General features: G+C 40.9%; 3 protein-coding genes across 13 annotated transcripts; 1 reads left to right on the top strand and 2 right to left on the bottom strand.

Moving 5' to 3' along the window:
* Positions 1-11,732: 11,732 nt before the first annotated feature.
* synprb (synaptoporin b) lies at positions 11,733-24,787 on the bottom strand (the record flags this gene model as incomplete). The annotated part of the gene is made up of 5 exons (XM_083972174.1): positions 11,733-12,110; positions 12,196-12,387; positions 12,517-12,715; positions 15,133-15,257; positions 24,767-24,787. The coding sequence occupies 5 exons, from the start codon at positions 24,785-24,787 to the stop codon at positions 11,733-11,735; spliced, it is 915 nt and encodes a 304-aa protein (XP_083828300.1).
* A 4,846-nt stretch (positions 24,788-29,633) lies between these two features.
* Positions 29,634-101,506, top strand: LOC310985773 (calcium-dependent secretion activator 1-like; the record flags this gene model as incomplete). Of its 11 annotated transcripts, none has more annotated exons than XM_083971427.1 (30): positions 29,634-29,966; positions 45,394-45,507; positions 48,081-48,413; positions 59,356-59,436; positions 59,703-59,936; positions 61,784-61,905; positions 67,663-67,774; positions 69,452-69,591; positions 69,988-70,054; positions 70,777-70,885; positions 70,982-71,194; positions 77,417-77,553; positions 77,650-77,837; positions 79,355-79,456; positions 79,558-79,621; positions 79,711-79,834; positions 82,201-82,233; positions 85,020-85,126; positions 86,886-86,915; positions 89,582-89,738; positions 89,832-89,973; positions 90,727-90,888; positions 92,221-92,376; positions 92,479-92,626; positions 92,737-92,811; positions 92,918-93,001; positions 93,940-93,972; positions 94,154-94,261; positions 99,920-100,024; positions 101,330-101,506. In XM_083971427.1, 30 exons carry the CDS (start codon positions 29,634-29,636, stop codon positions 101,504-101,506), a joined length of 3,990 nt encoding a protein of 1,329 aa, XP_083827553.1. The 11 variants fall into 11 exon arrangements, with proteins under 11 accessions (XP_083827553.1, XP_083827551.1, XP_083827552.1 ...); XM_083971425.1 differs by lacking the exon at positions 82,201-82,233 and adding an exon at positions 81,192-81,260; XM_083971426.1 differs by lacking the exon at positions 86,886-86,915 and adding an exon at positions 81,192-81,260 and having other exon boundaries at positions 82,210-82,233.
* A 1,840-nt stretch (positions 101,507-103,346) lies between these two features.
* On the bottom strand, positions 103,347-237,558 carry ca16b (carbonic anhydrase XVI b). The gene is made up of 29 exons (XM_083971974.1): positions 237,192-237,558; positions 207,326-207,430; positions 159,403-159,582; positions 154,027-154,175; positions 146,536-146,631; positions 143,655-143,721; positions 139,720-139,877; positions 138,433-138,622; positions 131,891-132,075; positions 126,906-127,014; positions 126,041-126,090; positions 125,198-125,945; positions 124,095-124,233; positions 120,774-120,865; positions 117,765-117,856; positions 116,706-116,802; positions 116,504-116,586; positions 115,283-115,417; positions 115,040-115,174; positions 113,320-113,492; positions 113,037-113,172; positions 112,312-112,458; positions 111,763-111,856; positions 111,305-111,381; positions 111,033-111,161; positions 110,727-110,873; positions 109,947-110,089; positions 107,742-107,877; positions 103,347-106,474 (listed from the first exon to the last, which is right to left on the bottom strand). Exons 1-29 carry the CDS (start codon positions 237,274-237,276, stop codon positions 106,328-106,330), a joined length of 4,224 nt encoding a protein of 1,407 aa, XP_083828100.1. The 5' UTR covers positions 237,277-237,558; the 3' UTR covers positions 103,347-106,327.
* Positions 237,559-238,106: the final 548 nt, after the last annotated feature.

The raw sequence follows: 238,106 nt of genomic DNA, 5'->3' as shown, positions 1-238,106 counted from the left end.
TTAACTAACTATTAGTTAATGGTCAGTTCTTCAGGAACCCCTGATCAAATTTCCGAGGAGTAGTTAATGAGGAACTAATGAGGAACTATTAATGATCAGTTCTTCATTAACTCATGATATAATTTCATAGAAAGTTAATCACAACTTGATGATTAGCGAACTAGTTACTTCATCAGTACAGAATCATTACTCAATAAAATGTCCAGTAGTTAACCTTTATGACCTAAAGTGACACATAATGAGTGGTTTTTCATTTCTTCATCTTCATCTTTACATTAGTAGTTCCTTAAAAAAATCACAGACAGCAGGATTCTTTAGAAGATTTTATTCATTAATTTCAGACCACATACACATCAATATGACCATCCATTTTGCCTTTGAAATAAATATGATAGTTTGTCACATGTTTGGTAGGCTAAATGAATGTATCATGGGGCTGTGTAGTACTGTATACTGATCACACCGTGGTTCACAGTAAAGTTGTTTGAGGTGCACAAAATTTAGAGTAGTTATTTACTATGAAACAAATTTGGAATGAATGAGGAACTCACTATTAGTTAATGGTGAGTTATTCAGTAACTCCTAATCAAATTACTGAGGAACTAACTATTACTTAATCATTAGTTACCCTTTTTGTGTACCTTAAGGTAAAGTGAGACATCAAAATGAGTAGGTAATGAGTACTGAATCATTACTTAGTCATTAGTTACCCTTTTGTACCTTATAGTAAAGTGAGAAATCAAATTGAGTAGGTAATGAGTACTGAATCATTAGTTACCCTTTTTGTGTACCTTATAGTAAAGTGAGACATCAAAATGACTAGGTAATGAGTACTGAATCATTACTGAATCATTAGTTACTCTTTTTGTGTACCTTATAGTAAAGTGAGACATCAAAATGAGTAGGTAATAAGTACTGAATCATTACTGAATCATTAGTTACTATTTTTGTGTAAGGTACACAAACATTACAGTAGTTACTGATGAACTAATGAGGAACCAAAATAATCATTTGCCTCCATGTGCACCAAAATGACATAGAATGTAAAACAACAACAAAAACCTTTGTAACTTACTTGCTTAAAAAAAGTCATGTCTTTTATTTTGGAAACAAGATCTTCAATTCCGGTGGCTCACCTGTGCAGCTTTACTGTGAGGAGCAGTGAATTCATTTGACGACGATGAGAGAAGTAATGGACAGAGCAAGGAAGAGCAGAAGCTCCCATCTCAACTATATCAGAGACGTTCTATATCTCGAGGATGAGGATGTGACTGTACAGTATAAGTACATTTTAATGGTATCTCTCTCTTTTTTTTATATATATATATACAAATTCGGTAAGATTGCTCCTCAAATTTACTGTAAGATAACTTTGTCCAAAGTGAATTTAGCCCTCTAAAACCGACCGTAGTTTGGTTAACCGAACGTTACATTGATGCTACGCTTGCACATGTTTTACAAAACATTAAATAACTTATGAACCGTTTATGATAGAGACGAGCTGTGAACAGCATCTGAATCGGGGGGGTTATCCGCTTTCCGAGGGTCCTTGAATGGTGCCTCTACGACAACACGTGACACTGGAAGAGAAGCTAAACCGAGCATAGCATTGATGCTGAGGTTGCACATTTTTGTCAATATTTAATAACTTATGAACCGTATATGATAGAGACGAGTTGTGAACAGCATCTGAATCACTGGATTTTTTGAATGGTGCACCTATGACAACAAGGGACGATATGCGTCATGTAACCACATGGTAAGGGAACAGAGCTAAACTGAGCTAGCATCAATGCAACACTTGAGCATACTTTCATAGAGGCACCATTGAAGGACCCTCGGAAAGCAAAGAATCCCGCGATTCAGATGCAGTTAACAGGTTATTTAATGTTTTGTACAACGTGTGCAAGTGTAGCATCAATGCTACATTCTGTTAACCGACCATAGCATCGATGCTATGCTAGGTCACTTTGGAGAAAGTTAGCATAGTAAAATTTGAGGAGTCATCTTACACATCTTCCAAAAAAAAAAAAAAAAGACAGATACCATTAAAATATCACTGTACGGTCACACCCTCATCCTCGAGATATCGTCGAAATGGGATTTTCCTTCTTTTGCTTTTCCCTGCATGGTCCATTGCTTCTCTTGTGGCATGGTCAATTGCTTCTCTTGTGCCAAGTGAATTCACTGCTCCTCACAGTAAAGATGCACAGGAAATGATGATCTCGTTTCCAAAATAAAAGACAAATGACACTTTGTAAATGACCTTTATGATAAGAACATTACTTCATTTGTTGTGTTTATGTTTATTTATTTAGTTTCTGAACATTAGTCAAGGTCAGGGCTTTATTTCTTATATATTAAGCCGACGTTATATTCAGTGCTTTTATTTTGAAAGCGTCTCGCCGAGACCTCATAAACTTCCGGTGCTACGGATTTTACCGGCAGTGTGTCTGGTCTGCACTCTGCAAGGCCAGAGTGTCTTCAATGCTAAAAGTGTGCCTAACTATGAAACGCCCTAGCACCTGGCTAATAAGGGGCACAAGGTTTGTTTTTGTTACCTTTTCATGTTATATTTATGTCCGGCTCGAGTTTGGTCGCCGTTGATAGTCTCATGTATGTATGGAACATGTTGTGGTTAGCGGTAGCTATTAGCATTGGCCAGCTCGGCTTAGTTAGCTTAGCTTAGCTCCATCTCACTTCAATACATTGAAGTGAGATAAAGCTAAGCTAACTCGTTGATTGTTTTATTAATGCAACAGGACTGTTTTGTCTGTTTGATGTGAGGTCTGGTAAGGTTAAAAACAGTTTATTGGATTAAAAACAAACGGTTAAAAATATTTATTTCATGGTAATACAGCACTCCATTTGGATATTGTCTTTTGATTAAATAGATAAAAAGGGAGTCAACTTACATTGAGCATGTTTTTATTTCCTTTACCCTGTTTTTAACATTTTTAACTCTTCCTTCTACCCTGTTTTTAACTCTACTTTCCCTACCTTGTTTTAACAATTGTAGCACTTTGAGATCGTGCCGATGAAAAGTGCATTACAAATTAAATTTATTATTATTATTATTATTATTATGATTGTTTATGTGATAAAAGCAGTTAAAAATAATTTCATTTATGTAAAAGGAAAGGTAACTGTATTTTATTTTCTTCTCATAGCTCTTACGGTGTGTCTGCAACTGAATACGGTCCATGGAATGAAGGAATGTGAACCATCAGTTTCATCATTTGTGACCATCATTTAGCTGGGGACGCTACACACTTGTTATTTTTTATTAGGCTATTATTAAAACAAGAAAGCTACAAAGGTTTTTCTTTTCTTTCTCTTTTTATTATTATTTTTTTTTACATTCTATCATATTTTCTTGTGTGTGGACATAAAAAAAATGTTATTTTGGTGTACCTGTGCAGGTAAAATCTTATTTTGGTGCCCGTGAAGACAAAAGTTATTTTGGTGCACATAGAGGCAAATGATTATTTTGGTTCTTCATTAGTTCATCAGTAACTACTGTAATGTTTGTGTACCTTACACAAAAATAGTAACTAATGACTAGGTAATGATTCAGTACTTATTACCTACTCATATTGATGTCTCACTTTACTATAAGGTGCACAAAAAGAGTAACTAATGATTCAGTACTCATCACCTAGTCATTTTGATGTCTCACTTTACTATAAGGTACACAAAAAGGGTAACTAATGATTCAGTACTCATTACCTAGTCATTTTGATGTCTCACTTTACTATAAGGTACACAAAATAGGTAACTAATGATTCAGTACTCATTACCTAGTCCTTTTGATGTCTCACTTTACTATAAGGTACACAAAAAGGGTAACTAATGATTCAGTACTCATTACCTACTCAATTTGATTTCTCACTTTACTATAAGGTACACAAAAAGGGTAACTAATGACTAAGTAATGATTCAGTACTCATTACCTACTCATTTTGATGTCTCACTTTACCTTAAGGTACACAAAAAGGGTAACTAATGATTAAGTAATAGTTAGTTCCTCAGTAATTTGATTAGGAGTTACTGAATAACTCACCATTAACTAATACTGAGTTCCTCATTCATTCCAAATTTGTTTCATAGTAAATAACTACTCTAAATTTTGTGCACCTCAAACAACTTTACTGTGAACCACGGTGTGATCAGTATACAGTACTACACAGCCCCATGATACATTCATTTAGCCTACCAAACATGTGACAAACTATCATATTTATTTCAAAGGCAAAATGGATGGTCATATTGATGTGTATGTGGTCTGAAATTAATGAATAAAATCTTCTAAAGAATCCTGCTGTCTGTGATTTTTTAAGGAACTACTAATGTAAAGATGAAGATGAAGAAATGAAAAACCACTCATTATGTGTCACTTTAGGTCATAAGGGTTAACTACTGGACATTTTATTGAGTAATGATTCTGTACTGATGAAGTAACTAGTTCGCTAATCATCAAGTTGTGATTAACTTTCTATGAAATTTGATCATGAGTTAATGAAGAACTGATCATTAATAGTTCCTCATTAGTTCCTCATTAACTACTCCTCTGAAATTTGATCAGGGGTTCCTGAAGAACTGACCATTAACTAATAGTTAGTTAATCATTAGTTCCTCAGTAACTACTCTAATTTTGTGTATCTCAGTTCCCTAACTAACTACGCATTAGTTCCTCATTAACTACTCCTCTGAAATTTGATCAGGGGTTCCTGAAGAACTGACCATTAACTAATAGTTAATTAATCAGTAGTTCCTCAGTAACTATTGTAATTTTGTGTACCTTAGTTCCTCAGTAACTACTGTAATTTTGTGTAGCTCAATTCCTCACTAACTACTCATTAGTTCCTCATTAGTTCTTCATTAGTTACTCATTAACTACTCTAATTTTGTGTACCTTAGTGTAAAGTGTTACCCTGTTTCCCCTTAAGCAGTTCTTCTAAGAAAAACAGCCAAGACTTTAACAAGCCTTGGTTTACAGATGATCTACTTAAGCTACTAAAGAAAAAGAACAAACTCTATAAAAAGTATGCCTTTAATCCAACACCTCTTACCCGTGGTGCATATAAAAGTTGTAGAAATAAATATATTCACTCCATCAGATCTGCAAAAAAGAACTATTTCAGTGATGAATTTAAGAGGTATTCAAATGATACCAAAAATACCTGGAAAGTGATTAATCAGATATTGCAAATACCCTCAGTATTTCATGATAGTGAAAATGCTGTAAATAATCCGCTTGAGATTGCTCAAAAATTTAATGACTTCTTTGTAAATATTGGCCAGGATTTAGCTGATAAAATTCCTGACTGTCCGGGCAGTCCATTAGACTATATACCAGGGAACTTTTCCATTATGACTTCTTTTAAACCACCCAGTAGCCAAGAGATAAGTGACTTAATCGATGACCTCAGAACATCCTCAGCTGGTCACGACAGTATTCCTGCTTTTCTTGTCAAACTGGTGAAACAGTCTATATTAAAGCCCCTCACTCACATCTTTTCCCTGTCCTTGGCTACAGGAGTTGTACCGGAGGATTTAAAAATTGCAAAAGTAGTTCCAGTGTTTAAAGCAGATGATCCAGGTTCTTTTAACAATTATAGGCCCATATCAATTCTGCCTTGTTTTTCAAAGATATTAGAAAAACTTGTATATAACAGAATTCTTTCTCATTTGACTTATAATTCAGTCCTCTACAAACATCAGTATGGTTTCAGGGAAAAGCATTCCACTTATATGGCTCTGCTTCACCTTACTGATAAAATTGTTTCAGCACTCGATGATCATCAATTCACTTGTAGTATCTTTTTAGACTTTTCCAAAGCATTTGACACAGTTAATCATCAGGTTTTGCTTCAAAAATTGGTTAAATATGGTTTTCAGAACACAACATACAATTGGTTGAAGGATTATCTTTTCAATAGGTATCAATTTGTTTGCATTAATAATTGCTATTCTGACAAAGCTAAACTTACCTGTGGGGTCCCACAGGGGTCTATTCTGGGACCATTGCTATTTCTTATTTATGTTAATGATTTATCAAATGTTTCACATGCCCTCTCACCAATTATGTTTGCTGATGACACAACCCTTGTTTTCTCTGACAGTAATTTTAATTCATTGATTAGAGAAGCAAATGTTGGTCTAACTGCTTATATGAAATGGTTTAAGTTAAATAAATTGTCTCTGAACATTAAGAAATGTAGATTTATAATTTTCAGTGGCAAAAAATCTTACCCAAGAGATTTATCCAAAATTCAAATTAACTCTGTTGATATGCTCCAGGTATCTTCATTTAGATTCCTGGGAGTTCTTGTTGATGAGAACTTAAATTGGAAAGATCAAATTGATTGTGTCAATACAAAAATTCACAAATCTCTTGGCATTATTAGACGGATTAGACATTTGGTTAAAACAAATTGTCTTCTCGCTCTCTATTATAGTCTAATTTACCCATATCTTTCATATTGTAATATAGTCTGGGCCAGTACCTTTCCTACAACATTACACAAAATTTTGGTCTGTCAGAAACGTTTTGTCAGGATAGCAACTTGTTCAGATCCATACAGTCCCTCCACTCCTTTGTTTCATAAACTTTATATTCTTAACATTTATAATATAAATATTTATCAGACATGTCTTTTTTATTTATAAGGTCTTAAAGGAGGAAAGCATTCCTGCTCACCTCAAAGACTATTTCACTACAAATTCTCAGGTTCATACTCATGCAACTCGTCGAGCGTTAGATCTGCATCCTCCAAAATGTGTTACAACCAGGGCTCAATATACAATACGGTACAGGGGTGTCAAACTATGGAATACATATTCCCACTTAGCAAAAAAATGCTCATCTGTACAAGGTTATAAAGGATGTCTGAAACACCATTTACATTTTGTTTTGTAAATGAAACTGGCATAAGTAATGGATGTACTGATATGACACTTATTTTATCCTTTTGTGCAATTGCCAAGTTGAAGTTATTTCTTGTTTGTTTTATTTGTATTGTCCTTTAGTCGTTGTTTTGTGTTTGTTTGTTGGTTTCTTAATTGTTATTCCTTATTGTTATTGATATATTTTTGATTATTATTCTTTTTGTGTAATATTTTCTTTTATTTCTATCATCTAAATATTTTTCTGATTGCTCATTTGTATATTTTGTTTTCTTAAGTATGATATAATATTTTATTGTTAGGTGGAGGCATGTGATAAGCTCTTTGAGTTTTCGCCTCTTCCTGCACTTCAAATTGTTATAATTGTTACTTTTACTTGTGTAATTTTTTTAACTGTGCAAACAAATAAAACAAAAAATAAAACACATTGTAGCCAAACTAACTGTGGGTAGTATTTCATATAGACCTAGCAATCCTCCACAGACTGTGCACTTCTGACAATTAATAAAATGTAAAATAAAGAAATCCATTGAAACAGTAGCTCAGACGTTCCTGTTGTTTGCAGTGGATATGGTCTTACTCATCTAGAGTTAAACAGAACAGGTGATTAAAAAAAAAGATGGTCGTGTGGCAATGTAGACAGACACTGTTAATGCTGCTCAGCATGTCACATCAGCTGTAGGGGTTCTGCAGGTCATAGACAGTTCTTGTACAATACGTTTGGTGTGATGGACAGTAATACTGCCCTCCTGAGGCCAGTATCATTATTGACATCCCCAACCTTCTGACTGCAGGGCATCAAGGCAACAGATGCAGTTTCACACAATGTGCAGATGTAACTTAAACTTTGAAAATGGAAACTTACACATAAGTTCTGCTCAAATGCTGAAAAACCGTCGAACTTGTGAAAAGAAAAGAAAAACAACAACCCTTTTAGATTTATAAAGCAGGGTCTGCAGGAGGGCTTTGAGTCCATACGAAGGGTGGATGGCGCCCTCTGCAGGTGTTTACCAAGAAGTGAAAAACGTCTCCAGTGTTGAAATAAAAGACACTGTATTTTCATGTTAGTGGAGGATAAAGACATAACCAATGATATATGTCACACACCAGTCTGCAGCATGTTACAGCTCAGAGGCGGTTAATTACATCTAAATATACCCTCCTTCTACTGCCCGGTAGGCCATCTATCTCATGATGTAGCCCTTTATTTCCGGGCTGATAACCTGACCCTAATTGTAATGCTGTGGGCACACACTCTGTAATTTTCTTCAAAGAGCCTGCTCTGGACACCTGCATGTGCTTAGTCTCTCTGTCAGGGGGCCGACAGAGACAAGAGTGGCCTCTCTTTGTTCTAATTGCTTGGATCAGATAGGAGGAGCCGCATACAGAGGTCTTAATAACAAACTTGGCATTCACTGAATATATTTCCAGGCTGTGAAGAAGCCTGGGCCAGGGCAACAATTCTGCTTCTCTACACTCTGCAGTGGATAAGCTTCCCTGCATTGATGAAATACTGTATTCATTTTCATTTTTAGTATTATTATCAATTGTTGTTTTTGGAGTGTTAGGATCACCACCAACCGTTTTATAAGAGAACAATTTATGGCTTTGTGCAAATTTGACACGGGTTTAAATCTAGACTTCCAGAAGTGAAAGAGACCATGGAAATCCCTGTGCCAGACAGACCAACATGCATTAGGTATGATTATGTAGATTAGATGATGATAATGAAGTTGGTGGAGTGTCCCTTTAAATGAACACCTAAGAGAAGGTTTGTTGACAGCCATTGCTCCAAGGGTCATGGATGCTGTTTTAATATATAAATATATTTACATTGCTTTTGTTTGATTTTTGAGATGTCACTGAAATGAGGCAACACGTTTTTTTTAAAAGCAAAATGTTTTCCTTTAACATCTTTAATTAACATGATTGTATATTACTGGATTTGATGTCAATGTAACTGAAACAACTAGATTAACCTGTGTGTACAAACAGACTCATTGTCATCAGTAGATTTCAAGCCCTCTGTGGTAAAGAGGTTTTAGGTATTAGTCCTCTTAGGCAGAATGAAACTAACACCCTGGGAGATTATCCCTTTGGCTTTTGCAGTCAGATAATCCTGATGCCCAGCGTGCTTTAATGTCTGTGCAGGCTTCGCCATAACAGCGAGTGATCCATTAGTGATTCTCTATAAAGACACATTCTTTTTTTAGTATTCCCTCACTTTCTTTCCTCCTCTGCTCTGTTTATCACAGCTCTCATCCTTTAAAAAAACATGGTAACAACTGCAACACAGTGATATGCTCACTTCTATACCCATCAGCAACTAACACCTAAAGCCTCTGCCTCTGCAATTTAACAATCTTATAGAAATGATATTCAATAGTGAAATTATAGCTTTAATGATTAGTGCACTTCAACATATTCCACATCCAAATGATGCGTCTGTGCTTGGTATGGAACACTGAATTCTTCCACTTTGATACAAGTATAATAAAATGTAATTATGTATTTACAAGAAAACACACAAAATAATTACAAAAACTAGTAAGATATAGAGGCTTCCACTGGCACATTATCAATTTGTCGAAAATCAATATTAATCTCAAAAAGTACAGACACACTGCTTATAATATCAAGAAATCCATCAATAATCACAAAGGGAATAAAAGATACAATAAAAACATGAAATATTTATAAAGAGAACTCCAATATATCCAACATATTCCAGCACTTATACTGCACATATTTTCCCATCAAACATATATTATGGACCACAATACTGTATGTAATGTAGAAAAGAAAGTAAAGTAGGCCAATATCAACAGAGCCAAGCCCTAAATTCATACATCTGGTCCTTTGTCCTGTGAAATTTTAATTCAGTGTTTTTCTAAAAGGTGAGTTAAAAAAAATCCAAAACAAATATCTAACATTATCCAAGCAAACTGTAGACAGAGTACAGTATACCACAGCTCTTGTTCCACACAGAGTGAATGGGTACTTTGTATTGTAACTGTTATGTAATAGGGTTTCACAGTTAAGATTATTTATCTGTGGTCATACTGTGCTACTGTTGCTTCCAGCATAATTCATGTTAACAAAAATTACTTTTAGTAATAGTCTTTTTTGAAGACTTCTTATTTGTAGTAACACAAACACACAAGCAGAAGTAAGCAGAATGTTTGTGTTAAAGCAGAAGTAAGCGATATTTTTGTGTTAATATAAGTCTTAAATAGTTATATCTTCCGACAGCAATCACTTACATAGAGTGTTTGGACCGAAACACGGGTCTCTCAGTCACTCTGCTCTGCTCTGAGCCGAGGACAAAACTTTTCTCGTATCCTACAAGTTTTATCCAATGAGGAGAGAGAACGGCATGCAGGGCTGTGTGTGCAGCCAAGGGATGCGCGTGAATGCGGTGACGTAGGGACGAGGACCAATAGATCCATGACGAGGGCGGGGGCTGCTAACAAGACAAGACGTTATGGTGCGTTCAAGGCAACTCGTAACTCGTGTTTTTCCGACCTGTGAAGTCGTACCAGTTCGATCTGGTACGAGTTCACGGGTCGGAAGTTACGAGTGGCCATTATAGTGACTTTCACAGGTAAAACAGGTCGGAAAAACACGAGTGGGTTGCCTGGAACGCTACAAAGTCGTAAGTTGTGACTTGAAGCTGTAATTTACGGTTTCAAAAGCTTGCCTGAAACGCAGCATTAGCCAAAACGACCGGATCGCTTACTTCTGCTTTAATATAAGTCTTAAATAGTTATATCTTCCGACAGCAATCACTTACACGGGTCTGTCAGTCACTCTGCTCTGCTGTAAGCCGAGGAGAAAACTTTCCTTGTATCCTACAACCTTTATCCAATGAGGAGAGAGAACGGCATAAAGGGGCGGTCCTCTCAGTGTGTGCAGCCAAGGGATGCGCGAGCCTGTGGTGACGTAGGGACGAGGGCGGGGACTGCTAACCCCATCGGCTGACAGGAAGTTAGCCAAAACGACTGGATCGCTTACTTTACTTTAATTTTAAGATAAAATAAACAACCTAACACCTACTGTGAGTGTGTTGTTTCATTGTATTAAAGCATCATATCCTGTTGCATTTATCCTGTGTTACCAATGGAAACAAACTTAATTGTACATTATCAAATATTACATTGTTTCAGTGGTTCCCAAACTTTTTTGGCTTGTGACCGCATTCTGACATCACAAATTTCTGGCGACCCTGCAATCACGGCCGTCAATCAAGATGCTCCAGCTCAAATATTTTGATATGCTGCATTTTATTTGAACTCGATTTATATTTGAGAAAGTGAAAGTATAGAATACAGTTGTTTAAGATTATGTGTGGTGTTTTCAATCATAATTTAAAAAATAGTATATTAGTTATATATTAGTTAAAAAAATATTTTAATCAGTAATCTTTTTTTCAATTATTAGACATTTCAGGCGACCCCATTTGAATTCCAGGCGACCCCATGTTGGGTCCCAACCCCAAGGCCGAAAAACACTGTTCCAGTGTATATCTATTGTACAACTGCTGCTTGGTAATTATTGGTCTATATTACTGATTACTGATTAAAGATGGGAACTAAATATACATGGTGCTTAAACATTACATCAATTAAACCTTTTTTGTGCTCTTGCTTTGTCTGCACTGACCCATCTATTCATAGGGATGAATTATAGACATTATAATCACTCTATATATCAAATAGCTTTAACTTGATATTCAGTTAATGACAAGATTAAAAATAACAGTACATTTTATTCCACTCACTGTGCAGTTACAATAGACAGCACTGTCAAACACCAAGTCAAACTCACATTTCATTGATACAAATCACTGGCCCACGAGGCGCAGCTTCATTTGCCCTGTCATAAACTACTGGTTTACCAAGATACGTCTGTGGTAAGCTGAAGCCCACATGTGTCTGGTTGACGCTGGCCTGCCTGTGGACCTGCTGACCAGAGCCCCACTTTGACTGATTGATACTGTCCTGTCTGGACATTTGTGCATCATAACTCTCCTCTGGTTGGTCGAAGCTGCTTTCGCTGTACAGCCGCTGGCGCATTTCACTGGACCGTTTCCCAGAAGCACTCCTGGTTGGGTATCTCTGACCTGTCTTGTACCAGCCTGTTTCTTTGAAGACAAACCAAATATTTCCGACCCAGAGGACTACGTTCACAAAACCAAAAACCTGGAGACAGAAGACCGTCAGGATCATAAATAATAACTTGTCTATTTGACATGTCAGTGCTTCATCTTTTTGACTGAATACCTACCACAGATGTGTTGAGACGTGACCAGAGAGGCTCCTGGGTAGCTGTACATTTGTTCTCCTGGGCTCTGCAGGCTGAGATGAGCAGAAGCACCTCTGTCGGGTTAGTGGCTGACTTGATATCAGAGAGGCTTTTGGCCCAACAACAACCACTTGCCAGCCACATGAAGGAGAAGACGACTGTCACGAGAAAATCCTGCTCAGGACAGAAGAATAGAAAAGAGAATATCAAGAGAAACATCACACACATAATAGAAAAGTCAGACACAGTCAGCTCTAATTACAATTGAGGACAAAAAGTGCGAGGAGGTACAAACTCATTCACCACAAGTGGGCCTCTGTTGTTCTTCAGGTACTTGTTCTGGTAGAAGACATAGACAATTGTCGCCAGCAGAGAGTAGAGGAAAGCTAAAACACCCACGGTCACGAAAAACTGAGCAGCCGAGGAAAAGTCGCCATCCAGGAAAAGAATCTCTTCTCCTTTGGCCTTGCACAAGGGAGCTCTGAAATGTACTTGTTGTAATCTACAAGACAGACGAAAGAAATAAAGGGCAAAGGGACAAAGGGAAAAACAGGTAGGTTGGATTATGCTACTGAAGGTTTATAGATGCATCCATGCCTGAGAAGGGTTTGGTCAATGTGTATCTGAATTATATTGAAGGGATAGATCAACATTTTGGCACATTGGCCCATTGCCATAATCCCTATAGTTTCAGGGGTAGGTTCGTTACGGAGCAAATCCGTGAGCTGCTCAGAGCTACACTACGGAGGCTAATGGAATCAAACTCTTCAAACACAATCCAACAACTCCTCTGGTGGACAAGTTGTGATCTGCACATTCACCACATGAGATAATAACGGAACGTTACGAGACAGAGTTGTTTTAGAGGAAATTCTAATTGGTCTAATTGGTCTTTCCTGACACTACTGTAATATGAATTACATCTTATTATTTAACTACTTGTAGGCTATATTTGTTGCACTCCGTCTGATGTTCAACAAATCAGTATCAGTATAGTTTTACTAATGTTTTTACATTAATAAATCCCAATATCCTGTCACACAAGCAGCTCCATGTTGTCTCAGAAGCTGTAGATCGCATCCAGGAGCTGGACATTCTAAATGGAATGTGCTTTTAACATGCGTTTACTCAATTAAAAAAAGGCATTTTAAAAACGTGTTTATTTCGGATGCAAAGTGTGATCTCACTTGTGTCTTAGAATAGATTTATTTGTATGACCCTAAGGTACTTCCATGCCAAAGGGGACCTTTGCATCATGACTTGAAGTTAAAGGCCTATTTTTGGGCTTAACCTCCCTACTATATCTGTGAACCTCAAATGCATACATTACAGTGCAGGTAATAGACCTTTGTTTGAGGTCTAATAGCCTCTGTTTGACACCTCTATGGTCATATTTCAGTAGGAAGTCTCTTTTTGACAACAGGATTTATTTGTTTGAGTAAGCAGTGAGGTCCAGCTTTCACTGCACTGGGCTCAGTTTGTTATCAGCACAGATACAGTAGGATTAATATAAGAAATACATTCTAACTGGCAGTTGCAACTGGTTGAAGCAGGTGGTGACACTGGCATTGTTTTTGCTTCTAATATCATTGTAATAAATGTAGCACAACTGCCAGACCTGTATTTAAAACACAGCTCAGATGCTCCATTATCCACAGTCATTATCCCATTGTGTCAGAAACTTGGTAGATGAACTGAATCTCTGAATCGAAGCCCACGCACACATACACATGTAGAAATGTAATTACATATTAGACACTTGGCCATCACTCACATCCCCTGAAGCCCTGCTGCATTACTATGCCAACCAGTTCACAATCACAGCCATATCCAAACCACACCATTAGTCATCCTAATGAAGTGGTAATTGTGACCCATTGCATTTGGATGATGCAAAGTAACAATTCAGCCTTTTATAATTCAGCCCTTACATCAAGTGGAATCACATGTTTGAAAATCTACAACAATCTTTAAAGATTGTGGAACAATACGAGTAACAACACCTTAGTATTGTTCATTTGTATACTGTATGTAACACTCTATTGAGTCAGACTTATAAACTTGTTTCTTTTGCTCAGTGTTTGTATGTTTTTTTATGAGTACGGTAAGATGAGGAAAGGATAAAAATAACAACAAATAAAACGTAATGTAAAATGGGTGAATGGATTCCGGATGACCACAGTGGACACTGAAACTAAATCATTTTCTATAGAAAGAAGTACATGGTTCAATTGAAAAAGCAACAAATCTGACAAAAGAGTTTCCCCATTCTCCAGAAATAAGTGCTTGGAAGTCTGAGGTACTTGTGCAGCACACGCAGGTCTGAAATAAAACGAAACAAGACACCATTTATGTAGCTCATCAGCTTATGAATAGATGTCTCGATAGATACGCCATGTCACAGGTACATGCTGCAAAGAAAGATGTAGTGGTAAATTGCTGTAATATCACGGGAGACCACCTGAGGTTAAGTCTTGACTGAAAGGACTTCAGGTACAGTTTCTTCAAAAGATGCAGTGAAACGTTTTATATTCTTGGATGTGAAATTGGCCTAATTTCCTACTCAGCTGTCCAGCTGCCTGATCTTAAATTGGACCGGCTCCACCGAGCCTGACAACATGATGAAGTAGAGCTGTGCAATTTTTAAATCTTCTTCTTCTTTCTGCCTCACGACTTTCCTGCAAAGTCGAACGGATGATTACCAGGGACATGTCCGGTTAGGTTGAAAGCATAGTTTTGGGCGTCTAATTTGATGTAAATTGTAAATACTACTACTACAAATTTTTAACTATCTTTCTCCCCCCAAAAAAGATTGTTATCCAACAAGATAAAATAGAAACCAAAGGTGAGTTTTTACCAGATCTTCTCTTACACGTGGGAAAGGGTGAGCATGATGTCAGAGACATACAGTTTCTTTACCTGAAGGGATAACCAAAATCAATGTTGATGCTGAGGTTACTCTGCCTCTGGTCTGCACAGTCCACTTTAACCTGGAGACGACCATTGTACCCTCCACATGTTGCAAAAGCACAGATGGCAAAAATCTGCGGAAAACAAACAAAGCAACAAAAATGAATCATTTATCACCATTAGCTGATAATTTATGCATTTGTCAGTATCAGTTCTGTAGGTGGCTCTCTGCATAATACACAGACAGCCATAAATTACAGGACAAATGATTTATAATTGGTTTGAAAGCAAAACCTGAATAATTTAAAAGTCGGAAGACAACTGACGGAGCTGCAAACTGTGCACTGGAGGGTGGCCACAGCAGTGCAGTCAGAGGCAACACACAACTCTGAAGTCTCTACATAAAATCAGATTAGTGCTCACTTGCAGAACATTCAATTTAATAATGGGAGATTTACTATGTTAACCACTTAGAATATTTTTAAAACTTTAAACATGTGCCACATGTTGCATCAGCTGCGGCAGTTGATAAACCAGAGCTTTCATGCAGTCAGTAAATCATAAAATGTATGAAAAACACAGTCAAGATCATGCATATATTATTCATACAATATGCATCACAAATGCAACTAGGCAGATCCATTCATACCACAGTGACTAAATACATCTGGGGGGAAAAAAATAATGAGGCTAGAAATGAAACTCACCGGAGCAAATATGACCATACACATTTAAAAATCACAGAGCTCAGGTCCAGGTCCACACAGGATCAACAGCTCTTTCTCCTGGTTGAAATGCTGCTGATGGAGACAGGAGAGGGAACTCTTTCTGCAGAGGGAGGGAGGGAGGGCAGACAGGAGGTATCTCCCCTTAGGAGGAGTCTGACTCTTCATTTCCTGGAAACATTAATGAATACCTAAAGCAGGTAAAACGCTGGATTTACATTGATGTAAATAGTATAATTCTCTTTATGTCAACACAGTTGTCATTCTAAGACCATAACAACATTGATCTCAATATGTGATCCTGTATGTAAGGCTACATTATAGAAACATGGAACAAGTGTAAGTATTTTGGGCTGAATTTTCAACATATTAATTATTTCCCCAACTCAACACTTCAGTGGTGGCTGATCTTTGAACTTGTGTTGCATGCACTGTACCTGTATTGTGTGTCATTTTAGGTCTGATCTGAGTGGGTGCATTTAGATATTTTACTTTGGGGTCATACTGTAATCACCGAATAATGGGAAACTGGCTGCCTAAGATTTGATTTGTAGTGGACTGGAAACACAGGAAGGTCAATAGAGAAACTGTTTAGCACAAATAAATCACCTCTCTGTTTCCCCGAACTCATAAATGGTCTTATTGGTGTGTGTTATATAAGGTTATCAATTTTATTTATTTGAATAGACATTTCCTCCCGGAAAAATATGTTGCCATGGTAACTAAAGAGTAACCCAAGATGCCCCTCTACTCTAATACAATAAAACCTACAACATTAAGTTAACTTAATTACAATTGAACATGATAAGTATTGTGAATAAGTCCGGTGGCTGGTAGGGATGTTACACAAATGGGAAAGTCATAACTTTCTGGTTAAAAAGACCTGCTGTAATTTGACTGTGGCTCTTATGAATGTCATTCAGAGATCTATTGAATACGTGGATTTTTACGGTCCTGTCATTGACAACAGGTATTTGTAATATTTTATGTATTTCAAAGTGCACATAGTATATGTTAAAGACAGGAAGTAGTTCTGGCACTGTAGGTGCAAAGATTCTGTCAGTGGTCAAGTCATAAATGTAATCAGGACTCCAAATAATGCAGAATATGTAAGGTCATAATCACTGACAGATATTTCAATTACATTTTTTATTGTTTAATGATGATCTGTTGATGATGAAGCCATTTGCACTGACAAGGATTCTGCTGACCTCTTTTGGCCACAAATATCTATTACACATTAGTCCTAAAAATGAAATAACTTGGTCACACAATAAGAGTTACAATATAAAATCTTACATTTTCAGGCTTAATTGTTTTGTTTTTTCCCCCACAAAATAGAAGTATTAAAAAATCTAAACAAGTTTTTTTTTGTTTGTTTGTTTTGTAAAGGTAAGCTAAAATGAACAGGAATAGAGAACCCCTGAATTCCAGTCCATAAAACACAGATGTATTATACCCTCAACCAGTGTAGCAGCCAATTTAGGATTAAAACAATGACCTGTAAAGAGTGACTCCTTTAAAACCCATTTGACAACAGAAACATAAAAACAGCAGTTAACAGTTAATAAGAGATGTAAACCATCCAGTTTGGTCAGAACAGCCTTAGTTCCATGTGCATCAATAATCAGTTCCAAATGTTAGTTTTGAAACACCCATCTAATGACTGCATTTGAATGCAGCTGATATTGGATAAAACAATTTTGTAATATCAAACCATCTTTCTGCAGGGCTCACTGTGTGTGTGTGTGTGTGTGTGTGTGTGTGCACTGTTGTTGCTTTGAGGTGCTGGTATAACAGAGATTCAGCAGTGAGCAGTTCTGGTAAATTTACACAAGTGAGGTTGTAGAAAAGTAAGGATTTTACCCTGCAGGTAAAAAAAAATAAGAAGCTCATCGTATGTTGTTGGTGAAGACATTCTGTTGATTTACTCCGGTGTTGCATCAGCACCTATCAGCAAGTCAGTAGTTGCTAATACATCAGTATTTGTGCCCCCATGTGAAAAACAGCACTCCTCAGAGAAGGTGGGAGAATTCAGATTGAATCCGTTCACGAGTAAAAGTGGTTAAGATCAAGATTTCCTACAAATGTTTTTTTGTTTTTTTTAATGTACTTTTTTTTTTTTAGAAAACTGAACGGGAGCTATAGTTGTGATAAATATAATAATAAATGGGACTTTTATAAAGCGCTTCTCTAATCTACGACCACTTCACACCTTCACCTATTCACACACACACATTCATGCAGTGCTTCTGTACCCACCTCCAGTGCATTTCCAACCAACCATTTGCACACACATTCATATACAGATTACACATTAACCCTTAGTGGACAACCTGCTCTGCCCCCTGAGCCACAGCCACCCAAATACAGTAAATGTAGATAATCAATGAAGCACTCTTTAGTACAAATATACCCAAATATAAGAGGCAGCCTTGTGGACTGGATCAACAAACAGGAGATTTCAGTGTGATAACTTGCTGCTGATTGGATTCTAAAGAGGCCATAGATGGAAATCTAGTTTAAAGAGCTACTTTCTCTCATAGTACAGAATACACAAAGGGTGCTGGTTGCACTGGATAAAATGAGATGCACTCAAGTACTCCAGTTTCAGTTCTACTGTACTGTATAACCTCAGCAAACACAGAAACTGGTTCTATCACCACCCTGTTGCACCTCACTGGAATGTATTTTCTTTCAATGGATATACAGTAAGGCCAGAGTTTTTTTTTTGAGTTTTTTAATGTATTGTTTTTAATGTATTGTCTATTGCTGCTGTATTTACACTTTTGCACCAGGGATTGCGACTAATTTCGTTGTGCTTGGACAATGACAACAATAAAGTCTGTCTATCTATCTATCTATCTATCTATCTATCTATCTATCTATCTATCTATCTATCTATCTATCTATCTATCTATCTATCTATCTATCTATCTATCTATCTATCTATCTATCTATCTATCTATCTATCTATCTATCTATCTATCTAGCAACATTGATATAAACACCATAGCTGATATGATACATCTAAATGGAATGGAGTTGTAGATATGGGGTCAGTGAGCAGGGTCACACAAGCACAAGATTATTTTTCTTTTAAGAACGTGGCTTCTAATTACAGGTTTTTGTTTTTAGTTACAGTTTTTCTCAGTCGCTTTGGTGCTATTCTCAGATCAGAATGAAAGTTATCATAACTATTAGTTCAACCTCCACAACATGTAGTCATTTGTCCACATCATAGTAGCAGTTTCTCCTTCCTCTGAACAAAGTGCAAATGCTTTTGGACATGTATCAGTTGCTCTCATACAATTCTCTGCTGTTTTACAACATTATCATTTGTTTATGTCATGTCAGTCAAAATGAACTATACTTTTGAACGCTGAATAGTCTTTCCCTATAAAACTAATAGTCCTCATTTCATTGCTTGAGTCATTACATACAAAATTGTTGAACTAGTTTTCGAAATCTGTCAAACTAATTTTAAATGTTGGGAGAAGCACTGTGAATTCAATGATTCAAACATTTACAGTAAGGAACAACAGGTATGTATTCAGCACTAAACAATCTGCACTGCTGTCATTGTGTCAGGGATTACTGTAAGATACAGTGGGACAAGAACTTTTTTACATTTACATTTAGACTTACACGGTACTGCACTACAGCATTTTATAAGTAGGAAGCACTTTGACAGTATTGTACACTACAGTAATAATGGTTGATGCAGTAGGCATGTACTATACATTACTGTAATTTTACTCTGCATCACATAGGATTACAAGACAACCTCACAGAGGTGGAAGAGACTGAGCCCATTACAAACAATGGCATAAGGTTGAAAGAGATACAATGTAAGGATGACATTACTGTATCTTTGGGAATATTGAATCTGTTTCAGTCGCTACAGTTGACAGAGTGATGTAGATGAAAATGTGACTGGAACGTCTGGATGTGCAGGAATGATTGACAGTACTCTGTAGGTTCAGTTACTATATGTACTGCAACATAGTTTACGTAAAGTTGTACCCAAAGAGTGTTTCTTATGTTTGTTGTAGATGACTGTAGTGTATTTTTCCTTTGCACAATGCTGTGAACAAATCAGAATTGCAAAGAGCATATGCAGTAGAAATGTGAAACATACATATTCAGTATCTCCACTAAATACAGTAATGTGTAACTTTACTGTAGTTTTCACATGGCTGTACAAGTAGTGTATAGTGCTGTCTTGAGCATTTTCAGGTAGTATCATCACTTTTTGCATTGGAAAACACTTAGAGAATAAAGTGTCCTAATGAAAACATGACAAAGCCATTTGACTATCTTGTTCATAAACGATGGTGTCAGGACTTCTCATTTTGACGACACTGACAGTTTCATTGACATGAGTACTTGCTTTTGGGGGATGGACAATCCATTTTGAGCAAGTGACGCGCTTTTGCAGGTCATCCACTAGGTTTTGCAGTTTGCAATAATTGTTCTGAGAAATGCACTAACTGTTGTGCAAATGTTAAGAGTGATGTGAGAATAGCACCAAAGCGACTGAGAAAAACTGTAATGTGCCACTTTTATAAAAAAAAAAAAAAATGAATAAAATAAAGTCAAACAAATTGTCTGGCTCCAGCTGTGACTGAAGCACAACATTCACTTTGTTTGTGTGTTGGTTATTTAATTACTTCAAATGGTTTTTGAATATTCAGCCAAAAGAGGGCAGTACTTAGCCGTGCTGATTGCAAAGCCAATCTGTGACGTTGCAGTGATGAGCTCTTCCTACTTTCTCACTGCATTTGAGCTTCCCTGTCTCTCTCTCTCTCTCTCTCTCTCTCTCTCTCTCTCTCTCTCTCTCTCTCTGCAAAATCCATTTGGCAAACGTGTCTGCAGTATGTACAATAAGCTAAGTACACAGCAATCTATCGACTGCTGTGCCCACTGATTGGATGAGTTGTGTACTTCAGCTGAAGGGAACACTGTGCCGGTCTAACAGCTGTAGGGTTTTTTTTCGTCATGTTAAAGTGGTGAGGCTCCAGCCTTTCGCTGCATTATTAATGACTCTTTTTCTGGCATCATCTTCCCTCTCTACACTGAAAACTGTGGGAGGAGGAGAGAAGCATCAATCTGATGGTTTTCAACTGTGAAGGCCTCCACCTGTCACTAAGCAAAAACACATACAGAACACACACAGTGTCCATCTATGTTTTTTTATTTTTATTTTACAGAAGCACCTTGGTCACAGCTTATCTGAAACATGCAGAGATACACACTCACCACCAGGAATCATGACTGAGGCCAAGTGGACGCAACATAATAAAAGACTGATCGTTTCAGTGCAACCTGAAATTATGGAAACCTTAAATTGTGTCAATCATCTAGCAAGTAAAGATAGTAATGCACAACAAGAAAGAATGAATTTCTACATTAAGGGATGTCAAGAGGAATCTGAGACAGATAAACCAAAATACTAAACATATTCCTTTGGCCCTGCAGGGATGTCACCTCAAATTTACTGCAGAATTCATGTCAAAGATGAAGCGTTAAAAATATTATATTTATGTCTTTTTTTTTTTTTTTTTACCATTTGGGGAAAAAAAGACTGTTATGTAAAAGGATTTGTACAGACTGATAATTTTTACCAAAATAGAATTGTCCTTAAGAGCCAATAACAACCATATGTGTTTTCCTCATATGTATTTGTATGATACTGTATACGTGTGTAGCCTGTATAGTGCATAGTGTATAAAATTGTTACAACACATATCTGAAAATGCCAGTCACTGCAGATGTAAACTCATCCCTGGTGGAAACGTTGAGTGTCATCTTAGGCTATAGTATTTGCCGGCTGTGAAGCCCTTTCTGAGACGACTGTAGTAGCGGCGATGCTGACACTGACCCTATTCCATCAATCTCATATTAAAAACGCTTCAAGCATTTAAATATTTCAAAGAGCTCCTCGGCTAACACCAGAGAAGCTCTGAGCCTCTCTCTCTCTCTCTCTCTCTCTCTCTCTCTCTCTCTCTGTATGTGTGTGTGCATCTCTTTCCCTCTGACAAACACTTCTTTAAACTGTTAAAAAAAAGCAGTTAAACTTAGAGCTTATGGCTGGTGACTGAACACCAAGCCAATGTCAAAGAAACAGGAGTGATACACACTGAGGTGCACGAGTTGAATCACACATTTCCCTGCATCTCTCTCACACCCTGTCACTCCTCAAGAATACATACTGAATTAAATATACATGCTCTGTATATATGCACACAGAGGCTTTATACTGTATAGGATTTATAGAATGCAGAGCGGAGAGCGAGCGTAGTGGGGAATATATCATCACATTGTTATTCTATGATGTTTCAGCTGTGCTGCACTGGATGTGTGTCACTGTGTGCTTTACATATGCCGTCTGCATCAAGTCTCCAAAGGCTGACACAACAGCACAAGACTCACACACATACACACATGTTAAAGTACAAGACACGACTCTGAGCGAGCATTTGTTGGTGTGTTTATTATGATTTCACATTTTCCTTTGACCGAGGTTCTTGTATTCTTCAGAGTTTCAAATTGCTCTGTGGGTTGCGGTTTAAAACATTTCAATATAAAAAACCACTTGAAGAGAGACTGAATGAAGAGACTGTCAGAAAGACACTCAGAGTGGCACCAGATGAGACGATAGAGTCAGGCTGGTCCCCGCGGATCGCGACTGCAATTAATAATGAATATCTAGGATAGGGTCAAGGGAAGTTCAAATGATTCATCTAATCTCCGCTGAGGGTGTCAGATATGTAATATAGCATATTATCTCAACAAGTAACCACTTCACTGACTCTAGAGTGTGCCTTTTCTTCATCGAGGAATTAATACCACGTTTTTAGGTATTGTTGCTACAATGGCCATTTAGCGGCTGTTTGGAGGCCTTCAATATATTGCATGATCTTTATGAGCAGTTGGAGTTTATATTAAAGGGATATAATCCCTATATAGTTTTAGGAGTAGGTTCATTATCTTTAATTGTCGGTGCAAGCTGTTCTTAGATCGGCGGGGCAGAGATGTGAGCGCAGGGTATTTTCGCCTTTCCCTCATCAAACTCATCAAATACACAATCCAACAACTCCAAAACGCTCTTGTAGACAAGTTGTGACCTGCACATTCACCACACTAAGTAACGTTACGAGTTGTTTTTGGGGCAAATATGTAACCGAAATTACTTTCCAGACACGGCTGCTCAGCAAGCGCAAGTAGTTCCAAGTATTTGCTTCATGTGTAATGTTACATACGTAATTATTTCATAGCGTGGTGAATGTGCAGGTCACAACTTGTCCACCAGAGTGTTTTGGAGTTGTTGGATTGTGTATTTAGTTTGATGAGGGAAACATGGAAATATCGCACGCCCCTGTTGCGTTAGCTGAGCAGCTTGCGTCTCTGCCCCGCCGATCTAAAAACAGCTTGCACCGACAATTAAAGGTAATGAACATACTGCTATGACTATAGGGATTATGGCAATAGGCAAATTTGCCAAAATGTTGAAATATCCCTTTAACAATGAATAACAGAGCTTGTTGTGTACTCATAGTGATGCAAAATTAACAACCTTCAGTCCAGCAGAGCTATATCATCTTTCATTTTTGTTTCAGTTTTCCAGCCACCAGTCTGTGTGGTTCTCTGTGACCACTCTCATTAGCATAATTCACAACCACAGCGGGTCACCATTGTTTTCTTTTTTTAAAGCGTGACCATTAAACGCTCCCTAACCACATTGTAACCATAATGACAAAGTTATTTAAAAGCTGAGCCACAATGTTTCCTTCACCTCAACAAAGAACATACAGTATTTCGATTCAAAACAAGAGCTTTCTCATGAGCAAACATTCTGCTGTTTAATTTAGAGGAGACAAAATCAGTGACGCACAGTGGAACAAGTCGTGAAAGTTCCAGATATTTCCCTCTGGTGTTGTGGGACACCAAAACAGATGTTAAAAAGGGACAGTGAGTATTGTCTACCTTGTAATGGTGTGTCCTACTAGCACTCAAGAGGTTACAATTAATTCAAAAGGCAGATGCATGTGTTCTAACTGGTACTAAGAAATCTGAACACATCACACCCATTCTTAAATCTCTGGAAACTCGTCAAAACATGAATTGAGTTTAAAATCTTGCTCCTCGTTCATGTAACTATAAATGGCCTTCAGTACGTAACAGGCGTGCTCATCATTTACACACCAGCAGAAACTCTCAGGTCTACAGGCAGTGGTAACTTTTGGTCATTCCTCACAGTCAATCTAGGGAAGGGGAGGTGACTTTTTGTGTCTATGCCCCACCACCAGATGGAACACCCTATCTATCTATCCATCCATCCATCCATCCATCCATCCATCCATCCATCCATCCATCCATCCATCGAGCTACAGTCCTCAACGCAGGCGTCCCCGGTTCGAATCCCGCGTCGGGAAGACCTTTCCTGCATGTCATTCCCCCTCTCTCTGCCTCCCCCTTTCCTGTCGATCTCACTATGCACTATCAAATAAAGGCAAAAATGCCAAAAAAATATACTTAAATCCATCCATCCATCCATCCATCCATCCATCCATCTATCAAATCAAATTAAACTTTGTTCATAAATTGCATTTCATGCACGAGGCAAACTACAGTAGATGTGCTTTACAATATATAATTACATTTTAATTAGAACAAGTGATTACAATACAAACACAAAGTGAAAGTGCAGAAGTAGATGGTGAAGTGCAATAGTAGTGCAATTATACAAGAAGTGCATAATCAAATGAAAACCATATCAGTCACAAAAATAATTCCTACACAGACACTCGAACACTCGCGCGCACGGCGCACGCACGCGCACACACACGCACACACAAACGCTGTTGCAAAAAGAAAAATGTCAACCTGGTGGTCACTGACATGGCATCTCTTACAGTCTCAGGTGGGGTGTTCATCTCTGCATAGGACGTATACAGTGAATTAGTGAAAACAGGTTGAAAACTTTTCTCAAACAGTGTTATGGTGTGTGTATGTGTGTGTGTGTGTGTGTGTGTGTGTGTGTGTGTGTGTGTGTGTGTGTGTGTGTGTGTGTGTGTGTGTGTGTGTGTAGGAATGTGTGTATGTGATTTATATAGTTTTTTATTTGTATACTCTGCACTTCTTGTATGATTGCATTATTATTGCACTTTCTCATCTGTTTCTGTACTTGCACTTTCGTGATTGTGTAGTCTAGTCTAGTAATTAAGACTCCTCGTTATTGCTAATGTTGCTCTATACTTCCTGTCTGTGTAAATTGAAAATTATTTGCTATAACTTTGCCACATGGACGTTAAAGGTGATGATGTGTGAGGCTGTTTCTGCTGCCCTCCACCCCCTGTAGACAAACTATCTGTTGTCTTATCTTCAGGAACATGCAAAGTTCTTTCTTGACCTTGGTAACAGGAGTGCAGAAAACGATCTTACCCTGAGGTCCATTTAGCAGCTATTCTGAAGCTTTTAAACATATCATATGATTTCCATCTACATTAACAGATGGAGCCTTCCAGTTTCCAAGTTCAACCGTGGGGACACCAAATAGCTGCACTCCATTCGTTGATGAGGATTATATGAGCTGATCATAAGGTCATCTTGTCAGATTGTTTTCATGAACCTTGACAAAACAAACAAAATGAAGCAGAAGATGATCTCCTTAAAGCAAAACCAAACTAAATTCAAGCAGTTGTTGCAATTTTCTCCACACAGGCCTTTGTGTTGTAGCACCCTGAAGAACATAAACATTTAATGTGTACACACTCTGGGTGAAGTAGAGAAGCGAGGCAGAGAACATCAGTCAATTATTAATGTTTAAATGGTTTGGAGAGTTCTGTAGCTGAGGTTAGTGCGAGACTTCTCCAAGCGATCTCAGAAGTATGTGCCCGCAGAGGACTGTGGGGTGTCAGTCTGCCAGCTTCCTCACCCTTCATGAACCGGAGACGGCCTGTTGAGAACATAACCAGCCGAGGTCTAAGGGGAGCGATGGCAGGCCTCACACTGAGAATCCACAAGCCTTGTGAGTCAAAACTAAGGAAGGACAATTAAATGCCACGTCAGGGCAACAGGAGATGCCTCTCGAGCAGAATCAGAGCTGAGGAGTCCTTGAAAGCATCGGTAACCTGCAGGGAATCTGCTGGTCAGACACATAAGGAACATCTGGAGCAGCAGCTAGTCAGTCCATCTGTCAGATTCAATTTAATCTCAGAGGTGAAATATGCAGGCCTGCTCATCCTCTGTGCATGCTGAGCTCACAGTATAAAGACCGTCATGATGCCACTGCAAGAAGTCTGAGCGGTGGGGGAGGTGAACACAATGCAGGGTCAGGGGGAGGTGGCATAGCTGGAAAATATGAGTTCTGCAGGGGAGAGTAAGCCTAACGTCAAAGTAAAAGTGCTGAGATGTTTCTTACATAATAGCACATATTTGAAAGGACAGCGGATTAACCAAATCTTTGATGGATTTGATTAACACCTACACAAAATGACAGACATTTGGACCCAGGATATGTTCTCTATGAATCGCATTCCTGAACTGAGCAGAGCAAATATGACAAGCCAAATGCTGTAAAGTAGAGGATTATGTAAAAATGTTGAGATGGACCACTGTCAGTGATTGATTCATTTATCTGACCTATCTCTACATTTACAGACAGGTCAGTAGGTTTAAAGGCAATAGATGAATCCAGGCTGTCGACACCTACACGGTTTGAAAATAATAAACAAGATACGAAATAAGACAGAAATATTTCTGTTGCACAAATGATGTTTCCTTTTCCCAAAGCATCAGCAGGGGGAGTTACTACAGTATGTAATTATCGACTAATCGTCTCTTGTCTCAGTGCTCTGAGCATTACACAGAGGATTATTAGATAGCAGGGGGGAGGCTTCTAATCTGTGTCCATATACAGTACGTACATGCATGCTTAAAATAATATACGTAGGTTCCTAAACAACATGTTTCTCCATTAGTGAAGAGCCACAGGACTGTATTCCTGCCACCGTAATCCATTCAGGCCAAGAGTAATTTGCCTGTCAGTGTAATTAAGTCAGCGGAGGTAACCCAACCAGGTCAGAGGGTGAGCTACTGTAGGTGTCTACTGACCTGCCATCATGATGCCACCGCCTGGTCTGTACAGTACGTCCCTTCATCCCATTCCCATGGACACGATATGTCAGTAACACCTCAATGGAAAATATGGCACAAACATTTACTGGGAGTCAAGGGTGAACTTTTTGACTCAGGGGCAATGATGAGTTCCAAATTTGACGGATGGGCCGGGTCAGTATCAGATGAATGGAGACTGTTTGTGTGAACTTATATAAATGACATGTAGCCTAAAACCCATTACCTAAAAGTGAAAGAAAACTTTCAGAAAACATTCAGTTTCAGTGGGAGCAGAGTTGTGGAAACCCTTTTTTCCCCAGTGCATCAGATTTTGAGGTCTTTGCTATAAATTGGACAATTATTTGATGGGCCAGATTAAAAAGCCGAACTGCCCGACTGTGGTGGTCAAAGGTCAGGTTAAACCTTGTGAAAGTGATATCACTGTAAAGCTCTTTTTTTCTTTTGTTTTTTTAAACAATATATCTTTTTAAGTTTTTACATATAGAAAACATAGCAATGACCCAAGCAATAGCAAATAATGTGTAGCAAATATACAACAAAACAATTAAAAGATGAAGAAAAAATAAAATAATAATAATTATTATGTTGCAATCTCCTTCAACTATTACTTTACAGAGGGCAATTGTATATTTTTCCAGTGAGTCATCAGCCATCAGTCTTCTAGCTTGAAGAGGCCCAAAATCAATCAATATTGTTTAGAATTGGTAACCAAATTTTCAGGGTATATACCCAGGATACAAGGTTTCGCTTGTAGGGGAACATTCTTACCCACCATCTGGGAAATGGCCCCCATCACAGTCTGCCAAAATGGCTGTATACTTTTGAGCATTCCCAAACACAATGGAACAGTGTTCCTTTTTCCTCTAAACACTTATTACAACAAATATCTGGAGTATACAAATTTTATTCAATTTCTCTGTAAAGCTTTAATACAATTCGTATTTGGTACAAAGGTTTACAGTACCAGGACTCCAGAGTGATCTGATTATTGGTGGCTAAAGGTCAAAGGTTCAGGTCACAGTAACCTTTACAAAACACATTTTAGCCACATAATTCTGGATGTAGAAGAATGTACTCTGAAACTAGTCAGAGTGGCAGATTCATAACCACTAGGCAGTTAAGTCTTGCTGCTCTCTTTGTCTATGCACTCAAAATCCAAGTAACATTTGCAGTTACAATGCATTTTCTTTGGCATAAAATCATCTAAATCTGCCATTTTGTAATTTATATTAGCAATCTTTTTTTTTTTTTTTTTTTAGCTCTAACAAAGAACCCCCCCCCCCACACACACACACACACACACACACACACACACACTTTATTTACTTATATTATTGTTGGGAGATAAATAATGAATAATGTGGTGAAATAAAAACACTGCCCATCGTTGTCCACATGTGCAAAATTGTGTAGAGAGAAATCATGTGTTTGTTTGTAGTTGTACTGTAGTGTGAGATTATGAGGGGCCCATTACTTGCAGACTGCTTTCGGAGGTTTTGAAAGGTCACGTGACCTCTTATAGGCCTACAGCCAGCATGCTATCACAAATACAACTTTATTATCATGTTAAAATGTAATGATCTGTTTGAGATCAAGTCAAGGTTTACTCCACAAACCACTGAATTTAGTTTGCAGTGAGTAGAAGGCTACATTTGCATGTGGCCTCGTGGCCACACGCCTGAGATTTAGATGAACACCTGGTCAGTTCCATTTAGCTCCAATAATAAATCTTTATTTGTTAGATGAAGAGCTTGTGTGACTGCAGCCTGATCCAATTTCCTGACAATGGATACCAGCACATGCTGCAACAATCAATTTCTCCAGCCTACAGGCTGAGAGCGAGCAGCTGAGCCTTCATGGCTACCCCACCCTTGAACGAGCGAACCGGCGCGTCGCTGGCTCAGCAGCCCCTGCTCTGTGTCCTCACATCTAACACTGATCTGTGTCCCGCGCACAGTACACAAACTGAGTAATGCTCCCCATTTCAGTGACAATATCAGAGAAATCCTGTGGCAGCCATCTTAGGTGTACCAGCACTGCAGGATGATATGATGAGCTACAGTAAAAAAAAGAAAAAAAAAAAAAAAGGACGAGGCGCGCATCCTTCACTCTGCTCTCAGACTGGGTTCAGGACCACGGACAGCTCCCGGCTGCTGCGCTCCAGCCCGGCGGCCAGGGAGAGGCCGCTGTCCGCTTTGGGGAAAAAAAGAAAAAGAAAGACAGAAGGAAGGGGGAAAGAACGAAAAAACCCTCTCATTCCCCTCATCTGTACAATATATACTCCCCTTGCCCCATCCCCACCGCTCCGCCCTCTCACCTCCCCCTCGCACATCCGCAGCAGTGACTGGCCAATAAAATAGAGAAAATACGTAAGCATCGACGAGAGGTCGACGCAGGCGGAGAAAGCACAGTGTGAAGCAGACTCAACCTCCTCCAGCTCCACTCATACTGCTGACATCTCTCAGCGAGTGACTACAACCAGGGCCTAGCTCCCCCCCTTGCCCTGGCATATTCATCCACATCACATCACCCCTGCACGGATACGACAGCGGCACAGCCATCACCCGGGGGGGACGACCAGATCAACTTCACTCAGTGAGTTAGGTTATCCGTATAGAGGCGCATCAACCTCTATAGAGCAAGATGTTAGATCCGTCGTCCAGCGAGGAAGAATCTGATGGGATAGTGGAGGAGGAAAGCAAAGAGGCGATGGCACCCCAGGCCGGATCCCGCATCTCTCCGAGCAGGACCAGCGAGAGCTCGGGTGGACTAGCGCCCAGCAGCAGCCGCAGCAGCGCCCGTCCGACCAGCCCGAGCCCCTCGGCCGTCAGCGAGGAGAAAGAGGACCTGGAGAAGCTGCAGAGGGAGGAAGATGATCGTAAAAAGAAGCTGCAGTTGTATGTTTTTGTGATGCGATGCATCGCTTATCCATTCAATGCAAAACAGCCCACAGATATGGCAAGGCGACAGCAGAAGGTAAGGGCCCTCCTCGGTGCAAAGGCATAATTAATCACCACATGCTGACGAAATGCCCCCCTCTCATATCTCAGATGTTCTCTTTGATGACCTACATAAGCTAGAACGCAGAGGGGGTTTGGGCACTAGGCCTATCCGATAGCGCATGCATGGAATCAGCACAGCCCCCCCCACCCACCAAGTGAAGCCACTGTTTGTGTTTTTTTTGTTTTTTTTTTGACGCAAAACGTTGAAATCCTCGGAGCATGACAGGAGCACATAGTGGAAGGACACATGGTAGCCTGCCTGCTGCAGAGCTGCAGCCTGAGTGCAGTCCGTGTCCCTCTACTATACTCCAGCTACACAAGTGAGATCAATCCCAGCAAGCCCATTAACTGAAAGGGCGTTCAGGAGATGGTGGATCGCGATTTTTTTTTTAAACAGGACGCTGTCATTGTCCTTGTTGGCCCACAGCTCCTTCCTTCCCCCCTCCCCAAAAAAAGTCCTGCTTCCCTTTTGATGGGTTGCAACTGTGTGTTGCTCTACGTCCTGCCTTCCTGGCGGACACCCAATTCCAACCCGTTTGCGCCATCACTTATCCCGTCAATTTGGCCTCCCAAGGTGACTTTTGGGCACAGACCTGTGATGGAGGGTTGCTTAATAGCCTCTCTCCTCTGCAGATGAGCCAGACCTCTTCCTGGTGGTGGGGTGAATTGCATGAACAATTTTCCTGTGTTCATTAAAAAAAAAAAAAAAAAGTAATTTCCCAGAATAAGAATTTACAGAAGATCCAGCTTTTGAGATTCTTTATGAGTTAGTGTGAGGGACAAGGCCCACACCTGGTTTCACACTGCTGCTGTGTTGCTCCATTACCACAGGAACGCTGAATTGATCATCAGTCAGAACAATAGCTCCGGTTTTACTGTCCTCGGTTTTGTGTATTTGACTGTCAAAGAAGCAACAGACCGTCTAGTGTTTGTGCTCCGTGGCTGCCACACCAGGTGGCTGTCATGTGTTCACTTATTTTACAATGTGGCACATGCATTGTTTGTTTAGAGCTATACCTGAGGACACTGATCATCATATGGCTGTGTGAGACAGTAGTATTGGTTTATTGTAGCTCCCCTCAGGAGGCGTGACCAGCTTCAGTGTGGTTCTGTGGAGAAGATCCATCAAGTTAATCTAATTTATCAATAATACAAGGAAACACTGTGAATGACACAATGGGAATTGCTCTTGTGACAGTTTTGTTGTTTTTTTTAACCTGCAGACATAGTTCATCTTCCCCTGGACACAGTTTAAGCCATATGGTCTGATTTTTCTGCTGACTCATGCACAAGTGCATGTGGGTGGTGTAAATAAGGTTTCCATTTATTTATTTGTTTGTAGTTTCCCTTCAGCATGGGTTACTGATAGTCTAATGCCTGCTTAGTAATGCACTTTCATATCTGGTTGTGCAGGCAGCCACAATCCTCTGCTGTGGGTGAGTGAATATCTGGACAAACGATCCGGTGCTTGCTGTCAGACCACAAAATCAAAGTGTGTCTGTCTGCCTACAGTCTGCCTCTGGATTTTTATTTCATGCAAATCTGCTTTTTTTTTTTTTTTAAGAATGAATCAGTCTCCACAGGAATAAAATATACATATTACGTAACATTAAATAATAACTGAACACAAGTGCTTTTTTTAACCACACCTAATTGGTTTCATTCATTATCAATGGAAAAACTACTTACTACAGAAACATTTTGGAGAATTATATGTAAGGTGATTATTTTCCGGCAGTTATGTGCACTTGGTGTCATGACATTGTGCGGGAGTCATTATTTCACTGTCATTTAACTCCATTTCTTGCCTGTGTGGTTACGAAGAAATAATTAAGCACACAATACACTAATGAGGAGAGATGGTCCAACATTGGCCCCAATATTTCTTTCTGGAGATTCCTCTCAGCTAAGTATGTGGGCTCCTCTGATGGCCATAAATAATAATCTGTTAAGGAAAAGTCTCATAGCGTTAACTATACGCAAACTAGTATATAGTCTATTACAATTTTGGTTATTATAAATTAGTCACAGAAATATGATGAAGCAATTTTTTGTCATAAAGACTTAAAGGCCTCAGAATAACATGTGGAGCAGCTTCCTGATAATCCGTTATTAGAAGCTCTGGCACACAAACGGCGGTGATGGGCTATCACAGAGAAACAGACCGTGCTGCGGAGTATGCAAGCTCCACTGCTGCTTCTTGAAATGCATTGCTATATAACCTTGTGAAAGGGTAACACAATAGCACAACAGGCAGCAGCTTCCTTTTAAAGGGGCGAGGGAACAATTTTCTCCTTCAGATGTCTCCACTGGCAGCAGCATGAGGGCTGCTGCTGTTCAAATGTTGGTGGAGTTCAGGTGCATATTTAACTGGTCGCATGTGTTTGCCTGTCTCGGGACAGATTTACACACACACACACACACACACATGGACCCCTCCCCAAGAATATGACACAAGCAGATAAGTGATGTTATGGACAGATATGTTGGTTGTGTTTGGCGTAATTTATGGATATTTAGCATCATTGTTGATGATTTTCCTGCAGGGAAAACTCCTCCTTCATGTAATTGCAATAAACTGCCATAATCGTGTGTACAGATGAACTGATATGGCAATAATCTGGAGAGAAAATGTAGTGAAAACATTTCTTCTGTGGAAGGAAACAATCTGCCTTCTGATTTGTTGTTGTCTGTTGGTCAACCTGCCATTTCTGTCCAGTCACAAAAAAAAAAACAATTGATGGATGGCTCTGAAATATTGAACAGACATTCATGGTCTCCAGAGTATGAAACCTGCTGACTTTGATGGTTCCTTGACTTTTTATTTATTTATTTATTTTCATATCATATCAAGTTTTCACGTACACAGTGAAATGTCCCACCATCTGTTTGGCCCTATAGTTGCCTAATTCTATGAAGACTGTGGGTATTCCCTGGCTTGCCCTCCAGCCTCACTATAAGCTTCACATTTGGGGGTTTTGAGTGAAACATCTCAGCAGCTTCTGCAGGGACTGTTATGAAATTGCTTTCAGGCATTTATGTTTCCTACTGGATGAAGTACAGAACATTTTAGCATACTCATAACAATTACCTTAAAGCCCTGCTGACATAGTGCTAGCTCATTCTTGCCAGGTAATAAGTCCAACTGTTCTTATTTAATGAAGATTTGAGCATTAAAGTCAAAGAGAATCAGACATCAAACGACCAAAATTAAATCTGATAAGTCACCTTTTGTAGATCATAATGTGGATTTCTTTTCAATTATAAATTACGATGCCCCAAAGATAATCTGACCCAATCAACAGATCGGCCAGCAGGTTTGTTTAACAGAGCGCCTCTGGCCTCAATAGTTGCTATACATTACTCTGTTGATATTCTGAAGGAGTGCAGCTGTGAACTGTGCAGCAGGGTTTGTGATATGAATGTAAAACAGACTGTGATACAAATTAAACTGATTGATAATTGGATGAAGTTTGCCTCATTGGTGTTTACTTCTGAGCCTGGCAAAGAAATGTGGGTGTATTACCAGAGTTAGTAATCATTGTTAAGGCTTACAGAGTGTGAGATACAACTGATACCAAGTAAAACCAAAGGTGGTACTAAAGGAACCAATACAATTTACAAAGGCTTAATGTGTGAAGAGGGGGGAAACAAAAACAAAAACAAAACAAGAAAACAGACAGTTTCAAATTATAGTTACGCAGTGACACTAGAACAAGGATCTTTCTTTGGTTTAAATTGAATTGTCAGTGGAGACAAAACATTGAAAAAAAGACATTAAATGTATCCTTTAGAACGTGAAATTTACACTTACATTTTCTCATTTAGCAGACAAGAGCATCCAAAGCAACTTACAATTGTGGCCATTTGAAATATTCTCTCTGAAAGAACGTAGAAAAAGTCAACAAAAGACAATTAAACATCTAATTCAGGCTTTTAACAAAACCATTCTCCCAACATTTTTTGTATGGACCATGTTTTCAGATTTTTTAGTTGTTACTTTCTCAGATTTCCCCTCATCAAAAGGTTTGTGTTTGGAACAGCAGTGTGTGTATAAGTGTGTGTGTGCGGGCTGGGGTGCATTCTCTCCGGTGGCCGGCACATTCCTGTAAATAGCAAAGTAACTTTCCACCATAAACAAAAAAAAATACACCCAAATTAGTGCAGACAGGTGCAAGTATTGATATTTTATTCTGAGAATCGATTCTAAATCGGACCTGTTTGGTTACTGGAATATCGATACACACAACACGAACAGAGTCTCACCAGGAAAACAAAAAACAAACATGGCAGCTCTGTGAAATATTGTATCTGAACAAAACCGACACACATACAAGGTTGCAGGTGGATATATCTATTCAATCTATGCTGAGTAATATGAGCTTTGACAATGACTGTGGCATTTGAGCCGTTTGATAATGGACAGGAATAACACTGAGATGTGAGGAGTAGAAGAAGCAGAGAGGGGTAAAACTGACATCATTGGAAGAGGCATGAGTAAAATTAGCAACATTAAAAAATTGATAGGAACACACTCTGGTGCAGCAGGTATCTTCAGGAAGAGCGAACATGTTTGTTGGCTGCATGGTTTTAAAAACCCCGTAACGTCTAAAAAACCTCTTTTACGTAACTGGAAGTGGGTGTTGTCCACTCTCTCCCCTCCACACCCTGAAAGACATCAGGAGACACTTTGTAGGATGATGTTTGAGCGATGAACGCATAGATCCAGAGAGCCGAGACTGAACTGCTCAGGCTCATTATGTCCATGAAACACACATTTCATGTGCACAAAAGAGAGCGGCAGCAAATGGAGTGCTGAAGTATGACACTGAAATCATTTGCATTATTATGTAAGATCTTTAAATGGTGCTCTGCCTGAAAAAAAAAGACATCCTTCGACAATAAAAGGAGCTCCGGAGTGAAAGCTTTGAGTCGACAATAAAACATGCCAATCAGCTGATGCTGAAAAAAAAAATGTTTGTCTCTCTCATGGAGTGGCAGATGCTTTAGGAACACTTGTGTGAAGAATGAAGGTGTTCATCAGTGGTGTGGACATGAGAGCCGTTTCAAAAAGGGGTGACAGCTGAAAAGCAGCAGGCGAAATACCCCTTCGCCCACAATCTGTGTAGCAGTGCGTAACATATCGCGGCTTCACAAATTAAACATCTCCTCTGTCTGCATAGCACCAAGAGGGAAAGCTGAGATCTTATTTTTCAGAATACCAGCAACAGCATCTCTTCCCCAAACGTTTGACTACTTTGAAAGCGGCAATCACAGTCAGGATCACAGTGACTCATATTTTCCTCCTATTTGAATAATCCAGTAGTGTGACTTGATAAACGGTACACAGGGCAGTCATGTACTCACAGACGTCAACCACAGAAATGCAAATGTTCCAGCAGCACTGGGTGTCTGTGTATGTGTGGATGTGCAGGGTTTTTATGTTTGAAGGGAGCATGGTGTACGGGATTATTGCTCATAAGAGGCAAAGTTGTATCTGTGATCTGGCTTGAAAGCAACATCTCACTGGAGTCGTTCCTCCTCAGCACAGTATGTACTATGTACTGGTTAATCACATCTGAACCTGTGTCCTCACACAGTAATCCGGTCCGTCTTCCAATGCACCATCTTAATTTGAGTAGACAAATGTCCATCATCCACCATTTGTTCAATCTTAATCCTGGAGGCATAACACAAGATGATCCCTAATTTCTGCCTGACACCGTCTTTGGACATGATGACACAAAATTGTCTGCTTGAAGACGGTTAGTGTGTCTTCATAATGAATGTATGGATGGAGACAGATTAATCTGCAGAGCTCCTGTCATTTTTTTTATTGCTGTGTAAGATATAATCCCTGCCCCCAATGCTTCACATTAGTCATACTCACAGAATCATACATAGAGGAAAAAGTGGACATGAATGCTGGTTTAAACAAAGCAGAGACATGAGGACTCAGCAGCAGCAGTGGAAAAAGCAGGCACTATATCGTTTTTATTATGATTATAATAAAATCCCGAAACCGACAAGTATTTTCATTAGAAATTGTGTTTTCTTAATCACTGAATTTGGTCAATAAAACACCTCGATTAATGCAAAATCATCATTAAAATATTCAATTTAGTGTTTACAAAAAAAAAAACAGCATGCTTCACATTTCAGCAGCCAAAAGCGGTGGCTTGATTTTTTTGGCATTTCTTACTTGAATAAAATGAGTTAAATTATCCAACAAAAAAATAGTTGCCAATTCATTTTCAGTCAATTGACTAATTGATTCCTGGACTCGGGAACCAGAAACCATTAGAGTGGAGCTGTGCGGGAAGAAATCGTCTGAGAGCCAGATTTACTTCCTATTGATATTAACGCTGCAGTGATTAAAATATCTGTACCCAAATAGGAGCCAATCAGAGAGTGCTCCGCTTGAACAATGCTAGCGCCTACACGCGCCTGTGCTGTGTTGACATATTCATTAAAATGCTCCCCTCGTTCACTCAGACACATCAGGACATCTACATGCATCAAACTGTGGAGTAAAAAGAAAAGGAAAATTCTAATTCAATCAGCCTTCATTATCACGTTTCTGTTTCTTTTCTTACCCTGTAATTGTGACTTTTTTTTTCTCTTAATCACGAGATAATTTTCTTTACTTATAATTAAAAGAAAACTGAGTTATAATTATGAGGTCCGGAAGTTATAATCACTTATACATGAAAACTTCTGTAACTTCTCTTTGCTGAATACAGTGTGTGGCGGTACATCATCATCACGCTCTGGAAGTCATAAAGGCAGGCAGCTGCCGGTGGTCGATGTGTTTGTTCTGTTAGGTTGAACCATATGAAAGATCACTACAGAGGGAAAATTACTCCACCAGGAAAAGAAACAGTGGACGGAGGCAGACAGAGTGAGGGAGAGAGAGAGATTAGTAGTGATGACGTTCCACATTAAAGACAGAGACGGGGGTAAGAGCTATAGCTGGATCATTACTGCTCACCTCTGTTGAACCTCTCTTTACCTCTTTCACTGAGGCATAAAGAACACTAACAGCAGCCTGGAGCCGACATGATGATGCACACCAGGTAGACACTCTGAAGTTTCTGCCCTGTGCTTTTACTGGCTTTACATGCTCCTGTGCCACGTCCTTTTCAAGAGAGACTGGCACCATATACCTCCGGTCAAACAGCAGCTCTGAAGCCGTCTGCATGTGGCCTTAAATCATTGCTCTGATCACAATCATTGATGTCACATAGAGGTGGTCTCAATAAATTAGAATACGACTGGCAAATAATCAGTTCTCTTCATGATAGTGTAGCCTACTGAACCAGATTAAAGGGATATTTCAACATTTTGGCTAATTCACCCTATAGTTATAGGAGTAGGTTCATTACATTTACAGTATTTGTCGGTGCAAGCTGTTTTTAGATCGGTGGGGCAGAGATGTGAGCTCTGCACTGCGCGCAGTATTTCCAGGCTTTCCCTCATCAAACTCATCAAATGCACAATCCAACAACTCCAAAACACTGTTGTGGACAAGTTGTGACCTGCACATTCACCACGCTATAAAATAATAATGGAACGTTACGAGACTGAGTTGTTTTTGAGGCAAATACGTAACCGAAACTACACTCCAGACACGGCTGCTGAGCAGAGTTACTTAAAAAGCGCAAGTAGTTCAGAGTATTTGCTTCATGTGTCGTAATGTTACATAATCATACATTATTATTTCATAGCATGGTGGACAAGTTGTGACCTGCACATTCACCACGCTATGAAATAATAACAATACGTTATGCGCATGAGTCAAACAGTAATCGCGCACAATTGGGCCTAGATCGCAAAGAAGGGCTGGTCTTGGCTTGCGTCCATTTGAGCCCTGGAGCGGTTAGTTTGCAGTGAGAACGTAATCGACTCAGCAATCGACACAACTGACTTAAAAAAAAAAAACTAGCCACAGACACACTGCTGATGTTCCATGGTTGTTTTTTTCCCCAGGTAAACTCCTCCTTACAGGTCAGATTTCTGACCAATGAGAGAACAGTTGGCATTTTGGACCATTTGGGAAAAATGCAACAATTTGTTTCAGACCCTGAATCAGAACAAAGCAAAAAAAACAAATTTATGTCTGAATTTTGGGTTTTCATTAAATGTAAGACAATCATTACAATTAAAAGAAATAAATACATGAAATATTTCAGTGTGGAATGAGTCTATATAGTTTCACTATTTGAATTGAACTTTGAATTGCACCTTTTCACATAGACAACAAGAATATCTGAGACAGAAACAGGTCAAATTACTTTTATCACCTCTTACTACTTGTTTTTAATGTTAACTTCATACTAACTCTACAAACATGTTTTATTAACAACACAACCCTTAAATATTCCCATCTACTTTGTTCCCTGTTACACCCTGAAATATTTGTGAAGTGTTACTAAATGCTCAAAAGTCTGATTAATGTAATCTGTGTGATCTGTTCTCACTGCATCTTTAACTGAGACATAAACCCACCGAACATCAACCAAGACCAACAGACAGGCACAAAGGAATAAATATTTGAGATGAGCACCTTTAAAGGCAGAGAGAGAAGCGCGAGAGCTATCGACTAGTCAGTGAAAGGAGGAAAAAGACAGAAAGTGATTTGTGATGGGAGGTTAGCGGGAGAGGATTTATGTCTTAGACTCTTGATGAGAGTAATGCACCAGCAACGGACAGAGACACCAACCCACAGTCAGCTTTATATCCTCCACAGTGTGAAGTAGCATTGCAGCACTGCAGTGCTTTTTATTATGAACCGAAGCTAGATAAAACTCTCTCAAAACCACACAGGGCATGAATGCAATCGAGATTTTAAAAAAGAGGAATTATTATCATCATTTAAAAGGAAAAACAGCCTTAACCTTCACACGGTGCAATTATGAAATTTGACCTACTTACCACAATACACTGATGTACTGCCCATCCTTAGCTAGGCCTTTACAAGAAACCATTTTTTCCACTATAAAATTGTATTTATTAAATGAACTGGGTAAAAATACAACTGAATGGTTCTAATGTCAAGTTTGCGGTGGGATGAAAACCATTGAAAGCATTGATTATTGTTTTGGACCAAATTTATGCAAATTGTCCCATTGATTTGATCCTCTCAATGTCGATAGCATTTATGTTATATTAGGCTAAGGGCTTATTTTCACCTCAGCAATGTAATGAGCATAATGAGGAACCAGCTGAGCTGTATAGCAGCTGCCAGTGAGTTGGTGGTGTGATAATGGATGACTGTAACAAGAAGGGGCTTAGCTGGTTGTGAACACTGTGTTCTACTGTATATATCAGCAGTGCCACTGCTCCTGAATGTGACAACAGTGTGGAGACTGGTTATACAGAGCCAGAGCTTCCTGTTTTGTCCTGGTTTGCCGTGTGTCAGGTTCTGTCTGCAGTGTATACACCTGACTGTTGACTAACCCTGGCCAAGTGGTATTTACTCACACAATGCTATGTGTGTGTGTTCTTCAGGACAAACCTATGAGAACACGTCTGGTCGGGGGATAATAGCCTGTGCATCTGTCTTTGTATAATTGTAGTTTTGTGACTGCAGTCACTACATGATGCCGGTGTTTGGTGTTTGATGAAGTCTGTTGCTGGTAGATTTTGTGCAGCTGTCAGGCAGCGCTCGGTCCCGTACTCCTGTTTGCTGTTTACTCAGATGTGGGCTGGTGGTGTCATCTGCAACATGAATAAAGTGTGCTTTTGTCTAGTGAGGGGATTCAACCATGTTTGCTAAAAACCAACATCAGCATCGGAAACAGCTCTTTCCAGAGCAAACACATTTATGGACAATAAGAACATTAGGCTGGCGCATGGCAATCCTTTTTATCATTTCGTACATTTGATGTCATGAATATAGTTTATCCTCCATTTCTGACGTTAAGTCTCTTCATTCTATATGACATAGCACGATTTAATCAGCATTTTTACATTTTGATAAATGTATAATTTTGCTCCACTTTTAAAGAGACATTTATAAGTGTACTTAGCAATGCTCACTGCTAAAAACTGCACATCTAAATTATAGCCATTTAATTTCACAAAACAACTTAATTTAACTTCCCTTTTTGATGTTATGTAACTTAAGTTGAGGAGTGAGTCAGCACAGCAGAGGCTTTGCTGCGCTGGACTACGATACAGTAGCCTCACCATATACTGCATTCAATTAACTGATTACTGCACTCATCACAAAACTGCAAAGACAGCTAATATGTTATATATCCCACAAGCCATACTGATGAAACATTTCTAAGAGACAAGAATGATATTGGGATGACTAGCCATTATGTTTAATCATACAATGATTGTTATGCTCTTACTGTTGGTGGTTTAGCCTTTTGCTGTACCATGCATCCTTCTTTATACACTATTGTTATTAGTATAATAATATTATTATTTTATTGACTGATACAATGCCCCTATTGTAACCATTCTTCAATTTACAAAGTTGCTTTTAGTTTATCTATTAAAAAGCTTGCTTTTAGTTTTTTCCATTAAAAAGCTAACAGTATTGCTCTATTGTATGTGACAGACATTTGTAAAAAAAAAAAAAAAAAAAAAAAAAAAAAAAAAAAAAAAAAATCACCTAATGCATAGACTTTCTACTGCATTTTAGAAAACAGGACAGAGCAATATGGAGAAATCTTTTCTGGATCACTGAAGAATCACTAAGGGCAGCTTACATTTTACAAGCCATGTGCCTGAGGGGAGCTTAATACTAAGAACCTGTGTTAGGGGCTCAATGGGCTCAAAGATGCAGGACGGTTGTAAAGCTGACAGACTTTTACTGCACGCAATAACGACTGTTTATCTCTGATAGTCACTATTTTTTTTGTGGTATCTATTAAGGACAGAAATAACAAAAAACAACATATATATACAGTATATATATATACACACACACATTTATTTAGTTTTTAATTAATGATTATTGATCATTTATATTTCAAAGCAACTCCAGCTACATGGTCAAACTATAAACTTCCAATCCATAGTGGTTTTGATTTGTAATGTATTTACTGTATATCAAGCCAATACAGTGTGCACATCTCCTCTATTGATATGTTCAGGGTGATTAATGTCACTGCCTCCTTCATTGTGAGCCAATGAATCAAAGTGTAACACTGCAATCTTGATAAGAGCCACAGAGAGAGAATCAATACCAGTGAAGCAGGAACGCATGTCTTGGGAGTCTGGCTATACTGATGAAAATGGAGGCATTTGTCTGTCATCCATCACCTAGGTAACTAATCAGCACAGTCCTCTAATCAGCGGTGAAGTGAAAAGTACGCAGAACTGGAGCTCACAAATACTTGACACAATTGAGGCATTACGTGGTGACAAAGTGGATACCTAATACCTGTTTTAGTGCTTTGTGTTGTACTTCAGTGCCCCCCCACCCCCCACACACACACACATACATTTATCCTACATCTTCATCTTTACTAACAATAAGTGAGGATTATCTGGTTATCAAAACAGAAATTGATGTTTTAGTTTTGATTACAGGTCCTCACTAATGTACAATTAAACGGTCTAAATGATTATTTAATTAGTTGACCATGATTATTTAATTAGTTGACCATGATAATATTAATCAATATTTTGACAATGATATGTCAAGCAAAAATGAGCTGATTAGGCAATTTGCTGTTTTTTTTGCTGTTTGTTGACCACCTGGATTGTCATTTAAACAAATCAAGTTGTTGGAGAAATTCATTTTAACAGTACCTCAGTTTACCAGTATTTGGTTGTATTCAGGAAACCTACAGTGTGTGTGACCTCGGATATGTGCTTTGGCCTAAAACATTGAGTTGGTGTAGTTAAAAACTGTTGCCAAGGGTCCAGCAGCCGCTCAACAGAAACCACAGGCTTCATATTTTCCCTTTTATAATAGTTGTCATAATAAATAATAAATGTATTCTCTTGAGAAAAGGAAAGGACACCCTCATACATGAATGTATCACATATATGTATGTATGTGTATATATATATATATATATATATATATATATATATATATATATATATATATATATATATATATATATATATATATATATATATATATATATATTTGTATATTTATACACATATATCAGTGAGTGTCTACTGAATAACAGATATAATGCATATAATGCAATACAGTTCAGCAACACCACAAATGACATCCTTCAAAATGATCACATAGTTGAATCAGTCCTTTTCTGATTACAAAAATATTTAGCATTCTAACCCCCATGGTGGTAGATTTATTGTAGCACTGTTTATGTGTGTGTATTAAAATGCCAGCTGAGTTCATTTCACCCTATCACTTTCAGAAATGGAAAAGGACATGTCTGTTGACTTGGGCCTCCGAGTGTCCCCACAGAGCAGACTGATTTGCATACTGGTGTTAATATTAACATTTCTTGCCTCAGGACATTCCTTGAACACCATGGTCTATTAAAACATGCAGGGATGTTCCACACGTTCCCTTTAATCTCATGTCTAGCTGTTGCCAAGATAGGAATAAACCTGAAACCTTGAAAGACAAGCACAGGTATTGATCTCAGATGTTGATATGCTGTTATGAGTTGTAAGTGGATCTTTTATGTTTGGACATTGAGTGGTATGTCATGCTGAGATTCACTCTACCAGGAGAATCATACATTGGCTGAAAAAGGTGAAATAATTTATGACATTTTGAGTGTCTTTTATTTCTATTTACCACCAATGGGTAGGCCACCTAATCCTCAGCCTCCAATGTGCGAGTGTTTTTTTTTTAAATATTACACTTTCATATTAGACAAATATTTTACTTTATCTCTAACAGAGAAATATTACGTTACATGATCCTTGTTTTCTGAGCAGTACCGATGCAGTGCTGGGGTAATAGGATGGACGTGCAGATGGTGTTGAGATTGCCTCACAGGCACATGATAAGTGGTACTTTTCCATCACAATCCCACACCAAAGTCTGTCACTTGCAACATGAGAGTGAGCGCTTGCAGACATTCTACCAGCGGGTCCCTCTGCCTGTTTGTTACATACAACGGCTTGAACTGTTAAGATTGAAGGCAGTTGTCAGGGGAAGACAGTCAGTCTATTGACTGTTGGGTCACTGACTCTGTAACCATATGTAAAATCAATCCAAGGACGTGTAGACCTGAGTGAGGATCGAAAGTGAAACTAGTGGAGAGGAAGCATCACACATGTGCAATGCACTATATATCATGCAAACAATGGTGATGATGATGCTAGCATGTTAAGCATGTTTAACCTTCTTCTTGTGTTAGGGTTGCCACTGACCCGTTTTTAGGTTTTAAATGCATAAAGGTACCACATAAATTTGTTTATTGCATCAAGGCTTTTTGACTTTGTCAGGAACCTATAACAAAATAAAACAAAATATTTTTTTTCACAAAATTCTAAAATGCTCAGGTATTTGTGTTGTCAGGGTCGGTTGCGACCCGGGTTAATCTCAATCTTTCCTTTATTGTTATAACGATAAGAATAATAATGAGAGTTAAAACTAAAAGCATAAGTGCAAAACCAAGCTTTTCATGGACAAAGAAGGAAAACAACGTAACCAAGAGATGAGAAACAAATGGGAGGATAACTAATTGATTTTAGACTAGGGTCAAAACCGACCCTAACACAAGAGATGGTAGCAGAAAGCTAACAAGAGGAAGGTTAAAATTAAGTCAAGGGGTATACTGACAAAAAAGGCAGAGGGCCCCACACCAGAAATACTAAAACAAACATTTTCATGCATAAGGAAGCCTAACAACAACGTAACCAAGAGAAGAAAAACAAATGGGATGAAAAAAAAGTTTTTAGTGTGTTTTACAGCTGATTTAAGACACAGGTCAAAACCGACCCTAACACGAGATAGCAGCAGAAAGCTAACACAAGACGAAGGTTAATCATGTTTAGGCCACTATTTTGTTTGCATCTTAGCAGCTGTGCTAATTTGCACTGAACCTTCCTCATGGTGACCCGAGTTCTAAAGTTAAATGTAATTAATTCATCATAAAGGAGACATGAATGTTACTCACTGTTACTCGATTATTTCTCACAAAAACAAAAACAAAAATCTACTTGCTTAAAACAGTCATGTGATCACCAAAGACTCTGGGATTCATTGTGACCCATGTAACATTCTTTCAACACATAAGTAAAAACTAAACCCTGGCATTACCGCTATCATGGTTAAAAATGAATGCAATTTTGTGTTTTTCTTTTTACAATGTGCAACTGAGGCTTGGAAAAAGTCCAGTTGAGTGATATTCCTTTATTTGTGGAAGATGCCGTCCTTTTGTCTTCATCAGACCATGACCTACAAAGTCCACTGGAGCAGTTTGCAATTGAGTGTGTAATGTGGTGGGGTTGGTGGATCGCTCCCTTCAGGTTAGGGAGGGGGAACAGTGGAAGAGTTGAGTTTTTTCATGAGTGATGGTAAAAAGGATTGTAGGATTGAATCAATATTGACCAGCGCTTAGGGGGCACCAGTTCCAGAAATTCAGACATGAAGACTTAGCAGTAAAGACAGAGCTGAGGTATGAAGAAACGCTTTCAGCTGAACTATGGCATGTCTGATTAGCAGCTAAATGAATAAGCAAAGACAGTGATAGCAGTGATTTCAGAGGACCTTATTATGGAGATGCTGCTTCTTGAGAACCTCGAGTGCGACCAGTTGATGCGACATGAGCACTTAGAAAGAAGAGAATACCTAGTCACCTCCCTTCAGAGGTGTTCAAGTCCTTCTACAAGCTAACACTAGTCCTGGAACAGCTGACATTAATTCTAGTCACTGAAGGTAAAGTGGGCTTGCATAGTATACTATCATGAAAATCTAAATTGCACCACCACAATCTCACTTTTGTTTACATCTGTCTCTGTAAGACCATGTGAGGTGGTGCACTGTTTCCCCGATTGCTCCCTAATCTTAATAATAATAATAATATCCCATGGTGTGTGATGCTCTCTTATTTTCCAATCTTGCAGTGTGTGCATATTTTTAATTACAGAGGAGAGTTTTTGTGAAGTTTCTCCTTATGTGCGTGATGCAACCCAAAATTGGTCAGGATTATAAAGCTCCTGGCGTCTGAGCCCGATTTAAAAGGGGATGCAAAGGTAGACTCTGGAAACACTGGAGGGATTACATCTCTTGGCCGGCCTGAGAGTACTTAGTGTTTCCCCTAGAGGATCTCAAGGAACTTTCTCTGGGAAAAGGATGTTTGGGCTGCGCTGCCTTCCCTAGAATAAGCCGTTCAAAAATGCGTGGATGTTACTTCTGCTTGAACTAACTTGTGCTTCTTTAGACACATTTTCCGATTCTGGTTTTAACACTGAGGTGTTTGCACTCTTTTCCACAGATAACCAAGCAGCAGCTTCAGCAGACCAAGGATCGTTTCCAGGCCTTCCTCAATGGAGACACACAAATTGTGGCTGATGAGGCATTCATCAACGCCGTGCAGAGCTACTATGAGGTAGGAACTCGGCATAACCATAGCAGCACGATTACAGCCTGAATCATTTTGTGACTCAGAGACATGAAGCTGTAAAATCAGTCACTGAGTGTGTGGAACATAAATGTCATATACATACTATAACTCTGCATTTCTGGCTTTTCTCACTATAAAAATGCAGCTGAATATTCATAAACCATCCACTTTGACTAACCCTAAACCAATTTTATGAAATGTTATCCAGGGCCACAGGATATATATTTTTGTGTATGCACCATTTCCCCTGGATCACTTTTGCAGCCATCCTGAATCAGTAAATGGCCAGCTTTCCATCTAAAAAGTCCAAAAAGCACTAAACAGTCCTGTTGCTATTCCGTGTCAAAATGCTTGCATTCAGGTGGCTGAGTGGTAAAATGGTGGCTGAAGCTTTTTCACTGTGCAGATTATGAGTCAGACCGTGCGGCTGACACAGCCATCTTTTCCAACCTCGCTATTCAATCTGCAGATGAAAAAGTCATTATTACCATGCATGCGGTACAAAAGGCACAGCAGATAGCGGGATACGTTAAAGGCCAAAGCCGTGATGGAAAAACAAGCGTAGCCATTATGAAAAACTGAAGGATGAAATTGGAACCATTGGGAACAGATACACAGACTGCTGCAGAAGTTAATTACAGGATGACCTCTATCAAGTTTATGATATTTGGTGTTAATGTGAAATACACTAGGTTTAAGGCTGAGTTTTTTTTTTAATGAACAGCAGAGGGCTTTAACAATCTGTATGTATCTTATTATTTTTATGATGCTCACTCACAGGCAGAAAAAGGCTTGTCTGTGAGTGAGTGTGGTGTAAAAGTTTCATCCAACCATCACCAGTTTCTTACCAAAACCTCTGCAAACATACTTCATAATGCCACACATGGATGACATAGCCAGAATTTCCATTTGCTCTACTTCAGTCCTGTCACTTTCTAATGTAAAAAAAACAAAAAACAAAACAAATTCTACCCCTGAGATTAGCTCCATGATGATGTCTAATTTTGGAATGTCATCTCTGTGAATTGAAGACAGTGAACCTATGGGGCCACTTGACAAGATCTGTGATTGTGGCTGTTGGACAAAGAATGCTTTAAAGAAGTGTCTTGTTGTAATGATAATTATTGTTATTGCACTTGTGTGGGTAAGATGCTGTGTATGATCTCAGAATACTAAAACAACCTGGGGTACGTGAGTGGAAATGGAATCAATACGGCTCCTTTCTTGTTTTAAACAAGTGTGTTTGCTGGGGTTAAGTAAGACACAGATGACTGTGGAGAGACTAAAACCTTTATTTCTTTTCCACTTTTTTTAAACTTCAAAAACCTCATTATGTAAACATTATGCATCAGAGAAGTATGAACATACTACATTTTTACTTTATTTTTATGGAATAATGAGCACCTTGCCTGCACTATGTAGCATTTTTCTCATTATATCTCAAAATATATGGTCAATTAATTAAAACATATGCTAATTTCCTCATCCACTTAAAGTGGCATCTTTATGGAAACAGTGTAGGGCACTATCATTAGTGAAACTATAGATGATTATACTGCAGGTTGCTCTCCTCACTTTCTCTGGCAAAAGTGGCCCTGAATGCTGTGGTCAGCAAGAAACCAACACTTAGTTAACATCTTATTACTTTCAGCTGAAGAACCTTTGAACACAAACACACAGCCAATGACAGGGGAGTGTGCCGTTGTGCTGCAATGTTTCAGTACAGCAGCCTCTGCTCTTTAGACATAATGGATGCTAAGAACAAAACGTGACTGTCAAGAGTGACAGAACAGTTTGCAACACTTGCTGCTGTGACAATATCCCCTCGCCTGCCTCTGTCACTGCCCCACAGCCTTACAAGCTGTATATGCCTCAGATTGTCCTGTTGGATATCATCACAAACACAGCATTTGTCAGAAGGTCTCCTTTTGCTGACAAAGCAGACAGTCACTGTTGGAGACAAAATATTACTGAAAAGCTTGTCACCGCTGCATGTGGCAATGTACTGAAAACGGTCAGTTCAGTTGTCTTGAAATCTTTTAAATTCATTATTTAAAGGGGACATATGATAGAAATATCACTTTTTGAAGGCTATTTGGGTATTTGTCTTGCCTTCCGTCCCCCAAAATGTGAGACTTGACAAAAAAAAAAGAAGTAATTTTCAGGCTCCTGAGGTTGAAATCCATGTGATTTCACAAGCCGTTTCCTCAGTTGTCATCCAATGATGTCATTAGTTTTTGAATTTGCATAATACCACCCCTACCTGTGAGTATCTGTACCGGTAGAGGGGGCGGGGCAAGCAGTGGTTCATCTGCATTTAAAGGGACAGGCACTGAAACCAGCCGTTCTGAACAGGGCTGTTTTGAGAGGATGAAAAGAGCTGTGATGTTTGATCCTTGGGGTATTTTGACCAAAGCATGTCACAGACATGTCTTTAACACCTGGGAGCTATTTTAATTTGTGGAAAAGGGGCATAGTATGTCTCCTTTAAAATAAAAAGTGCTTTGTTAAAAACAAATGCTTAAACTACGTAGTAACACCGGTCTCTCACAATGTAGGTGTTCCTGAAGAGTGACCGTGTGGCTAAAATGGTCCAGAGCGGCGGCTTCTCGGCCAATGATTTCAGGGAAGTGTTCAAGAGGCACATCGAGAAGCGCGTGCGCAGCCTGCCGGAGATCGACGGCCTGAGCAAGGAGACGGTGCTCAGCTCCTGGATGGCCAAGTTTGACACCATCTACCGCGGCGACGAGGATCCACGCAAGGCACAGCAACGCATGACCGCCAGCGCGGCGTCTGAGCTCATCCTCAGCAAGGACCAGCTGTACGAGATGTTCCAAAACATCCTTGGCATCAAAAAGTTTGAGCACCAGCTGCTCTACCAAGCCTGTCAGGTGAGTGTCAATGAGCCGACAGATGATACATCTCACAACGAGGTTTTTACACTTGGTCCTAGCACTTGAGTGCTTATCCACTAACACTTGATTTTATCAGCAGTTTGAGTTGAGGTTGGTTACATTCTCTAAGTTTTCACATGACATATCTGTGTACATTTAGACCCTATATGCACCACAACAGCTGCATTATTTACATGCAAAGTTCACCCCAGACCAACTTTTGAGGTTGACCTTTCTGTGGCCTTATTGAGTGGATGTGGTAATAACCATGCTATGTCAAATTAAATACAGCTGACAATGTCATAATTTCTGCTGTTAGTTACATTAATTCAGTCAAATTCAGGCATCAGTTTGCCTTACATAAAATTACTGCAGTTACAGTAGTTCCCTGCAGCAAGAGATACAAGAGATACATTTGGGGAAAGGAGAGCTGTAAGAGCAGTGTCTACATATAATTTCAGGTGTTGGAATTAATTTCATTTGGTTCAGCACATTTTTGCCTTTTTTCCAACGACCTCCACATTCAACAGCAACACTCAAAAATGTCCAAAACTACCAATTCCTGTGAAAAACGGCCACTTCTGTGGGAAAAACTCAGTTGAGCCAAGTGCAAAAACTCAACTCAACATGTGAAAATAACGTTTTAAATGTGACATTACAATTTTAAATGTGCACATTTTGTTGGTATTTAAAGGGATAGTTCAACATTTTGGCAAATTGGCCCATTGCCATAATCCCTATAGTTTTAGGATTAGTTACTTTTAATTGTCGGTGCAAGCTATTTTTAGAACGGCCGAGCTGCTCAGAACTACGCTCATGGGATTTCTTGGTTTCCCTCATCAAACTCATCAAATACACAGTCCAACAACTCCAAAACGTTCTCGTGGACAAGTTGTGACCTGCACATTCACCACGCTATGAGATAATAATGGAATGTTACGAGACAGAGTTGTTTACAGGGTAAATTCATGCTGATGCGCGTTCCTGTCAGGGGCAGTTTTCCGGCAAGCAGTCTCTGTATTTTCCTTGAAAGCAACTCCGGCTTGTAACGTTCCATTATTATCTCATAGCGTGGTGAATGTGCACGTCACAACTTCTCCACCAGAGCGTTTTGGAGTGTTGGATTGTGTATTTGATGAGTTTGATGAGGGAAACCAAGAAATTCCATTAGCCTCCGTAGCATAGCTCTGAGCAGCTCGCAGCTCTACTCCGCCAATCTAAAAATAGCTTACACCGACAATTAAACGAACCTACTCCTAAGACTATAGGGATTATGGCAATGGGCCAATTTGCCAAAGTGTTGAATTATCCCTTTAACATGTCATGTAATGTCTTTATATGGAACTAAATCTACAAATGTATGTTGACAGTATATCCTTGATATATAACTCAAACAAGGCCAGCAATGTTTCTTTGATGGGGAGGTACGTAGAGATTGCAGGTGGATAATAGAAGAAGGCGGCATGTCAGACATAACTCTCCTTCCTTTGCTGTCCTCACGGCTTTACTGCTCTCTACGGGAGCGCACATACTGTAGCAGCACTAATGTATTCTTTCTTCAGCAGCTTGATTAAAAGTCTTATCACGGCAAGGATTTGGAGGACGCCTCCGACACATTTACATTTGCTCATCATTTAACGCATAAAAGAAACGTACCTCTTCATTTCATTTAGACCCAGCGGACACACCTCTTGGAAGTCAATGAGTTTAAAACGCAGAACTGTTTTGGAACAGGTGTCATCCCTCTTTTGACTTCTGAGGTATAAATCTGTGGAGGTGGCATGAGGTGCTGTTAACCATATTAGATTATTCAGAACTGCTCAAATGTCTCAGTTGGCAAAGATCAATAAAGGCTCTGTTCTGCAGAGTGTTCATTAGTTAGATGCCTCTAATGCTGAGGTGCAATACATCGCTATAGCCTCCAAGTCCAGTGTGCATTATTCCTCCCAAGCCTTTGAAGATGCTTAACCTAGTTTTTATGTGCTGGCAGCAGAGCTGTTACTGTAGTATAGGGTCAGAAATCTGCATGCAGAACATAATCGCATTTCCCTGAACAAAACCCACATTGAGCACTACAGAGCTCCTGAATAACATTGAACAGTCCGTACACCATTATAAAAGCATACATGCAGCAGAAGCCTATAGATGTCATGCTGTGGTTTAATGGTCCACAAATACAGTGCATGGTTCCAGCTCATAGTTGTGGAAATTTACATTTTTGTTGATGAATTTCTGTAACATACAGGAAAAAGATTTCTATTTTTTTTCCAGCTGCCTTCCAGCTGTTCTACGAGTTTCTTTGGCCTTAGAGTGGAGTTAAAGGGATACTTCACCCAAAATCGATAATTGAGCAATTTTCTACTCACCGTCATACCAAGGAAGGGTTTGGGAAACTTTCAGAGTTATCAAATGCTTTTGGAGTTCCGGGGGGGTCCGGCTGGCAACAGATTTTCATTATAATAGTGGATAGTGCTCACTTTTGAACTTTTGAGATTCACTGTGAGATGTTCGTTCATCGTTGTAAACCATTGGATGGTAAACACTGAAGAACATCTTGCAGCAAATCTTGCACAGCCACTGGAAGCTACTGCTATAATAAGGCTAAAAACAGAGATCAAATTAATTTTTTGCGAACAACTTTTTCATGTTGCGGCTTCAGGACACTTGAGTCAGTATACGGACGAGCAGTATGGAGGTATTTAGATGTTTCATAGTGTGTGTTTTAGACGATTGAAAAGTGAGCTCTATCCGCCGCCATTATATGAAAATCCGTTGCCATCCGGACCCCCCCTGGAACTCCAAAAGCGTTTTGATGACTCTGAAAGTTCTCCAAACCCTTCTTTGGCATGACGGTGAGTAGAAGATTGGTGAATTATCGATTTTGGGTGAAGTATCCCTTTAATCTTGGATAAATGACCATCAGATTAAGCTACCATTCCAACACATCATACCTTTTGTACCTGTAATGAACATACTGTATCAGACTCAGAGCATCTTCTCACTAAACAAACAAGTGGCCATACTGTACATTGCCCTCAATAAACATTAAAATCCTCACTGAAAAAGGCGCTAAGCCACTGGGATTTGATAAAAGGTCTTCATGGACTGTCTGGGATTCAGAGGCCATCCTCTTTTTTTAAGCTCTTATCATTGGGGATTTCCATTTTTTGCAGTTACATCTAAGTAGTAGAGAGGAAGCATTTGTCTATTTCTGTCTCATGCTGAAGTAAGAGCAGCCTCCGAAAATGACTAACAGACTGATTAGACTCACTGTTAGAGCCAGCGGTCAGACTCTGAGCATGCTCCGCTCTCTCATGGCTGCACAGTTATGTAGGTGTGGTGACAGCGAGCATGAAGAAATTGTGTTTAGTGTTTTGTCTGCAAAGACATAATTGTTCTAATTACAATAATGGAGCCTTGTGTTCAGTTTTCAAATTGCTTATAATAATATTTCTAAAAATAAAACAGGTTTATGTGATGTTGTGGTATATGATTCACAGTTTGCCTTAGTTTAAGTAAAAACATCTGTGGAAGAAAAATCAGTTATATAACTGCAGAGAAAAAGTAGATAAGCATGTGGGGAAAAATACATTCTTTCTATATCTCCTGAATCTTTAGATCAAAATGCCTTTGCTCTACATTTCTCAGAGTAGGCTACAGCAAATTCTCAGCAGTGAAGATCAGACGCAGCATGACATTAACCAGGCTCTCATTCAGTTTTGTGAAACAACTTAGGCTACACCAGGACAAAAGCTAAATAGACTTTAAACTGTTGTGTTTTGTGAGCAATGAGAGATACAACAAAAGGAATCTCAAAAGTTCTCTCAGAATTATTTGTTGTGATTTTACAGAGATTTTTTTATATAAATATATTTATAGGCCTAGCCTATTTGTCTTTGTTTTTACACAGTCTAGACTTAAGGTTGGTTTGACATAGTGGGTTCAATTTCAGCAGTCTTTTCATCTCTAATATAGCTATAGCTACTTAAAGTTTTATTATCACAGTGGCTCTGATAAACACACACACTTGGGTACAGCCTTGTTTTGCGTATTGTGTGTGCAGTGTGCAGAGTAGGGAACTACTTTACCTCAGCGCTGCACTGACGGACGTATCACTGGGGAGCAGAAGAAACCGCAAAGCCGCCACCGTGGTACCAGCCTGTTTGAACTGTCAGTAAACTGTCAGCTGCCTTCACATCCCGCAGACATAGAGCAGCATTGACATTTTTGCAATTTAGAGTCGAGCTCACGGCGACAAGTCGAGTGGAAGTCACTCTGACTGACCACGGGGACACGGGAAACGTCACTGCGTGATTAGGTCATAAAATGAGTTTTAACGTAAACCTGACGCACGAGAACGCTGAAATCATACTGCATTCACGCGGCCTCACGGGAAAATGGTGGAAAAGAACAGAGGAAGAAAAAAAAAGAAAAATCTTGATGTCATCTATCACAGGTCACAGCAGGTAAAAATATGACGTTTTTATTTGGTTCCCTGAAGTTTGCGGAGTGGTATTCTTGGTCCTACTTAGAAGCTAATGCAGCAACTGCTCATTAACATCGCTATTTTTTCGTTGTTCCAGTGTGACGTTTATTAACGACAGCTGTTCAGGTCTAAGTTATGATGCCATGTAAAGCCCTTTGAGACAAACTGTTTGTAAAAATGGACTATACAAATAAAATTGACATGCCTCAGGCATTTAACTTAAAAAATGTCTTAGGCCTATTATTTAAACTTAATTTATAGGCTAGTAGGCCTACATTATAGTGATTTACTGAATTGATTCGATTTGATTTCCGATTCGATCCAGTTTCATGTAGGTAGGCTACATTAAAATTTCACCCAAAAGCATAATGCACAATGATTTAACATGACCCACACAAGTAAACACAAAGTGACAAAGAGTGAAAATACAGTCATCATGGGTGATAATCCAAGTAGGCTACTGCAATCAATGTGTAACCAATATTTCAGCAGTAAATGGACAAAACAAAATGTAAAAAACAAACAAACATAAAATAAGGATTAAATCCCACACCGAGGTGCAGAGCCCCCCAGCCATGGGACAGCACCCCCATGGGTTAACCAGAAACAGCTCCCAGTGCAGGCCCCCATGAAGAAACACTGGAGCTAAAAACTACAGTGACATACAGTAAAAGATATGAAATAAAGTAAAATACCCATTATCTCACAAAATGACTTGAGATAATCTAAAAACAGCCAGATAATAGGCATTGAATTAAGCCTTATACTGTAAATAGAATAGCATAAAATAAAGATTAAATCTGATAAAAATGTTAAAAGAAGGATAAGATAAAATACTGTAACATGAAATAAAAATAATATAAGAGCATAAAAATAGTTAAAGAAATCAATTAAAATCCTGATTAATTGATCATTTTATTTATTTTATCAACTGTTGCTACAGGAAGTTGATGAACCACCCATAAAACCAAAACAGTGATCTCCAAAAAGTTTCAAAGGAGTCATATATCAGTGTTGTTACCGACAATAAAAATGATGAATAAGGATTTTAAAGCTTTACAAATTACCTGGAGAAAATATAATTATTTTCCTGTAGAATGACAGTGTTTTGGCAGCTATGCTTCAGGCTGATTTGTCCATAATGATTGTTTTGTACAAAATGTCAAAAAGAAAAAAATGATGTTTATCATAGTTTCCCACTGTGAAAGGATACATAGAAGGCTTGTTTTGATAAATTACAGTCAAAACTTGATTATACTCAGCTCATCGTCAGACATGCAGGAACAATTAATTAACTGTCAAATCAAACAGATTATTTCTCCATCTATCCACTAATCAATTCATCGATAAATCATTACAGCGCTTGGAATATTAACACTGATGCAGTTTGTCACGCTGAGGTTATAAATCATTGATATTTATTCACACCACTGGATTCGCACTAATTCCCTAATCTCAAGTGCTGGAAGTCAAAGTAAGAAATAAGCACATCAGAATGAGACTTTTCCCCCCAAAGAGTCATACTGTAAATCACGGCCTGCGGGCCTGCTGGACTGACAGACCATAGTCAAATCAGTGTTCGCTCTTGACAGACTTCGAAGGAACACCTCTTCCCTGTTCTTCTCTAATTTGTCTCGTCAGCAACTGTTAGTTGGGAAATGAGGCCTGAGCTCTTCCTGGTTTTAGCCTGTAGCTGATATAATTGTGTAATGGAGCTTCTTCGCTGCACACAGGATTGGAAGAGGATGAAAGCATTCACTGTGCCTGCCCAGCCACCTCTACAGAGAAAAGGCAGTGGTGCTGAAGGTGAAGGTTGACTGCGCCTGTCGAAAACTGTATAGTGTTTATTATAAGGTTAGAAGTAATAAGAATCTAGTTGTTGAGATTCCTGCCATTTATAAAACCAATATTTCCTAAAGCTGTCTTTAATAATGTTACAAATCACCTTGTTTAAACATTTTTTTCTTTAATCCTCTTAGTAAGTGATTTGGCTTTAGGCTAGCATGGCAAATGTGCTACCAAACAGTTGCCTGTACGTATATGCAGACAGTGGACACAGGGCCACATTAATATTTATTAGGAGTCGTGTTTCAGCTGACTTGACAGATGTAAATCCAATATTCACTCTCTTTTTAGCTCTGTTTTGGTTTCTACCGGCTCCTGGGGGAAATATCTGGTTCTTTTTTGCCGGGAAGCGCTCCACTACGTGTCCACCAGCTGGTTGCCACCTCTCAGATCTGTAGCCCAATTTTACTTACCCCCCTACAGGTCTATAAGAGCTTTTTTGGAAGATGAAAACATCTGGCAGCTGTGTCTGGACATGATGACTGCGAGGGGAGGGGGGGGGGGGGTGAACGAAAACAGTTTCGGGGCCATAAAAGCAAAATAACACCGATGCCCTTTAGAGCTGAAGAGATGATTAGAGATGATTCTCCCCGATGAGTGACCCTTTCATATTACGTAGTTGTCTGATATAAAGAAACTGATTTGCACAGCTTCAAACCAGATCAGAAGGAGACACAAAGCAAATCTGTCTGTCTCATCTCTCATATCGCCCCAATCTGGAATTAAATTCTACTGATTGGAAGCTGATTAAGATGTTGAGAGAGAGAGGGGGGGGGTTGGTACTGTACAAGCTCATGAGTACATTTTCTAATTAGCGTGGTTTGCGTGTCGCCCTCTTTTTCTCACACTGCACTCTTTTTATTAACACACACAGACACACGTAACAGTCACAAACAAGCGAGTCTAAATATAGACCGGCTGCTTTCCACTCTCCAGGTCTCATCCAGCTTAGATGCAGCCCTGCCCGCCGCCCCGTCTTTGTTTTCCACAAGAATCCGCCCCCTGGCTGGGGTTGTGCTGTCTGCTGCTAATGTCTCAGCATCCACCTGGGAACCTGTCATCAGCTGGGGCCCTTAACTACCAGCCCCGCTTCTGCTCCGTCACCTTTAACCTGCTGTCAACTCGGCTAACGCTGACGCAGCGTCACCTTTATTTAGCCGCGGCGCTCCTGTCGGCCGAGGTAACGCGGAATGAAACTCACCTTTTTTAAAAGCCGGTTTTGTTTCATATTAGATTACCTGTCCACCTATATCGCGCCTGGGCGCCATTGACAACAGTGACCTTTCAGTCGTGGTGGGCCTGGTAAGATTAGGGTGCTGTGGGGCTCGGTAGGAGGTGGCTGTTAGTTGACACATACACACACACACACACTGACCCACACAGCTTTGCTTCCTCCCACTGCCACGACGCATCTTCGCTTTTCACTCCCGTCGAGGCAGAGTTGGGAGTAATAGAAGAAACCGGCCCCATCCCCCTTCATATTACATGCTTCAGAGACACTCCTCTCATGTTAGCCATTTTGCAGACCAGCTGCAATCTGAACACAGTCACAATGAGCAGTATTAGCTTCTGCTGCACTGTTAAAGGTCCAGTGTGTACAGTAAAATGGGATGAAAACCGTGACATCCAGCGTTCAGATTCTACATTGCAGCGCTCACTCACCCCTCCTGTCGGCAAAGTGATGGTGGCCTTCCGCTGCCGTACAAACATGGTGGCGCAAGAAGGCGATACTCTCTAAAGCAAGACCCCTGCTATATGTAGATATAAAAGAAGAATTACAAGGCTACGAACACCAAACAGATTTTATTTTATAGTGATTATACACTTATACAAATATATCCATGGGTAGTATATTCAGATTTTGCCAATAAACCTTGCCAGTTATTACACACCCGACATTTAAATGTGATTAATTCATCATGCATCATGAACATAATGTTAGCCTACTCACTGTTACTCAAAGATTTCTTCTTGCGGCACAAGATTGCGACACTATAAGCAGTTCTAAGAGTTCAAATAAAACGCAGGATATAAAAATATCTCAACTGGCGCATCTTGATTCAGGTTTTAGGTCTGTTGTGTACATAGAAGAGACGGGAGGAGTGCAGGGTCAAAACACTGGTGGGTCAAGCTGCTGGATTTCCAGGCATGGCACCGACAGTACTTTTGGCATTGCTGGCGCCGCCTGCAACCCAATAGCGCCCAGAGCCGCGAGTGTTTAGACAGAGCGCAGGATCGTTAGCAGTGGTGTGTGTGTGTGTGTGTGGGGGGGGGCTTTCAGGCACAGCTTAGGCACAAATCACCCACAGTCATGGTTGCGTTTGAGTGCAGTTTTCTGCTGTCGGACATGGCAAAGAGAAAAAAAAGAGGAAGAAAAACTGCTGGTGAGACTTCTCACCACAGGATGCTCACCACTGTTAAAGTGTCACTGCGTGGCAGCACAGCACTGAGTACTACAGTGCTGCAGTTCTGCTGCAGCTGGTGGCAAAGTCTGATTATGTGCTCTACTAAACAGGAACTCTGGGTTATGTTGCAGGGTGGCTGTCCAGTGGCCAGCACTGGTAACACACAAGACTTGACAGTTCACACTAACTGTTCTCCATCTGAGAAGCCATCTGGTTGACATCATTTGATATTTTATAAAGAATTATTTTTTTTATCTTGTGTTCATGATCAGTAAACAGAATAGATGGGTGATGCAGGAAGAATCAATTTGAACCATAAAAAACGATTTCAATTCTTGTAAGATGAAGAAGCTCATCATTCCTTACTACGTCCATCAGTCCCTTTCTCCCCTCCATGTCCTCTAACCGACTGCTGCGTATTTTCTGAGAATCACATGACAAAGCTTGAAAAACAAGGCTCTTTAATGCAATAGGAGTGGGTGAAATACCATGAGACACACAGAGGTCGGCTCTGGTGCGTGGTTACAACAGCAGAGGACCAGAGGAGTTTAAAGCACTCTATCTGACAGAATCAGGTGCTCCACTGGACAGACAATGCAGATATAAAATAAAACCTAAAAACAAATCTTCCCAGTCACATCATGCTTCGTCTGCCCTCATGAAGGTTGACTCGACATCCTCACGGTTCTGTCCCAGGCTGTGTATAATCATAACATATAAAACAACACTTGCCGTCATCTTAGAAATTGTTTAAAAAACACAAACTTATTGTTGAGATGCAGAAATTTACAATAGAAATATAAACAATTATTAAAATAATCCAGTGACAGGTACACATGAATCACACTGGACTGCATCTCATCGTTTCTGCTCTGCTTTCTTCTCCTCAATGTTAGTGAATAATAAAATCTAAACAGATAGAAAACTCATGAATTATACAAACTAGATGGCTTGTGGGGGAAAAAAAAGTTTCAGTTCAGATATGCTCTTTTTGCAAACACACATTTTTATACTAAAGATTTGCTTCCTCCCACAAAAACTATAGCATCTTATTTTACCCCAGTTTTAAAACAATGTGTCTAACACTCACGGATTCTATAATGAAACAACACTGGGTGAGGTGAGGTTGCTCATATTTCTCACCAAGAACTCATACAGCACAGAAAGGTTTGCAATTCCCTAGGTACGCCGGCGCCGCAGCTACTTCTCAATTAGTCTAACGTCCTCATAGAGGGAAAGGTGTTGACTGGTGAGTCACAGCATCACATTAGACAAGAACTAGATGTTTTGGCTGCGGGAGCAGCTGTGAAACATACAGATGCATAGAGCAAAAAGAGACATCAGCCCTCTGTTCTATTTCCTGGTGTCAGCTAATATAAAACTCTCATTCATTATTGATGTGAGGGAGCCATGAATTTCTCATGGCTTTTCATTACTCCTGGGCAGAAACTGGGCGAACAGATGTCAGGAATCTTTTGCCCTGAGCTGATAATGTCAGCTGTAAAATAGTAATTATAATAGTATATTCAAGTCGAAGCCTATTCTTTTAATCGGTCCAAATTGATTTGCAGATACAATCTTTGTTTTCATTCTCAGCCTGCCTGACCATTGCACAGAGCTGGATGTTCAGACTACAGATAGAAATTGGAAACAATCCAAACTGGAAAAATGTCTCTAAAACACAACATAGTCCTACCAACCTATCATTCACCTAGTAAATAATCCGTTTTTTTTGTTTTTTTTAAAATAAGTAACACTACTTTATAAGTTTTCTTCATCCTGCTACATGGAATTGTAATCTTTTATCATTTTGTCATTAATGTATGAATTGAAAATGTCCATGCGTGGAACCAATACAAATGAAATGAAATGAATAATACAATTATTGAGGGTCCTAATAAGGATGAGAAAATCTCTATCCATCCTTCACACCAGCTCATTTCTCCACAGAGAACAAGAGATATGCACATGTAACAGGGTGAATGTTTATTTGATATGGATATGAATATATAGAACATATATGCATCATGACATTAGAAACAAGATAAATGTATTGTATGTTGCCTTCAAGGATCTCTTGGATATGCCGTCTTTCCTGGGGAGATGGATGAAGCCGGGAGCTGCGGGCGACCCCTGACACCGGCCTTTGGCTGTGTTAAAGCACCGTGACCTCACTGACCTCATCCCTTCTGTTTATCAATAGCTGGACAACCTTGATGAGCAGGCTGCGCAGATCCGAAGAGAGCTGGATGGTCGTCTTCAGATGGCAGACCAGATTGCCAGGGTGAGTCAGACTCAGTGGGGTGCTCAGACTGTTTTTAATACGCTTTGTTACATGGTTAACATGTCATTAATATGGTGTAACATCACAGTGTGATCCACCACCTACAAATGAAAACACAATTTTTCATAATGTTTTTTTTATGTAATATTTATTATATTTCTTTTATGTCAAATTAGGAATCAATGATTTAAAAAAAAAAAAAAGTAATTTTCCTTTTGAGATTTTGGTTGTTTTCATCAAATCTGTTGTCTGTGTGCTCTCTGCAGGGCGGCAAGTTCCCCAAATTTGTGTCTAAAGAGATGGAGGCCATGTACATCGAAGAGCTCAAGTCTTCAGTGAATCAGCTGATGGCCAATCTGGAGAGCATGCCTGTCTCCAAGGGGGGGGAGTTCAAACTCCAGAAGCTGAAACGTGGACACAACACCTCCATCATCGACATGGGTCAGGAGGACGAGAACACGCTGTCCAAGTCTGATGTGGTCCTGTCGTTCACTTTGGAGGTACCCTGCACGGCACCAGAGCGTAGTAGACAGTACAGTAAATGGGTGTAAAGTTTGAACATTGTTATTTATTTCTAAGTTAAACACATAAGGAGCAGACATTATCCCATCTAAACATCTATAGTCGTGCATCAGAGCTGTCATCAACTACTTGTCTCCAGACTAAGTATAGAAGCAGATAGCAGACATGTACAGGGGGTCGAACAGACGCTGTGTGAAGAACAGATTTGACACACACACACACACACACACACACACACACACACACACACACACACACACACACACACACACACACACACACACACACACACACACACACACACACACACACACACAGACAGACAAAAAAACCATTTACCTGCTCTTTAACAGGGAACGTGAGTCATCCTGTTATCAGCTTGTCTGAGATGAGCAATCACACCTCATTCCTTATGATGTGGTGCTATTTCAGACACAGGAAGTACGTAATGTGCCAAAGTATATGACACTGCTCCTCTGCTCTTTAACACGTACTTGGGCACACAGCTATGGATCTTTGATGCTGGAATTATTTTCAGAATAGCTTCAGTTTTACGTGAGGTGGCAATCCCACTGTGTTTTGGTGAAGACTAATTTTCAAGTCTGTTTAGTTTCCGACTGTTTGGCTGCAGCAGCTGTCAGGAATCCCTCAGCAACAGAGCAGGAAACCTTTAGAGAATAAGGCAGAAATCAGCTGTGTGTCACAATAAGTCATTAAGCAGTTCTGATTTCTATTTTAATTATTTTTTTTTATTTATATACATATTTTTTTAACCTTTTAAGACCAGGTAGAGGCTAGACAGGCCAGATAGATAGAGTCCAGAAGTAGAGAGTCCAGATAATTAGGAGGAAGTCACCTGTTAAGTAACACACATTTCCTTACAGTATATTGAAAGCCTTGTCGGAATGGTGGGATGTCGGAATGACAGCATGTAACCCAGGGGATGTAGCCTATTATAATTAATAAAGTTATATTTGATTTAGATTTGACCATCCTACTGGTTTTAGAAATTAATTCATATCAGTGTTGCTCTGATGGTCCGAATTAAGACATCTATTTTGGTGGTTTGCTACATAATGCACCAAATTATTATATTTTCTTCATAAAAAAGTGCAACACTCGCAATTTGTAATAACTGATGCAAAATGTAACAACTTATTACAAAATGCGGCAAAGTGTATTACATATTGCGTTCAAGATTTTTATTACAAAATGTGGCAGATTATTACAAAATGCGGCGTTATTACATAATGAAGTGAAAATGTATTACATTATACATAATGCAGTGTTACAAGGTGCTAAACCAGGATGCATACTGTATGTAGGCCCACTGCACTGTTAAACTGTATATTAACAGCGACAGTCAAAGTAAATACAGTACGTGGATCTGGTGAACGCTTCCGTTCATATGCTCTGACAGCATATATTTCTGCCTTGGGTCGTCCTACAAGGAATATACTGTACAGTCGCAATATAACAGCTCCCCTTGGCAGTGTTAATAATGTATTCACTCAGTGATTAAAGACTTAATATAACATCTGATGTGGCAGATTATTCCTACAAGCAGCTTTTACGATCGAGAGTTTCAATTTATGGGATGGGATGGATACAACTATCACGGGCAATGTCTACATTTTTGCAATATAAAAGCACCAGCCACAAGTGTAAATAGCGACTGAGGCTGAGGTAGTATGTCTCAGATTTCTATGAAACTGTAAAGATTTTCCACCTGCACATCTGCTGTTGACTGTTTCCTCTATGACCTCTCTCAAGAGATGAATCACTCCTCCTCCACCACCTTCACTGAGGTGTCTGTGCTTCCCAGGTGGTGATTATGGAAGTTCAGGGGCTGAAGTCTCTGGCTCCGAACAGGATTGTCTACTGCACCATGGAGGTGGAGGGGGGCGAGAAACTCCAAACCGACCAAGCGGAAGCATCTAAGCCAACGTAAGGGGCCTGTGAATGCATGTGTACACACACTCACCCACGTTTATTTTCTTCACATTTTTGTCAGTGGGCCAGTGTGGGCTGTTTTCCATTATTGGTAGAATTGATAATCTACTCATTCTGCAAGTGAACCCAGCTCCCAGATTCACACCAGTGACCCTCATCAACACCCTACACATATCAGTGCATCCATGTGACATGGCTTCCTGTTATATTTGTCCTTTTTTTTTAAATACTTCATTTTCAATTTTTAAAGGGACATTGTGTAACTTCTCCTGTTATCTATTCATGAAAATCAATTATTTAGTTCAAAAGTATGTTTTTCATTCATCAGTAATCACCCCCATCAACAAACTGAAGTGTTCCTTTCAGCTCTTAATTTGCCGTTCATATCATTCATATATACTACATCGAGCGGGTAAGCTCGGTGCTGGCTGCCATGTTGTGTCGCCATGTTTTTACGTTCAGTGGCAGCGTGACCGTAGGAAACCACGGAAACTCAGCGGAGACACCGGAGCTGTCGGCTCAGGTCGAGGTGGCGTCTGTGAAAAGTCACCGCGGTGCAGTGAGGAGGAATGGAGCGTTGCACTGATGCTGCATTCACGTCGGTAACAAACCAGATGTCATTTTTGTCACAGAAGTTGAGAGAAAGCCGGTAAAACAACATATTGTCAAGTGTATTGTTTTGCCTCGTGCTGACGGACCACTTGTTTACATAGAGGCTTGTTTATGCCGTTACGTGCAGCGGCTTTCATCCGTCTGCCGTCTGCCCAATTTCACGTGAATGCAGCATGAAAAATACGATTGAGTTGCTTGCGATTGCGACCACAACGCTAGATGGGAGTAATTCCTACACAATGTACCTTTAACTTGACTACAAAACATGTTCAACTCAAAAACAAAGAGACCTAAAGGGGAAGGAGGGGAAAAGGAAATTAAAGTTATAAATCTATATAAATTGACTTAAATTGACAGAAAAAACATGGTTGCAGTAATAACCCCTTGGTAAAGTACCATATTAAACGTTGGCAGGTCAAGATCACGACGTGTGGGCTGATGTGACACTGCAAAGATGGCTCCCCAAATTCTCACAGATCTGTTCTGTTCGTTGGGTTTGTACAGGCGCAGTCTTTCCATTTGAATAACAGACAACATCTCACTGAGCCAATGAGTGAAGGTGGTTGGAGTGGTAGATTTCTGGTTAGCCACCGCCATGTTATTTGTACTTTGAGTTCCCAATCAGACTTTTAAAACCTAACTAAGATATTATTAGCAGTTTATATAAATCCGTTTTGGTATTAAGCATAAAATGTTTAGACAAGTCTGAAGTGAATGCATACTGGTTTAATTTAATTTCAGGTTAACAGAAAATAAAATCAAAGGACTATTTTTTATTGTTTTGTAGATTCTTACATCATGCCTAATGTTTTTCTGTCCCTACACATTCAGTGATTCTATTACTGGCAGTGACAGTCAGACTCTAGATGGAGACCACTTTCTAAATCATTTATTTTATCCAAAGGGAAAATGTTATTTCAATAATTCTAATTATCTTCCCAATAATTTAACTGTTATTTTTAAGCCTGTACAGCTGAGATTCTGCCCCATTCTTTTATTGATCTTTGGTGCCTCCTGTGATTTGCTTCCGACACCCTGAGAAAAAGAAAATACACTCTTGAAACTTATTGCGAGCCTACGCTGCCAAGTTCTCCTGCCTCTCAGTGGGTTCTTGGCAACAGTAAAACACTTCCAGTGTTCGCTGATGTGTCATTCCCTCTCCAAGGCACTTTGCATGTGAGACACCGTTTTTAAAAAGAAATGGGACCGTGCAGCTGTGCACAACTTCAATTGGCTTCTTTGAACTCTATCAATTATTTTGGCCCACAGCAGCAGATTCTGCTCTCGTAGTCACACAATATACCTGCCACTCCTGAAACCTGTATTTGAGGAAATATAAGTTTAATAAGAATCTGGGCGTGTGAGTCTTAACAGCAAATCCCTAATCCTGTGGGAAAACAAAAGAAACTCTTATAGCCTCGACTTTTGTTAAAGCTGCTTGAGTCATTTGTGATTCACAGGCAGGAGATTTCTGACTCAGTCGATCAAGGTGCGGAAATTCAGTGTAATCCAGAGTATATTAATATGAAGTGGTGTGGTTCGTTAAAATTCTTCCCCCCTTTGCACTTTCCCAACAGTTCGCATGTGTCCTAAAATACTTGTCGCCTTGCATCTTGTTAAACCAGTTAATTAAACCCCAAATAACTGTGGTGTCCTAGCGAAGGAAAACCTGTCTTAAAACGAATACATCTACTTTTTTTGTGTGTGTGTGTGTTGCACAGTGCGAGACACATGAGAAAATGTCCATGAAACATTCATGCAAATATGAGCTATTTTAAGGCCCAGATGTCTTCCTCTGATCTCCCTAATTCAAGAGCCATTTCATGAGTGTGAGAGATGGAGGGACATGAATGAGAGAAGAGATTAAAGGAGAACAAGGCAGAGGAAAGTGTGTGCGTGGGTGGGTATGTACACATAGATAACACACTTAATACACATGAGATACACGTATTAATGTACATAATACTGCAGGTTATTTGCATACAGTAATTGCTTGTATTTAGTATCCGTTCAGGCTGATATTTAACTTAAATTGTGTGTTTGCACTTTACTCTGGTTGATATTGTAGTGTAAGCCTTTATTCTGAAAGAGCCGTGTGCTGCATTTCCTCTATGAAAGGTGCAATGCAATTGTTGTTATTTTTATTCTAATGTTTCGATTAAAACGATAATGTTGCTACTGTCTAGTAATTCTGCTCCCAGGCTCACAGTGGCTTTCATATGTTTTGGAGAAAGAGCTGTGGGAGCACAGCACTGTCACATCCATTAATAGACCCCAGATTGATCCACAAGGTCACCTTCATGCCAGCACAATGCTCCCATTTGAAATCAACACAGCTCACTGCCAGCAGCTCCTCCTCGCCCGGCCGCACCAGCAGCTCCTCCGCTCGGCACACGTTCCGGCTGCAGTGCCTTTACGTACATTAAGTTGCAATTAATTATGAATGTTTGAAGTGGTTACAAGAAAAACAGCTTTCCAACAGTGAAAATTTACACCATGTCCTCCATACCTCGATGCAGAGAGAGAATCCAGGCATTGAGGCTTGTTTTCCTAAGGCTGCACGTGGCAGCGTGAGGTGCTGGCAGCCGCAGATAGCAGCGGCATGCAACAAAAGCCCATATATGTTGTGTAACATGATTACAGTCAACTGTATTCTCCCTGTACTTTTTGCTACTTTTAAAGGGATATTTCAACATTTTGGCAAATTCATCATCCCCATAGCAGTAAGTTTGTTGTCTTTAATTGTCGGTGCAAGAGGTTTTTCGATCGGCGGGGCAGAGATACAAGCTGCTCAGCTAACGCTACGGAGACATAATGGTATTTGTGACCTGCACATTCGTCACACTATGAAATAATAATGGAACGTTACAAGATGGAGTTGTTTTCGAGGCAACTGTGTAGCTGGAACTACATTTCACTACATTAATGGCTGCTCGGCAGAGTGACTTCAAAAGTGCAAGTAGTTCAGAGTATTTATTTCATGTGTCGTAATGTTACATAATTATACGTACAGCTTGTCCATGAGAGCATTTTTGTTGCTGGATTGTGTATTTTACTGTATGAGTTTGATGGGGGAAACCTGGAAATATTATATGAGCAGCTTTTATCTTTGCCCCGCTGATCGAAAAACAGCTTGCACCGACAATTAAAGGTAACAAACCTAATGTTGAAATATCCCTTTAATCCATTGAGTTTGTGAAGGCAGTTTAATCATTATTAGTAATTTGCACTAAAAGGATCGAGTTACATTTTTTTTCACATTTGCCTTCCAATGATATTCCCATGGCCATTTTTGCACAGCTTTAATCATTCCTTTTGTCCATAAAAAGAGGCCCGTCTGACAGTATAGTTTGACCATTTGGGGAATATGTTTATTTGCTTTCTCGCCACGGGTCTGATGATCAATAACACGTCTGTAAGATAAATCCAGTGCAATCAGAAAGTGTTCAGACACCTCGTTTTTTCACAGTGTGTTATGTTGATGCCTCTTCTTTCCTGACTCTCAATACCCCATATATTGCTAAGTCATTAAAAAGGAGAAACTGAAATATCACCTCAACATAAGTATCGCCAGCTTTTACTCGGTACTTCATTGAAGCACCTTTGGCAGCGATTACAGCTCCAAGTCTTTCAGGGTGTGACGTGACGAGCTTTGCACATCTGGTTTCGGGGATTTTCTGCTTTTCATCTCTGCGGGTCCTCTCAGGCTCTGTAAGATTTTCACATCTCTCCAGAGATGTTCGATCAGGTTCAAATCAGGGCCTTATCTGGGCCACTTAAGGACATTCACAGCTCCTGTGTTGTCTTGTCTGTGTGCTCATTGTTCACTGCCTCATCTTTTGTCTGGTAGTTGAACCACTGGTTCGTCGGAGGCCCTGAGCGTTCTCAGTAGCACTGATACAGTAATCACCATCCATAATCATAATACCAAATTTGTGGCACAAAAAAAAGAGAGAAGATTCCATGAACTGAGCCAGACAAGTTATAGTCTTTTTAGCACCACATTTTGTCTTTGTGTCATACACTGTCTGTGTGAACACCAAGATGTATTTTGTTCCAAAACCCACTTGATTCAACTAGCTCAGACTGCTGAAGACTTGTCTCTGCTTCACTTTCACAAACTCTCTCTCACAAGGGCTGTACTGTATACACAGGAGGATAATGCCAGTGACAATTCCAATAACTCTTAAAAGCAATGTGGCTGCGAGCTTGAATGTAATGAGATGTGCTGCCGTTGTTTGGTCTCTGTCTTTGAGTCTTTTTCTATTTTCTGTATGCCATTACATTTATTTATAGGTGAATCAATTTCCTTCCAATTTTCTTTAAATGTAGTTTTAATGTGCTTTATGCCATTTGTGCAGCACTTTGAATTACCTTTTACATTTAAAAGATGCTACGCAGATTTGTTTCCTTGCTTTTGAGGGATGCGTACAATAGGGAATAAATTAATACAGCACACTTGACAGCAGAGGTTAATTTTAGCCACTCTATAGCAACTCTGTGCCACTCTCTGTTCCAGACCCACTAAATAATTTTGGCTGATAAGATGGGTGTTTTGTTGAGAAAAAAAAGAAGAAAAAACAGAACTCTTGCCACGTGCAGCCTTAAGGATGTCTGGTGTATAAATAGCAGTTTTGCATTTAGAACAAGTGACAGTGAGGCAGAGGAATAAGATGTGCGTGCTATCTTCTGTGGTTTTATCCTGACTTTGACATGCAGAAGATCTGTGTGACTATTTTGTCTCCTATAAAAGGCTTCTCAGTCAGTCCCTTATCATCTTTCATCTATGATAAAAAGATATACTGCTGCTCTCTGTGTGTGTTGGTCCATAAACACATAAACAATGTGTTTTCTCTCCTCTGCCGTGTTGGCTGTCAGCTGCCATTTCAAGGCCATATTAAAGTATCTCAAAACAGGGATTATATTCCTTTGATTTATGTTGTTTACCCAACTTTGTTTTATGCGCTGTGCTTTTAAGTTGGAGAACCTTTAGAGGAAGGTGAGAACACTCTTCCGGATATTGGCTTTTACTGACAACATGGAAGTTTTGCAGTGACGATCGCTGCAGATGAAGACTTGTGTGTATACGGTGCTGTCATGGAGTCTAACCTCTGGAGTGGCTTTTGTTGTGTCTTTCAGCTGGGGGACCCAAGGGGACTTCACCACCACACACCCTCTGCCTGCTGTCAAGGTGAAACTGTTTACAGAGAGCACAGGGGTGCTGGCACTGGAGGACAAAGAGCTGGGCAGGGTAACACTCATTTTCCTACAGTATACTACACACATTCTCTGCTCTCTACTTCATCACTAACTCCGCTGTAAAAATCAAGAGTCACATGTCATTTAAAGGAGCCCTTAACATTACTTAGCACAAATACGAGCCTCTTATGGTTGATAGATAAACAGAGAAACACATACAGGTGTGTCTGAATAAAGTAGAATATGATGGAGGTCATGATAGTGGAGCGACTGAACCAGACAGAGACCATTTAAAGGCTCAGGAAATATTTGTAGGTGCTTGGAGTTAATCAGCTGATCAGAGTGGGACACCATTATGTTACAATAGTTAACTTTTTCCACTATATTTTCATTTTTGTTAAAATCAAATTAAAAATAAAGACATGAAATGTTTCAGTCTGTGTGTACTGAATCTATAGAATAGATGAGTTTCACTGAAGTTAATTAAACATCTTTTCTTACACTCTTGCATATAAATTTGAGATTCTGGATGTTCTTGATTAGTCTGTTTAAATTGACACCATGATTGTTGCTATGATGTATTTATATATCAATATTGTTTTGTACACTGGATATACAGTTTCTATTTTGTTCAATTTTGCATACCCCCCCCCCCCCCCAAAAAAACTGAGATTTAGATAATTATGGGTCATGTGACCAGTGGGCATTTAAACACACCTGTTAATGCTTTGGCCATACAAACCTGACGATGCATCAATAGATGGATAGATAAATAGATAAATACACTTTTTCATGATATTCTAATTTATTAAGATGAGCCTATACACGCCCGGTCCTCAGATTCACAAGCACTTTGTTGTAAGTTTGTGCATCTAACTTCAGCTGAAGCTGGAAGTGTGACGTTTGATTTAAATCAGCTAGACTTGTAAGTAAGTCTCTAATGCACTGATACATAAATGTGATTCAGAAATAACCTTTTGAATTTTTTTCAAGTCAAACACAAGGTCAGCTTGTCAGAAGCTGAAAATCTTTTGCTTTTATTAAGTCTTAACTCTTGCCCATCTAAATTAGATTTTTTGTTTTGAGTATTTTCTTTTGATTAAAATATAAATCAGTTCTACTGCAGTGCTTATCTGTAAGAATTTTTTTTTTTTTTTTTAAAGAACATCTTTTCCCACTGCTAACGACAGATTTCCAGGTTTTTGAACATTATTTATATCTGGAGTGTTTCTGACTGAAGTGTAGAGGGAGCAGAAACTTTTTCACAGTTCTCCACCGTGCGCTTCCCTGAGGTGTGAACGTGTTTGGTGGCTGTGATAGCTGGTTAAGGAAGGGTGGTGTTGCTGGTGCGCGTTTGGGCCGACGCCTCTGTAATGGTAGTGACCTTGGCTACGACGAGGCTCTTTGATCTCCCACTGCAGCAGCGTTGGCAGGAAAGCAGGCTTCCTCAAAGCTCTTTAACTCTGCAAAGAGAGATTAGGCCTCTTCTTCAGGGAGGCAGAGCAGAAGCGCCGCCCTGCTTCTCGTCACTGACTCGTGTTATTCTTACACTTTCAGAAAATATGACACACAAACACACACACACAAGCATAAATAGCCAGGCCTCGACACACTGATTGGCGTTGTCGAGCGGTGCACACGATGAGATCAAAGATGAACCTTCTGGATATATCAGCGTTGGTAATTATGGTATCTGACTTCATGTGATCTCTTTTTCCTTTGAGTGCAGGTTGTCCTCCACCCAACCCCTAACAGTCCCAAGCAGTCAGAGCTCCACAAGATGACTGTGACCAAGGCTTGCCCCGACCAAGATCTCAGGATCAAACTGGCCATACGCATGGACAAACCACAGAACATGAAACACTGCGGGTAAGAGAGACGCGGCCATGCACGTGTGGTGACGTTCCCATGTGCCTTTAATCTTCCATGTCTTTCTCATAGAACTCCAGCCCTCTCAGCTTCTTGGCCTCATTTCTAGTCACGTACCATGGAAAAATACTGTGAAGGGCACTACTCCCCCTGGTGGATGTTAGTGTGTAGTTAAAAATGTAGTTTTTAATTAGATGGTGCCCAGAACCTCCCAAAAAACATTGAAGGCTCCATTAATGAAATTTCACTAATATAAACAACTTATTTCTGTAGCTAACCACGTTTCTCCTTTATTTCTCCTTTGTAATTATAATGACCTGCGTCTGTGTGCCAGATAAATTTAATCCTCTGTGTTTGTCATGCGTCCTTGTGTGTGTGTGTACAATGTTTTGACAGGTATCTGTGGGCTTTTGGGAAGAATGTGTGGAAGCGCTGGAAGAAGCGTTTCTTTGTCCTTGTGCAGGTGGGTTATCTTTCTAAAACAGTGTCGGACTGAAAAAGCGGTGACACCTCTTAGTTGAGGTCATCGCTCTTGAGGTTTTTAGCCCATTAGTTGGCTTTAAAGATTTAAACTCACTGAGTCACAGCAGAGTTCTTCTCCTGGCTATTTATATGTACTGCCAATGTTAGTATTGTTCCAGCAGACTATGTTAGACATTAAGGAGGGTTTCTATTTCACTGATATACACATTCTTACTGTATTTAAAAACTATGCAGGATTTGTAGCTAAACAATGCTACATTTTTACATCAATTAAACAACTTTGGAGTAATTGTGATAAAATTTGCTGCATTTTTTAATACACAGAATTATTGCATTTTTTCATTGAAAAAAGTGCAACACCTTAACCCGCATTTTGTAATAATTTGGTGCATTATGTAACAACTTATTACAAAATGTGGCAAAATTTATTACAAAATGTTGCAGATTATTACAAAATACGGCGTTATTACATCATGGGGTGAAAATGTATTACATAATTTCATAATGCTGCACTACACCGATTAAACTACACGAGTAAACAAATGCACATGGCCTGGGTGAGGGTTAGAAAAACAAAAACTATGTTTAAAGAGACTTAAACGACTATTACTTTAAATACCATTACTTGACAACAGTTCAGAATCCAGGGGTCTGACGTTTTCTGGTGCTGGCTGACATGATGGTGAATCTTCTGCTCCATAGGTGAGTCAGTATACATTCGCCATGTGTAGCTACAGAGAGAAAAAGGCAGAGCCACAGGAACTTCTCCAGCTGGATGGATATACTGTGGACTACTGTGACCCCCAGCCAGGTGAGACAGCACGCCTACACAACTACAGGTATATGTACATGTAGATATTGTATAAATAAAATGATTGACATGTACTGGATCCTTCCTCTGCCTCAGGCTTGGATGGTGGCCGGGCTTTCTTCAACGCAGTGAAGGAAGGTGACACTGTGATTTTTGCCAGTGATGATGAGCAGGACCGCATCCTGTGGGTCCAGGCCATGTATCGCGCCACTGGCCAGTCCCACAAGCCCGTCCCACCCACTCAGGTCCAGAAACTCAACTCCAAAGGGGGTGCCTCGGCCCAAATGGACGCTCCCATATCTCAGTTCTGTAAGTAGCCCGGAACACAACACGGTCACTTCAGCTGAAAGCAGTTTCCATCCACAAAGCAGTGAAAGCTCTAACCCATAAATGTCTCACGCCATGCGTTCCACACTGCAGTCACAAAACATGCTGGTAGAACTAACACACAAGCACGCACACACATGCCTTGATCTCTCACAGATCCCTCCAGCATCTGATGGACCTCCACTCATTGTCACCACTCCCACAGTGTTTAAAGGTGCAATTTCATGCTATTCCATCAGTCTGTTCACAAGGACCCGTAAACGACTATCATACAGCAGCAGGATATGGCGTGCAAACTTTGTATTAAAAAAAAAACTAAATAGGTCACCACACATAAGATTTGAACATTCAAGCCTGCTGGGGTTGAATCCAGACTGACAGTGCCAGGGTGTGCTGCTCTTGTCCTAACTGTGGGCCTGTTTCAATCCACTTGTAGCGCTAAAGGGCAGCTGCGAAGGCAGACGACGGCTCTGAGACTTTTTCTCAGGTTGTTCCCCTCCTTAACTGAATGACGGCCAAGCCAGACATGTTTAAAGTTTTAACCGAATCTGTCACTGTACTTGCACCTCTAAGCAGCCCACAGCTCAGATAGCAAAGCGAAGGTAAGACTGTTACAGTAGTGTGGCATCTGTACCAACTTCTGTTGTAACCGTCTCCTGTGTCCCCCCTCCTCATTAAAGAAAGGAATACAATATTTTTTTTGTAAGTATCACCACAAATTCAGCCAGCAACGCTTTTCCTCACACAATCTGTATCTACTTTATACTCTAGTTGCTTTTCGGCCTATATATTCTGTCAATCATTTCCTTCTTACTCTAGACTGAAATATTTTGTTTTTGTTCATAACAACACTAACCTTTCTAACTTAATGTCACATTTTGCTTAACAATCCACAATAATAGATCCTGCTATTCAGAACAAAACTTATTTTTGTGTGCATCTTTTGACTCCACAGATTAAGAATAATCTTTTCCACTTCTTACTAATACTTTTTTTCTCCAATTTTTTTCTCTCAGTAGGAAAATGGTAGAGAAATTGGCATTCAATACAAACACTTAAAAACTGATGAATGGTTACAATTATTATAAAATAAAAAAAATAGCAGTAGTAATAATATTAGTTGTAAAAAAACCCAAGTTTATGTCACTCTCTGTTAATCGTATCATGATAAAGATTTCTATCAGCTACATGAATTGGACCAGTTACTCAGAATCCTATCACATAAATTCTATGTTGTTTCTCCATTGGTTTCTTTGTCCAGTATGTGATCGTTCTTGTGGTTAGTTGACGCCTCTGATGCCAGCTGTTGCCATTCAAAGCCTCCTCACAGTGGCACAGACCTCCTACCCCCCTGCCTGAAACATTGTGGCACACCACGCGTACATGTTTCACCCCCTGGTGGTCTTGAATGGCACTGGGACCATAACATAACACAGCCCTCCTGACTCTGCTGCAGTGGAATGATGGAAAACAAGAGTCCTATGAAGGTCCTGAGTCATCCACATACTGTATAATGGATGTGGCCTAAGGGTTTTTTTTTGTTTTTTGTTTTTTTACCAGTTTCTTACCAAAAAATGGATTAGTGCATGTCACAAACCCCAAGAGTTCTAGTTAATGTACATCAGATCACTGTGTTGGTCTTTCTTTATGATAGATTGTACAGAAAATACAGCATATTACATACTGATCAAAACCCAAAAGTGGCTTAAAGGGGCACTCCATAGAGTTGCAGGAGTAGTGTGAGACAAAATTAGGACTATTAAAGATGCTGAGATGTTCTGACTCAGTCTCAAACATCAGCACTGGGGGCTGTTTATAGTCCACAACCTCAACCTAATTTAGCCTTGATGATGTTTTGATTTTACTCATTCACCTGTTTTCATTACAAATTCACAATTTATATTCAAAATAATACATTCGATAAAATCAAAAACATCACATAATATGCAGTGGAAACAGAATTAATAGCAAATCACTTAAACATCCACTGAAGCTTCAGCTCCGCTCGAGAGAAAGAAAATCTGTGAGAGGTACAATAAACACATCTGTGTGGAAATTCTCTAATTAATACATGAAACAAACATAAACCATATGTGCATCACCTCTCTGCATTTTTTTCCCATTGTTTGAATTTTGAACATGTGCTTTTTTAATGACGTCATCTGGTTGGGCCTCCTTCTCCTACAATAGTTTGAAGGCAGAAAACTCTTCTAACTGTTCATCTCAGTGAATCCCACTTCAATTTTCCATTTAATTTCACAGTTTCTCTGGACATTTCAGTAAATTTTGTGCTACACTTGTATGGAAACCAACGTTCAGTCCTACTGAGCATTTCAGGTACAATGGTCCTCATGTAAAGTGAGTGGAGTGCTCCTTTAAAGCAGCTCAGCCTTCATTACTACGACTCTTCATTGTTGAGAACACCAGTACTGTGACACCTCAGGTTCTTTTAGTCTTTCCAGGACCTTCATAGTCTCTTTCCTTTTAAAAAAGACACAGGCATCTTTTACACATAAAAGTGACTGTTGGGGTTTACTTGGTTGTGTAGGTGGATGTATTTGCCAATGTCCCTTTTAAAAGTGAGTCTTCTGTTTGATCTGCAGTTAGACTGAGTGACAGTACTTAACGTGCAGCTCTCGACTCCTTAAGTACTTGTCCGGAATCCAGAATAAATAAACTGCAGTGGAGTGATGAGGATCGTAAATTTTCTCTTCCTCCCTCCCTCTCTTCTCTCTCTAACTCTCTCTCTCTTCTCTCTCTAACTCTGTCTCTCTTCTCTCTCTAACTCTGTCTCTCTTCTCTCCCTAACTCTGTCTCTCTTCTCTCTCTAACTCGCTTTCTCTTCTTTCTCTAACTCTGTCTCTGTCTCCCTTCTTCTCTCTCTAATATGGCTCAGCATCTGTTGTCGAGTTCACATATCCTCACATGTACTCACACACCACCACCCACAAACTCTCATGTTGGTATAGGTTGTTGTTTTTGAGTTGTGTTTTCTTCTTCATGCTTTGCCTGTACCCTTCTTGAGTAATGCAGCTGCTAGGTCAGGGTCTTTCGTGATTGCTCTCCTCCAGCCTTGTTGCTAGTCTTTATGTTATTCTGGTTTGTCCCTTCTTACCCTGCTGTCTTCTAGCTGGACTCAAGGGTAAGTGCTTCCCTGTAGCCGGCACAGCTCAGATAATCCCCGCTGATTATCTGACAAATGCAACGTTCTATCTCTCTTCTTTCCCTCTTCTCCTTTTTCACGTCTCGCTTCATGTCTTAAATATTAGTTGATAACTTTTTTTGTTTTCGACGACCTCTACTCGAGGATCCAAGTATAAGCATCCATTCGTGCCAGTATAGGATGCATGTATTTTATTCTAAGAACATATTATTTGACTCAGTAATGGTTAAAGTTGATATTCAAGTTGTTACTGCATAATTGCCTTCTCTCTTTAATTCATATTGGTGATGGGACCCCTCAGAGTAAAGCTATCTGATAACAAAAGGTGACATACAAAGTAAACATTTGTTATGTAATGACATTTTTATTTTAATATACATAATTTAAATGTAAATTAAAAGCAGCTGAGAACAAACTGATGATTATTTTATAGCAGATGGATGAGACCTAGAAAACCTGACATTTATTTATACATTAATTCAAAGTTAGAATTTGATTACAGTATGAATGATGATGGCAGCCTGGGATGTTTTGTTTTATAACATATGTATGTAAGTGATGCATGAGTTCAGTTAGTTTTGACACTTCCTAAGTGTTGATCATGCTTTACTTCAGAGGGCTCAATTGCTTTTAGTTCTTTTTCTTTGAACTTCTCTCTGTGAGAGTTGGCAAATATGTATGCGGAGTATTCTGAATGCCAAAGACAAGGATTAGTTAATGCCGCCCCCTTCTTACGCTAAAATACTCCGGTCCCCCCTCCCCCTCCCCTCCTTCCTCCTACAGTAGATGGGCTTGTAGATAGAGGCTAGACCGGTGTTACACCTCCAGAAAGGAGAGATCTCATTTTGATTTGTTTTGATTGCCTTTTGTTTTGCCTGAATAGGAGAACACCTGTGTCATGTGTCCATACTTTTGTACAAATACAGGAGTTTTCATTCATTTCCCCCATCTCCCAGAGAATGATACAGTTTTTACCTCTGTCGGCTTCATGCTATCTACCCATGTACTTGCACCAAATTGTATTGCTACCCTATTAGAGTTCTCCGGTAGTGGTATGCCTGTTAGTGTGCTCTGTAGAGATCATGAATACACTGCAACATATTCAAGTATTGTCAACTTGCAAATGCGTAGAGAAAAAAAAAGGAATGCCAAAAAAAAAAAAAAAAAAATGCAAATTTGAAAATGGGTCTGCAGATGTGCATGACATTTAAAAAAGCTCAATGAAAAGTCACAATGTACTCCAGCATGCGATAATTTATAAATGTATGCAAAAGCCTATTATTCACTTTTGGTAATTTGGTAGTCTTTATTCATGGTTGTAAATAATGATCAGAACGTTATTGTATTGTACGTTATGATAAGGTTAATGTGGTACTGAGTTTATTCTGGACTTCAACTCCCATTTCCTCATTTGATCCAACCAAAGGAGATATAGCCCACTCACTGTGTGTGTCACAGCCCAACCCCAGGCACCTTCTCTTCACTCTTTGGATGTCTTCTCACTATCTCAACAACACTCCTCCACCACATCACTTCCTTCCTAACTTGTCCCTGAGTGAATCTTCTTCTTCTTGTCCATGGTTTCCTCTGGCACTGTCTTTGTCCCATTCAAAAGGTCGTCTCACCGGCCTCACCTCTCCTGACATTAACTTCCTTCTCTACAGACTTTATGTGTGAACTGTCCCGCTCTTTTTCTCACCATGACTTGCTGTACCTGTCCCGTCCTCCTTCCTTGAACCATCTCTGTTCTCCATCGTCAGCATTTCACTCGTTGCCTCACAGGTTTTACTTCTCAGATTGGAGTAAAAATAAGCACATCTCCTCAAGTGTGACCCTCTGTAGTTTCTTTCCTTTTTTTTTTTAGCTGATTTTTGTGAATGTTTAGCACCCCTCTCCCCCTCCCAACTCACTGACCTGGAGGTTGAAAGATGTCAGCTGTTGGTACTCCGGCCCTTCCCCACCCCAAGATTAGACCTCCACTTCCCACCCTCACAACCCCCTAAAATCATCATCATTCATGTCAGTGTCTCATGGACATGACACCTGTCACTCACACATAGGACGTGACGTGCATCTATTTTGTATCATCCTTGTCCACATGATTTTGTCTCTGACAGCTTTATTGTTTACAGAACAAGAAACTAAGGTCAGTTTAGCTTGTAGATGTTTCCTATTTTCCTAAAACAACAGTTTATTCCACCGATGTGTTCATCACCCATATTTACTAAGGTTTCATTATAGGTTTCATTACATGTTTTAACACTACTAATATTCTTTCTTAATCGAATGTCAAAGAGCAGGTTTAGTGTTTTTTGAAAATCAGAACATTCTCTTGACAAAGAGAAGGTCAATGGCAAAAGTAATGAAGCAAGACAAACATTAAAAACAATGCAGGCCCTGATTTTCCAGGATCTGTAACTGGAGAGAAATCTGCAAAACCTTCAGTCACTTACTTTTTTTTTTTTTTTTACAACCTTTTTCTTGAATTAGCATTTGATACTGTAGCTCTACAGTGTGTCCAAATGAATTTACACTTTTGCCATGTTTGTGTCTTTTTTTTTCCCCCTAGCACACGTCTCAATATTTGTCAGGACCTGAGTGACGTTCAACAGTTGCGAATGGCAGAATCTATTGAATACATTAATCAGAAAGGCATTTGATCTTGTCCAGCAGCACTTTCTTCAAACATGTTTGATTTGTTAAAAAAAAAAAAAAAAAAGTATTACCCCTGCAAAACATCAGGGAATGGGACATACAATATTAAGACTCATGCATGCACATACAGTAGAAGCACCCGTCCCTCTGAGCTTAGCTTCAGATCGAGAGAATCTCATCCACCAATACATCAAATCTCTTTACGCTGTCTGACATAATGCAAGTTGACAATGTAAGCTGTAAGTGTTTATAATTTGCCCTTAGAAGTAGCCAAAAAAGAATCCCTGGTGTTTCTGTGTAGTGATGAAGACTTGCTATCTGCCTGTGCCTCACTGATGTCTTCTCCTCTGAACCATGTGCTTTTCCCTGTGCTGTTGGCTGGATAGACGCTGACAGAGCTCAGAAACATGGCATGGATGAGTTTATCTCCGCTAACCCCTGTAGCTTTGACCACGCCTCGCTTTTTGAGATGGTACAGCGGCTCACGCTGGATCACAGGCTCAATGACACCTTCTGCTGCCTGGTGAGTGTGACGGCGTGGGCGCATCTATACTGCCGCTGTGTTTTCTGCTGTGTGCCTGCAGTGATGAAAACCCCCATCTGTGTTTGTGTTGTGCAGGGATGGTTCAGCCCGGGCCAGGTGTTTGTCTTGGATGAGTACAGTGCCAGGAACGGGGTTCGAGGTTGTCACAGACATCTGTGTTACCTGCGCGACCTGCTGGAGAGGGCAGAGAACGGGGCCATCATCGACCCCACTCTTCTTCACTACAGCTTCGCTTTTTGTGCTTCCCATGTCCATGGGAACAGGTGTGCCCTCATTCCTTCTTTTCAAATATTTGTGCTTTGTGAGTAACACTGCTGAACAGGATTGTGACACAATGACATAAAGATGACAGGACATTAAAGAAAGAGTCTGTAGGTTTGTTCATTGCAGTTTGTAAACACAAAATTGAACCCTTCTCCACTTCGCCCTTCAAAGTTCTTGTTTGATTATGACAGTGACTGGACGCTGTCATGCCAACTTAAACTGAAATTTACCAGCAGTGATGGGAATAACAGCATTATAAAATAACAGCGTTACTAACGGCGCTACTTTTTTCAGTAACGAGCAATCAAAAAAGTTACTGTTTCCTCTGTTATAACGCTGTTACCGTTACTGACAATAAAATGCGCCATTACTTGACTTAAGTCCCGTCACAAAATAATACACCTGTTAAAGGGATAGTTCAACATTTTGGCAAATTGGCCCATTGCCATAATCCCGTTCTAAAAACAGCTTGCACCGACAAATAAAGGTAACGAAGCTACTCCTAAAACTATAGGGATTATGGCAATGGGCCAATTTGCCATAATGTTGAACTATCCCTTTAAAGTGTACATTATATAGGCTACGCATTTTTTTCAGTCCATCAACTAGTCGGTAAAAGGCCTAAACGACTAACCGACTCCCTCAGTATTCCTGATTGGCCTCCACACAGGCAGGCTGAGTGAGTTGGTTCGTTCCAGATAAATGGGACGTTGGGGTAATGGTTAGGAGGTCAGGGGGGCGAGTTCAAGTAATTTGACATATTTGAACATTTTATTCTATATTCTACAGACTCTACCTTTAAGAACTCTCAAAATGTTTTACTACTCCTATACTAGCAGTTCTGTTCAGAGTAGGCACATACATCTCTATAGATAGACATCAAACTGTTTGTCCTCCATCTTTGTAATTTAGCCATATTTATGTTGTGTTATTTTTACGTTATTGTTATGTTTGCTTTTTGCAGCTTTTTATGTTATGTTGTCCATCAATTCATATCTCTGTATATTTCCTTGTTTCTACCATTTTTTTCTTTGTTTTCTTTTCTCTCTGTCCTTTGTTGCCATAGTCTCTTACTGTCCATATTATTCATCCTCCCATGCGTCTGTTAAAGTCAGAGAGGGCATCAATTACTGGGGGCCGCTGGGCTATGAGCCCCTCATGTCCCCAAAGAGCTCCCAAAGCCCAGATCCTGGCACTGCCTCTAAACGAGTACGCATATTCAAGTTTAGAAAGAGAAAGGATTCCAATATACCGCTCTGTCAAGGGCAAAGCAGGTGAGACATTGTCAATTATTTGTCTGTGTAACACAAATGGAAGTCCAGAAACACATCTCACACACAATTTTGCAGTCAGTTCCTGGGGAGCTGATGGTTGTCAGCTGGTGTGTTTGTTCTTGGTTTTTTTTATTCTTTCTTGTATTTATTGTGGTGCTTGTTGCTCCTGCTGGGCTCAGATGAGAGGTTGAACCTCTGCAGGGTGTCAGCTGGGTTAAAGTGTGTGGGTGTGATCCTCACAGGCCAGACGGGCTGAGCACAGTCAAAGTGGATGAGAAGGAGCGCTTTGAGGATATCAAGGAGAGGTTGCGTGTCATATTGGAAAACCAGATTGTAAATTTCAGGTGAGTGCCAACCACCACCAAGTTACAAAACATTACATTGCCTGTTGGCGTTTCCCACTCTTTTTTTTTTTTACATCTCCTGTCCACATCTCTTCCTGTAGATATTTTTTCCCCTTCGGTCGTCCAGAGGGTGCACTGAAGGCCACTTTATCTCTGCTGGAGAGGGTTTGTTAATAATAAAATAATAATAAATACATACCTGATGTGATATAATGACAATGACTTACATAATTTATCTTTAATGTGCCCTGCAGGTCCTGATGAAGGACATTGTGACCCCAGTTCCACCGGAGGAAGTTAAAGGAGTTATCCGCAAGTGTTTGGAGCAGGCCGCCCAGCTCAACTACGAGCGTATCAAAGAATACGCCAAAATCGAAGGTATCTAGAAACACACAACCTCATGACACAAAATGACTGTTGGACTGTTGGAGTTAATGTCTTCATTTAAAGAAAGACATCCACTAAACAGCCACACTGGTCAATGCATTCATTTTGTATGGTTTCAGATTGAAATGCTGTTCCTAGGAGATTGAGCTTGTCACTGTTATTTCTTTACTTCTTACTCTTGGTATCTTTGGTACATTCGTGTCCAATTTCCAGATGATTTGTGGCATCCCAAATGATCTGTGACAGTTTGTCGGAGACTCTTTTTTTTTGTCTCAGTCCAATAACTCTCTCCTTTGTTTCAGGCCTGCTTTAGCTCTGTGCTGTTCTGTAGGTCAAGTTGGCTTTTGTGTAGAGGTGTGTGAGTAAAAATGCATTCAAATCTAAAGCCCTGAAAACTGTCAATGTGCCGATCTCTCATTTTCGCCTTGACTATTCGAGCTGCGTGGTTATACTGGCCCTTTTGACCTTTAGACGACGGGACTGTGGGTTTCAGCCTAACTGAACGTCCCGACTCCCAGCTCCCAGTCGACGCGCACTCCTTCTCTCCCATTACCTTTTACCGTAGCTTTTACCTCTCCGATTCCTCCAGCTGATGCCGCCCGCCCTCCTTAAACCTCCCCCTACCCCCCCACTCCCCCACCCCATCCCCACCCCCGCCTCGGCATTGAAATACCAGCAGCTCTCCTGTCCCCTCTGTCTTAGACCACTATCCTCCGCTCCCTCTCCCTCCCTGTCTGCTCTGCTTTATTGTTTTTTTTTTTTTCCTCCTCGCTCACAGTTGTTGGCTTTGCTACAGTTATCACTTGATTGGACGATTTTTACTACGTGATATGTGGCTAACAACTAAAAGGAATGCTGGGATTGAATGCCTACAAACCAGCATCAGACACCTGCATGTGCTTTGAGACATAACAACATGGTCTTTCTTTATTGGCATGGACTACACATCCAAAACCACATCAATACCAAGACATTCTATAATGTCTTATTCTTCCCTCGCTGTGTCCTCTCTAACAGTTTATTCATCCAATGCACTATTTATGCAGAGAACTCTGATGTTGTTTATGTTTTGAAAGAAATCCCCCAGGGTGCTAAAGATACTAAGGGCTTCAACCTTACTATCTTTGCCATGCAAATGTGAATTAACTTCCCACTGTCCTTGTGAGGCGCCTGCTTCCAAACAAACTGAAAATTTGATTCTCTTTACCGCTGGGCACCCCACCCCCCACCCCCCTGCCCAGCAGAGGAAGGTTTTCACCTGGACAGCCCCTCCTCCCATCAGCCTCCGACCTCTGGTCTTCCCACCTCTGACCCCCGCCTCTTGCATGCCCCAATTCCTTTTTTATAGGGAAAAAGAGGGAAATGTATGAGCACCCTGTCTTCTGCTTGGCGTCTCAAGTGATGGATTTAACCATCCGTGAGTACCTTCATCATCCTCTCCTCCTCCTCCTCCTCCTCCTCCTCCTCCTCCTCCCCCTCCTTCTCTTTCACCTCATCCCCTCCTGCCTCTCCTCTCCCTTCAGAGATGTCGCTCCTGCCATGCTTGTTTTTTTTATTTTTATCTGTGCCTTTTGTCTGTGAGAGTGAGTGGGGAGTGCACCAGTCGAGAGATCTGAGCAGCACCACGCTGAATCAGTCGGGGGTCCTTATTTTTAGTCCCATCTGTTTGTGATGGACATGAATGAGCGGTCTGGTCTGCAAGCTTCTTTCTTTTGGTTGGATGCCCATTCCTTTGACTTGAATGCATTTTTACATTGCTTACATTGTTATCTCCTCCAGTCATTTGGTCTGATCATGTGTCAGTGGTGTGCTGTACCCAACAGGTAGGCTTGTTTTGTTTAGTGTTGTTTTCACTGCGACACCAGAGATAGTGAAGGAGAATCTGTTGACAGAGCTATTGTACGGGGAGGACAGGTCAGGGGTGTCTGGATCTAACAGCTCCTGTTTTTTTGTTTTTTCCTTGATTCAAACCAATCCAAGTCACTCAGTGTGTCCTGTCTATGACTCTGGCAGCTGTGTGTGTGTCCTTCCTGTTTCTGATAGACAAGTCTGAGCTTTTGTCTGTGTGTTAACGAACATCTTATCACTATTTTAATTTCCAATCTTCCACAGGGCGATGTTTCACTGTTTCTGTTTTTATTACATGTTTGTGACGTTTGTGTGTTGCCTAGAAACCTCACTCCCTGGAGCTGAAAATGTCCCAGCAGAATTATTTTTCTTTTTTGAAAGGGGTCACATGGTGATGGATAACAACTCTGAGCTGTCCCCCACCCCTGTAAAGTGAAAATAACACTAGAACCGTGCTAATTCTAAACATCTCCTCTTTATCTCCTCTCTCCTTCTTTTTCTCGCTGAAGTTGAGAAAGGTCAAAAGGATCAAAAGGATCCAGGTGAACTCATGTTTAGCATGTGGTTTAGCCACAGCCCACACATACATTTACATACACACAGACCTGAATCCCTCACCCCTCCACACACCTGTATTCTGTCAGTAGATACAGAACCTATGCATGTATGTACAGTACAGGATTTACCTGAATCTACCATACAGTATATTATGCTCAGTGGTAATATACACACTCATTCAAGTTCTCAACTGTCTTGCTAAGTTTGAAGCATCTCTTCTTATAAAGTAAATACAGCAGAGATTGTATTACTTTATATCATTCCCAGATGTGGTCAAGTTTGTTCTCGATTGGTTCTGATTGAATCCAGTTTGAGGTTCACAGAATAATTATGTGCTTAGTTTTTGTTTGAAAAACATGAAATGTGAATCAAATCACCATTTTTGCACGACAAATTATAGAGTTATACAATCTCTTACATTTATTTGCCTAACTCTTTAAGTTAAAAAACGGAAAATGGGACATAAGCAACATATGAAATTATGAATGTAAACCCCATCACCAAATGCAACACAGATATTTCAGCTAAAGAGCGTGTTTTGAGTACACACACATGCATTTTCTTAATCTCATATAACATTACACCATTCCACATTCAAATTAAATTTGCAGTTGGATACTAAAAGAGTCACTTCCACCAAATATGACAAACTGACAAATTCTACCTTTGTGGTATACAGTCATGCAGATACAGTAGTTTTATTGTAACTTTTACTTTATGTAAAATTTAACTTTATTGTCCCTGTAGTGAAATTTGACTTGAAACATAGAGCTCAAATAGACATAGGCTACTGTAGGTAGGGTTAGACAAAAAAAAATGGTGAACTTGTTTGAGAATTGAAGTTTGATGCCCAAATGTGACTTTTTCATATAAAAACATTGAACAATATGGATGTAAAAAGAAGATGCACAGAGAGAAAAACATTGAACAACAACTACACCCCAAAAACTGTTGAAAAAAAAAACATGAATGAAAAGCCATCACTCAAACAGGTGATGGCAAAACATAAACCTAACCACCACATCGTCCTCTTCATCCACCAAAGCAAACTATTTGCAGTTGGTGACAATTAAACAAAAACTATCTGCATGAATTTATACCACTGGGGAGAATTGAAACATTTGTTCAGCTTGTCTTAAGTTGAGTAATTTTGGTGAACTGGCCTGTTGATATCCCACATAATTCAGAAACATTGGATATTGGTGTCACTTTAACTGCTGTTATCCAGCTTCTGATTGTAATGCCTCAGTGGTTCTCATGAACCCACAGAGCCTTGTTGTTCTGCCCCTCTAGACCAAACCCTGATACGTGTTTTCAGAGAGCTCTCGCTTACAGGACATTACAACCACAGGATATTTACTTCCTGTAATACAAATCCATGTGATCCATCCATTAGTGCTGATTAAATGTCCATTAAGACGTTGGCTGAAGTAATACCTCAGCTCTTTAGATATCTCAGATTTCCCCTTGTGATAAACTTGACATGAGAATGGAGGGCGTAACCTAAAGTGTCAGATCAGGGCTTCTTTAATCTGTTACACAGACAGGAGCCAAAAATAGATTCATGAATTCATTTGGCCGGAAATATCTAAGGAAACTTTCAGAAAAAGGATTTTAGGTTGAAAAAAAAAAAAAAACTTTAAGATAGCTAATGTTCTATGTAGAGTTATGTATTTATGTGCTTTTGATTTCAGATTTGTGTAGCCATTCAGTTCCATGCTCAAATTACGTACACATCATTCCGCTTAGTCGTACCGTTTGAATATTCCCATTCCATGACATGTACCTGTCTCATCAGATCATTCCCTCAGTAAAGGTACAAGCAAGTGATTTGGAGCTTTTTTTCAAATTATAAACCAAAGTCAACTGCTGTTAAGTGGAGGCAGAAATAGCTCAGCTAAGTGCACAAAACCTTAGCCGATGGCAGATACACTGGCACCGCACTTTAAATATATTCATCAAAACACATCAAAGGTAATTTAAGCAATTGATCAGTTGCTGTTTTATGGATTAAGATGCCTTCTTAAGTAATAACACTTTATGCACATTCAGCATTGTGCTGGAATGAGTCAGAGTGACTTTAGCTGTAAAATCAATGACTTGCTTCAAGAAAGTCATAGTGTGAAATAATAATATAATGTCAAAAGAGTAATAATAAGGAGAAATTCCTTTAAAAATATACAGTGAGTCAAAATTGTCATACAGATATCAAAGAGATTTTGAAATGACTGGTGAAATTACAGTTAATAATCTTAATAGACTTAATTTTTTATGTTCTTAGAAAATAATCTGCACATATATTGTGACTTTTTACTCGATTGAAATACTGACGTTATAGTGCAGTAGTATGTTTACAGTGTGTGTGTTTCAGGGAGTGTTTTTTGACCATGCCATCCGACAGCTCCTTACACAGACGGCTTATTCAGTACCGCTTCACAAAAATGCATGTTTTTGATGCCACATTGCACTTCCATCCTCAGCACCACTTTTCTCGTGCCTGATACTCTTCCAGCATAAATCAGATTATCCTACAAACACATCACTTCTGTTGCTTTGTGTCATGCAGCCTAAAATGCACATAAATGAGAACAAGCTTTATTTGTTTTAAAACATCACAGTGTAAGTGCTGTGTTTATACTTTCATCAAACGCTCTAAAATATAGACAGGGAAAAGAAAAAAAAATCTTCTGAATAGTCATAGAAATCCCCCTGGAATCCTTCTCTGTGCTTGACTAACCACTCATCCCTCACCCTCATCCTTTTGTCTCAGAGAACGTAGGCCGCTTAGTCACGCCTGCCAAAAAGCTGGAGGAAACAATTCGCCTGGCGGAGTTAGTCATAGAGGTCCTCCAGCAGAACCAGGAACACCATGCGGAGGTGAGTGAGAACCCTCTCCTCCTCTCCTCCTCAAAACACTTTTTCCCTCTATGCTCTCACTCTTATCTCACTCAGCCCCACAGCAGGGAGTTAGTCTTATTATCAGTCTGCTATAAATAAAGCTGCTTTCATCTATGGGTAACTAAAAAAAAAACCCCTTTCACAACGAATTTAATTTAGGAAAGCTCTAATTGCTGTTCGACAGACCATGGCTACATGGAATCAGAGCGCTATGTTTGAGCAGAGGCTGTAAATTAGACAGATATAATACTTACAGCCCCTTCCTCTGATCACAGCTTTTTGCCCAGTGTTGCAATGTGCAGTAAGTCCAGTATAAACAGAGGACAGGGAGGTAAACAGGACGCAGATGCCTTCAGTGTTGGATTAAGTTTCTGTTTCGAGGACGAAATAGACGGAGGTGGCTCGGATCATTCAGAGTTCCAACACAACAATGTAAAATGCACAGTTACAAATTAAAGTCCTGGATTCACAATCCCACTGAAGTAGAACGATCTGCAGTAAATCTACTTAAAATGTGAACATTCACCTTTCAAAGAAAATATTAAATGAGAGTATTAGACTGTAAATACTGATGCATCAGTGAGAGAGACAAAACTGTGACATGGTTAATGGGGTGGTAAAGACGAAAAAACAAAGTGCTCCACAAATGTGCATTTTGGTTTTTGGACTTTTACAGCAGTCTTGAAAGGCAAGTGACTGATCTCCTATGAGAGGATAATATTTCATTTTCCTTTGTTTTTCATCTGTGAGAACAATTTTTTTATGTGCCCTGGAAGGCAGGTGATAAGAAACAGTTTTTTTTTTTTTTGTAATACTCATTTTGTCCACAAGAGGCTGAAGTGCACCACTACCCAACACTAAAAAGCACTGACAAGAGCTAAACACAAGCTACATAGTGATTCCTTCTTTTGGCTACAAGTGTATAAGTGAAGGTTTTCTCCTTTCTCCCTCCCTTTAGTAGGCAGGTGAGACGGTGCAAAGAGCAACCAAGATGTGAAGGAGGATGGATTACATTCACCTCAGAGACTGGAGTACGACTCCTTTTATATGTATTGATTTAACGTATTGTACTCAGTCTCAGTTTTCCTTCTTTATTTTCACTTAAAATCTTATCTTGGACTCCAGGTGATGATGAGAAAAAACAGTCTGAACACCTGCTTTCACAGTTTTTCTCTCGCCTCTCGGGGGTTGTTTTCACAGATGGGAAGAAAAGAGAAAAAAAAAATCATTTGCCTCTCACTAAACCCATAGTTTGTTTTATTCTTTTTCTGTAGAATATTGTAGAGTTGCACCTCTTGTTTGAATAAAAAACAGTCTGGGCTCCAGATTATTTGAAGGCTGTAAGGATTTACAAGTCAAAAGATGACTGTGGTTCACTGTAACAATACATTCTAGTTTGTCATGGGTTTTTAATGTAGACTCTTAACATTAACTTGTAATTACAGCTGCCAAATCAATCTATTAGAGTAAAAAGTACAATACCACTCTTTGTAGTAGAAGCATAAAATAGCACAGAAAAGAAATACTCAAGTACTCTTTTACAGTATTTAAATAAATATTATTACTTTCCACCTCAATGAAATCCCTCCTCACTGCATCCTATTTGCCACTATAATCCCTGAGCTGATGGAGAACATGATGAGCATGTGTAGTTGTGTAGATCTGAAGGTGATCCATTGTGATCTTAGAATATGCAGATAAAGCAGATTTATTGTATCTCTCTGAATATGCTTGACAGGCGGCAGTCACAAGTTCTGGAGATCAATCGGTACAGTATTTTTATTTCTTTCTCCTCTTCAGTCCCCATCACGACCCTCCTGTTTGGCATGTGCGCCACTATGGCAAGAGGCACCTTTCTAGGCAGAGATAGAACTCATAGATACTGTACAAGTGGGTGGGTTTGCAGGCATAGAAGTGAGAGCAAACTTGTTAAAGAAAAAAAAAGAAAAGGAAAAGGCACTGTAGCTTGCGCAACATAATTGTGACCATAAAGCATGTTCATCGGGCCATAAAGAGGTTTCCTTTCTCTCCAAGCATGCTGAACCAGTAAATTTCCTAAAGTATGCTCCATGTGAACCTTTGAAGTTTGATCCACCATAAACATTTGTTTCCCCTTCCATCCAACAATTAATTTCACAGTCCGCACTTGTTCAAGCATTACTTCCCCCCCAGCTTCTCCTCTTCCATCCCTCTCTGCTGTCTATTCTTAGTTATAACCCCCGATATAGAAATGCCTTAAAAAAAAATACATTACTGTTCTGTACATCTTCCTGTGTTCTCACTGTCATATGATTGGTGACTGTCCAAGCAGGGAAAAGAGGTATGTAGTCAAGTGGAATGAGAAACTCCCATTAATGCTCTGTGCATGTCCAGTAGATGATGCCTCGTCTCCTTACCCCTCCTCCTCCCCCCTCAGCATCAGTACTACCCCCACCCCCCTCCCCCCAGGACTGGTTCCTTGACACGGTTGCACTGACAACAGCACTACCAGTTTGTCTGGCTGAAGGCTGGCTCTGCCGTAGGGCTCCAGGGTCCTGTATGTGTCCCTTTACCACTGTCAAAGGTTGGAGGCCTCTCCGCCTGGCGACCTTTGAGTCCCCCCCTCCCTCCCTCACCTGTTGGAAGCATTTTAACGCCCCTGCCCACCCTCCCTCCCACCACCATCCTTAACCTTCCCGTGTCCGTTATACTAGCCCCTCCCCTCTTCTTGAATGTGATGGAGAAGATGTTTGTTTGCTGCCTGTTTGTCATCACTAGAACTATCAAGCTTTTTTTTTCTTTTTTTTTTTAAATGTTGGGAGTGGGCAGGTAAGTATACAGGTAAGTAAGGGTTCTGGCTGCCATCGCCAATCGTGGCGGTTCAACCAAAGGGAAAATAACTCACAAAAAAAAGCGTAAACGAAAGCATGCAGCATAATCTGGAAACATTAAGCTTTTATTGAACTTGGCAACTTTTTAGTCTGAATGATAAGCAAATAAGCCAAGCCAAGACTGCCAGCAAAGCAACTACTGTACTTCTGCTGTCAAAGGGCGAGGAAGTCCTGACGGCGCTGGAAAAAGGCCCTGCTGAATCTCACAGACTTACTTAACTAATTGGACCAGACGCGCTCCCAACACAAGAGATGCTGTGCGCTGCAGTCTTTGGTGTGCCTAGTTGAAGATGTGCATGACTCGCATTCACATCTAGCGGGCTCTGGGTTTGTCAGTGATGTGAATGGTGGACCTCCTCGTCTAGTAGCTTGAGAGAAGAGCATGCAGGGAGCTCCACATTTGCATGAGAAAAGCACCTCTTCTCTTTAAATCAATAGGCACTGTCATGAATATAACAAGGCACGAACATGCAACCCCTGCTGTGTGATTCTTTTTGCTACGTATAAACTGGATTTATAATTGATCCCGCCTTTAAGCCTTTAATCAATAAAAGATGTGGACTCGATCTAAGAGTGTGTGGCGGGACACACACACAGACACACATAAACACACACAAGTTCTACAGCCTTTGCTCTTTGTGTAACTATGCTAGGAAAGAAACACCCAAGAGTCCATATCAAACATGTTACTGTCTCTAATTCCCCAACACAAGACAGAGGACATCTACTGCATTCTTAAAGGTTTAGTTTGACATCTGGGAATTGGGCTTATTCGCTTTGTTGCTGAGCGTTAGATGAGAAGATCGATATCCCTTCTGTATCTGTCTGTTAAACATTAGCATTAGTTTGTCTTAGCGCAAAGGCTGGGAATGTGGAAAGAGCCAGTCTGTTGTTTTGTGTGGACTTAAATTTACAATGCATCAGTAAATGAGCTGTAAAGGATTTGGACCAGTGTTTTTCAACCTTGGGGTCGGCACCCCATGTGGGGTCGCCTGGAATTCAAATGGGGTCGCCTGAAATGTCTAGTAATTGATAAAATATAACTAAATTTTTTAACTAATTATTATTCTTTTTAAAATTATGATTAAAACACCACACACAATCTTACACAACTGCATTCTGTACTTTCACTTTCTCGAATATAAATCTAGTTCAAATAAAATGCAGCATGTAAAAATATCTTGATTGACAGCTGATCACATGATTGCGGGGTCGCCAAAAATTTGTGATGTCACAATGGGGTTATGACCCCAAAAAAAGTTTGGAACCACTGAGTTAGACAGAGACTAGGCTAGCTGTTCCCCCTGTTTCCAGTCTTTATGCTAAGCTAGGCTAACTCGCTGCTGGTACCGGCTGAAGATTCAACAGACGGACCTGAAAATGTAATCAGTCCTGTCCTCTCTCACTCTTGGTAAGAAAGTGAACAAGCCTATTTCCCGGCCTTTTGAACTACCCGGTGGTGTTTCCTTTAAGGACCAATAAGCTCCAGTCGTGCGCATTAGCTCCTCCTTCCTTCCAGGAGACCATGTTCACCTGCTTCCTCTCCATCCCGCTGTGTCTCTAGGCGTTTGCGTGGTGGACAGACCTCATGGTGGAGCATGCAGAAAACTTCCTGGCCCTGTACGCCATCGACATGGATGCAGCTCTGGAGATCCAATCCCCCGAGAGCTGGGACAGCTTCCCTCTTTTCCAGCTGCTCAACGACTTCCTCCGGATGGACTGTAAGCTTCTGCTCGTCTTACATTCGTTCTTACAGTTGCTTCATGTATCACTATGTCTTTAATATGTTTCTGTCGCTTTTTTTTTCTGCACAGATCATCTGTGCAATGGAAAGTTCCACAAACACCTTCAGGATCTGTATGCTCCTCTGGTGGTTAGATATGTGGATCTGATGGAGTCCTCCATTGCACAGTCAATTCACAAGGGCTTTGATCGAGAGTCCTGGGAGCCTGTAAAGTAAGGAGCCTCCGTCTTTCTAGCTACACTGTAGGATGGTTGGTGATGCAAGGCTTTGTATTCAGAGGACAGAGCGACTCTGTGGAGGCTGAGAAGTCTGTGAGAGCAGCTGTAATGTTCACCCAGGCTTCCTGTAGGTTCACTCTTAAAGAATGATCAAAGCCTTGGGGTGGATGACCTATTTTTTCTGTAAAACAAATAGGTTATTTATTCTGAAAATAGTCTTTGACTAATGTATGTGTCGCACCACTCTCTCTCTCTTTCTGTCACATTGGGATCAGGGCAACGCCTAATATTTCCAATATTATTTCTGTTCTTTTGTTTTGTGAACTAACCTTCATAATATGTGCTTGGACGTGTTGCCATAGAAATGGCCTCCGGTCTGTTATGTTGCTGTTGTGTTAATTTATTTGTTTGTGCCTTCCACACTTTTCGCTTTTGATTTTTTTTTTACTGCAAATATTACATGTAAGTAAGATTTATTAAGGTGTAAGATGTTTGTGTTGCTTCTCTCTGTCACTGCATTCAGTACAATATGTGTCCATGAGTCCAGCCTCAAGTCTTTTTTACTCTGTAGGTCTTCTCATACAATGTGCGTCTTCGACACTTCCTGTCTTGTATCTGTGTGCTGCTGTGCATTCCTGTCTTTACCTGATTTGACATTATTTTTATGATGAGTGTTACATGGCTTTCTGCAGATCCCACACCACTGTTATGGATTCTTTTTTTCTTTTTGTCTGTCTTTTTCTGCAGGAGTTTAACAAGTAATCTGCCCAATGTGAATCTACCAAATGTGAACCTCCAAATTCCCAAAGTACCAAATCTGCCAGTGCCAGTAGCAGGACTATCAGTTAACCTTCCACAAATGCCTAGCTTTTCTACCCCGTCATGGATGGCTGCTATATATGACTCTGAGTGTGTATTCAACTAGTTTACTTTAGAAATCATTAAGCAAACAGAGTATGCCTTGGTATGAAGATGCCCTGAAAAAAAATACTTGAATATTTTTAAATATGCAGGAAAAGATGTCTAACCACAAACAAATATCCCAAATGAAAAAGCAAAACAGTGAGTTTTAGCATCATTTGTCTTGAGAGTTGAACACTGTTCATGTTCATGCCAAGGGCGCTCTGAGAGGTGTTAGAGTAGATGGGGTTCTGCTTTGTTAAATGAGAGGCTGATACACTCTCATTTGTCTCAACATGCATGTTGTTGAGCTGAGGTATGGAGATACAGGCCAAAAAAATATATATATATATTGCTCTAAGGCTGTTTGGAGATTTACTTTGAGAAAAAAAGAAAAACAAAACAAAAGTGTGTCCCCATTAGAAAACATTTGCAAGTCAAGATCTCCGTTCTACTGAAGATGTATCTCCTCTGAGTTGTTGTCCACAAACATCTTTAGCATATTTACATGGCTGGAGGTTTGTCCCTGACCTCGACCACCTGCCAGTAGTCTGACTGGGACAGAACAGAGTGGGTTGGAGTGGAGATGATGAGATGAAGAGGTTTGGCCTCAGGCGTTCAGACCTGAGCCTCTCCATCTCATCACCCTTCCTCCTAAATCCACATATTTCCTGAGGCACTTTCCCAATCAGGCCTACTCAGGATGCACCACAAAGGTCTGCATGGTTTGTTGGTACAGTAACTCTTCCAGGGGCCCCACCAGCTAGGGGACATGGATGTTGAGAGAGGGCATGTGATGACGGTAATCAATTTGGAGATCTTTATTATTTTTTATTTTTTATTTTTTATTATTATTTTTTTTTAGCGGGAGACAGACTTGGTAAAAGTCAATTTTTACATGCCCTCCCTCACTTCTCCATTCCCTCCTCCTTTGTCTTGACACAGTGTTGATTAGCTGCTGTATCTGCAGTGACTTTACCTGCATGTGGCCACTTCACATCCCAGCCAATAATCATACACTGCAGCATGGTTATTGATTTGTTACAGTAAACCCTGCCCGTCCCCCCCGTCCCCCCGCCCCATACACTGACTGTCCAGAAACCCCTGAGCAAACAGGAGCATTTGAACAGACCTGTCAGTATATGGTCGGAGTACAACTGAAGTGTGTTTGGGTGTAGAGGAACAGCATCCTCCTCTGCACCTGTCACAACAACCCTCCTCTTCCCACCCCCCCTTCTCACCTTTTGACCCCCCCTCCCCCCCATCTCTCTCTCTCTCCAGCACTGTGATCTTTGTCTTCTGAACTGTGTGTGTGTGTGTGTGTTTTTGGGTCAATGGCAGTAACGGCTCCGGGACATCGGAGGATCTCTTCTGGAAGCTGGACGCCCTGCAGACCTTCATCAGGGACCTGCACTGGCCCGAGGAGGAGTTCGCCAAACACCTCGAGAGTCGCATCAAGCTCATGTCCAGCAACATGATCGAGAACTGCGTCAAGCGGTGTGTGTGTGTGTGTGTTTCTGTGCACGAGAGGAACGAATGACAGAGAGAGAAATATGTTGTATGCTGATCTTATGTAGAAATATTTCACTTGCATTGCAGCACCAGGATGGCGTTTGAGAACAAGCTGACAAAGAGCAGCAAGTCCACAGATTTCCGCATTTCTCCAACATTATGCACCATGTTCAATGTCATGGTTGATGCCAAGGACCAATCAGCGAAATTGTGCGCGATGGAGTTGGGCCAAGAGGTAAAAACTATGAATAGGACATTGACCACATGTTAAAAGGTGAGAATGTATGTGGTTTACATCCACCAGCATGAATCTGTTGGTTGAAATTGCTGATCTTTGTTTTGCAGAAAACGATGGCCTCACAAATCGACGAGCTCATTGAGGAAAGTGTGAAGGACATGATCCAGCTCCTGGTTGCAAAGGTACATCTGTGCATCTTTGTCAACAGGACGTTTAAACTTAAAAACAGTGTAACCCTTCTGACAAGGTCAGAACTGAAACTCTGTCTTCACGTCTTCTGTTTCTCAGTTTGTGGCCATTCTGGAGGGTGTGTTGGCTAAGATCTCCAGATACGATGAAGGCACCCTATTCTCCTCATTCCTCTCCTTCACGGTGAGATGAAGCTTCTCTGTCTCCACTGCATCACTGTCATATCATGTCAGGGCCGGGTTATTATACTGTACATTATACATTATACATTTTACATTATTATTATATTTTCAATCAGCTTTCAATCAGCTTTTTATTTTCACGATCTGACCTTATTATTGATATCAAATACTAATTAATTTTCAAAGATTTTAACCCTTTGAATACCAGTTTGTCATGATGCAGCCATGTTCTCAGTTAAAAAAAAAAAATATATATATATATATATTTTCAACGTTTTGGATTGTAACAGCCTGGGATTGGTCAATGATTAGCAGCAACACTGATTTTTGTGCATTATTGTTTTCTGTACAGTGTCAAATACTCACACTCATACTGCTAAGCACAAAAAACGCGCTTTTCATAAGTTAAGTTGAGTTCTAATCATACAATCAATCACTTATACATCAGATGTTCATTGATTTTTAAAGATTTTAAACCCTTTCAATGCCAGGATTTTAGGAGGAGTTAACAGTACGGGTGTAACTCTTGTTTGTTCACAGTGTATTTTAGACTTACTGTAGGAGCTGAGCTGGAAATAACAAGATCAAATAAAAATACACAATCTTGCCGAAATTCATGCCATATACATGAGCAGAGGTCGAATTATCAAAAAAAATTAAGAATGAAAAGTACGTAATATCTGCACAATGGTCCCAAAGGGTGAAGGTTGATTATCTACCAAAATGCTCCAGTGTAGCACCGAAGCACCTAAAACTGGCATTAAATGATTCCTCAGGTTCACACCGCTCTTTGCTTGTTCTTTGATTTGACATTTTTTATTTTCATTTAGTCAGTTTGGGTATCAAAACTGTTTGAGAGACACCCACTCTGACAATATGAATAATAACTGAGATTTTCTCATCCAGTGCCTTTGTTTCACAATTTTGTTCTGATTTCAGGTGAAAGCTGCCTCAAAATATGTGGATGTACCAGTAAGTCTAATAACATCCTACGCCTCATGAATGTGTGTGTCTTTAATAGTTAATACAGTTGAAGGAAATCCTATGAATTTTAATGAAGCTCTCTGTGTTTCTTCTCTGCCGTCTTTGATCACAGTAATTTGTGACACAGCCGGTGTTTAGTCCTAACCGCATTCTGTTTCTGTTTTCCCAGAAACCTGGCATGGACGTGGCCGACGGCTATGTGACCTTTGTGCGCCACTCTCAGGATATGCTTCGTGATAAGGTCAATGAGGAGGTGTATATAGAAAGGTTATTTGATGTAAGTAAGATGCCGTCTCCTCCTCACAAGAAGGGAGGGGCCTTCCTAAATGTGGCAAAACAACAGGGCGGGAGGGATAAGTCCCATTTTGAGACCAGGAAATGTATTTCAGCCTGGGAGAAGAGGCTTTTCCGATCCTCTACCCCTCTTGACTTTTCTCTTTCTTCCTGTCTTTCTTCTCTCTGAACCTTAGCTGCTGCCCTCTGCATTCTGGTGTGCATTGCCACAGTGCTTTTGGGCCTTTGTGTGTTAAAAAAAGGAAACTTTTATTTACAAAGAGTCCATAAAAGCATCCTCAAAAAAAAAAAAAAAGGATTATCTGAAGCAGTGCTCTCTGGAAAGAACAGTACTATCCATAGTGATCATCTGTCAGCACACTGACTTCTACTTGTAGCTGGGCTCAGATACTTTCCACACGGAGCATGTCGGCCTCTTGATGAAATGACACTCAGCCCTTGGTCCAGTCCACACGCAGCACCCCAGCAGTTTTTCTATGTGAGCTGAAAATGCTGGGTGTAAGACACACTGCTGGATGGGCCAGGCAGACATCATGATGTCAAACTCAGAGGCTGACATGTCACATACCCTTGACCAATCAGAGCAGTGGTTCCCAACCTGGGCTTCAAGGCCTCACTAAGAGATCACTAGATAAATCTCTCAAAATAAAAACCAATATTTCTGCTACTCTAAATAACACTGATTTTCCCTATTAGTTTTGCGTTTTTCGTGTGAAATGCCTTGCAGCTTGTTGCACCACCACAAGTGGTAGTTTTCTAGTAAGCTTACATGTTTGAAATTTTTCAAATAAAATGAGACAGAAGAATGTTACTAAGATATTACAGAAATGAAGACAAGAGTGTGTTAAATTAGAGCAGAGAGTAAGTGTGTGTGTGTGTGTGTGTGTGTGATCATGTGTAAACTAGCTAACAAACAATGCTTCACTTTTTGTCCGCACCTCATTAATCAACTGGGTATGTAACCAACAATTATTCCAATTATTAATCAGTACAAGTTATTTCTAGATGAAATGATCAGTTGTTGGTCTATAAACAACTGACATTTAAAATCATTAAAATATCTAAAGCTCTGTTCCACCAACGCTCCAAAACATTTACTCTTTATTCCAAATTCTTTATTCTAAAGTCAGACAAGAAAAAGGTTTACGAAACTAGATCCATGACAGATTTTCTGAAATGACACAGATCCCGAGGTTGAAATCCATGTGGTTTCACGAGTTGTTCCCTCGGTTGTCCTCTAGTGATGTAACTAGGTTTCGAATTTGCATAACCCCACCCCTACCTAGGACCGGTAGAAGGGGGGCAAGCAGTGGTTCATTTGCATTTAAAGGGACAGGCACTGAAACCAGCCGTTCTGAACAGGGCAGTTTTGAGAGGATGAAAAGTGCTGTGATGTTTGATCCTTGGCGTATTTTGACCAAAGCATGTCACAGACACCTGTGAACTATTTTAATTTGTGGAAAGGGGGCATCATATGTCTCCTTTAAAACAAATTGTCCAATTATCTGATCACCACAGCTGTTTCAGTCAGTTTTCTTGAAGGTCAAGTTACTTCACACTAATAAATATTAATAACAAAAGTCCCTTTTATCTGTCTTGTGACATCACTGGTAGCAAATGTAAATCAGTTTGATATGAAAGCTCACCGTTTGCTAATTGACATTGTGACATTTAGTAGATGATGGATTTTAGTCATGTGTCTGAATCTTTCTGTCAAGATGGCGTTTGATTTTGATATTTGAGAAGACGATTTGGTCACTTAAAACCAGTCAAGCTTTTCAGTGTTGATTCTAATCAAGGCTGACGCCACAAGTGCTGGAATTAAAATTGGTCACAACCAACATGTAAATAGAAATCAGTGCTAGTGGTGCTCCCTTACATAAACCTAAACATACAGTAGCTGGTGCAACTGGCTGAATTCTTTAAATCTCTGAAAACGAAGCAGTGAGAGAGGAGGAAACGTCACCGTGGCGAAAGCATTCACAGTTCACAGCGGAGCACCAATCGCCGCGGGCTCCGGGTCCGTTAATGTCGCGAGGTTGGGAACCAGTGTGTCCGAGGGTGAAGAGAGCACTGTCTTACAAAAACATAATCCTAACGGGATACATTGGCAATAATGTGTCCCCCCCCCCCAACCCCCCCATATGTGATTTGAGCGACACATAATGCTGTGATGTGTGCTTCATGTCATTCAGAAACTATTTGTATGGACCTGTGTCTCTGCAGGTGTGTGATGGCTTTGTGTGCTCGACAGATCCTGTGAAGCAGTGACGTGAAGTCTTTTCTGTCTGAGACACACTGAGAAGTCCACCCCCCCCCCCTCCCCTTTGGTTTTGTTTTTTTCTATTTTTCTGTTGGCTGTAGAAGCGGAAGAGCATCTGTGCCGGATGAATCTGATTTTTATTTTATTTTATTTTTTAATATTTCTGTATTTCTTTCTTTTTTGTCGTTGTGGGTCTGGGAGTGAGGAATGATGCTGTGAAGTGAAGTGGGTCTGCTTTTTGTCTTTGAGGTCCACACCGGCTCCCCTGTCTCCTCCTGTGTCGTCAGTCTTTTCTACTGTGGAGCCCCCTCCCCCTCCCCCTCCTCCCCCCTCCCTCCGTGTCCCCTGTGTGGCCCCAAAGTTGCACTGAAGTCCTATTCAGCACTGTCATGTTAAATGAAAGATCCCTCCAGCTGTTACTGTTTCAGTTTTAGCATCTCAAACTATACTTTAGTTCAAGGATGTCAATGTTCTTTTCTTTCATTTTAATGCATTTCCATCCATCCATCCATCCATTCATCCATCTATTTGCATGCATGTGGAGAATATTTCTAGATGTTGCCTAGGCTCTACTTTATCTCTCTGTCTTCCACTAATTTATTTCAATCCTTTTTATCTCCTCTTTTCTGATTAACACCATTCCTGCTGCCTCCTCTCTTCAAAAAAAAAAAAAGAAGAAGAAAAAAAAAGTGGCACTTATCTCTAGTGTTGTGTTGCGTTGTTTTATCACATTATGTTGGTTGGCATGATTTTAGAGTCAAATAATCTTCCTGTGTACATCTTCTAGCATGACCCTCCTCCTCAGAGTTCTGCCTCATTTGCACATAGAGCAGCCTTCCTTAGCACGTACTCTGCCACCCACCCACGAGGTCTGCATGCACTGCACGCTCAACTCGACTGTGAAGTGGACAGGCATCTGCATATCTGGCCTCAAGTCTTTAACCTCTCAACCATCTCAGCTGATCCAGATCAAAATAAACCAAAGCCTGAGCCTCAGCAACCAAACAGATGAAATCCTCACGCTTTCTAATTCGGGCCTCATAAACTTCCCCTTGCATTCCTGCCTACTCACATTGTTAAAGTTGACTTATTTTCTTGATATCGGTGGTACGGCGACTGTTTCTCTTAGACTTGGGTGCTGTTCTCTTGTCACTTTAAACTTAAATACACAGTCTGGTGAAACTACAGCTCAAATCAAAGCAGAGAGAAAGTACAAGAAAATAGCACCGCTGCTCCCTGCCTGCTAACCATTTACTCACTCTCATTCTATTTTTCTTTTGCTAATGAACTTGTGTCAGAGCTATAATTTAAATTCCCCATGGTCGTTTTCTCTAAAACCAGCGTAGGGTATTTTAAATGCAACTTGGGTTTTCCACTTGAATAAATTATGAATAAAGGCAAAGTAATTGCCTTTAGTGATTGATGGGCAATGCACCATTTACAAAATATTGACTAGGACTTTTTTTAGGATCTCAAAGGGTAATTACAGTTCAAAACAGATAAATCTGTCAACACTGCGACTTCCCCCTGTTTTATTATTTTCGTGGAGTGGCAGCAGTGTCGGTGCTCTGAGTAAATGACTCTAAAATGCCTCTTTTCAGCTCTTCGGAGAGCGACGAATGCTGCTTGTGTTGATGTCAAACTCGTCGTGAGTGTGTGATTGTGTGTGTGTGAGTTGGGAGCATTTACTGAAACAAACCATAAGGCCAGATCAACGGCCTCATGACTCAGTTTAATAGGTCGTAGATGAACTTAATTAGGTTAAATTTGTCATTGTGTCACCAACAGTGATTTAAGAACATTGGTCATATTTAATTCAGAGGTATCTTGGGGAGTGGGTTATACATAATTATTAGCAGGTGACTCACTGTCTGATGGATTTAAAGGCCCTGAAAACCTGTTTCCTCCTACAGCTTCTTATGGTCAGTAATGCAGCCCGAGCAGCCCGACTACACTTATTTATTATTATTTCATTTATTAAGGACTGCACAACAAGTCGTCAGAATTTGCTTTCGGCACAGCATAGTAGCACATAGTACTGTGTGGCGACAAACATTGTCTTTGTTAAACCTTGTTAGACCTTGTTAAACTGTTGGGTAATTAAATCAAATAATTAAATAAAAGGCAAGGTGTCAAGATGATCACATGTAAGTGTGAGAAATAGCCTAATATTATAGATATAGTATATAAGTCAAATAGTTGCCTTGTATTGAGGTAATATATAGAGAACCAGAAAATTAATGTAAAGGTACAGTACACCAGAACCATTCAAATGTAGTATTTGAGTAGAGTCTTTGCTAAGATAAGATAAGATGACCATGTTCATATGAACCATATAGATGAGAGAGTTTCCCTTTCACAACACCTCCGTCTGTCCTCTGTCTGGTTTGAACTGGACAAATACGGTAATGCTCTGGCCTTCTAGTTTTTCTTTCGCCTCATCAGTGTTTAAAGGGGACATATTATGGAAATATCACTTTATGAAGGCTCTTTAACATGTGTTTTGTTTGCCTTTCCTTCTGGCCCCAAAAATGTGAGAATTGACAAAACAATCTGTAATGTTCAGGCTCCCTAGATTGAAATCCACGTGTTTTTACGAGCTGTTCCTTCAGTTGTCTTCCAGTGATGTAACTAGGATTCGAATTTGCATAATCCCACCTCTACCTGGTACTGGTAGAGGGGGCAGGGCAAGCAGTGGTTCATTTGCATTTAAAGGGACAGGCACTGAAACCAGCTGCTCTGAACAGGGCTGTTTTGAGGTGAGCTGTCACAGACATCTCTTTAAGACACCTGGGGGGGCATAATATGTCTCCTTTAAATGTAATCAAGTCGAATCTGTAAGATGTGTAACTGGGTTTTCAGGGGCTTTAAACCAGACAGAAATCTTGAGTAGTAGAAGTTCTATTGTTGTTTCTGAAATGACACTAAAGTTGCATGATAGAGGAAAAGAGAACCAGTTGGAACAAGCGCAGCACTCTGTGACTTGTGATTCTTTTGTAGCTGTTAAGATTTATTTATTTTGACCACGACTTCATTCGGACATCACCACAGCCTGGTAACTTGCATTGACCTCTGACTGGGACTCATGAAATGCAAGACTGTCCTCTTGTGAAGTGGGTTAGACTATGGACATCTCTCCTCACTAACTGAACACACAGGTTGGAATGAACGGAAAACAAAACACAGCGCGCCGGGTTTTACGAAGGTGATGGTGAAACACACACTGGACTGTGTGAATGTTAATGTTGCTGTCATATGCTGTCGGTGTTTAGGTGTAGAGGTCCACGTGTGTCTTAAAGGTTAGTTCTATGTTATGATGTCTTGAGTATGTGTGTGAGTGTGTGTTTTGCTGGAGAGTGTTGTGTTTATGTGTTTCAGCAATGGTACACTGCCACCATGAACCTGCTGGGGACCTGGCTCACTGAACGCATGGATCAGCAGCTCCACGTCTACCAGCTCAAGATCCTCATCAGGATCACAAAGGTGAGACAGGAGACACCAGCAGCTCCACACGGCGCTCACAACTCACACGTGTCCACACTGCACTGACGTAAAGAGGGTTTAGAAACAAGACGCTGCACTACCAGTCGGTCTCCTGAATCTGTCGTGTGGATGTCGCCTCTACCCCGCCCCTATAGGAGACCACCAGCAGCAGCAGGTCTTGAGTCTATTGACTCCAATGGGAGAAGTGAACATGAACACAGAACATGGTCGATTATTTCACCCCACAGTCACCAAAGTTAATGTTGGACTCATTTCTAATCTTCTGAACATTCTGACGCTAAAATGGCAAATTTCAGACAGACAAATAAAGAGAAAATTAACTTTGTCTCTGTCTCAACAACACACACTCATGAGATCTGGCACAGATCTCCTCTGGTGGTGTTCAATCACAGCAGTCCATTCGGTCCGGTTTCACTCTTCACTGCAATCGGAAAAACTGACATTTAAGAGGAAGACATTATAAAGCACATTTCCTGCCAGAGGCAGCTCAATATGCTTCACAGCTAAAATACACAGATGAAAATAACAAAACAAATAGCAAATACAGAAATATAACTTAAATGAGCAATACTGGTACAAATAAAAACAAGACTGCACAGATGCAAACTTAAATATGTGTTGGTGACCAGAGACTAAACTATAGATAAGAGACTGCGAAGATAAATGTTTTGAGTGTGGATTTGAAAGTACTGAGAGTTGAGGTATATTTTGGCATTTTAATCAGTGATTTACCATTGAGGGTGTGGTTCTGCGCGGGTCCAGATTGTTGTGTAACGTCAGACAACGGATTGTCGGGGAAGTCTGGGTAGATTTTTCCTCCAACTTCCCTGAGCGGGAGCTCCTACATGAGTTTGGAGCTGTCTCCAACGCAGCATCACCGTAGAAACAAGGTGGGGGTACGGGGGACTATGTCCACTAAGGAGACAGGAAGTGTATATATATATTTTTTTTTATTTATATATATATTATGTATTTTATTTCACAAAAATCAAAATCATTGATACAAATCCTTTGTTATAAACAACTAAATATGATCATGGTATACATGCGAAATTTAACCAAAAAGGAATACAAAAAATAACAGCAACAAGCAAAAACAGCAACAATAACGAAACAATAAACAGTAGCAACAATAACATTAACAACAACAAGAACACGACAAAGGTGAAAATTATGTATAGGAAAAAAAAGTGTATATTGGCTAAGCTTGTAATGGGCCGTCTTAGTAGTAGAATAGTATCTTTGACTGATGCATCTCTTGCCCTCCCCACCCCCAATTTGCAGAAAAAGTACCGGGACTTCCGCCTGCAGGGCGTCCTCGACTCCACCCTCAACAGCAAGATGTACGACACGGTGCGCAACCGTCTGACTTTGGAGGAGGCCACGGCCTCGGTGAGGGAAGGAGGCATGCAGGGCATCTCCATGAAGGACAGCGACGAGGAGGATGAAGAGGACGACTAGAGCCCGTGCACTGACACTCCAGCCCCGCCCTCCCTGAACCTCCTCACTCTGACCCATCCCCCGACCCCCACCCCTCCCCTTAAACACTTTTGACTTTAGCCTGGTTACCGATGCATGTACCAACTCAGATAGCCACTCTAGGACCTCTTCGTCAGCTCGAAATGCCTATGAAGGAACTATTAACTATAAAAATAGTACTTATACTGAGGAAAATCAAAATAAAAATGTTAAAAAATAACCATGATTGGCAGTTTAGCTGTGTCATGATAAAGATAGCACCTATCTTTGTTTCATTCATTTCTAAATTCATTTCTATGTGTTACTAAGCAATATGGAGAACCATTTGTTTGACAATGTTGAGTGAGATTAATAGGTGTGTCCCTGTCCAATGCAAACCTATATGGCGCTTCTTTGTCGTATTCTACATTCATTAATGGTACATTGTTGTGATGATGAGTGTGTGGACCCTTTTCTTTGTCTTGTCCGTTTCTAAGTGAATGCCAACTGCTTCAAACTGAAAATAAACCTCTGTATTTGTTTACGGCTGTTCCAGATAAACTGTCGTCTAGTCACTGTTATTAACATCAACAGTAAGTCTAGACCTGCATTTTTATCATGTGTCAATGCTATGTGATCTCATCTCAATTACTAATTAGACATGGTTCAACAGAAATCTTGAACAACAAGTGGGTATTCTAGAGATGCAATATTCTCATAGCTCCATTTTGATAACTCGGGAGATTCTATTTTTATTTCAACATTAAAAGGCCTTGAAACAGGTTCTATTTTAATTGAGTTGCACTTTTACAGAGAAAAGAGCAAAAATATTTTTTTTTATTGAAAAAAAAAAGTTGGTCTGTCTTTGTTCTGTAATTGTGTAGAATGAGATGTCTGGCATTTGTTTGGGTCTCACTGTTGTTTTGTATATATTATATAAATATATATATAAATATAAAATGCTGTACATTGCATTCTGAGCCATCGCTGCATGCCTGTGGGTTCCCACCCTCCCCAACGCTTTCTGTTTTCTGTGTGAATTAGCTGGTGGATTCATTCTTGCTTTTGCCTTATGAAAGCCAACAGTTGTAATATGCAAGAGCTGTGGCCTCGAAATAAAAATTATTGTACATGTGCATCATCCTGTCGTGTTTACACTCAACTGTACATCAAGTGTCTGTACCGGTGGGAAGGAGCTCAAGTACCTTTACTCATGTGTTGTTCTTCAGGAACATGTGTTACTTCCTAGCCCAGCATGTAATGTCAATGACACATACACACATTCATGTGTGGTTAACAGCCTGAGGATTTCATGCCATAGCAAATAAACATTAAATTATCAACTTTAATGAGAGAGAATGACATTTTTCTTCAAACTCAAGAATTTGACTGGAAATCATCACTTTTCTTTTCTTTTTTCCATCAATATGAAAATGATGTAGTGATATTTTCCCTGAACATCTGTGGTCGTGTTGCTAAGAGATAACAGCTTACAATCAAGATGAGCCACAGTTAAAATGCTATTTTCCTCTGTGTGTCAATCCAGCATGAACCGGTCTACACAATAATATATTTCACTTTTGATACTTTTGGTGTAGTTTGTTGCTGATGTTTAAGCAAGATGGATCTGGATCTGAATCTTCCCTCTGTCAGTGTTGTGTATTCCCGTGCTGACAGCAGGGGGCGACAGGAGGAAGTAGCTACTTGAACATTAAAAAACAAAAAAACAGACAGCGGTTGCATGTAATACAAGGATGCTGTGCACCCAAACCCAGACTTTATTTAACGTATAGCAATACAGTTTACCTATTAAATAACACTATGACACTATAATATGATATATAACAGTATCATAGGGATATATGGCTATGATACTATCATATAAGCATGTGATATGAAGGACAAAACTAGTTCATCATTTATTTAAGTTACAAATCAAACTCTACCACCACTCTGGCTGAAATCCACTCGAGGACATACTGCATCCTCTGGACCACTGAAGTATGATGAAAAAGTGGTGTAAACACCAGCATGGAACCTCTCAGAGGCAGGTGTAGCTGTGGCTGTCGGGGTATTTAGCAGTGGTGATCTGAATAAAGTACAATCTGTCACAGGGCCACTACACAAGTCAGATCTTTGTATGAAAATACAAACGTCTATGGTCACAAAGGTTAAAGTCATTTTGTTTTTGAAGCAACAGCACTCGTGTTTTTTTTTTTTTTTTTTTTTTTAAATGAGTGTATAGAAATATCAAACAGAGAGGACGCTGGCGTTCAGACCAAAAATAATAAAAAGGAAATCAAACTTAACTGCAGTTGCTGCAAAGCACACGTTTTGTTGCAGGGCTGAGTGTTAAGTCATCTGGACTTTTCTCCAAATGTTGGAGAGTTTTCACTGGATTTAATAAACTCCCCTTTAGCAGAGAAGTGGATGTTATCAGCAAAGAAAAAAAAGGTTTCATCATAAAATACACACTATGGAGATACATAAATCAGTTAGGAGGAGGAGAGGGATGTTCATGGTTGAAAAGGGCTTATAATTAATAATCACAAAATAGTGCAGAGACAGAATATCAGCCTAAATAATATCAGTTTTTCATGTTATCCAAGTGTGAGGAACGCGCCATGTACTGATTATCTGCTGTGAGGTGAGTTCCTGAGGCGAGAACAGAAACATGCTCAGATCTGGTTCAATTCACACCGTCGACACTGGAAATCTGCAAGATTGAACAATTTGAATCTTAAATTCTTGTTGATTAAATAGATCTCAGGACAAAACCACTCACATGTTACAAACTGGAACCACATCTTTGGTTACAAATAAAGCATTAAGCCACCAAAAAAGAAGAAGAAAAAGAAACTACACTGCCTATAAAAAGTACAGTAGCCCCTATACCATTTGGACTGTCATGTTTCAGCATGGGTAGCAATTTTGAATCACAGGGGATGTCATTTGGATACTTTTTCTTTTCTTAATGAAGGCAGAGAGATGTGTGTGAATAAATCTGTGACATGTTTACTGAAAATACCGATAAAGAGAGGAATTAAGATAATTTCCAAGGCACTGAATATTTCTAAAATGATCACAACAACAGAAAAAAGCATGGCACACATCTATTATCCTCAAAGGGAGAAGAGAGAAAGCACTAGTGAGGCCTCCAAGACGGAGCTGCAGAGCTTCATGGCTGATTTACAGCAGGAGGCATGACGCAGCTGACGGGTCACAAACAGTGTCACATATTTGGTCAATAGTTACAAAGCTCAGGTGAAAGCAGAGGAAAGCTGTCATGAGGTGGGAGGTTTGACTGAGCAAACCCCTCACAAATGAGGAGAAGAAACACACCATGGAAACCATGCAGCCTGGTGAGGATGAGGCGCCAACGCAAGAAAATCCACTAAAATATAAATACATGTGTACAAAGAATCCTGCTGCAATCTCTGGGATAACTGCAAGTTTTATTGTCCAGACAAATATCAAGCCGAAAACTATGCAGTGGTGTTTTTTTTTCTTTCTTTTTTTATAAAAACAACAACAAATTGAATGTCTTGGGTGACAGGATTGGAGCTCAGACCTCAGTCTGGTCCTGCATCAGGAACAGGACTTGAGCCCTGCTGCTGCACGACCATAGTGCGACACGAGAGAGAGAGAGATGCAGTGTCCAAATGTTGCTACAGTCTGATCTACAAAGACTGAAGGTAATCATACTAATGGTCTCATGGACAGTGAATACTTGCACAATCAGTTCTGCACTGTTCATTTCCATCTATTTGTGATATTTGTCTTCACTCTGACAGAATTTTTTTTCTTTTGTTTTTTTCCTGTTAAATCAGTGTCAAAAAATAAATAACAACAGATCCAGATCACTTCCACTGTGATTCAATGCTGCACAACAAAACATGAAAAACTTTGTGTGTGGGTCAAATACTTTTTGTAGGCACTGCATTGTGTCAATAGATACTTATAATTACATGTGTTAACATCAGTTGAGCTTTGATAGCTGAGGTTAGAAAAGCGGAACACAATAACATGTATGGAGCTGTGTCAGGACAAGATGAAGCTCGAGCAAGCCAGTGGACAAAAGTACTAAAAAATAAAATAAAATAAAGAAAAAAAGTATATATATACATACATATACATATATGTATATGTATATATACATATACATATATATAAAAACAATATAACAATATATAACAATATAAATCCCTGTAAAAAGCAATATATGTTCACATTAGATGTTGTAACACACTTTAACAAAATAAGCCATAAGTACATTATACAAGACAGCAGTGAAATATTTGGACAATATATGAATATTAGGCAGGTAAGAGTCTCTTCACGTGTGAAAAACAGCTTCACGCATGTGGAGCGAAGCCTGAAAACAGTTTGTTTGATCGAGGTGACAAAGTGACATAATGCATGCTGGGCTACGTTGTGATTCCGTGTTTGATCTTGAGACACTGTCGTAGAGGCCGACGGCCTCCACTCATCCTGGTCTTCATGCTGCAGGTTGGTCTCCATTGCGGTCCAAAGGTCCCAGTCTTGTCATGTCGCCAGGATTCAACTCGCTGGATTTTTAGGCAGTAACACTGATAGGATAGTGCAAACTGGACAGAGCTGCTTCTTCCCCACGTCAACTTAAACAGGTGCAAACGCTCAGCAGGATAACATTTAAGACAAGAAATAAAGGGCAAAAACATAAATATCAAAAAACATTTATCAGTATAAAAAGTAATAAGGTTATTCATTTAATCAATAGTCTGGCAAAAAAGGCCTCAGAAAAGTTCGCGGATTTTTACAAACTAAGTGCCCATAAGAATGTCCTCAGACGAGCGACTCCAGGCTCTCTGCAGGGTCCGACTCGTCTGTAATCACCACCACTCCATTAGTGTCCATGTGCATGGGGCTCAGGCCACACTCCTTGTTCCCGACCAGGCTGAGCATGGCTTTGTAAAGGTACTGGTACTGCTCCTGTGCACGGAAACACACAATATGTTACCACCACAGATCACTCATGCTATACTGTAAAACTATAAAAGACTGTGAAAGATTAGTAAAAAAAAAAAAAACACAAAAATAAAAATGACACACTATGATATGATGCAATCATCAGTACCGGTATATCTTTTTCATTCATGTGAAAATAAAACCTTTATTACTACAGGGGCCTTTTATAACTGACAGTTTGGGTCTAATAGCAACGTGCATGGTTCCTCCTGAACCGCTCTCACCAGTCCTCTGCAGCAGTGAAGGCTTATTAAAACCCACTACACTAAAACCTGGTGTTCCACTGACTGGTCTCTACTTTAGTGGACACCAAAACAGAGCGGAGTGGAGCTCATCTACTTGTACAGTACGAGTAGAAAACAACTCCAAGGGAAGTCAGGTTTTTGTGAATTGTTTTGTATTTGATGCCCCCGGTTGACAGTAGACATATTGATTGTAGCTTTAAATGTGACTTAATGAAACATCATGAATTTTGAATTTATTGCAGTAGTTCAATTCCAATAGTAAAATTCATAGATTATATAGATTCATTACACACAGACTGAAAAATTTCAGGTCTTAATTATTTTAATTGTAATGATTACGGCTTACATTTAATGAAAACCCAAATGCGAGAATTGACAAAAAAAAAATCTGTAAATTTTTAGGCCCCTTAGGTTGAAATCCATGTGGTTTTATGAACTGTTCCCTCAGTTGTCCTCTAGTGATGTAACTAACTTTCAGATTTGCATAACCAGGGCGGGGCAAGCAGTGGCTGATTTGCATTTAAAGGGACAGGCTCTGAAACCAGCCGTTCTGAACAGGGCTGTTTGAGAGGATGAAAAGAGCTGTGATGTTTGATCCTTCAGGCGTTTTGACCAAATTATGTCATAGAAATGTCTTTAAGACACCTGGGGACTATTTTAATTTGTGGAAAGGGGGCATAATATGTCTCCTTTAAATGGTCTCTTAGTCTGGTTCAGTAGCTCCACTATCATGGAGAAGACTGCTGACCTGACAGTTGTATTCTCATTTATTGAGATGCACCTGCATTGCCTGAGGAGAAAGACAATGATCTGAAAGTCCTAAAGGAGGGAGCGGTAGAGGTGTGATTCATTTGACATATATTTGTAATCATTTGATCCATTGTTCATATGAAACTATGGGATCAATGTAGCTTTAAATATTGGAAATAGTTAAAATACTGTTGCCAAATTCCTCCTGTTTGTCCTGCACATATATGTAAACTTACTATATCAGTGAAGACTCCCGGCCTCATGAGATTGACCATCTTAGCCACCTGATAGATGTCGACCACGCCCTCGCTCTCCAGCTGCTGGGACAGAGTGGTGAGGCCGCAGAACATCCCAGCTGACACGGCTCCGTACCTGAAAGGACACACTCACAGTCAGCTCTGTGCTGTTACACACACTCACCATCACCCCACGCCACAGTCACTCCACTCGCTCCAAACGACAACCGGGAAGCAGCCCGCCAAAATAAAATACACTGTGGTAAATGAATGGGTGGTACCTGGGAAGTCTCTTTCATACAGTCGGTGCCATTTATCTTACACTAACATGATGCAATTATACATCGTGTTAGTGTAACATGACTGATGTAAATGGAGGGGGAAGCAGAGTGTGTGACAGCCTCAGCTGTCTGCAGCTCAGTCACAACATTATCTCACAGCACTTTGCAGGTCAGGTCACAGCCTCACTGTGTCACTGAGGAACCGACAGGGGGGACATGAAGACTATTCAAGTCACAAATTTACACTCAGTATTTCTACTCTATAAGAAAGTCATAAGAGTTGTTCCTAAAGCAGGATGCTACGACCCAACAAACCCACTCTTTATTTAATGAAACATCTTAAAAATACATGACCTAGTGAAATTCAAAACAGCTGTCATTATGTATAAAGCACACAACCAGCTTCACCTGCTTCAGCGCTGTGTCCAGGAGTGTTTAGGCCGAGAGAGCCAGCATGAACTAAGGGGATTTTGCATCTTTATAAAAAGCCATGCAACAACTAGCCATTGTATCTATACTGGGAGTACATCTTTGGAATGATCTTGACTATGAATAAAAAACTGTAGCTCAACTTACAAATTTAAATAATGTATAAATCCAACATTATTGACTATACTATAGGGCAGTATCATGACACACTGTACAATTTGGAAGTCAGGCTTGTCTGTCTTTATTGTTCTCTGTTGTTTTGCAAATATAAGTCAGAATATTAATTCTGTCCTGTTTTGTTTTGTTTTTATTTTCTCTGTATCTTCATGTTGTAAATGCATATGTTGATGTACAAAGGGTAGAGGGAGAAGCTCTGGCTTCAGCCTACAGCTGCTCCATGTCTTACTGACCAATCAATCAGTGCATTTTGTCTGTTGATTTTAATCGACTGAATAAATAAACTCAAACTCAAACTCAAACTTGTGTTTCCACTAATAGCAGCTGTAGGGAGGACTGCTGGCCACCACTGTGCAGGCTGTCACGGTTGCTTGGTTACTAAGAGAAAGTGGAGTGGTGCTGTTTATCCCGACGGCCGTCGGTAGATCCTCAGAGCCGGCGTACACCGAAGGACCCAAGGACTCAAAACTCAAGCCATGGAAAACACTCCACACTGAGAGACCTGCTTCACCGTCCCACTGACACAAACACAGCGTCTCTTAGCAACAACAACTCACAAGCAGATTAAACACCAGGGTTCTGGACCGTTACGTCCAGATCCAGATCAAATCATTCTACAGCAAAACTCTTCCTGAGCCGACAGGACAGCAGGAGCAGTGTTGAGTTAGTAACTGAATAACTACATTATAAAAGTAACTAATTACCAGGGAAAGTAACTATTGCCCCCCCCCCCCCCCCCATCACATGGCCACTAACCTGCTAAGTGCTCAGTGTTTTCCTCTGATTCCATGTTTGCATTCACCTGCTGTTCTTTAATCATATTCTTTGCACCTTATGCGTTTTCAAATCACCTCCTGCGCTTGATTTCATCCAATCACAGTCAGCCAAGTCAGTCAAATTTTAAAGTGTCTTCTTCTCTGCTTTCATCCAGCTGTTACTCCAGGCTGGATGAGAGCAGAGACAAAATATGACAAAATATGTCAAATTACTTGAACTTGACCCCCTATTATTATTATTAATATTATTATTTTTACCACCAGGCAGAACTTTACAACAGTATTCTATTTTATTTTCATATTTTGTATAATGTTACGTGTAAATTGTTGGTTTACAAAAGTCCCTAATAAACAAGCAAATTGATGTTTTACATTTTGTTTTCATACTGTACCGAAATGAACCGAACCGTGACCTCAAAACCAAGGTACGCATTGTACTGTGATTTTTGTGTTACACCCCTAAAAAAAGTAGTGCCGTCAGTAACGCCGTTACTTTATAAAGGTGTCTTCCCATCCCTAAACAGGAGTTAATGTGAGCGTACTCATCGTGGACGATAGTGGGCCCGTCTCGGGTCATGGCCTCCTCCTTGATGACACTGATGAGCTCGAAGGTGCTGCTGAGGGGGGCGTCCGGGTTCGGCCATTTAGGGCACTGGAAGTGTCTCACCTCCAGAACGTAGTCGTCCTGTCACACACAGGAGAGAAGTGTAAACACACACACACACGAACATGAACATGATATAAATAACATAATGGCAGAGATTCTTAAAGGGATAGCTCAACATTTTGACAAATTGGCCCAGTGCCATAATCCCTATAGTCATAGCAGTTGGTTCGTTACCTTTATTCGTCGGTGCATGCTGTTTTTAGAACGGCCGAGCAGAGCGGCAAGCTGCTCAGAGCTCATGGACAAGTTGTGACTTGCACAATCACCACGCTATGAGACAATAACAGAACGTTACGAGACAAAGTTGTTTTAGGTAAATTCATGCAAAACCACTGTTGCGCGTTGCCTTCAGGGACAGTTTTTCAGCAAGCAGTCTCTGTATTTACCTCTAAAACAACTCCGTCTCGTAACGTTCCATTATTATCTCATAGCGTGGTGAATGTGCAGGTCACAACTTGTCCACCAGAGCATTTTGGAGTTGTTGGATTGTGTATTTGATGAGTTTGATGAGGGAAACCAAGAAATCCTATTAGCTTCTGTAGCGTAGCTCTGAGCAGCTCGCCGCTCGGAAGGGCTGTTCTGTTGAACTATCCCTTTAATGTCGCAATAATAAAAAAAACATCAAGTGCAGAGGAGGAGGAGGAGGAGGAGGAACCTGTGTGGCCTCTAAGATGAAGTCGTGGATGATGATCTGCTCCTCGTTGGAGAGGCACAGTCTGTCCTTACTGATGAGTGTGACGGTGAAGGCGATGCAGTTCATGGCCTCCTCCCGACTGGGCCAGTAAACAAACTCATCCTCAGCCTGCACAGAGAAGGAAAACCTTTCAGTTCTCTGTCAGACTTCTTTATTTTTTTGGGGTGAGGGTGTCAAAGCTCAGACACCAGCAGAGCTGAAGCACAAGAAAACAAAGATTTGAAGATTTGATTAACAGCGGATTTCAATGGTTCACTGTTTGCGTACCAGGCCCTGGTTGTCAGGCAACATGACGATGATTTGAGCGTTATGATCCCAGATCATCCTCCAGAAGTCTGTGGTGGTGTGAGGCAGGGGATGCTGGGTAATGATGAACTCGTTGCTTCTGTAGTAACCCTGTGGTGACAGAGAAGAGCTGTTAGTCGTCCATTCGGGATGATTGTTAAAAAAAAAACTGCAAACGACTGCTCATTCCCCAAGAAATGATGCTAACGAGACGTCAACAAGAGAGAAGCCACACAGGGAGCAGGACACTGTACCATGATGTAGGAGGCGTTAATGTAATCTGTTCCTTTCATTCCAGGCAGAGTGGTGAGGCCGACCCGCGCTCGCTCGGCTGCGGAGAGGCAGGGAGATGGAAAAACACACTTTAATTCATAAACCAGCGTCGGCTGATAATGCACACATTCATTACCGGTCCTCGCTGTTGCTATAGCAACAAGTATCTCCGTTTCCCCTGTCAGGCAGCCGAGAACGCACATAAAGATTAACTTATAGGATTATGGAAATAGATTCTAATTTTGGAATATGAAGTGTCGTTAATAATTTACTGACTGGGAAATGTAGGAAATGTTTTCAATCTGATTCCAATGGATAGGAAAAAAAAAGCTTTTTACAATTTACAATTTAAATTAAACAAATTGTTTCTGCCACTGTAACCGGCCCGGTGACCTCAGCCTGGGCTGCAGGCTCTGGGGGAAACAGATCAGATACTCACAGGGAACCACTGAGGAGTTGCGGTTCTTCTCCTTGTTGCAGTCTTTGTACGCGCTGAAGCACTCCACAAAGCGCGTGTTGCACTGAGTCAGCAGCTGGTGAGAGAGAGAGAGAGAGAGAGAGAGAGAGAGAGAGAGAGAGAGAAAGAGCACAAAAAAAACAGAAGATCAGAAAATTTTAATTTAGGCCCGAGAGTCGCTGCAAATTCAAATCTGACAGGAAAAATAAGACATTATGTTGTTTAACGCTGATGATTAATAGCGAGTGTTTCACATTAATAAAGAACCCGCCAAGCACAGGAGAAACTGACATTACGCCGGAGCAATTAGTTTGTCTCTGCTCAAGTTGAAATAGCAGGAGCTTGATGAAACATTCATCAAGCTTTGCGTGAGGCAGCGGGGGTGACACCAACATCAGAGACGCTCCTGGTCTATTCCCATCAGAAGGCTGAAAGCCTGTGTGCGCTCTGCTAACAAGCCTCTGATCCACAGACCGCCTCGGCCTCGGCCTCGGCCGGTCTGAACCGGACCGGCCAGAGGGTTTGGCTCACCCTGAACTGCTTCTCCAGCCGTGTGCGGCCTGTCGAGTTGGGAATGAGGATGCTGTTGACGTAGCTGTGGAGCTGCCAGGCCGGCACCTCCGTCTCTTTGCTCAGGATGGCCTCCATCAGAGCGTCGTGGATGAAGACGTACTGCTCCTGTGGAGAGACACAGCGTTCAGAGACCATGATGATTGTGTGTAATAGGAGATTATCAAATAAATAAACAAATATAGTATCACCATGAAGCCATTTTTTAATTCATCTTATTACTGTGCAAGCTCTCTTTTATACAGGGTTTAGAGTAATAAGCAGTAATATGGCAGAGCCAATCACAGTGACATGTCCGTCTTGATAGACAGACAAAGGCTGAATGAAAAGTGTTATTATGATGAATTATTTAATTATGTAACATTTTACAATTATAGTCTCAAATCTTATCAGATTGTTTTCATGATTACTACATGACATTTCCTGTTAGAATTAATTCATGTTTTATTTTATGTCTCATGATGCCGAGTGGCCTGAGGACAGCCAGACTAGAGCTATTCTGTTATATATTAATCCAGGTTGTGGTGAGTATATAACAGTTTGCACTGTGTTGCAATGAAATTGCATCAACTGTGACCTTTACTTGAGCCAAAATGGGCAGCTTTTATAACCACATATCCATCTTTAATCCCACATGACCTTTATTAACTGAGGAGACGGAGCAGCCATGACGCGGGGCTTCTTACCTCGGTCTGGACAAGGTAGTTGCGTTGTGTGCGGATGTGTTTGAGGAAATCCAGGACGCTGACTGTGCTTTTGTCCTTGATCTGTTGCAGCATGCTGTCGATGACGATATACGTTCCCGTGCGCCCGACCCCTGCACTGTGGAGCAGAGAGAGCGACGTGAGCGTGAGCGTGACGACGGGGCCGTGGAGGGAGCTGTTAACAAGGTCGGCGGAGGCGAGAGCCAGCGCGGCGCCCATAAGGAACGCTGGTTTGGCCCGGGAGCGTGGGAATAATGAAGCGTACCTGCAGTGCACCAGCACGGGGCCCATGTCTGCGGTGCGAGCGGCGGAGGAGCGGTGGATGAAGGTGAGGACGGGCAGCGTGTACTCCGGTACTCCCATGTCAGGCCACTGGGTGTAGTGATACTGGATCACAGTACGCTCGTTTAGCTTTCCTTTGGGATTCCCCTTCTGGCCCTGGAACATGAGAGCAGACAGGACGCCGGTCAGAACACCGTACGCTCCCTCCATCCGTTACCATGACAACCAACAGTTCACCGTGTGAAGATTTACACATCCGGCCGTAGCAAAACTGAAATGGGTTTGGGGTGGTGTTTAGTTCAGTTAGAAGAGCAGGCGCCCCATGTGTTGAGACTACAGTATTCCCTGCAGGCGGGCCTGGTTCGAATCCTGCATCGAGCGGCCCTTTCCTGCATGTCATCCCCCCCTGCCCATTTCCTGTCTCTCTCTCTCAACAGTGCTTTCCATTAAAAAGGTGAAAAAGCCCCCAAAAAACACTTAAAACAACTGAAATGTGTTTCACTAGACAAACTGACAGAATCTCGGTGCTAATACAGAATAAAGTTAAAAAACTAAATATAACTCAAATCAGAAAATAAACACATTACTGTGGTTTGTGTATTTATGTTATTATCTCTGTAGACAGACACAACTAAAAACAGCAGAGGACTGGAGGAGACAGTTAATGTGCCATCTGGACCCTAGAACTGTTCTATCTGGTGGATGTTTTATTATAGCTGGTGCTTGTTCACTTGAAGATGCTTGGAGCTTTACTAAAGCACCTTGGTGGTGGCGGTTGCCACTAGAACCACGCATGTTAGTGGTCATTGGGATCTGTTACTCTGTTACCACTGCATTCTGTAAAACAAAGACAGTTGGTCCTCTCTGGAACAGAGGCGTGATAAACACTTATGTCGTATCTCGTATCTCTTTATCCATAAAACCCTTATTGGACATTTACCACCTTAAATAGCGTCTAGGGCTGTTCGATTTTTCCAAAAAATAAAATCCTAATTTTCTTCTCCACTGTGGACCTGTTTTACTGAGCTCTGAGTGTTGTCTCCTACTGTTTCAATTCTTTTTAAATCTTTTGTTTCATTTGTATATTTCCCTGTATTTCGACATCACTGCAAATGAGGGGAAGCTTAATAAAGGTTTGGTGATGATCACCTTTTTTCCCCATGCGTTCTTGAAAACCTGGCGCCTGTATTACCTACAATGCAGTTTCCCTGCCAGCGGCCCAGTTGGAGACTCAGATGTGTTTTGCAAGCAGCAGCTAAAGCAGCCGTCTCCAGCTGAGGTGAGGAGCAGCCTCCAGGCCTCAGGTCAACTCTTATCTCTTCTTTTTAACGTCCCAGTCCCACCAGGACTTGGGTTCAGTTTTAAACTTGTAGCTGTTGACGACTCCAGCGACATCACTCAAGGACATTTATCAAACTTCACACAGCTCTCTTTGGAGCCACATGAGACTTTCTGCAACTTCTTCACTCCCCTCCAGACTTTGATGTGTGAAATCAGAGTTTTAATGGTGCAACTTGATTTAGTTAATGACTAGAAACTAGAGTAGATACTTATAACTAAGAGAGGACCCAATCTTATTAACTTAAGGAGGACTTATGAAACGCTGGTGCAATCTAATTCAGGTTCAAGTAGAAAAAGCCATGAAACAAAACATCTGAAGAAAATTCACTAGTCAGAATAAAGTTTGTCTGACTTTGAGTTACCTTTTTAACTTTAGTGTTCCTTATAAGAAATCGCCGCAGTGTGTAGCAGGCGTGCACTTTGGTGCTTTTCAGTGTCACGACAATGTTCCCGTACTGCTCGCTGTTCTCCATCGGCCAGTACTGGTCACATTTCCTCTGAGGGACACAACACACAACACAACACGGTGAGCGGCACATTTATCACATCTGAGGGAAGGTTAGATAGTTATCTGTGCAGTTTGTGAGGAATGGAAGTGAACCTACTCTCCCTTTCTCCACCAGGTTTGTGATCATGACGATGATCCTCGTGTTCTGCTCCCACACCATCCTCCAAAAGTCCTCAAACGTGGACTTGAGGGGACCCTGGGCCGCGATGTACGCTCTGGGACGGTTGTAGCCCTGCAACAGGAGGTGGTGTGATATTATTAACGATGAAGGGTTTTGCACACAAAGACAGTTTTTTTTCCCGTATGAAATTGCTGCACGTTTAAAAATAAACACAACCTCATGTTGTGTCAATCACGTTAATACACTGACTTTTTTTGCACTTTTTGACCACTCACAACAGTTTATCCTGGCTGTTCTGGAGATCCCGACTGAGTGTGTGTGTGTGTGTGTGTGTGTGTGTGTGTGTGTCCTACACGTACTGCCAGCCTCAATCATGTAAATTGGTTTTCCTCTTTTTAATGTGTGGCTCCAGTAGAGTTAATTATCTATCAAAATGGACCACTGACATCCTAAAATCAACTATGGAAGTGATCAGGATAATTCTGCAGCAGGTGGAACTCCCCTCGCTCCTGACGTCCTCTCAGGATTGGATGGACCCAATATTTTCTTTTTCTCTTTTTTTTTTGATAAGTGAGAGGACCACAAAATCATCCTCACTGCTTAATGACTTTTGTCTCTTTTTGCGAATTTTGGAACAGAAAATAAAAACACATAGTAAAAACACGCATGAGACTCCGGGTGTCTGTGTGTAATGATTTTTGTTGCATGACGTATTAAAAAAACACATACAAAAACCTGAAAAACCATCTCATGAGAGCAGTAAAAACTTTTTAGCGATATTTGAGAGTTTTTTTTTTTAAATGTAGGTGTTTCCATTACCAGTTTTTAACTTCGATATTTAGGTTTTGCGCATTTCTAGGGGTAATGGAAACGCACCTACTAATAGGTCATGAAATCCACTCCTTAATCTGACATGGTAAATCCATATACTTTAATCAATATTTTTAATATAGATACCACATTTTTATTACTCTATCCATTTTTATAATTTTGATACCTCAGTTTATATTGTGAATAAAGCAGCCAGTATGTGCCATGAATAATTCCTTTCACAATACACTCTTGTATTCAGAAAAGCAGCGAGATGGGACTTTCAGAACCCACTCACGCATAGAAAAGGAAGCTGAGTTTAAGATTGTTTAAAGAAAACTGAACCTTGAATGATTCTAAAGTGTCAAGTGTTTTGGTGCAACTCACATCCACATAGTTGGCGTTGATGTAATCTGAATGTTTGGCATCTTTCCCTGCCAGAGCTCGTAACTTCACTCTGCTGTGGTCGTCTAAAGACAAACAAACACACATACGGGTGGATTATTAAAAGGTTGGAAGACGCGTCATTAAAACGTTATTGGATTCCTCGACAGCAGACGTCACGATCAAATTTTTACAGCTGACTCACAGGCCACGATGTTGATGTATCTGTTTTTGTGCTTGTTGTCAGGATGATTGGAATGTTCTGCTGTGATTTTCAGGTCTGCTGTGGAGCGCTGGACCTCCTGGAGAGACAGACAGAGAAACAGGCAGACACATTTTAAGAAATGAGAATAGAAGATGTGATGGAATTACCCTCTGAAAGATCATTAGATTCACTTCAAGTGTGACGGGCTCTTCATAGAAACTGCACCGTTTTGTTTCTCAGAAGTCTAACGTCATATTTCATCTTTTTGTGAAACTAAGAATAATAACAATAAGAATGAGAATTACTTTATTTATCTTCAAAGGGAATTACATTTGTCTGGCAGCTCATCTACCATTTGCAGAAGAATTAAAAAGCCTGATCTACTGATGTTCAGAGAGATGAACTGTAAATCTGACACTCTGACAAATCCGCAGCACCCACCCACCTCTGAAATAGCACAATCATCTCTGTGGTTACGGTTTGAAAAATGATGCGCACGAGCTTCACATCAAATGACCCCAATTAAAAGGAGCCTTTCCAGGGGTGAAGCTTTTGCCTGGTTCTTTAACCTGGCTGCACAGCGAGTGTGTTCACCTCCAGTCAAGCAGCAGACAGCGCTGCTCTAATTACCCCCGTCTCCCTCGCTCTCTCTCTCTCTCCATCCTTCTTCCAGCCATCTGTTCAGAATGAGAAACCCTGCACACAAACACCCCTACCGTGACCATATAGACACTATGAAGACATGAGACGCGTTATAGCATGATCATGTAAGTGAGCACTAAGGATGATGGGAACGAAGGTCGGCAAATAAGCCAAGCCAAAGATGTCTGGTCATAAACCCGAGAGCTGCACAGATTTAATTAATTTGGATCTGCAACTTCAGGGGAGCAGAGCGACTGTAATACCTGAGGTGGTTGTGAAAGTGTTTTATAACGATCTGTTGAATAATTGCTGACACATTACTACAAAGCACAAATGTCAGCATGACAGCGGGATGACAAATGTCCCTTTATTTATTCTGCAGCAAAGATGAACAATGCTCAGATCCTGACAACATACCTCAAACTCCTCGGCGAAGCCCTGCAGGGTGTTCTTATAGAGCTCCATGATGTGTTTGACAAAGTGCTTGACTGGGATGGCCTCCATGTCATCTGCAGGAGAGAGAGAGAACAATAAGCAGGGCCCTGATTACTGTGTGTCTGGTTGATATGGACATATGTCATAGTTTCTACATGGATGTGGAAAGTATATGCATACATATGATATACAGTATATGATGTGTATGTATGTGTATGTACTGTATAAGAATATGTATATGTGTATGTTCTAGTATTGTTTCCTAGTACAGTTAGCTTTGGATCATACTCTATACATGCTCACCCACTCATACACAATCATTTTATACTTACTCATAATTATATTTTGACTCTTCTTAATATAATAAGGCACTTGTATTGCTTTCTTGTTGTTGTTGAATTGTTCTCGAATCTTATTGTATTTTTCAGGGAGGTGTTTTGTATAAGTCCATATAGGGTTTTTAACCTCTCCCAAACTTACTATTCTTGTTTTATTTCTGTTTTTGTTATTGTCCTTGGTTTTTATTTTATTAATTTTATTTTATTAATTGTATTAATATATATATTACTTTACTAGTTTGCTTCTTCTTCTCTTACTAGAGCTTCTCTTAGTTTTTCATTTGTCTCAGGCTTGGACTTGTTCATTTATTTATAGTTTTCAGTTTTGTTGAACCAATTTTAAAACTGTGTTCTTCTATTTTGTTTCTGACAATTAATGTAATCCTCAAATAGGGTAGGCTTAATAAGCTTCGGCTTCAGCCTACACCTTCTCGGTGCTATTATATACTACGTAGATGCATCAACTGCATGTTTTTACTCATGTTTAACAAGAGCTGAAATAAACCTAACTACTACAACTGCTACCCTGAATTATGAGGGGTGAGTAAGTATGAAAAAGGAAAACAATATGTATGTATAATATCTCCCCCTGTCACCAATGCCTTGTGTTAGTATTTAGAGTATTTCAAAGAGGGAGCATCTGTTTCATTTGAGGCCAAATCAGTCCCAAATGACACACAGGGGACCTCTGGTGCGGCCGGTCACCATCACACAGGAACAATAGTGCAGGGGCCCCAGCTGTCAGTGCTGGTGATGTTGGCCACTGCCTTAACTAATTCACCCTCACAGCTGGGGCCTGGGGGGCTCTCACTGCCTCAGTGGCCACAGTGTAAAGGTGAATTCTGGCTTGTTAATCTGTTCATTCATCAAAATGTCTTTACTACATTTGAATCAAGAGACTTATCACTGCAGTGCAGCCTATCACTTGTTCTGGGTGAAGTGTGGCTTCAGGAGCTAGACACTGGAATGAACCAAGCTGTGTTTCCTCACAGGAAATGAAACTGTAGAGGTATGTTCACGTGTGTGAGAATGTCAAACAACATGTCTTGCCATATCAGTATGTATATATAAAACATTTGTTAACTTTTGTAGTTTTCCATTCAAAAACATCTAAAAATGTAAACAATGAATACATCTAAATATGACTCTGCAAATAAGTTCTGCAAATCCTGGAGCAGCCATTTTCTTACACGTTTCAGTTTTAAACATTTCAAACAATCAGCTACATGTAGGCGACCGTTCAGAGGAAAGTGCCACAGTTTTAGAGAGAGCTGAAGGGAAAGAAAGAAAAGTGAACAAAAAAATCAAAGGGAACAGAATGAGACGGCCATGCAATAAAAGCCCAATGAGTGCCGCGTCAATACCGGCGCCGGCTGTGCTCTTTAACTACCATATCACAGTGTTGAAATGTCCCTGAGTTTCAAGTGACTGTGTAAAGTGAAGTCCGATATCGACTAGCTGCCACTGCACCGCTGGCTGGGACATTAAAGGCAAAGAAAAGCCAGTCACGGCAGCTCCCACTGAGCTGCTCCCACTGTTTCACATGGAAATGACCCGAAACCGACTCAACGCGCTCGTCAAGGTGAGAGAGAAAAACCATCTGGAAACAGTTTAGTGGAGAGTTTTGGGTGTGTGCTACTGTATCGGTAGACATGAAGACACTTATAATGAGATCCTGCTTAGAATTCAAATGATAGGATTTAATGGAACAGATTAAATTCATTTAGGAATATCTTGAATGTTATTTAAATCCGCTCCAGTCCAGCAGAGGGAAGTGTGGTGGATCTCACAAAAACTAATCACTATTTCATGTCCTTCATACCTTCTGCTACCAGGCTGCTCAGCGCCAAAGGAAGTATTTTAGAGCCTTAAAATTAAGGCAGATTTATTTATTTATTTTCTTTCTTATGTATATATTTCATGCCCCCCCCCCCGCTATGTGTGCCGCTTATTTATCTATTTAGTAGTAGTCGTGTAGTAGTTTTAGAACTCTACTCTATGTACATACATTTAATTATTCTTGACATAGTTGCACTTGTATTGCATGCACGTCCTGTCCACGTGCTGACTTCTTGTTAAATGACCCTATATGAACTGATGTGATGGATGTTGTCTGTTGTCTGTAAGTTTATGTACACCCACTGGGTGGGCTGCACAACTGAATTGCCTTTGAAAAGATTAATAAAGTTGTCTGATTCTGATTAATTCAATTTTATCTGTCTGTCTGAGGGCGCTGTTAAAGCAGAGTGTCCTGACTTATTTTGAATAAGCAGCAGATGAGCTCAGACTTATTCACTCGAAAAAAACTCACCCTTTTCCTTTTATCCACTTTTTACTTCAGCTATTTCAATCCCCTTACACCCATGGGAATTTATATATTTTCAAATATCACGTTCTCAGAGCGTCATTACTTCATTCCTTTTGTAAATACATATATATATCTCCATATACTGCACATGTATCCCAGAGCAGCTGGAGAACTAACCCCTGAGGTACACAAGTACTACATCATGTAACACAATACGCCTGGTTGTGAATCACTGACTGAAAAACTGTAACAGTGAATTTTAAGTATACTTTAACATAAAATTGTAGATATATGAACACTACATGCAGGAATATATTCTAATATCATGAATAAAACATGGCTCACCTGGTATAGGGATGACTGGAATATTCTCATTGGCCACAACCCGTGGAGAGCTGCTCTCCTCCACATAGAAGTGAGCTGTCTGGAAAAACCTCCTGCAGGGACACAGAGAGGGGCACAGTGTGAGAGCAGAGCACACACACTATCAGTAGAGATGGTGCCACTGCGAAAAGTGTATTAGGGAGTCATTATCCCATTGTTCTCAGATCTGCTCTGTGAACATCGGCATATGAAACGTTGAATAGGACAATACAGGACAAGAAAGGCACAGAGTGGTCGGGGCACAGCTGATTACACACTGATAGAGAGGCAGCAGGGAAACAGCAGCACAGCACAGGACTTAGTTAGCCCTTTACTCAAACTGAAGACAACTCGCTCTTATCTAAACACACTCTCTCCCCCCCAAGAACACCAACACACACACACACACCACGTGTGAACTACACTGATACAGTACATTCTGAGGACAATCACGTCAGTTTGAAGGTGTTTTATACAGAGAAACTAACTTGATCTTTGCTTTGATCACATAAAAGTTTTCAACTCCAGCACTTGTCACGAATGTACACAGACTGACAATAACTCAATTTTACACAGAGCAAAATTCAAAGGTAAAATAGTCAGAGTTATTTTTTCTATATAAGATATAGTTTAAAAAGATTCATTGGGGACACATTCCAGTTGAAATCACCTGTCTTTCTTTAAGAAAAAACATTAAATAAGGAAAAGGGAGAGAATAAGTGAGAGATTGCTGCTCTCAGTCTCAAGGTCCTGCTTTAGTTGTACATCCTCTCCAGCTTCCACATTGTCCTCATCACACACACACATAATGTATACACATGAATGCAAATAAAAAGAGCCTTGCTCCAGCCCAGTGCCGGCGCCTCCCTGGGTGGATCCTACCTGTACTTGATGCAGAGGAGGGAGCAGACACTCGTCATTCTTACACACAGATGAAACCAAACCAAACCAAAACAAGATGCACTGCATTTCAGAGAATTACAAAGAGTGATGGAGGGACAGAGGCAGAGAAAGAGGGAAATGGGAGGTTGAGAAACAAATGGGGGAGGAGATCAACCCCCACCACCCCCACCACCCCTTCCCTAGATTGCGTCACAGCCCTCCCAATCTAATGGCTCCCGTGGGTGCAGATGTGAAGCAGGTAACAAAGCGGCATCGTCGACAACTTCTCTCCCCGGGTCTCATAAGAACAGTTTGCTCTCTGGGGGGGGGGGGGGGGGGGGTGAAGCTTTCTGAGTGAGTGTCAGGTGTAAAGAAGCTGCAGTCAGACCGACGCTAAAGACGGCTAACAGAGGACCGGCTTCCTTCTCAGTTCAACATCTGTGAGTTTTCGACAAACCCCTCCAACCTCGCAGGCGTCCAGATGTGCTCTGTAACTGCAGCAATTAATTCCACTGTAGATAGACTCATAACCCCAGATTATCACAACAAGCAAAAATGAAAAAGATAAAAATAAGACGGGCAAATTAAAACTTCAGTGGATGGTCCGCTGATTACACGCTCCTAGACGATATATTTATAAATCACACGGATTATGACATTAAGTTGTTAATGACCAAAACATCTGTGAGCGGAGACACCGGGTTGGTTTAATAGCCGCACTGTCACAGAGAGAGACCTGGCAGAGCGTGAAGAGTAAAGACAGTGTGAATGGGTTGATTTCATCTTCCATCACGGTGCTTTCCCCAGGGGGAGCACACAATGTCTGTGGACTGTCTGAGTTGTCACAACAACAGCTGGGATGGCCATTTCTAATCTCAATGCTGCCCCTGCTCTGCTACTCAAATACCACAACTCTCACTAATTCATCCGTCTACTCGACCTGCCACAGTCGTCTCCTTCTCAGCTTCCCGTCTCTTTACACCTCTATAGAGCTGGTAACAAGGCTTTTAGTTTAGATTATCCCGTTATATTATCTGACACCATAAAAACACCACAGCGCAACTATTTCCAAAAACAGTATCCTCGTAAAGAATTTATAACAGTGTCAAAAACATGTCAAATATTAATCGCCCCCAAAAATCTCAGTCTGTAAACACTAGAAATCCGACCCAACTGGGAGCGGAACGTTTGCAGACAGTGAATAAGCCTGGGACCAGCTTAGGAAACGGTCCACAGTGCTGTATGTAACTCATTAGCCAGTCCACATGTGCCAGCGGTCTGGCTTGTGTAATTACTGGAGGTCCAATAGCGTGGATGGAAATTAGCCCGGCAGATGAAGACACAGCTGGGACCCCCGCTGGCGCTGCGGGGGCCCCTCGGCTCCTCGCTCTCCGGGCGGGTGATGGGTCTGATGTGCAACGTGCAGACCAGACTGATGCACATAAATCTTAAAGGGATATTTCAACATTTTGGCAAATTCGCCTATTGCCATAATCCCTATAGTCTTAGGAGTAGGTTCATTACCTTTAATTGTTTTTAGAATGGTGGAGCAGAGCCGCGAGATCTGCACGGCGCACGGTATTTTCGCTTTTCCCTCATCAAATTCATCAAATACACAACCCAACAACTCCAAAATGCTCTGGTGGACAAGTTGTGACCTGCACATTCACCACGCTATGAAATAATAATGGAACGTTACAAGATGGAGTTGTTTTTGAGGCAAATATGTAGCTGGAACTACATTTCAGACACGGCTTCAAAAGACTTCAAAAGCAAAAGTAGTTCCGAGTATTTGCTTCATATGTTGTAACGTTACATAATTATACATTATTATCTCATAGCGTGGTGAATGTGCAGGTCACAACTTGTCCACGAGAGTGTTTTGGAGTTGTTGAATTGTGTATTTAGTTTGATGAGGGAAACGTAGAAACACCATGAGCCTCTGTTGAGTTAGCTGAGCAGCTCGCGTCTCTGCTCCGCCGATCAAAAAACAGTTAGCACAGACAATTAAAGGTACCTACTGCTAAGACTAAAGGGATTATACCGAGACCATGTTGCACCATGGTGATTTTACACTTTAAATAAACTAAACTAACTAACTAATTATGGCAATAGGTGAATTTTCCAAAATGTTGAACTATCCCTTTAAAGCAGGCACGTTCAATATAAATGGCTTTGAATGCGAAGCGGGCAACAGACTGCACGCGGCCGTGTCACTTAACCTAAGTGACGGGACGCAGGGATGAGGTCAGAGCGGGAGAGGAGCAGCTCAGTCGTTCATCATCAGCGACGTCCTTATCAAGACAGACCACTTCTGCATCAGAAGCACTTGATGTAATCACATTTCCCTGCGTTTTGTTTTCGCAGTAAGACGTTCCCTTAAGAGTAGCAGAAGTTAGACATCTTGGACTTTGTGCTCACCTCCAGTAGACCATGACAATCAGCAGCATTATAAGGCAAAGCAGAGTGAGGGCAGACACCACCACTAAGGGGACGATCCAGACCATCCTGCCCATCCCCGGAGAAGGACTGCGGGTGATGTCGGTCAAAGTGGGCCCTTCTGCAACACAATACACATACACATACACACATAATATATTCTCCTGAGTGACGCAGCAACTGCTAAAGCACATTATGTGAAGGATTTTTGTGAAATTATGATTCTGATAGCAAGAGTGTTTACTGGAGGGAATGGAAGAGTGGAATGTGTTGCAGTGTGCTGCTGTCTGGTCTGATGCTACAGCTGGGACTAGCCAAGGTCTGAAATATTCAACTCCTCGCAGGGACTTCAACCTCCACGACTACTACTGTACCAAACCACTGGATCCAGAAAGTAAAACCCAGATAGAAAAGAGCCCACAGTGATCCAGCCTGAGCCTCAGGTCAATATGTAGCTTAGTTTAAATTAAAGCAATACCGAAAAATAAACCTACAGGCCTTGAGAGTAAAGATATGTAAACATATTGGCCATGACACAACCTGCAGATTCTGATGAGCCTTACATAATGAAGTCATTACTTTATTTGATAAAAATCCTGTGTGTAGCATGAGCAGCAAGAGTTTTCAATCAGTATTAATGACACGTGTGCTGCTTCTAACATGATGGTGATGAGGATGGTAAAACAAAAATCTAAGAAAAAGAATCTTGGAAAAAAAATAAAACACTCTCCCTTGAAGCAAACTCTTTTGAAATATGCTTGAAGGAATTCCTGGAGGCAGATCCCCTCTGGCAGACTGGCTCACTTCTGCCTCCAGGACTCTGTTGTACCGACACAAAAGCCTGGAGCTTTGTCTTTGACTCAGATGCTAACCAGTGTAGTTACTGTCTTAAATCAATTTATTTGTTATGATAAACTGGGCTCCATAAATGTTGGTAGTGTTAGGCAGAATTCTGCTTTGGAGGGAAGTCTTGGCTCATGTGATATGTGACGACGAGGGAACGAGGCTTGTGGAGAATTTTGTTTTTTGGATGAAAACAGAAAGAAAATGGATGGCGTCTGTGTGGAAGAAACAGAACTGCTCACCACTGTGGACAAAGAAAGGCAAGTTGCTCCTCTCTGTGCCTTCTCCGTCCTTTGGGGGCAGTGTGGAGCTCTGAGGGATCTGCATCACGGTGCTGTCGTTACGGGGCTGCTGAGTGGACACTGCGTTCACATCTGTGTGATTCCTCTCTACACCGATCAGCTGCTCATCACCGGTGCTGGCAGGTACTTCAGTACCTTTGACCGTGGGCTTCCCTTCTCCTTTCTCTTTGGCTGTGGATGCGGGCGTGGGGACTAAGGGCTCTTTGGCCACGGTGTTGTTCCCTTGCTTTTCCTCATTATCAGGTGTGGTTTTGGTTTTTGTCTTCTTGTCCTCCCCTTCTTCCTCGGGCTCTCCTTCTCCCTTATCCTTCTCCTTCTCGTCTTCCCCTTCAGGCGCCGCCTGGCCGTCCTCGGACGGGGAGTCCGTCTCGGAGCCCTGCTGCGCCGCCTGCACGGTGCTGGACTTCTCGGGCGCGGCCGACGGACGGGTGGGGTTGTGTGTGGCCTGCGGAGCGTGCGTGGGCCAGACGGAACTGGGCAGAGAGGAGATGACCCCTCCGCCGACGCCCAGGCCTGCCAGCAGGGAGCTGGTCACCACCGATGCCACCGTGGCCTGGCTGCCGCTGGAGGAGGGGCCCATCCCCGTCGCCATGGAGACGATGGAGAAGTGGATGCCAGATGACGTCCAAGTGGAGGAACCAGAGCTTATTGGAGCCATGTCTGCCGAGGAGGCTGGAGAAATGGTCGGCTGCAGGAGAGGGGACGAGGAAAAGGTGGTTAAGACCTAACAGCAGCACAATGATGACAGCAACATGACCAAAGACACACTGCAGGCTGACTCACCATCCCCGTCTTCACTATACGAGACCCTTCAAATATCCTGGTTGTGTTCGCTGCAAAGCAAAACAGGAAGCAATTCAAACACCTACTGTTATGCGTTTTTTTTTGTATGAATGATTTATTTTCTTTTTTCCCTACTTTATTTATTGGTTTTCACAATTGAAAATGAAACACCATGTATACAGAAATACAAGAACAAACTTTTCTCCCACTTCCACCCCCCACCCCAGGAGACAAGCAAAGGGGAAGAAAAAAAAAAAAAAAAATATATATATATATATATATATATATACATATATATATATATATATACACATATATATATATATATATATATATATACATATATACATATATACACTGTACATATATACATATTATGTACCGGTATATATGTACAGTATATATATATTAGAGATGTGTGGTTTGCGGGGATAAACCGCGGGTCGGGCGGATGACATGACAAAAAAATATATTTTAATTAGATTCAGGCGGGTGGTGGTTGAACCAATTAGGAAAAATATATACATAAATATATTAGATATACAACAACGGGCGGATGGCGGGCGGGTGTGGTTTTGAAAAAACGTTGGTTCGGGTGGATGGCGGGTGGATGATGACTTTTGTGATGCGGTTGCGGATGAACTAATTGCCTATCCACGCATCTCTTATATCTTATATCTTAATATATATATTTTAAATAGACATTGTTTTCTCCACAAAAACAATGACAACAGACAAAAAAACAGAAAAGAAAAGAAACAAAAACAAAGCATAAGGTGTGTGTGAGAGAACAGTAATGTAGGTTTCAGAAATGACAACATATGAAGTATGAGTGGTTTCTAGATGAACAGTGACCACAGTGTACCTCTGAACAGCAGTGTTTGGCTGAAGTCACTGCGCAGGTCAGGCTGACACACAGCCTGCACTCTGAACAGGTACAGGACGTCAGGGGACACGTTGGTGATGACTGCTCTCTGCAAGAGAAAAGACACACACAGATTTACAAGAACAGTGTAAGAAAGGGTTGAATGTGTCCTGAAAATACATTTAAAGTGTTGATGGTGTTAATATAATGTGCCTGAAACACACCACACTAAGCCACTGTTCTGTCAACAGTGGCTTTCACCTCCAGGTTTGGTGCCGTTTAAAAAAGAAGAAAAAGAAAAAAAAAACTAATTTCCAGTTTAATTTAATTGTGTTGTGAAGTTTGCAGATGGCTTCACGTATATTAAATATAAGTGGAAGAGTGATTGCCTCTGGTGTTGCAGAGCTAGTATTTCTCTAGAACAAATTCAGATAAAGGTGTCCAGAGATACAAACTGAAAATTTAAATTGAAATGGAAATGAAGTGGGCAAAAAAAGAAACAGTGGCAGCAGCAGAGAGAGAGAGAGAGAGAGAAGAGGACAGAGTGCTGTCAGGAGGAGACTGATCGACTGTACCCAGGGAAACTACACAGACACAGCAGCTCGTGGACTCACTCATCATGGTTTTACTAAGCCAGGATATGAATGTATAGTAGTAACCATATCAATCATACAACTCTGCACACTCTTTGACGAACATAGGTGTCACTTGACAACAAAAAAAAAAACATAATTTAAATTGATCCTTTCTTTGAAACCAAAAAACTGCTAAAGACAGCAGGAAGTCTCACAAATCAAACAAGTCTCCTCAAAGTTCAAATATAGATTTTAAGAAATGACTCTACTTCATATTTGACGTCTGAGCCTCTGAAGCGAGTTATTCAACAGTATCAGGTCCTAACAGAGAATATTCTGTCATCTTCTGTCTCACACCACAGACCACAGAATAAAAGAAGATCAACACTAGGCTGCAGTGATATGACAACTCTGCCAGAAGAGCTCTGGGTGCAGGACGGCCACAGGGGAGGGGAAACGTCTGTACTGGAAGTGTTGAGGAAGGACACTAAGAAACAGAAAGCTGGGTTGCTGCTGGGAATCACAACATCCTGCTTTGTCATGTCGTTTCATTTTTGGGTCTATGGATATTCTCATTCATCCAGGTCATCGTTCTTTTCTGGGCAAATTGAATCGTAGGCAACTGGACTTGTATTTATCTGGGAAGATGTTTCGCCTTCATCAGTTCATACGCAAGTCTCACTAGTCCGCACTAGCTGGGTGGCTGAATTTTTGATGTATCTCTAGATATGTTACATACATATATACAGTATACAGGTAAGACATACTTTAAAGCAGAAGTAAGCGGAATATTTGTGTTAATATAAGTCTTAAATAGTTATATCTTCCGACAGCAATCACTTATATAGAGTGTTTGGTCTGAAACACGGGTCTGTCAGTCACTCTGCTCTGCTGTAAGCAGAGGAGAAAACTTTCCTTGTATCCTACAACCTTTATCCAATGAGGAGAGAGAACGGCATAAAGGGGCGGTCCTCTCTGTTGGTGCAGCCAAGGGATGCACGTGCATGTGGTGACGTAGGGACACGGGCGGGGACTGCTAACTCCATCGGCTGACAAGAAGCTAGCCAAAACGACCGGATCACTTACTTCTGCTTTAATTTAACCTGTGGGAGGAAGCAATACTGAGGCAAAGCAGTATGTGCTTTACCTCACTGATGTTGTTTATTGTACCACAACTGCAAAACATAAAAAAACAGAACAGTGGGCTTGCAGCTGAAATTAAATTTACTAGTGCACAGTCATCCAGTCAGAGATGTTCAGTACAGACCACACCGCCCAAAGTTCCTGAACCGTTTCTGTACCTGTCAGTGCCCGATCAGTGGCAGACTCCTCTGCGCGTGCGCCATTTTACAACAGGCATACCGTAACATACCGACAGCTATAGCAGTAAAGCTGTAGCGCTGTTAAAGGTAGGAGTGGAGATCCTGGAAAAATTGTTATCAAAAGTCAAAAGTCCCAGCCCCTTTCCTCAGTCTTCTCTCTGAAGCCACACCTCCACCTTTCTGTGGACGTAGGTGAAGAATCTGATCACACACACGAGAGGAGGGAGATGGACAGAAGCTTGATTGACACACACACGATCCAATTGATTTTTATGTAATGTTAAAGATGATTGGATGCTGTTTTTACAGGATTGTCCGTCCCACAGGTGACTGACTTTTTTTCATTTTTTTTTTTCAAAAGCAATTCATTGAGAATTGATTGCAATCAAAGTTTAAAGAGGATTACAAACAATTTGGACAAAAAATGCTCCAGAATAGGATCACCAACCCAACCTTTAATACGTCACTTTATCAAGTTTTCATATTTTTTCCATGTGAGAAAGTAACAGTTTAGATTCCCAATCTATGGACAGTTTGGAAGTTTGTTCCAACGTTTTTGGAGAAGTGCAGAGCCACGTGGGACCAAGACCGGGAGGCTGTTTGGCCGGTCGGCCTGCCTCGTCATCCGGCGGGGGAGAAAACGAGCAGATTAACTTAAATGAAAAGTGAAGCTTCAGGTGTATAGTGGACAGAAGAGCAGTGCTGCCTCGGGGCTCTGGATGTACAGACATCACCAAATTTACATCAATAAATAAATGTTTTACAATTAACTGATCGGTCTACATTAAATTTAATTGAATCAGAGTTACAACAGAGGGAAATTTGTTGCGACGTGCTTGTTTTTTTCATGCATATCCGCGGAGTCTGCCATAAAGTAAAACAAAGGGAAAAATGCGCATGCTGTTTCCCCCGTTGCATTTTTCCCTTTTTCCCTTTGGAGTAGCGGTCTGGAATGGATTTTGTTCCGGGTACCGATCGGGCACTGACAGTACCTACCCACGACCAGGGCCGTTTTTGGGGTAACTTTTCTACCCTGGAACTACATTTTGGTTCCTGGTTCCTGCGGTTGAAACGTGCATAGTTGCTGTGGTGGAAAAGCGGCTACAATGTACTGTAGTTCCAGCTTCCTGTGTTAGAAACACTCGTGGTTCCTTAAAAGGTTCCTGGGGAAAGTTCCTATGGTGGAAATACTAGAGTAGGCAGGACAGGTGGTGGTCTGGGTTTTCTCTTGATTTATCTCCAGATGGGCATAATTAGTTTACCTCATGAGACAGTTGTTAACCGTTTTATTATTTATTCCAACCTGTATGTCCAGAGATAAACTGCAACAGAGGAACACACAGTCTCAAAGCTTCATTAAGCTCATGTTCATTAACTCATCATTAGTCCAGACGTTAGCTGGCTTCAACCAGCAGGAGTCACTTGTGTAACGTTAAATGACATATCCCTCACCGGCTTCCCACCCATGATGCCGAGATGCCACAAGGGAACTGATCCTAGGTCTGTGAACCGGTGGGCCAGTGTTTTGCCTCTGCACTGTGTATGTCTAAAGGAGCAGTCATGCAGAATGTCGGGCCGGCGGGGGGTCAGTGGGCTTTAAAAGAGATACACAGCTGGGTGTTGGATTCCCACAAATGGAAGGATATGTGACCGGGGAGAGGAATATACAGTGTGAAACAGAACGGCCTCGTAGGTGTGAACTCCTGCCGCGACAAGATATATTTCTGCAGAGATGGTTAATGTTCTGTTGCAAAGATACAGTAACAACTGGTGCGATAACTTAATGTTTAAGCCAGATGAAGAAAATTATATATTAATGGTGCCAGAAACTGCACGGAGATCTGAACTCCACACTCACACAGTTGCCTGCATTTGTTACTAACAGGAGACAGTTTGTGTTCAAAGCGCTGTCTCCACTGCCTGAGACCAGAACAGGCTTTATCAAATGATTATTGGTTTTCATGTAGCTAATATAAAAATAGCATGATAATATATTATTATGTTTATGTTGCTTGTGTTTGAACACACTTTTTGATCCCATCATACACACATCTACTTCAGGGCACAGATGATTTTTATTTTTTTATTTTTATCTCCAGCGTTTACTTAAATGCTAAATAAAGTGAGGAGAGAAAATGCTAAAACATGTGGTAATACTTTACTTGACGCCTATGTCTATAACATGTCTATAACGCATTATAACCATACTTTACTTATGCGTTATAATACAGTTATAGCACTGTATAACTATAGTTATAAACACTCATAAATGATCATAATTCTTTATAACAATAATCATAACACACTATAAAGCATTTTATCATATTATAAGGTCAGGTATTATAAGACGTTATAATTGTTAGTAACTCGCTGACAATGCCTGTGTTATAATTGGCTTATAAACGTGTATAACTATCATTATAAACACTTATCATAAGGCTTTATAACAATTAGAATAACACATCATAGAGCATTTTATAATGGCTTATAAGGTCACGTATTATAATAGAGTTATAATGATCTATAATGTGTTATGCTTATTGTTATAAAGCCTTATGATAATTTATGAGTGTTTATAATGATAGTTATACACGTTTATAAGACAATTATAACACATTATAACTATATCTATAATGCATTATCGATGTGCCAATGTCAGCGAGTTACTAACAGTTATAACGTGTTATAATACCTGACCTTATAAGTCATGATAAAATGCTTTATAGTGTGTTATGATTATTGTTATAAAGCATTATGATCATTTATGAGTGTTTATAACTATAGTTTTACAGTGCTATAACTGCATTATAACTCATAAGTATGGTTATAATGCGTTATAGAGATAGGCGTCAAGTAAAGTGTAACCAAACACGTCTATCCTTTGCCACGTGAAAAGTACATGAGGACCTGGTCACCTTGGATACACACTGCACCTAGTTCCCCCAGATCCATCTTAGCCTGTGCAAACCAATCAGACCTATTTAAACCACACCCATCTAAAAAAAAGAGAAAGATAAAAAAACGAAAGAATTCCAGACAGTTGTAGAAAACTGCCGTGGTTTCACGCGAGCCTGTGATGAACGCTCACCATGCTCTGGTCCCCGGTCTTGGTGAAGGTGTTTTCGTCGGCGACGTCACGTTTGACCCAGCTGTAGGAGACCATGTAGCTGGTGATGGGCGGGTGGTAGACGGTCAGAGGGCGCTCCCAGCTCACCATCAGTGCCGTCTGGTTCAGCGGCTGGATCTTCATGTTCACTGGGGCACTGCTGCACACTGAAGAGACCAGAGAAGAAGAGCAGAGCATGAGGAAAATAAAAATGACTGTTAAAGTAAAAATAAAAACACAGTGTCCATTTCTCAGAGTTTGGATGCAGTTGGGCTAAAATATAAAGCCTGTGGTTGGGCGAACATCCTGACCACATGTGTTTGAGTGTGTGGGCAGGCTTCAGGTTGTCTTTTATCTATTATTACTCTCTGCTGCCGACATGGGGATGAGACATTTTTAAATGGAGAAACAGCTAAAAGGTTGAGATAATACAATTAGTCAATAATGAAAACATTTATGTGTCTACATGAGATATGCACAGGTGTAAAAGTAGACTGTCTAGACTGTTGTTCTCCAACAACAAGTCTTTTAGAAAACCAAACAGCCTGGTGAAGTGATGAACACATGGAACAGATGACATGATAACTGTCGGTCCATGCATTGCTCTGCAGGATCTTGTCTTTGCAACATTAAACAGGATGCAGGAGGACAAACTGTGAGTCTGCCTCCAGGTGGCAGTGCAGGCTGCAGCATGGACGTTTACAGAGAGAGGGGCTGTGTCAGCCAGAGTGAGGGACAATCTGGACATGCTTCTTCTCAGCACATTGGGGCAACAGCAATCAGGATCTAGTGTCAACTGACTATGTGTTCGCAGGGTTTCTGCCAAATTGAAATTGTCACCACAGTTTTCTCCATTTGCACAGTGAGGCTGTGGTGCAAATTATGCATCATATGTGACAGGGAGTCGGGGTGGAAGGAAATCAGTCAGAGGGACACGGGGGGATGCAATAGCAATAGCAAGGAAATCTCAGGGTGTTGATGAGGTGTGACAGGTGTGAAATGCATTATAACTCATTGGATGTCTGCTGTCGACTCCAGTGACTAAACTGCAGTCATTTAATAACAGATCAAGACATTGTCATGATTTTACAAGGTGTATCATTACTGTTGTGACAATTATTCTCCTTTTCCCCATTAACACTGGAGCACCGGCTCCATTCAGATCAACAGCAGGTGGAGACCCACCAAGAGGTTGACGTTTTATAGAATACACTTCTGTTGGGGAGTCGAATGACTTGATAATAACCAGGCTCCTGATGACAAACATGACGGCCCTGTGTTAATTAGAAACTTGGATCTAAGGCCGTTGTTCATTTTATTAACACCTTTCCAGGTAAAGACGGATTGGCAGCAGAATTAATCATGCGTCAGTGGAAAATGTACATGTTAATAGGATTTTGTCAGGTTCAACTTAAACCGTGCAAAACACACAGTGTGAATCAAATTGTGATTAGAACATAGTGTTTCATAAGTAGCAAAATTACACAACATGCTCCGAAACAAAAAATTCCATTATTTGTGTGTGAATACATAGATTGTAACCTGCAAAAAGAAGCCTCACAGCGGCTTTACCTCGGTGTGCAGTACCACTCAGAGCAGAGCATGAGTCTTTCTGCTGGCAGCTTCTACCATGAAGGGGATGAATTGACTCCAGTCAACAAACAGCCGTTCCCCTGCTTTTCACCTCTCAAGGCTGTGCAGTTTTAAAGAAGCTATGTGCATTGGAGTAATGATAGGAAAAACAAGGCTTTGACTGAAAACACAAAGGAGGAGCTATAGGCAACTTTCACATGAATAATTAGCATTTTTTTGCAGGAATGCCAGTGCATTCAGAAAGTATCCACTCTTATAATGTTGTTATGTTGCATCTTTATAGAAGTTAGAAGTGTCACAACAGTCATTTTCTCTCATCACTCTTACAGTATCTATAGACCTCATGATGACAAAGTGAAAACTGAAATGTCACATTGACATTACTTTTAAAACACTTTGCTATGACCCTCAGTTTCTCTTGGTGATATTTCTACACCTTGATTAGAGCCCACATGTGGTAAATGTAATTTTCTATATGAGATCTCACAGCTGAGCTGACGATGTAAATCTGAGCAAAAAAAAAAAAAGAAGCAATGAAGTGGAAGGGATGGCATGCAGAGCTCAAGGCTACAAAAAAAAAAAGATTTCTTCTGCATTGCAGGTTCAAGAGATGACCGAGAGTGCACGGGTAAAGTGACTAGTGAAAGTTTGAGAAAACCAGGAATCTTCCTAAAGGTAGCAGCACTCGGCTAAACTGAGCAATAAAGGGAGAAGGGCTTTGGTAATTGAGGTGACCAAGAACCAATCTGCTGATCTGACCTTTCTGGCGGAGTAGCCAGAAGGAAGCCTCTCTTCAGTGAAAGATGCATGAAAGCTGTTTGGAAGGGTTAAAAAAAGCAGTTTAAGGATAAGCAGATGACGAGAAACAGGATTGTGTGTGTGGATGGATGCAGATGGATGTGGTCTCGTCATCTGCATTACAGCATCCCAACGTGAAGCACGGCTATGGGGTGGTGGCGGTGGAGGAGACTGGGGGACTGGTCAGGGTTAGAGTCCAGATCCAGAACACTCAACTTGAGCCTGAGCTGAGGCTTTGACGACTCTGTCAGATCAAAAGCTCGTCACATCACACCGAGGAGACTCGAGGATGTAATTGCTGCCAGAAAACACGCCAACTAAGGACCAGATAAAGACTTTGAATGCTGATGTTAATATGACATTTCAGTTTAGCTTTCTAAATTAATTTGTAAAAGTACCACTGAGTGTAGAATAATGAGGGTGAAACTAACTAAGTAATTCAAACTGATTTAGCACCAGGCTGTGAAACAACAAAATGTGGACAGAGTGAAGGGGTCTGAATACTTTCTAAATGGACTGGATGCTTGTCAGATGGGTTATGGTCCTAATATAAAATGTTTGTTTTGCTGACTGACAGACAGTGTGTGGATAATTCACTACTGTTTGTGTCATTTTTCAGGCAAAAATTTAATTTCCCCAAAGTGAGGATTTGCTGCTTTTCTCTCTTTTCTATCATTTCATCAACATACTTTGGTTTTGTAATGTAAGTGTAACAAAACAAGCCAGTTCCAGGCACATCCATGGGCTCTGGAAAAAACTGTGATGGAAACGTTTCATTATATTCTGTTGTTTTCAAAGACAAAAACATTCATCAAGCTAATTAAGAAAATAACGAGTAAATGATAAGGAAAATAAAAGTAATTTGAGCGCACTGTAAACAGTGGAACGTTAAATCTGCTGTGCGTGAGGAAAAGGCTGCTACTGTACAGTATGTACAGGAGGAGGGAGCTTGTATTTGCACATGCAGTACAGATGTACAGTACAGTGTTAGAGAAAACACAAATGTTAAAGCAAATAATGGCCGATGCATCCTGGCTGCATTATTACTGGACAAACAGTGAGTGTGCGCCATACCAACAAATGAAATGTGCAACCTGGACTCTGCATCAGAAAGGTTAGCAATGCATCTTTAATGGCCAAACAGTCCTCTTGGCTATAAAAGCCACAGTGATGGAACATTCAGTCAAGGTGTGGCCCTGGCTCTCACAACATTCACACACACACACACACACACACACACACACACACACACACACACACACACACACACACACACACACACACACACACACACACACACACACACACACACACACACACACACACACACACACACACACACACACACACACACGGTCTTAACAGATGCCATCCTTGGAGATAAGACTGGCACTGTTTACTTCCAGTACCTTCTATAAAATATGAATTCTTACATTTTAACACAGACAAATAGGAAGGCAAGAGAGACAAAGAGTAAATGAGCAAGAGGGAGGGGAAGTGGAACAAAAAAAAGAGAGAGAGATACTGGTCCACATTCATTCTGCCTACTGACATAACGCCACAAAAGCAATTTCACAACTTAATTTGTATGAGTCTATTTTAGCTGTGCCACATGTTAATGATGATTGCTGATCGGCTCGGTTAGAGTGCTCTAACTTCATCACAGGCATTCCCAATCAATTCTCCCCACTAGACACCAACAATACCACTTTAAGGAGCAGCAGACTTTCTCATTAGTCTCCATAGTTCCTGTACTATTCTGTTAAAGCAACTGCTGCGAGATACACACATAAAAGAGAAGGAGGCACAGAAAGCTGCTCTAATCCAGCCCTGCGTGACATCTGGGCTCTTCGTTAATATGTCCTTTGACGTAAGAATGAGTTGTAATGAGAGAACGACATGCATTCCTCTGACGGGACAAAAGTTACCCCAAAAAATCTCCACAAATTTTAATTATTAAACATTACTCACAGATTTTAATCACGCCACAATGTGCTGTCAACTAAAGAGAAATGGCTGTCTATGCTCTTTTTTATATTTAGCGACCTGCTGATATGAGTCTGAATGGCTCTTCATGCTGAGCAGCTAGATGAGTTTCCTGAACCTGCTCACAATGTACTATCAAAAGACCTAATAACCTGCACTGCAGCTTCTCAATTTTTGACTGGAAAAAAAAAAGAGTGGAGGTGAAAAACCAGAGGTTTGAAAAAAACCATGGTAGGAAAATAACATGAGGTCAAATCTTTTATGAACATAAACATAAACCCATCAGAAGAGGGTAATGCTGAGGAGGCGCTAATATAGCAAATAGGATTCCTGTGAAAATGAATATACACATACAAATAGGCATCATTTATGATTCTATTGGAGTAACAGCCGTATGTATGGTCATTGGTCATTCGGCAAGGAAGCCGATCTGGAATCCAAATAACCATTTGCTTGTTGCCCTGAACAGTGGCGGTGCAGTCACAGCTCAGCACAGCAGACCTGTCAAACTCTGACCTCCCTGACATATTGAAGCGTCTCCTCAGCATTTCAACTATCTAGAGGCTGATGGCCTTTTTAAGCCTTTCAAAAACAAAAGCGCAAAAAGTGTGAGGAACAGATTAAACAGTAGCTACATCTAATGTGGTAAAATGTCCAACTAACTACCTCCAAACGTAACATTACATTCAGAGCTGAGAAAGGTTAACATCATTACTACCTCATTATGAACAGATGATCAGCTGGGCTGGATGCAGCTTCTGGCTATCCAGCGTTAGCCTCAGTGATTTAGCATGTGTGTGAGTAAATAAGCAAGTAAGCTTTATTTCTGTGGCTATTTTCATACAATGTAGCCATCTTGTACAAATTTGAGAGCAAAATTAAAACATAACACACAGACTGATTCATGATGTTAACATAGCATAAAATAGCCAGCTAGCTAGAGACCATAAAGCCTGAAGATGACAGTTGGTCTCCATGTAATCACATGGGTATGGGAACATGTGCATGTGCTCTAGTCTGAGCAGTTAAAAAGCTTCAGAGTTTTTGCATTTAATCTTCTGGAAGACTTTGCAGTCATTTCATCTGACAAGATCACTCTGGTTAGAAATGAGCAGCTCGTCTTTGTCTGCCACTGTCTGACATCAAAGACTCAAGTCTCAAAAGGTACTAAGAATGTGCAGTGGTGAATCTGCCACAGTCATCACTGTTAAACTGCGTATGTGCCGTGCTTGAATGGAACCACCCCATATGTGTGGCAACCGTAACTAAGGGGCAACGGCTAAGTGAACGATCAATTACGACAAATTTTGAAGGCTTCAGAAAAGCAAAACTGCAAAAAAGTCACACAGCTTGGGGAAGGATTAAGGCCAGCACGCGGTATAGACTGCATGATGCTCACAACCAGCCCACAACAGACATGCAAACTGTTACTTCTCTCACCACTGTGACTGATTCAGGCAGCATTTCTACAAGAGGTGATGAGTAAGAAGTAATGACGGCCATTAGAGGAGGTTATAACAATCATGCTGCAGCTAAAATCTCAGGGAGGGGCCTGATAATATCACACGCAATGTATTAAAGGAATAGTTCACCAAAAAATGAAATTCAGTCATTAGTGACTCACCCTGCTGATGAATACTCTTTATATGAGAGTAATAGCGCCCGAAAACTACACAAAAACCATTTAATATTCCTCCACACTGCTCGTCCACTGCAATCCAAGTGTCCTGAAGGGATATAGTCCAGAGTTTACTAGAAACAACATCATTTAGGACATTTTTACCTAAACAAATTTGCCTGGTGCGTGCTCTTACGTTCACGCGACGCACGCGGACGTGACCGGACTTGCCTAAATGACATCGTTTCGGGTAAACTCTGAACTATATCCCTTCAGGACACTTGGATTGCCACGGACGAGCAGTGTGGAGGAATATGAAATGTTTTTTGTGTAGTTTTATAGACGTTTTTGTGTCGGGTCCTACTAATCTCATATAAAGTTTTTGTTGGACTACAAACCGGCCTCCAGGGTCTCCAGATGCACTTTGAGGAATAAAAAACTACTCCGGAGTATTCATCAGCATGAGGGTGAGTCACTGAATTTCAGTTTTTGGTGAACTATTCCTTTAAATGTAGAAAACGTAGCTCACCTCTTGAGGCCTCGGTGCTGTGAGGGCTGCGGATGTCCGTCAAATCCCTCTGCCATGCGTCTTTCACGGCCGATTTAAAAATCTTCCTGTTGTCCAGGTTCTGGAGGGGCCGGAAGTTGTTCCTCAGGTATTCCACAGACTTGACGTGGTCTTGTTGCTCCGTCGTAAAGATGGAGTAAAAGGCCTCCAGCTGGATGACGACAAGAAGACAGGAGCAAAGTGAGGAAACCACTTCTTTGTTACTATGCGTGTGTGTGTGCTGAATATATCATGCAGGACATTGCATTTTGTATCCACTTGCCAGTAGCTGGCTGTTCACAACTGGAGCACAGTATTTGCAAGAGACAGTCACGCCACAGGCAACCGGCAGGCGAGGACCTCAATCATCATCCTGGCTACCTACCAAGCTGTAACTTCTCAATGGGGCAAAATTTGTGGCCATTGATTGCCATGAATGATCTCCTGCCGCGCGCTGTAATGACTACACATTACAGATACTGCAGAATCAATGTGTCCTGTGTGTGTTTGGAGAAATGAATTACAGGTTCGTAAAGACTATCTGTGAGCGTCACAAACATTGTAGGGGTGGTCAATATTCCTGCGGCACAAGTCATTTAGGAACAAAAGATTTGTGCGCCTGCACGCTGATAGAAATTCCACTGAGCCCTGCAAATTTTCCACAGCACGGAGCGCTCTGGAGGATATGCAGCTGGGTTACCTAAGAATTGTATATCTATAATAAAAAACAAAATGCTGTGTATGGGATCAGCAAAAAGCGTGGGGCATGATTTGGCATAAATTATCTCTCAAAATCACAATAGCTGAACCAGTTTGAGTCAAGCTGTCGTGAAGCACATAGGTGACTGCTGTGAAATTGCACATTTTCACTAAACATATGTTTAACAGTTACAGCAGTGTTTCAAATTAATGAGCATTTAAATTACGTGCAGCAGCCATCTCTTTAAGAGCCTGGAGTCACTGCGTCATGGCAACAGTGTGATATATGTAGCAGAGCTATCTCTCACTATCATTCAAATATCAGTAATTGGCTCCCCCCTCCCACTTAATCAGCCTGCATATAGGCTGTTATGGCCTCGTATGCAGAGTAGTTGGGGAGGAACGAGAGCAAAGGGAAGAAAGGGGAGCGGTAGATGAGGGGAAAAATTGCTTGTGCGCTGACACTGTAGGGCAGCAAGTGATCCGCTCACAATGTGCAAATGGGATCTGACTGTGCATGGAGAATGTATCTGTGTGAGTGTGTGTGTGTGTGTGTTGGACTGAACGCACCTGCGAGTGGGACAGATACACGGGCCTGGAGAAGATGATCCACTCCACCACCTTGCTGCAGGGCGGTGTTGTCAGAGAGCCGGTGTATCGGTAATAACTGTCCACCGACGACGGCAGCAGATCCCTCAGGATGAAGGACCTGAGGTTGGTCTCCTTCTCTGTGTGGAGCCAGGGATCAGAACGTGTCAATAAGCCCAGATGAAAAGGCGACAGCTACAAAAACATACTTCATCTCACACTCCTTGATGCTCCGTTAAAAAACCTGCATATCTTGAATTTACATGTGCACCAGCGTTTACAAGATCGTTTCATTTCAATCTCCCCCTGTGGTATTTTTTTTTACCGCTTCCCTGAAGCCTTCACTTGTGGAACGGGGGGAAGCAGTTAAAAGCCTCACCACTTGTTATCACTCCGGCCAGATCTCTGTACTCGGATGGGCTGAGAGGGGAGTCTGACAGCTGATCTGTGGCTGGGTGGTAGTGTGCTCCGCTCCGTGTAACAACCATGGCATGGGCCACGGGGATTAAGACGGATCCGAAAATTAAGACAGATTAACACAGCCCCGTGTAAAACAAAATAACAAGCAGCAGTTTGCGATGCAGAGGAAGATCCTTTTATCTCCTGCAAATACATCATGTGGGCAACGTGAGTGTGGGCTTCTGTTTTTTTTTTTTTTGCTGTTGCTTTTTTTTCCTGGAAATATGACGTGAGAAACCCAAATACAGCTGAATTTATGTCAAATCCAATCTCTCTCAGCTCATGACCTTATCTAAAAAAGAGTCGGAGGTTTGGGGTCTGGTTTGCATTCAATAGCGCTGCAGAGGCGCTGGAGGGCTCGCTCCCATGCCTCATCTGTACTCGGGAGTTCAAATTCAGTATTCACAGCCTTTCTTCTCCCCGTCTTCAGGCGGTGTACGTGCCCTATCGCTCATGGGCTGCCGAGATGCTGATGGATGGATGACTGTGGGATAACGAGCTGGTGGAAAACCAACCGCCCAAACCGAGGGAGGAGGCAGGGAGCGTTTAGCAGCCGGCAGGAAGACGGTTCCAAAAAAAAGAAGAAAAAAAACCCACCACACCCACACTGAGCTCTCTTTCAGCTGGGAGATAAGAGACACCGGTGGGGTTAGCGCAAACATCTGTGTAGCTGCACGCCGCAGTTCAGACACTCCTGGAGACTGATGGAGGGAGTCGTAAAATAAACTGGCGTAAACGGCGCGGTTTGGCCCCCTGCCTTTATCAAGGTTATATAAGAAAAGAGAAGTGGAGCTTAAATACGTCTGTGAAATGAGAACCACAGGTGAAACGGCCCCTGGCTGATAAGAAACCAATCAGGAAATTGGTTATTTTCTTTACTGCAATTACTTCCAATGAAATGTAAAGACTGCAAATTTTTCACTGAACAAAGTGACCCATTTTTTGATTTAAAGACTGATTCATCTGTTTTTTCTATTTAAATCATCTCTGGTGAGGTCTTACACTCATTCCCTAAGTTGCAAAAAGGACATTGTTTTCCCAGAACTCAACAAGGTCATAACCTCATCTGTACACATTTCCCAGCATTAAAATATGCATTGCCAGTGAGTGAAATTCTGAAGAAAATGAGTCAGTGGAGCTCAGCTCAGCGTGGGTTCGGAGTAATTGCTGCATGTGTCATGATTTTAGTTTGCAGAGCTGCTCATCGGTCGTTTCATTCATTCAAGTTTGTGCTCGCATGTTCTGCCACCCAAGGAGCTGGGTCAGACTGCACCGACATGCAACTCACAGGCGGCCATATTGGGCTAGTCGACTCTCTGTGACTCTGGCTGCAGTAGATGGTGATCCAGTCATCTGCACTAAGAAACTATGCATAACTCTGTGAAATTTTACATAACTCTATAACTTTAACTATCTGCATAATGTTACTCTAGTGTTACTTTCATAGAAAAGTAAATTATTTGTGATTTTAAAGCCCCTGTACAGACTTTTCATTTAGTGTTGATTTTGGCGACCCCTGTGGACGAAAGCGGTGGTGTTTTACCGGAATGAAGACTGCATTTCCCACTGTCATGAAGACGTTTGTCTGGACGGCGCGTGTAGATTTGTTTTGGAAACGTCGGAAAGAAGACGGGACTTGCTTTCTTTTTTTTTTTGCAGCGTAATGTATCTATTCGTATCGTTTCGTCAGTGGTCTGACCCGACCATGCCTTCCAGAGGTATAGAATTAGACTACTTGGAAATAGTATATCTTCACACTGATCATTTGCTGTTGTAGGTAACAGAGACACATCAGCAGAAACCAGAGACTTTTACGTATCCAGTTAAAAGCTCCGTACAGGGGATACTGCCCCCATGTTTAGCATTTTTTAGCATTTCTGACATACATAACAAACAAACAAAAGCTGAGCAGGCTCTGGCTCTTTTAGTAGAACATGCACCATACTGTAGGCATGATGCTAAGGGAGCAAGTGGACCGAGCCAAGATGGCGACCGTGTGGTGGCGCCGTGTCACTGGACAGCAGCGTCGGGTGAGTCATGTCATCTAGTCTTCTTATGCTGCCTGTCTTTCCCACCAGCGGAGTCACGTGACCTGCTCCTCCTCCTCCTCCCCATCACCTTCTCAGCTGTTCCCCATTCCCTCATTAACCGTCTATTACATGTAGTGATCTGTTTGCACTTGCTCTCTGCCTGATTATCTTTGTGGTTTCCAGTGCTCTGTTATTTCCCTGCTCATTTTGATCCTGATTGTTTTTTTTTGTTTTTTTTTTAAACCTTTCCTATGCTTGCTTTTTTTTCTGCTGCTGCCTCATCCCAACCCTTTACTGTTAGTCTGCTTGGATATTCACAGGCCCAAGCAGTGAATGCTGCACACGAGCTGCTCGGCCCCTGATAACTGCAGCTAGCGCCTATATACACGTGTATCCTTATTATCCTTGTAAAGGCTCTTTACATCTGCCTCCCGAGTTGTGCTCCTGCGTCCCATTTTCTGAGAACTGTGACACCGAGCTTGTATATATCCTCATCCATTTACATGTTCGTGTCAGTGTTTGATTATGCCCGCATAAAGAGCGTCAGTGGCAGGTTGTAAAACAAGCCATACGTGTCCATGTTAACAGAGCTGCTGCTGTAAAGGATTACACAGTCATGCTAAAACATCTGCTTACCGTCTGCATAAGTCATGCATGCAGCGGAGCCGGCGCAGCAGCAGTAATTTAAGACAATATGCAATTTAGAATAGCGCTGTGACATGCAGCACAAGGCGTTAATGGCTTAACGTGTGACCGTGATCCTCTGCAGGAGCTGCGGTCCATGAGAGTGTTTACATGTACATTTGAGTCAGACTAAAAGTGTGTTATCTAATTGAGGCTCAGATGTAATTAATACTTCTGTCTCAGTGAATGAAGCTCCTTGGTGGTCTTCTGCTGTGGAGCTGCACCAGCGAGCGAGAGGCGGTATCTTGCAAATTTTGCCTCCTTTTGAAGTTAAACGCTGCTCATATCTCATGTTTAGACTAATTTGCAGTTTAAAAAAAAAAAGAAAGAAATATACACAGAACCCAATGTTTAAGCAGTTGAATAGAGGAGCATCATTCAGTTCTTTGGAGGCAGGGAGGAGCGCCGCGTCTGCACTGTCACAAGGAATTTACTTCTTGGATGAAGCGAAATATCAACTAGAGCAATGTCAGAGTGATTTTGTATGGGATTATTTCTTTTTGACTATTCCACATAAACTTAATCCCCACAGCAATGTTTCATGCGGAGGAGATTTTTGGTGTGACAGATAGAAAACAAACATCTGTGGGCAATACATAAAGAAATACAGACACTGCAGATAAAAAGATAACATCTACTGTATGGACATTACATGTAAATGCACTCATCACATTAATACTACAGTATAAGATCTCTTTGATACAACTCAGAGCTTGTAAATGTGTCTCTTTTTCCATTACTTACCATGATGCACCACTCCCCTCAGTCCCTGGATGATGGGGTCGACAGCTGGATTGTCTTTTTGCCCCAGCTGCAGAAAATACCCAGAGACATCAGATTAACAAAAGGGATTACAAGACTAGTCTAACATAATTACAAAAGACGATCAATATGAACAAAAAGCAAAGGTGGACGGGGTGAGGGCAACATCTCTACAATACAATCTAATCTAGCAGCTTTAAACGCCATCTGTCGCCGTTGTGAAGTTTGCGATGTCAATTTTTGGGGGGGGGTTTGAAATATCCGTAGCTCGACTTCGCCCTTGAATTGATTCAGTCCTCTGGTCATTTTTCAGGCAGTTGTTGTAATAGATTATATTTAGACGGTTTAGGAGCAATATCCATGTCCTGACAAAACACAATTAATAAAAACCATTTCTTTGACCGCTGCTCTGTTTACAAGCCGTTAACTTTTATCGACCTTTTTGGTGCTTTTGATTTTTACGAGACACTGAACACATCTGATTTCCTCCATGTCCTCTAGTAGCTGCTGCCATCCACAGTGACCCCCCCCCCCCCACCACCCCTCCTCCTGACTCCACGAGGCCTCTCTGGCTGCTACTGTACGCCAACGCTGTCGATTCCCCTCTTTACTTTGAATTGTCTGCAGCGACTGAAGGAAACATTCAGCCCTAACAACCCCACAATATTCCCAATGTCCTACTTATGAGAGGAGACTGGACAAAACAGTGCTGGGACGCGGGGACTAATCTTACCTGGCTCATCATTAATTCAGGTCAGTCAGAGGAGAATAATTGTGTGGAAGTGAATGCTGAATGTGGATAATATGCACACCTTAGAGGCCATTAATAGGCCTTTGGGGAGCATAGGCAGAACTCTCCTCATTGATTAGAAATGGTAAATCCGAGCCAATGTGTGTGTGCCCGCTTAAAAAAAAAACAAAAAAAAAACAACAACTTGTACTGTAAACTGCTATTCAGCGGATTGCGTATGGTGGTGCTAATTGCAGTAAGCAATAGGGCTGTCAGGACCCAGCGGAGGCATTTAGGTCCTCGCACACACACTGGTTCATCACTGTCTGTGAGCAGACCTAAATTGCAAACACCTGTGTCCCCATTCCAGCCTCCCTGAGCCTGAGCGCTGACCCTCGCCTATATACTGTTAAGCTGAATGTTAGCGGGCATTGATCACCTGCCATCCGCTGCAAAGACGGCGCTAATAGAAATAAAAGAGTGCGACGAGGACAGAGGGAGACCCCAGAGGTGCCGGTGCTGCTGCTGCTGCTGGATGCTTCTCCACGCTTCATAAATCTCTGATGTGTTTTTACAGTTAACAGAAATTAGGGCCATTCTTGTCCATTAGGAGCTTATGTGCGCAGACCTGCAGGGGGAAGTTTGGAGTTATCTCAGTGAGCGATCTGAAGCGTGCCAAGGAACAAGAGAAGTAATCAGCAACCAGGTGAGGAGAACGTTTCCTATCACAACTGAGATGGCAAAGATCATTTCTAATAAATATTTATCATTTGCTGACCTCGAAAACTTTTATTTATTCATATCTTTACTCATAATTGGACAAAGACAGTTCCATCTAACCCCTTAAGTGATAATTACATCTCTACAACATACAGTTCATCCCACTGTCATTTCCTCAGTATTTAATTAGTTTCCTTTTCTAATTTGTTATTGTCATTCAATTCACTATAAACCTACATACTTTATAGGCTGTATCTGATATACTATACACACACACACACACACACACACACACACACACACAAACGCACAAACACACACCAGTCATTCTATAAGTGCAGAGTTTTTTTTATGATTTTCGCTGGCAAAAGTCCTCCATTATGCAGCAGGTTTTCTTAAAACATGTGATGGAATATTCAGGGAATTTATGCAATTTTATGCGAATAAATTGTGGGAACTTGCAAAAACTGTGGAAGCTGGCAAGAAAAAGTGATTTGATGAAAAAGGAAAAAAAAAAGTGATTCCCTTAACACCCTGTTCTATACTACGTGAAAAGATGTCCTCTGATAAGCAAGGAAAGTGCTGTGAGTATTTACTGTAAGTCCCCCTCTTGTTTTATTTCAAAACCTAATAAATATGACTCAAACTCACAAAACATTCCTGAGTCAAAATGTTCATTAGTTTGCTCTAAGCTTTCCAGGTTTCATTGATCTTCCTGCGTGAGGCAATGCCGTTTCATGTCACATAGGCTACATGTATTTTACATCACTTCATAACGTAACATTCCCAAGGCAGCAGGGGGAAAATGGCTGCTCCTGTGTGCAACATTTTCCAACTTTCTGCAAACATATATGTGATTTTTGGCAAGGAGAATGTGGGGATCATCCAAGCCCCATATGTTGTGCATTTTGAGCGAAAATATGTGCAGCGAAAGTGCAGCGTCTTTGAAAAAAAGGCCCTCCGCATAACATGTGGGCTTTGGCTCATTATCGTTGAATTATAATCGCATTTTTCTGTAGGGACTGATATATAATTGTATTAATTCACCCTGTTCATCTGCCTGTATTTGTAAACTCTTGGCCTTGGTGGTGAAGCCTACTGTATGTATGTTCATACAATCATCTTTCTGGGTAACACGACTCAACAGAGAGTTGTTTCCTCACCTGATGCTGATCCTGCATGAAAAGTCAGAATCCATCAAAGTGATTACAACTCAATCTGAGGCAGATGTGGATGTGTGTACAAAATCCCACGGACCAAATTCCAGGTTGAATGAACACCACACAGGCCTCGGCATCCCTAGAGCCGCGCCGCTTCAGCGCAATTAAAAAGTCAATCCACTAGAGGTGTTTTGGTGTAATCTTGGTTTCCCTCTTCTATTTGTCTTGACCTTCAGTCTTGGTGATACTTTACCTCAAAGAAGACGGCCATGGCAGCGATGATGCGTCTTTCCCTGATGGCGGCGCTGAGGCTGTCAAAGTCATCTGAATTGTAAAGGTAGATCTGCATCTGTGATGGGAAACAGAGCATAAACAGCTTGAGGAGTGGACAAGGAGAACGAACAGTCCTGTCATCAATCACTTGGACACGCTGCTGAGGAGCTGATGAAAAGCTGTTTTGAGGGGCATAAAAGAGGGTGTATTTATCACTCTCATAAATCTCCCATAATCTGTGTCATTCCCTTTTGTGTGCTGCCACTCCTGGAGGATGCTGGAGAAAAATACAGCAGCCCGTTCCTCGGGGCAGCTGCCCTCGCAGAGAGGAAGAACTGGAGGAATGTAGAGAGATCTAAGAGAATGGTGCGCTTTTAATCACCGCTCCCAATTACCTTGAATCACCCACAACATTGCTTCTGATTTCGCAACAAAGCTGAGGATATGTGGGTATAATCCGGAAGCCGTCATACACACAGCACATCACATACCTGCCGTGGCTTTTTGCTTTCCTATAAAAAGATTTTCATTCCTTTCATTTCCAAGCAAACACATTATGGGAGTGCCGATCAAAATCAGCAAATGATTCTAAAAGTAGCAATTGGAGCTGTCCATCATCTCGCTGTCTCCAACCTCTTTGAATTAGAAAGTGCTTTCATGTCACTGAACCGAGTTAATTGGCAATAAGAAAAAGGTCCTAGATGTTGATTTAATTAAAGGCTATGTTTGCCTTTTTTTTTTTTCCTTTTCAAAGGAAAATTACGAGAAACCCCCAGCCACAATTCACCATGCTGACAACAGACGCAACGAGTCAAAGTAAATAAGTGGAAAAATAAGAATAAATCCATTAATGTGTTACCGCAGGGCTGAAGCAGGTACAAAATGACTCAATCCAGATAATTTAAGCCAATCAGTTTCCTTCAGAGTTCCTTTAACTGCAGCCTTTAATGGAGCTAATTTGTTGTCTGAGAACTCAGCAAGAAAAGAGCTCTGGCCATTCATCACCCTTCAGATGTTATTAACTACATTACCCAATTAAGCTGCCCCCCTCAGGCTTCATTTGCTCACTGAGATTGGCTCATGTGACCCACTCTTGTTAACACCACGCTTTGGAAAACGTGATTATCAAACAAATTATGAACGATCAAACATGTTCAAAGCAGCCAATAAAAATAAATGGTACTAAAAGTGATTTGGATCACTTCATTGTACGCTTCATTTCACTGAATGTCTTTAAGATCTGACATGACACCCCTTGGACTAAGTTGTTGATTTTTTTCAGATAACAGACAGAGAGGATTTAGTTTTTTTAATTGTTTTTTGATGCTTTACAGCAAAATATGTAGAGAGAAAAACAATCCCAATAACCACTGACAGCCTGCCACAGACCCTCACTGAAGTAACTCAACAGAAACAGGTGGAAACTAAAAGACAGCCAAACATTATCTGAGCCTTGTAATCTAGCTCCGGTTTTCTCAGTAGAGACGGCAGCCCGCGCTGTCCGTGTCTCCTGAGCCGTCCTTTTGTCTAAACTCGGTTTTCCGGCACAAAGTGAGTGAAGACACACGCTCTGCATTCCCAGGTTTCATTTAAGCACAAACAGGTGAAAAAACAAAGTCATGTTTGGAGTGATTTCCCAAGACAGCCAGATATCGGCAAGACAAGGAAATGACAAGAAATAAGTTTGTGTGCGGAGAGGTCTTAGATGTATTGTGGCAGCACAAATGTTTGCTTCCTTCCTCTCCTTTATTCTTTACAGCAGCTGTGCTTCTACAGCATTTTGTTGTTAACAGGTGAATGTGTCTTTTTTAACGCAGTATGATTATCTCCCTCACACATAACCATCCACCTTTTCTTTCACTTGAGCACCTAGAAAGTGTTCGAGAGGAATTAAGTGTCAAAATTTTTTGACAGTGGGTGTTACTGAGCAAATATATTAAAAAGAAGAATGTAAATGCAGATTCACTGCAGGAGCTGAACTCAGATGATTGTGTCAGTTTTCATTTTGACCTAATACCACACCACATCTGGGTGGAGCCGCACAGATACAGCACTGTATGGAATTACTGTAGCAAACACAAAAGTGTTAAACAAAGCAGAATGTGGTTTATATTTTTAATTAATCAAAAGCAGCCACCTTTTGCTTTGATGACAGTTTTGCACACTCTTGACCTTGACAGATAGCATTTTTGTTTTAATTAACACTGTTTTGTTTACTACATAATTCCATACGCGTTCCTTCATAGTTTTGATGTCTTCAGTATGAATCTACAATGTAAAAGAGTATTAAGAATAAATAAGAACCATTGAATGAGAAGGTGTGTCCAAACTTTTGACTGGTACTGCATGTCCATTAATGAAGTCATGTGTAATAAAGTGAAATGACACAGAATAAGTATTGAACACATGAAGAAAAGGAGGAGGTGCAGAAAGGAATGAAAGAGAAGAAAGCAGCAGGAATGTGTCGGTGTTTAGAACGTCCTCCTGTCTCCTATCAGAGCTCATTAACATCAGCGGCTTTAGTCCTAATTAATGCCATTGAAAAGGTTTGTCATCACCAAGGTGTCACACAAGAAGCTTCTGATAATGGGTGAAAGCAAAGAGCTCCGTCAAGACCTTCACAACCTTATGTTGAAAAACACACTGACGCTGTTGGTTACAGACGTGTTTCTAAACCCCTGAATGCACCGTTGGGGCCGGAAGCGAAAAGAACATCATTTAACCATTAACTGGCCACGACCAGGTGCTGCTGCAAGATTTCTGACAGAGTGAAAACTAGACTGACCTGGAATCAGCAGGTAAACAATAAGTAATGTGCTCAACCACCGCGGCCTCTATGCACGCTCACCACACAAGACCTTTGATGCCTTCAAATCTTAATTTGACCACTGTGCCTACTGAATGGAGCATCTTAAAAGAATTGAATATCATGGAAAAGCTCATTTATTTCAGTCGTTTAATTCAACTAGTGGCACTCATATATTATATGGATTCAATTTCATGTCTTTATATCTTTTAATTGTAATGATTATGGCTTACATTTAATGAAAATGAAAATTCAGTAAATCAAAAAAGAAGAAGTTCACTATTGTAACCTAATGGTGTCACACTAATCAGCTGATTAACTCCAACTCCAAAGGTTTCCTGAGCCTTTAAACTGTCTCTTAGTCTGGTTCAGTAGCTCCACTATCATGACCTCCATCAAATTCTACTTTATTCAGATGCACCTGTTATGGTGTGTCTGTTATGAGTTCAATCCATAGACTGTTCAATCTAATAAAAATACATCATTTAGTAATTATTGAACTGAGAGGGCCACTGTGGCCCTGAGAGCTCAACACACTGCAAAAACAGCGCAAAGACACAACAGCCAAGGAAAAGAACAAAAAAAAACTGTTATGAATTCAGAATTCAGATATTATTGCAAATATTCTCAGCAGCCTCCTCAATTCATTGGTGGCTCGTTCAGTAATTCCATGCTCCACCAACTCGCTCGATGTGTTTTTGTTCCAGGTTTTAGGGATTTTGTTGTGTTTTCACCGTTCAGTTGTGTGTACTCTGTGTAGCCGTGCTCTTCTTATTCTCAGAGTTTTTTGGGGCTGTGTTTCCTGTGTTTTTATTTCCAATACATGTAGCCTGCAATTGTCTTTCTTTGCGATTTCCAAACCCATTGCTGCATTTTTCATCCAAATTGGTCAATCTGTTTTCTGTGTCTACCTCTGTGGGTTTTGTTAAACTGCAGTGCGATGGACTTTTAGAGGTGTTGTGTCCTTTCCCATTTATCTCCACTCTTTGTGTATATTGTTAACTTCCTGTTGCAGTGATACTTTCAGTGCCGCTGGAGGTGTTCAATCTGAAACGTAATGTACACCCACTCCTGCACTTCATACATCCACTGTACCGTGTGCAAACACATACACCCATCTGAGGTATGATTTGTAATCCATGTATAATTAATCTCACCTTGGTGACACCCTAATAAATTATTAGAAAAGATTTCCCTCTGGTACCCGGAGGCAGGAAAAAAAAAAAGCCACTGTTTCATTTTTCATTTTTCATTGTGCTGTTTGAGGGAACAGGTGGTCCATCTATCGATTTCCCCACTTCACTCCCATGGAAAAGACCATGGTTAGATTAATGTCAAGCTCAGGAGCCACAGGCTGAGGAGGCCAGCGCTTGCGTTTTTTTTTTTTTTTTTTTTTTTCTACATGACCAAGTTACAGAGACAGAGCGGTTCCATAATACAGCTTGGTGAATTTGTCTTTCCACTCTCAGTACCCATGTGTGAACTATATTTGTGTGTTTTCAAGCTTCTGGGCAGGTGGGATAAACGCTTTGGAGGATTATTATTTTTTTCCCACAGTGGAAGAGTAAATGCTTTATGCTGTGTGGTATATGCAACTCGGGTTGACTGTGACTCATTCCGAGTGCAGAGATAATTAGACAACAGATTGGAAAACAGTCTCTGTTTAGAAGAGACAAATAAGCCCTGGAGCTCAACCTCCAAGGTCATGCTGCTCCACTCCCATACAACAAAACATATACGCAACAAAAACAAAGGCCAACATGCTAAAAAGGACCGTTTGGTGGATGAGGCACAGACATTTACTGTACAGACATGTTAGAGTTTATCAGCAGCACACATGGTGTCAGATGTTATATAAAACATATCAAAAGCTGTCGGGGCATAAAGATGAAAGTGCCACATCTTACGGGAGGGGACAGATAAATGGCCAAAGGCAAGATACTACTGTGCATAACCATGTGTGTGTATTGGCCCTTTTCCACTAGTGCTACTCGGCTTGACTCAACTCAGCTTCTGCAGTTTCCCATCAGGAGCAGCAGTACCTGGTACCTGGTCCTTTTTCTGGTATCTCCCCTTTGGTGTCAAGCGAGCCGATCCAACACTTAAATATGACGTCTGCTGGCCACTGATTGGCCAAAGTGTCATCACTGGAAGACTCACAAGCAGGACCTTAGACACAAAAATCAAGCATTCTATTTTTACTGTAAAGGGATATTTCAACATTTTTGCAAATTCACCTTTTGCCATAATCCCTATAGTTTTAGCAGTAGGTTCAATACCTTTAATTGTCAGTGCAAGCTGTTTTTAGATCGGCAGGGCAGAGACATGAGCTCTGCGCGGCGCACGGTATTTCTGGGTTTCCCTCAACTCATCAAATACACAATCCAACAACTCCAAAACACTCTCTTGGACAAGTTGTGACCTGGTTTCAAGGCAAAGTTGTGATCTTGTTTTCAAGGCAAATGCAATTACATTCCAGACACGGCTGCTCGGCAAAAGCGCAAGTAGTTCTGAGTATTCCGTTCATGTGTCGTAATGTTACATAATTATACGTTATTATTTCATAGCGTGGTGAATGTGCAGGTCACAACTTGTCCACAAGAGTATTTTGGAGTTGTTGGATTATGTATTTAGTTTGATGAGGGAAATGTGGAAATACCGCGTGCCTCCGTTGCGTTAGCTGAGCAGCTCGTGTCTCTGCCCTGCCGATCTACCTGGGCACGACCCGCCCACACTGAGGAGGAACTATGAAGTACTCACTTGAAACGGAAAATGACCAAAACAAGTAGAGTGGAGTCGAGTAGAGCTGTACTGTAACTGTGTAATGGAAAAGGGCCATGTGTGTCTATACTGTATACTGTAGCACATTCAGGTTCATTGACAGGGAGGTCAATGTGAAAACCTTCATCCCCATACAAAGGCATGCTACGCTATATCTCTCATAAATTATACATCTGGAGGGCATTCTTTTCTGCTTCTTGCTCTTTTTCTTTTTTTTTTCTTCCACCAGCTGCTCCGATTGGTCATTAAAGTGAATTCATCATTATTTAGAAGCACACCATCAAAGCAGCCATATGCACAACAGCTTTGTAATGGCTGTATATAATCCGGTGCCCTTTAACACTACGCTGAACACAAAATGCCTAAATCTAATTACTCAGCCATTCAGCATCAAAAGGCGGCGCCTGCAGAGAGGGCTCCAAAGAATATGGCCGAGAAACAAACAAGGAGGACTCTAGCTGTGTGTTTGGAGATAGGACATAGACACACACTGACAGCCATTTCCTGTTTTCTGCCACCATTCTATTTCCACTAATTATTTGACAATGGAGAGCGTTGGAAAAAAAAAAAAAAAAACATTTCATATAACCCCTCAAAATATAAAACTATGACACATTTACAAATTCATTTCAGATAATGAATGGTAATAGCATTGTAAAGGATAAAATTTGAAAGGCGCTAATAACTTATTCCCCGCACCACATAAAAAGAGAGGGATTTCTGCTTTAATCCGTGAGCCAGAATAAATAATAGCAAAAGGTTTCAGACTTAATACCCTTTGTATCAGTGCTACAAGAGTCGGTGATGTCTGCTCTTTTTTTTAATGCCTGCTTTCCCTTTATTACTTGCTGCCTGTTCCTTCTTTGTTTTTTAAGCTTTTGGCATTACTGGCATTGATGAATCAGGTGTAATCTTGTGCCAAAAGAGAGAGAGAGAAAAAAAAACCCCAAAAGACCAAGTGAGGCACCAACTTCCACTTTTCATTTCATTTCAAATTCACTACAAAACTGGATCATCTCAGATTTTTGACTTGACTTGCATTGATGTTACCGTATATACTTACTTCTTAATTCAAAGCATATACAATTACAGTACTTTTTCTTTGTATTTTGATTAAAAACTAAATATTAATGTGACAAGTATTTTGTAAAATATGTAATACAATGGCATTTTTAAACAAATGACTGTTCATAAAACTCTCCAGTCTTGAGACTCTAAATCAGGGGTGTGTAACTCATTTTTAGTTCAGGGGCCACATACAGTGTCATTTGATCTCAAGTGGGCTGGACCAGTAAAATAATAGCATAATAACCTATTAATAATGCTATGCTGCTAATTTTATATCGCACTTGAAGGAACTCTCCCATAATGTAATGTGGATGCTTTTTGCGCCCACTTTGTAACACTGGCTCACTGTTGTTGTAGCCTCCTAGCATCATCACTCAGCGTCCTGTGGAAGCTGCAGTTTCCCTAAAAATAGCTATTGACCAAAGTAGATTTTGTTTTTTCCTCTGATGGTCTGAAAAATGCTCAGCCCTCATCCCACTGCAGCTTCCTGGAGGAGGTGATACTGGATTTTTCAGAAGCATCAATGTTGCCTCCTCAGTTCTGCACCGACTCTGTGACACCGCTGAACTCGTGAAGACTGAAGCACCTGCTGCTGCTGCTGCTGCTGCTGCGCCTTTACAGCACGACTCAATCCAGTCAAGTCCAAACAGCAGGAGTTAGTCGTGTTATATGGTGATTTAAAGAATGTGTTGTTCTTCTTAAAAACTCAAAACCCTACGGAGCCTTTTGCGATTCTCTCTCCACCATTCAGCGCTGACCCTCGAGGCCACATATTGCACATTTGTCATAGTGCAGTGTAGCGACAGGGTGTTTTACCTCTACAGGGAACTTTCTGCCACTTATGCGGTGTTCCGAGCCCGCTGATCCATTACTCTGGCCCCAGTGAAACTCCATCTTCTCAGCCTTAAAGCGGCCTGGCAGTCCTGCACCTCTCACAAAGTAGTCATCCTTCAGGAAAACAGCAACTGAGGACAAAGAGAAGAGAGAGAAAAGTTTTTTTAATAATGCAATCAAACAAAGAGGGAAAATTAAGTATATTCATCCAACTGCAGCAAAATGTAGATTAGATTCTACAGGCGCTCGGAGCTCCAGTGGCTCATCTTTCTTTTTTCTTTCTTTTTCCTCTTTCATGCCTACTATCTCCACATCACAACTTGATTTTCATTATCTCTTTGTTGTAACGACAAGTTAATTATCTCAAAATAACACGTTCAAATTCGGTGGTGTTCATATTTATACTGATGCAGAGATTATGTATTTTCTTATCACTGAAGATATCAAACACAATCTGAACACTGTCTGTTGAAGAGTGACGCAGCATCATTTCTGCCTCCTCCAGACACCGATCCATCACTTTGTCAGTAAATGTTTCTCAATGATATTTGTCAGTGTGGGATAAAAACCTTCCGCAGACTCTTTAGGAACATCAATGTGGTAATCCACAGTGAGGACACAACAGCTCTGACTTGTTTTAATATTTCACGCACGTGTGAAATGTGCAAACTCCACATTTTCCTTTTTCTCCTGTTGATAAAATTGGATTTCAATTAAGCTGCCTTGATTCAGGGAGTCAGTCTTTTGTTTTATTCTGAAATTATTACACAGCAAAACTGATCAATGTGCTTTTATGCTTTCATTAGGGGTGATTTAAAAAGGGGCCTGAGCGGCTGTAAAATCTGAAACGATCTGGACTTTGAGGAAAAGTGTGCGTTGCCAAAGGGTGTTTTTGCAACCTGGTGACCCGCGGTCTGAAACGGTTTTGCTTTTTTCAGACTTTCATGCAGGGAAATCATTTCATCGCTGGATAGGATGTGGGTCGGCAGCGGGGGCTGATGTGGCCTTCAGAGGCAGCACCTGCCGGCCTCCTCCTGCGGCCTTCACGTCCCATCAGCTGACTGTGGGAACTGACATAGTGAACGGCTTCAGACAAAGCCGTCCTCTCTTTAACTTGTTGCACGCTTCGCTAGTAAGACATAAAGGTATTCACCTGCTTTGTGATCTCCCGCCACCTGGTAGCTTCCTGAAAGGCTGTAATGCCATCGCTCCTGCCTGTGAAAGCAGCCATTGTCACATTTTCTCTCCTGCTCGATTATTACTGCTCTCTGCTTTGCTTAAAGTTTCCGCAGAACATTGGAGGTGTGGATAAAGATGACATTTAGGTATTTTTTCTGGCATTTCGTATGGTGTTGCTATTATTTATTCATGTAGATCTTCATAGACTTTAAAGTAAACACAACGTTTTTCTGTGCAATTTCACAGGCTTTGAGATTGCATGTTTTCTTCGCCCGCTTACAAAGGCTTCAGTTATGTATTTGCTGTGGAAATACTCCTCATCATCCCCTCCTCTGGATGCTCAGTGCCAATTCACATAATCACTACTTTAGTTTAACAACCACACGCTTTTAACTCTAAAATAATCTAAATCTTAATGAAGAATTTCAAATGATTCTGCTTAATCCGTCAGTCTCCCTGTGAACTTGATATTTGAACACATCCTGAATGTATTAGATCTTGATTTTTTTGCCCTCTTGTAAGCTTCCTGTGAGGGAGGGGCCCAAGAAGCAGCAGAGAAGCACTGCGTCAATACATTCCACTATGTTGTATTGATGAGGGCGTAATGAGCGTTGACCACATCAAACAGCTTTGCATTCCAACTGCAAAAGAAAAAAAAAGTTTTTCAAAAATGTCTTAATTCCTCCTGAGTCTCTGGGGATGTTTTACAACACTCATACTGTACACTTTAAAATGTATAGCAGCCCATGTAATTCTCCTCCTCCGCTGTCATGAGGTTTTCTTTTGCCAACAGTGATTCACCTTAAAAGTTAAAGTCTGTCTGCTTCTGTGGAAACCAACACTTGGGTGAGTTGGAGCTCGGCGCTTCAAACGCCATGATGACAAGACAGATAATCTTCCTCCTGTTGTCCTCCTGGCCAAGGTTACATGTTAATGTATCTGGAACCCTTTTAACCATGTCTACATTTGACATCATTAGCCAGATTAGACTCGGTGCTCTGTCGGCTGATCCTCCCTCGTTACAGAGAGATTTAGTCGGCCTCTCTGGAGAAGGACGGCCCCATTTTTAATCATATCACAAAGCAAACCGCCGGGATGAGCGTGTACAAGCAAACACAGACTGTCGGCAAACACAGGTGACACAATGAACAAGCTGTGCGGGGAGAGCGAATGAAACGGAGGCGACAGTGGCAGATCAGCGTTTGATAAACGGTGTAGAAAAAGAGCGGCAGATCCGGAGAACGGAGAGGGAAGAGAGGAGAGGAGGAAGATCTGAGGAGAGGAGGACCTGGTGTGATGAGGGATGAGCCGAGCCCCTGTCGCCAGGCAGGGGAGAATCTGCCGGCGGTATTAACGTGCCAGCGCCGCTTAAGCTGATGGCCCACAGCGTGAAGGAAAAGGTCTTTAGATGTAGGAGATTTCCCAGATTGAAAGCGCCGGGTCAAAGTGAAAACCGGGCCGCGCACGGAAGCACTTCTACGCGTCATGTGACGGTAATTGTGCAGCTCATTTACAGACACGTAAAACATTTACAGTGAGGGTAATAAATCCCCGCTACTGCTGTTGTTGAAGTGGTGTAATCCTGCGTGCAGCACAAGGAAAGTCAAGGATAGGGGGGGTGCCGGCTGGCCCTGGGAGTTTCATTAGAAATGCGGCCCTGGGTGTGTTTGAACCCTCTAACAGCAGAGCAGGAATTAGAAGCTTAGCCAGAAAGACCTTGAATCACAGCCTGTGAAAGAAGAGGAGTATGTGTGAAAGTAAATCCTTGATCAATGCAAATGTCTCTGGGGTCCTCCGATTCCTCATGAATTTGGTGGAAGAGTTGTTTGAAATTTTTTACTGAGAAATGTTTTGTTGAGGAATGCGGCTCGAATGGCGGCCAATCAGCTCCATCTCCAAGCGGGTCAAGGCACGGGGGAATGTTGTGAAATCAATCTCACTGAACTTTTCAGATCTATTCAGTCAGCTTTTAATTAAAACATTCACTTTTTTTTTTACATAGTGCAGAGTTAGAGCCCGTCGGAGCAGGGATGCGAACGGCTCCACCTCAGCGCCCCCCGGTGGCAGCTTCAAATAAGACGCCAGCGATCGCAGCCACACAGCCAAACTTCTCTAAATCTTTCTCATCCTTTTACCACAATTACGAGGACATTTATGTTTCATTTTTTTCTCTCTTCTTTTCTCTCTCTCTTTCTCATGTCTGTCCCTTCTTCTTTGTGTCTATTTGTATCTTGTTTGCTGCCTTCTTGGCCAGGCCTTGCTTGGAAAAGTGTTTTTTTTTTTTTTTATCTCAAGCAATCTGCCTGGTAAAATAAAGGTTTAGTTATGATACTCATTCCTCCTGAAGTGAGGCAGCTCTACCAAGTGAGCTACACGCCGCCCCATAAGAAGTGTTTTGTTTGAGTAATCAAATCATAGCAGCAGAGTGTGTCTCCTGCTGACAGAGGAAGTCATACCAGCGACTGGTTCTACAACTGTCGGGCCGCCATCGCCAGAGGTAGGCAAGGAGGCCGAGAGTGTTGGGGGTGACGGACAGAAATGAGCTGTGCCGTTTGTCCCTCCACTTCCTCCTCTCTGTCTTTTTACAGCTCGTTCAGACTAGATCGCACTGGCGAGGGCGAAACCTGTAGGAAATAACACATTTGAGAGTCCAACATAACTCTTTTTGTCACAGTGGAGAGAAAAGCACTGAGGGGCCCAGAAAATAATAGTAGCAAGAATCTGAAGGATGAATGTGCAGGATCAATGATGGACTCTCTGTCTTTCTTTAGACACATTAAAACCTGCTTCTGAAACATCTGGCTGATGGATCCATCCATCCAGCTACAGATCAAAGTTGTTAAATATTTAAAAACTGACATTATTTTCTAAAGTACATTATACCTTGGTAATGTAGTAGTTATTTACAATCCAAGTGTATTTTAATGAGCTCTAAAGGCCAGCTGTCATGTCATAGCAATTCCAAATGTAAATAGGTGTTATGCCAAACTATGGTTGAGTAAACCCAAATGAGAAAAAGGTACAAATCAAATCAATTTCCCCATACTGTTAGGTGAATTTGTAAAATATTAAGTTGACCCACCCCCCCTTCCTCTAAATAGCCTTTGCATAATAACATTTTGTGGTAATGCCGTTCCATTTTCCTGATTTCCACACTACTTACCAATCTAAAATTCCCTCTGTACTTTATGTGCCCAAAATTACAGCTAGCCGTGTTATTTCCATCTTTATAAATAAGCAGCCCAAAGCACTTCTCGCCTGTCCCAGTGGCCTTGGTTGTCATGGAGGCTAACAACTCTCATTATGATCATACGCAGGAGATGACTCTGCTCTCCCACCAAAAGCAGGAGATCAATTAAGGTCGGGGTTTTCACACCAATGGTCCATGGATTTACTGATTGAAAAAAAAAAAGTGGTAACAGTTTGAAGCAGCGGTTAATCAAGTAAGCCTCAAAATGTTGGTGTAAACAAGGCATGCGGGCGGTGAGGGACAGGGGCACAGCACAATGAAGGCAAATAATAGAGGAATTACTAAAACCTGGACAGATTGACAGGAACTGTGGCCGACTGGTCGCATCATGTGTGATTGTTATGTGCTTCACAGAAATGTCAGAGCGTGTTCACTGTGCTCTGCATTCACAAAGTGTTCAAACCACTCAGGTGTTGTTGTTTTTTTCCACATTTTGTTTTGTTTGAGCCTCATGGCAAAATAAAAACAACAAGATTTTTTCCATCATCAGTGATAGAAATTTCTACCATACTGTTTTCACTGTGTTGTCATGGAGCAGTGAGTGTATTCTGATGAGGAGAAATGTTTTTTTGTTTTGTTTAGTTTAGTTTTTTTGACTAAACTGAAACTAAAAATGACCACATGGTGTTTCATATGGTAACTGTCACTTGCTTTATTATCACACAACATGCTGTCACTATAATGTCGTGTTACATTCTTCACATCCAGGTATCATTGGAAACTGTGACCAACACCATTGCCCTGGAAACAAGCAATTTGGGCCTTTGTTGTGTTATTTTTGCAAATGTACAAATCTAACACATCTCATCTTTAGATTTGTACCATCTCATTGTATGATCAGTGTGTGAGTCATCTCTACAGCACTTTGGAAGCTGATCCACAAATAAAATCTGACTGACTGAACAGGAGCAGGTCCCCCCCACACTGACCTGTCTTTCCAGTGTTCTTCATGGTGGTCTGGTTGGAGGACTCGGTGGTGAACTTGTCGAGCTCCAGCTCTTGGTACTCCTCCGAGACCAGAGCTTGTTCATCCGCAATGTCCACAGGTGATTGGTTCTTCGCGGCACATTCTGGGTATGAAGTGACCCACTCTGAAGGTCCATGGCTTCCTGCAGAAACACGAGACACAAGAATCCATCAGACATGCAGACCAGTCCCCAGAAATCCCTTTAGACGACCCCTCTCACCTTTTTATTTTCTGAATATGAGTCATTTTTAGAGTCATTAGATGCAAAGGCACCTGTTTTAAATCCTCCATCATCTCTATCTGGCTACTGAACCAAAAGTACACTGAGGAAGTCTACACTTGCCATCAGTGATTTTTCTCTTTCTTTTTTTTTTAGTTCACTTTTAATTGAACTGTTTTAATTATTTCTTGCTTTTAATTATCTCACAAATTATTTCTATGTGCCGAAAATTAATTATATTCTATTTCTTTGATTTCAATTCAAGGTATTTCATTGTCATTCCAACATGCAGCGAGAAATGTGAACTCGAGGTCCAAAGAAACAGAATAAATACAAGTAGAAAAATAGAATAAATATACATCTAAATAAATCCAGTCTTATTCTCAAGCACTGCTGTATGTCTTAAATTACTGTTTGTTGTTGTCAGCCCTGTTTTGTCTGTGTACCAATGCATATTGCACTTTATGCCTCAGACAAATTTCACTGAACAGGACAATAAAGTATCTAATCTCATCTATTTGTTTTTTAATTTATAATTAATACACTGACAATATTACCGCCATCAACACGGTTTCAATATGCTCTTAATGTAAATGGTGGAAAAGAGGACAATGGTTCTTTCATATTAATTCAGCTGCATTGCCCTCACCCCTCCCACCCCCTTTACCCCCGCAGCTGGGAAAACATGTAAACAATGAAAACTCATCATCTGGCTTCAGGCAAATTCCAGTGTTAATTGTCTATACACGACATGAATATCCACATGAGGCATATTCCTACATCCCTACACCTACTGGAGCTGTGCTAAGAATGGCTACAGAATGAATGTCTGTCATGTGTTTGAAAAAAATAAAAAATAATAATATTAAACCAAACAGGCTATTCAAGAGGAAAAAAAAATACTCCAATTTAAACAATTCATGTGCAGTGTGTGCTGCAAACTAACTTCCTGTAGAATCCCCATCCACTGTCTGCTCTTTTAATCCTCTATCCCCTACAGTGGCACTTCTACAAAGGAATAATCCACAACCGACAGGGGTCCCCTTGATCTCTTCGCGGGTACAATGGGCCAGTGCAACAACAAAAGCTGAGGGATCAGGGGAACAAGGAAGCATGCATGGATTTTAACTTTTCTGGGTTAACACAATATTCATGATCCCATTCCCTACAGATATAGGGCAACCTCACCACCGGCTCATAAAAATGATACGAGAACTCCTCTTTACCAAAACACCCTGGATCAAGGGTGGCTTTATGTCTTGCTATGTATAAACACCTTGCAGCCAAAAGACGCTGTGTGTGTGTGTGTGTTTGTGTGTGTGTGTGACTCCTTCAAAAAGACAACATGTTTTAAGATCACTCTGAAATATCCAGTGTTTTATCATGTCAACCACTGTAAACAAAGCACCGATCGTTTTATCCATCTCTCAACTGAATATGCCACAAGGAAAAGAGTGCACCACCAAATGTCTCAGTTCTGTCCGGTGACCTTAAGTAACATCAACGCCACCTGTGAGATTATGGGTTGCATGCAAATGCAGGCAAACGGTGCAGTGGATTTGAGCTGCATTCTAATAAATGGCAGCATTAGAAAGCAGGATTAAAATTGACAGTCATGGCTTTAGACACACCAATACGTTTCTACCAGTACGACTCCAATATTCCATAGCCTGAAAAAGAGCCAATTATGAATGCAATACTAATACTATAAGGGCCAGAGAAAGCTGCTTGGACAAAGGATTTACAATGAAGTGTTTTTGTTCCCTCAATATTCAGCTTTGTGTTCAGAAATATTCATTAAGCCTTTCTGTGGACTTGCTGTCCATTTGATTTGTAATTGCGATTAGAACCAAAACTCTCAGTCGTGTAACGGCCCTGTGACCGAGGCCGACCTCACTTCACTGAGGATCAACTGTCAATATGGGAGATCTTCAGAAGAACGTGATCCGTCTAACGAGCTGCAGAGAGGGAGACATCGGCCTCGGCTGAATCCCAGACCAGGAGGTCAGAAAGGGGACAAGAGTGAAATCCCCATGATGCTAAGTCAGTTAGCTCTGTTGAATGAACCTCACACTTATTTGCCCTTTAGCTGACAGTCATAACACAATGGACCTGATTTGCTTTTGTTTCTCACTTTCTCTGGCATCTCTTACTAAATATGGACAGCTGCTCATTATTTGGTCAAAGGACTTTACTATTAAGTCATGTCATAGTCTAAAGGCCCCACAGAGTCTACTCTGTGTACTACTTTGTGCAGTATGTATGTCCACTGTCGATTGAGGTTTCCTATAGTCTTTAATAGTCCAGCGTACCACCGTGTACAAATATCCCACAATCCTTATGCCCTGTGTACACTTTCTGTCTTGTGTGTGGCACCGCTACATGTACGCTGCTCCCAGTGCTGGAGGCCGGTAGTAAAAATTGAGCTTTGCGCGGAGATTCCCCCATGGACATGCGCTTTAAATCTGTGCTGATCACTGTGGAGTCTGTTCTGCTTACATTCCTCCTGAAGGTCAATAATCAGCCATTGTTAGCTGTGACAGATATATGCATTGGTGTACATGTAGTGTACAATAAATTATACTCTATTACCAGGGGTGTCACCGGGGCTCTTTTACTGGGGCACAATCCCCAGTATAAACATCATGTAGGTGGTAAGCTTTAATGCAGTGTTTTTCAACCTTGGGGTCGGGACCCCATGTGAGGTCGCCTGGAATTCAAATGGGGTCGCCTGAAATGTCTAGTAATTGATTAAAAAAATTACTAATAAAAATATTTTTTAAAACTAATTATTATTCTTTAAAAATATTATGATTAAAAACACAATCTTAAACAACTGTATTCTATACTTCCACTTTCTTGAATATAAATCGAGTTCAAATAAAATGCAGCCTATAAAAATATCTGAGCTTGCACATCTTGATTGACAGGGTCGGCAGAAATGTGTGATGTCAAGATGGGGTCATGAGCCAGAAAAGGATGGGAACCACTGCTTTAATGCTTAAGGAATAAGCAAAGTCGGTTCAGACTGAGTTGTGCCTCAGTAGAGCTTAATGGCTGGCACCGCCCCTGTATATTACTGTAGTGAACGCTGAAGGGGGTTTGAAGGTTTTCTGAAATAATGTCATCATGACAAAGTTTATCCACCAGACACCATTTAAAAGTTTTATCAAGTGCAAAACAAATTTGGATTTGGATTATTTTATACCAATCTTTGCAATTAGTATTGGTCTGAAATAAATCCAGTATTTGTTCAGGATATACTATATATTAATCAACCTTGTGACATGTAATGTTTAACACCCACACAGTTATTGTTTACTTTCTTTCTTTACTTTCGGTAAATGTCTCAGAATGTCTCTGACAAACACTGTGGCGCATATAAAACTCTGTACATTTCACACAGTGCTGGGAAACATTGTTGATAAAGTAGCACACACTTGAGGCAGTTGTACAATTGGTTTTGACTTACTTCCATCCCCATTTGGGTTTGCAGAGAATATATATTCTCTCTGGCAGAGCTGTCTGAAAAACACTGCCTCCAGTTGCTTCAAACATTTGCCATGTCCCAAACCAACAAAGTGCGCTATGTGGGCTACCGACAATATGAAACACTGAGAAATATCCTGGTTCTCCGGTGGGCAATTTCAACCCCTATATTCGTGCTTTTCTTCTTTCTCCCCCCTTGAGTGGATTGTTGCAAACTACAAAAAACCTTCTCAGATGTTCCAGAGATATGTAGGGGTTTCACAAAACTTGACTGACGTATCTCAGAACAACAACAAATTCCAGGGGTCAGCCGGGTGGAGACAGATTAGATGTTCACTCACAACATGAATAGAGCTTTTTAAAAAGAAAACAACCCTCCATAACAAAGCTATGACATTGAATCGTCTAACAAATGCGTTACTTCATTTGGTTGCATGTGCTGAAACAACTCGAGTGTTTCACGGGTCACTTTTACTCTGAGTGTAACAAGAAAAGTGTAATCTTTGACTAATTTTCCATTCAAACACACATTACATCTCATTTACTGCTGGGGAGATAATTCTGCCTTTCAAGAGCAGTGGGAGGAGCGGTGCTAAAATCAGATAAGGGAGGGTAGCACAGCAGTCGATTAATCTGTCTCATTGCCATCCATCAGAATGAATATAATCCTGGTGGTTCCGCCTCTCCCACTGCAGCCCTGCCGCTCCATGAGACTGAGCTCAACGCATTTTAAATGAGTGTGTGTTTTCAAACATTAGATGGCACATTTTCAGCCACGTTCAGCATGAGGCCTGCATGACACACTTTTTCTCCCAACGCTCTTTACAGTAGCAATCAGGTCATTTTGGCAGGACACTAACAGTATTATTTTTTTTATATACTGAGACTTCCTGTTTGTATTCTACAATTATTGAAATCAAGAGAAGGAAATTATAAGTGAGAACCAACGTAAAATAAAAATGTGCATGCAATGGAGTCTATGGAATAATCTTAGCGATGAGTTGAAACTGTGTAGCTCTGTGTTGAGTTTCAAAGAAAGGCTTAAAATGTAAAATAAAAAATGATTACAAGTTGGAGTAAATGTTTTTTTTTCTTTCTCTCTTTTGTACTGCTGATATTCTGGGTTATTTTATGGACTGTAAAGGTTTGGCAAAAATAAGTCTTGGGCTTTAGCCTGTTCCTTTTTCGGTCACTGTGTGCATTTTATTGTGTGAAATAAACAGGTGTAATCATGTGTGATGATGTGTTGTTAGTTGTTTATCTAAACAAATGGTCAAAATCTGTTATTTACTGTACATTGTATGACCGAAATAAACTATTCATTTATTGATTCATTCACGATGGACAGAGTTGGATGAGGTGCACAGTGTTAGAGTGCATCTTCAAGAAATACCAGACATTCATCTCCTCCATTGCAGTAACTTAGTTCCTGGTTCAAGATCTCTGGTGCTGTCATTTGTGCTGTGATTCAGAGCTGTTTGGATCAGCGGTGTGTGGAAGAGGCGGAGTTATACAGCACGTTGCAGAGGAGTACTGAGTGAGTTGGTTAGTTCCAGATATATACAGTATATACTGTATTTTTTTTTTCCCGACCAGCTGATGCATTGTAAATTTTAACTTTAGATGGTACTCTTGAACTGGTGGATTATTTTGAGACGGGACTTCTCGTAGGCAGCAAAAATATGCTGATTAATCGTCCCCCATTCACAACAGTTACTGCCTGTGTCTCAGTGGGGGAGAGCAGAGACCTTTCTATTGCAGATATTATACTTAATGGCCATTTGTAGCTCATACAACCCCACTTCAAAAAAGCTGAACTATCCCTTTAACCTACTTTATTAACATACTGGACCAAAAAATGGACAAAAATCATGTAGAGTAGTATCAGCCGATTCAACTACTGTTTCCTGTTTTGTAAAATAACAAAAAATGACAAATGACAACACTTGCCCATCCCATCGTGTCATATGTCCGGTTTTACATGATCTATCAACGTCAAACAAAAACTAGGAGAGAGTTTCAGATCTGCACTTTCGTGTGAAGTTGATGTGACCTAGTTTTGTTGTTACGGCACTTCAAAAATGTCACGTGGTCTGGCGATGCCGGCGTGATCACAGACCCTGGAGGGTTAAAGAGAGGATGTCAGCATAAACTACAAAAGGACTTTATCAGTCTTACATAATACAGCAGATACATGGTCACAACACTGAATGGGGGGCGTATGGTGTTTTCTCTTATGTTTGTTTTAACCTTAAGATAAAAAGATGAGCTGATTGTGTCTCTGCAGTGCTGTGCTTTCAACAGAGACACACACAGAGGGGAGATACCTCATCACCGAGGTGGAGGAAAAGACAATAGAACAGGGCTGAAACAAATCTTACCTTTGTAGAGCCTGTAACGTTCTATATTTGTGAAGGCTGTGAAAGCGAGGTGTGATTACTCTATTTCTGAGGCATTAGCTCATCTCGTCGTTTTTTTCTTTTTCTTTGCTGGATTGCATTATATAATGTCGGTGATACTTGTTTGTGTTATTTCCTTCTAACCCCTGCACAAACCCTCTTGTGGAATAATTTCAAGTTGCATGTTGATGGGAAGCAGATGGAAAAATGATGGGCCTCTGATGGGGAAAAAGTGCCAAATAAACATTATAGACTGATTCATCTTGTCAGCTGTTTACAGTAGCGGCGACAGCTTCTAATTGCCAGAGATAAGTGAAAAGTGGCTCATTTGTGTAGTCTGGTGTCCTTGTAGAATTTGCACAATGTTGAATTTGCATGCACGTATACAGGCTGTTTACACATTAATATTAATAACTATAGGCAGCGGGTCAACTCTGAGCAATTTGGCAAGTGGCGGCAGGAAAACAGACGCACAGACATAAGAACTAAACATACAGAGACTTAAGCAGGTTTGATGCTGCAGTATAATATCCATATGTCTATATCCGCTCCCTTCAAAAAGACACATTTCTACATTTTTAGCATATTCTTCTACTTTTTAATTTATCTATGTATGCAAATATGTTGAATAAAAAAAAATCTGACATTCTCACTGTTTTCAATTCTTTCAAAACCCTATTTTGATCAATGGCAGCAGAGTCTGATGACTGTATTGAGGAATTCAATCTTTCCCACATCCATTCATCATCAGTGCCAAGAAGAAGAATGAGCGATGTTGAGAACGTCCGTTCCTTTTGTTAATCTGACCTGCTCGGGGCGCTCTGCTGTGTGATATGACACCACTCTGTTATCTACTTGTTTTAAGTAAAACAGGCACATGTTTCTCTCAATATGGTACTCTCAGTTCCAGGTGTCATCCCATTAACCTTGGGATAAACAGCTGTGCCTGTGCTGCCATGGCAACGCTGACAGAATGGCGATTGCCTTGTCATTTCCGTTTTGTCCCTCTGAGAGAAAGCGCCCCGCGCCGTATGCTGCCTGGCAAAACTCCCAGAATTGGCACACGAGCACTTGCAAAGGAAAAAAAAAAAAAAAAAAAAAAAAATCAACAGTGATCAGTCCATATGTATGAGCAGCACTGACAACACTACATCGCAACATTTCTGCAGTTGTTTGATATGACAATGTTATCGCTTATGTCAAGTAAGTGGGGTCGTTCGACAATAATTGAAGATTTACTGCTGTCCAACATTTTTTTTTAATTTGTTTGTAAATTCCTTTTATTTAATTTCAGGTTTGATGAATTGACACTGACCGACTCCCCTGGCGAGAAAACTATTCATACATTTCAATTACGGGACATTCGACATGCTGAGTGTTGAGCGCAGCAGAAAGTGTTGGGCATGGAGAGTCCCAGGCAGTGTGCTGTCAGAACACAAGCATATTACAGTCCCGTCTATAGTAAACTGCCACTCCAGAGCTTCTTTACACAAAACAAACTCAGACTGTTGTCTCTTCCTCCAGCATTATTTCACTCCACTGTGTGTGTGCTGTGCTCTGTGTATATTACGTGGCAGCTCTCTATAACCTATCGGCTGGGCTGCGGCGAAGGAAATCTGGAGAGCTGAAAAGACGGTTGAATTATCTGAGGAGGACGAGACCGGATTCAATCAAGTGAATGACGCCTGTTCCGTGCACTTATTGTATTTACTGTATTTATTCAGCGCAGGCTGTGCAACAAATTGTCCCTGGGAGGATAATGAAGATCATCTTGGACCATGAACCTTGTTGGCGCCTCGCAAGTGAAACGACGCCACTCTCCCTGCGTCAGGTGTAGACAAACAACAACACAGGGTTGTTTACCATCTGCGTATTCAGTCACTTGACCACAGATTTCAAAATGTCACGGTTTTGAAAACAATTTGGAGCGGGGGCTAAATGGAGCAAATCTTCTCCGCATGCGTCTGCAAAGCGAAGTTCCGTTTGTCACGCACAACTTTCTCACTGTGTAATCAGCAGCAAATGGCCACTTGAAAAGAATAGGGACAGTGGGGAAAAAAAAATCTACTATCTCTCACGAGCCTGGCTCTGGAAGTGTCGGAATATATTTGCCGCAGCGTCGGACGACATTCAACTACAATCAAAGTGAGGAGAATCACCCTGGCAAAATTGGGGCGGCCAATTTTGGTGACTGACTGTTCTCCGGTTTAAATGAGGTCGTGCTGCCAAAACTGCAAAATGTTACTTCACAGTCAAATATGCGACTTAACAACAGCTCAGCCGGGAACTAGGTCTTGTTCGCTGTCAGTGTCGTGAGTGTTCAACAAGTGCGCCTCTGTTAATAACGGTTAAACTTTCAACACACCCACAGATGGGCTTACTTAGACAAACGGTGGAAACTTTCAGTATTTATGAAAGTGAATCATCAATTGCAACAATTATCCTTCCACCTCCTGTGTGTGATTTTGTATCCGCGAGGGAACTGCGCTTTTAAAAGTTGTTTCTTGACAGGTTCCTTCAGTGCATCCTTCTGCATAAGATGGCTCAATTATTGGTGAATCAAGGTAAAAAACCATAATACCTTCAGTGGACGTCAGCAGGCAAAGAGAAAATATGCAATGATGAACAGTGAATGATTTTAAAACCTGGAACTATTAAAACTAAGGAGAATGGTTGTGAGTTTTTCTAAGATTTTTTTACTCATAGTCAAACATCCACCTTTCAGCTGGGATCCAAACAGAACAGGTATTCAGTGTATTGGTGCACTTCGCAAGAATGAAAAGAGGCACCTGGGGTCAGTACGAAGACACAGAGGGTGATGCATGAGTGAGTCTTCAGTTACACTTCACCAAATTAAAAGGTCCGTTTATTTGACCTTGTCAGTTCTGTGGCGAGGGAAGAGGCAGAGACAAGAGACACAAACTGGTGTTTGTACCCCGACAAACACACGCTGTTATTAGGGGTGTAGGAAATTATTGATACACTCAAATATGGCAATATTCCATTTCTCAATACTGTATTGACATTCAAAAGCACTGTATTGATTTTTGGTTGGCAGTGGTTCATTTTTCTGTTGCATTTCAAACTCTGACTGCTGGTTGGCAGCGGCCGTTCAGCCACCGACTCCTCCGCTCCAACAGAACAATAGGGGCGTTTCCACTGCAGGAACTGCGAGGTCATTTTACGGGGCACGTGTCTCCAGTGCAGGAACCGCCCCCCAAGGGCCATCGACCACAACTTCTACGGGGGCTAAACGTGTCCCTGCCTGGGGGGAGGTACTCAGATCGGCCCCAAAAAACGCCCGGGTGGAACTTGAGGTTTGCTCTGTGCTGATTGGGCAGAGTCAAAGCAGAACGTGATGCAAAGAGAAAACCCCAAAATAAGCGACACTTTTAAAACCCAGCGTTATTTATTTATTTATTTTTTTTAAAGGTGTCCACTAGGGCTGCCACAAACGATTATTTTGATAGTCAACGTAGTCGTGACTAGTCGACTAATCGTGGCAGCCCTAGTGTCCACACAGCTGAAAAAAGAGGTCAAAAGACGTATGATAGTAGTAGTAAAAAAAAAAGACGAATGATAGGCTTACGGCGTGTTCACACCAGGCACGAGGTGTATTTTTCACGCGATAAGATACAAAGTCAATGTACAGACGCGAATGGACGCAAACAAAGCGTCTATAGTGAAAAACAACAACGAGAGCAATAAAAAAAAAACGTGAGCGGGGAGAGGAGGAGATTATACACAGAAAAGGACATGTGGTGTTAAACTTTTGGGATATAATAACCTCTTTGTCATTTATATATTTATTGATAAGCCGAATGCCAGCCGGCAGGTTGAGACACTTAACAAGGTTAGTTATTTAGCTACAAAGTAATGGTAACTGGTTGTGTCTGCCCTGACCAGATTCTGAAGCAGCGGTAATTATTAAGGAGCGGCGGGCTGTGGCTGTGTTAATGTACATAGCGGAAAGAAACTTTTTTTTTGCCTTGAGTATCGGTGGCAGGTAATGGCAACCTTTACGAGTACCGATACTTTGAAATATGTCCGGTATCAGCCCGATACCTGGTATCGATACTCACCCATCCCTATTTTTAACTCATTTGCAGGTTTTAGGGCTTGTTGCTGCAGCACTAAGCATGTCCAAACTATTCCACACAGTGGCCGCGTGGCTGCAGGTTTTTGTTCCAACCAAGCAGCAGCATACAATGAAGTGAGGGGAGGCACCACATACTGCTCAGGCTGGATTAAACATACGTTGATGAGTCGCAAAAACACCACAATTTCAGTCGTTCACCCAAGACACACAAAGCCAAAGAGAGCATGAGAGTGAGAGGGAGAGAGACTCGGTGAGCATCAGATGAGGATGAGTTGAACGACAGCAGGGTGAGTGAGGAGAGCTGCTACAACGAGGAGAGAGCTACAAGTGCTTCGGCAGAACTAGAGTGTGATTAAATGTTGCTGTGCTGCTGTACAAAAGCAGTAATTATTCCGTCTTCCTATACTGAACAGGTGGTTGCAACATTCAGGCCAACACATCTGTCTCCAGACTCCAGAATTTTGTTTCAATCCACTAAGTGCACCTCCTCCACTTTCATTATCGCAAGAATATAAGAAGTGGCATAAGCACCAGGCCACATTAATGATTAACCCTTCTATCTGTCAAACAAAGCTCCCTTTACACCAGGACTACACAAAATAAACATCTCTATTTGTAACTTAGCAGCACTCTATCAAATCCAGACCTACACCATCACTGTCACTGGTGTTGGTGCAGCCTGCAGCTGTGACAGGCGATTAAAGGTGCTGCTGTTGAGAGAGATAGTCAGCAGGGGGTTCAGATAAGATTACCACTTTTACCCCGACTGCTATTCCAAAGCCAAAGTGACACAAAAAAGCAGACAAGATCCAATGAATCGTCAGAGCCAATGGATCATCAATAATCCTCTGTTATCTCAACCATCCGAATCAAACTCCATCAGAGTCATTTCGAGGTTACGCTTCAGTTTGCCGATTCTGCTGGTCACTTACTGACCCACGTTACATAAGTTCAGACTGTGTTTTATATAACCAAGAGCCAGTTACTTTAGATTTTGGTGATGACAGATACGATAAGACAGAAGCTTTATTTGCTTCTTTAATCCGTTCGGTTTAAATCATGAAGCAGATTCATGTGACCCCGACTCCTCCTTGGGATGAATTTACAAGTGGTACTTCTCTTAGACATTAATTAGTCTGGAAGATCTGCATTTATCTACAGTATCATTTCCCACCCAGACTCCACTGTGCCTCAAGCAGCCGACCAAAAGCCGTACTATGCTGCTGTCTGCCATGGAGGTTGTAGGCCAAATTAATTCCTTGTACAGTAACAATCTTCAAGCACAAACAAGCTTTCTGCCACTACATTAGACATGGAGTGTTTCGGATTTAACTCCACTTCTCTCAGAAGCTTTGCTCTCTTCAAAACACTGTGTTTTTTTCTGAAATCGGTACAAGCTGCCACGACTTCAGCAAAAAGAATCAGACAGGATGGTCGTCTCAGGCAATAAAGCAAACCAATGTCTAGAAATATCTTGGTGATTTCATGGCAATCTAATGACCAATTAGCAGGACTGAAACCAAATAATACAGAGACAGCCCAGGACAGTGTAAAACAGTTTGTCCTGTCCATTCTTTTGTGCTGCTACAGTAGATGAGAGTTTGGGGTTGTTGTCACAACTAAAGACTCTTCAAACCTCGTTTCTAAAACCAGGTAACATGTCTCGCTCTATAAATCCTTGGTAATCTTCTGATTTCATCCTTCCCTGGATGCATCAATGCCTCCAGTTCCAAAGACAGCAATGCAGCCCCACAGCATGATAGAACCTCGCCAATATTTTACTGTGGGTAAAGTTGAGTAATAATACATTTATTAATGGTGGCCCTGACCCATGAGCCCTAACTTGCTTCAGTATGCAGTGTATTGTGTGGGTCCATGTCAGTCTGAAGCTCTTTTGATATATTGCAAGGTTGTTTTGGGTTTTTCTTTTTTTTGTTCCCCAAAATCCGCACAGCCTGGAAGCATCTCTACAGTTTTAATGGTTGTGAAACTTCTCACTTATTGTTGGAAGAGGGATTTCAAGATCCTTAGTGACTGCCATGTACTGTAGCTATTTAAAATGTTAAAGGGATAGTTCAACATTTTGGCAAATTAGCCCATTGCCATAATCCCTATAGTCATTGCAGTAGGTTTGTTACTTTTATTTGTCAGTGTAAGCTATTTTTAGAACAGTGGAGCAGAGCCGCGAGCTGTTCAGAGCTACGCTGGGATTTCTTGGTTTCCCTCATCAAACTCATCAAATACACAATCCAACAACTCCAAAACACTCTCGTAGACAAGTTGTGACCTGCACATTCACCACGCTATGAGATTATAACAGAACGTTACAAGACAGTGTTGTTTTAGAGGTAAATTCATGTAAAACAGCTGATGCGTGTTGCCTTCATGGGCAGGTTTTCAGCAAGCAGTCTCTGCATTTACCTTGAAAACAACTCTGTCTCGTAACGTTCCGTTATTATCTCATAGCGTGGTGAATGTGCAGGTCACAACTTGTGTTGTTGGATTGTGTATTTGATGAGTTTGATGAGGGAAACCAAGAAATCTTACCAGCCTCTGTAGCTCGTCGCTCGGCTCGGCCATTCTAAAAATAGCTTGCACTGACAAATAAAGGTAACGAACCTACTGCTATGACTATAGGGATTATGACAATGGGCCATAACTATCCCTTTAAGATTTCTGATAACATGTTTGCATCTTCACCTTTGCCAAAAAGGAAAACAATCTAAGCAGTAAAATCACCAGTCATTGATTAAGACCTGCCTCTAATAAAAGAGCTCAAAGTAAGTACAAGCTGAAGTGCTGTAGATTCCAGACAGAGGCTGTCAGCTCAGTGAGGGACAATAACACTTCAATAACTCATCTAACCCCAGGCCAGGCACCACAGGTGGCTCCCCCAGTAGATGACCTGCAGTAGGGCTTAGTCTTTGCCTTGGTGGTCTGGATTTAATATGGAAGTTTTTCTGTGCCATCTGAGTTTGAATATGAATTTCTAAGACTGAATTTTTTTAGCATCAAAATCAGACTTTGAATTTTAAAAACCATCAAATTTCTAGCACTGAATTTTTTTTTTGCCTCTTGATTTTTTTTAAATGTTGAAATAAATTCAGTGTAAAGAAAATCAATGTCTCAAAATATTCTGTTTTTCAAAATTCGACATGTAAAGAAAATTCAACATAAAAAAATCAGTTTCTAAAAAAAATTCAACATCTCAAAAAATTCAGTGTCCAAAAATTCAACATCTCAAAAAATTCAGTGTCCAAAAATTCAACTGCAAAAATTCAACATCTCAAAAAATTCAGTGTCCAAAAATTCAACTGCAAAAATTCAGTGTCAAAAGAGTCAACATCCGGGTCACCAGGGAGAAGCAATCGATCCCTGTCTCAATAAGGACTGCTTCTGTGTGACACAAGCAGGTAGGCCAGACCGGTCCGGCCATGGCCACAAACTCAGGCGACGGTGCTTCGGTTAGTCTGTTTACTTTATTTGCCATTTGTGTTCGTTAAATTGAGTAGCCGGATTTATTTAACAATATCTACAATTAACTTTTAATGAGGTGGCGTTCGTGCTAAACTACGTTAGTAACTAGCTAACGGTATGTGAGCATAGGTTGAGGCTAACTTACTTTCGGTTCTGAGGCAGCGAGTATGACGACTGACAGTAACTTACAGAACTAAGTTACATTAAACAGTGATAGTGTTAACTGGTGACACAGGATGTTGGGGGGGGGGGGTAATTAGCGGCCAAGCGCGACCTGCCCGTGCGTGCGTGTGTGTCTGTGTGTGCGTGTACGATGGTGAAACGCTTTTTTTTTTCTTTTTTTCTCTGAAACACTGGGTGACAGCATATCGTGGTTGCGCTAAGTTAGTGATGGCAGCTGTTGACAAACGGCTACAAACAACAAACCAGTCTATACCCACCAGTCCTCCCATTAGCTGGACTACTCTCCTTGCTTTACCTGTATTTGGCCCAGCCTGCTCACCAGAAGCTGCATTCATCAGCTCCTCTTTGACTGAACGATCCCATTTCCCATATTTTTCCATACTCCTTACTAAAATGAAACGTAGTTAATTTCTGAGTATTTATTCCTCGGACTGCGCTCCTTAAATAACTGTTATAGACCACTGTGGCCAGCTGCGTCCCAGAATTTCCATTTGCGCGTCTATTTTTTCTCATTAGTTAATGTTTTCATATAGCCTGGGGTTGTCACCCTATAACAGTTATTTAAGGAGCACAGTCCGAGGAATAAATACTCAGAAATTAACTACGTTTCATTTTAGTAAGGAGTATGGAAAAATATGGGAAATGGGATCGTTCAGTCAAAGAGGAGCTGATGAATGCAGCTTCTGGTGAGCAGGCTGGGCCAAATACAGGTAAAGCAAGGAGAGTAGTCCAGCTAATGGGAGGACTGGTGGGTATAGATTGGTTTGTTGTTTGTAGCCGTTTGTCAACAGCTGCCATCACTAACTTAGCGCAACCACGATATGCTGTCACCCAGTGTTTCAGAGAAAAAAAGAAAAAAAAAAGCGTTTCACCATCGTACACGCACACACAGACACACACGCACGCACGGGCAGGTCGCGCTTGGCCGCTAATTACCCCCCCCCCCCCCAACATCCTGTGTCACCAGTTAACACTATCACTGTTTAATGTAACTTAGTTCTGTAAGTTACTGTCAGTCGTCATACTCGCTGCCTCAGAACCGAAAGTAAGTTAGCCTCAACCTATGCTCACATACCGTTAGCTAGTTACTAACGTAGTTTAGCACGAACGCCACCTCATTAAAAGTTAATTGTAGATATTGTTAAATAAATCCGGCTAATATCTAATACTCAATTTAACAAACACAAATGGCAAATAAAGTAAACAGACTAACCGAAGCACCGTCGCCTGAGTTTGTGGCCATGGCCTACCTGCAGTCCTTATTGAGACAGGGATCGATTGCTTCTCCCTGGTGACCCGGATGTTGACTCTTTTGACACTGAATTTTTGCAGTTGAATTTTTGGACACTGAATTTTTTGAGATGTTGAATTTTTGGACACTGAATTTTTTGAGATGTTGAATTTTTTTTAGAAACTGATTTTTTTTTATACAGATTTTTTTATGTTGAATTTTCTTTACATGTCGAATTTTGAAAAACAGAATATTTTGAGACATTGATTTTCTTTACACTGAATTTATTTCAACATTTAAAAAAAATCAAGAGGCAAAAAAAAATTCAGTGCTAGAAATTTGATGGTTTTTAAAATTCAAAGTCTGATTTTGATGCTAAAAAAATTCAGTCTTAGAAATTCATATTCAAACTCAGATGGCACAGAAAAACTTCCATAATTTAAGTCCAGCCTGTGGCCCTTTGCAGCATTTTATTGTCTCTGTCTCTCTCACCAGTTTTTCTGTCTCCCTCTCACTATGACTATAATAAAACACAAAGCCTAAAAAGAATATTAAAAATAACGACCCAGCCTTTCACTTTAATTGACGTGTTTGGTGATTTTGTCAGACCGTGCCACAGTTATAAAATCAGGATTTGAGCCATCAGCAGTCCAGCCACATGCTAGGTTTTGACCTGGTCTTGTTGACTGTTGTGCACTGTTTGACTGTGACAGTTTGCTTTGACATTTTCCTGAAATATTCTGGTTCAGTTTGGATTTGTTTCTGAGGATATTCTACATGACATGCATGAAATTGGAGGGTTAAATAACCTAGAATGAGGCGCCAAAGAATTACTGAAAGCATTACAGATACTCAAATATTATCAAACTCTCAATATGGACAAGTGCAATATCCAAAAACCCAGGAACTGTATTTTTATTTTTTTATTTTTTATTTTTTTAATTTTCATCAAATATATTGTTAAATAGAAGTTACAATAACCTCTCTGCACAGAAATGAGGTTAAAGGCTCATTTAGGATAGCATTAAGGAACATTTTGTCTTAAAAAAAGGGATGAAAACTAATAAACTGAATATAGGACATCTTTTTAAAATATTTGTTTGCTAATCCTTCTGCAATCAATGTCTGCCTGAAATCTGTAACCCCTAGACAATCAGCAGACTCTCTGTGTCGCTAATGCCAGAGCTGTAACAGATATCTTCACTCCGGTCATCAGTAAGTAAATCTTATGCTCATTTGGATGATGTGGCCGCTGAAGAGCCCACTCCACAGTTTGCCCATATAGAAATCCCCTCCTTGATTTTCATCCTGTTCACATTGTTCTACTGGGCTGTGCTTAAGTTGATGGATTATAGACATTACAGACTACTGAGTCTTACACTCTTCACGCAACTTGAGCGCACCACAAACATCCTCAAAGCCGAAAACTCTGTTCTTGACATTGAAAGTAACTGTAAATTTCCACTCCAGTCAGTGTGCGTTAAAACAGCCAAAACACTGGAAAACCTAACAAAGAAAGGGAGCACTATGTCCCTTTATCAAATTTAAGACAGTTCCGATTTTGGGTTACATAACGGTTCCTTTGAGGCGTTATCTTAACCCAGACATGTTTCATTATGCAATTAAAAGAGTGACCTCATACCCCTCGCTTCACCCGGCCATTCAAGATCAGGGCTGAACTTCCAGCTCATGTCTACAGGAGAGGGTGGAGTAAAGACAAACAATTCATCCGTCCCTTCATATATACACAGTACAATGAGTCCCAGCTAAGTGCAGACAAAGGAGCTGGAATATTCAGGCAAAGACTTCAAGTTCTTAAAAGCAGTGTACATTATTGATGTAATGTAAAGCGCAATTTAACATGTTGAATACCAGTTACAAAGTCATAGCAGCAACCAGTGAAGCTTTCTAAACAGACATGTGCATCAAACACAGCAAAGAGTTCAAATATTGTGTAGCTGCATATATAAAACATGTATTTGAAAATGTACGTAGTACCAGAATCACAATGTATGAATACACATATTTAAGTGACAATATTTGAAATAAGCTCTGCATAAAGTCACTGTCTCCATGGGGCTGACCATACAATCATTGATTTCAGGTGGTCTTGCTGAGTTCTGAGAAGTAGGCATCTGATAAGAATGGCGCCACTAGCGTCTCAGAGCCTGAGCTCAATCTTTAATCAGGGGTCATTGTGTTCCACACAGCAGCCCCAAACACATAAAAGCAGGTAGAGGAAGTGGTAAATCATACAGACATTGGGGTCTAATTGGCCACCAGAATGAGCTCCAGCCAAAATATTGTTTTCCCTTGGCGCTATCTGCTTCCATCTCGTGGACTTTCATAGAAACTGTGGCTTCCTGTTCTTGGGTGTTGGCCACTGCGTAAGTACAACATCCCCTAGTCTGTAAAAATAATCTCCAGGACCTTGTGTGAAGAAAAAGGGGGACAGAAATACATTTGGTCCCATGAGGAAGAGCTTCCTCTACAATTCAAAAACTTTTTAACAGCTTCCTCTTCGGTCTGGCAGCGGGCCAACATGCCAACAAACGATTCAGAAGCTTCACTTCTGTGAGGGTCTCAGGACGCAATAAACCTGACACAAGTCTGAAAATATTACATGTATTCTGAAATAATTAACTTATATTACCCAAGTAACTTATTCAAATGTTTCCACTACAACATTTTAACTTAATCACTGCAAATGTGACACATGCATTTGATCCCCAAACCTTTACCTATGTAAAGGATACATTATCCCATGTATAACATGGTTACTTGAGAAATAAATAATTTGAGAATAATTTTTGGTTGTAATGTAATCTTATGGAAAAACCCACTGTTGAGAATAGTTGGGTGAGTTGAAAACTTTGATTTATAATTCACTTGACTTGGCCATTGACAGTGAAATGAGACAGGGGAATGGAACTTCTTTGGTGTTCAGAATCAATCAATCAATCAATCAATCAATCAATCAATCAATCAATCAATCAATCAATCAATCAATCAATCAATCCAACTTCATCAATCCCACCTGGGGCAACTGGTTCGAGCAGCTGATACATACAATAAAAATAAAACCATAACAATAAAACAGAATAAAATTGTGAAAAATACTGAGGAGTATAGGATAGTAGAGGATCAAAGGTCTAATAAATATAGTAAAAACACAACAACAAAAACAATCAAGACAAGTTGAATTAAATGATCACAAGGAATTTAAGAGACAAAATCTGAGAGCAACCTGCTACTCATAAGAGAAGGGTTTCAAGTTCACCTCTCTCTCAGCATCTGTTAAACATGACAATGGTCTGTTACAGAGAAATAACAGACCTTGGAATGCAGTGATTGACCAATCACAGTACAGCATTGAATAGAGCCATGTAATATATGAAAATATTCCCCAACACAGTCAGAACCCGTCAATAACCACCAACCCTCAGGCCTTGTCAGACTCATTCTGAGTTGCACAACACTATTATTTAATACGACGGCTGTTACACAACCACCTTATGCAGAATGCTGGAAAAAGAGGCGATGGGTGCAGTTTATAGGCCGTCACTCACTCATTCTGTGTGTGTGTGTGTGTGTGTGCACGTCCTTCTAAACTGCTGTTAGAGCGCAGCTGCTGCTCTGTGATGGGCGATGCAGGTGAGTGTGGAGGCAGCAGCAGGTGGACGGCTGGCTCTGTCAGACTAAACAGCTGTAGACGGTAGCATGTGTCTCTGCTCATGTCCACACAATAATTAACTCAACTCTGTTATCAACTTTTTAGAGCAGACAGACGGGTGTGGACTGAGGGACAGCGAGAGTCCACAAGTCTCAACATCATCACTGCATGATAGCCCTATGTAGAAATGTTTATTTTACTGCAGGGATGAATATAATTAAGATTCAACAGCACAAGCCAGTACTTTAACTGGAATTAACATTGCTCATTTTTTTTCATAGGTAGCCTACTCAATTAACATTAACACCCTCCTTTTTACTGAAGTCTTGATTGGCAGCAAAAATGCATCATTCAGAGTTTGTAGTACTCTTACTATCTCAGGAACTTTACACTGGGTTCTAGTACTCATCTCTACCTTTGATATCATACTGTATAACTACCACTAAGTGAAATATCTGCTGAACAGCTTTAAAAAAACAAAAAAAACAATGCAACACTGGGTGGAAATAAAGAAGCAAGAAGCATTAAAAAAAAAAAAAAGGGACACCCTGAGCACCCTGATTTCCCATACCTGCTTTAGTGCTTTTATGTGACTATGAGGAAAGATACATTGCAAAAAAAAAAACCCGCAATGGTGAGATTTTTTTTCTGACATTCAGCTTGCATGGCCTTTATTTAAAAAGGCATAGACTTTTTTTCTGCAATGTGGCAAAGGGCAGTGATACTGTGGCTGCTTCCTGTTTCTTGTCCACTTCCGTCTTTTGCAAATATTACCTAGATCATTTTTAATTCATCCCAACCATGCCAGCTAATTTACATAAAAACATTTTAAGCTTAATTTTTTTTGCATTTTGATTCAGTCACATTAAGCAACTCTGACCTGATAATATTTAATTTATGAATCTTTAGTTTGCATTTATGTCTCTTGTGATTTAAATTCAAGGTCAGTGCCTTGTACGCAAACAAACAATGCATGAATTTTCAATAAGGGGTTATTTCTGTGTGTGTGTGTGTGTGTGTGTGTGTGTGTGTGTGTGTGTGTGTGTGTGTGTGTGTGTGTGTGTGTGTGTGTGTCTAAGATGCGAGGTGACAGTGTGTGTGTGTCAATCTGATCAGTCGGGCCTTCCACTCTGAATCCAGCTTGGTTCGTCAGCACCCTTAGTTGTGGATTAAATCTGATCAGTGTTTGTATTGACAGCCCTCTGCAATTTTTATAACAAACATTCAAACTGTAGTGTTTTAAGTAGACAAATTTATTCATTATTTCTGTGCATTCACCGTGTCAAGAGATAAGCTTCGCACAAACAAGCTCGACATTCAGTGAAAGCAGAAAACAAAGATTCATTCATGTAATCAAATTATCCAAGTCTAGTGGTAAATAGCTGAATAGAAAATAGAAATTGCATTTGGGACCCAAAAAAAAAAAAAGCGTAAATGCTGCATGCCGAGTGGACAGATAGACTGAAAGGGGCAATTATATCTGCAGCTCTGTAAACACCTTGTTAAGTGTGTAAATGTAAATGTAAATGTACTTCATTTATACAGCCCTTTACAACAACCCTTTCGGTGAACCAAAGTGCCTTACAATAGATAATAAATAAAAAGGAATAAAGACAATTAAAAACAATAAAAGCAATAAAACAGAACGAGTGTCACCACGCTACAGTATTGTCATGGTGCTGAAATGTTATATGCATTATTCTGGGACTTCATGGCTTTGACTGTGTAAAGTTAATCAAATCTGAGCATGTCAAAGTTCAGCTCCTGTATGAAGCTTATATTAATGATGGAACTGTGCTCTCCAGCTATATCAACAACAATGGTCAAAACAGTGGCCCGATCATAATTACACTTGTCCCATAAACACGTCGATCAGAATAACTAGCCCATTCCCAAAGCCATTTGACTCTGTGTGCAGAGGGCAGCCAGAGGAAGGAATAACTCATCAGATTGTATGGAAAGAAGCCATAATGTTTCAAATGCAAATCCTGTTGCATCCTGTATACGTGTTCTTTGTTTCTGATTTGTGCTCGCTGTAGTCGCCTCTGCAGAGGGTTTTTAGATTTTAGTTCATTACATATTATCCATTTTATTTATTTGTAGAATATTTGACAGAAAATCAGAAATCTGAAAATCTTTACTGTCATAGCACAAGTACAATGAAGTTGGGGTAGAGGCTCTCAAACACAGAGCCATTCAGAAAAGATATTCAAAAGACAACAACAAAAAAATAGTAAAAGACACAGCAAATGTAAATAAAAGATATTCACAGTAGGCATATTCAAGATAATAAAAAGTTTAAATCAAAATACTAAATAAATTCAAATCAAAATTAGTCTTATGATTAAGAGTAAAAAGGAACAATTACATCTGACAGAAGAGATATCTTGATATACAGTACTGTGCAAAAGTTTTAGGCACTATAAGTATAGTGAAGATGCTTTCAAAATAACATGAATCAAATTTATTCATGGATTCATTTCATCCCAAGTCCAGTCAACAGAAGGAAGCTAAATCAGATCATTGTTTGGTGAGTTCTCCCCCAGACACTTTTGTCCAGGTTCTGGTCTGGCAGCTTGTTGAAGCGTCTTGGAGAACTTGCCATAGTTCTTCCGTCTCAGTGTCTTCTTCAGACTGAGGACTTTGTGTTTTGTGTAATTGTTTGGGTCATTGTCATGCTGCCAAATAAATGTGGGACCGATCAGAGGCCTCTTGGTGGTACTGCATAATATATAAGATCTAAACATTTTTAGTGCCGAAAACCTTTGCAAAGTCCTGTAGGCCTATATCAATATTAACTAATGTAAAATATGATTGATGAGTTTTTTTTTCCCGTATGTACCCGGGCCTGCTTGAGCTCAGGATTCTGATCCTTATGTTTGTCTGGCTAATGACCGACTTTAAAGGGAGAGGAAAGAGCAAGTGAATCAAAATAAAAGTTCAAGGCTGCTTTTCCACACATATCAAAGCGTTCACTCCCAGAGGTAAAGACTAAATGTTTTCTCTGTGGGGGTTTTGCCCTCTCTGTGTATCAGCCCACACTGACACCGATCCAACACCGCGTCAGTGAAAGGAAACCTCTTGCTAATTGTAAACAGGAGATAGAGGTGAGCACTCTGTGGAGCAGAACACACATCTCCTCTGTAGAGCCGCAAAGTGAAACGCTGATTAGTGCCGCTACATTACTCCGCTTTGTCCAAGGGCGACTGTTTCATATCGGCTAACTGTCGGAAACGCGGGGCTAACCTCGGCACTCAGAGATGTCCTGCAGCCGCACGTGATGGACGTTTTAATATCAGAAAATAGCGGCGGCGTTCCAGTCGCAGTCAAATCTATATTAGGAGATAATTAGTGAGTGTTTCAGCAGTTGTTTAAGCCAGAGAACCTTTAAAATGTAAATGACTGACTCAGGCAGGAGTCTATTCACCCCACTGTGTCTTAATGCTATTACTGCTCTCATAGAAACCCCACATTTCTTAAATAACTAAACCACACACACTCACCTCAACAATTTATACAAGAACCATCTAAATCCATCTCCTCTTATTGTGCCACTTCTTTTCAGGCGAGACCTTATCTCTCTGTGAGCCCTCACCTCTTTATGAACTGTCATACCTTCAGATTACAGTTACGCAACTTCATCCATTAGTTTAATTATCTCTTTTTGGCTCCGGGAACTTTCTCTAAGCTATGACTTCAGCACCTGCCCATTAGGGAAGGCAAACTGTGACCACTGTCTTGACCCACCAGTGAGAATGTAACACTCTTAATAACACTGGCTGGTCCGTCTGAATCTTTGCTGTTCAGTTGGCAGGTGGGAGGGGGGAGATGCTTAGGAAAGACTGAAAAACAACGATCGACGTCAATATATTATCACGTCAAGATGCTACTGTAAGTGTTGTTTTTCCAGTTCCTGGGCTGTGTCCAAAACCACTCACTCCTCACTATATAGTGGACTATATAGTGAATACACCATTTTGTAGTGCTGACCTAGCCTGACAAGCCAGACTATATCACTAAAATGTCTAGTCTGGCAACGACCGGTAGACCTCGGCTCAATCCAGGGGGCGGGATGAAGGCTGTCTTTCAAACTGCCTCTGCACGCAATAGGGTAGCGCTACGACCAATCAGAGCAAAGAGCAGGATGACGTTAGCCTGACAAGCCAATTAAAATGTATGTCGTCATCGCGTTAAGCCCGCCCAACGACTCTCTACACAGATAGAGCGCTGTGATTGGTGAACACAATCGGTGTTCGAGACTCAAAAAGTTCCTATGGCTCGTTTCTAGACCTACCTACAGAGCAAATTTGCTGCCGCTAGGGTGCGTCTAGATTTCTAGGCTAGTGCTGTCCCACTGTATAGTGAGAATTATTATACCCTATAAGTGAACTCATAGTATCCCACATGCAGTGTGAAAAGTAGTGTACAACGATGGTCACGAACCAAGCAATATACAGTACCAGTCACAGCTTCTCATTCAGTGGTTTTCCTTTGATCTGATTTTTATCACACTCTACATTGTAGATTCATACTGAAGACATCACAATTATAAAGGAACACATATGGAATTATGAAGTGAGCAGAAAAAGGTGTTAATTAAAACCAAAGTGTTATCTGTCACCTGACCTAAACCCAACTGAAATGCTGAAGGATTTCTGAACTAGCCAATAAGTTCTCAGCTCCTCTGGGAACTCATTTAAGACTGTTGGAAAAGCGTTCCATGTGACGACCTCATGGAGCTGATGACAGAAGGTCAACAGTTGTTAAAGCTGGCATCAAAGCAAGAAGTGGCTACTTTGGCATAGAATATACAGTAAAAACATATTCTGCTTTAACACTTTTTTGTTTACTTCAATACTTCACATGTGTTCCTTCATAGTTTTGATGTTTTCAGTTGTATTTGAATCTACAATGAGAAATAAAGAAAAACCACTAAACCTCATCATAACTCATTGCAGTTGCGCTGAAAGATGGCAGACAGACAAGAAATGTTATTTTGAAACCCACCAGACAGTGTCTGAAAGTGCATTTTCATTTTACCAATGAGCTCAATATATAGCATTCCCTATAACGAGTAGAGAGTTGTGAATGAGTGAGTGATTTGGGAGTCGGGACACAGACCTGGTTGGTTTATGTACAGTGACACTGTACATGTAACTCTACGTCATCATGCCAAAATGAGTGATACATGTTCTAAGTTTTGCCGGTACTATAATACCGGCCATAATAACGCGTTGACTTAATGGGGGACAATAAACAACCACATTCGTCCAGAGAAACTTGTACTGTGTCAGGGTGGACCGCAGTAAGACAGGCTGACAGTGCTGTCCCTTAAGCCATGCAGTTAGCATGGCTGAAATGCCAAACGCATCCCAAAGATTTCAGAACCAATTGTGTCATCACTCTTGCTTTAAGCAGCTGGCCGTCAGAGATGGGAGGGCAGAGATGGGAGGGCAGGGGTGGGGGGCGGGGCGGGGACGCCTGCCAGAGGGCCCTCGTCCCGGGGACCGAGGGACACGGCGGCGGGAGGATGAGTTGACTGTGGGTCACTGCGGAGCAATAAAGCAGGGCAGGCGTGAGGAGACAGGCGAGCTGCTCTGTCCCGGGGGGGTAGGAGGGGGGGGGGGGGGGGGGGGGGGTGTTGTGAGACACACGGAAGCCTCTCACTTACCTGCCTGTCATGGCGGCAGGATAACCCCACAGCATGAGGTCAGCACTAAGTAGACCATTATCTGCAGTCAGCAGGTGGAGGAGAGACATCTCCACCCACACAGTGAACCCTCAGATGACACCTTATCTGGAATTTTATTTTGCCGGCTTGTTCCTGTTCTTTTACAACAGCAGCTATTTTAAGTGTCTGGTCCTACAGTGCCAATTTTATACTGTGAAAAGCGCCGACGTCTCAATAATCCTCCGTAAATTTTCCAAAATATAGGAGCTTATCTCCTCCGAAATGTGTAAAGTGGGACAGATACACTGTACAGCACTTCTTCCTAACAATGTGTGTGTGTGTGTGAGGGGGGGACGCGACTCGTCTCTAATATTTGGCGTAGTTTCCGATATCAGATACGGGCCGTGGATGAAATTGTTGGTCATTGTGCGCCTTTTGATTTTCATCTCTCCTCACAAAGCGGAGATGAGCTCTAGCAAATAATATGTACACAAGCTGCCTGGGACTGATACAGAGATCCATGCACTGTCCCGACCTTGTAATTACCTCCCAGAGGCTTAAGACGTACACTAATGTGCGACAACACGCAGGCGCGCACACTAGGACCGAGAAGCGCCGACACAAAGAGACATGGGATAATAATTAAATGACAGGGAGCAACAGTGATGGTGAGATGTTTTCTAGAAGTGATGCAGCCTGGTCCTAACCATTAGGACAGAGAGACTGGCCCCTCTCCATTGAGAAACTTCCTGGTGGGTGGAAACTCTGTTGAAGTTTAAAACTACTGGATCTGCCTTTAAAGCAGAAGTGAGTGGTCCGGTCGTTTTCGCTAATGCTGCGTTCGAGGCAGGCTTTTGAAATCGTAAATTACAGCTTCAAGTCACAACTTACGACTTTGTAGCGTTTCAGGCAACCCACTCGTGTTTTTCCGACCTGTTTTACCGGTGAAAGTCACTATAACGGCCACTCGTAACTTCCGACCGGTGAACTCGTACCAGATCGAACTGGTACCACTTCACGGTCGGAAAAATACGAGTTTCCTTGAACGCACCATAACAGTCCTCGTCGCTACGTCACCACATTCACGGCGTTCCTTGGCTGCAAACACAGCCCTGCATGCCGTTCTCTCTCCTCATTGGATAAAAACTGTAGGATACGATAAATGTTTTCTCCTCGGCTCAGAGCAGAGCAGAGGGACTGAGAGACCCGTGTTTCAGTCCAAACACTCTATGTAAGTGATTGCTGTCGGAAGATATAACTATTTAAGACTTACAAATATATCACTCACTTCTGCTTTAACGTCTGGTCGTGATAAATGTCATGTGCTGGAACGCTGCAAACAACAACAATGTGCCGTTGCAATGAGCAGAGCAGCCGGTGTGTGCTGGATGTCTCTGTCTATAACAGCGGCGTTGCGGCGGTGGAATGCCCCTCCCAATTATGTTATACAACAAAGAAACATGGTTACGGTAGTTTTAAAATAAAACTAAGAGATTATTATTTGGATCACAATTTTGACCATTAGTGTAAATCTGTAAATGGGGTCATGACGTACTTGTGTGATAGGATACATACAGTACTAAATGTTGTGTGATGATTCAATGTAGGAGCTGGTAATGTTTATGTTTGGTGTTCATCTTGGATGTTTTATGTGTATTTATTAAAGCTGTACAGAAAAGAAAATTTAATTTGAGTCCACTCTGGGTCATAAAATTAGTGTAATAACTCATCTATCAGACGATGTAGGCCAAACTTTGTGCAAAATTCTATTTTTGATTAAATCCGCGATGAAAGTGTGGTTGTTTTTTTTCACGTTGGATAATGCAGGCGCACGGATTATACGTCAGCCTGCTCACGATTCATCAGCCACTGACATTGGATCCGTCATCCGTCAATCAAACGTCTGAGACAACGCACACACACCGAGCTCAGTCTCGCCCCAAGCTTTGAATATCCCGCCCGCTTGATAACGATCAATCAAATTTGTTTTCCTTACTCGGGTAAACTCGTGCAGCAACTCGTGACAACTCGGCGCGACAAACAGGACAAACGGCCATTTCTGTACACCTTTAAGTATGTATCTTCTGTATAGTGTTCTTTCTTTTCTATGTATTAAGTATGTGTCGTTTGCAGATGGTTTGTATTGTTACTTATGAAAATGAAAAGACCCCAGGAAGAATAGCTGCTGCCTCGCAAAAGCTAATGGGGTTCTTAATAAACCAAACCAAACAATTGAACAAATGGCTTCACAAACCGCAAGCCGCCATTACTGAACTACAACTTCCAACTTAGCGCATGACCTCAACGTCATTGTTCTCAGCCACTCCTTCTGTTCTCTGATTGGTCGGTAGATTCTCTGCAGGAGAAAAGCCATAAAAGGCATTTCAATTGCCAGATGAAATACTGAAGGGAAATGAACACTGAGCGGAATGCGTAGGTGGGCGGAGCCAGGCTACAGTCTTAGTAGAGTCAAGGCATAAGGAAAAACGCAATTAAAACTTCATTATCTTATCCTAATTATCTCCTGAGTGAATTCCATAGGAGCGTTACTTTTTATTTCATGAACTTATTACATGTAAAATATAACAATATTCATATCACGGGCAAACATTCAGGTAGCTCTCTGAGTCGGTGCTTAATTACTCCCTCCTGGACCTCTGACCTTTAACCATGAAAATTCAATCAGTTCATCTGAATGTGTGCAACAAACACATAAACACAAACACAACAGCTTCAAGCCACAGCTGTCACATTAAAAAGTTTGATCATTTCAAAGCTTTGAGCCTTTAATGACCAATGTCAGGGGTTGTGTTTACCTCTTTGCACTTTTACAAATCAGCATCGCATATCATTTGTCCGGACGTGCGACTGTAATCACCGGCGTCCTGAGTAATTAATACAGTGGAGAGGTGGTGTAAGTTTGGATGACAGTGATTGTACAGGAAATGTCGCCAGGTCGCCACATTTAATAAGTGTCTTCCTCTTTGTCGGGTGAACTCTCCCGGCGAGATCACAGCTAAACACGGCAGAGTCCACGCCAATCCTGCCATTAGTGGAGACGTGTCGGTACCACGCTGGAACAGACAGCCGGTGGTGGTGGTGGTGGTGGGGGGGGGGGTCACCTAAATGGGACCTTCTCGTCGGAGGTAAACATGGAGCGGCTAAATTACCTTCCCGATTTGCACCTGTGCACTTTGACCTAAACTAAACAGACGTGGACTTACTTACTGCGGCAGATGATGGAAAATGGGCTGTACGAGAGTCACACAGAGAGAGCACAGAGAGTCTGTCTGCACAGCCAAAGCTCCATGTCTGCTGCTTGTTCACACGATTTCACAGTCGTCCTTTTAGGTTGTTGTATTTTTGCAGCGTGAGAGAGTGGGAGAGAGTGTGTGTATGTGAGTACATGTGTCAGTCAGCCAGGGAGGGAAGAGGGAGTGGAGGAAGTGAAGACTGAGGGCAATCAGGAAAGAAACAGCACAGGTTCTTAAGCCTTAGGTAACCCCCCACCAAAAAAAAAAAAAAAAAAAATGCTTATTAGGTCACAAATCACAAGATAGCAGCACACGACCACTTCCTCAGATGATTGCTGAGCTAAGAACAGCGAGCAGCCATTTTAAATCCAGCCTTAATCCAACGGGTGTCTCACCCACAGCATCCGAATGCAAACCTCAACCCCCCCCGCCACCGCTCAGAATTGAGATGTGGCCAGCATTAGGAAAGATAGATGAGGAAGGAAATTAAAGAATAGAGGGGAGGAGGGAGCTCGCATAGTGGAAAAGAAAATTTATTCCAGAGGAGAGGTGAACGCTTGTGAAGAGCGGTTAAATCCATTTAATAATTAAAGCCGCTCTAGCTAGGTCTCCACAAGGTATGGGCATAAAAATACATATTAAAGATTCTCTTGAAAATAGAAAAATTCAAATGTGTCAAATTCACTGCACCTACACACATTGAAATAATAATAAAAAATACAGGCACGGTGCTGTTAACAAAGCAACTAATGGCTGAAGCTGTGAAAGAATGGGTGCCTGACAAAGTGGTGTTTTACCCCCCTGGCTTCAGATTCACCCCCCCCCACCCCCGTTTCCCACTGCTGCCGCATGTGAAGTCTCATTTTTCAGGCTTTAGCATAAAGAACTGAATAATATCTGCAAATCAATGAGGAGGTTTGTATACTGTGCTGAAGATTCAGACTATCACGCAATATGAAACTAATGACTTCCACCCCAATGATTTACCTCTACATTGTTTATTAGCCCTTGCAGGTATGCGAGTTCTCACTTTGATGAGTCATGACACTTTATGAGACAAAGGGATGACAGGCCTGAGTGATATTCCTTCTACCTGCCGCAGCGAGAAGATGAAGCTGAATCACCCCAAATTAACATAAATGTCTTTGCATTTGTAGAAAGATGTGTCGGCAGCATACGGGCTGCGTTCAGAACCCTTGAATTACTATAATTGTGACTGACAAAAGTGACCCTATATTATTTCATGCAAGTGTAAAAAAAAAATATATATATATATATATATATATTCCACATTTGGATTATAGAAAATCACATCGCCCACTCCACAGACATCATTAGTCCACAAAAAAACACTGTAGAAAAAGAAAAAGGCCCCAGCCTGAAACACTGAGCTATTGCCCTCTCTGAGCTCAGCACACCCCCTCAGCAGTCATTATTCTCCGATGTTGCAGTAGTTCTGCAAGTGAAGCAGGGACAACGGCCGCATGTTTACACACTAAGTGTCCTTATAATTTAGAAACCAGACAGAAATCAATAGTTAGCAGTGCATTTCTGTAAACTACAGATAGTAGTGCAGAGTAAACGATCCAACGAGACTGGAATGTGGCTGCTCCGGAGGTAATGCAGCACTGAATACCATCAATTGTTTGGATGCAGTGGCTAGCCGGTGAACCGGGCGTTCCGAACGTATAATCATCCATCAGATGTTCTTTTATATAATTCAAGTTAAGCACTGCATAACTTCCAGTATTGTGTCATTACGCCACTAACACGGCCTTGCCCCCTACAGTTACCTCCTCACCTCTGGGGGAGTATGTACTCATTACAGAGTAAGTCATCATGATTATGAGTTTAAAAATTTGCTGAGCTGCTAGCTAGCTCATTCCAGCTCATCAGCATAACCGCATTAGAGAGGAAACCTGTGGGCTGGCAATTGCACACTTCCTCAATATTGCAGTCCCAGCAGGCTGAGCATGACCACATCCATTACGTTGGACAAGAGCCACCGACTGGGCCTAATATGCTGCCACAAGGCACACCGACACCATGTGACACCTGGAATTTAATTAATTATGTTTACACAGCAAACATGTCAGTCCAACACATCAATCTGCCCTAAATGGGCCAAAATAGAAAATCTGGCTGAGTTTTTCATACTGTAGTTGCTGTGCATTGGGGGCCCTGGCTTTACATGGCTCCTGGTGGCCCCTGCTCTGTTCTCTTTACATGTAAGCGTGACAAAATACAAGCATTTAAGTCAGTGGTGTAGTAGCGTTAGCTTAGGGTGCGGGAATCCCTAATTTATTTCCACCCGTTATATATTTACCTCATCTAGAGAAAGGAAACAGATTGTGGGAGGCAGTGGGAAGTAAGATGATTTGGAGCTCAATTCTGCTAAATTGGTTGCTGCCAGCGTGATACATCATGGAGAATTAAGATGCCTCTCCCCCAGCACAGAACTTCGGCAGCCATATTGGCACATCTGTCAAGGGCCCGCCCCTGACAGAGACAAATGGACCAATTCTGGCACACGAAGGCTGATCCAAAGTGCTAGCAATAACCAAGATGAATAATGAGTCGGCTCGGGCCCCAGGAAAATTCATTTTTAATAATTAGTGTTCCTGCACCCCTCATTTTCTCAGAAAATGAGTGCAGGTACAACTATAGGTTGATACAACACATCAGCAGGACCGGAGGAATATAGATGATGTTGTGTTAAACTTCCATCATCACAGAGAATGGCTGGGACTGGAAATGTAGCTTGTAAGACGGATGGATCTCTTTCTGTTCTCCCAGGAACCGGAGATTAATCACATCCAGGAGCAGCGTGGCTGATGGAGGCCGTGGAGCGACTGTGAGCACAACAAAGTTCAAAAGGTCTCCAGGCTGGAACACGAATCCCACGACTACAGCTGTACAACTGTTACATAGTCGGAATAAAGAGGAGGAGACGTTCGTCTTGGAGCGCACACTGGTTGTGCCATGGAGAGCAGTGCCGACAGATGTTGGGAACATGTTAGTGTCCCATGTGTCAATTCGGGGACATGAAGTAATAAAATTCCTCAGTTTTTGGCGGCCGTCAATGACATCTGTCAGGACGGCATCATTAGACAGGCTCATAGAGAAAATGATGGATGCAGGTCTGTGGATGAGGAGCTGCTCTAACTGGACAGCTATACACTGCTTAGGAAATTAAAAGGAGCGCTTTGAAAACACATCGGATCTCAATGGGGGAAAAAAAAAAAATCACGTTGGATATCTTTCCTGATATGGACTGGGTAATGTGTTAGGAACGAATCAAAATGATCAACCTACACTCTCCTATCAGGGTTCCTATTTGAAATTTCAAAATCCCATACTTTTTCCAGAACCTAATTTCCAGACTTCTCAGTAAAAAAAAATTCAAATAATTTGTGGCATTTGAGTAATTAGATGTGTATCATGTAAATAAATCATGCAATAAATTATTTGTTTTCATTATTCTGAATTTGTATGCCTTATGTCACCAAATAATTTCCAGGAGATTGTAGCTAAATAATTAACCCAAATAACGTCAGATAAGACCAAACCCAGATAAGTATTAAGATACATTTCCATACAATATTTTCCATTTTCCATACTTTTCCAGACCTGGAAATGTATACAATCAAATTCCATACTTTTATTTCCATACTTGCGTAGGAACCCTGTCCTATTAAACTGCCTGTCTCCTGGAATCTCCTCCCTGTGCTGGGAGATGCAGCAAACCTTCTGGGAATGGCAGGTATTGATGTGCTGTCCAGGAGGAGTTGGACTACCTGTTCAACCTCTTTAGGGTCCAGGTACCGCACCATGCTACCAGTAATGACACTGACCCTGGCCAAATGCAAAACTAGTGAAAAATCAGCCAGAAAAGATGAGGAGGGAAAAAATGCCAATGGCTTCCACCTGTAAAACCATTCCTGTTCAGGGGGTCTTCTCACTGTTGCCCCTCTAGTGAACCTGTGGTCGAGTTCATTAACACCAAAGCAGCTGAAACTGATTAACACCCCCCTCTGCTACTTCACTGACCAGATCAATATTCCAGAAGGTGAATCGACTAGATGCTATACTTTGATTAAAAAGTGTTCCTTTAATTTATTTTTGAGCAGTGTATTACTACATTTACCGAACCAGAAAAATCTAAATCAAAACCTTGACCGTGACCACCTTCCTAACAGAACAGGGCATTAGAAATATTATACACTGCTAAAGCTCAAAGATTTTTATTGTCGATTCTCTATGTCTACAGAAGAATTGAAAAGTTGTTTCCCTCTCACCTAAAAACCATATTACAGATATAAATTAAATGCTCTAGAAAATAAAATATCAATTTACCTATGTACATCAGTGGCAGTAGTGCGAAATATAGTGCATAGGGTAGCAAATGTTAAGTCTAGGGGCAGGGGGCAGAGGGGGGGGGGGGGTAGTGGGCAGAGTTCAGCATTCTGACAGCCTAAAGCTTTTGACAGTCTTGTGGTAATATGCTGGTGTTCATTGGTCAGTGTTGAGTTTAGCAGAGGAACACCTTTGAGAGTGAGCTCATGTGGGTGTTGGTGTGGACTTTGATCCTTTCCTATACTGTGATCCTCCCAGTGTTAAACTGACCACACCTTCATTTCCAGTGCTTTCCTGTATCTGAATGTGTGAGTGAACTTGGTAAAATAGGGCGCCCATTTAGTACAATGGCACTTTTATATGTAATGAACGCACTCTTGATATTTTCAATAACTGCAAACATGTGGTGGATTTTTTTTTTCCCTTTTAAAGGCTCTTTCTTGTAGGGTAGTGGCTAAGTGGCCAAAAGACCAAGGATGTCTACAATGACCCAAAATTTGAACTGAGGCACATTTACTCAATTTGTACTGCCACTTCATACTTCTTCACATTGATTAAAAGATTAAAAAAATTGTAGAACAGATTTAGTTAAAAAAAAAAAAAACTTAATATAAAATCTGACCATGGTCATAACATTATTGATTCTCGAGGAGATTTACTAAGTACATTATCTCTGTAAAGTAGTTGAATAACTTGTACCAGCTTACTTACAGTATATGCTATAAGATCAGAGTGCTTTTTATTGTTTTGGATTCATATGTTAAAGTGATGTGTTTCTGTTATAGTGCTGGCAAAATTCAATTTGCCATCACTTGATCTTTGATCCTGAAGAATTCTGACAGAAAGGTTCAGGTTAAGGTTCAGGTTAGGAAATGTATTCAGACGTGTTTGATGAACTCTATAGTCATCAGGGTTAGGGTCTTTCATAACCTTCACCGACAGTTGCAAAGGTAGAATGTTGTGACCTCATATTTCTCTCAACATAAATTGTTCAGTGTGATAATATAAAGCTGATGTAACTACTATACATATTTGTGAACTGAATTTCGCAACACAAGGTCATGTGTATGCTTACACAACAGTGTTGAGGGGTCTTCGTCTCTTAACAGAGTGGTCCTCAACCCGTGCATCAGAGTTCACCAAAGCTGTAAATAAAATGATCCACCAACAGCAACACTGACAACAATGCAAGTTACCTTTTAAGTAGAACTACAGTATGCAAGTTAGGTCGCTTTTTCTCTATGGAGCTCACCCTACAGTTCCACAGTGCATATTTCACTGTAGTAAAAACTCACAGCTACTTACTTATAGCTGTGCGTTTTACCTACAGTATAGTATTCAATGTGAGAGGACAAAAACAGAAAACAAGACATGGACAAGCCAATGTGATCTTTGTAAAACACCCTTAAATCTCATTGTAGCTCAGTGTGCAATGACAATAAAGACTGGTTCTGATTCTCAAATTCTGCTGATAACAATCTTGATATCATGATCTAACCACATTTTCACAATGCTCAGTTCAACATTGCAACTGCAGCAGGTTTGTCACCGGAATGTTTCTGGTTTCCAACTACAGTATTATTCAAGGAATATGAGAAAACAACGTGCACTTATATCATATGGTATATGAAGAGAGTTGGTGAACATCCTTGTAGACATAGAGGGTTATTATTGGTAAGTAAATGTGTGTGTAAAAGTATTGTTTTTATGTTTCAGATTTAAGGTGTTAATATGTATTCAGTGTTTTTAACTGAAACAGATGTTTCTCCATTGATTCATCGAAGCTCATTGTTAAAATGTGTCCTGTCACCATAAAGAGCAACTTCATCCAAAACAAACCATATTGGTTCAATTACTGAGCTATTATTGCATGCAGTGTCTCGAGGAAAAAACTTTTTTTCAATATTTAGTTGAAAAAATTGGTTCAAAATGTGGTTGCAATTTCTGATTACAATGCTGTTAATTAGAGATAGCAGCAAGTGCTACAAGTCCATAGAAAACTTGTATGATCTTTAGTCTTAGTTATGCAACCGCAACATAATGATACATGTGGAGCATATTGAGCAATCATACAGACCCCTCACATCAACCAACATGTCACGGGCCCATTGCCCTGGAATGAATTGGAGCTCTTGCCAGGCACGCAACTGAATAACTGAGTTTTTGCATGTTGCACAAGTACTTTAAGAATTTTTACAGATGTTCTGTTGGTTGTACAAATGCCAGGTCAACACCACTGCATCAGCAAATGTTGTCACAATTTCTTCTGTGGTGGCATGTGATAAAGTTTCTACAGATACTTGATATGACATGAAAGCTTCTGTTTTCAGGAGGATCTCTCTGGTAAATGCCCACAGTAAGTGTTGATATTAAGATACATGCTGTATGGCTTGTGTCTTTTCCAAGCTTCGTTGGCTTGCCCTCCAATAAGTGATTTTTCCCCGCACTGTGTATTGAGATATAAGATTGACCAAGGTTTCAAAATGAGGGAATGTCTGTTAAATTCCTTGCAAACTGGCCTAACATTGTTCAAACTAAGCATCATCACAGAATACCATACTGTACGTCAAAATGTCCATTTGTCTACAGAAAAGAGCTTTCAGGGACTTGACATAAATTGTCCCTGATGTTATGAACGCCTTTCATTCAGAGGTGCTATTCAACAAAACCCTATTGTGTCAAAAGAACTGGTCTGCTCAACACAATACCCCCCAGCTGTTCCATACTTCTGACGACTGTGCAGTAGATATAATGCATGATCTACTTAAGTGCAGTATGAACTAGAGCAGGGATCCCCAATAGGTGGCCCGCGGGCCACATCCGGCCCACGAGAGCAAAACATCTGGCCCACGACGATTCACGGGCACTGACGCACCTCTTGATAGTATTAAACCAAGTGAACAACAGATAAGGTGTGCACTACTTTATTTTGATCTCACCCCGCTCTGTACATTGACCTACGCTTGTGTAAAGAGTGTGTGAGGTGAAGACGTAACGCACAATAGAAAAAAAAAAAGAAAAAAAACATATGCACGGTATGTTTTTTTGTTTTTTTTTCCCCCATCGCGCGGTATGTCTTCACACACCATCTGATCCGCCGGTCCTCTGAGTGAAGTATCCAAGTAAGTCAGGTAGGCTGATTAATAACATGATCTGCACCAAAAGGTGGCAAAGTGACTGGACTGATGAGTTTTGTTTTATTTTACCGGACCATGCCGACGCTGAGAGAAAGACAAAGTCACACCTAACCCTCTCTCTCTCTGTCTGTCTCTCTCTCACCCCCTCTCTCTCCTTCCCTTATGTGTGTGTGACTCTTGAGGTGAAGGGTTGTACAGATGCTGCTCACAGCTGTATTTGTGGACATTTTGCAGATGGGTTTAAAAATCTGCACAAATATGTAGAAAGGTTGCTCATTTCTTGCTCTGTGTCTCTAGCTAATAATTTCTTTTTGCCATTGTGAATATCAGAATATATTCCAAACACAACTACTGCTCCCTTCTCGTTGTCTTCCTTTACTGTATGTTACGCCTCTATATGGGTGCTCTGAATTAAAATGCTAGGATGCTTTTATTTTATCTAAACCGCAGGGGTGGCTGTTTTTCAAGAGTAAATTTTTCTAGTTTGACCCTTTGAGACTCCCATGCCTAAATTATTACTTCTAGAATGTACTACGCTTTCCTTAAATTTTATCAACAATGATAGCAGCAACATTATCTGTAGAAAAAAAAACTTTTACTGGCACGATGTGATGGAAGAAAAAAAAACCTGGACATTTTGGCCCTTGGTTTGGCACACTTCACATACTTTGGCCCTCGCCGAAAACTAATTGGGGAACCCTGAACTAGAGCGTCTGCTTTAGCACTTTGTTAAGAAACTCCATATCCTGGAGTTCACTGTCAGAATTCACAAAAGGGAAAACAGGTCTAGTGGACTAAAACTGGTTGACAATAGCAAAGATCTTGGTCTTAATGTTGTTCAGTTGCCTGTTGCACAGCCCTAACCCTAACTCTAACCCCCCTAACCCATTGATATCTGGAGATAGTCTGCAGGAGTGATAGCTGTTTGAACCTGCTACTCCTCTTAATCCAAATAAATATAGTGTGTTACCTACTCTAATTTGTGGTATGTCTTCTATCTGAAGAACTTGATACTTGATCATCACAATCTGTTAATTTGATTCCAAAAGTACCATCTAATGACCGGTGACACAAACTGCATTAGGAATATCGGGCTGCTCATTCACGTGGTACAAGTGGTGGTCAAGTAACGTCTTCAGAGAAATCAGTAAAGAACTTTAAAAATATCTTTATTTTAAAAGATTACAATTTGGTCTTGATCAGCAGATTAAAGGCCGGCGACGGACCAAATTAATCTTTTGATCAGGCTTGTAATGTTTCCACAACTTCCTGGGTCAGAAACTAAGATTCACAGCATCAGGTTGGGATGTGTCTGTTCTGGTCTTGAAAATGAAAATGAGATGAGCCTTTGTTCTACAGGACTGTCAACATAACTGTTGGAGATAACAATGTTTATCTTCTTGTCAATTCCCAACAGTGTACTACTGATGATCATTTGAATGCATTTAGTATTAAGAAGGACAGAAGTCAGTGATGTGTTTGGATGACCTGGTGCACTACAGACCTGATTATTTCAGCAATTGTCCCATTCTGTCATTTTCTACGTCTCTACATCAAACTGTTCAGGTATTTGTGGTGTGCCTGAAATTTGAATACAAAACATTTTTGTGCAACTTGTTGTCCAGTATTTCATGTCATTGACAGGTGTGCAGCATCGGTGGTTGTGTTGAGTACAGTGGCCGGAAGGGGACCGCACCCTTGGAGTTGTGTTCCACCTGTTAGTGGCTCTCTTTAAAAAGTGTCTTAACACTCAAGAGTGGATACATATAGACACTTTTCTAGTGTAATTTAAAAACTAGCAATTTTGCTGTGTACTAAAGGCTTAAGTAGATGGTGTTCAGCGGGTGGATGGGTGGATGGGGAGGAACAGCTTTACCGAGCAACAAAATGTGGGCAGTTCACAGCAGCTAGCGAAGCAAGAATCAGCTTCATTTGCATAGACTAGTGGGAGGTGTGCATATAGTGATCTGACGACGGATATGTGAACTGTAACAGCATCCTCCATGAACAAATATGAAGGTTCTGTTTATAGCATTGACATTAGTGTAAGGGCCTATGTGTATATGTTTGGCTTGGGTGATGCTAAAATATTGTGATACCTCCTGCACCCCCATCTGAGATGATTTTACTCTCGGTCACTTTGTTTGAAATATCTAATAACGTGTTGTTTAACTCAGGGTAATGTCATTGGATTGCAGGATGATTCGGTTGTGAAATTCAATTGTGACTTTCAGGTGTCATTCAGAGTATTGCATTCGGGCAGAAATCTGATTTAGCAGCTTATTTGCGATGTTAATCAGTAAAACTGAAATTATGTATTGTAATTCATGGTGCAAAACAAATCCCACAGTGGTAATAAAGCCCATTATTTGATTGTCTCGGAACAATCAGGGGCAAAACATCATGATTCACCGCAAATTAGACTATGGATGATAGCGGGGCCAGATCTCTGGAGCTCTGATAGAGATGACCTATCTATTCTTATCAGTGCTTCTTTTCATCGTCATCTGTGGATCCCTGTACGTAATGGCTCCTACTTCACCCTCCATCCGTACTGTACCTACCCCCTGTGCAGCTGTATAGTCGGGCAGCTTTGCTTTAAAGTCAAGTGCTTCTTGTACATGGAGGTCTACCGGGAGCAATCCTCCTCTCGATTCATTACCTCCAGGAGACAGAGCTCTTTCTGTTGGGCACCATGACAACATGGCATTGCTCTTTTCCCTGCAGCCTATGTAGGCTGGTGTCGAGCCACATGAGACAAAGTGCATTGCCTTCGCAGCCACCAAGCTAATTTCAGGTTATATGAATCATAGGGTTTAACGTGTCAAAGGGAACCAACCAATGTGAGCGGCACAGTGGCATCCTCTCTGAAATTCAGCGCATTTTCTTAAATAACTGGGATCATAGCCCTGCAGAGTAATTTATGATTGACAAGTTTATCTTAAAAGCTAGGAATAGCTAATCAGCTTCTTTTTTTTGTTTCCCCTGCTACACATACCGGCCTGAAAAACTAAAAGAAATGTGCGACAAATGTGAAGTAGTGAGGGGATGTATGTAGACACTAAAGGAAGTGTGTGCTGCGGTAGCATCGAGGGTTAATTCAAAGCCAAAACAAACAGCCCTGGCAATCAAGAGCGGTGAGTTACCTAATCTTGTTTTGTATCCTCTGAAGTACTAATTAAGTTGGATCAACATAGCAATTGATTGAAAATGACTTCATTCACTTCATTATGTGAGACATGAGTGGAAAGATTGCTAATGATCACAGGCAACCTCAGTGAAGTGGAATAAAATAGTCAGGTTGAGGGGAAATATAATCCACAAGTATCAGACAATGGCTGCCTCCTCGGGTGGCTACAATTGCTATTCATGGGGTGGGGGCTTCCATCCAAACATCCATGACTGCCGGGTGGAACACACACACAGTAGAAGCTCCGACACGAAGCACTGAGGTAGTAAAAAGCTTCCATGGCTTCATGGAGGTAGAACACCATATCATCGGAAGGCTTTGGGTTATTTTTCAAATTTGTCAAACACAAACTTATCTTTTCTTACCAAAAACCCAGAGCTCTGACAGTGAACGTGCATCTTTCCATTAAGCAGCTTCATATCAAGTCTGGAATTATGTGCGTGGCATCTTGGGTACTTTCCAAAATCTCATAATGCAGGAAAAATGAAAACCGATGCAGCGTTAATCTGTGTTTTTCCACATCTAATGCCGGTGTGTCTTTACTTTGTTTTCCCCCTCTCTTTTTTTCACTCTCATGCTACACACTGTTACGGGGGATCAAGCATAATGCTCCTGCAAATGCACATTAAGGTACTCCAACTGTTGTGCTGTAATTAAACCAGAACAATAAATCAAGAATGCAATCAAAAAGCAAACTACTGACTATATTGGCCTAAACCATAAAAAGTACTGATAAAGGAAGCCGAAGGAAACTAGCAGCGACCGAGTGCAAACCTGCAGAGATATAAAAAGGGGGGAAAATGATGCATAGCCCTGTTCCTGTGGGAGTCTTACGGTGAGTATGATATCATCCCTCTTATGAAAAATGCCATACACACACACACACACACACACACACACAGCATGCCTTAAATAACTTTTAATCAAATTTCAGGGCGTAGGTTTCCAGGCTACTTACATCAAGGTTCATAACCACCGCACACAGGACATGTCATGGAATGATCCGAGCTCTCACTGCACTGTGTACCTCACTGTCAGTGTGGTGGACCAATCTTTCTTACTGTATGCATTTGATAGTGATAGTGAAAAACTATCACATTATGTTCTATGTCTTGTTTCCATTTGATTAAAGCAGACTACAATCTCAACAATAATGTACAATGTATTGTGCCTTCAGCACAGCATACAGTGTTACTTTGGCGGGCAGCCATAGTGTCGTTAATTAATAGCTACATACACACACACACACATATATATATATATATATATATATATATATATATATATACAGTGTTTCCTCTAGGATTTTTTTAAGGAGTGGCGCTCAGACCCCCCCCCCGTGATTGCCCCCCGCATACCGTAGCCCCCCCCCCGCACCTGTAAAGCCGGGTTTCCACCGAATCAACATCTCTCTTTTTTTTTTCATGACAACTTCATGTCAGTCATGATGTATTTTTGCTATTCATACAAACTACCACAGGTCATATTTCTCTTAGTTTGATAACCTGGGCCTTCTTCAGGAGACTTTTGGTTAAGTAACCGCACGGACAGCTCCTAAACAGGATCGTTCTGCCGTCTCGTCGTTGTCGGTGTCGCTGCCGTCATCGCCGTTACCTCTCCTCCCACTCGCACCAGCGGACGGCCGCGGAGAGGAGGGGGAGTTTATGCACGTTTATGTTACAGCGCAGTAGAGGATATGTCCTGTTAAACTTACTGTATGCGCTACAATAACATCATCATAAGCCCGACGGACTGACACACACTTTTTAGTTTTTTTTTCTTTTCCACCAGCACTGAGCGCGACGTCCGACACGAGAATCAAACCCGCTATTTAAAAAAAAAAAAAAAAACACCGGCAACAGCGACCACTGAGTCTGTTGTCATTCTGTCACCCGAGTTCAATGATTCTGCGGAAAAACAGGCTGTGGTCTGTCATCGAGGTGCAGAGGGGGTGCAAAGAGTAGATACTGAGCAAGATAGTTATCTGTAGTTTACCTTAGTAGCTACTCGCGAGGTGCAGTGCAGGACTCTGCTGTGAAGGTGGAGGCATGTGGCGGTGGTGGATTAGCGACAATTTAAAAAAAAAAGAAAAAAAAAGAAATTTGAAGCAGCGGCGGCTAGGATTTAGCTGTGGCGGTGCGCCACTGCTAAATGAATGTAGAGGAAACACTGATATATATATATATATATATATATTAGGGCTGTCAAACGATTAATTTTTCTAATCGCGATTAATCGCATTTTTTCCATAGTTAACTCGCGATTAATCTCTATTAAAAATATTATATATGGCGCTTTGGACTTTCAACACTCCAAAGTGTTATAATCTCTAGACAAACAACTTTTAGACCAGACCTAGTAGGCCTAGTACCTAATCATAACACATGATGCATGAAAATCACACAGAATTGAAACGAATTGCATCCAGTGGAAATTGCCCGTTACTTTGCTACACCTCTGCCTGGCCACGTGCATTTGTTTACAACAAAGCCGTCAAAAAATCAATGGATGGAGCTGTGGATATATGTTAGACTGTGTATATTTGTGTAGCAACCAACTTGAAGGTGCCTTACCGCCACCTACTGGACTGGAGGTCCCACACTCCAGTCCTCCAGTCCAGCAGACAGAGGACAAAATGGGCCGCGATTAACCGCGATTAAAAAATTTAATCGCGTTAATTTTTTTAATTAATCGCATCGCGATTAACGCGTTAACTCTGACAGCCCTAATATATATATATATATATATATATATATATATATATATATATATATATATATATATATATATATATATATATATATATATATATATATAAATAAAAGTCTTTTTTTTAATCTACCAGACACATACATACAGTACATACATACATACCACTCTTTTATTCAATTCCCTCCAGTGTCTGTGTGGTATTGTTTCACATTGGTCTTTAACAGCATATTGTAGACTTCATACAATATGTCATGTAATCTAAGAGTGCGAAGAAAATAGAGCTAAAGTGTGTCCTGCACCAGTGCCTCCTAGCTTGGGGCTAACCCTACTGTGTGCATTTCCTTTACACTCACTTGCACAGAGCAAATGCCCTTAATAACCATTTAGCTGCTGAGGCACGTTTGTCTGTCCCCCATTCGCAGCCTTAGCCACTAATTACCTTTCCAAAGCAATGGACATTTCTGTGTTCCCTCAATGCCTCCCTTTTTCCTCAGTAAAAATCAGCCAGCTGCCTTCACTGGTAGGAATTAGTGCTCTGCAAGGCCTGAAATGAATGTCCACAATCAACCCGTGTCAGCCAGTCCTCTTCTTGTTTTTGTCCTCCCTGCCTATATAAAAATGTAACACTGAGATCCTGTTTTTCCTTAATTACCAGCGAATTACAAGAACGCATGTAATTCCACATGCAAACACAGAACATTAACGCAAAGCCAAATATTTTCCCACAACAATTACACAATATAAGTATGAAAACAGCCTGCGACTCGCTCGACTGTTTACAGAGGCACACACATAACCGTCTGTCAAGTGATTAAAACATATGGCCGATAAATGCTGTCGGCCAAAGAAAATGTGCCAAGACCAACTTAAGCCCGATGTCTTCATTAGAAAGTGAGCGAGAACTTGACCTGAATATTCAGACAGGATCAGGTCCAGCAGGTCCTCAAAGATCTGTGTGGTTCCAGAGCAGTGTGCAGCTGCCCAGTCAAGACATGCAGAAAAATAATGAAGCTACGGAGTCCTGTGGAGGCTTGCCACCTCAACTGTATTAAAAAACCACCACTGCTCACATTATAAACTCGCTGACAATGCCCACATCGATAATGCATTATAAACTATGTATAACTATCATTATAAACACTCATAAATGATTATAAGGCTTTATAACAATCAGCATAACACATTATAGAGCATTATAGCTCTATTGTAATACTTGACCTTATAAGCCATTATAAAATGCTCTATAATGTGTTATAAATTATCATAAGGCTTTATAACAATAAGAATGAGTGTTTATAGTTATACACGTTTATAAGCCAATTATAACACATTATAACTATATTTATAATGAATTATTGATGTGGGCATTGTCAGTGAGTTACTAATAATTATAACATATGATAATACCTGACCTTATAAGTCATGATAAAATGCTTTATGATTATTGTTGTAAAGCATTATGATCATTTATGAGTTTTTAGAACTATAGTTATACATATTATTAATAATATACTTTTATGGGAGGAAAAAGTGAACCATAGAGAATGACCATGATTTCACACAGCCAGTGCCAAATACTGCTGCTATCACTGAAGCTATTGGCAACAACCTGAACACATCATGAGAGGAGAGCAGCAATTTCTCAGAAGCTCACAGAGCACTCTATGCTACAGTATGGGTGTTGAACCTATTTAGAGTGATTTTACATGTATACACACAAATAAGGAATATGCATAATATTTCTAAATTGGCAGTCGTCCATTTAACTTGAACCATCAAACAAAACCTCTCAGCTAAGAGCCACAACTGTTCCATCTGATCATTTGAGTTGGATATTTAAGGAATATTAAATAAGCAAAACGGTGATTAACGCTCACTGTACGTTGAGGGGTTTCAGTTCCAGAAAGCAGCCCCATGTTTGGAGTGATTAGGATTCCCATAATGGGCTCCACACACCTTGTAGATAGTGGAAAGGCAATCATGCTTAGATAGTCCAAGCAGACGCTCTTTCACAGCCTCTGCTTGACAACTGGGGGGAGACGAAAAACCACTATGAGGAGTGACATGAATGCCAAACAAACTCGAGTCCAAAGTAAGCACAGTTCATTTTTGCTGTTATTTGCACCATTTTCTACCCTGAAACCGTGGGATTGTGGGCTCACTACGGCAGAGCCCAAGACAAAATATTCTGGCGATGAAAAATAATTTGCAGAGCTCATTGCACTCCAGCAGAGGGACAGAGTTAGTTATTTGCTGGGTGGCGTTATATTTTTATTTTTTTGGACCTTGGAACCTGTAAATATAATTTTACTTGTGCTCCCTCCCTTCCTGAGCTCTTCCAGTGAGGTGCCCTCGATCAAAGCACATAACCCCTATTTCCCGCCGGAGCTGCTCAATGGCCGACAGAGGGCTGTGTTTGCGCTGGGGTGTGAGTGTGTGCGGCTGAATGTGAAGAAGCACTCTGAAAGAACATACAGTGGGTACGGAAAGTATTCAGACCCCTTTAAATTTTTCACTCTTTATTCCATTGCAGCCATTTGCTAAAATCAAAAAAGTTCATTTTATTTCCCATTAATGTACACTCAGCACCCCATCTTGACAGAAAAATACAGAAATGTAGAAATTTTTGCAAATTTATTAAAAAAGAAAAACTGAAATATCACATGGTCATAAGTATTCAGACCCCTTTAAATTTTTCACTCTTTATTTCATTGCAGTCATTTGCTAAAATCAAAAAAAGTTCATTTTATTTCTCATTAATGTACACTCAGCACCCCATCTTGACAGAAAAAAACAGAAATGTAGACATTTTTGCAAATTTATTAAAAAAGAAAAACTGAAATATCACATGGTCATAAGTAACCCTTTGCTGTGACACTCATATTTAACTTGCATGCTGTCCATTTGTTCTGATCCTCCTTGAGATGGTTCTACTCCTTCATTGGAGGTTACAAAAGAATTTCTGCAGTACTCAAGGTTCCTAAGAGCACAGTGGCCTCCATAATCCTTAAATGGAAGAAGTTTGGGACGACCAGAACTCTTCCTAGACCTGGCCGTCCAGCCAAACTGAGCAATCGTGGGAGAAGAGCCTTGGTGAGAGGGGTAAAGAAGAACCCAAAGATCACTGTGGCTGAGCTCCAGAGATGCAGTGGGGAGATGGGAGAAAGTTCCACAAAGTCAACTATGCAGCCCTCCACCAGTCGAGGCTTTATGGCAGAGTGGCCTGACGGAAGCTTCTCCTCAGTGCAAGACATATGAAAGCCCGCATAGAGTTTGCCAAAAAACACATGAAGGACTCCCAGACTATGAGAAATAGGATTCTCTGGTCTGATGAGACGAAGATTGAACTTTTTGGCATTAATTCTAAGCGGTATGTGTGGAGAAAACCAGGCACTGCTCATCACCTGCCCAATACAAAGGGCTGCAGTGATAGTTGACTTTGTGGAACTTTCTCCCATCTCCCCACTGCATCTCTGGAGCTCAGCCACAGTGATCTTTGGGTTCTTCTTTACCTCTCTCACCAAGGCTCTTCTCCCACGATTGCTCAGTTTGGCTGGACGGCCAGGTCTAGGAAGAGTTCTGGTCGTCCCAAACTTCTTCCATTTAAGGATTATGGAGGCCACTGTGCTCTTAGGAACCTTGAGTGCTGCAGAAATTCTTTTGTAACCTCCAATGAAGGAGTAGAACCATCTCAAGGAGGATCAGAAGAAATGGACAGCATGCGAGTTAAATATGAGTGTCACAGCAAAGGGTTACTTATGACCATGTGATATTTCAGTTTTTCTTTTTTAATACATTTGCAAAAATTTCTACATTTCTGTTTTTTTCTGTCAAGATGGGGTGCTGAGTGTACATTAATGAGAAATAAAATTAACTTTTTTGATTTTAGCAAATGGCTGCAATGAAATAAAAAGTGAAAATTTTAAAGGGGTCTGAATACTTATGACCATGTGATATTTCAGTTTTTCTTTTTTAATAAATTTGCAAAACTTTTTACATTTCTGTTTTTTTCTGTCAAGATGGGGTGCTGAGTGTACATTAAAGAGAAATAAAATGAACTTTTTTGATTTTAGCAAATGGCTGCAATGAAACAAAGAGTGAAAAATTCAAAGGGGTCTGAATACTTTCCGTACCCACTGTATGTGCTTATCAGAACTGCTCCCACGGATAATAAATTATATAAATACGGCCCGGTCTGAATACTCCTGACTAGATACATTAAGGAATATCACACTCTTATACAAGAGCCTTTACACACTCCATTTTATTTTTATCAGCAACCTTTACGGTATATAGAAGGACTGGGCGGGGGAGCGACGAGCTACTTTACTGCACAAGTAATGCATCACAAAGGTTGATAGAAATAAATAAGTACTGCCTATCAAAGGCTTAACTGCTGAGCGAATTATTTTGCTCCTGTATAGCACTACTCATAAATAAGGGAACTTCTGCATGTGTACAGAGTGTTCAACTGGAAAAACCCAAATAAACCAGTCTTAAATATTTGATACAGCGTGTTGCTGGTGCAGCTTTGACAGTGTTATGTGGCTAAATAAATAAAATGATAACTGCTGTACTATGCCGTGCCTCATTATCAGAATCAATGTTCATGTCCACGCTGAATCTTTGCTGATTCTGTCTTTCAAACATCTGTCTGAAACTGAGAACTCTGCTCCTGCTTCCACTGAACACGTAGTTTACACATCAATTACCACTCCGACTGTCGAGAAGCACGCCCCGATTTCACCACTCTCACCGTTACACTGCTGCAAACACACGGCGCTCGGAGAATACTTAAAAGTGCACAATTAATCATCCATTAGGGCGTACAGTACATCTTACTGTGGGCTGCTGTTGTCCGTCCATTTTCCAATTTGTTGGGAGGTAGATGTTGAATTAATAATAATAATAATAATAATAATAATTGAGGAGGACGTCAGCCTAAATTCCCTGATGCACTTCCGTTGGTATTAAAAGCGGGCGTACTATCAATAATGGAGGCAGGAGTTAAAACACACGCATGTACAGCACGGCCTACTGTGCTGCTGATACTAAACTTTAAGACAAATGAAAGTAGGTCTGCTGAATGCTCCAGCTTCCTGCACATGGCATACTTCAGTTCACAAGCTTCTTTCATGCTGTGTGTTAACGTTTGTAAGATTTTATTGAATTGTAGGCAGAGAATCCCAGATATACTGAGATCCATGCACTTTTTTCACTCTTAAAGCAGAAGTGAGTGATATATTTGTGTTAATATAAGTCTTAAATAGTTATATCTTCCGACAGCAATCACTTACATAGAGTGTTTGGACCGAAACACGGGTCTCTCAGTCCCTCTGCTCTGCTCTGAGCCGAAGAGAAAACATTTATCGTATCCTACAGTTTTTATCCAATGAGGAGAGAGAACGGCATGCAGGGCTGTGTGTGCAGCCAAGGAACGCCGTGAATGTGGTGACGTAGCGACGAGGACTGTTATGGTGCGTTCAAGGAAACTCGTATTTTTCCGACCGTGAAGTGGTACCAGTTCGATCTGGTACGAGTTCACCGGTCGGAAGTTACGAGTGGCCGTTATAGTGACTTTCACCGGTAAAACAGGTCGGAAAAACACGAGTGGGTTGCCTGGAACGCTACAAAGTCGTAAGTTGTGACTTGAAGCTGTAATTTACGATTTCAAAAGCCTGCCTGGAACGCAGCATTAGCGAAAACGACCGGATCACTCACTTCTGCTTTAACTATGTTGAAGCTTTTTTTTTTTTTTTAAATCATTTAAATGTATTTTTCCCATGTTAATATAAATAACTCATCATGTAGCTTTGCAAGCCCTCATACTGTACATAAAGACCTTAGATATACAGATGCATCTTTCCAAACTGTTGAATCTCAACGATGATCAAAGCAGATTGGACGCTGAGCTAAATTTATACCAAATGTCACACCAAAGGGTCACAATTGGGGCTGAATGTGATATATGGTCATATGATAAAATGAGATTTTGTAATCGCAAAGGCTGCGATAATGCTCTAGTTATGTGTCATGCAAGGGAGAGTGGTGCTGATGGTGAAAAGAGGGAAAACCGCCACACTGTTACGTGTTGTAGGCTATATTGGCCTCAACGCAGCACTACAACAACTTTAATGTGAGAGGAGCAGTATGTTGGCTGTGGAACTATTCCAGTTTTTTTTTTTTTAAAGAAGATGGCCTTGGTGCTGTTGCTACCTCATTGGCCGACACTACCAACCCATTTCAGTACTTAATAAAACACCACGAAGCCATGTGTGATCGCTGCTTAAAATGTTTACGACCAGCGAGTCTAACAAGTCAAAAGAGTTTGAAAGAAAAACATTGCCTCATTGTCTCATTGTGATATTTCTGTTTTCCTTATTTCCAGAAAATTGCCACCAGTCTCTTTTCTGAAAAACGGAAGGGCTTTGAATACTTCCTGAACACACTGAACAAGCAAACTGATCCTTTTTCTTGTAATTCTGATCAAACTGACATTTACATACATTTTAATCACATCAACTTGTTTGATGGTTACGACATAATGTGCACTTCTGCTCATGTTGTTCTTTCGTGCATTAGTACAATTAATTACAGTCACTTAGAGCAATGAAAACATAGAATGTTCAATGAATACTGTGTTGTATTTTCCAGCACCCAGGTGTTAAAGGAAAAATGAGAGAGGAAAGAAAATGAGGGAAACGATGGTCAAGGTAGAGCAGAGGTGAGAAAGTCAAGTAAATGCATTTCCCCACCTGCTGAGGGCTTTGGTCAGCGCACAAATGAGAGCTCACCTGAATAAGACCAGTAAGGGTCATCAGCTGCCCTCCTCTCCCTCATTACGCCCGTGCTCCCATGATGCCCGTCTCCAGGGTAGTTAGGCTGGTCACCCGCTGCAACTGTGGTAGGAAGAGAGGGAGAGAAAGAGAGGTCAGGAAAACCACAGGGGAAGAAAAGTTTCAGAAATACAGTGACCGCTTATTCAACAATCTATTAAAAATGCATGGGAAGATGGATGAGGCTCGTGTCAAAGGTGAGAGACTTATAAAGTGGTGTGGAGAAAAAAAAAATCAACCCTTTAAATTTCATCTAATGAATACATAAGAAAGTCCAGGGCCCTGAACACATCTTAGTGAAATGTGAAGGTGTGGAAGTGGGGCTGATGGAAGGGTGTGTAATGTGTTTGACTTTGACGGTGGAGAGAGGGATTCATGCTCTGCCTGCGTTCTCTTTTTTTTCCCCCATTGAACTTTTTATGAACTTTCAGCTGAATCCTCATATGATAACTCAGGGCCGAGGGTATTTCGTGAAGCAATATTGTATCAATACACATGCAGGCGCCAAGAATTGATCTTTCATTATGTAAATTGAAAATACAAATGAAAGTTTTTAGTAATAGAATACTACAGTACTTTTTATGACTGTGTTGGTCATGAGTAGGGCTGGCTTTAAAAAAAAACTGATTTATATCGATTTTCATTTGAGAGATGCCATTCCCTGTTTCCTCTTAGTCTCACGAGATCTGCGTGATGGTGCGAGATTCACATGTTGTTGTGTCCACTCACTTCTGAAATGGAAATATTGAATGCAGTACTTGAATTATCACCCACGACTGAACTGAAGAGTTGCACTGTTTCCTTCTGGAGTGGGTCATGGTAAATAGACATGCATTAACGTATCTGCTTTTGGGTCATTTTCTAATGTACACATTGGTAGTGTGCACCAGGTTCCATCTTTGTACAATTTGCAGCATTAGTTCTGTGAAAATCTCTTTCATAACCAAGAAAAATTGGTATTATTAGAACTGAAATATCTCTAAATGAATCAATATCGAATTGGATCTAACTGAATCAGGACCTTGTGAAGTATAAAAATGATTCAAGTGAGAAGAACAAACTTTAAATAAACAGCTGCTGATGAAGTTAATTTGCAGTTGCAAAAAGATAATGCATCACAATATGTTACAGCAATATTCAGGATTGCACAAAATGCTTATTATCACAATAATAGTGTATCATGGCTCAAGTATTGTGATAATCTTCTATCATGTCGTCTGTGGTGATCCCGCCTCTGATGATCTGAGCACCCAACGACACAATTATTGAATTTTGCTGTAATGCTGTTTTGATTAATTGAGAGGAATATATATATTTTTTAGGTCATTTTATTTAACCAGGTAAGTCAATTGAGTACCAGTTCTCATTTACAATGACGACCTAGCTCAGAGGCAATTAAGACAACATAAAACATACATGGGTACATTTATAGAAAGGAATCAAATAAATTTAAATTATAGATGCAAACACAGACACAGACACACAGAGTAGGAATAATACTCATATTGCAGTACTGATTTACACCCCGTCACCTTGGCTGTCATCGCAGGCCTTCCTCACACACAGAGGAGCAGGTCTGAGCTGGAAGCGCCTCAGCGAGACAAAAATGATACTGCATTTAGGTCTGTCAATCGAAACCCCTCTCTGAGAACACTTCTCTGTTTTGTTGATGGGTTATAAATACAACACTTACATAAATACAAGCTTAAATGACACTTCATCTCTAACTCCGCTCTGAATGTATTCAGACAAAGGGCCTCAAATCTGCCTCTAAATTGCAGCGGTTGCAGCTACTCATGTAGCCAGGACGATAACCCCCAAAGGTCACAGAGACTGAAATATACTAAGGATAACAAGGATAACTTTTTACTGAGGAGCCTCTGATCCCTCTAGCTATTGTGACAAATGGTGATTTCCTCTAGCAGTCAGTCTGAACCAGTGAAAACAGAAGCTGCAGCTATGGTGGTGACCGAGTCTGTACCGAAACAAAAAGTCCAGGTGCGGCCAATGGCACAAAGCCTTAATGGGTATTAATCATGGGATCTGCTGAAAACAAGAGGAGCATCTCTTACAGCTTCCTGCTCTTTTATTGCTTGAATCAATCAAATCCTCTGCAGCAGCAGCAGCTTTTCTGGGAAAGAAACTAAATGGACTGGATGATCAATATGTTTGTGATATATGTATGGATGAAATGATACCATCACAAGTTCCCTGCTGAACTATGTGGAAACTTGATGGAGTAAAATGCAAACAGCCTGTGTTAGCAGGAGTGGAGAAGACCGAGCTGGTGTGTCCTGGGTGCAAATGTTTCCTTAAAAAAGGGATACTTCACCCAAAATCGATAATTCACCAATTTCCTACTCACCGTCATGCCAATTCAGGGTTGAGAGACGGTTTACCAAGAAGACGAAGAAACAGAAGAACTCCCTAGTAGCCTGCCCTATCTGGCCATTTATAGAAGCAGAGACGGAAAGAAGAACTTCGTAGTTCCTCCAGAGACTTTGGAAGTGGATGGTGTGAAGTATCCCTTTAAAGGGATAGTTCAACATTTCTGAAAAATTGGCCCATTGTCATATTCCCTATAGTCTTGGGAGTAGGTCCGTTACCTTTAATTGTCGGTGCAGGCTATTTTTAGAACCACCGAGCCGAGCGGCAAGATGCTCAGAGCCACGCTACTCATCAAATTCATCAAATACACAATCCAACAACTCCAAAACGCTCTGGTGGACAAGTTGTGTGTGAGTTGTTTTAGAGGTAAATTCATGCAAAACCGCTGATGCGCGCTGCCTTCAGGGACAGTTTTTCAGCAAGCAGTCTCTGTATTTACCTCTAAAACAACTCTGTCTTGTAATGTTCCGTTATTATCTCACAGAATGGTGAATGTGCAGGTCACAACTTGTCCATGAGAGCATTTTAGGAGTTGTTGGATTATATATTTGATGAGCTTGATGAGGGAAACCAAGAAATCCCATTAGCCTCCGTAGCGTAGCTCTGAGCAGCTCGCAGTTCTGCTCCGCCGTTCTAAAGATAGCTCGCACCGACAATTAAAGGTAACAAACACTGCTATGACTATAGACCCTTTCAGAGAGTATAAACAAATACAGGTGTTACCGAGGATACTAATTAAGGCTCCATTCAATTTAGTGTAGCAGAGCGTTTTCTAATGAGCCACACCTGTCTTTGTTTATACTCTCTGAAAGGGTCTATAGGGATTATGGCAATGGGCCAATTTGCCAAAATGTTGAACTCTCCCTTTAAGTTCTTTGGGCCAAAGCCCCCCCCCCCCCCCCGCCCAAAAAAAAAAGAAAAAGAAATCAAACTTTGTCACCAGAATTAACTGAATGCTGTGAAGGACATTGTCCTTAAGCATACCCGGCTCCAGCAGAGCATGTAGCCGCTGCGTGGAACAATCAGAGTCATTACAGGGGCTGAGCTCCACCATGTATGCATCCTGAGGAAACGTCTAAAGTCGAGTGATTGTCAATCAGGTGAACAAGTGAAGAGAAGTGTTTTGTATTTAAGTCATCTGTGTCATTCAGAACCTGGGAATGTGTTGGCTAATGCCGCCTCCTTGTTGCTGGAGGGATGCAAACAATTGGGCGAGCAGATTGTTTTCTGTGCAAAAAATTGGCATGGGAGGACACACTAAAACAAACCCACAGATAACAATTTGCCAGAAACAAAATGGGAGCAGAAATCACTGATTCATGCTGTAAAACTGTTTTTGAGTCCATCTCGAAAATCCATGTTGTATCTGAGTTTTTTTTATTTATCTTTTTTTTTTTTTATGGTTGCACATTGTACTCAGAGTGGTGTTCAACATTTTAAAAGTCTTCACGTCGTCTGCTTTACAAACATGCCGCTTGGCAGCTGATCTTATATATATATAAAAAAAATCATAAAAATCCACCAGAAGCACCAGAACAGACTCCAAATCAGTCAACACCAGCAGCAGCAGCAGCAGCAGCAGCATCACTGCAGCATCCAGAACAATCTCCTCAAATACCAAAAGGCTGCAGTATGTTAATCACAGATATCAAAGTATACACATTCACTTCATTTTGTTTTATGGATTATCCCACAACATCAGATTTAAGATCTAAATTTAGAGTTCCCACTGCTGTGTAAACAAACACTGTGCAGCATCACAGTGACCATGACAACTACTGTATATCACATCAGCCGTTTGACTCAGGATGTTAAAGGGAACAGTAAACATTAGCTCGACTCCCCGGACTCCTCAAGATAAACCACCATTAGATGCTGAGTTCTATTTGGCTTGATCAGCATCACCACACATCACACACACACACACACCTCCAGCCACTTAAGACGAGCTCAGCTCTTACTAATAGTTGCATCATTACCAGAGATTAATTAAACTAAGCATTACATCAAGCCAAGTCTTTCCTAGCGCTCAAAGTCAGTGCATTTCTGTCTCAAAAATGGTCTTTGCGATATTTTCCAAATTAAATGTGTAAGCTGTAGTATGGCTGTTTTGTTACCATCACTTGAATCAATGCACTATGGGGAAACACAGGTTAACATGAAGTGTGAAAGAGAGAGGGAGGGAGGGAGGGAGTCTCGGTGGCATAGACTCAGAGCATATTTGAAGGCAGGTTGTGAAGGGGGGTCGGGGGGGGGAGGCTGCAGCATCTTTGATCACAGAGCATAGGAGACGGCACCATGTCAACAGTTTACACTCATCCATGTCAGCTGTCCCCTGTGGGCAAAAGGATTAAAGCCACAGCATCTCTGATAGAGCAGAGCAGACAACACAGTCGGTGTCGGGCCTGAAGGAGAGCGAGAGGAGAGGAGAGGCGCTCGGCTCCGACGTCACACCGCAACCTTAAATCCAGACACTACGCACATGAATAGCAATTTTGTGGTACGTTATACCTGCAGTTTAAATGAAACACTACATACAAAGAGTTTTGGTTTTGGTCCCCCCCCCCCCCCCCTCATAGGACACAAACGGCTTCAAAAACACCTACAGAACAAACAGCATGTGCAGAATCATTTTCCCTTTTTCATTGCCCTGAGGGCAGTTAAATCATCTACACCACCATTAAGCCCTGCTATTTGTTCCATAATATCACACTCAACAACAAGGCAAGAACCCCAGAGAGCCCTTGAAAAACAGCAGCCTAACAACAGCCACAGGAGCGTTTAACGTGCATTAGTCATTGGGGGATAGAGTTAAAATATCAATCTCATCGGCAGCGTTGGCAGCAGGTATGTGAAGGATGGCCGGGCTGGCCTGTCCATGTCACCGTGGAGGAGTATTATGGGCTGGATGAAGCTATCAAAAAAATACAGGCTGAGCCGCAGACTCTGTAATTCAGGTAAACAAAGAGAGCTCTAAAAAGCGTATGATGTGCTGCTGGTAAAGTATTTCAAGCCTCGTGTAGCTCTCAAGGCTTTGCACTAGCAAGGGATTAGGGCTGGGGAGAAAATCGGTACAGCACCATATTGCGATATTTTGTACGACAATGTTGTATATAAGGACTTCTTAGAAAAAACTGATGTTAAAGGGACAACGAGGAGTTTGCTTTTGGTTATAAAAGAGTCTCATATTAATGTGGATTAATCTACGTTACCCACACTTGTTAATGGGTCCATTTTCAATAAATATATCGTTTTGTCTTTATAGTTATTTTGTTATTATTATTTAGTGGTCGACTCGCGCAGCATTTCCTAGTTTCGGTTTCACGGACGCTGCCCGGCGGGTCATGGGAATAACGCCACCGAATCGCCGTTTATGGTCAGAACTACCACAGTATCTGATCGTCTTAGAAACCTTTGACTTGAATTTCACCATGCGAGCGGAGGCTCATGGGAAATGTAGGGGCTGTCCAAGACGAAAGCGGGAATTTTTGAAACCATGTGTTTCTCTGCACGGTTTGGCCTTTCATCAACGTAACCGCAGTTATGTCTACTGTATTTTTTTATTTCAAATAAATTACAGGTAGACCGCTCGGTTCATTGTAAAACATTAAGTTATTGATGTAAATGTGGTGATTTCTATACATACAGCGCCCAAGGCTGCGCTGCTGTTCTGTCCAGTTCACGCATTAAGTTTCACTTTTCGTTCAAACAAACTAATGCGGCTTCCACAGTTGTTAGGTTTCATCAATGAGACCAACATTAATCTCCTAAAAAGAATTAAACCAGCCGGCGGTAAATCTCTAAGTTACTTGGCTCGTCTTCTCCCCGTGGGATGACGATGGCGACGCAGGCTGACCGTTACGTCAGCAGACCGGTGTTACCAGTGGCAGCTGCCTCTGTGACGAGCTGCTGCTGCTCCCGGTCGGCGGGAATTAAAAACGGCTTTTAGCTGCTTTACCACTGTCGCTTGGAGCGAATCACACATTCAGTACAGTACATAGTACAGTTATAGTTCTGTGAAACAATGAGGGATGCACTTTTTGTTTTAATTGTGTGATGATTTGATATGTCAGTGCTTTTGATTTATTAATTTAATATGGTAAATGTTTGACCTATGAGTGTCTTTTGCTGCTATTTTTTATTTACAGCAAATGACCACAAATATTTGTATGATATGACATGAAAAAAATAAATGAAAAGTTTAAGAGCCAGAGCTTTTGTTTGCTGTTATAGATAGGCCAGAGCCTATTGTGTTAAATATAAAAATATGAATTTATCGGTTATCGGTATCGGCAATGAGAAGCAGGAAATTATCGGGTATCGGTTGAAATTTTTCATATTGTGTCCAAACAAAGGTTTCTTGAGCCGGGTTCAGTGGCTACTCCGTCAGACTGCAGTGCTGACCTGACAGCTGTGTTCTCATTTACTCAGATGCACCTGTAGCTGTAGAAAACAGTCCACTGTAAATGGAAGACTAGATATGGTTTTTCCATGATGTGTTAAATGACTGTAGCAGAGCCACATGCTCTGGGGACAGGCTGAACAGGGATTAGATTCTCCTGCCGTCGGGGGGTTCACCGCCCACATGAGGCCATCACTACAGGTTGCTACGACACCATACCATAATATCCAATATAAAACTAAAGGATTAGTTAGGGCGGTAGATGAAGTAATTTATTATTTGTACCCATCCACAATGTGGAAATTTAGCCCATGAATCAAAGAAATGTTTATGGAGGTCATAGAGCTGAATAATTTCCTTATTAATAACACAGCTCAGAATAAACGACACTACCTTCATGATAATGAAGGGCGATGTCACAAAGGAGCAGTGTGGCTCAGTGCTGCATTTTTCATGGTTTGAACAAATATTCAGCTCTATGGCACCCAGGACCTTAAGGCTTTTCCAACTCAAGGTAATGATTATTATTATCATTAGAAGGATATTGTTGGTTTGATTAGATGTTTGAAACTGAAGAGGAATCTAAATATAAGTATTATCTTAAAAAGAGAATTATTATCAATCATTTTACTGTTTCACTCAAAGCATTAAACCCTTTTAACCTTAAAAGGTACATTGTGTAGGAATTACTCCCATCTAGCGTTGCAGTTGTATATTGGAAGCAACTCAATCGTATTTTTCATGCTGCATTCACGTGAAATTGGGCAGACGGATGACAGCCGCTGCACGTAACAGCATAAACAAGCCTCTATGTAAACAAGTGGTCCGTCAGCATGAGGCAAAACAATACACGTGACAATATGTTGTCATGGCGATGTTGTATTGTTTACCTGACCCACGTTTTACCGGCTTTCTCTCGACTTCTGAGACTAAAATGACACCTGGTTTGTTAGCGACGGCCGTCTGCCCGACTGCAGGTGAATGCAGCATCAGTGCAACGCTCCATTCCTCCTCACTGCGTTACCGCGGTGACTTTTCACAGACGCCACCTCGACCTGAGCCGACAGCTCCGGTGTCTCCACTGAGTTTCCGTGGTTTCCTACCGTCACGCTGCCACTGAACGTAAAAACATGGCGACACGACATGGCAGCCAGCACCGAGCTTACCCGCTCCATGGAGATATGAATGATATGAACGGCTCATTCAGAGCTAACCGGAACACTTCAGTTTGTTGATGGGGGTGATTACTGATTACTGAAAAACATACTTTTGAACGAAATAATCGATTTTCGTGAATAGATAACAGGAGAAGTTACACAATGTCCCTTTAAAGCGATAGTTAAGTTTTTGAAGTAGGGATGATGAGGTACAATTGGCTCCTATGTGCAGTAGACAGTGCTCTGCTCTTCTCCAGTTAGCCATACCAGCTCATAGTGCTGGGCAGAAATACAGGAGATAAACAGCTGTGAACAGACCCAACTAACAGTGAATTTTTGCTGTCCCATCTCAAAATATACGCTTTTTTTAATAGTGCATTAAACTGGTCAGAAAAAAGCAGTTTATCTGGGACTGACCACCTCACTCAGGATTCCTCTGTGCAGGCTGCGCGATGCCCTGTATCACTCCGCCTAACAGCAGTTTTGCTCAGCGGTGCATGGAAGAGGCAGAGTGAGCTACCAGTTGATGCACTGTAAAAAAAAATTAAAAAAAAAACTAACCACTTAAAAACAACTGAACTATCCCTTGATAGTTGAATGGAACAGCAGGAATCTCTTTATATTTCAAATATCACTGATATGAGAGAAGTTCAGTTTATGTAAATGCAGTTAACAGGGGGAAAGTGAACTTAGTTCACTTTAAGTACTTTAGCAGCTCCACAACACTGAATGTGAAAACTAGCTAGCTGCAACACCAACTTCCCAGTAGAGTGTGCACTTTCAATTCAACAATGTGTTTAACCGCTGCATCACCTTCATGAGCCTAATGAAGGCCACGTACCTAATTGGGTGGTAAAATAAAGTCAGCGTTGCTATATTCTTCCGCCCTGCTTTACACTGGTACAGTAAAGTACATGCACGCTTCATGGTGGCTGGTGAGGGAGAGGAAGCACCGCTCATCCTTGTTTTCTCAGCTACTCCTTTAATTAGGAGGAGAGTGAAGGCATATCATTAAATGCACTAATTAGACAAACTACAGTCTAAACAACTTTTATGTTATTCTGTCGAAATTCGTAGCAGCAGAAGGGAGATGGTTTTTACAGGCCAGGCTCTTGATGCAGAGTCGTTATGTATATGAGAAACGTACTGTATGGGAGACAGCTGCTGTCTCATCTGCAACGTATAGAGCCAAGTGTCATACACAAGGACATGTGCTTAGTTTCCTGTTTTACTTCTACTTATGACAAACATATGTTAAAAACTATTCATTTTACTGTACTTTAGATGTTATTAGATGTTAAACAGTCCTTCCAGAGTGTTTTGTGGTTGTGGAAAAACATCCTTGGTTCTCAAAAAATGCAACAATTATACATAGTACAATGTATGGGGTATTTATGCAGTTGTATCCACAAGTTTCCGAACGTCATCTATGGGCAAACCCGGAAGCCGGTTTTGCCGGTTTGGTGGAATTGTACGGTTACGTTTCCATGGTTTTCAGTCGTTGACATAGTTGCGGTAAACGCATGGATCTATTAACGCTGGCTTTTAACACGGATGTCAATTTGTGTGATATCCACTGTTAAAAGCTGGTGTGATGATCCATGCGTTTTACAGATTTTCATTGGAAAAAAAAAAAAAAAAATCCATGCATTTACCGCGACTACTGAAACCATGGAAACGTAAACATAAAATTCCACCGGAAGAGCAAAACAGGCTACGTTTTTGACGTTCCGAAAAAGGTGGATAGGATGAAATTGCTAACATTGAGGGAACTTGCAAAAACTGTGGGAGCTGGCAAAAGATGCAATTTGATGAAAAAAAGAAAAAAAAATTGATTCCCCCAACACCCTGTTCTAACTTCTGTATCTTTTGGGCTGGCACACATGCATGGACGCACGCACGCACACACGCAGCTGTCACCAACAAAACATCACTTTGTCCAAATCACTTAAACAATTCAATATTTCCACATATGCAGCATAAGCATAATTATTTTTAATCATTGGGCTATATTTATTGTCTCTCGCACACACATGATTTTGTGTATCTTCTTGTGCAACGCGATAACATTTTACGTTGTGTAATTAGGGGAACATTAGGGGTTAATGGCTGCTCCTATGTGAAGTAAACATGCACAATTTTCCATCTTTCTGCAACTGAAATGTGGACCCATTTCTCCATTTTGCACGTAAATGTGCGATTTTTGTGGCGAAAGTGCGGTATCTTTGAAAAAATGCATCGATCAGCCCGTCAGTCTCCTTATAGATACTGGTGGTGGTAATAGCAGTGAAACCAGGTTGGGGGTGTCTCTCTCCCCCCTCCCTCTCTCTCTCTCTCTCTCTCTCTGAAACAGTGCAGCATAGAGATGGAGGAAGCGGAGCTTGATCTTGAGAGTGCATGTGTTTCTCATTTCTCGGGAAGTGGGCGATGTGGCTCAATTTCCCCGGAAGTGTTCGAGTCACACCAAGGACCTCTGGAACATGAGAACTGCCAAGATCAGCCGGAGATATGGCACAGAGGGAGCCGGGCCTTAGGGCCAAAACATCAAGCTCAGAAATAATAAAACAACAACTCAAATCCCAATGCAGATATTTAGGCCGACACAGCTAAAAGCAAACAAGCAGTTTCAGCAAAGAGGACATCAGCACCCCTGGGCCAGAGAGATGGAGCCACATTACAGTCAAATTAAGCCCATTCGTTTTAGGGTTAAAAAAAAAATGTTATTTGACCGAATCGATGAAAAATAAAAATTGTACAAACTCATTTAAAAATACCCCTTAACACCCGGTCTTAATCTTTTTCTTTTTTTTCATCTTTGCACATATGAGCATATGTGTGTGTGCATGTCAAGACCTGTCTGGCTTTTTGTTCATCATGTTAATTGACAGAAGTGCTACTGCACATTCAGAGCTGAGGCGAGATGTGTGTGTGTGTGTGTTTTTCTTCAATGTCATGCAGGGTGCTGATAGCCTCAAATACAGCTTCATAGTGAGACACAGAGACAAGTGGAAATAGTAAAGTGACAGAAACTCAAGACTAACTTTTTAATTAAGTCCAAAAACTCACTCACACACACACACACACACACACACACACACACACACACACACATACACAGAGAGTGAGATGAACACACTCTTGTAGGCATTGTGTGCATTGCAGCCTTGGACCACCTCTCCAATAGAAAAAAACATTTGTGTTTGTGTTTCATTAGGGAACTTGAACAACAAAGCGAGCAGAATAGGAGGAAGGGCAAAGGAGGCGTACTCGGCTCTCTCATTATGCCACACTTGCTCTGCTCTGTCTCTTCTCTACACTTAGTATCTGCTGAAATGTGGATAAGACCATCTCATTATAATTAAATCCAAATGTGTCACCCACTCTCGATCCACTCTCACTTCAGACACCTGCCTTCCCCTGCAGTTTTCCTCTCGGTATAGCGTGAAGCCGTCCGCCACCTGTAATACGCTGTATTATGAACTGCAGTCAAGAGTTTAGGAGGCAGCGCCACATGTCATGTGTTCTTCAGCCCCTTTGCAACAAGGAATCAGTGAGAAACGCGGCACATCAAACGTCAGACTTTGACAGAGCATGTGGGCGAAAAAGGTCCAGATGAAAGTCTCCAGTGTATTACGTCTTCCTTGAATAGAAAAAAAAAATAAAAGTAACAGAAAAAGAAAAAAAAAACACACTTCCTGGCATTTATTCTCTATTCATAAGAAGCCCGTGAAGAACTATGAACTATTGTTCTATTGTCTCAGCAAAACTGATTCTTTTATGAATTAAAACTACAAGACTTCCTGCGGAGAAGTCGATGGCTGCTCCTCAAAAATGCTGGAATTGTACATTAAATCTGAATTGTGTCAATCTGCTGTTAAATGTGCTCCTGGAGCGACGCGGGCACAGTGAATTAAGTGCATTAAATAGCTGGAGCACTCGCTGATCGAGTGCATCAGGGGCCTCTGATGAAAACCATTAACAAGATTAAACAAATCCAGGGGCCGCTGACCTCTTTAATAGAGCGGCTATAGCTTGTTCCTTTCACAGGCTACGATAAACAATCCTCCCAACATGTCTCCGCACACAGCGGCGTGACCGTACATAACGGTGTAAGGGGGGAAAATTTACTGTGTAAAGTGAGGTTTTCAATTTTCGACGTGGCAACTGGGTCACTTAAGTGCCGAGAACTTATGAGGTCATACCTCGGGACGCGGTGTGTGCGGCCCCGCATGAATTGTCTGGTTATTGATTCTGAAATAAATTCTGCAGCCTCTGGTGGATACATTACACTCCTCACACATTTGCTGGTGTTCATGAATGGTGATGGCTGATTACTGGCAATGTAAATGGCTCCATCTAATTCAGCGGGGTAGAGCGTGACACTGATGCTGTCGGGAGTAATGATGTGACCGCAGTCGGAGACAACCAGGCTGAAAATGTATGTTGTTGTCACCGCCGTAAGGTCGTTTGAGTGTCCGGTCGTAAAAAAAAAAAAAAAAGGAAAAAAAGAAAAAGGATGGCTGCAAATTAATATACGGTATACATATATGTGTGTGTGTGTGTGTGGAGTCAAATGTGCTTTAGTAGAAAATGAGTGTGTGGTACTGAGGCAAAAAACCTAACCTGCAGCTCACTGGCCAAATGACTCAATGTTAGCCATAAATAAAAGCACTGCACCAGGACTTTGCATGCATCACTTCCATGCATCACATCCAAACAGGCTCTTCATGCCTGCCTGAGGCCATACAAGCAGCCAGGCCTCCTCCCTTCCTCTTTAACTGCTCTTTGATGTTGGACTCTAATCAATACTTGAAGGCTGAATTTAGAGACGATAAATAAAACCCATGAAGAGCAACACGCTCCGTATCTCTCTAACAGGCCCTTTAGTAGTCTCACTTGTGCCTAATGTTTACTGTACTGTACACCATTCGTTATTTCTCCAGAAACTTGCAGAGGCGGCGACGCAGAATGTTCTGATCTGAGCTGCAAAATGATAGAATACCAGTTTCTTACAACTGATGCATATATGAACTGAGAATTGTACATCTCAACAAGCTGCTACCATATTGCACTACTTGTACATGATTTATTATGTTATATTTTACTTCATTTTATTTTTCTCGAGTGTTTAATTGATATCTTATACTGTATATTTTAAGGTGAGAGAGAAACATATTTTCGATTCTTCTGTATGTCCTGGAAATATAGTGACATGACAATAAAAGTCTTTGAATATCAGGGTTCCTACACATTTTCCAGTCTTCTCGGTTAAAAAATTCAAATAATTTGTGACATTTTAGTAATTACATGTGTATCATGTAAATAAATTATGCAATTAATCATTTGTTTTGATTATTCTGAATTTGTATGCCATTATGTCACCAAATAATTTCCAGGAGATGGTAGCTAACAGTGAATACAAAATAATAAACCCAGATAACTTCACATAAGATCAAACCCAGATAAGTATTAAGATAAATATATTTCCATACAATAGTTTCCACTTTGCATACTTTTCCAGACCTGGAAATGTATACAATCAAATTTCATACTTTCCATACTTGTGTAGGAACCCTGTATCATTCTCAATGTCTCTAATTTTTTGTTAATTTGATACATTGTTTTGTAGGAGGTTTTGTAGAAGTCATGCACACTGAACCCAACTGCCCACAAGTAACACACTAAAATATAATTTATATAGTTAAGCAAATTATAAATCTTTGTCACACACCAAGCTGTTCTCCTGCAGTCGCTCCTCAACCCACTGTTGCCTTTGTTGCAACTAACATGACACAATATGTGTCCACCTGTACTTAGCCATTAAGTAAGGAAAGCAAATTTATAATTTACTTAGCAAATTTTATTTTTTACTTATATTCCCAACATATGTGAATTATGTCAGAACTTTTCAACATTGTGTTCAAATAAATGAGAGGAGGAAGTAAGGAAATGTCACATTTTGAAATCCAGTAGCTGCAGTTGAAGCAATAGGAAAATGCTCCCGCTGGTTAACTTTAGAAGTATTGTGACGGAAGAAATTGTGTGGCGTGGCATGAAAAGCTAATTAGCCAAAAGGGATTAAAGACGATTAAAGCACCTATCATTAATGCCAACATGGAACTCGTGACAAATGAGGACATCTGCTCTGATGGAGGCTCCTCCGCTGGCCTCGCTTCCATATGTGACAGCCGGGCACTTGTCGACACATGACAGTGTTGCCCATTCTGGTAAACGTTATACTATCCATACAACAATGTCATTTCGCATGGACCTTATTGAAGCCGCCTTATTGGCACCAATTTCATCACCTCCATGCAGTGGAAGCGGCATCAAAACAAATCCAAGGCTAATAAACATGAGATCTAATGCACACGCGGGCGGGGGCAAACAAAGGCTGGGAAACAGCTCTGAGATGAGCAGCGCTTCGCCGTGACTCCAATCAAGCAGCAGCGTCACAGCTGAGTGCTGAGGCCAACGTGCAAATGCATTTGACTGCAGTACTTAAAACCCTAATGCATGCTGGTCCAAGAATATACAAGGTTGGATTTGTACTTGATTTTACACGAAAAATAATAATAATAAAAACATTTTAAAAAAGCCTGTGGTGATTTTTCAAAGTGTGTGTTTGCCAGTTTAACAGGTTTCCAGGGTTATCACAGAAAAGCCAGTCATAGCTGTGACTTGCATGTTCCCTCTCGACTCCGCCCAGGCACTTAGGTCTCTGTGTCAACGTCCAGTAATTGGCAAGATTACAGCAAACAGTAGACCGCAGCTGAAACAAGTGGGTGATCAACAGAAAACGTATCTGCTGCTACTATGATCAAGCACTAATGCTAAATATTCTCTAATTTCATCTTCTTAAATGTGAGGATTTGTTACCTGTCTGGCTGATGTCATTGTACAATAATTGTTATTTCAAACAGCTAACGCAACAATTTCTCCCTAAATTAAACTGCTGTTGGAAATAGAAACAACCAATTAACCAGTGATGGAATTAATCTTAGAGTAAACCCTACTCTGGCTGAGGGCTGCAACTACTGACTTTTCATAGAACACTCAATCTGCTGAACATTGTCTAACATAATCAATTTAGTATTTTCAGAAATTGTCAGCAAAAAAAGAAATAAAAAGGTGCTCATTATAATTTCCTAAAGCCTGAGATGATGTAATCAGACACTGGCAAAAGGAGAAAAAAATCGTTATATTGGAAAAGCTTTAATCTGTGAGTGTTTGGCATTTCTGCTTGAATGACAAATGATTGATTATCAAATTAGCTGCCAATTAATTGTCTGTCCGTCAACCAGTAGATGAATATACTAATCAGTGCAGCTCTCAATCCAGGCTTAGAAATCCCCAGTGAAAAATATGCCACACAGGTGATGTGTACTTCCACAGTTTATGCTTCTAAATCAAAGAAACTAAAGATACAATATGCAAGTTTCAGAAATCATGCAAGCACGAACATGAGACAAATCCAAAACCAATCCATGCCACTCCTCCAAACTTCTCCCTACCCCCATGCTAAGAATCTTATTCCCGTCATCTTCAATGGTCTTTAGGATTCCACAACTGTCTTTATTTCAGAAAAAAAACACAATTTTTTCAGCTTGGGCATGAAAAAACAATAAGCCACAGAGATTCAGGCGTTGGAAGATCACAGTGACATTTATTCATCCGCCTGCTCAAATATCAGTCATTTCTATATGTTGTCGATGTGCTGCTACGCTGTGTTTAATTGACAGCGTTTTCTACATTTGCTCCATCATTAGTAGCGATGGTATAAGGAATGTACCTTCTACTGTCATGTGCTGATCTACATTAGTTCTAAATAAACACCACACTAACACTATGTCTTGCCTCCTTTCACCACTTTTGCTTTAGATCCCATAAGCTTGGCTACAGTTTTTAACTGGTCTCATTACACAGCTCTATTAAATGCTGTATTCTGATTGGTCAATCACACCAAGGTCTGTTATTTCTGCTAGCGACGCCGCTCTGATCGGCATTGACAATTGTTGTTACCTTTCCATTAGGCTACTGCCTCAGAAAAATAAAAAAGGAGAGATTGAAACTCTTCATTCATGAGTAAGTGGCTCGCTGTCTGAAACTTTTAATTATACAAATTGCATTCACTGTTATGTCACATCCAGGGCCACAGCAAGAGACACAGACACTACTTTAAACAACACAAAAGAAGTCCCAATCCCCCGTCTCATTTCACTACAAATGGAAACATCCAGTTTGTTGTGAATTATAAATCAAAGTTCTCATCGACTCACCACTGATCAGCTGTTGCTATGGGTGCAAATTAGGCTTGTTCAACCGCTGCCTTTTCAATAAGCATATTAAACAAAAGGTAACACTTTATTTGACGCCTATCTCTATAACCTTGAGTCTAATAATAAAGTCTATCTTTAATATAATACATTATAATCATACTTATGAGTTATAAAACAGTTAAAGCACTGTATAACTATAGTTATAGATGATCATAATGTTTTATAACAATAATCATAACACTATAAAGCATTTATCATGATTTATAAGGTCAGGTATTATAATACGTTATAATTGTTAGTAACTCACTGACAATGCCCACATCAATAATGCATTAGAAATATAGTTATAATGTGTTATAATTGGCTTATAAACATGTATAACTATCATTATAAACAATCATAAGACATAATACGCATAACACATTATAGAGCATTTTATAATGGCCCTATACGGTTCAAGTGTTATAATAGAGTTATAAAGCTGTATAATGTGAGACACAAATCCTTGACAGGATGGATAAACTGCAACATAAAGTGAAGGACATAACACATTAATAACTAGGCTGTATTATTTTCTACAGATTACTGGTATAAGCCATTCAACTGGTTTTTAATGGTTTATTTTCCTTTGATAAAAACCTGGGTTACAAGTTACCATTTCATTATCAATCTGTCACTTAGTTAAACAAATCTTTTGTTTCCTCTTTAAAATAAAGGGGGGAAAAAAATCCAATTTACTTCTGTTTATCACACAAACAATAGGGGACATTTTACCATCTTGTTACAACTTACTTGAGTGAGACTTATGTGAGCAGCTGATTTAGTCATCAATTGATCAACCAGTTGTTGCAGCTCTACACAATTCAACCATCTATCAACTGTCTTCTTTACACAATGGGTCACAACAACATTGAGTCGTGTCAGTGTTAAGCATTTTGTCCTCTTTGCTTGCCCTCCAAATCCTCTTTACTGAATAAAAATACTTCCATCCTCACATTGACAGGACAATTATAATATTCATCGGCTCGAATACCAAATTAGCCTCTCTTTATCGCTAAGCAACAACTTTCATTCCACCAAGATGGCACTCGCTAATGTCACCGGTGCCATAAAGCCTACTCAGAAGCATTTAAATCTAAACATTACAGCAACACAGATGATTGTCTTGAGGACCGTGAGGCCATCGAGGCAGAGCGGTTGCTAGCTCCCACCTGCCTCGTGGCTGGCTGGAAAGTGTGGGAACAGATGATCTCTGGGGTCCCTCGGTGATTAGTGCTTACCTGGGGACAGGTCTCCCTCTCCACGCCGGTAAACACTTTGGTTCGGATTAGCTGCGACAACAACACACAGCTGCTGTCACACCTTCAGCTGGCGTCAGAGTTTGACAGAAACAGCAGACACACAGGAATTTGTATACAGCGCGTTTAAAATTACCAGAGGATCAATTGTAAAGTGTGTTTTTTTTTGTTTTTTTTTAAATGATCAGCATATTCAGCTGTTGACCGTGTTGTCATCTAAATTATTTCCACCATCTAATAAACACTTGAGTTGTCTTTGTTGAGGAAGCGTGAAACAATATCTTTGTGAAATATGAAAATGTCAAAGGAAAAGGCCATGGTATTCAAATCCCTAGTTAATTAGGGTTCCATTACCGGGAGGGTTTGAATGTTTGTGTTGAAGAACATAAGCATTTGCATTCCCCAAAGGGGAGCGTGTCAACAGGATCGATAGGGGTCCTCTCCAAACTCCTGTTCTGCCTCCAAAAAACTCTCCAACTCAGCACATCCTCTCCCTTGGAAATCTCCGAAATTAACCAACACAAATTTCCACGCTAGCCACCTTTGTCGCGTTTACTACATAACACTTTCCTTTCACAAATTTCACGGCTAAAACATCCACACACACACAAATAAATTGAGCCCCTGGAGGTGCATCGCCACCTGAAATGCTGAACCGTCTTGACGTGTAGTTACATGGCTTGATAGCGGTGACCCTTTCCCCACTGTTGCCTCAGATCTTTGTCTAGAAATAAGGAAAAGCTCCCAGAGAGGCCGTCCAAGTGTTGGAGAGAAACAAACACAACATCAATCTCATTCTAAAGCCAGAGGAAGGAACCTGGGGACTGATCTCTCAGTGTTAACTTAGGAAGGGGAGGGGGAAAAAACACATTCAACAAGGAATTAATGGAATGGGTTTAGCATTGGAGTGGAAAAGTGGGTATTGACTCAGTGTTAAGCTCATACCCAGCTAAACTGTATTTGATTACGACTATTCCTTTGTACCTACCACTCATGTGATGAATGACCCTGAATTTATTATTCCATTATGAAGTTATCTATGGAAAAGGCTTAAGTACTATTCTCTGTGTACTATTCCCTTAGTATATTTCTGAAAATCAACAATACATAATCAAGCTATGATGCAATGCCATAGCAATATGCTTATAACACTTTGATGTATTTATCTCCCAGGGACCCACATTTTTCCTTAGTCAAATTGATTTTTTTTTTTTTTTTTTACACTACAGCATTTTGGTGAGTGGAAGCTTCATCGTCATCGCCAAGTCTAATTTGCACAGTAGTATTGGCTATTTAGTCAACTCTGCCCCTGCTCCCCCTGAGCAAAAGAACATGTGTAGACATCTTACAATGAAAAGGTAGAGATTGTACACTTCACACAGTGTGGAGGTGCAATTACTGGCAGGTGCTTCAAGTGAGTTAGTTGTTAACGCTAACTGTAGCTAATTAATCTTCTTTTTGTGAGGACTTAAGTCACACTCTTATTAAACACTCTCCTTCCCACCTTTTCTGCAGCTGTAAAAACAATCTGAATTCATACTGCAGATGAATTGGCTATCTCTTCATATATAGTATATATATATTTATCTTAAATACTAATTTATGTCAAGGGATGATAAATCATCCAGCTGATATCAGCTTCCCAAGCGTCATTCACATGCCAATACATGAAAAGACTGAAGGACAGAAAATCACCAGAGGCCCTGCAATATGATATTATCACAATACTTGTGTTGCAATACAATATCATTGTGATATTAAAAATATTGCAATATGCTGCGATTGCAGTTCATTAGCTTTTTTTATGCTGTCTTCAAATGAATACTTCAGTTAAACGTCTTGGTCTGTTCACATCGATACTTGGCGTCCGTATATCGATTTTTTTAGTGACCCACCCCACCCTTAATGTGTGTCATGTTCATTTATTCTTAAATACAGGAATTTAATTGAACATGATTTTAAAAAGTCTGTTTACACAACAGTTAAATTGAGCTATCAGGTTCTCCGATATTTATGTCGGCCTCAATAAATAAATATCTTTAAGGCTTGAAATCACATCAATCAATACATTATATAAAAATTAATTTTTTACACACATTTTGAGATCAGTATGTTAAAAGTAGCCCACTGAGGATGTCTGACACAGTGAAACATCCAGCTGTATAAAACTAACACCCTGCGGTACTTTTTCATTCTTCTTCTTCTTCCTTTTCAAAATGTGCTCAACAACAGCTAAAGCCTGAGATCTGAGGGCTGTCAGGTTTACATGGCATTGTTTCAGTTTCATTGTAAAGCATTCTGTTTTGGTTTCAAATAAACAAAATGCGTGTCTGTTCTGACAGTGACATCTACTCCACACAGTTTGGAGAGTTTGGCAAGCAGACTCATGACTTCCATTCTAACTTACAGGAGAGCGACTGTTTCACTTTCTCATTCTGGTACATTTCTCCAGCTGCTCAACACAACAAGATTATAATTTATGCAGAGGTTAAAAATCAATTCATCAAACATAACTTGACTCTCATTCAACGAGCTTATTTTGCATTCTGCGGGGCACCTTGAGCTTGATTAAACATGCACAGCCTAATCCTATATCTTCAGCGATTGTCGCAGCAATTTAAGACGAGGAGAATGAGCCGTATGGACGGGTAGCCTACTTTTGAATTTGTTTTTCCTCGAGTCGGAAAAAAGACAATTTTACATGTAGCCCATGGAAGAAGAAAAAAAAGACAAAGGGGGGAGAAAAAAAATGAGCACAAAGCAAACACATGCTCTGCTGACCCACAATAACACAACGCAGGAAAAAGGAGCCTGAAGGTTCCATTGTCTTGCCTCTCCACAGGGCAGCGGTGACTGACAGTTCGGCTGTAAGTAAAGCTGACACAGTATCACGCCGCGGCAAGATTGTTTAAGGGCAAAGAGGACATGGCGACTGAAGGACACGGGACATTTATTGATATGGCCGAGCCCTTGAGTGCATCAGTGGATGTCCTTCAGTGACAGTACCTTATTGCCTGGACATTAATCACTATTGTCATGAAACACAGGAAATAAGTACACTTGTTCCCCCCAACAGCGTGTTTCCTCCCTTGTTTCAAACCAGCCTGGTCAAATCCAGTTTGCGTGCGTGTCTAAGTGCGTGTGCGTGGATGAAATGATTTGGAGTGAAGTGGCTGTGAGTCATTCTAAATGATTAAAATGGTGCTGTGTGACCAGCTTAGAGTATCTTGGCTGAAAACGCTGGGTGAACTCAACCATACACACCAAGTAATGAAGTGATGAACAATTGCCTTGATTAACACAGGTTAACAGAAATAAACTTTTTAATCACAATTAATGTCAAATTACTGTTATTATCAAACTAAACAAAAAGCATTGTTACACTGCACTTCGATGCAAATTACTGCCAGCTGCAGCTCTTGTGTCTGAAGGGTGAAATTCACATCTGAGCACATGTAAAAATGATATTTGAAATAAATAATGTCAATATGTCTGACTGCAAAGGAGGGTAAGACTTGCTGTGGCTTCCCCCCGGCTAATATACAATACACAGGATGTACACTAATATATGTCAGTCAGGATATACAGACGAAAATAGCTACAGTGCAGCCATAAAGGAGCTGCAAATGCATTCAGTTAGCTTGTAATATGTCAGCAGAGCAACAATACTGGGAATGATGGTCCTGAAGGAGAGACTGCTACTGTAGATGCTCTGCTGCTGAAACATTATTGAAATGGAGACACAGCTGCGGCACTTGAATGCAGCAACATCCGGTGGACAAGCAGTTAGCTTTAGCCCACACTCTTAGGCGGGTGATTACTCTGCTAATTGGAATAGCAGGGAGAACACAGGGTGTGGGTGGGGGAAATATTTCTACATCGTCTCTTTATGCATTAGTCACTTTTCGGTCTAATCCAAACAAAAACTAAAACTGCATTGCAATGGTAGTAGTGTGATCATGTTTAGTTTTCAAATCACCCTCATGCACAAGAAAACGCACGCAAACAGGTGGGCCACACGGTACACATCCTGTCACTGGTTTAGCGCTACTCAGCAAAGAGCCAGTGAAAGAGCCAGTGAAAGCAGAGAGGACGACTGCTCCCTAGTAAACATTTATGTATCAATGTTAAGTTTTTTGTTCTTATTTTTTCTCCCAATTGGCTTGGCAAAAGTTTGATAATTACAACAATACATTCAAGAACTAAGATGATGTGTGATGATGATGCTCCAACTGACATGCCCGAAATAAACAAATGAATAAATAAGATGTCTGTTACGGATGAAACAATGACTGTAAACATGTGGGCAACTTTAAAGCTATGGTCTACCATTTGGAAGATTGGTAATTATTATTAACGTCGTTTATACGGCAATTATGGTCCTGTAATCCGATCTACACAGCAAAAAGAACCAAAAAAATCCATTCAGTCTATCAGCCGTAGGTCTGCATAGAAATTGACCATACTATCCATTTGTCACGGAAGGCTTCCATCCAATCCCCTCGTCTCCCCTGCTCCTCCTCGTCCCGACTCGACCCACCTCGTCCCCAGCCCCTTCCGCTTAGAAACTACAAGTAGTTGTAACCGCCCTGAGCTGTTCAGCCACAGACACATGAACCCATGAATTCAGCGCCTGCGCCCCACCTCCCCCCGGCCGGTCTGCCGCTGAAAGCCCCACTAGGATTCTGAGAAGCACAGGATGTGTTGCCGCCGTTATTACCGGTACCGGTGCCGCGTCGAGTCTCCCTGATCCTCTCCTCGACACACAGCCGCTTCCAGCCGCCGCTGCAGCCTGAGCTGGGTCGCTCTGCAAACTGTGGCGCCGTGGAGCTACAGACCCCAGTCTTCCTGCTGTTCTCCCCCACACACACACACAGCGCCCTGTGCTGGGCCGCGCGGCGAGCAGCCTCCCTCCAGCTCTGGAGCTTTCCTCGACGCTGCTAATGGCGGCGGTGCCCATACCGGCGGTCGCCGCAGCCCCGGTAATTGCGGCAACGACAGCAACTGGCACCACCGTCATTACCGGCAGCTGGTGCACAGCAGCGGCAACGGGACCGCAGGTACTGTCCAGAGCTACAGGGAGACTGGTCACACCGGGCGACCCAGCACAGGGCGCTGTGTGTGGGGAGAGAAGCAGGAAGACACGGGGTCTGCACCGCGGAGTCGTAGTGTGCAGAGCGACCCCGCTCAGGCTGCAGCGGCGGTGCTGATACAGCGGAGTTTATGTTGAACAGGTAACCTTTGGTTTTATTGTGAAGTTGTGTCTCTCTGTCTCTCTCCAGCTGTCCTTTCAAAATGAATACAAAAAAGCCCGAGATAAAAAAGAAGAAAAAAAATAAAAATACAGACTGGTGGCAGTGAGAAATTTAGCTGTGGCGGCCTCCACCAAATTCGCTATACAGGAAAACCCTGTACGTAATTTTAAGAAAGAATACTATATCAGGATATCATTATTGGGATATTAAGGGAAGAGGAGCTATGACCTCCAGTTTACCATTGAGTTTTACCATAGCACTCTAGTGCTTTTGATGACTTCTTGGTGTCAGAATATACGGCAACTTTTTTTTTTTTTTTTTTACAGTTTAGTTTTACAACAACAAAGACATTACACACACACACAACAAATACATTCACCAAGAATTACAGACTATTACATATTCAATTTACTTAGGCAGTCACTGTGTCAACATTTCCGTAATGGGGTTGACTTTCTGTCTACAAACTGGAATTCATGTCATATACAGACACTGGCTGTATCATTATAATCATTCTTGAAGTGCCTTCCTCTCACTTAAGTATTTTTTAATGAGTGTCCAAGGTCCATCCAGGCCCTCTCTATACAGGTCCTGTAGTACTGAGGCTGCACGTTCCATCATGATTAAATCTATTAAGTCTTTTAGCCAGTTGTTCAAACAAAATCAACTGGGTTTTCATACCTTCCAATTCATCAATATAATCCTCTTCCCAGAGAAAAATGCAAGTGTTATTAGTGCACATTACATCTAGCATCAGAAATCCCTTAACAAGTGCTTTCTATTTAAAACATTTGCATGACCTAACCTTTTCAAATGGAGTAGCATCATGGCCAAAAATCAGAAACTCACAATTTTGAAAAAGCGATCGGAGGAATGATCCATTCCGACAGTAACACAAGGTCATGTTTACACTTGCCCTGACTACACCACACTGGGAAATTATGAGCAATTCTCAACCTGCCTTTTAGTCAGAAAAACACAAGAAAAAACAGAATCACACTTTCCTATTGGAAAACATCCCTTTTACGGAAATGAAACCTACAAAGATTCTTCATGTGTCACTAACTTTCCATACTGCCATCTCAACTGAAAAGGTTTTTTTTTATGATTTTGAATGTTTAGCATTCATCATGATTGCCCTGTTCTTTTTTTAAACACTGCTGTAACATAAACAAAGCTAAATTTAGACTATTGAAATTTCCAATTTATGGAGGAAACTGGATAATTAAGAGGTGGCTCATTTCACAAGCTATTTTCGGGCAAATAAAGCAGTTTTTCTCCCCACAGCAGTTCAGCTTGAAAAACGTCGCTTTTCCCAAACCACAAGAGTGTTCACTGCTATAAACAACGCAACAACGCACATGACACGGTATAAATAACGCACAAGTGTTCTCCAAAGCCAGACTACTGAATATCTAAAGCTGACACAAAGGATGTCAGGGGTTTTGGTAGAAAGCCGACAGCAAGATTCTGAAAATACGACCATCTTTTTTTACAACAGTGGGTGGGTCATGTGATTCTTTACAGGCCAACGAGGGCAGTGTGATCACCCTATGGGCAGTCAAGCCTGCATGGGAATAAACTAGATGTTTAAAAGAAAGGGAGGCATTATAACCAATATCAACATGTGCATGGGCAAAAGAAAACACACACACACACACACACACACACACACAAGTCATTGATGCTTAATATCAGTATGCAAACTGTGCTACAGAACGTTTCAGAATGAAAAATAACAGGAAACTGACTGAAGCAGCTCTACAAAAAGTCCCATGGGTCTGTGTCGGGAGAATTCAGGGTGACTGAGTTTTAGAAGATCACTTTGTTTTAACAATATGTGGTCAAAATCTAACTGTTGTGCAATGTTTGTGAGTTGCTTCTGCTGTAGCAACGCCCCACGCCTACGGTTGACCGCGGCTAATGTTATCCTGTTTAGGCTAACGTAGCGCCATGCTGCAGCTGGAGCGGTCGTTTTGGCCACTGAAATAAACAAATAACGATGATGTTCCTTTATCTGGAGTGTATATGATATAAGCCGGGGTGTCTCTGCAGCACCACATTGTCCCATTTATGGTCTGTTGTGGCACACTTCAACCTGCAGTAGACAGGCTGATCACTTAATTTGAGAAGCCATACGCTATGCACAAGTATCACTAGCAAAAAAAACACTAACCGGCAAATTTTACGCACATGAGTGAAAAGTGATTGCAGCTGCAGTGTTTCCCCATCAGACCGTTTAGTGGGTGGCACAGGCAGCTGGTGGGGGAGACGACGGGTAACAGCGCGCCGAGCTCATCTACGATCGAGGCTGAGCATATGCTACTGATGCTATTTTAGAACCCCGAGAAAGTTAGTGTTAACGTCGAGTGTCAGTACTGTACATACAGAACCAATTATCCAGGGAAGATGGAGAGGACCTTGATGATAATGATGCTGTTGCCAGCGTCAGTGATGTCCAGACAGCTGGCATCCTGCTGGCACAACACTACATCAGGATCTCATTAATGGCATTAACGACACGTTTGCTCACTGGTATTCTGTTGACAGTGGACAGTGGAGGCCATCCCTACAGTATAATGATTCTTAAAGCTTTTATTATGATCATTGTTACTAAAATTTTGAAAATCATGTTCCCATTATTCCCCAGTTGTATCACCAGTCACCCCCCCCCCACCCCTCGTTACTTATGCGATTAAATCAGGAGCGTTTAATTAGTGACGAGCAATTCTTCTGATGATGACTGGAGAGCTGCATATTTTCAACCGCACAACCAAATGTGGCTGAGTATGTGCCTTGGCTACAGTTTTTCCAGGAACACCCCCCAACTCCTGGTGTTCGGGCCTATTGTGAGGAGCAACGTTTTCAGGGGGAAATAAATCCTGGGATATTTGTGAGGGAGGGAGAGAGCGAGTGAGTGAGTGAGAGAACGAGAGAAAGCATGCCTGTTTTTCTAAACAGAGCTGATAAATCTGTATTGTTGTCGATTTGCTCTAAAAAAGATACCTGCAACGACATCCTCTAAAAAGGACGATTTTATCAGCAGCTACACCTGTTAATATGCATCGATTTGAGGAGGAGAAAAATGTACAACTTCCATTTTCATGTAAACACCAGTTTATCAATATTGTCAATGACACAAACTGCAATTTCATATTATATATATTTAGGTCATCCAGCTCAGAATGGTAGATGAATGCAGTTATGTGAGCAGTGAGAGAGTAGCAGCAGCAGCAGCAGTAGTTAAATTGGATTTATGCTCCACCAACTACTAGCCGGTGTGCCAGTCTGCCTGCACTGCATTTCTGCCATGTGTCAGAGGTCGGGTGTGACATGCCATAGAAGAAAACTCAGCTATGTTCGGGGCTTGTAAGGCTACCAGTCAATAAAGCTGCGAACTGAGGACGTGGAAGCATGGAACTGGGGGATTTTGGGGCTGAGGGGGGGTTGGGGAGAGAAGGGGGTGACTCAGAGAAAAACCATTCGTCTGTGTTACATCACTGCTACTTCACTATGGGGGATGATTGGTGCCACAGAGGAGCAATATGTCAAAACATACTCTGGATGTACACTAACTATGATGTATAATATCATTGCTGAGATATTTACTCTCTACTGAAGCATAATATGGCCTGACTGATAATCACTGGGATTAAGTTACAGACTCATATGAGAAAACACACTGGATTGTGTTTGCAGTACCAAAAAGTGTCCACATAAAATCAATAAGCAACTACTATGATGATCAGTGGCCATCTACTCATCCTCTCCACTAATTTTTATGAGAAGTAATTTAAGTTTTCTTTGTTTCCTGCAATAGAAAATCCTCGGTCTTACAGTTTCAAATACATACACACTATATATATATATATATATATATATATATATATATATATATATATATATATATATATATATATATATATATATATATATATATATATATATTATTTTTTTAATGGGGAAAAATGTTTCATTTTTGTACATTATCCTTTTGAAAAAGTCTATCATGACCTAATTTATGGGATTATTCTCAACAATGTTGCTGCCTGTCGCACTCTTATAATGTAAAAATGACTTTGAGAGGACAGTAAACAGCACACACAAAGTATTTCAGTCCATAGTAGATATCATGATAAGTCCAAGGTCCCGCAATACTGATCAAAGCTGTTTGTCTCTCATTCTTCGTTGCTGCTGATGAACCTTGAGGAAATACTATATTCTACACTGTGATTTTATTCTGCTCCGAATGATATCTAATCTGAAACCTAATTCCTGCCTGTCAAGTTGTTCAATGTTTAACCTAAACCCAGCCTCAGACACAACCGCAACCTATGGATCCCTTACCACAAACTTCCAATAATATTTAAGCTCAAATCAAGCCTTGTCTCAAAAACAGAGAGAAAGGCTTTGAGAGACAAATATGTCAACACAAGACCAAGACCAGTATTACGCCATATTTGGTAACCTGACTGAGATGTCAGTTATAGTTTAATCTCAGAATGTTTACCACGTTCATGTTCTGTATTTTGACAGCTTGTATCAAACGTAGTGATGGTAACAGCTATCAAAACAAATTAGGTGTTCACTAGTATAGCCAGAGTGGCTTGACGAGGACACAAAAAGTCAGTTGGCAGAGAGTAACTGACAATCACATTAATATCTAAGTTATATTTTAAGCACAAATACCAAAAAATGTTGACGTTTGTCTAGTTAAGATATCATACTAACCATCAACAATCTCATTTTAAATTCTAAATTGACATTTTCACCATTTCAAGCCTTTAAAGAAGAAGAACAAATATAGGCTATTAACTTTTTATATTGTAAAGAAATACAATATTGGTTAATCAACATAAGCAACATATTAGGCAAGGCAATTTTATTTGTAGCCCATTTTTACAAGCAGTTTGTCTCAAAAGGGATTTACTTAACCAATAATAGAAAAGAAAACACTCGTGAGAAGTTATTCCTTGTTTTTGTTCTGTATGATTTTGTGCTGAATTTGGCCTATCATGAAGTTAAGATGTCATCATATGATGGGGGTTTTTGGATTATTATCATCATCATCATCATCATCTGGTATTTTACCAGCTCAGAGATTAATTGATTAATTCAGATGATCTACAGATTAATCAATAATCAGTTGGTGGCAGCTTTATCCAATAGAGCCTCTTTTCCCCAACAGTTTAATCTCTTGTAGTGGCACTGGATCCTGATGGGCCATAGATTTCGGTTGCAACAATAATAATCCCCCCCTCCAGTTGCAGAGATTGCAGGACTTGAGCTGTGTCTCAATTTGAATACTTCCATGAGTACACTGTCATATAGTACAGTACGTGCACTATGCAGTACTTCCTTCTGTAGTGTGCAAAATTCGACAGTTAGTGTTGTCTCAAATCGAATACTGTCATTGTGCACTTGCCGGAACTAACGATCGCAATGGTTGCCAACGTCTTCTTTTTTTGAACCACTACTATTATGGTACGTTCACACCGAAACCCTATAGGCCTATTAGACATGTTTCACTGAGTATTATTCATTATACTCTGTATATAAATTAAGAGATTTCAGATTCAGATTTAAGGAGACCGCAATTATGAGCTTTTCCTCCATCTTCTTCTTCTCTTTGCCCTTTTCCCCTCTTTCAATTCCTCCCGCCTTGGGAATCCCGGTTTGCAATTGGCTGCTGCTTCTGGTGGCAACGCTGCTCATATGCATACAGTTGAACTTCTTGCAACCTTAAATCGACACTGCCGCAGACGCGCCAGGCGCCCTCGCCAGCATTCATTGAAAAGGCAAGGCTGCCTTTGACCTTCTGAACGCTTAGTTTGAATGCAGTTATTTGTACAGTTTTTTGCTTGCGAGGGCCACCAGTTTCATGCAACATGGAGATTATGCCGCCTCCACGTCGGCCGACTTCTCATCTCGACATTGGGCTTCCATTATGTTGATATAGCCAATTATATTCCGCTGCATAGCCAAGATGGCGGATTGGCGATCATGAGGGTGGGAATTTGTCCGTCGTTCCACACTCAACTTTTTGACCCTCATATCACCCAGGTACTTAGGCCTACAGTACACTGCATATTGCCATACTTGTCAGTGTAAACGCAATACTCAAAATAGTTAGTGGAAGTATGAAAGTATTCGAATTGAGACACAGCACAGGACTTGGTTTCCGCTCCAGTGGCATTGATCGCCCCTCATACATACAGCATATCCATCCACGAGCCAACAGCGCTAACTATCGCCTTCATCCTCGGTCCTACCTACGCACATGACAGCGAGCAGACACAGAGTGTGTGCCTCCACACTCACACACACACCGACACCACAACTAGTCAGCCTGTCAGGAAAAACTTGGGACACCGTTAAGAAAAAAAACGGCATCTGAAATTAAGAAATGGCGGTTTTTTCACAGGAGAAAGTGAAACATCATAAAGAGTGCCGCAGACCCGGAGTGCACGCGTACATAAATGTTATAGCACATTTCCATACGGTTAGTGAATCCTTCTGGACTGTGCACCATGTTGAATGGGTTGACCAGTGTTGTGGCTACCATGTTAGGGTCAAACCGAGAGTCGTCCGGAACCACACTCAGGACACATTTCTAAACGCTAACGTTTCTTCCGCGAGGACAGTTAGCGCCACACAGCAGCTGCCTAATCAATAACCCACTCAAATCACGGCAGCAGCTCCGGTTTGCAACCGTTGGACCGCTATAAGCTCGGCTCGGCTCGGCCCTGTTAGTGGAACCCCGAGCTAAACGTTACCACCTCTAGTCAAACAAAATAAAGCACAAGTAAAACAAATAGGCTATGCTGATTCCTTGCACAGCCACAGGTCGCCAGGTGCTGGTCGGCAGCAGGAGCATATGAAATAAGATGGGAAAATAAGCTAACTTACACTGTTCGGACTCTACTGTGATTTATTTGTGGGCGAGTCCTACTAGTGTGCGGACTTCTTAACATTGTGTGTTGGTTGTTTGTCTTTCACCTACAAAATATAAGCTTAGCCCGTGTTTGGCAAAGTAACTACTTACCGGGATGACAGTCTTTGTGTTCGGGCAAGGTTAAAAACATCAGGGATAAAATCCACCAGTAACTCGGTTCCCGTATCCTCCGCATGTTAGACTACTCATCGAGAGCAACAAGAAAGGCAACGGGTGACAAAGTTTTTCGATCTTTTTTTCTTCAAAGTCTTTCTTTAAAAACAAGCAGCAAAAAAAGGAACAGAAAAATCACACACACGGTGGAAGCTGAGACGAAGTTGGCACAGCAGCTATCGGAAGGCAAGGAGCATCAAAGTAAAAAAGAACGGTGAGACTAGGACAGAGTCACTGCTGTTTGGGGGGGGAAAGGAAAAGAAAGAAAAAAGGACTAATGTGTTCGCCTCCAGTCCGAGCAGGAGCCGCTTCCAGCTTCGAGGAATAATAAAACGCTACGCACGCCGCGGCCGTGCACAAACTGTTCCAAGATCTGCTGTCGGACTCCTCCGTGCCTGTAGCGGCTTTCCAGATAGCGACATTCCCGAAGAGTGTGGAGAGAAGGAGAGGGAGGAGGGGAGGTGGAGGGTCAATCGGCGATCGATCGCTGTCTTTAACTACAAGAAGAGAGCGACGGGAGGGGGGAAAAAAGTCGTCGAATAATATTGATCACACGTGATCATTATTAAGTGATTATCCGCGGCGTCAGCAGCGTCGCGAAGGGCAAAGCGCGGCGCGAGGAAAAGTGCTGCTGGAAACGTCCCATTCTTCCATCCAGGAAGTAGACTAGCGGTCAGGCATGCATGGATATCTGGCTTACTGGTCCCATCCTACCGGACAGGCTGCCTGCGAGAGAGGGAGGGAGGAGGGAGAGAGAGAGGAGGGAGGGAGGGGGGGAGTCTACACGGGGCGGGGGCACCGGAGGAAAGAGAGAGAGGGAGGGAGGGGGGGCGGTTCTTGGATTTTTTTTTT

Source organism: Trachurus trachurus (genome assembly GCF_905171665.1).
Source record: "Trachurus trachurus genome assembly, chromosome: 5".
NCBI lineage: Eukaryota > Metazoa > Chordata > Actinopteri > Carangiformes > Carangidae > Trachurus > Trachurus trachurus.
The sequence above is the reverse complement of the archived record's forward strand: the minus strand, read 5'-3'. Positions and strand labels throughout refer to the sequence as shown.

Coding starts and splice junctions, on each gene's coding strand:
- ca16b (XM_083971974.1), bottom strand. CDS start 237,276: ATGCGGAGGATACGGGAACCGAGTTACTGGTGGATTTTATCCCTGATG. Junction 132,076..138,432: donor CAGCACCGAGGCCTCAAGAG/GTGAGCTACGTT, acceptor TGGTCTCTTCAG/TGTGCAGCAGTGCCCCAGTG. Junction 116,803..117,764: donor GCTTCGCCGAGGAGTTTGAG/GTATGTTGTCAG, acceptor CTGTCTCTCCAG/GAGGTCCAGCGCTCCACAGC.